Raw genomic sequence first — 288,358 nt, 5'->3', positions numbered from 1 at the left:
TTAGTTTCTATTGTTTTCTTTGCAAACGGTAGTTTTTCTACAGAATGTGCGAGGCGCACTGAGGATCTCCCACATTTATCCCAGTTTTTATATTTCCTTGGAAATAACTTGTCAGAATCATCAAGGAGGAGCTCTACAGGACAGCATGTGAATGGTAACTTTGAAAATATATTTTCTTAATGGCATTGTGCGTCCACCTCAGACTTGGATTAGTAACTAATTTTTTGGGGGGATTTGCCAATGTTATTGGCCACATGGATGCTACCCACATTCCCATCGTACCCATCAAGGTACGTGTAGATTTACTACTGTTTCAACATGTTAAAGACTGCATCATAGATAAACTAACATCTGTACAGATAATATGTGATGCTGCATATTGCATTTCTGATTTGGAGGCAAAGTGGTCTGGGCCGGTTCCTGATGTATGTTGTATGGTGAGTCTTACCTGAGCAGCAGACTGTAATGTGGTCAGTAACCTAAACATTTGTACAATAATTCACTTGTCTACTTCTTTTAATCAACTCTAATGAATCCACCATTCATTACAGGAGAATTTGATGGTATTTTTCTATGCCAATCAGGGCTGCTGACCCTTTATCCTGAACAGAACTTCATCTTGGTTTCACTTCAGGACGTGAGTTGGGGTGGAGATGACCATAGGCCCGTGTCTAGTGCCTACGACACCTCAGGATGATTCCTGCTATCCAGGACGGCAGAGCAGTGACAGACACTATCTGCCAGAATCATTTCAGAGTTTAAGTTACAATCACCATCACCACAGCAGGCAATAATAGAAAACATACTGTACTATACAATACACATATCCTTTGGTCATCTTTATTTCTTACAAATACAAAGTTTTTGTATAGTTTCAATATTTGACATTCTAATAGTTAACATGATTCACCTGTGATCATCACCCACCTCTAACTTGTGATTCAGTATTTATATGTCCAGATCTGCCCTCCTTCATAAACCATTTATGTTTGCTGTATTTTCAAAAAAAAATTTTATTTATTTATTTGGGGGGGGGGGTAAATTCTATAAACTTCTTTAACAGATAGCTGGGAATACATGAGGAGGAAATTAAAACATAGTTGCATATGAATTGACCCCTGTAGACCCACCACCCGCAGGGCAGACCGATGGGGTCGGGTGCGCTGTCATATGGGTGGCAGTGACGATAGGGGGTCACGACGGACCAGACCCGGGCGGCAGAAGTTGGCTTTGGGGACGTGGAATGTCACCTCACTGGCGGGGAAGGAGCCGGAACTTGTGTTGGAGGTGGAGCGCTACCAGTTGGATCTGGTGGGGCTTACATCCACGCATAGCCTCGGTTCTGGATCCAAACTCCTGGATAGGGGTTGGACCTTGTTTTACTCCGGAGTTGCGTCAGGCGTGAGGCGCAGGGCGGGTGTGGGGATACTCACAAGCCCCCGGCTGAGCGCTGCTGTGTTGGAGTTTACCCCGGTAGATGAGAGGGTCGCTTCCCTACGCCTTAAGGCTGTGGGGGGGAAAACTCTGACTGTTGTTTGTGCATATGCACCAAATATCAGTTCAGAGTATTCGGCCTTCTTGGGGTCCCTAAATGGGGTCCTTGAAGGGATCCCTGCAGGGGACTCCATTGTTCTCCTGGGGGACTTCAACGCACACGTCGGCAATGATGGAAACACTTGGAGGGGCGTGATTGGGAGGAATGGCCTCCCTGATCTGAACCCGAGCGGTGTTATGTTGTTGGACTTCTGTGCTAGTCACGGATTGTTCATAACTAGCACCATGTTCGAACACAAGGATGCTCATAAGTGTACCTGGTACCAGAGCGCAACTCTGGGTCGGAGGTCAATGATTGATCTTGTGATCCTATCATCTGACCTCGACCGTGTGTTTTGGACACTCGGGTGAAGAGAGGGGCAGAGTGTCAACTGATCAACTCACCACCTGGTGGTGAGTTGGGTCCGTTGGCGGAGGAAACCTTTGGATAGACCTGGTAAGCCCAAACGAGTAGTGCGGGTGAACTGGGAACGTCTGGAGGAGGACTCTGTCCGTGAGGCCTTCAATTCACACCTCCGAAGGAGCTTCTCGTGCATCCCTGTGGAGGCTGGGGGTATGGAACCTGAATGGTCGATGTTCAAAACTTCCATTGCTGAAGCTGCAGCTGAAAGCTGTGGTCTCAAGGTCTTGGGTGCCTCAAGGGGCGGTAACCCTCGAACACCGTGGTGGACCCCGGTGGTCAGGGAAGCCGTCCGACTGAAGAAGGAGGCCTTCAGGGGCATGTTGTCCCTGGGGTCTCCTGAAGCAGTTGCAGGGTACCGACAGGCCAAAAGGACTGCAGCCTCGGCTGTGATGGAGGCAAAACAGAGGGTGTGGGAGGAGTTCGGAGAGGCCATGGAGAAGGACTATCGGACGGCACCAAAGTTCTGGAGGACTGTCCGACACCTCAGGAGGGGGAAACGGGGAACCATCCAAGCTGTATACAGCAAAGATGGGACACTGTTGACCTCGACTGAGGAGGTTGTCGGTCGGTGGAAGGAACACTTTGAGGAACTCCTGAATCCGATTACCCCAACTGACCCGTCCTCTGTTGTAGAGGAAGAGCTGGAGGATGATGGGGGATCAGAGTCAATCTCTCGGGGTGAAATCACCGAGGTAGTTGAACAACTGCACGTTGGCAAAGCCCCGGGTGTTGATGAGATTCTCCCGGAAATGCTGAAGGCTCTGGGTGTTGAGGGGCTGTCGTGGATGACACGCCTCTTTAACATTGCGTGGAAGTCTGGGACAGTGCCGAAAGAGTGGCAGACTGGGGTGGTGGTTCCTATTTTTAAAAAGGGGAATCAGAGGGTGTGTGCCAATTACAGGGGCATCACACTCCTCAGCCTCCCTGGTAAAGTTTACTCCAATGTGCTGGAAAGGAGGGTCCGGCCGATTGTCGAGCCTCGGATTGAGGAGGAACAATGTGGGTTCCGTCCTGGTCGTGGAACAACGGACCAGCTTTTTACTCTCACAGGGATCCTAGAGGGGGCTTGGGAGTATGCCCATCCAGTCTACATGTGTTTTGTGGACTTGGAGGAGGCATATGATCGTGTCCCCAGGGATATACTGTGGGAAGTACTGCGGGAGTATGGAGTGAGGGGGCCTCTCCTCAGGGCCATCCAATCCCTGTACGCCCAAAGTGAGAGCTGCGTTCGGGTTCTCGGCAGTAAGTCGAACTTGTTCCGAGTAGCTGTTGGCCTTCGCCAAGGCTGCGCTTTATCACCAATTCTGTTTGTGATTTTCATGGACAGGATATTGAGGCATAGTCGTGGTGAGGAGGCTTTACAGTTTGGTGGCCTGAGGATTGCATCGCTGCTTTTTGCAGATGATGTGGTCCTGTTTGCGTCATCGGCCTGTGACCTGCAGCGCTCCGGTTTGCAGCCGAGTGTGAAGCGGCGGGGATGAGGATTAGCACCTCCAAATCTGAGGCCATGGTCTTCAGCAGGAAACCGGTGGAATGCCTTCTCCAAGTGGGGAATGAGGTCCTTCCACAAGTGAAGGAATTTAAGTATCTCGGGGTCCTGTTCACGAGTGAGGGAACAATGGAGCGTGAGATTGGACGGAGAATTGGGGCAGCAGGAGCGGTATTGCAGTCGCTTTACCGCACTGTTGTCACGAAGAGGGAGCTAAGCCGAGAGGCAAAGCTCTCTATCTACCGTTCAATCTTCGGTCCTACCCTCACCTATGGTCATGAGCGATGGGTCATGACCGAAAGAACGAGATCGCGGATACAAGCGGCTGAAATGGGCTTTCTCAGGCGGATAGCTGGTGTCTCCCTTAGAGATAAGGTGAGAAACACTGCTGTTCGCGAGGGGCTCAGAGTAAAGCCGCTGCTCCTTCGTGTGGAAAGGAGTCAGTTGAGGTGGTTTGGGCATCTGGTGCAGATGCCTCCGGGACGCCTCCCTAGGGAGGTGTTTCTGGCACGTCCAGCTGGGAGGAGACCTCGGGGCAGACCCAGGACCAGGTGGAGGGATTATATCTCAACACTGGCCTGGGAACGCCTTGGGATCCCCCAGTCAGAGCTGGTGGATGTGGCCAGGGAAAGGGAAGTTTGGGGCTCCCTGTTGAAGGGGCTGCCCCCGCGACCCGATTCCGGATAAGCGGTGGAAGATGGATGGATGGATGCATATGAATTGCACAGAATGAACCGCTGGTGTTCACTGAGCAACTATTTCACTGTGAAGTCGGAAGCCTTCTGCTACTTCTGCTAATACTTCAGTGGAATTGCACCAGAATGTGAAGCAATGGGAAGAAAAACAATCAGTAATATAAAATATTGGACCGACTTTGTCTTCTTCAATTTTTTATTAATTTATAAAAAGAGAAAGAAATTAATAACTCCTGTGTGTATCATGTGACTAAAACAGACAAAAAATTAAAACATTTGAATGAAAGCAGTTATAAGTGCTTCAAATGCCACAGCTATTGCTATAAGAACTAAAGCAGTTTTGGCTATTACTGTATCAAGAAAACCATGCAAAGGATTTCAGTTAGTATATAAAATGGGTGTACGCAACGGAAGAAATATTCTTCTTCAACTGTTTTTGTAACGTGCATATGCCAATTTACTGTTTTATTTTACATAACATAAAAATATTTAAATAGATTTCCTTATTGAACAGAACTTGATAGAGTGTCTTATGTTTCGTGTTGAGTGAGAAGCTCTGTGTTCAGTTAGTGGTTTGTTTAATTTATGCATATTTTATTTAGTTAGCTGGTCGTGGAACAACCAGCTAACCCGGATTATAATTAATCCAGAGGGAATAATTTACTTGAGTATCCTGATTTGAGATACTGCATGTAATAATCGTCAAGTATTCTTGTTTTAATGTTCAACAGTTCCCTTTTCTGTTTTAATTTTTTTCAAAATGTACTTTTTTTATCAGAGCGTTCAGCAAACCAATTTTACAATTGATTCATTCATATTTGTTTATTTTCATTCTATTGTTTTTGAATGTGAATTTAACATGAATGTGATTATTTTTTATAATTTGTTTTTGTTAATAAACATGCTTTTGAGAATTAAATGACAAACTACTCAAAAGCTTTGTGTTTTTGAAAATATTTTCATCTGAAATGCCTACTGATGTTAGGAGATGTACTGGCAATGTCAAGAGACTAAAAGAAAAACAGTATACCAGCTGTCTGCTGATACATAAACAATGTCAGTGAATGACCTGGTTGTAATACATAAAATGTTCATTATTTCAAGTCCCTAGAGCTAATCAGGAAAAAAAGATGTTGGCAAGAAAACCTAGATGTTTGCGAGAACTGAACTAGACCTTGCAAACACACCTCTCCTGTAAGGGAGAGGGATTTGTAGTAGCTTCACTCTCATTGCAGCTATGTTACCAGAATGAACCTGTAAATAAAGGCATGCTAAAGGTTAGAGGGTACGTGTGTATATTATATTCACCGCAGCTGCACAAAGCAATTGTAATGAAAGGATTGCCAAAGGCAATTAAGTGATTAGTGAAATTTATTCACTGCATTAGTTCTTCGGATTAGGACAGTCATTGTCACTGTTCTGAAAAAGAACCGTATTACAGTGATCCCTTGATGTAACGCGGTTTACTTTTCACGGTTTCGCTACTTCACGGATTTGCATTGTGCATTGTGTTCTGCATTCTGATTAGCTAAAAAGTCACTCCACTTCTTCTCTACCTGTTCGTCAATTATTAAGTTTAACATGTACACGTACGTAAAAAAGCTTGCTAAATTTACTTGCAAATTGATGTGCAAATTCTCTTGCAATTTCTAGTTTTTCTTTTGTCGGTCCAGAGCATTTTGTTGACATTATGGGTTCATAATGTCAACAAAATGCTCTGGACCGACAAAAGCACCTATGGCAGGACCCAAAAGGCAGTGGAAGATGCTATCTATCGCAGATAAAGTTAAACTTCTTGACATGCTAAGGGAATGGTAAAAGCTATGCGGCTGTAATTCAGCATTACGGAATTAATGAATCTTCCGTTCGTTCCTTAAAGAAGGAAGAAAAAAACATAAGGACGACAGCAGCAATAAGTTTTAATAAGGATGCAAAAGGGGTTGCAACTGTCCGCAACAAGACCATGGTAAGGATGGAGTTAGGATGGATTAGCTCTCTGGATTAATGACTGCAGGAAAAAAATATTACGTTGGATACAAACGTTATCTGAACAAAAGCGAGAATACTGTATCAAAACTTTGCTGACAGTGACAGGGAAGAGGATGCCGGGCCATGAACAAGTGCTGTTCACGCAGTACCAAGCGCATTTAATGCCAGCAAGGGCTTGTTTGAAAACTTAAAGAAATGCTTTGGACTTAAAAATGTTTCTCTGCACGGAGAGATGGCCTCTGCGAATACCACTGAAGCAGAAGCGTTCGTGAACAATAAATTCAAAGCGATCATTTAGAATGGGGGATATAAGCCTGAAGAAGTTTTTAAAGTGGATGAGACTGGCTTATTTTGGAAATGAATGCCCTCCCGCACCTTCATCATGCAAGAAGAAGCTAAAGCCCCAGGATTTAAAGCTCAAAAAGATCGTTTGACTCTCGTTATGTGCGGAAATGCTGCAGGTTTCATGATAAACCAGGGCTTATTTTTAGGTCCAAAAATCCCAGAGCACTGAAAAATAAAAACAAGGATGATTTGCCCGTTTACTGGATTTACAATGCAAAGGCTTGGATAACATAAGCGCTCAATCTGGATTGGTTCAAAAACTGTTTCATCCCGGAGGTCAAGTGATATTTGAGAGGAAAGGGACTAGACTTTAAAGTGCTTCTGCTCGTTGACAACGCCGGAGGTCACGCTGATGATTTGGCATATGATTGTGTGCAAATCGAATTTCTGCCGCCAAACACTACATCCCTGATTCAGCCCATGGACCAAGGCATCATCCGTGCTTTCAAGGCTCTCCATACGCGCAACACCCTGCAACATCTTGTTGACGCTATGGACACGGATGAAGATTTCTCACTTTTAAGGACTACTGACGTGGATACACCATCGCATCATGTCTTCAAAACATTCAGAGGGCCATTCAGGAGATGAAAACTGAAACTTGCGATGCCTGCTGGAAAAAACTGTGGCCAGAGGCAGTGCAAAACCCAACCGGAGGCTCACTTGACGAGGTCCATCACTCTGCCATAGATACAGCTGTGAATCTTGCTAAACAGCTTGGAGAAGATGGCTTTAATGAAATCCGGATGACATAAATGCCGTGATTGATGCAGACCTGGCATAAATGACAAAGCGACGATGAAAGAGAAGAGGAAGAAGAGGACACGTGTGGCTAAAGATGAATTGGAAGGACTTACACTTGGTCGCTCAGCAACCATGGTGAGAATGGCAACTGAACTTCAGCGAGTAGCTCAAGAATGGGACCCTTTGATGAGACGTTCATTACAGTTCTCAAACATAATCGATGGTGGCATGTCGGTGTACAAGGATCTTTTTGCAAAGAAGAAAAAAGAGCGACAACTGCCTATCACTATGTTCTTCTCCCGAACAAAAGTTAGTATTTGCAGTGTTTTCTTCAAAAGAGGAAAACACTGCAGAGCGGAGTCAGGATGCAGCGACTCAGTCTGAAGAGCAGTGAAATGCACCTGAGTCACTATTTGTCCGACTGTACTTTGTATTTTTTTCATAATCATTTAAATTTTCTCCCGTTTAATCCAGTTACTCAGGTCGCGGTGCTAATCTCTGCAATTTGAAGCCTTTGTTCACATTGATGATTAAAATTATTATTTGACAGTACAAGGGCGCAGTGGCTAGTGCTGCCGCCTCACAACACGCGGACCTGAGTTCGAGTCCCGCTCTGTGCAGAGTTCGCATGCTCTCCCCGTGTCTGCGTGGGTTCTCTCCGGTTCTCTTCCTCCCACCTCCAAAAGCATGCGCTTCAGGTTGATTGGCCGTTCCAAATTGCCCATAGGAATGAATGTGTGTGTGCATGGTTGTGTGTCTGTGTGTGGCTCCGAGGTGCACTGGCGTCGTGCCCGGAGTGTCCCTCGCCTCACGCCCTGTACCGCCGAGATAGGCTCCGGCTCCCCGTGACCCACTGCAGCGGATATGGCGGTGGTAATCTGAAGATGACTGACTGATTTGACAGTACAGTACAGAGTTATTTGTTGAAAAAATGTTTCTAAAGTACTTTTATTTGTGAAACAAATGCTTAAGCCTTTAAAATGGTTTGTGCTTTCTTTTCAATGTACATGGAGTATTTAATTGTATAATAATTGTAAAAAAAAATAAAAGTTTCTACTTCACGGATTTTGCCTGTCACGGGTTCTTTTTGGAACATAACCCCACGATAAAGAGGGATTACTGTAGTTGGGTTTGTCCATTGTTTTGTGTGGGAAAAAAAGCGGTTAAGGCACAGACTAGCATCCAGTCTAAGTTTGGAGATGGTAACTTAATCACGTCTACCACATAAAATTTTCACTGTTTTTCTGATTACATTTACTTAATATTCTCATCATACATCCACCTCTAGATCCAAACAGATTGTCAAGATAACTTGATTTCTCTGTATATTTTAAAGGTTTTGTAGATATTATGTTAGTGCAAGCAAACAGATGTTTTTTCATGAGCTACAACAGTCACAAAGCATATATATTACTATCCTCTCACCTCCTTGCTCCTCTCCAGCTCATTGTGGAGTGTCTGTCTGGAAATTTCCACCTCAATGATCTTCTGTCTGAGCATCTCATTCTCATCCTCCACTCTGCTGCGTTTGTCCTCAACGCTCTCTAACTCGTTGTGCAGACGCACAGACACATCTTTAGCCACCTGAAGTCAGAAGGACACATAGGGACCAAAAAGACAAGACTCAGACGATAAAAAAATAACGTATGAAATGTTAATTTTTTTTAAGTGCCTCAACATAAACTGTACACTGCTTTTATATTTAAATATGAGCTGTATGACCTGGACAGGTTCAAAGGTATATGGACAGACATTCACTTTTGGTTCTCAGTGAATTTGAAGTAGTGCAGAGCAGATTGTTTGCTTTGATTTGAGGGTTAATTCGTCCGATTACTTTAGCTAAATTAAAAAGTGAAGTGTGTGCGTGAATAAAACTTTTGAATCCAACGACACAGATGACAAAACTACTTGAAAAATATAATTGGTTCTGATGTGAGTACACCATAAATAGCAGAATAAGAGCAAACTAGTGATACAATCACATAAAAATAAGATCAAATGTCTAAATTGAAAAAAAATAAATCACAGATTTAGAGTTGCTAAGAAGCATGTGTCAATACAGTCCGTTGCTTTTTGAGATCTGGATAGGTCTCTGTCTATATCAAACCGACAATACATTCTGTGGGAATGCTGATATGAAAACTGCAGCTGACCATCACGGCTGCTAAAACTTTAACACATATAAACAATCACACTCTATCAGACCTTCAGGTCCTTTTCCAGGCTACGAAACAGCTCTCCGTCCACGTGGCCCGTTTGTGCAACACGCAGGCTCTTCTGCTCCGCTTTCCGAAGGCGATACTGCAGGATGCGGCAGTTCTTGTTGGATCGGTCCAGTTCCCGCCGCAGCTCCTGCAGCTGGTACACCTCCTCCTCCAGGTAGCTGTCACGCATTTCCTCCATCTCCGCCCGCAGTTCATCCACTTCATGCTGAAAGATACACAAAGGAACACAGAGCTAGACTGAAAACCACTGTCACTTTTTAATTATTGCACATTGTTAACACTCAATATTTGTTCAAGGATTTTTAAAATATTAATTATGTCAGAATAGACTGTTGAATAATCCTGTTACACTGTTGATTCCGTTTTGTTTTTGTTTGTTTTTTTTAATTTTGAAAGAGCACTTTCACATGACAATGTCATGTTCTGTTACTATCAGCCTCAATCACATATACAATATATACAATGACGAAGATGAAGAAGTATGCTTTATTAATCCCTGCAGGGAAATTACATTGTCACTCAGATGAATACATGTTTTTGTGTTACTTAACAAGTCAGTGTATACACAGGCCCCCTGAAACACAAGCACACAAGGGGGCCTGTAAGCATGCAGTTAGTACACACATCAAACTACACATTCATTAAATAGTGGGTACAAGGGGTTTCAGCCAGTTGCTTGTGATAACTTTTTTGCTTTCCGACTAGAAGAATTTGAAACAACGTTTTATCATTGTTTTTCCATCTGTCAAGTTGAATTTCTCCCATATAAACTGCAACAAAGGTAAAAGGGACACTGACTCCAGATATATTGTTAATATGTTTGTGCACTTCCTGCCAGTAAGGAACAATGAATGGACAGTTCCAGACATGATGGTAATCAGCATCATCTCTCCCACATTGTCTTCAACAGCTGGTGGAGCCCCTTCCCCGCATGTCTCTTTTGTAAGAGTGTAATAAAAAATCTTGAAATATTTTTCCAACAGAATTCGACATATTCTGGTCCAAGCATCCTCTGTTATAATTAAATTACCTTCTCTTTCCAACTGCTCTTTTATATACCAGATATTTTTTTATTTGGGATGAAGTATTAATTTGTATAGTTTAGAGATAACGTGAGTACATGAAGATTCTCATACTGGCAAAAGAAATTTCAGGATTCCCGTTTCTGTTTTACCTTAATTTGGTCTCAGGTATTGGTTAAAATAGCTTCTAACTTAAAGGTATTGAAAGAAATCTTTTTGTTCAAAGTCGAATCTTTTCTTTAGGTATTCGAAGCTTTGGAATGTCCCCTCCTTAGTAAATGAAGGATCGGTTGTTAGACCTTTAGCAGCTTAATTTTTTAAATCTGCCATCCCCTATTTGGAATGAATGCGGTGTCATAGGCACACCATTGCAACAGTTTAATGGAGTCGTTTAAATCGCAAGTTTTCGCCAGACTCTTAATATTTATTCAGAGGTGCTTACGTTCATTTTTTTCTTTATAAGTTCATTATCCGCAATAATTGCTTGATATGGTTTGATATTGCTTGATAATTGCTTGATTTGGTATCCCTTCTAATAGATCTTTTTCATTGTCTTTCCAACGTGCTGAATAAGCTGGGGTGTATAAGCAAACCAGTGGCCTCAACTGTGCTGCTAAATAATAATCTTTTAAGGAGGGAAGACCCATACCTCCACTCTCTTTGCTTAGTTGTAAGGTCTTTAACTTGATCCTGGGTTTTTTCCCTTGCCATAAATACCTGGATATCATCACATCCCATTCCTTGAATTGTTTAGTTGGTATTGATACTGGAAGGTTTTGGCAAAGATAAAGCAATATTAGCATTTTAATGGATTCCACCCTGGAACTTAAACTCAAGAAAGGGATAATATTCCAACGCAGCAGTGCTGCTCGGCGGGGGTTGTGGTTGGATATAACGCAACCTCTTAAATTCCCAGATTTCAACTGGGAATTTAGGGGGTTATAATTCAAATCAAACAATTTTGTGAAATCCTTTGTTTAGGTTAACACCTAGGTATCTAATTGATTCTGCATCCCATTTCATTTTATATGTGCTTCTGATATGATTAGGAGTTAAAAGTGTTAAATAGTTAAAAGTGATTATCTGAGTTTTTGTATATTAAGTTTATATCCTGAGTACATCCCATTTTGTTCTAGCAGGTCCCATCAGCTTTGGGAGTGACTGTGTATATTGTGATAAATATATCAGCAAATCGTGCGCAAATAAGGCCATTTTCTCCTGGTGGCATATTTATTCCTCCAATATTTATGTTTTGTCTAATCCATTGGGCCAAGGTTTCAATAAATAGAGAGGAGAGGTGAGGCACAACAGCCTTGTCTCGTTCCTCTTTCAAAGATAAATGGATTCGATACGTGACTATTAATTTTTATTTTTGCAGAAGGTTTATCATATAGGGTTTTAAAATACTTCAATAATAGATTAATGAAAACCAAATAATTCTAAAACTTTATACAAAAAGGACCACCCCACCGAATCAAAAGCCTTTTCGGCATCTAGACTAATAATGGGTGCTTCCATTCCTCGTTCGGTAATCTGATCTATTATATGCAAAGTTCTAATGTCATCCTATGTTTGTCTTTGTTTTACGAAGCCAGTTCGGTCAAAATGAATTAGTTCTGGTAAGATGTTTTCAATTCTTTTGGACAGTATAGTTGTAAATAATTTATCTTCTATATTCAATACACTAATTGGTCGATAATTGCTACACTCCAACTTATCTTTTCCATCCTTTGGCAATACAGAAATAATGGCATTTCTCCAGGAGGCCAGAATTTCTTTCTTCTTCATCACCCAGTTGAAAGTTCTCGATAATACTGGAGTCAGTGTTTCTTTCATAGTTCTGTACCATTCCGAGGTAAATCCATCTGCGCCCAGCGACTTTCCTGGTTTCAATTTACTTATTGCTGCATTTAATTCTCCTATTTTTATTTCAGATAATAATTTGTCCTTTTGTTCGTTGGTAACGGTAGGTAATTAAGAGTGGTTAAAAATGAATCAATCTGAAGGTCATTATTCATTTTTGACAGAGTACAATGATTTATAATACATTTCAAAATTTTGCTGAATTCTCTCAGTATTTGTGTCAATGTTCCCCTTTGTATATTGAAATGTCTGCTTGTTGTTTACGTAATCTATAAGATAGGACTTTGAGAGATTTTCCAACGGCTTCATAATAACAGCCTTTTCTGTATTTCTAAAGTATTGATTATTATATATATTATTATATATTATTATTTCCTTTTTTATTTTATTCATTTTTATTCTAGTTTCCTTATTCAGAGTCTCTACATCGTCTCTTTGTAATTCCTTTAATTTCCCTTCTAAATTAACAAGCCTTTCTTTTCTGAGTTTCTTTTCATACGACGAGATAGCTATTATTTTCCGTCTTGAGTACTGCTTTGAGCACGTCCTAGAGCACTGATGGTGTCACCTCCCCATTATCATTCAGCTATAAATATGTTTTGATTTCCTTTATAATTTTTTCCTTAATTTGTGGGTTATTTAGAAGATTTGAATTCAGACGCCAAGGTAATGATATTGGTTCATTATCTAAATCTTCTTATCATGTCCACAATGTAGTCAGTTTCAAGGCTTGCTAGATGTGGTTCAGCCACAACTGAACACACCGCTGTCCATTCTCGTTAAACTCTGCCAAGTCCGATGCAGTGCACAGCTGTTCCAGCAGGGGACATGTCAGGAGGTGCTGCATAGTTTGTGGTTCAGTACCACAGTCACACACAGTGTTCCTGTCATGTAGGTATCCCCGTTTGGAGAGAGTGGCTTTTTGCACGTCCAGCACCAGATCTTATTCTGTTCAGGAATTTCCACACAGCATAGTTGGTGTCTGCTCCAGAGTGGACTGCCTCGCTTGCCTTGAGCCCCTTTGCTATTGTCGGTGGGAGCTTGTTCAGTCTTTCCACTGAGTGACTCTTTCACTGCCTATACTTTGTGTTCCGAGGGGCTGAACATTCTTCAGGAAGTTTTTCCTGGATTTAAGGCGGCTTTTGGCTGGCACATGGCCGAAGAGAGGGTGTCTTTGGTCAGTGGATTGTTGTTGAGGCTGTTTCTTGCTTGCTGCGTTTTGTCGTATATCTGGTGGTGCTATGCCTGCCAGGATGTATAGACGGTTCTGTTTGTGCGGATTTCAGACAGCCTGTGATGAGGCAACAGCTAGCATTGAGGGCAGGATCCAGCTTCTTACCGTGGGCAGCTTGCTCCCATACTGGGCAGGCATATTCTGTAGATGAGTAGCAGACGGCAAGTGCGGTCGACTTCAGAGTCTGTGGGTTGGCACCCCAGGTTGTGCCAGTGAGTTTGCGGATGATGCTGTTCCTTGCATTCACCTTGCACTTAATTTTCTCTATATGGGTCCTAAAAGAGAGGGTTACCAGGGTTATCCAGGGTTACCCCTAGGTAGACTGGGTGCTCACTGTGTTCAAGGGGGGTTCCTGACCAGCTGACCATCAGATGTTGCGTTGCTTCACGGTTTCTAAGGTGGAAGGCACACACCTGTGTCTTAGATGGGTGTTTCTCTTCATAGTAGGGTGTTAGCTCTGCCAGAGCGTTGGAGAGTCTGTCTTCAACAACTTTGAAGTCAGTGTCCTGTGCGGCTATGCCAAGGTCATCTGCATAGATGAAGTGACGAGTGTCTGGCCTTTTTGGCTGGTCGTTGGTGTAGATGTTGAAGAGAAGTGGTGCAAGCACATTTCCCTGTGGAAGGCCATTTTTGAGTCTTCGCCACCTGCTTTTCTTTCCTCCTAGCTCGACAAAGAAGTGCCTATTCTCAAGCACGCTTTCAATCAGCTCGTTTAGACAGATGTCTCTTGTAATCTCCAGGATCTTACTGAAGAGACGTCTGTGGTTGACTATGTCGTAGGCAGCTGAGAGGTCGACAAACACCACTCGGGTTACCATCCCTTCCTCATAACCCTCTCCGATGTACTGGTGAGGTTGAGTACTTGGCTAGTTGCTGACTAGCCAGGGCGGAAACCTGCTCGTTCAGGGTTGAGATGTTTGTCGATGTAGGAACCAATTCTGTTGAGGATCAGACGTTCAAAGAGCTTGTAGGTGTGGCTCAAAAGTGAGATTGGTCTGAAGTTCTTGGGAGTGGATGGGTCTTTGCTGGGTTTCAGCAGTTGCTATAACGTGGGCTTTCTTCCAGATGTTTGGGAGCTTGTGTGTTGTTAAGCACTCGTTTTATAGTTGTAGAAGCCACGTCTTTGCCTTGTGACCGAAGTGCTTGATCTGTTCAGTTGCGATTTTATCTAGTTCTATTGCTTTTCCTGGTTTGAGTGGAGTGATACCCTCTTCCAGCTCTTCCATAGTAAGCGGTCTTGTAAAAGTCGGGTCCTTTCGATATATTTCTTGTGATTTAGCTTGGTCTTTTTACCTCTCTTTCTAAACTTTCCATTTTCGAGTAATTGGTTAGCAGTGACTAACCAATTGCTCGAGTCTGTTAGCAGTGACTTTTGGGTGCTGAGGAGCTGCTTTGGGTTCACCTCGGAGCTTGTGGATAAGTGTCCATGCTTTCTTGCTGTTTTTGGACATGTCTGTGGACTCAATGAGAGCATTCCAGGTCTTGCTTCGCTCTTGTGCAATGCTTTCCATCATCTTTTCACCTTGGGCAGTTGGAAAGATTTTCAGTATCTAGTCGATCTAGTCGATCTAGTCAATACTCCCGGGGCCACGACGTGGACGCTCCTTCCATGGCCCCATTTATCTAAATTTATTGACATGTATATGGGACTATGGTCAGATAAGGTAATCGGACCAATATTACATTGTCCTATTCTGTGAAAGTCTTTGCCAAAGGTGAAAAAGTAGTCTATTCTGGAGTAAACTGCATGAGGTGAGGACAAGTGGGTAACATTTCGGCTGGAAGGGTTCATTTAACCTTACATCGACAATTCCCACTTCTTTCATCAAGGCATTTACTTTCTTACTGATAGCCTTTAAATGAGACTTTCCATTAGAGGAGTCTGTTGAAGTCCCCTTCACAGATTAAAGTGCCCTGGCTTTTTGTAGTCACCATTTCAAATGTGTTCTTATAAAATTACCAGTCACTTCCCGGGGGGATATAGATATTCAGGAGGGTTGTTAAAACACCATTAACTCTCCCAGTAACCAAAACAAATCTTCCTTCCTTATCCCTAATTTTTGACACATGTTAATATTTAACTTGACCAGATATCAATACAGCCACTCCCCTGCGGCGTCCGGATTTATGGGAAGATGAATAAATGTATTTGAAACCCATTTTATTTAGCTTATTATGCTCTGTGTCACTCAAGTGAGTTTCCTGTAGGAAAGCGATTTGAATTTCTTCTTTTTTTAATCTGGACAAAATTTTCCCTCTTTTGACTGGACTATGTATACTGTTGACATTAAAAGGGGGCTACTTTTAAAGTTTTACCTTTTGCATAAGTGTAAACAAAAATCAATCTCCGTATACTTCAGAGGAGTAGTGTCAGTTCCCTGAAGGAACTGATAGGGAGAAGACATAGAAAAGAAATATTAAACCATAAATAAAAAACAAATAATCAGTATAACAAAATTATGTATGAATTCCACTTCAGAGGTCTGTGTTGTGACCCTAGAATCTCTAGGGAAAGCCCCTCCCTGAATCCAGAAGAGGGGGCCCATTTAAAGATAGTTGCACTAAAAAAGTCCCCCGCTGCCCCATGTAGTCCTACGGTTTCTAATTTAACATCTTTGGCCAGGTTGACCAGATATTAATCACATTTCCCCGTTTATATTTAGTTTTTTGTATTTGTAAATACACCTTTTAAGGGGAAAAAAGCTCGAAGGAGAAAAAAAAGGGGAGGGTGGTCATTTATCAGAAAACGTGACCAGTCTTAATTTACGTTGTTAGAGGTGAGGCCTGCCTGAAAGATTGTAGTCTCTCCTTGATTAACTCTTGTCTGGAGTGGGGTGCGCGTCTTCCCCTTCGCTGGCTGCTCCTCTCCCATGTCAGCTGCCGCAGTTTATCCATCAGAGTCTCTGGACGTTTGATGATCTCTTCTGGGTATCCTCTACTTTATTTCACTTTAAGCCACGCTGGATACAGAGTTTGGAATGGGATCTGACGCTCCTTCGAGATCTGTGTATGCCCTTTTTTTGTGGAGGATATGTGGTGCGTAATCATTGTCCAGGTTTATCCGCCTCCCTTGCCAGGTAAAGCCCATTTTCTGCCAAGCTGAATGAAGAACACTTTCCTGTGTTCTGAAGCTGAGAAATCTCACCAGGATGGATCTCGGCGCTGTGTCCTCGGGTGACTGTGGACTATAGCACACGGTGCGCTCTTTCTAGCTGCAGTGGCGTATTGTTGGGTATGTCGAGGTTTTCGCGGAGTAACTAACTGTAGATTTCTGTACAGTGCAAAAATATTTGGAAATTATTTATTTATTTTATCCAACCTCTTTAAGATTCACTACATAAACAAACATATTGTGAGGGTCTGCTGGGAACGCCTGGCGGAATCCCCTGTCAGAAGGAGTTTCAACTCCCAACTCCGGCAGAACTTCACCCACGTCCCGGGGGAGGCGGGGGACATTGTGTCTGAGTGGACCATGTTCCGTGCCTTGTCGAGGCGGCCGACCGCAGCTGTGGCCGTAAGGTGGTCAGTGCCTGTAATGGCGGCAAACCCAGAACATCGGTGGTAAGGGATGCCGTCAAGCTGAAGAAGGAGTCCTATCGGGCCTTTTTGGCCTGTGGGACTCCTGAGGCAGCTGATGGGTACCGACTGGCCAAGCGGAATGCAGCTTTGGTGGTTGCTGAGGCAAAAACTCGAGCGTGGGAGGAGTTCGGTGGGGCCTTGGAGGACGACTTCCAGACGGCTTCGAGGAAATTCTGGTCCACCATCAGACGTCTCAGGAGGGGGAATCAGTGCAGCATCAACACTGTGTATAGTGGGGATGGGGCGCTACTGACCTCAACTCGGGACGTTGTGACTCGGTGGGGAGAATACTTCGAAGACCTCCTCGATTCCGGCGTCACCGAGGTCACCGAGATGGTTAAAAAGCTCCTCGGTGGCAGGGCCCCGGGGGTGGATGAGTTCCTAAAGGATCTGGATGCTGTGGTGCTGTCCTGGTTGACATGCCTCTGCAACATCGCGTGGACGTCGGGGACAGTGCCTCTGGATTTGGCAGACTGTGGTCCCCCTTTTTAATAAGGGGGACCGGAGGGTGTGTTCCAACAACAGGGGGATCACACTCCTCAGCCTCCCTGGCAAGGTCTATTCAGGGGTTCTGGAGAGGAGGGTCCGTCGGGAAGTCGAATCTCGGATTCAGAAGGAGCAGTATGGTTGTCGTCCTGGCCATGGAACAGTGGACCAGCTCTACACCCTCCGCAGGGTCCTTGAGGGGGCATGGGAGTTCGCTCAACCAGTTTACATGTGTTTTGTGGACTTGGAGAAGGCGTTTGACCGCGTTCCTCAGAGGGTTCTGTGGGAGTTGCTTCAGAAGCCCTTGATAAGAGCTGTTCGGTCCCTGTACGACCAATGTCATAGTTTGGTCCGCAGTGCCGGCAGTAAATCGGATTCGTTTCCAGTGAGGGTTGGACTCCACCAAGGCTGCCCTTTGTCATTGATTCTGTTCATAACTTTTATGGACAGAATTTCTAGACGAAGCCAAGGCATTGAGGGTGTCTGGTTTGGTGGCCTCAGTATTGCATCCCTGCTTTTTGCAGATGACGTGGTACTGTTGGCTTCACCCAACCGTGATCTCCAACTCTCACTGGAGCGGTTCGCAGCCGAGTGTGAAGCGGTTGGGATGAGAATCAGCACCTCCATATCTGAGACCATGGTCCTCAGTCGGAAAAGGGTGGAATGCCCTCTCCGGGTTGGGGATGAGCTCCTGCCCCAAGTGGAGGAGTTCAAGTATCTTTGGGTCTCGTTCACGAGTGAGGGTACGATGGAACGGGAGATCGACAGGCGGATCGGTGCAGCGTCTGCAGTTATGCCGACTCTGTATCGGTCCGTCGTGGTGAAGAAAGAACTGAACCGAAAGGCAAAGCTCTCGATTTACCGGTCGATCTACGTTCCTGCCCTCCCGGAGGAGCTGGACGAAGTGGCTAGGGAGAGGGAAGTCTGGGCTTCCCTGTTTAAGTTGCTGCCCGACCCGGAAAAGCGGAAGAAGATGGATGGATGGATACATGAACAAATGATAATAATGATAATAAGGTCCATTTCACAAAGCAGGTTTAGTGGAAACCCTGGCTATGTTAACCCTAAAATTAGGGAAATCCAGTGTTGCCAGTTTCACACCCAGGGTAAGAGGTAACCGAAGGTCTGCATTTGTTACCGCAGTAACAGGCTCTCTGGAACTAAACTGATTAGGAGAACATTTTACTCCAGAAAACCAGGTTTTCTTTTGACTCTTGGATTTTTTTCAACTTCTTGTTAATTTTTTTTTCTTGTTGATGAATTAGTAACTCCTGTGGGTATCGTGTGACTAAAGCACAGAAAAATGAAACTTGGAATGCCTTAAAGCAGTTACAAACAGTATAATGTCACAGCTATTGATGTAAGAACTAAAGCAGTTTTGGTTATTATCAAGGAAACCATGCAAAATGGTCAGTTCTTCATTTCAGTTCTTGTATAATATGGTATGCACACGGGTAGGAATATTCTTCTTGTGAGCTGTTTTTGTACCATGCATGTGCCAATTTATTCTTTTATTTGAATACATATGAAAATTTTAAAAAAGTTTCATTATTTAACACAATTTAATGTGGGTGAGAGCACAATTATGTACGTGAGCAGTATGTTGGCGATAAATCAGCATAAAGAGCATTATGTTGGCAATAAAACAACTGAACAGTTGAATGTCCACTTAATATTTACTGTACAATGTCTAACATCAAAATAAGGAGATATCCCCATTAGATGATGCCGAAGTCTTACCTTTTTTATACTTTATTCTCAGCTGCTGCATGTTGTCATAGTTGTAATTGGTGAAAACTTAAAACGACATTTTGGTAAAGGAAACAGGTGATGAGGAGGTGATAGGCAGGTTTGGTATCCAAGAGAGGAATGCAGAAGGACAGATGGTAGGTGACTTTGCAAAAAGGATGGAAATGGCTATAATGAATACTTTCTTCCAGAAGAGGCAGGAACATAGGGTGACCTATAACAGTGGAGGTGGGAGCACAGAGGTGGACTACATCTTGTGTAGACGGTGTAATCTGAAGGAGATCAGTGACTGCAAAGTAGTGTTAGGCGAGAGTGTAGCCAAACAGCATAGGATGGTGGTGTTCAGGATGATTCTGGTGGTGAGGAAGATGAAGAGGAAAAAGACAGTAGTGTGATGGGAAGATGGAAAGTACTTTGAAGAGTTGATGAACGTGGAAAAATAGAGAACAAAGACCAGAAGAGGTGACTGCTGTGGACCAGGAAGTAGCAAAGGTTAGTCAGGATGAAGTGAGGAGGGCATTGAAGAGGATGAAGAGTGGACAGGCTTGATGACAGTGTAGATTTTTTGGAAGTGTCTAGGAGAGGTGGCAGTAGAGTTCCTGACTGGGTTGTTCAACAGAATCTAAGTGACAAGATGCCTGAGGAATGTCGAAGTGTGCTGGTATCCATTTTTAAGAACAAGGGAGATGTGAAGAGTTGTGGCAACTACAGAGGAACAAAGCTGATGCGCCACACAATAAAGTTATGGGAAAGAGTAGTGGAAGCTAGACTAAGGGCAGAAGTGAGCATTTGTAAGCAGTAGTATGGTTTCATGCCAAAAAAAGAGTACTACAGATGCAGTATTGTGCTTTGAGGATGTTGATAGAGAAGTACAAAGAAGTTCAAACAGAGCTGCAATGTGTTTTTGTAGATCTGGAAAAAGCTCATGACAGGGTGCCCAGAGAGGAATTGTGGAATTATGAGGTAGTCTGGAGTGTCAGAAAAGTATGATAGATCGGTGCAGGACATCTATGAGGACTGTAAGACAGTGGTGAGGTGTGCTGTAGGTGTGACAGAGGAGTTCAAGGTGAAGGTGGGACTGCATGAGGGATCAGCTTTGAGCCCCTTCTTGTGGTGGTAGACAGGTTAGACAGGAATCTCCATGGATTATGATGTTTGCAGATGACATTGTAATATGTAGTGAGAACAGGGAACAGGTGGAGGAGAAGCTAGAGAGATGGAGGTTTTTCCTGGAAAGGAGACGAATGAGTAAGACAGAGTACAAGTGTGTGAATGAGAGGGACCCAAGTAGAAGAGGTTACAGGGAGAAGAGATAAAGAAGGTGGAGGATTTTGAGTACTCAGGGTCAACAGTCCAGAGCGATGGAGAGTGTGGAAAAGAGGTGAAGAAGAGTGTCCAGGCAGGATGGAACGGGTGGAGAAAATTATCAGGTGTGATGTGTAATAGAAGAGTTTCGGCTAAAATGAAAGGGAAGGTGTACAAAACTGTGAGGAGACCAGTGATGTTGTTCGGTCTAGAGACAGTGCCACTGAGGAAAAGACAGGAGACAGAGCTGGAGGTAGCAGAGATGAAGATGCTGAGGTTCTCTTTGGGAGTGACCAGGTTAGATAAGATCAGGAATGAGTACATCAGAGGGACAGCACATGTTAGAGGTTTTGGAGATAAAGTTAGAGGCCAGACCGAGATGGTTTTGACATATCCAGAGGAGAGATAGTGAATATATTGGTAGAAGGATGCTGAGTTTTGAACTGCCAGGCAGGGGGCCCAAAGGAAGACCTAAGAGGAGGTTTATGGATGTAGTGAAAGAGGACATGAAGGTAGTTGGTGTGAGAGAAGAGGATGCAGAAGACAGGATTAGATGGAGGCAACTGATTTGCTGTGGCGACCCCTGAAGGGCAAAGCCGAAAGGAAAAGAATAAGACACAGGTCAGACTTCTGCATCATCTCATTAGGGATCCTCCTCATCCTCATTATGTTTGATATTGCACAGTAAATATTAAGTTGACGTTTGACTGTTCAGTTGTTTTGTCGCCAACCTAACGCTCTTTTCACTCACAATAAGTGCGCTCTTATCTATATCAGGTTCTGCTCAACAAGGAAATATATTTAAACATTTTATTGTTGTGTAAATAAAACAGTAAATCAGCTTATGCACGTTACAAAAACAGTTGAGAAGGATATTCATACAATTGCATATACCTATATTATATAAGAACTTCAATCAAGAGCTGACATCCAGCTTGTTTGCAGGGTTTCCCTGATACAGTGAAAGCCAAAACTGCTTTATTTCTTACATCAGTGGCTGTGGCATTGTACTGCTTATAACTGCTTTAAGGTATTCCAAGTTTTATTTTCTGTCTGTTTTGGTCACATGATACACACAGGAGTTACCAATTGATAAAAAGAAAAATACAAAATTAACAAGAAATTGAAGAAAACAAGGGTGGTCAAATATTTATATTACTGATTGTTCTCTTCCCATTGCTTCAAATTCTGGTGGAATACAGAGTGTGACATTTATCTTCTACAGAAGTATTAATCATTGACTGCCAGACACATTCAGAGCGGACAGCTCCCCAGTGCCAGAGATTTTGAGCATTTTCACTGAATTTTGAAGGCCCACCAAATATTCATTTTTTAGGCTACATAAACATTCCACATATCACCCGAAACTTTAGACTGTCTTCTTTCATCAGAAAAAAAAAGTTTGTTTCTAGCATCTATGCGTGTTTAGTTATTGCCCGTAGAACACAGGGTGGTTTCAGCAAAAACGGCTGATTTTGACCAGAAAACGGAGATAATGACGTTTTACTGCAGAGAAGCAAATTCAAGCAAAACTCCAACATCAAACTTCTGAAAATACTTTTACTTATTGAAACAATGCAAACATCATTAGAAAAAACATTTTTGATGAACAAATGATTTTATAACAATTTTGAAAATTAGACAACATAACAAAGTACATTCATTTCACTGTCAACTGTCAGAACCATTTACAGGTGAGTGTGTGTGGGTGTGTGGGTGTAATCAATGATATTTTTTTTGCGTGTGATACGCAGTGAAGCATTCTCCTGCATGCAGGGGAATACGACAGGCCTTGCACCACATCCTGGTCTCACTCCTCCCACCCCTTCTAACACACACCCGACATTTCCTTGAGGGATGTGCCTTCTTTGTGGTGGCCCTCAAACGTTCCCAGCTTGTGCCTGGACATCAGGCCATCGAGTCTGCCTTCTGGGTCTCTGTTTCTGAGTGACCTGGTTTGCAGCACGTCTTCGACCTCCATCTCCTCGCCCTCCTCATGTGACACGTACCCCTTTTCAGTGTGGCAGAGCTTCAGGATGTGCCTGTATAAACTGCCGTGCATACAGGTTGGTCTGAGACGCAATGTGACCCAGCAGCTCGTCAGTCAGAAACAGCTCCATGAAGTCAACCGGCTGGTCTGAATCCAGGTCTGCAGCCGCATTCAGGGGACCAGGGGTTGCCACGAATGGGAACTTAGTGGGTTTCCAGCCATCATGACCCCAAACACCTGCATCCACCTCCAGTGATTGGCGTCTCCTCGCACCTCTCCCTCTAGCAGGTGCACGTCCTCTACTCGTGTTAGGGACTGTAAAATATAGAAATATACAATTTTACACTATATATATATATGCATGCTTGAAATAAGTAGGATATCATTTTACACACCATATATATATATTATATACACACATGCCTGAAATATGTACCATTCTACAAAACACACACACACACATATTATACATATATACACACACATGCCTGAAATATGTACTATTCTACAAAACATACACACACACACACACACACACACACACACACACACACACACATATTATACATATATACACACACATGCCTGAAATATGTACCATTCTACAAAACACACACACACACATATTATACATATATACACACACATGCCTGAAATATGTACTATTCTACAAAACATACACACACACACACACACACATTATACATATATACACACACATGCCTGAAATATGTACTATTCTACAAAACATACACACACACACACACACACACACACATATTATACATATATACACACACATGCCTGAAATAAGAACCATTTTACACAAAAGAGTAATACATTCATGGATGGGGAACAACTTATGGGAGACGGAGGGCCGACGCGTGTTTTTTACATCATGCAACAAAGTAGCAAAATAGTTACCTTTGGTCCTCAGATCCTCCGTGGGCTCCCAGGGGTCTGGGGAGGACTCCCTGCTGCTTTCTGACGGAATCCACTCAGATGACGAGTCCGGGTCCGGTTCAGAGTCAGAACTGTTGCCGGACAGACGCAGCGGAGAACTCTCCGCAGCGGCGCTCCCATGTGGGACGCCGCCGAACTGCGGGGGGGCCCCGCTTACAACCCGCCACGCTTTCCTCGCCTCCGATCCGGTCTTCAACCTCCTTGGGTGCATCTCCTGCACCCCGATCCTTACCGCTGTCGCTCATTTCCACAGCAGCTACACCGCCAGACAAGCTCTGTGCCAGTGTGAGCTGCTTGAACCTGCCTCCTCCACACGCTTTTCGCCTTGCGCTTCGCCATTTTTCTCTCCACTACTGCCCCAACACCGACGCTTCTTTGTCGTTTTATCTGGTGATCTAGGGTGTCAAACACTGCCCCCGACCGGAATAAATGGAATACAAGGCTGAAAATCACACAGAATGTGCGAAACGCTTTGATCTAACGTTCCCTATAAAAAACGCCTAAGACGAAATATGACGTCTTTGGCACTCAACGTTTGGATTCTATAAGACGAAATATTTCGTCTTTGGCACTCTGTGAGTTAACAAATCTCATCCTTTTTTAACAGAGCATGAATGGACAATAGCAGAGGGATCCCAATTCCACAGATTATCACAGTGAAATAGACGCTCAGTGACCACCAGCGGTTAATTCTGTGGAATTAATATGCAACTATGTTTTAACGTCCTCCTCATGTATTCCCATCTACCTGCCGGAGAAGTTCACAGAATTCACTTTCCAAAAAAATACAGAAAATAGAAATGGTTTACTAGAACCTCCAGATTAGGAGGGCAGAAATGGACATTAAAATACTGGAGCACAAGTTGGAGGTGGGTAATGGTCACAGGTGAATCATTTTAACTATTAGAATGTTACATATTGTAACGATACAAAAACTAACTTTGTATTTGTCAGAAATAAAGATGACCAAAGGAAATGCGTATTATATGTTTTTATTGCCCGCTGTGATGGTGGTGATGGTGACTCTGAAATGATTCTGGTAGATGGTGTGTGTCACTGCTATGCTGTCCTGGATAGCAGGAATCATCCTAAGGTGTTGCAGGCTCTCTCCTGTAATGTGTAGTGGATTCATTAGACTGGATTAAACAATGAAGACAAGTGAATTATTGTGCAAATCTTTAGGTTACTGACCACATTACAGTCTGCTGCTCAGCTAAGACTGATCATACATCCAAGAGTCAGGAACAGACCCAGACCTCCACATCAGAAATGTAGTCCGCAGCATCATACGTGATCTGGAAAGATGTTTCTTTGTCTATGATGCAGTCTTTAACATGTTGAAACAATGTTCAGTCTACAAGTACCTTGATGGGAATGTGGGTACCATCTGTGCAGCCAATTACAGTGGGAAATCCTAAAAGAAATTAAAGTTAATGTTGTGACTATCAAAAACCAAATTTAGTCACTGAGAGGAGAAAGACACACCGAGTCCAAGGAGAAAACACGAGGCACCATTGCAGTTGTGTACATTTAATTTGCATTTAGTGAAGAACAGTGAAACTGAAGATGACTGGACTAGACTTAGATGATAATAGTTTACTCTTTGCGGTCAACAGAAATATTGACACCGCACCTCGCACTCTCTCTGTACCAAGCAAACAGAATCACAGCCAAACATAGGTGATATTCATCAGGCAATCAGTCGCATGCATAAACACACCCACACATACATGCCACACCCACTACCCCAAATGAAAACATAGGAAGTAAATCCTTGCCTCTACATTCCGGCCCCTAATTATTATAACATAGTAATTACAGCACAGAAAATTTCAATGCAAAATACATCAAATCAACAAGTTGACCAGAAAGGTTCAAAATAGTTCATTTTCAATATCTTTGAACAAACGTGTGTTCCATGTGTCTACAAATGATTCTAGGCCAGAGGTTCTAAAACCTTCAAAGCCTAATCAGTGTGTGATCATTGTCTCAAATTATATTCAAAATTAAGTCAAATTATGTCAAACAAATTCAATCAGGTGTTCTTCCTGCAGCAGACACAAGTTGGTAACAGGTCTGTCCTGACAGCCCGTCCTGGTCTTGATCTTGGCTTGTCAAACAAGTCCTCTTTTATTCTGAAGCTGTGGTAGATATTCCTTTGTCCGCCTGTGGTGGAAAGTTTTTAATACAATAAAATAATACAATAAAATAATATAATAATATAATAAAATATCATTTCTTGACCCAAAAATCTAGAGTGTGTATGTCAAATCTTTCAGCACTTGGGAGAAATGGCCCCAGGAAGTCTCGAGGTCATGAAAGATTCTGCAAGAATCTAATCTGTTTTTAGAAGTGTTTGCGTAAATGTCAGTATCTTTTAATAATTTTGTCTGCACTAAATGTCCGTGTGACTGATTAGGTTATGTCATCAGCCATGTTAAACTGTCGACTAGATGTCTCTACTAACTTCTTGAGGTCATGATGTACCTACTGAAACTGGGGGAAAGATTAGTGGAGAGCAGAGGGAATGAAGTTAAACAACTGATTCGCACCTCCCATAGTTACGCCTTTAGAGTATCAAAAGAGATGTGATCCATTTTTTAGTTTGTACTTGAAGTTTTTTCCTGTACCCAGAGTACTCTGCAACAACACACCGGAGGACCTTTTCATCGTCTCCAGAGCTCTCATCATGCTTAGAAAAGTATTTGTTGAACTTGTCTGTTTATTGAACCTGTCTGTCTGTCAATATCATCGACGATGTTATTGGACTCATACTCAACCTATACATGATATTATTGTACTGCTACTCAACCTATACATGATTTGAATTGACTAATAAATATCTTGTATTTTACACTGTCTCCTGTCCTTAAGAAAAACGAAACCCCACCACAAAGTGGCGTCATGAACAGGGAGGGTTTCAAGACTCCATCCGCCGCCCATTTGCCCCTCCTTCAGGCAGACAGATGCACTGTGCGCACATATGAAGTAAGCTTTTTGGCTTAAAAATTGCATTACTGTCTGCCTGGAAGAGATGCTATGGATTCTGGTGAGATCTGTTTTCTAAACGTAATCTTAAAATAAATTTGTTTAGTCTTCCCAAAACTACCTGTTTGGGTCATCGTGGGTTGAGTATTTGTCTGAATTTATGTTGTTTGTCTGCTTAATATCTGTTTGCTTTGCATGAAAATATTTGTCTACTCTTTTCTCTTATTAAATGGGTGACTTTCAATAAACTTTAGAAAACAAAAATAAAAAGGTGAAGGTTGAGGTTTTAAAAGTCAGTCTATTCAACGAGAAAGTTTTGTGAAGATGTCAGATCCAATATTGAATGGGTAAATTATGGGTCTTTGGTTATTGGCTGACAGTCTATTTGTACACATAAATTATTTGTTTGACTGTTAATGTCTGACGTTTTCCGTTCTGGTGGGACACAGCGGTAAAAGCCCACGGGTGGCCTTTGTTTGAATTGTTTAAGAACAAACAGCTTCGAAAGCCACAATAAAACTAGAGACTTGTGGAGGACGGAAGTTCAGATCGGGTGCCATACGATTTTCTAACTTCAGGGTTGGTGGAATCGTGTGGAACTGCGCCTATGAGGTCGTAACGTCTTGTCAAACTGATGATTGATGAAGAGTTTTGACGCCGTTCAGGCAGGTTTCCATAGGTGACGGGTTCATCTCCGGTCGTTGTTTAGAGCCTTGAGCTGGATTCCCATGTGGAGTGTGAAAGTACGGCCGGTCTGAGATCTCTGTAAATATTTGTCCGGACTGGGGTGGGATCATTTTATGTTCCTGTTAGACTCTTTCCAGTGCCATACAAATTGCGTAAGTGCTTGTGGAGATTGATAAATTGGTGATTTGCCTATAAATACCTGTCTATTTGTTCTTTGTCTGCTCTATTCTCTATTCGTGTCTCTCTCTCTATTTCTCTGTTTGTCTGAAAGGAATTTGGCTGTGTGTGTGTGTGTGTGTGTCTGGGTATGTGTGTGTGTGGTTGACAAGCGCGGTCAGAAGTGAGATAATTGTGGATGGTTAGATCTGTGTGTGTGTGTGTGTGTGTGTGTGTGTGTGTGTGTGTGTGTGTTAGTGCTGTGTGATAAACCGTCATATTTTTATGTGTAATACTTTGGTGTAGTGGTATCGAGTGTGTAAAAGGTTAAATACATTTTTGAGTTGTTGGTAAATAAACTTTAGATTCTTTCATGATAACTGTGGTGTGAATGAGCAGCGCTGCTATTTTTTAATTTTCTTGTTAGAGAAAGCCAATTGTTTCCTTTCTCTCTTTTTGTTTGTGTTTTATTGCGTTAGACGCAGTTAAAGATTTATCCAAATCCCCCAATAATTGATATGAACTGTTATCTCTAATATTTTCATTTGTTGCAAAATTTATTTTTCAATTTTTTTACTGACTATTCAGAATAAGCGTGGAATTAAATTCTCTAATAGAGGGTAAGGCTTAGATGTTTGGGGTTGGAGGCTATCCAGTTTAAGAATACTGTTTTGGGTTCATGTTGGAGGGTATCCAGTTTACAAACACCATCTTGTGAAAAGCATTAATGTGGAGTTAAAAGTCATTTTTGTCAGAAAATTGGGTTAATTGATAAGTGTGTCACTTCATAGATGCTCACTGAAACAATTCTGAATGAGCATGACACAAATTAGCATAAACTAGCATATATTAGTATAGACTAGCATACATTGGCGTGTTAGCATATTAGCTTAGCATGTTAGCATATCATCTTATCATACTAGCTTAAAATGTTAGCATATTAGCTTAGCATGTTAGCTTAGCATAAAATAGCACATTTAAATGAATATACTTTAACCTAGTAGCTTTGGATAGCATAATAAGCTTAGCATCACTTTAGCTTATCATTGCTAATTGTGAAGTTCGTTGTTTCGGTGTCTGGAGGAGCTGTGCTGGCAGTGTGTGTGCAGGCTAATACAGAAACTTCCTAGATATGTGTAAATTGACAATTTGTTCTTTGTCTGTGATTGGCTTGGGATATTTGAATACACATTTTTTAAATTTTTGTAGTTATTATCGTGTGGCTTACATAGAGATTTGATACTATAGTGATCCTGGCAGTTTAATAGTGTCTGGTTGATTGTGACTAATACGGTTACCCTCATAAAAAAAAAATAAAAAAAAATAAAAAGGGAGAGATGTGGTAGATACAGTCACACAACACAGAAATATACACCAAAATACACTATAATGCTTATACATAAACATCATATAGACACATACATACATTATTCGACACATTGCTTTTGAAACTATTAAAACTTTGCTACAGCGGGCGCCGGCTTTGACTCTTCCAGACTATGAGAAACCGTTCCAGTTGTTTGTGTCGTGTCGTCAGGGACATGCAGTAGGGATGTTAGGCCAGAAAACAGGTACATGCTCAACATATTGCCTATTATTCTGTTGCACTAAGGCAACTTACTATGGGCTATTCGATAGAGATTTTATCACATCATAAGTTGATAAACTTAATTGAAAGAGGAAAATTTGTGTTAACCGCACAACGGTTGACTGACAATCACCGACTTCTTGAATGCCCGGATGTGACATTGCATGTCTCCATGAAGAACCCAGCAGACTCCATTCCACTCCCGTTTGAGGGAGAAACACATGACTGTGTGGCTGAGGCAGAGAGATATGCTAAACTAAGGTCTGACCTGAGTGCTATCCCTTCGGAGTCAGCCGACATGGCTCTGTTCGTGGACGGCTCCTGCTACAGAGATGGGGAAGCACTCAGAGCAGGTTGTGCAGTTATTGAGTTAAAACATGGCAAAGATTCGATATTGTTACAGGAAGAGGCTCCAGAAGCAGAATGCTATTTATGGCTTCAAAGAGGAGCTTCTAAGGATGCTGAAGGATTTTGGAGAAACCACGAGGGGCTATTTGTTGCTCCTAGTGGACTCCTGCCTTTACTGATCAATGAGGCTCATGGGGTAGGCCATGAGTCTAGAGGCGAAGTGATGAGAAAAATTCGAGAATGGAATTTTTGGGCTCCTAAACTAAAACAACATGTTGAGGAAGTGATTGGCCGATGTGAAACATGCTTAAAAAGTAACATTCGAAAAGGAGAAACATCTCCTGCTGGACATATTCCAGCACCTGAAGGACCTTTTCTACACCTGGTCACTGACTATGTTGATATGGTGAGACCTGTGAAAGGGAAGAGGTATATGTTGGTGGTGATTGATAGATTCAGTAGGTGGGTTGAAGGGACACCGTCCAAATGTCCAAAAATGCAGAAACTGTTGCAAAGTTTCTGTGCCGTGAAATCGTTCCGAGGTTCGGGATTCCACTAAGAATAAGTTCAGACAATGGAAAGAAGTTTGTGGATAAAACTGCGAAATGCATGTTGCAGAAGTTAGGAATCAAGCAGAGATTTGGATGTGTGTACAATCCTCAGAGTCAAGGTATTGTGGAAAGAGTGAATGGGATTTTGAAAAACAAACTTTTGAAAATTTGCATGTGCACGGGGTTAAATTGGGTAGATGCACTGCCACTTGCGCTCATGGCATATAGATCAAGTGCTCATACAGACCTGAAAATAACACCACATGAAGCATTAGCCGGCAGGTCAATACCTTCTCCAATTTACAAAACAGCTAAAGGACCTTTCTCTTGATATTTTGAAAAATGACATGAAGTCGTATGTCAGACAAATGACTAATTTCCACAGGAGCATCTCTGCTCGTGTTATCTCATTACAGGCAAAAGCTGACCGTGAGGAGACTCCACCTTCAGTGACACCAGGAGACTTGGTGTATATAAAGGTGTTCAGACGGAAGTGGAACATCCCCCGACGGGAGGGTCCGTACGAGGTGGTGAGAGCCACTTCCACTGCAGTGCAGGTCAAAGGATCCCCTACGTGGTGTCATTTAAAGCATTGCTTAAAAGCACCCATTGACATTCTCAGTGACAAAGATGGAGGCCACGGTAAGGATTCCCTGGAAGGGGGAAATGCTCCTTCTCCTCCTGGTTATGATGGGGATGATGATACAGCACAGTTTCCAGTTATTCAATTCCCCAAAGAGAAGTGATACCAATAATGATCTTAATAATCTACAGAGCAGACTTAGAAGGGAGATAAGGAGTGGTCCTGGACGTCACTGAACTCTTCCACAGGCTGGATTCACAATAACAGACCATTTCCAGCTCCTACAGCTCCATTGACAGCCAAAGGTGCTGAAGGCCCACGAGGCCTGAGATGACTAACTATGACTTTCTCCCATCTCACAGAAAAACAGGCGGATGTCTCCAGAGAAATGGATGTGTGTGAAAGTGAGTGTGGCTGAAAGTAACAAAACAAAAATGTTCTGAACCTAGGTGGACAGGTCCCTTCCAAGTGACTGAGCGAACGGGAACTGCAGTCCGTTTGCTGGGAAAGGGGGACACGTGTTGCCACACTTCATCTACCAGACCAGCCAGAGCTGACCAAGGATTTGCTCTCCCTCCACCGGCTGGTGAAGGTGCCACTTCAGACCCTGATCTGGAAACAAAGGTTGCAGCTCTTGCAACCCCAGAGAGTTCCTCGGCTGAGGAACCAACAAAGGCAACGGCCTCAACTGAGGACATAGTGTGTTGAGTCGTTGAGGACGTCGGTTGTTTTGGTGTGAGAGGAAAAGATCCAGACAACTCATCTCAGAGGAAAAGATCCAGACAACTCATCCCAGAGGAAAAGATGAGTGAGGCGTCCCTCTACAACATGCACAGCGGCGGTGGGGACTCCTGCCAGAAGTCACCCACCGGTGTGAGGGGAAGTCTGACTACAAAGGGGGGTGGATGTATAAATTCCACTCATCTCGATGTCAGTGAAGCAGGGAGATCTTTACACCATTAGGGGTTGAGCTCTGGGGGAATGTCCTTATTGCCATGCAGCCAAGTACGGGACGAGGACACTGTGAAGGACTGATAACTTTGTGTCACCAAGAAGTTTTCAGTGATAATTCATAAACTCACTACTACATATTGTTCAGTTTTTCAGTAATCTTTGTTTTTTAGTAATCAGAATGTCATAATTCACATTAGAAGTGTGTTTACTTGATTGATCAGTAGTTTAAAAACCTTTTAAAAATCTTTTTTTTAATAATGAAATCAAATGAATCATGAATTATTTTAAAATTTAGCAATGATACATCTATCGATGAAAGGGTCATGTTCAAATGTTTTGGTGGCTACGAAGTTTGGATTGTCTTCTCTGCAGGCTAAGACAGTGATCGCTCAGTGAGGGTCACGGAGGAATTTTTCCCCAAAAATGTAATCATCAGGGTTTTCGCCTCCGTCTGTAGTGAAGAATAGTGAGACAGTAGCAATGGATCTGAGCCATCTTTGTTAAAAATTGGATTGTTGCATTTTATTAAAATTCCAAGTTTTGGTCCATGGCTCAAAAGCCATGGAAGGGGGGTATGTGGTGGAAAGTTTTTAATACAATAAAATAATACAATAAAATAATATAATAAAATAATATCATTTCTTGACCCAAAAATCTAGAGTGTGTGTGTCAAATCTTTCAGCACTTGGGAGAAACGGCCCCAGGAAGTCTCGAGGTCATGAAAGATTCTGCAAGAATCTAATCTGTGTTTAGAAGTGTTTGCCTAAATGTCAGTATCTTTTAATAATTTTGTCTGCACTAAATGTCCGTGTGACTGATTAGGTTATGTCATCAGCCATGTGAAACTGTCGACTAGATGTCTCTGCTAACTTCTTGAGGTCATGATGTACCTACTGAAACTGGGGGAAAGATTAGTGGAGGGCAGAGGGAATGAAGTTAAACAACTGATTTGCACCTCCCATAGTTACGCCTTTAGAGTATAAAAAGAGATGTGATCCATTTTTTAGTTTGTCCTTGAAGATTTTTCCTGCACCCAGAGTACGCTGCAACAACACACCGGAGGACTTTTTCATCGTCTCCAGAGCTCTCATCATGCTTAGATAAGTATTTGTTGAACTTGTCTGTTTGTTGAACCTGTCTGTCTGTCAATATCATCGATGATGTTATTGGACTCATACTCAACCTATTGATGATATTATTGTACTGCTACTCAACCTATACATATTATTGTACTGCTACTCAACCTATACGTGATTTGAATTGACAAATAAATATCTTGTATTTTACACTGTCTCCTGTCCTTAAGAAAAACGAAACCCCACCACACGCTATTTCCAGAACAGATTGGACATGTACTATACTTGTTTCCATCCACACAGTCCATACAATTCGTCCTTTTCGAATACACTGATTTTGATCTGATTTGATTCCACTATTTCAAAGTTTTCCTTTGAGAAGATCCAATAGTTTCCAGCTCTCTTTCAAGTCCTCCACAGTGAGAAAAGCATGGGAAGTGTCTGACACCCTGCAGTTCCTTGCTCAAAATCTTTTTCTGTTCCTTATCCATCCAACCCATTATCAGGCTCCGCACATCCATCAGTTTAACAGAGCTTTTCATGTCTATGAATTGGCCATTCTTTGATGGACCCAGTTGCTCTTCAGGGCTGCATTCAGGGGAGTCCAGTTGTAACTGCTGCTTCCATGGCTGGTCCAATTTCACCACAGAGTTGCCGTTAGCTGTGATACCGGGATGTTCCAAGTCCACTTCAGATGTTGGCCCGTTAACAGTCCAGGCCAACATGGTCTGAAGAGCGTATGGCCCTCCGTTTTCACTTGAAATCGCATTTATTGGATCCAACGCTCTAGGTGCATTTACGCCTATCAACAGTTCAATGTCTGCATCAATTTCAGGTAGGTGTATCCCATGCAAATATGGCCATTTGACTAGATCCTGTTTCCATGATATGTTGCTCCTATCAACAGGCATTTTCTTCTGTGTAAAGACATCAAGCAAGTCAGAGTAAAGATTTTCCAGACCAGCCACCTCTAGGTCTGACACAACACAGCATTCCACAAGATTTTCCTGGCCCATTGTGCTTAAGATAATTTTAGTTCTTCTTCCTGAAACTTTCAGCTTGTTCATCAGACCTGTTGTACAGAAGAATGCAGAACTGCCTTGGTCTAGGAAGGCATAGGTCTCCACAATCTTATGACCCATTACAGACTTGACCTTCACTGGCATGATGGAGAGTTTACAGCCATAGTCACCGGCCCCAATAAGACCACTACTCTGCACTGCTAACACAGAGCTGCTCACTGCTGTATCTGTAGCGACTGCTCGTTCTCTCTCTTGCTCCTTGGTCTTTCGATGAATATTAAGCATGCTAGGGTGTTTAGCTCCACATATTTTACATGACAGTCGCTTCCTACAGTCCTTACTTATGTGCCCTATGCACAGACAGCCAAAGCATACTCCATGTTCTTTCAAAAATGTGATCTTGTCATTATGTGCACTCTTTTCTAGTAGAGAGCACACCTCCAATGCATGTTCACCCTCGCAGTACAAGCAGGTCCTTTTGTCCAGTGGGTCTCTTTTCATTTTCACATGGGCCTTTTCATTAATTGATGTTACTATAGTAGCACAACTACCTCGATTTTGCATTTGACTCTGATAGCTGTCTTTACTGCCAGTTTTGGTTTGTATTGTCTTTTCAGTATCCTGTATAATTCCAAATACAGGATCAGCTAGAATCCTAGCTTGTTGTTCAATAAAACTGACAATGTCAGGGAAAGTAGCTCTTCGATGGTGTGTTTCTTGGATGTCATGTTACTGTCCTCCATTTATCTCTCAGATTATACGGCAACTTCTTGATTACTATGAGCATGTTGGCAGGCATGTTAAGCTCAGACATATAGTGTATGTTAGCATCTTCTGCTCTAACTGAAGGCCATGAGAGCGCTTGTACATATAAGCAGAAACAATCTTATGTTCATTCAACATTGTGCTCAAACGATATTAATAAGCTATGATATTGAAGAGGATTACCATCAAATACTTGAATTTCTCTTTTTGGCAAATGAGAGCTGTTTTGTTGTCGTACCAGCAGAGCAGAAATCTCATTTTGCCTTGCCATTATGGATAGCAAATTGTTAAAGTCATCAATGACTGGAATCTGAACATGTGGACTGGCTGCAAGCTGAGGAGCTGGAACATTATTAACAACATTGTGAGCCATTTCAAGTCCAGGCGGCCTCTGTTGTACAGTTTGATAACCATAACCAACGGTAACTTTCCTTTCACCAAGATGTATTTTGATTGTCATACGATCCATAGACACTAGGTGCAATAGCAGCAGTCTCAGCCTTAAGAGCAGCATAGGCCTCACTTGACATATTAAAGTCCATGTCAGAATTTTTCTCTCTGGTGCCTTCCACACTGCTTCCTAAGACTTTAAAAACTTTTATCCGAGCCTGGGCAGCTGCTATTTCCACTTCAAGCTCAACTCTTTCCTTTTTCTTATTTCGGCCTCTTGCTGATCAAGATCTTGCTTTTTGTTGAGAAATTTATGACGAGCAAGAAGAGCAGCCATTTCAGCTTCAACCTGTACACGAGAACACGCAGTTGAGGTTGATGTTCTTGAAGTTCCAGTTTTTGTGTCCAACATTTGAGATGCTATCCTCTGGTTTAATGTCATCTTCACCATTTTCCTCCACATTGTCCTTTGCTCCACATCTTGAGACTGGTCTTTTAATTTCAGAGAGCCACAGTGTCACATCCTCAACAAATTCTTTGTTATGTTTATTAATACTTGCAAAACACAAATTTTGTTTATCCTTTTCAACCTCAGACAACATTTCCACTAATGAATCGTGGAAGGAAGCTGTCTCCTTATGTAGTTGCATCAATGTGTCCAGTTGGGTTTGAACCTGTGAAACATTTTCATCATTCTTCATGAGCTCTTTTAATGCAATGATGATACCTTTCATTTTATTCACTCTTAATTGGCGTTCTTTTTGAAGCTTCTCCATTTTGTAACCAACAACCTTTTCAGTGAGAGTAATTTTTCTTTTCAGTTTCATTGACATTTGAGCCAGCATTTGATCCACTCATCTTAACATCCAGCAATATGTGTATCACAAAAGTTCAGAGCATATGTCACAATCCACATTTGCTTCATTAATCCACATCAACTTTAGACCTTCATTTTGCACAAACAAATTATCAGTGTTCTCAGTTTATCTCATGAGCAATCACATCAAACGATAGCCACAGCATCCATTTGCGTCCAATACACAGCCAAAACGATCATCAGCTGTGTCCAAGCAGGTATAAACCTCACAGCATAAATGAAATTAGTTCTACTTATCTTTGCTATGCCTTTCACTCGGATTTACTCACGTTCACCATCGAACATGGTTGAACTGTCCAAAGTGCATAAATCCAGTAGAGAATCAAAAGGTCCCGTAGCTGTTCCAGTAGCCGTTTCTGTTGACTTTGTTGTGACTATCAAAACCAAATTTAGTCACTGAGAGGAGAAAGAGCGGGGCTCTGTCTGACACGCCGAGTCCAAGGAGAAAACACGAGGCACCATTGCAGTTGTGTACATTTAATTTGCATTTAGTGAAGAACAGTGAAATTGAACATGACTGGACTATACTTAGATGATAATAGTTTACTCTTTGCGGTCAACAGAAATATCGACACCGCACCTCACACTCTCTCTGTACCAAGCAAACAGAATCACAGCCAAACACAGGTGATTTTCATCAGGCAATCAATCAGTCAGTCTGATGCATAAACACACCCACACATACATGCCACACCCACTACCCCAAATGAAAACACAGGAAGTAAGTCCTTGCCTCTACAGTTAATAATCCAATTCTGAGGTTGTAGCACAATATCATTAAGAGAATATCATTTCAAATTCATTTATCACATTTCTACATCATTCACATGCAATCCTGTGCAACTCCTCCTTGATGAGTCTGACGGGTTTATCTCCAGGGAATTAGAAAAACGGGGGTTAAAGTTTCAAGGCGAGGTGCACTGAGCATCTCCCACATTGTATAGAACAACTACCATTTTCAAATAAAAAATACAAAACTGACTGGAGCACTACACACAGCTCTACTGCAGATGTGAAGATGGATCAGGTCATGGATGTGTTTGATGGATTGGGATGTGAACCGGTACCAATCATAAAGAGAACTGTCTGGATATGACGGGACATCTGAACGCGATACAAAAACATTTAAATCTCTGTGAATTAATGCTGAAACTCCATCAAGGGGCTCCACGTCAAACGGACATGCCATGTTTGCCTCTAAAATACCGTATTGGTCGTCTTATAATCAGGGTTGTCTTATATTCGGGCCAATACGTTACCTCTAAAATACAGAGTTATTTATAAAACCTTACTTCGGTAAAACTCTCCGTCCAACAGAACCAGGAAATGGAGCCTCGTGAGCAGCGGTGAAAGGGGGCGGAGTCAGAGGAATAAAACCTGCTACCAACCAGGTTAGCTTCAGAGAGTCTGTTACTGCGGTAACAAACCCAGAGGTTCAGTTTACCTCGCTTCATGAAACAGGTCAGGGTTACTGCTCTAACTCTGGGTTAAGTTACCTCCCTTTGCAAAATCGAAAACCCTGGTTTCCCTGGTTTCAGGGTTAACTTATCCTGGTTTTCCACTAAACCTGCTTTGTGAAACGGGCCCAAAGTCATCGGTTGTGTCTGAATTTCTTGCCAACATAGTAAAAATGAATAAATTTCGCACCCACAAGGCATCGTTTTCAGAAAAATCTTCGTCCACACGTAACCCCATAAGTCTTTATAAGCAGAACAACTCAGAATGACACAAACGAGTACTGGGAAATTGAATTCACGCCATCCCTCCTGGAAGACGACCTCCATCACACAGTTTTCCCGCCAGCAGGCAGTGCGTCCCATTCTGACTGACATCAGCGTCTTTGATGAGGAACGCACATGAACGAATCAATGAATCCGAAGCTTTTTCGGTCCGGATACCGGGTATGGTTTTTGAAAATGCATACCTGGCGTTTTCAAAAAGCTTCACTTTGGCCTACGTTTTCAATAACCTCTGTTTTTGTCATGGATATATGCGTTGTCGTGTAGACGATAGGCCTAACTGTTGGGAAATAAAGCATTTTCGAAAAGACACGGCTACGTGTGGAGAACTGGCCTTATAAAACCAGGCCTAAGTATTAGCCATAAAAATTGCAATTAGATATCTTCACAACATTGCCCAAGTCCTGTCCTCCATCTTTAAGTGAGTACTTAATCTATATAAATGTAGTTTGTATTTAGCATCCGTTTTATCATGTCTTATATGAGTTGTTGTATGCTTTCAGGTTACTGTTTTCTACTGTACAGTGAGAGAGATACGTGAGGTATGACATCCATTTTTATGTGAGTATTTCTTACATTTCTTACTCACGTTGGCTGAGCTGAATTAGAGGCCAGGGCTGTTTTACAGTCCCCGTTCATCCTTATGTACTATTATTTTTCTATCCTTACACAAATTGTGACTAATAACATGAAGCAGCTTGCAGCACTCTCATGAGGTCCTCTTAACTTGCCACGCTGTGACTGGATAGTACTCTTTTATCGTTATTTTGCAAGTGAGACCAATTCTTAATAGTTCAAATAGTAATACTGATTTTTGTTTGTTCAGCTGTTTTGTGGCTAGAAGCTTTATTTTTTATAATTTGAGGATTTTCACTTTTTTGTGCATTTACACAAATATGTGTAATATTAGTTGCAACATTAAAAGACTAACTTGTGCAGAGCAAGTAAAAATATACTTTTGAATCAATCACCTATCAGTAATGATAAATTAAGAATATTGAAGGTGACACTGACTTTGGGCGGCACGGTGGCGCAGTGGTTAGCGCTGCCGCCTCACAACACGGCAGACGTGGGTTCGAGTCCCACTCTGTGCGGAGTTCGCATTCTCCCCCCATGTCTACGTGGGTTCTCTCCGGGTTCTCCGGCTCCCACCTCCAAAAGCATGCACTTCAGGTTGATTGGCTGGTCCAAATTGCCCGTAGGAATGAGTGTGTGTGCATGGTTGTATGTCTTTGTGTGTGGCTCCGCGGTGCACTGGCGTCGTGCCCGGAGTGTCCCCCGCCTCACGCCCTATGCCGCCGAGATAGTCATTTTCAGCCGGAGCCTGACTGACTTGACACTGACTTAATGACAAACAATTTCCCTTTGTCTTGGTCCTTTTTGTTTCACAACCTATATCAGTAAGTGCTTATAATGCAGTAGGCAATCAGCCCTACTGCATTGTAAGGGGCCTGCGAGGCTTTTGGAATGAATCTTGCCACCAGCTAACACTGGTAAATTTTTGTGAGAGTGCTGGTGGACGAAATGAGGAAATATGAAGCCAACCCAACATGTTCCTAGTGTCTCACAGTTAGTTGAAAGATTGTGAAGCAGTACCCACAGAGTTCTGACGTTTTCAAGATGGCTCACTTATGGCAGGTGGTCATTCACTTCTAATTCAGGTGAAAACCTGTATTGAGAACCTTAACCGTGACAGCAGCTTTGAACGTCACCAAGCCTCAAAGTGTTTTGGATCCAGCTCTGTGCACAAGAGGGGGCCCACTGACACATACAGATGTACTAGGTTTCAGCCAGATCTCCTACCAGGTGAGACTGTTGATAATGTGGAGCAAAAACGCCAAAGATTGGAGATCTATAAACGGGAAGGTGCAGGTGGGATTGAAAGAGCAGAGGTCTTTAGTGTCGTGGAGACTACATTCTGTCTACTGTGTCGCAATATCAATGCAATTCCAGCTCCTGCTATTGACGATACAAGAAGCAGATGGCCTTACCTCTTCAATCAGAGGCTTATCTATGATCATTTTGAGCTTCTCACGGACCTTAATGTGCTACATCTCCTGGAGCTTGCCATGGAAGAATGTGGAAGAGCGATCATAGAAGACTTTTGGAGCAAATCAACCAATAAGGATGTCAAGGCTGTCCTCTACCAAGGTGAGAACAACAACGGGGCAATGTTGATTTAATTGTTGCCATCTTAAAAATCACATTATGAAACTAATATTCTCACTACAATTATATTGTCTGCTACAGAGTTCCGCCACAGTGGCTGATGTTGAAAAGACCCTCAACCTACCCGTGACTCTTTGTCTAATACTGCTTGGTATGTGTTTAAGGAATTGACATAGTCTACTGTATTTTTCATATCAGATGAGGTTCTAAAGTTATCTGGATTCTAATTAAGCATGAATATTACTCTCACCACAAATATGTATTCAAGACAAAATGCTTTCTGAAAGTCTAATTACACATTCAGGTGGAACAGAGCATGTGAGTGCTGGACGCTGGAAGATCAGCCTTGAGGGTTATGTCCTGTTTGAGGGCATCCAGCCAACATTTGTGGCGGGGATTTCTGCTGTTTTCAGCGTACTACATCTTTAACCTATTGTACCAAGGGGAGGTTGCCTGTACACTTGAATTCATTCAAAGGTAAATCTTGTGTTATCTGATTCTTATAACAGACATTTTTAACAGTAATCAATTTGACATGAAATTGCACAGGTGATACTGATGACATTAACTAAGGTTTTTATTTATTTATACAGGAAATGATTAAAAGTAACATAATAAACAATCAGTTACAATTAATCGGGCCTGGCTCAGTTAAAACTGGTTTACAGCAGGTTCCTGTTCTATAGCACGTGAAAGACAGAAACACATCACAAAACAGTCAACAAAACAGAAAGCAACACAAAACATTTAAAGAGGCAGGGACTTCAATGAATTATGCACATGTTATGGGTTAGGTTAGTGGTCGCAAGTGTATCCTTCCATCAGGTAGTGTTTATATGTCTGTTTAAAACGTGTAACAGAGGTTATTGTTCTAATATAATATGGTATCTCATTCCAGAGTTGGGTATATGTGTGAAAAAATGATCTCTGACCTTTCTTTTTGTAAGCTGGTACTGGGATAAGTGCTTGGGAGACTGATCTAGTGAGATGTTCCTGTCTTATGTTAGGTCTTGGAACCAGATCAGTGAGTGTTGAAGACATGTTAATGTTTTGAATCCAATGGTAAAATTTTATAGCCTGATTACTTGTATAGTTCTGGAAGGTCAAGGGTGGAAATTTACCCTGAATCTTATAAACTCTATTGTACACTCTTGCTATTGGCTCAGTAGTTTCCTTTGTGGTGATTATTTTTGCCAATTCTCGCACTGGCAAAAATAAAGGAACACTTCCTTAAGCTGCATGGAAAACAAAAGATACAGACTTTGCTGTGAAAATGACACAAAAGTAGCACTTGCCAACGTGAAGCCACGCATATCTGAACTGGTCTCTCAGTTTTTGGGAGCCCAGACTGTATTTTTACCTTTCGTATCCTGAAATTTCTTTTGTGACAAGAGGCAATTTTTTCCTGTTGAGGCGTTTCGTAACTTGAAAATTTCGTATGAAGAGATGTGTGTAAGTAGTGGTACCGCTGTAGTAAAATATAGGCAACTCTGCTGCCCGTATTTTACTGTTAATATACATGACAATTGCTTACAGAGTGAGAGATCTGACTGTTATCAAGTCCTGTGGAATAAAGCTATTACAGCCAGAGCCAGCAAAGCAGATTAACTCTCTTGTGTTTATGCCAAACCAGAGAGACAGAGATATACATGATCATGTTTGAAATAATACTGTGTGTCACATGCAAATAAACCATTTTCAAATCTGAAACAAAAACTACACAAATGTTTCCGTTATTCCCAGTTTGGCTGCATGGCTGCAATGAGAAGGAGGGAAATCCTGCATAATCCCTTCAAGTGGGATTCTCCTGCTATAGGTGAAAGAACTGCTTACTGAAGTTAATTTGTCCTCACATGGAGAATATATCCCTCTGTGTGCTAAATGCAACAGGAGTTGGACAAGATGTTCACTCTCTGCTAAAACAGTCTTTGATAGGTTGATAGCAAGGATTTAAAAATATCTAAAAGTCTTGAGAGGCACCAGGATTATACCACAATCAACACAAGTCCCAAGAATAAAAAGATAAATAGACATGATGGATAGAGAACAGACAAAGGTGCTTCTTGGGGGAAATCATCTGTTCACAAAGGACTGGACACCTTTAAAATACTGACGAACATTTGGACCTGGGAATGTCCTGTGAGGGAGACTTTGGAGACTTGAAATTCCTGACAGACGGACAGCTGAATCAAACTTTGTTGTCTTTTAATTGTAGATGATGAATTAGGTGTTTGCTGTGTAATGCTGCTGACAGACATCCAAGCCACGTCCCCCTCTTCTTCCATTTGCAAAAATAATAATAACAATAATAACAATAGTTTTTGAACTCACTAGGTTTTAAACTAACTAGGTTTTTGAACTAACTAGATTTTGAATTATTATTTAACATAAACAGTGTATTTGTTATTATTTAATTATTTGTTTGTTTGTTTACACTGTTTATATTTACACTGTATGTCCATAATATCAAACATAATGCTGCCACAATATGAAGGTTCTTGATATCTTTATTTATTGCACCATTGCACATACCTTTATATATTGTACATATCTGTTAACTGTGTATTTTAGTGTTAGTGTTGGCTCTCTGTGTATTAAGTCTGTTTTTTGATCTTTGCACTCTGCATTTCTTTTTGCCCTGCATTTCCTCTGCTTTCCTTTAATTTCCCCTTGGGAACAAAGTTTTTAGAACGGAATTGTATTGAATTGAAGCATCAGCATACCTTGAGGTAGTCGTTTTCAGACTTCAGATCGTCCACTTCCCGCAGAAGATCCTCCTCGGTTGTATCCTTGGTGGCAGACAATCTGAACAGTGTGCTTGATGCCGGTACCATGTGTTTGTGTTTCTCCCCGGGTGACCCACTGGAGGGCTGAGCCTGAGACATGCTTCCCTTGGCGGCGGAATCCTCGGTTGTGAGCAGCGGTTTGTGAGCATCCGATCCGGGTGCATCTGCTCGCAACGGATTCCGGGTCGATCCCGATCACCGGAGCCCGTTCCAGACTTGGCGTCGCTGCTGGTAGCTGGTGCAAGCCTCTGGCTCGTCTGACAGCGATGACAGCGACTCGGACGGGCAGTCCGACAGGTCGGAGCTACAGTCTGTCTGGCTGAAACGACCTAGATGCGCTCATGTCGGTACACGAATCAGGAATCCGTGGTGGAGGGGGCCCGGAGACCCTGAGGGTACTTTCCCCTTCTTGTTTATGGCAAGGATCGGACTGCTTGTGGGCTCCGCTTTGATGCTGACGCCGGTGGGCTCGGCTGCTCTATACTGGTGAATCTTTGCGGCCTTTCTCACCACGGAAGACTTGGAGTTACTTCTCACCGTTACTAGTTTCTCCTTCGACCCAGTTGCGTTACGTCTTGAGTTGCGTTCGCGTGGGTCAAACGGAGAGTTGCAGACGATTTACTGAGTTTGGGAGATTTTGGTACGATGGCAAATGGTCGGAAGCGGGAGTGCACATCCTCCAGGAAGGGTCTGGAAGGTGCTCGGTTCTGTCTTCTCTTTTATGACTGGTGGTTCTGTGTTTTGGAGTCGCCGCCAGAGCAATTGGAGCTCTCCATTATAAGCTGAACCCGGCAGCAGGCGGGCGATGAAGGAAACGATCAACCCAACGCACCGCGGAAAACCTCTGACATGCAACACTAGAACAACATTCGGATTCCTCTACCTTCTTCCTTGTCGAGTTGGGGATGAGCATCCTGCGTTACTGGATGTTTTACTCCCTCTCGTCTGCATTCACCGGTTTGTCATTGTAGTCCCCTCTGCCTAGTGCATTAGCCCCCTGTAGGAGGAAACGCTGCGGTAAAACCGGGGATTATTGGAACGGATGAGATGACAGACAAGCTGCATTTGCAAACAGCTCTCCTCAACTTGGATAGGGAAGAGTCAGTGTGATTCAGCCCTCTCCTCCACAGACCGGGTCTTCGTCATTCTCCTACACCTTGTTGTAAATGTAGGAACCGGTGGCTCCACTCCCTGACTCGAAGATCTGCATTCGCTGCTATGACGTTCAACGCCCGTGGTTTTCCGCGGGGCGCATGCGCCACTGATTCACAAGAGACCTTGCACAGGTGCGGGTCTGACACGCTTTACTCTCACGCATTAACGACCATGCGCGAGACGATACTTAACAATCTATTCCAAACATGGGTATGTGTGTGTACAGGCCCCTGAAACACACACACACACACACACACACACACACCTGTAAATAGTTCACACACATGTAAATAGATTTTATCTTGTATATTATGTTCTAAATCTGTGAATAAATTAAATTGTCATCAAAAGCTTTTTTCCTGTGTTGTTTTGTTTCATAGAAGTAAACAACTTTTCAGATGTTTGAGGTGACACGGAAGCTAAAATATTTGGACATCATTGTTTTGCTTGAATTTGCTTGTTTTTTGGTCAAAATTAGGTGTTTTTGCTGAAACCACCCTATGTTCTACGGTCGATTTCTAAACACTCAAAGAGGCTAGAAACAAACTTTCTTTTTCTGATAAAAGAACAGAGTCTAAAGTTTTGGTAGATATGTTCAATGTTTATGTAATCCGAAAAGTCAGTATTTGGTGGGTCTTCAAAGTTCAGCGAAAATGCTCCAAAAGTCTGGCAGTATGGAGCTCGCCACTCTGGCTGGCAGTCAAAGAGTTAATGAGGCCAATAAAATACAGTAAATCAAAATCGATTAAAATACCATTTTTGTGTTCCTTGAATTCACTCAATGGTCACTGGGATGACTCAGCTTTATTTGGAAAAATGCACATCACAAAGTGAAAAGTTCATATTATAGTAATATAGATATCTTTAATTGCATTTAATTAGTTAAACAATTTTATTTACCAAACACGCCAAAACATTTCAAAAACTTAACAAGTTTTAATTCAAAGTACAGTCTTCCATCTTTAAGAAAACCAAAAGTGTTTTTTAAATTTACATTAAAATACTGGGAAGGCATTGCTATTTAAACACAAAAAGAGGCAAATTAAATGTTTAACTCTAGAGAAAGCACGTTATTTTAAACACATGGGAAAATTGCAGATATTAGTGCACACGTCTGCCGGCCGACATTATTGATAGATTTGTCTAAGAGACTGTTAATACGGTGTGGAAATGTGCAATTGTTAGAATAGCTGAAGTGCCACTTAAAGTGCACAAAGGCATGACAGTAACATAAAATATCCATAAAATCATGCAACAAACCATGTCATTTCAAACCACGTCCTCCCCCAGGATTGGGTTGGGGTAAAAAAGCAGAAACCCCACAAAAACTTTGGAATTCAACAAAATATGGAAAAAAATTGTATCTAGTAACAGAAGAGGGCTTGCCACTCATAGCCAAGGGAAAACATGTAATCAAGTGACACTTCCATACTGGACTGTCAATACCCAATAAATCATAAATTTAAACCTGTCGCCATCCTCTAAAAAACCCCACAAAATTCCCCATAAGTATGGACTTTTGTGTTGACTTGTTATTAAAACTATAATTGCATATTTATTAACTATAATTCTGCAACCAAACCCAGATATGAGCAGATCAGTTCCCTGAGTTATTCAAATATTAACAAACCCTCCTGCACCTTTCCCCCAAGAGACTCCACTTAACTGTCCTTGAATTAACTAAAAAACATTAGAACAAAACACTTTGTAAAATTGGTAACAAAACCAATACAAGGCTTTATTTATCTATTTATTTCTCAGTCTGCATGTATTCCCATAGTTTAACCCAATAAAAGGAGGTCAACTTTTTATGAGATCAATGCTCGTTTTAGTCTTGCAGGAAAATCTTTTATATACTGTAATACATGTATGTGACCATCACCGGTCCTCTCTGGGAACTAAGTTGTCAATCTTAATTAGAATTTCCTATTGTTAGCTAGAGAGGGAAGTGCTGCACCTTTGTGTGTTAGTAAGGAAACCAAACCGAGAGAGAAAACACAAACAGGGTAGTGGATAAACAGGCAGTTCTGTTTAAGTGGAAGAGATTTGAGCTGTTTCATCATTTCTCACAACTGATACCTTAATACCAATGATATAGAACACCAAATTAGTGGAGGTCCTGACAGTATAGAGTAGGCCACCAGAGGAAAACAGTGCAGAAGGAAGATAGAGGGCCTGAGATAAGTGTGATGTCTGAAGAGAGTCATCACGTTCTGACGGGACCCAACAGTTCTCAACAATTGGACTCGACAGAAGCTGGTAGCCCTGAACCAATATGCATGTGTGATGGAAACCAATGCACAGAGAGGCTACCAGAATCCAGCAGGGCCATGCTAGCTGAGTACACCCTACCTCGGTAGCCAGGAGCATCCAGAAGCCATCACCTGAAGTGCCACTGGGGGAGCCGAGAACCACGTAGACCCAGAGACCAGAGGAGGCAGCGGCTGCCACAACCAGGGCGCCCAGGTGAAGCCCATGGGGCATGGGGTAAAGAGGCCCACCCGCCACCCACCCACCCCACCCCAATCCACCACACCCACATCCAGCCCAATCCCCTACCATAAGGAGACAGGGAGGTCCCCCGCAGCTTATGGAGCCAGCCGCAGGGACCGAGCAACATGCAACCCAGCCCACTCCACTGCCCAATACAAGACTTTAATGATGTGGCTGGGTGTACTCACTATGCAATGTCTTAATTTCCCTTGAAATTACAGTGAAGCCCATGAAGAACTCCCCTTTGAAAACACCAACCCCTCTAACACTACATCCTTGCTTCACCACGCTGCTTCAACACTGTGGGGGAGTGTTCAAAGCAGCCACTACTGCTGCAACATGCATCTTCACAATAGCGTTTAACTATAAGCTGGGTACTTTCTTGTTCTGTACGTCAACTTAACTAGGTAAGATGGATTGTAGTGCAGAACCTTAAAATTTATGAAAATATGAAATGGTTCATTCCACCCATTTTCCTAAGGCAACAAAATATAAGCTGTTATGATCACCATCACACAACCACCTCCTGACAGGAATCAGCTACAACAGTCTGCATCATGTCCAGTCATTACAGCAACACACTGCATTCACAACATGTGCTTTTGTTTACCTAAAATCAACCTGTCACTTGTTTAGGTTTTAATAACAATAATACAACTGTACCCAAATATAGACAACAGAGAATAGATGTGAGACGCTGTTATTCCCTGATACATAAATTCAAAACTATCGGGGCAAAATTACACTACAGTATGTAGAAGTAGCCACTACTTTTTTCACATGCTTTGAGCCCTGCGGCTTAAACAGTAATGCACAAATCTATAGACTTTTACAGCCTAATGGGCTCCTGTGAGCACTCTAACAGGAAGCGCAAGAGACAGACAGGTGGAAGAGAATGTGCCAGAGCAGATGCTACTGTAGTTTGATTGTGTTTTGAACAGACATTTTGCAAATAATGCATTAATGAATTTATGACAAGTCAAGGATGACAGCGTTGTTGTACTGGCGTGTTACAGCCACTGTTCAGAAAAAAAAAGATAATTGAAAATTATTAAAATCTTCCTATGTACCATCTTTCTGTCTAAATATTCCATTTTAAAATAATTCAATGACTGCTGCTTATAAACAGGTGCGGCTTATATATGTACAAAATGTTTTTTCTTTCTTTTAAAATTTAGCTGATGCAGCATAAATTCAGGTGTGCTCAATAGTCTGGAAATTACAATATGTTCAAGGATTTTTAAAAAAAAAACAACAACAAGAAGTTGTAAAGCCTTCAATGATCCTGCTTATTTTAAGTGTGCAATCGCGAACAGAGAGCTCTCCACTTTGAAGGCACCTGCGGGGCACAGCTATCTTAGCAATCCAAGGAATGAGGTAGTTTGGGATCAAGTGTTGACAGGATGGTGGCAAGAAGTGGATAATTCACCAGGCCAAATTAGTGTAATAGATATCAGTGTACATTTACAAATCAGATGCAGACATAAGGGAATTAATGCTAGTTGTTAAAAATTTAAAAAAAATGTCAACGCTCCCTCCATGCGTGCAAATTGTAGCTCGACTGCCCCCCCTTGACAAAACTGGTATACTGCATTTATAATCTCAACGTATATGTCTTGTGTGTGGCACCCAAACGGGAACCGCTCTGACTCTCAGCAGCAGCGCATGCGAGGAGGCGACAACTCAGGAGGAACTTCCGGTTCAGGCTGCAGAGATAGGACACTGTTGGAGAGCTCCTTGTTGGGAACGTCAAGAGGCATCTGTTGCATGATACCAAAGACACATGAGAGAACATGAGGATAATAAACAGAATGCTTTGGTAGTGTGCTTAAGACAAGTTCCAGTGTCCTTTTGAGCTCATCTGAATAACCCTGAATAACCAGAAAATTATCTTTTAAGAGCAAATAAGTTAAAGTGATCTTCTAACAAAGATTTGTAAATAATCAGCCAGAAATGTGCTCTTAACGGGGTCAACATGGAATTATTCCATGCCATTATTCCATTACTGTCCTAATCACAAAATTAAATTTCACTTAAGTTTCATTGAAATTAAAAAAAATAGGTAAATGCAAAATTTTCTGGTCCAGCTTAATTACAAAAGGAGATCTTAAAAAGATTGTGACCAAAGATACCACTGACCTTGCTCAGGATGTCATCCACTAACTTCAGGAAGATCTCATCGACATTGAAGTTGTCCTTAGCACTAGCTTCGCAGAAGCGCATTCCACTTATTCTAGCGGCAAACTGTAAAACAATAGGTTTCAGATGAGCACCACGTCAGAAAACAGTCGAATCACTCCAGAAGACTTGGTTGGGCAAAATAAAAACATGTTTCTCAACAAATGGAAACGTCAAATGCAATGTATGTGTTTAATAATGTGGATATGTGATGGTAAAAAATATGAGTGGAACATACTCGCTCCCCCTGCTGTCTGGAGATGACACGATCAGAATCACAGTCCAGTTTATTCCCGACAAGGAGGAGCTCTGCTTCCTCAGAGGCGTACTGACACCAAGAGAAAGCAGAGGGGAGACATGCCACGACTTCTTGAATATTCCATTTAAAAAAAAAGTAGAGCCAGATTCCTGCAAGGTGTGTTTAGCACAATGTCACCATGAAAAGTAGTTTGAAAAAAGGGCAAATTTATGAAATATCAGAAAAATTGACACACTGATATCATTCTTTAAATTTGACAATGAAGATGACTTTGACTTTGAAAATCTGAACATTTTGTCTTTATGAATAATTTTTGCAGTGTACTTTAAGTAATTTAATAGAATTTGTTTCATTATTTCTTTCCTTCTGTGCAATATCTAGTTGGGATTTCATTCATTCATTGATTTTCCTCCGCTGTATCAGACGCAGCAGGTCACGGTGAGCTGGAGCCTATCCCAACTGGCATAGTGCGTGAGGCAGGGGAAACTCCGGGCACGATGCCAGTGCGCCGCGGAGCCACACACAAAAACAGACAACCATGCACACACACTCCTACATGCATGTCTTTGGAGGTGGGAGGAAGCCAGAGAACCCGGAGAGAACCCACGCAGACATGAGGAGAACATTCAAACTCCGCAGAGAGTGGGACTTGAACCCGGAACCGCCTTGTTGTGCAACGAGAGCACTACCCACTGCACCACCGTGGGTGCAGGACATGTAACAACTCATTTCAAAATCAAAGTCAAGCCCCTTAAGACATCAACATCTATCGTCTACCTTCATAGGAAAATATTAAAAATGTAAAATACAAATAAAATACCTTCCTCAAAAATCCAGCTCTAATTTAAAATGTTTTAACAAAATGACATTTTAAAAGAACAAAATAACTATAGTTTATGTAACTACTGCCAAATACAAGGCAGAACTGAAGGGGTTTGTATCGTGGATGAGCAGGACTAATTCCAGATGTGTGGGAAAGTAAAAAAGAATGTACACAATCAGCACAGACAAGACATGTTTCATCTTCAGTCTGTTCACCTTGTCTATCATCTTCATCCATTTGGGGAGGTCCTCAAAGGTCTGCTGCTTTGTGATATCATAAACCAGAACTATTCCCTTGGCATTTCTGTAATAGGCTGATGTGATGCTGTTGAATCTCTCCTGACCAGCGGTGTCCCTGGATGAAAGCATGAAACAACATAGAGATTTGTGCAGCTAGTGTGGGGTCACTTTAACAAAATTACAGCTGAATGGTCAGCTGAATGGTCAGTTGGATTTTTCATTCATGAAACAAGACAATGACTGAAGGAAAAAGTCAAGCAACACAGGACAAATGTTATTTGAAGAGTTAGAATCAAATCATTAATAATGGGAACAATATAATCATCATCATTTATGTATTTGGCATCCCAAAAAAATTAATAAATAAAAGGAAAATATATGAATGTATGCATCATAGCTTTTTATGAATAGTTTACAGCATGCTCTAATGCATATGTATGTGTCTTAGAGTGTCCGACTGCACCCAGAGGTGGAAGCTGCTGTATAATGATACAATAAAAAGCATCCGTCCATCTTCAACCGTTTACCTGGGGCCGGGTCATGGGGCCACACTCTCAGGAGGGATATATAGTAATACTCAATTTTTCTAAGAATGGAAACGAATGAAAATAATGAAGCATGTAAAAATGCTAAAAAAAATTCATGAAAAGTATTGAGTTATAAACCATTGATTTTGATCAAAAATGTACATCTACTCCAACTATATCCAAGAAGAGTTCATATTAAACACTACCTGAAGTCAAAGTGACTTTAATAATCAGATTTAGTTTGCATGGTGAACACAATGACGTTACCTTCTACCTTCTGTCACAAGTCCCTCCCTGTTCCCCTGTGAGTCACAGTCAGACTTACAAGCAGAACAACACAGACACAGAGCAGCAGTCTTGGTCTGGGGACCGGAGGGTTGCCGGTTCAAGGCCCAGTGTGGGCTTAAACATTTTGAAAGTGAGCTGGCAGTGGGAGGTGTTGGTTCACCTCCTGAGCACTGCCAAGACGCCCTTGAGCAAGGCACCCCCCCTTCCTACAAGATGTTCATTTGGAAGCACCTAGAAGTCACTGCTTGCTGCTCTACCTCTCCATCACTTACATGCCTATGTGTGTGTTATGGGCCTGTACTCACACATACATACATACTGTACATACACACACACACACACACACACACACACACACACACACCTGGAGTGTGCCAGAGTGGAAAGACAATTTCCCCTAATAGAGTTCAATACAATACAGTTCATTAAATTAAAATAAAGCAACTAAAGACAAAGACATTTTTTGTTATTATTCTCATTAGTTTAATTGGTTTAAAGGTTCCATATTATGAAAAACATTTTTTCTGGTCCCTACATGATCCTTCCTGAGCCTATTAACTCCAGAAGGTATCGACAAAATAGGCAGTACACCATTTCATCCATTCTTACACATCTGAGACCAACAGGTGTTTCAAATCCCCGCCCATTGATCCGAACCACTAAACTTTTTCGCCTGGTGATTGAAGCACTAAACTGGTTCACCTGGTGATTGAAGCACTTTCTGTGTTTCGAATGTGAATGAAGCGTTTCAATGGTTCAAACACCATCAGTTACGTGGTTTTTCCTTCTTTTTTTTCAATTTTCTTTCAAGCTTTATTTTATTTATTTTACTAATAATGATAATACATTTTATTTAAATGGGGCCTTTCTTGGCATTCAAGGACACCGTACAGAATTATAAAACTTTATTAAAGAATCAACAATAAAAATCAATAAAAAGCGCAACAAGTTTCAGCTGGAATAGACAGTGTGAAACAGATGTGTTTTCAGTTGTGCTTTGAAATGGGGGAGTAAATTTATGTATCTCAGTTGGTGTGGTAGCGAGTTCCAGAGATGGGGAGCAGAGCGGCTGAATGCTATGCACCCCATGGCAGTGAGGCTGAAGGGACAGACATATGTAAGGCGGAGGAGGACCTGAGGGAGCGGGAGTGAGTAGTAACATGGAGGAGATCAGACAGACATAGAGGGGTGAGGTTGTTGATGGCCTTGAAAGTTAGGAAAATATTTTGAATTGGATTTTGGAGCTGGACCAGTGAAGCTGTTGGAGGACAGGAGTTATGTGGTGAATTGAAGGGATTTGAGTTATGATGCGGGCAGCTGAATTCTGGACCAGTTGTAGTTTCTTGAGGGATTTGTGAGGGAGCCCAAAGAGGATAAAATTGCAGTAGTCGAGATGAGAAGTGACGAGACTGGACGAGAATGGCGGCAGTGTGGTGCATGAGGGAGGGGTGGAGACGATTGACGTTATGTAGGTGGAAGTAGGCAGACCTGGTGATGTTGCTGATATATGACTGGAAGGATAATGTGTTGCCCAGGATGACACCTAGACCTGGGTAGAAGGCGAAACGGTGGAATCATCAATAATAAGAGAAAAGCTGTCCGTTTTGGAAATGGTAGATTTGGTGCCTCGGTTTTGTTGCTGTTTAATTTAAGGAATTTTAGGGTGAACCAGATTTTTATTTCAGAGATGCAATCAGTAAGGGAGGTGGGCAGAAGAGTGGATGAGGGTTTAGTGGTGAGGTGTCATCAACATAACAGTGGAAATGAATATTGAATTTACAAAAATTATTGCCCATGGGAAGGAGGTATATGATGAAAAGGAGAGACCCCAGGACAGAACCCTGGGGCACACCTGAAATGACGGAGATGTGGGATGATTTAACAAACTTGAGTTGGATGAACTGAGTGCGGCCAGAGAGATAATATGAAAACCAGGCTAATGAAGTGTGGGTGATGCCAATAGAAGATAGTCTGTTGAGGAGGGTGGAATGACAGATCAAAGCGGACTAGGATGGTGAGGAGTCCAGAATCAGCTGCCATAAGAAGATTTTACTGAGGGCAGTTTCAGGGCTACGGAGCGGGTGACAACCAGATTGAAACTGTTCATACAGACTATTGTGTTAGAGGTGAGAATGGAGTTGGGAGGCAATGGTTTTTTCAAGGAATTTAGAAATGAAGGGTAGATTGGAGATGGGGTGGAAGTTGATGAAGTTGGAGAGGTCGGCGTGAGTGTTTTTCAGGATTGGGACGATGGCAGCAGTTTTGAATGAAGTAGGGACAGTTCCAGTGGTGAGAGAGGAGTGAATGATGGCAAAGATGAGAGGGATCAACGAGGGGAGACAGACTTTAAAAAAACTGTGTGGGTAAGGGGTCCAGTTGACAAGTGGATGTCTTAGCATTTCTGATGAATTTCTGTACTTCTGCTAGCGAGCGGCACTAGCGAAAATAGCGCCGCTATTTCCGCATGCCGACGGAATTTAGCCGAAGTGACCTGAACGCTCCCGATCATAAATATGCACTCAGGTCATGACCTCCTTTCGTCCAATGAGAAACAAAATATTGTTTTTTTACAAGCTAAACCCGCGAATTGGTGTAAGACAAGGCGAGGACGATCAATCAAAAGAATGCAGTGTTTTATAGTAGAGTTTGTGTTAAAGTCCTCATTCATAAACAAATGGTGAATGCTGAGAGGGGGGAGGAGTGGTGACAGACCGATCAGAAGGTAAATGAAAGATATCAATACTTGTTTGTAGTCTTAGACTTTTGTTCCCTATGACCGGCAGGAATAACCAGCGATGCATGTAAAAATGTATTCACCTCGCTTGCTATTTTTCATGCCTATTTAAATTGAAATGAAAAATCATGTTATCGAATTAAAAAATAAATAAATAAATAAACTATGGCATACCAATGGTGTTAGTGGTTGTCAAAGTTGAAATGTCTTCTAGTCTAAGTAAAACTTTCAAGTAAACATTGACTAATATTTTGTATGACTGTTGTGGTGGAAAGTTTTTAATACAATAAAATACAATAATATAACAAAATAATATTTAATTGAACCAAAGATCTGGATTGTTGTGTGTGTTATATTATTCAGCACTTGTGAAGGTGGCCCCAGGATGTCTCAAGGTCATGAAGACGCTTCATGAAAATAATTCCTGTTAGACCATATTTGGAAATGCTTGCATGACTGTGGGTATCCTTGGAAGAAGTTAGACACTGACAGAAGCAGCTAGCCAGATCATTTCATATGCTATACCTGAAATTAGAATGTATGTTTCTGCACAGGGTCATCCAAAGAATTTCTGCAGCAGATCCTCACAGGGTTCGCATGTCTAATTATATTATGTCATCAAATAGTTTTGTGAAACTGTCGACTTGATATTTTTGGTAACGTCTGGAGGTCATGACGTACCAACTGAAAGCCCGTAAAGAACTGGTTGAAAGCAGATGGGCCGAGGTTAATACCTCCCCCTAGTCACACCTTTAGGGTATAAAAAGAGATGTGATCCATTTTCTAGTTTGTACTTGAATTTTTTTCCCCTGTACCCAGAGTACTCTGCAACAACACACCGGAGGACTTTTTCATACTCCAGAGCTCTCATCATGCTTAGATAAGTATTTGTTGAACTTGTCTGTTTATTGAACCTGTCTGTTTGTCAATATCATCGATAATATTATTGTACTACTACTCAACCTAAACATGACTTGAATGGACAAATAAATATCTTGTATTTTACACTGTCTCCTGTCCTTAAGAAAAAAAAAACCCCACCACACTGTATCTTCACATAGTGAATGGAAGTTTTCAATTGTTGAATGTCACATTCATTCGTGCATAAAGTAGGACAGAAATAAAGATAGTTAAGCTTGAACTGTTGACTTAAGTGTATTTTTGTATGTAAACTGAACAGAAGATTTTGTCCTCAGAATGCAGGAACCCCCCCCCTCGCGACGAGCATTGGTCATCCACCAGTGCGCCACTGTCTTGGACACAGAGGGTGGCTTTTTGTGGCTTGCTCAATTCTTTTACACGGAGCCACAGTGGCTTAGTCATACTAGCTCCTAGGAGAGGAGGATCATAGATAGTGAGAAGATGCCTGTGGAATGGAGGAGAAGTGTGCTGGTGCCCATTTTTAAGAACAAGGGAGATGTGCAGAGTTGTGGCAACTACAGAGGAATAAAGCTGATGAGCCATAGAATGAAGTTATGGGAAAGAGTAGTGGAAGCTAGACTAAGGGCAGAAGTGAACATTTGTGAGCAGCAGTATGGTTTCATGCCAAAAAAAAGAGTACTACAGATGCAGTATTTGCTTTGAAGATGTTGATAGAGAAGTACAGAGAAGGCCAGAGGGAGCTGCATTGTGTTTTTGTAGATATGGAGAAAGCTTATGACAGGGTGCCCAGGGAGGAACTGTGGTATTGTATGAAGAAGTCTGGAGTGGCAGAGAAGTATGTTAGAGCAGTGCAGGACATGTATGAGGACTGTAAGACAGTGGTGAGGTGTGCTGTAGGTGTGACAGAGGAGTTCAAGGTGGAGGTGGGACTGCATCAGGGATCAGCTCTGAGCCCCTTCTTGTTCGCTATGGTGATGGACAGGCTGACAGACGAGGTTAGACAGGAATCTCCATGGACTATGATGTTTGCAGATGACATTGTGACCTGCAGTGAGAGCAGGGAAGCGGTGGAGGAGAAGCTAGAGAGGTGGAGGTTTGTCCTGGAAAGGAGAGGAATGAAGGTTAGCCGCAGTAAGACAAGAGTACATGTGTTTGAATGTGAGGGACCCAAGTGGAAGAGTGAGGTTACAGGGAGAAGAGATCAAGAAGGTGGAGGATTTTAAGTACTTGGGCTCAACAGTCCAGAGCAATGGACAGTCTGGAAAAGAGGTGAAGAAGCGCGTACAGGCAGGATGGAACGGGTGGAGAAAAGTGTCAGGTGAGATGTGTGATAGAAAAGTTTCAGCTAAAATGAAAGGAAAGGTGTACAAAACTGTGGTGAGACCAGCGATGTTGTTTGGTCTAGAGACAGTGTCACTGAAGAAAAGACAGGAGACAGAGCTGGAGGTAGCAGAGATGAAGATGCTGAGGTTCTCTTTGGGAGTGAAGGATAGGATCAGGAATGAGTACATCAGAGGGACAGCACATGTTAGCGGTTTTGGAGATAAAGTCAGAGAGGCCAGACTGACATGGTTTGGACATGTCTAGAGCAGAGATAGTGAATATATTGGTAGCAGGATGCTGAGTTTTGAACTGGTAGGCAGCAGGCCTAGAGGAAGACCAAAGAGGAGGTTTATGGATGTAATGAGGGAGAACATGACGGTAGTTGGTGTAAGAGAAGAGGATGCAAAGGACAAGGCTAGATCGAGGCAATTGATTCGCTGTGGCGACCCCAGAAGGGAAAAGCTGAAAGGAAAAGAAGAATGCATGGACACTGATGTAGTATTTTCTTTCCTTACACAATGATGTTTTGATATGAGCTGAATATTAAGCCATGTAAGCCCCATTATACTAACTGCTGTCTAAAACGTAGAGCCACACCAAAACTTTACTATTAATTGGGGAGTTTATATAAGTATTAAGTGACGGGTGGGTTCCAGCTTGTTAGTTTTTGCAGGGACAATTTATGTTGTGTGCCATAACATGGTTTCTTTTGTTTATGATCTCTATTTACGATTACTTTTGCTCATCCCCACAGCAATATTTTATACACACAGAACAGACAGGATATATAATTCCTTGGCGATAAAATGACCACTGTGGCTGAAATAAAATTAGGCAGCTGGAACCTGAAGGGGCTTAATCAGTCAATCAACTTTTATTTATGTAGCTCTTAATCACATCGTCAGCATGTCATTGAAAAGATTTTACAATATCTGAAGACATTTAAAGTTTATATAGCCTTTGTCCAAGAGACATTTAAATACAAATTAACCTCTAAAACTCAAATACACATGGGTGGGACAGGTGTTCTCTAGCCCAAGAACAGCAGGGACAGGTGGTCTCTAGCCCAACCCCTCTGGTAATAGCAGAGGGGTTTTAATTCTAGTTAATAAAGTGGTTCAATTTACTGAGAAAAAAAAGGCCGAACGGAAAAGAAGAAGAGACTGTGGCAATGATGGTTGGAGTGGGTGGTTATCATACCCGAAGGGAATTAATAGCACACTCTAGTTATGCAATTTCCTCCGGGATTAATAAAGTATCTATCTATCTATCTATCTATCTATCTATCTATCTAGTAGACAGTCAGACGCTTGCATATATCAATATTAGTGTGTACAGGCCCCTGTAACACACACACACACACACACGCGGGGGGGGGGTGATTGCATGCAGTAAGAGGTACAGCGACGGACAGCTCTTTCTTGGTGCGCCCCTGAATGAGCAATTTGTAAAAGGGGATGGTGCCTTGGCCAAGGGCACCTTGGCAGTACTCTGGAGGTGAGCTGACAATTCTCACTGTCAGCTCACACTCCGAGGTGGCTAGGAGGGAGCAGGAATTGAACTGCCGATCTTGGGAACATTGGACGACCCGCTCTACCAACTGAGCCATTGCCGTCCCCTAAATGTACTTCGAAACAACGTTTTCGAGGCAGTGTTTCAGAAAAAAAAAGGCGTGGCTTGGAGTGCCGTGTCAAAGTGAACATCACTACATATGACGTCACATAGGTTTTCATCGCAGGCAACACATTTCAAAACCAAAAACCCTGGTTCCAGTCGTTCACACAAAAACGCATTCCTGGAGTTTTCAAAAATGGTCACTTTGGCTGGCATTTTCAAAAACCTTCGTTTTTGTCACGGATATATATATATTATCGTGTAGATGATAGGCCTAACCTTATGAAAAATTTTTCGTTTTGTGGACATGGCCTGAATCTGCTTTGAGGTCCAAATGTTTCTCAGTCGTAAACCTAACATAATTAAAATGATACTGATTCATTAAGGTCAAAACACATCATTAACAATATCTTAAAACTTAAGGAACTAGTGCTAGCGGAATAAAACAGTTTAGAACTACTTTATCATTTCTCACATTAATTAGCAGACATTTTGTTACATTTGTTAGTTTAACAGAGATAGCGGAGTTACGTTTTAAATTTATATCAGAAATAACTGTTGTGCCATGCTTTGGTATGGCACAACAGTTTGTCAAGAGTGATTTGGCCCTCTGGTTATACATGCATTCCCAGTAGCACCTTTAACCGATAGTGGCTTTTGTTAAAGGCTGATAGGACAGAGGAAATGCGCTGCATAGACGAATAAAAGAAATGGAAACCTCTCCTGCAACTCACCATATCTGCAGTCTGATCTTCTTCCCTCTCAGCTCCACCGTCTTGATTTTGAAGTCAACTCCTATGAGAGAATTCAGAACAAGCTTACCTTGGCTTTATGTGGGAATAATAAATTAATCTTTTGGCTTGATTAAAAAAAAGCTGCATGGAAAGACTGCCAGATGTCATAGCAACAGTTTATGCTGTTGTAAATTATCTTTATTTGCGTTTCGGGCGTGACGAATGCATAACAGTAAGTAAGGCGCTCTAACACCACTGGTTGACATTCAGAGGCTGCTGCGAACGATCATTGTGAGACATGATGATAAAGGCATTTTGAAATAAAATTCAACATTTTCAGTCAGACTGGAGTAGCAAACTGTGCCCTCAATGGCCGATGTAATCACAAGAACCAAACCTTAGCTGTTTGTCAAGAGTGACAGGGCACAACAAACTAGAGCTCTACAATAGCAGCTGCGATTTTTGGGACTGAACATTGTGCTCGCTGTATTGCTCACAGGACTGACTACTCAGTTGAACTTATTTTGACATATATTTTAAGATGACAACATTGAGGAACAGCCATTTGTAACAAAGTTATATTGATTCCAATTAAATATCTTCAACGATTTAAAGTGCTAGGTAATTGTGTTGGTATATAGAAATATACAATAGGATTAGGATATACTGTACTATTAAATTATTAGCACACTATAGATCACACTGTTACTTTAATGGCATAGATACATAGTGTATGCAGGCCCTGTAAAACACACACACACACACACACACACACACACACACACACACACACACACACACACACACACGGGGCCTGTAGGCATGTAGTGGGAGGTAGAGTGGTGGGCAGCTCCTCGTGGTGAACCCTCATGAGCAACTTGTAAAGGGGACGGTGCCTTGGTCAAGGGTGCCTCGGCTCGGGAGGTGAACTGACGCCTCTCACTGTCAGCTCACACTCCGGGTGGCTGGGCGGGAGCGGGAATCGAACCACCGATCCTGTGTGTGTGTGTGTGTGTGTGTGTGTGTGTGTGTGTGTGTGTGTGTGTGTGCGTGATGACCCGCTCTACCGCTGAGACATTGCCGACCCCCCATGTTTTAAGAGTAAATAGTCTGTTCACAAATTGGGATAGTACTAAATGAAACACGAATAAAAAAAAAAAAAAGTTTACAAATATTAATTGGTAGCCTTTGTAGATCAATGCTTTTCATGTACGATTTAATTTCTTACTATGATCTGTACAAAATTCCCTTTTAGCACTGAATCTCATAACGTAAAAATACTAAAACGATTGCAAATACTGCTCGAAAGTTCCAAAGTTTGCGTAATTATTCCATTGCTATTTCGTTTAAATGCTAAGAGACTTCTGATGGCAAAGTTGTCATTGGTGTCGTTAGCTTAAGATAGATGTTAGCTACAGCATGGAGTGAAACCCCATAAGTCAAGTAGGACACATGTTTACAGTATTTTATATGTTAAAAACATTCAGCTCTGCGTTTTCCAAGTGTATTCCAGTAATTAGACAGGGCCCCGTTAAATGCGGTCTGTATTGTATAGAAATAACTAGCTTAAACCTTACCTACAGTCGACTTGCAAGCTTCGGAAAAAGTGTCGTCGGTGAACCGCTCCATGAGACTGGTTTTACCAACACCGCGAGATCCAATAACGATGATTTGAAGCTTAAAATCTGCGGGCCTGGGAGGCATCTTCCTGCGGCGTGACTGAACCCCCTGAGCTACGGATGAGTTTGCGGAGCCACCGCCATCGGTGGCAGCTCTCCGCGGTATGTCGTATCTCGGATCCATTACTAATACAACATTTGTGATTGATAGAACATAAACAATCACCCGTAAAAAGTTGTATGAACAAAATAAACAGCTACGTAGAGCTTTCTTTCGCCCCTGTTGAGGTCGGGGGAAGTTTCCTAATCGGTGTCAGTTGTTGCCGAGGCAGTTTTTCCCCCCTTCTTGTTCTTCTTCTGTTCCTGTTTGCGTGATTCTCTTGGATTTCGTGTCAACGTGACTATCCTGTATTTCGACTTTAATGAATAAAGGTGATTTTAAAAATCTTTTTCTTCTTCGAATATGTCAAGCAAGAATCAAAATTGTTTTAAAATTTTTTTAGAGCTATTATGGTGTGCCGAAGGTGTCGTATGTTCCGTGTTGAGTGAAGAACTTGTGTTCAGTCAGTGGTTGGTCTAATTCGCGTATATTTTGCTTATGTTGCTACATTTCATATAATTTGTTTTTGAAATGTGAGTTTCTGTTTCCGTGAGTCTCTTTAGGATTTTGTTTCAACGAAACTATTTTGTATTTCGACTTTTATGAATAAACGTGATTTTAAAAATCAAAAACCTTCATCTCCTTGTCCTTCGACTTCTTTTTCTTCTTCTTCTATCAGTTTCCCGGTGAGTTACCCCCACCTATTGGACGAAAGTTTCGTCCGGCATAAATCCTTTAAGATTCGTGCTATTCCGGCATTTATATGAACAAATGACTAATGAGCAGCTGTAAATCAGTGGTGCAAAATAACACGTCATATACTGTATGTCCATAGACGGTCCACTCATTATATTCACACAGTGCTTTAAATGTATGTAATTTAAAAAACCCTAATTATGATTAGAACCAAAATAGATACAAACTAAAGTAATGCGTCTCAATGCGTTGCAGGATATCTGTGGTCCTTGACGGCACCCGTAGCCTGCGATACTCGATGACGTTTGCAGGAGGAGTCCTTGATAATCCTAACGTCGACGAAAAACATTGGCAGCATTTTAGCCCGAACACAGTTATCGTTCTCATCGTCAAAATCAGTGATATGGCAGCTCAAAAAATAAACGAGGCTCATGAACACATAGCCAAAGCTGAAAAATGGTAAGTATTAGTTTACGCTTCTGTCCGAAATGATGAAACACCAGTATGCTTTAGTAATGATCCTAGCTAGCGAAGAAGGCCACTGTTGTGTTTTCGAAATGGTTTAAACGAATAATATCTCAATATTTTCAGTCATCATAGGTGGATTTATCAGATAGAAAACATGCCACAATTTGTTGTTCTGCAATGTTTCTCCTCAGGCTTTGATTCATCCAGCCATTGTAATTCATGTTTTGTAGTTTAAAGACAAGTTTGACCAAGTGGAAACCAGATTTTGATAGTGCTGCGTCAGAATATGCGAAAGCAGGTAAATTAAGTTCTATTTCCACACATGAAGACAGCCTTTTATAAAAAAAAAACAACAACACTTTTTTATACTGCTAACTCTGTCTTGTCTTTAGCTGTTTGCTTCAAGAATGCCAAGCAGTATGACCAAGCAAAAGATGCATATCTAAAAGAAGCTGAATATCACACAGAAAACAAGGCGTATCCTGGCTGTGATAATTACAACCTTACATGTTTTGATGCTGCTGTCATTTGACCCATTTTGTAATTTCCTTGACTTGCCTTATAGGCTTTTTCATGCTGCAAAGTAAGTATCTTGTATCATAATTCCAGTGTGTAGTCAGCAACAAACAGAAAATCTTTTTGTTTTACATAATCTATTTCCTTTTTTCTTAGAGCTATTGAACAGGCAGGTATGATGATGAAAGTGAGTGGATTCGTATTTGATCATTGAACCTAGTAATGGGTAGATAAAATGTGTTCCCAATTCAAGTGTATATAATAGTGATTTTGCTGGCTTTGATTTTGAACAGGAACAAAAGAAGATGCCAGAAGCCATTCAGTTGATCGAGAAAGCTTGTATGATGTATATGGAGAATGGGACTCCTGACACTGCTGCCATGGCTCTCGACCGTGCTGGAAAGTAAACACATCACTTTATTATCTACACTTGGAGATATTTGCTGGTTGACCTGAATTTTCTTTGACTGTTTTCTGCTGCCTGTTGCAAAAATTGGTACAAAGAAGGGCAGAAGTTTAATTTATGTAAATTGTGTTTGTTTATGGTTGTGTGTGTGTGTGTGTGTGTGTGTGTGTGTTTTAACATATTGTTGCCCACATATTACTTATTGATATGTTTATTAATCAAATCTAATTAGCCTTATCATTGTCTGGCACTAAACCTTTAAGGTATAAAAAAAAAAGGAGTTCTGATCCTGACTTGTCTTTTATCTAAAACATTGTTGTTTTCTTTTTCTCAGACTAATAGAACCTATAAACCTAGACAAAGCTGTGGACCTGTATCAGAAGGCAGCTGGTGTGTTTGAGGTGAAAGTACACTTCCAGCTGAAACTGAATGAATCAAGTAACTGCTGCTAAATGTTATCTTCATATCTTTTCTCTTATATACATCCATGTGTTTTTGTATGTAGAATGAGGACCGTCTTCGTCAAGCAGTAGAGCTCCTGGGGAAAGCTTCCAGACTTCTTGTCAGGTTGAAAAGGTAAGTGGAATGGAGAAGACATTGACACTAATCACTAGGGTTGAGCCAGGTTCTCATTTCAATAGTCGTGCTCGTGCTGAAGGAAAATCCTCATGCGCCACGGACTGGTTTCATTTAAGACAATATTTTCACTATTTATTTGCTCGATAGTCGTTATTAGAGTACAGCCACAGGTTAACAATAAACCATCTGCAGTGGTTTTATGTAAAATGCAGACATCAACAGAAAATAAACAACCTTGTTTTCTTAAATTGATAATAAACATCTCTGTAAACAATATAATTGTAAGAAATATTAATATTAAAAACTTGATTCAAGTGACTGCACTGATGAGGTTTATTTTGAAATACAGCGACATACAATCTCCATTCAACGTAGGAGAAATACTATTCATTTCTAATAATAATAACAAGTGAAAAAAATAATAATTACAATAATGAGAATTAGTGGTTGGGGACTGCTGATCTAAGGGTAACAGAAGACAATGACACCTGAAGTGTGTTCCGGACATCTGGTGTACCCCGCAGTTTGGTTTTCTTTACAGTCACTGCAGAAAATCCCGTTTCACAAAGGCAGGAGATGGGAAATGGAAGCAGGGTTTTCGATACTTTCTGGGCGATCCAAGATAATCTGCTTTGACTTTAATCCAGAACACTGGATTATATACTGTATAGATAGTTTAACTGTTACATAGCACGCACACACACACACACACACACACACACACACACACACACACACACACACACACACACACACCTGCTCCGTCTCTCTATCTCTTTTTCTCTCACTCTAGAAATTTAAAAAAAAAGAAAAAAATGTGAAAGTTGTGTTGAGTATGACAATTCTTGCTCATACATACTGTACATATTCAGTATATTATGATTTATAAGTTATTAGTTTATAATTTCCTATTGTATGCGTTGTATTCATTGATGCACTTCATGTTCTGAGTTCATATAAAACTTGTTCCGTAAATAGTTCCTTTGCTATTGTGATCAAAAAGATTGAATTTCAGTCCTGAGGCTGTTTTGTAAATATTCATTCATGCACTTAAGATTTTTCATGTTCTGAGTTCATAAAAAACTGTCAATAGTTCTTACTTTGGTGATTAAAAACATTGATTTGAATCTCAATTTTGAGGCAGATAGTGGTGTACTTGCTCATCCCTTCTAATCACATGTTGTGACAGAATTATATGTGACTGTAATCAGAGAGTTTACTGCAGTTATGCACATATCTTTTGTGCTGTATCATGAATCCTGTAGTAGACAAATATAGAGTAAGCACAAATAGAGCTTTAGTATTTCTGTTCAGGAAACTCAGGCTTCTACCAGTACATCGAAAAAAATTTGAAATGTTTAGTATTAATACACTCCAATATTTGGATTCAGAAGTCAGTGTCCGCGGTGCACTGGCTTCGTGCCCGGAGTGTCCCCCACCTCACACCCTGTGCCAGCTGTGATAGGCTCCAGCTCCCCGTGACCCGCTGCGGTAGATACAGTGGCAGAAAATGGATGGATGACAGTGTGACTAATAGACACAATAATTCAAAAGCGTGTATTTGTTTTTATAGATAATGTTAATCTTGAGAGAATTCCACCATCTGACTTGGTCTTTGTGACTAGGTTGGATGAAGCAGCAATCGCTTTGCAGAATGAGAAGAACATGTACAAAGAGATTGAGAATTTCCCGATGTGTTTCAAGGTATGTCACTTGGTTGTTGTATCATGAGGCTGTCATTGTTCTCTAAGCAACTTAATTTATCACCACAGGCAATTAGAATTGAATTCTGTAAGTTCCACATGAGGTGGCATTTCTGCAGGGTTAATGCTTTAAATTGAATGCAACTTAATTGTTTCCTCAGAAGAGTAAGACGCGACTGTTGAGTCCATTTAAACATAAAATAGCACATCTTTTCCTTGATTTATTGGTATGGGATAGCAACAACTTTCAAAATGAAGGAGTGTCTACACACACAAATTTATTTTATTTAGTGTATTCCGTCATTTCACACTGATATCTTTGATAACGTTGCATTACAAAACTTTATAGTTAAAAGAATAATTAATAGTTTGGGTAGTGATGGAGTTCTGTGGCTCTTTTGTCAGGATGGTGAGTGTACAGTATTATTGTTTTGTTGTCTTCAAAAGTGTTATTAATTATAGTAGAAAAAGAAAACAAGAATAGTAAGCTGGACTATTGAACATATAGATGGATCATCAGCCAAAGGACTTGGGTCTAAACTTTTTTTTTTTAAATGTTATTGACTAAGACTGAGTGACGTTACCAGATTTAAAGTGTCTTTGTGTTGTTAAAGCTCGGCTTCTCACTTTCTCATCAGCATAAAATAAAACATACAGTGGTACCTCAACTTACGAAATTAATTGGTTCTGGAAGAAATTTCGTACGCATAAAATTTCGTAAGTAGAGACGTGTTTTCCACGCAAATGCCCTAATCCGTTCCAGGCCCCCCAAAATTCAGACATAAATATTTTATAAAGCATAAAAATGCATCAAAACATGTAACAAATACATGTTACAATTAGGTTATTACACAATAAATGAGAGTTGTGCATAATGTAAAAAACAAAGAATAGAGTAAAGAATAAAAATGATGGTCATTTACCTTTTAAAGCTGTCCTCATTGTTTTTTGCCCTCTTTGGTTCATGCGCTCTTGCCTCACCATGAACAACAGAGTGAATTCCATTCCTCCTTTTGAACTTCTCCAACCACCCACGCAATGCCTTAAACTCCCTTTTGTTTTAATAATGTGGTGATTGTAGATGCATTACAGCCATATTCTTTGGCGAGATCAACCAAACGCGTCCCTTTTTCATACTTCTATTATCGCTTGCTTTGTATGAACAAAAAAACTATTTTCTTTGTCTTTTCTTTTCCTCTTCATGACTTTCTTGGGGTCTATAGTGAATACTCTAAAAGTTAATATATTTACGTAAAACTATCAGAACACGTCATGGGTCGAGAGCCAAATGACGAAGACGCTGCATAGACACCTATCTAGCACATAGATGGACCTACACACAGAGATCCCTCTTAGCCAGTGGGATGCCAGGATACTAGGTAATAGCCAATGGCAGAGCAGCCATTTGAATGTTGCGTTCAGGATCCTGTGGGAGCTGCGAGTAGCAGTCCATACTGTATTTTTACCTTTTGTAACTCAAAATTTATTTCATAACTAGAGGCAATATTTTCCTGTTGAGGCGTTTTGTAAGTAGAAAATTTCATATGTAGAGACATTCGTAAGTAGAGGTAACACTGTATTAGCAAAGCATTGAAATCATACTGTTCTACATTTTTCTTCTTTAGAAAACAACTGCTCAAGTGCTGATTCATCTTCACAGAGGGGACTATGTAGCAGCTGATAAATGCGTCAGAGAAAGTTATAGGTATCTTTTATTATGGTGTGCAATTTCTGCAGGGACTGAACATTAACATTGTTTTGATTGTTTAAGCAGTGCCACTTAAACCACACATCATTACGTTATTTACAATTCTTCTTCTCTTCATCAGTCTACCCGGCTACAGTGGCAGTGAGGATTGTGTGGCCATGGAGACACTTCTGCAGGGCTATGATGAGCAGGACGAGGACCAGGTCTACCGTGTATGCAATTCTCCTCTGCTGAAGTACATGGACAATGATGTGAGTACGCAGAAGAGTCTATCAGTTAGGTCCCAGCATGTCAGGTTGCTGTCACTGCTGACTTGTGTGGTCAAATTAAAACAGACCCTGGTGTATGTGCTCTGTTAGCCTGGTTAATTTATTCTGTTTATCACACCAAAAACTGATCTGGTGATTCTACGAAAGGTCTTACCTCCGTAAGCAGGAATGTAATGAGATCAGATGTAATATTTGAGTGTGAGGTCAAAAACCAAACTACCAGTACTAATAAATTAATCTGCTGATCAGTATCTTTTCAAGATACAATCATACAATTAAACTATCATATATATCAGCAGATGATTTCTAACTATTAACATTTTGTATATCTGCAGATGAGTTTTCACTTTTTGCACTTTTGAAAAATTGTGCTTACAGTATATTCCTATTTAATATCTAGTAAAATTTGCTTGAGAGCTTACCCAGTAATAATTTTGTAAAAACATTGATCCCCAATCTTTTTTGCACCACGAACTGGTTTAACGTCAGACAATATTTTCATGGACTGGCCTTTAGGATGTGGCAGGTAAAACACAACAAACTAAAATGATATGACCAGCATTACAAACTGGTATTTTTCAGCTTTCTTGTTCTTTGACGTCATAAGTTCTTCTTGGCTGTTTTACCCTGCGCAAAGAACTTTACAAAAATGTTTGTTTGTTTAAAGTTTCCAATTTTACAGTAATGTATTCTGTGTTACCGACCAGAGCGACCCCTTAAACATAGCAGCCATGTGATCGAGGCAAGCATTTTGATGTGATTGATAGATGTGGAGGAGAGAATCCGATAATATTCCAAAAATATATTGTTCATAATCAGATAATAAATCAAACGGAAATGTATTCATTCTGTGCGGCCAAGTACCAAATGACCCATGGACTGGTACCGTGGCTCTGTGGTTGGGGACCACTGCTGTAAAAAATATCTTGTTTCTTTTTATCTCTGTTAAAGCAAGCACGTTTATTTGCACATTACATACACACAACAATTCAAGTGATTTACATTAGAAGGAAAAAAGTGCTAAAAAATAAAAATAGAAGCAGGATTTAAAAATTATACAGTTAGAAAATTAAAAAGAGTCTCAAAAAAAGGCAGTGCAGATTTGGACTCTTGAATGAAAACTATTAAAATTCAGCTGAGAGAAGGTGGGTCTTTAACCTGGATTTTTATTTTAAAAACCGAGTGTTTCAGCTGATCTGAGACTTTCTGGGAGTTTGTTCCAGAAATGTGGAACAAAGAAGCTGAACTCAGCTCCTCCATGCCTGGTTCTGACTGGCAACTAATAAAAGACCAGACCCAAATGACGTGAGTCTGATGGGCTCATACCCGGGTGTGGAGGTTACTGGTGTAATTTGGTCCTGAACCATTCAGAGCTTTATAGACCAACAGAACTTTAAAGTCTGTCCTCTGACAGACAGGCAGCCAGTCTAATCAGAACTGGACTGATGTGGTCCACTTTTGTGGTCTTAGTGAGAACTTGAGCAAGAGATCTGCAGAAGTCTAACTGATTTTTAGGTAGACCGGTAAAGATACTGTTAAAATAATCAAGCCAAATAAAGGTGAATGCATGGACTAGGTTTCTTTTTTTTTTTCATTTGACTGAAATGTTTCACTGAAACACTGAACTGGCACCTCCCACTGCCAGTTCACACTTCAAACACTTTGATCGACACAGGTCATGAACCAGCCACCCTCCGGTCCTCAGCGGAAGACCTGCACTGAGCTACTGCCACCCTAAGGCACACCTGTACTGTAGAACCATAATGAAAAATCCCTTTAGAGTGAAGAAGGAGGGATGAGTTTTTATCTGTGAGAGGCAGAGTTGTCATTGGAGAGATTGTCACATTTCTTACCACTACCGCTATCAACATTCGCCTTACACTTTTTGTTAATAATGCTAGTACTAGCATATATAAGCAGATGCTGTATGTTGATATGAATAACAAACAACTGAGCAAATTGTGCGTCTAATGTCCAAGCATCAACATTGCGACACACTCCTACCTTATCGCTGGACACAAAGATATTCACATTAGGGAACACGCCCCTTCCCGGGGAGACGGGGTGTTCTCACGCAGACGGGCTGTTATAAGAGTTTTAAAAAACAAGCACATCTATCCAGATGCTTTTCACCTTCCAGGGGGAGGTAGGAGATATTCAGCATTCTAAATGTATACACACATGGACAAAATTGTTTATACTCCACTGTCAATGATAGAAAAATCCACAATGGTTATTGAAAACACTTGAAACTTACAAAAGTAACAATACAACAACAAACTACTGACATGCCTGAACAAAAATGATGGTAGCTCTGTAAAAAAAAATTGACCAGAGGAACATGAATAACAAAGGTGTGTTCTGTAGTTGGCATCACAGGTTTGTTGAATCTCACAGGTAGTCAGTTTGACTATAATAGTCACTGTGCTCTTTGGTGACTAGTACCGCACTGAACATGGATAGCAGAAAGCAAAGCAGAGAGATGTCTCAGGAGCTTAAAAAGAAAATGATAGACCAGCATGTTAAAGGTAAAGGCTATAAGACAATCACTAAGCAGCTTGATGTCCCTTTGACAACAGGGACATCAACAGGCACATATTATTCAAAAGTTTAAGGTCCACGGGACTGTAGCCAACCATCCTGGATGTGGCTGCAAGAGGAAAATTGACAAGACTGATAGTTCAAAAGGTATCCAAAGAGCCCAGAATTTAATTGCAGTGATTGCCTCAAAAGGTTGTGCAACAGAATATTAAGTTATGGGTAGTCAGTTATTTTTATCCAGGCCTGTTTCATTAGTTTGTTTTTTTAAATAATTCTGTTGAACGACAATTCCAAAGTAATGTCTGATTTTGCTTGTTTAATTTTTAATATATTTTTATTTACTGTTACTTTGATAAGTTTCATGTGATTTTGCTGACCATTGTGAGTTTTTTTGTTTCATTAACAGAGGGGTACCAACAATTTTGTTCATGTGTGTACATCATTACAGTTATGAGCTGTGTTTTGTGGTCTGTAATAGATATAGAATACATACTGTATCACCTCTGTAGTTGTCATTCCTACCATTTGATGAGCTTTTGCAGGGCCCTGCTTTCCTGATTTTTGCATTGTCACATTTGAGCCCAAATGTAATTCTTTTTTTTATAGCTCCATCTGTCAGATTAACAAAAAATATTTGTCAATCTTAATTTGCTACGAGTCCACAATTTTGCACTGATTGCATAAATAACTGTTATCTCACTCCAAATATTCACACGCATATACAGTATATATGTATACAGTATCTTCTTCTTTTCCTTTCGGCTTTTCCCTTCAGGGGTCGCCACAGTGAATCAATTTCCTCCATCTAGCCCTGTCCTTTGAATCCTCTTCTCTCACACCAACTACCTTCATGTCTTCCCTCATTACATCCATAAACCTCCTCTTTGGTCTTCCTCTAGGCCTCCTGCCTGGCAGTTCAAAACTCAGCATCCTTCTACCAATATATTCCCTATCTCTCCTCTGGACATGTCCATACCATCTCAGTCTGGCCTCTCTGACTTTATCTCCAAATCCTCTAACGTGTGCTGATGTACTCATTCCTGATCCTATCCTTTCTGGTCACTCCCAGAGAGAACCTCAGCATCTTCATCTCTGCTACCTCCAGCTCTGTCCCATGTCTTTTCTTCAGTGACACTGTCTCTAGACCAAACAACATTGCTGGTCTCACCACAGTTTTGTACACCTTTCCTTTCATTTTAGCTGAAACTCTTCTATCACACATCACACCTGACACTTTCCTCCACCCGTTCCATCCTGCCTGTACACGCTTCTTCACCTCTTTTCCAGACTGTCCATTGCTCTGGACTGTTGAGCCTAAGTACTTAAAATCCTCCACCTTCTTGATCTCTTCTAACTGTAACCTCACTCTTCCACTTGGGTCCCTCTCATTCACACACATGTACTCTGTCTTACTGCAGCTAACCTTCATTCCTCTCCTTTCCAGGACAAACCTCCACCTCTCTAGCTTCTCCTCCACCTGTTCCCTGCTCTCACTACAGATCACAATGTCATCTGCAAACATCATAGTCCATGGAGATTCCTGTCTAACCTCGTCTGTCAGCCTGTCCATCACCATAGCGAACAAGAAGGGGCTCAGAGCTGATCCCTGATGCAGTCCCACCTCCACCTTGAACTCCTCTGTCACACCTACAGCACACCTCACCACTGTCTTACAGTCCTCATGCATGTCCTGCACTGCTCTAACATACTTCTCTACCACTCCAGACTTCCTCATACAATACCACAGTTCCTCTCTGGGCACCCTGTCATAAGTTTTCTCCATATAGATAGATAGATAGATAGATACTTTATTAATCCCGGAGGAAATTGCATCTACAAAAACACAATGCAGCTCCCTCTGGCCTTCTCTGTACTTCTCTATCAACATCCTCAAAGCAAATACTGCATCTGTAGTACTCTTTTTTTGGCATGAAACCATACTGCTGCTCACAAATGTTCACTTCTGCCCTTAGTCTAGCTTCCAGTACTCTCTCCCATAACTTCATTGTATGGCTCATCAGCTTTATTCCTCTGTAGTTGCCACAACTCTGCACATCTCCCTTGTTCTTAAAAATGGGCACCAGCACACTTCTCCTCCATTCCTCAGGCACCTTCTCACTATCTAAGATCCTGTTGAACAACCCAGTCAAAAACTCTACTGCCACCTCTCCTAGACACTTCCATACCTCTACAGGTATATCATCAGGGCCGACTGCCCTTCCCCTCTTCATCCTCTTCAAAGCCCTCCTCACTTCATCCTGACTAATCTTTGCTACATCCTGGTCCACAACAGTCACCTATTCTAGTCTTTGTTCTCTCTCATTTTCCACGTTCATCAACTCTTCAAAGTACTCTTTCCATCTTCCCATCACACTACTGGAACCTGTCAATAGACTTCCATCCCTATCCTTAATCACCCTAACCTGCTGCACGTCCTTCCCATCTCTATCTCTCTGTCTTGCCAACCGGTATAGATCAGTCTCACCCTCCTTACTGTCCAACCTAGCATACAAGTCATCATAAGCTTCTTGTTTGGCCTTTGCTACCTCAACCTTCACCTTACGCTGCATCTCCCTGTACTCCTGTCTACTCTCCTTAGTCCTCTCAGTGTCCCACTTCTTCTTAGCTAACTTCTTTCTCTGTATACACTCCTGTACCTCCTCATTCAACCACCAAGTCTCCTTGTCTACTTTTCTTCCAGATGACACACGAGGTACTCTCTTACCTGTCTCCCTGATCACATTAGCTGTAGTTGTCCAGTCATCTGGAAGCACCTCCTGACCACCCAGATTCTGTCTTAACTCTTTCCTAAAAGTCATGCAACACTCTTCCTTTTTCAGCTTCCACCATTTCGTCTTCTGCTCTGCCTTTGCCCTCTTGATCTTCCTCACCACCAGAGTCATCCTACACAGCACCATCCTATGCTGTTTGGCTACACTCTCACCTACCACTACTTTGCAGTCACTGATCTCTTTCAGGTTACACCGTCTACACAAGATGTAGTCTACCTGTGTGCTCCTACCGCCACTCTTATAGGTCACTCTATGTTCCTGCCTCTTCTGGAAGAAAGTATTCACTACAGCCATTTCCATCCTTTTTGCAAAGTCAACTACCATCTGTCCCCGCGACCTGCGTTGGCGGATTAAGCGGGTTGGACGATGAATGAATGAATGAACTACCATCTGTCCTTCTGTGTTCCTCTCCTGGATACCAAACCTGCCCATCACCTCCTCATCACCTCTGTTTCATGCACCAACATGTCCATTGAAGTCTGCTCCAATGACAAGTCTCTCACTTCTAGGCATGCTCTGCATCACTTCATCAAAGTCCCACCAGAATTTCTCCTTCTCCTCCAGCTCACATCCTACCTGTGGAGCATACCCGCTAACAACATTGAACATCACACCTTCTATTTGTAGCTTCAGACTCATCACTCTATCCGACACTCTTTTTACCTCCAGGACATTCCTAACAAACTCCTCCTTCAAGATAACTCCTACTCCATTTCTCTTCCCATCTATACCATGATAGAACAACTTGAACCCTGCTCCTAAACTTCTAGCCTTGCTACCTTTTCACCTGGTTTCCTGTACACACAGTATGTCTACCTTCCTCCTCTGCATCATGTCAACCAACTCTCTACCTTTTCCTGTCATAGTTCCAACATTCAACGTCCCTACTCTTAGTCCTATACTCTTGGTGTTCCTCTTCTCTTTCTTCGAGCGAACGCACTTTCCTCCGCTCCTTCTTCGACCAACAGTAATCCAATTTCCACTGGCGCCCTGTAGGTCAACAGCGCCGATGGCGGTCGTTGTTAACCTGGGCCTCGACCGATCCGGTATGGAAGTCATAGGTTTGATTCGCATCTTTGATTTGGCAAAAGTTTTACGCCGGATGCCCTTCCTGACGCAACCCTCTGTATTTATCCGGGCTTGGGACCGGCACAATAAGACACTGGCTTGTGTCCTCTTGCGGCTACATTATATATGTATACAGTATATTATATATAAATATCGTACAGACCCGTACACACACAAACACAAGGGCTTGTAGGCATGCAAATAATGGGAGGTAGAGTGGCAGGTAGCTGTCACTTGGGGCGCACCATGAGCACTTTGTAAGGGGACTGTGCTTTGCTCAAGGGCACTTCAGCAGTGCCCAGGAGTTGAACTGGCACCTCCCACTACCAGTTCACAATCCAAATATTTTGGCCCACCCGGGTTGAACCGGAAACTTCCGGTCCCCAGTCCAAGACTTAATGGACTGAACTACTGCCGCTCCAGAAGTATAGAAAAAATGGAAGAAGATATATCCATATGAAAACATATGTGAGATGAATTACAAAATGAAAAGTTGTGATTACATTATATTTACTCACCAGAGTATGGAATCACAGAGCATTACACAGAAACGGGGACAGGAATTTCACAAGCCAATGGTTTCTACCCGTCAAACCTTTTTTTTTCTTTGCAGATGTTGTTGTTACAAATCTGAAGAAAGTGAAGTCTGCTGTAATAACATGTCAGGAAAGAAAAAAAAAAAAACTAAACAGAAATGGATTCAGTGAAAAATAATGCTTCACTTATATTTTACGGGTTTAACATTCAGCTTCATCACGACTGCAGGTATGATAACATGAACATTTATTTCATCCACCTTGCAGTATGCCAAGCTGGCCATCTCCCTGCGGGTACCTGGAGGAGGCAAGAAGAAGTCAGCTTCTGCTGTTCAGGGTGGGATTAGCGGGGCCCCCGCTGCCGTGGAGGAGGATGATTATGAGGGAGGGCTGTGTTAGACTTCAGCCTTCAGTGTGTCGACTCAATCCATTCAGCTCTGAAGCCCACATATGTCTGATTGGTCATTATAATGCAAAAGAAAAGAAAAACAAAACCTAGCAAGAGATGCATTTGGTGTAACAGAAGAAATAAAGCCTTTTGATCAGCCTTTTAATTTTGTTTTCTTTAAGGTTGTTCCCCAGTTTAATGACAAATCAGTGTTCAGTAATGTATGAGAGCCTATTGTGTGTAAATGTGCGATTATTTATGTAAAGCTGTAAATTCTGCAATTACTGTTTTTGAGTAGAGCCACTATAATGCAGGTTTATCAATGTAGACGTGTTTATTTGTACAGGTTATTTATTCAGTATTTCTGGCTGCAGCCTGTTGACAATGTTACTGGACCAATTTATGAAATCAGTCTATAATTGCATGTTAAAAAATGATGGTTCCAAGTAAGCTAGAAATTTGTTAATATATACTTTGATAATCCCACAAGAAAATGCGTAATACGAAAAAATGATTGACTATAAAGATTAAAAAAAAGGTTCAGTTCCTGATAGTGAAGCTTGTTGCTAACTGTGGACTGTTTCATTTGTCTACCTCGAGGTGTGTTTGTTATCATCCAGTCATAGTCTTCCAATATCTAGAGTTCAAAACCAAGTACAAGCAACTAGATCATGAGACCATACTTTGATGCTCTCTACATTTCCCTCTGTCATTTCCTTCCTCATCCTGAATATATATGTATTTGTGATTTCATATTGCAAATTGATCGGATCACTAAATGGATGAGATTATTGTAATGCCAAATAAAATTATTCTGGTAACACATACCTGGACGTGGTACAGGATAATTTCTATTTGTTTCTACAGTCCTTGTATATTACTCAAAAGCATATCTCCAAATGTTGCACATAAATCAATAAATGTTATGTGTTAGTTTATGGTCTTTGTTTTCTTAAATTGTCAGACACATTTTTCAAGAATGACTGTCAGGGGCCGTGAGTACTGTAAAGTCGAGTGCTGTGAGCTGATGTGCAGCTTTTTGCCTCTTCATAAAGGGCTTTAACAGTTCAATGATAAAATTAAGGAGAGGTAGTCTTTCTCAGGACAGGAAGTGAACTGTCACCTTTCTCACCATCATTAATTATCACAATGTGGTTGTAGCTATACTGCTCTAGAAATGTGACTAATATGTAATACAGATTTTGTCAAAACAATTTTTATCCTACTTAGTTCATTAATAAACATCTCTACTTCAAGGCTGCAGCATTAGATTCTCTGTTCGCATTATCTTGCAATACAAAAAATACATAACAAAATTTGACAACAAATTTGTTAAATAATGTTGAAAGTAGTTCCTGGCTGCTAGAACTCAAATTCAAACCAGAGGGTTTTAGTTAGGTCCAGCTATTTTCCATCAAACGTAAAACCCCTGTATGCACAATAAATAGCAGCTGCATGAAAAACGTGACACCTTTCCAGATATTTTATTTGCAGAGCTCTATCATATCACATTGCCTTAACATATCAATACAATTTTACATTTCCTTTCACCCTGACCCACCCCCTTGTACTTACATGTACATGTAATGAAAATTAGTCATGACAATAATGAAGTTTTTTCTATCATGCTACAGTGTTTTCTAATGCGCAGTTTGGAACAAAGAGCATCGTTTTTCAGCCCTTCAAGTGACAATTTTTTTTAAATATCTACTCATCTCTTCTTCGGTGACTGGATGATGTGGGCACCACAGTGTTTCTGAAAATTAAAACAGGATTACAAGTGATGTGCAAAAGTCTGCCAGCCAATGCATATTGTCTGATTCACAAACAGCCCTCAGTTGGTCTTGACCCAACTCATTATTCATGAGGAAAAAAAATTACAACAATGCATCTACTTATATCACACAGCCTCATTCTGAGCACCAATCCTACTCTGTATCATTCCAACTGAACAACATCCACATTTTATTTCATGCCATTTAAATATTTTTCATCTTTTCTGATATCTTTTATATCCATCAAAGCCTACATAATACTGTACACCACATAACTCCTACAGTGAATGAATATCATTGAAAAGATCTCTTCCTGAGAAAGATATTTGATGAAAGTTTCTTCTCATACAAATAAAATAAGGCTGATTATGTTTTCTGCATTGTATCTCCAGAGAGGCTTCAGTGTTGCTTCCAGAGTTTAAAAAAGTGTGTCTCTTTCCTCAGCCCAAATTGGCCTTAAAGATTAAAACCACATTGAGTTTCTCGTCACCTACTATAGCACTGTGGAACTGTTGGAGGCAGGTATAAGGAGCAATGGGGGTTCTGGACGTGTCGAAAAACCTATTCTCCAGCTTCTACTGAACATCAGTTTGCTTATTCTATCCACTGGATGCCAAATGGAGATAGGTTCAAAGAGATAAGTACAGCACCAGCAAATCTGTCCTTAATTGTTAATCACGTGACTGCAATGGAAATTTCTCATCCATGAATGGTAAAAAAACAAGAAAAAAAACCTCAGTTCACAACGTAAGTATTTTAGTGTGGACCTAACACTCTATAAGCACTCAACTAAATGGTCCTCAAATGCAGGTGAAAGTTTCTCACACCAACAGAGCGACTCCCCATTTCTCCAAGGGTGCGGCTCTTGTCCGAAAAGCTTTGGATCACACTCATTGGTTCACATCACATCAGCTGAGTTTCATTGAGTTTTCTCTCTGGTCCACTTGATCATAGTCTCTGGAGAGCGGTAGAGGAAGATGAGTTTAGCGTACATGTCCTCCTCCAGGTCCAGCTCCCCAGTCTCTCGGACCAGAAAGATGTCGGTGCACAGCTTAAGGATGCGGTCCACATTAGGCAGCTCCTCAAACATGATGGTGTGGGAAATGCCACTGAAAAATTCCCGCACAAACTTACCAATGACCAGAACCACAGAGGCATACAGACCCATGATCCTATACAAGAAACAGAGGAAGGAAGTGAGACTCTAATTCTTAGCTCTCTGGTGGAAGAAGATATTGAACATACAGAGAACATTTCTAAAATTGCAGACCCCTGAAGGGAAAAGCTGAAAGGAAAAGAAGAAGAAGTTAAAGGAAATCCCCACCATCAGACAATTACTATTTTGGGAAAAAACTTTCAGTGGTGCTATTTAGATGTCTTTCTCTATTTTTAATTCCAGTGAATCTGAATTCCGTCCAGTCATGTCATACCTTGATTGCAGTTGATAGCGAATAGTTCTGTATGATTGCCTGTAAACAGGAGTAAGAAATACTACTGCTATCTATGTAAATAAGTAACACATGGAAGAAAAGAAATCCACTGTTATGTGAGCTTACCTCTGATATACAATAGTCATTCATTCATTCATTTTCTAATGGCTTTATCCACTGTCGTGGGTTGTGGGGAGCTAAAGCTTATCGTACCTGGCTTGGGAGTGAGGCAGGGGACACTATGGGCGCAACGCCAGTGCACCGCATAAACAGCAGACAGCTAACCATAAATGTTTAAGATTTAGCCTAAAGGTTATTTACCTGCCTATAAAAAGTTGCACAAAGGCAGGTTATTTAATAAAGCAGGTCTTGTTTATATGTTTACGTGAAGAATTAGGTAAATAATAATTATGTAAAGTCAAGTAATGAGATTGCATCGTGTCCCGGGTGTATCCTACTTCTCGCCCATAGGCTCTAGCAGACCGTGACCCACAAAGCAGAAGTAGCTGTGGATCAGACAATTACTCTTGTCTCATCTATAAGAAAATGGATGAATGATAAAAAAAAAAGAAAAAAAGTATTTTCCATAGAAGTACCCACATTTAAGTTGACCACATCAACTTTTGCAACTCCTTAAAATTCACCTGTTTGCCCGCAACTAAGATTAAGAGATTAAGATGTACTTTTTTGATCACCGTAGGGAAATTATTTAGCACACTCTAGATCACACTTTCTTAGCTCAAACCCATGCATACTAGTGTGTCCAGATCCATGACACACAAACACAGGGGACCTGTGGGCATGCGGTGGGGGGAGTCGCTGGCAGCTCCTTGGTGGTGCGCCCCTCATGAGCAGTTTATAAAGGGAATGGCACTTGCTTAACGGCACCTTGGCAGTGCTCGGGAGGTGAGCTGATGCCTCCCACTGTCGGCTCATGCTCCAGGTGGCTGGGTGAGGGCGGGAATCAAACTGCTGATCTTGGATCATTGGATGACCCACTCTACCACTGAGCCATTACCGCCCCTACTATCTGGGGCAATAGTTCAATCTTTAGTTGAACCATTTGTTCAACTAAAGATTCAAGATGATTTATTAATCACCTGCTATGGTTTTATGATACAAAATAAACCAGTATGTTGATATTCTCATCTTCCTTTGTTTAAGTTCACGTCTCTCCCTGCTTTTGTGTGTTTGTATTTCTGCAGCATCTGAATGGATCATTATTTGGCTTGACATTACTTGGTTTTGTACCAGCTAAAGTCCTGCCCCTCGTATTGGCCCGCTTGCACAACTGGAACATCATTCTAGTAAGATGAATATGCAGCAGGACATGTAAAAATTTTAGTTTTGGATAATGACTAAAATATAAAACACTTCAACATTTCACTGCAATGTCAGGGCAGGACCCATCACCACATACCCATATCCGGCGAGAAAGCCCAAACTTGGTGGGCTGACTTGGTCGCTAAATACATAGAACTCCAGTCCTGCTTCGAGCTGAGACTTTCTCCCTATGGGGCCAGACTCTGTCTGGTTCACGATCCACCACTCCTGGATCTGACTTGAGATGTTCTCAGTTCGCTTTAAGGTCAAAATGATGTCAAACATCTTTTCATCTACAAAGAGAAAGATATTACAAAATAAAAAATGTCAGAATTTTAAGAGCAGGTATGACAATAAACAGAAAACATGAGTTTAAAGATGTGTTCAAAGTGACTATATTTATTTACACATTTATAACAAATTCACTCTACTCATATATGGCGAATTCACAATTTAAACTAGTAAACACAATGGCTTCAAATAAAAAAAAAAGATAAATAAATCTTTCTACAGTAATCCCTCACGCTTTCGGGCATCAACACGTGTGGCTTCACATCATTGAGGATTTTTGTAGGGTAGTTACACGATACCATACGCGCATTTTATTGGCTGACGGCATCCGGAAGTGCGCTGCATTCCGCGAGTCTCTGAACGCAACGCACTTCTGTGAGAAACAAAATTGCTTTAAACAGTCTATAAGAGCGTGAGAAAAAGTGATCCAGATAGAAGGTGGTCTACTATCAGTATTGGGAGGGTTCATAAACATTTCAATTACCATAAATAATCAAATAAATAGTTTGTCGCTATATCATGGAATTTCGTTGTTGCGGGTGGTTCCTGAAACGCATTAACCATGAGTAACAAGAGATCACTGTATTTCTATATGTCAATGTAATCTATAGGATGAAGACACGTTCACCTTCATAAAGCTGTTCAACGGGCTTAGCATCAGAGTCACTAGGGGCTCGAATATAACGAGGGAAGATGTCCTTCAGAATCCTGAAAAGAAGAGAAGCTGTTATTGTCTGTGTGACAAATGAGAAAAACGATCATTTTACATAATACAAAATCTGGCCTTTAATTCAATTATAATGTAATTCTCATTTATTGTCTTGTTTCCCAGTGAAGAAAGTCCACTTGAATTACGGTCAAAATGCAGACAAGAGAATGTTTCTGTGATAAAAACTAGTTTCTCCTGTGAATGTGAGAACAATGACAACCCTGTGGAGCTGGAGCCAGGAGGGGATTTTTTTAGATTAGTTCCACATAACAACTAAGGTATTATAGATAACAAAACATACTACTTAATCTGCTGTTAATAAATCAAGGGGTTCAGACGAGGTCTTTTCCATGCAACCCATGAAACAAAAATATTGCCTGTACAGACAACTCTAAGCCATAACCTCATGACAAAGTCAAGCAGGTCAAATTTAAATAATTTAAACTAATTTAAAGACAAACATAAAAACTTTATCTAACATCTATCGATGTATCTATCGATACACAATCTTCAGTGTCCCCAAATGATTTCTATTTAATTACATTATTCCCAAAGAAGTTGAAAATAAAAACCCAAAAGTTGAAAGAGAAAAATCTGACAATTACTTCATAGAAAGTGTATTCAGGAAAGTTAGACGGAACTGCAGTGATACATAATACATCATACACCATAGCTGCCTCTAAAATCACACACACCTGTTTTCTTTCTTATTTAAGACAGAATACAACAGCATTAGTCACTGAAATTTAGCGCTGAGCAAAGCTAACTCTTAAATGTTGTCAGACTGACAAAGACATAATGGATTTCTACATTCACATCTGACTCTAAGGAAAAAAACAAATGACACATTTATTCTCAAATATCCCCAACTGCAGAAATTTTGAATATTAACAGTGCTATTTTCTACTATTTATAATCAACTATAATCAAGTCTGGGTGGCACGGTGGTGCAGTGGTTAGCACTGTCGCTGCACAGCAAACGGTTCCCGCTCTCTGCAGAGTTTGTGTGTTTTCCCCGCGTCTGCATGGGTTCTCCCTGGGTTCTACGGTTTCCTAACCCCTCCAAAAATATGTAGTTTAGGTGAAGTGATCATTCCAAATTTCCCGTGGTGTGAGTGTGTGCGTGAGTGTTTGTCTATGTCTTCGTGTGGCTCTGCGGTGAACTGGCGTCGCCTGCCTCATGTCCCCAGTCAACTGGAATATGTTTGACACCCCGCAACCCGCGACACCGAACGAAACGGGTAGTGACAATGAATGAATGAATGATCAACTTCATTATCCTGTTTTATCCTGTAAGCCCAACATGAAAATAAAGTATGAAGTACAGATAGTCCTTTAACCTACAAATACACTTGGTTCCGAGAGGCGTTTGTAAGCTGAATTGTTCGTAAATTGTTATTTATTAAATTGAAATCACATCAATAATCTAAATAGAAAATTACAATTCCCCAAGACTGACCAGAAACAAAGGACATAAAAACACAACAAACTGAATAAAATGCAGCTGTACAGCAATGTAAATTTTACATCTCCACCACTGCTGAATGAATTTTATGGTGGCGTATAGAGGCTAAGTCAAGCTGTAAGCCACAGAGATATTCTAACCACACTTACATGAATGGCACGCTTAACACTAACTCAACACTTTCTTACTTCAATTTAAATTAATAATTTATATATTGTATAGATACTTTCAATGTTACATAACGAGCACACACACAAACACACTCACACATACTTTAACACTCGGCCTCCCAGAATTCTACAACTACTAAAACTCCCATAGGCAAGGCACTAAAGGCACTAAAGGCCCAGAAAACCAGCCTGGTTGGTCAGTTAAATAAGAGCAGACAAGAGCTTCCTCCATCTGTAGACGAGCAAACCATCTTGGCATTGTAACATTACTGTCTCCAGCTGGCTGGCAGCCATCACAGAATTTTGGATTGTTCATAATAGTTAATAATTTTCATTGTTAAGGTCTAATGACGACACCAACCTATTTTGAAGCATGATATATTTGTTTTAACTTCAGAGTTATGTTTGTATTTATTTCTTCTTCTTTTCCTTTCAGCTTTTCCCTTCAGGGGTCGCCACAGCAAATCAGTTGCCTCCATCTAACCCTGTCGTCTGTGTCCTATTCTCTCACACCAACTACCTTCATGTCATCTTTCACTTTTAAAAGTTCAAATTTGGATGTTTAATAGCAGAGAAGCTATGTTGTGTCATTTATGTAAATAAAACATTCAATCATTATAGTTTTAATTTAATGTCCTGATGTGTTTTTACCTATTCCACCAATTTATTCTTAGATATTTTAATGATAAACGAAATTATTTACAAATAATGTCTGAGCAGTTAAAATGACTGCCTATAGTAGTTTTAGGTAGTAATACTCAGATTTCTTTTGTGCTTTGAAATTTAAATGGTCAAGCAATGTCAGAATAAAACATACACACATTTATGAAAAGTCAGGCTCCTATTGGTACATGTTTTTTTAAAACCAAGTTATGATATTGCAAATTTTGAAAGCAGTCAAAATGACTACCTTGGGACAATGTTTGACTTTGTTTGAAAAAAATGGCAAGAACATTAGATGGTAAAAATAATAAATATTAAAAAAACCCCACTTTGATCATAAAAAGAAAAAAATTTAAAAAGAAAAAAAAAATTGAAACTTGTGTTGAGTATGATAATTCCTGTTCATGCATACTTTGTAGTTCATAATTTCCTATTGCATGCGTTGTATTCATTAATGCACTTCATGTTCTGAGTTCATAAAAAACTTGTTCTGTAAATAGTTCCTTTATTATTGTGATCAAACGCATTGAATCTCAATTCTGAGGCTGTTCTGTAAATATCCATTCATACACTTAAGAATATTCATGTTCTGAGTTCATAAAAACCTTGTTCTGAAAATAGTTCTCCTACTTTTGTGATTAAAAACATTGATTTTAATTTCAATTTTGAGGCTGTTCTGTAAAGAGTTTTAAAATAAACAAAAAATATAGCAACTTCTGATCAATCTGTATCAATTTCAGACTTAAAATAATGTGGCGATTTAAGCCCCACCCGTTTCTGGTCAAACCACACCTACTTTCCATTTAAACGCCACCCACTTAGAGTACAGCTACATTCATTCATTTTCGTGTACCGCCGCTGTATCCGCCGTAGCGGGTCACAGGGAGCTGGAGCCTATCCCAGCTGACATAGGGCGTGAGGCGGGGGACACTCTAGGCACGATGCCAGTGCACTGTGGAGCCACGTACAAAGACATACAAACATGCACACACACATTCACTCCTATGGGCAATTTGGGACCGGCCAATCAACCTGAAGCGCATGCTTTTGGAGCTGGGAGGAAGCTGGAGAACCCGGAGAGAACCCACGTAGCCTCGGGCAGAGCATGCAAATTCCGCACAGAGCGGGACTCAAACCCGAAACCGCCATGCTGTGAGGCGACAACACTAACCACTGCGCCACCGTGCCGCCCGAGTACAGCTACAGATACAGATAATTTAGATGGTTGAACAGATATGGATACAGATGCCGATAGTGGTGTACTTGCTCATCCCTGGTAGGTAGCGTAAAGGTTTGCACAATAATTAACTTGTCTCCATTGTTTAATCCACTGTAGTGAATCCACTATACATTACAGAGGAGTTTGAGACGGGGTTACCATGGCAACCGAGGCTGCTGACCCTTTACACTGATCCAGGCCCTAAACAGAACTTCAACTGGGCTCACTGCAGGACAGCAGTCTGGTTGGAGATGACCACAGGCCTGCTGAAAGCCCTAGGATGATTCCTGAAAGGGCCTGTCACATAACTATATTTTTCACAGTATTGCCATTATCAGGGGAGACCACCCTACCCTAGAAACTGAAGACCCCCATGATGACCCCATCCACCCGCCTGATATTCAGGACAGCAGAGCAGTGACAGACACCATCTTCCAGAATCATTTCAGAGTCTAAGTCACCATCACCACCACAACGGACAATAAAAACACACAATACACATTTCATTTGGTCATCTTTATTTCTTACAAATACAAAGTTAGTTTTTGTATCAATCAAATAGCTTTGTTCCAGTAGTTAAGATGATTCACCTGTGACCTACCTCTAACTTGTGCTTGTGTATTTCTATTTACAGATCTGCCCTCATAAACTGGTGGTTCAAATAAACAATTATTTTATCTATTGTCTGTATTTTTTAAAAGTCATTTCTATGAACTTCTTTAACAGATAACTAGGCATACATGAAGAGGACATTAAAACATTCAGTTGCATATGAATTCCACAGAATGAATCGCTGGTGTTTACTGCTCATCTATCTCACTGTGATAATCTGTGTAGTCGATGTTCAGGGACCCTTCAGCTACTGTCCCGCCATGCTCTGTTAAAAAGGATAAGAAAGTATTAATACTTCAGTGGAGATTAGATGTCACTCTGTTAAGTGTATTAAAGAAACTTTTCTTTATTTCCAAATTGTTTTAAACAGTCTATTAGAGTGTGAGAAAAAGTACTACAGATACAAGGTGGTTTAATATTAGTACAGCAGTGACACAGTCCAGCAGCGAGCAGCTGAGCCTCACCTCTGACGGGACTACCAACCAATCAAAAGAAGATTTAATTAATAAAAGAAGATGAATGTCGGAGCTTAGATATCTGCTTCGAACTTCAAAACAGGAAATAACCCGCCCTAGTCAAACTGAGTGGTACACTCGTAATGAATTTAACCAGTTTTTAATGTCAGGCTGCTAATTTAATGGTAAATACGCCACTCTGTTTGACTCGTAGAACTGACTTTAACGTTGTTGCCTCACCACCGTGAACCTCACTGCACGTCACTGGTTCATAAACATTTAAATTACCATAAATAACAAAATAAATATGTGGTTGTATTATCGCGGGATTTCGGTTTTTGCGGGTGGTTCTGGAACGCATTAACCGCGAGTAACGAGGGAATACTGTATTGCTTTTAAATCGACGTGGGTAAAGTCTACAGCCATGCTAGACACCGCGTTGGGATACCTGCTCAGCTGTTTGCTAATGCTGCTATGTAACAGTCTGAGGGCCTCGTCAGCATTATCACTTGGCGGAAAGTAAATAGCAGTGAGCAGCACCACATTAAACCCCCTGGGAAGGTAAAAGGGTCTACATTTCACAGCCATCTATTCCAGGTCTGGTGAGCAAAAACTGTCCACTGTTACAGTGTTTGTGCACCAGTTGGTATCCCGCCTCTGCCTTCTGGCCGGTGGGATGGAAATCCACTGGGTACCAGGGCTCCTCCTGATGTCTGTTTGAATGTTGTACTGTAATGCTCTGTTCGTTGTAGTTTCTGATTCTTAAAAGTTTGTGTGGCTGTAGGTGCTGAACGAATGACAGAATGCGAACGAGGTGACGATAAATCCCCCCCCCCATAAAACCAGAAAAGCACCGAAAACTGTAATGCTTAAAGAAATGTTCATAAAAGGACTTTATATAAATGCGCCATCATTTTGTGCATTATGTTGGTAATAAAACAACTGAACAGTTGAACGTCCACCTAATATTTACTGTACAATGTCAAACATAATGAAAATGAGGAGGATCCCTAATGAGGTGATGCCGAAGTCTTACCTGTGCAAACAATGGTTTATACTTCTCCCCTGCTGGATTGCACCTAAATAAAATAAATTCATATTGTTAAAATTTTCAATATTATTAAAACCGCTTCTCATTACCGTGATTGCAACAGACTACATTTAAACTTACATATTGACTTCAGCAGCAATTTCCTCTCATGCCATCTCCCTCTTCTCTGCAGCTGCGACGCTGTTGCTTTCTTCGGAAAATGTAGTCGTCGAATCGGGGCCCCATTGATGATGGCTATGTATGTATCACACCTGCTAAACTGCTGGTGAACCTACCCTAGGTTGATGAAACTAACCCTGAGCAGCCTTTGTAAAACTGCAAACCCTGGGTTTGCATGTTCACGGTAAGTCATCCTAGAGCCCCGGGTTTTACTCAGTTTGTTAACTGAAAAGGACCCATTAATGCTTAAGGTTAATCTCTGAATTTTTTGATATTTGATGTTAATTATTGGTTGATTTAACTGAACTGAAACTTAACGGAAATAAAACAGAGTACTCAAGTATAAAGTTGCTACCTCTTGGAGCCAATTGCATTCGTAGGTTGAGAACTACCTGCTGCTGGTAAATCACGTGACACTACATACTATATATTACATACTTACACGCCTGCACTTCTTCCAGTACCGCTCAGGAGTGTTACGAGTTCGGTTTTTGTGGGGTTGTCAAGATGAGTCACTCGTTTACCAGACGCTGTTTCAGCCTTTGCACCACGACTGAGGTTTCTGGGATAACAAAAGGAAAACAGATGTTAAATAAAATAATTTTCCATCCTTATTAAAACTGCACCTGGATATTTATTTTTGCATTATTTGCAGAGACTTGAGCAAATAAAAACAAGGATCTCAGTGTTGCTTAAATTAAAGGAGACAAAGACAGGCATTCCTGTTTTAATCAATAGAGCTGGGTGCAGCAGGTGGATCGTTTTTAATTCCTGCAAATTATGATCACATAGAAACATCCACAATTTCAAGCCTGTTGTAGAAAGCTCAAAAATGACTAAGGCTCTCAGAGAAACTTTAATGCAGTATGTAGTTCCTATCACCAGGGGTCCTTGAAAAGAAACTAAGGGTGTTGCTGATCTCAAGAGTTGTCCTGTTAACAACCTTCATTCCTCCCAAAACCCGACATGATCCACACAGAAAAATATGTCTTCGGTAATAAAGTATTTATTCATTTAACTGATTAGACACATACAGGGTGCGATTTGTCACCCGAAAAGTAGAAAATATTTTGTACCCCCGCCACGCAAGCTCTTTGATGTGTCTGTGTGTGCACACATGCCTGATGAAAAAAAAATTACACTATAACATCACTTTTCAAAATAAAACATCTTTAGACTTTAGCAATAAAAAAAGAAAGAAAGCGACGCGTTCTGTGCCGCCCGGTACCTAATGTCCCACACCCAGTACCGGGTCGCAACCTGGTGGTTGGACCCCTGGATCGCTGACATTAGACGGATGTAACAGAATCTCTGCTCTTAGTTTGACACTTTCTCACTTCAGTTCAAATTAATAATATCTATACTGTATAGATATTTTAACTCTTACATAGCACGCGCACACACACACACACACACACACACACACACACACACACACACACACACACACACACACACACACACATGTTCTCTGTCTCTCTATCTCTCTCTCTTTCTCTCTCTCGCTCTAAAAATAAATAAATATCCTATTGCATACGTTGTATTCATTAATGCACTTCATGTTCTGAGTTAATAAAAATCTTGTTCTGTAAATAGTTCCTTTACTATTGTGATCAAACGCATTGAATCTCAATTCTGAGGCTGTTCTGTAAATATTCATTCATACACTTAAAGATATTCGTGTTCTGAGTTCATAAAAATCTTGTTCTGTAAATAGTTCTCTTACTTTTGTGATCAAAAACATTGATTTGAATGTCAAATTTGAGGCTGTTCTGTAGATAGTTTTAAAATAAAAAATAAATATAGAAACTTCTGAGCAATCCATATCAATTTCAGACTGAAAATAATATAAAGATTTAAGCCCCACATTTTTCCAGTCAAACCACACCCACAGATGATTTCAAGTTATCTTAACCAAGTACGGATACAGATAATTTAGATGGTTGAACAGATACAGATACAGATAGTGGTGTACTCGCTCATCCCTTCTCCAGAAAAATTAAGTTATTTCATGAAAAATAAGAGTGAAAAACATGAAAATAAGATGTCTGTGTAGGTTCTCAGTCATCCAGGTCATGGTTATCCAAAAGCAGTTTATGTCAATCCACTGGACATTAAGAAAGTTCTTGAAGACGTTTCGTCTCTCATCCAAGAGACTTCTTCAGAACTGAAGACGTCTGAAGCCAAGGAGACTTCTTCAGAACTGAAGAAGTCTCTTGGATGACAGACAAAACATCTTCAAGAACTTTCTTAACATCAAGTGGATTGACTTAAACAGCTTTTGGATGAAAATAAGAAGGAAATACGCATGTGAACCACATCTGGGGGATGTGGCAGGTGTTGACAGAGGGAGCTCATACTTGCCAGCCCCTTCAGAACGAAGCATCCCGATCAAAGTAGATTAGAAGCATCTTCAATCAAAGATATTGAGGACCATGGATCAGTTTGCGACAAGACATTTCAAATACAGTGTAGTTGGACACTAGCAGCTGAATGACATCAATTTAAAAAAGGCCTAATGTGGGACCTTTAAACCATGGCTCAGGCCCCATCCACATGGTACCCGATCTTTTAAAAAATGCAACGTTTTGTTGCGGTTACGCCTTCCATCCACACAACAACGCAGATAACTTTTTGAACGATGGCCAAAGTGAAGTTTTTTAAAAATGCCAGGTCTGCGTTGTCGTGTGGACGCTGTAACCGCAACATTTTCTATGCAGGTGGCGTCTCCCTGCAATGAAAGCTGCTGTGATGTCAGCGTGTGACCCATGCACAGTTAAAACCGACTATTTTCTGACGTATAACAGCTCCACGTCAAAAACGTGTTTATAAAGATGCTTGACAGTTGAATATTTGTTTGTCTGTTTCTTTCTCTATGAGTCATAAAGTTTATATTTATTTATTCATTCATTCATTCACCTTCCTCACCTAAGATGCCGACGCCAGTTCTTGGTCAGACTGGGATGCGCTGTCTGCTGGTGGGAGAACTTTGTGATTGTGATTTTTCAAAAACGCTGTCCTGTGGACGCAATTTTTTCTTTATGCAGGGTGAAAAAAGTTGCATTTTCGTAACGATCCGGTAACGTGTGGACATGACCTTAGCCTCTACACTCCACAAAGATAAAGTTCACTCAGCAGAGGTAGAGATGGGGGGAAAAAAAGGGGGGGGGTTAGATCTCTAACCCCCAACAAAGGGGGGCAGTGGCTCAGTGGTAAAGCGGGCGGTAGAGCGGGTCGTCCTATGATTTAAGATCGGCGGTTTGATTCCCGCTCCCGCCCCCCCAAAAATACCCGGAGGTGAGCTGACAGTGGGAGGTGTCAGCTCATCTCCGGAGCACTGCCGAGGTACACTTGAGCAAGGTGCCGTCCCCTTTAAAATTGCTCATTTGAGGCGCACCAAGAAGGAGCTGCCTGCCACTCTACCTCCCCTGCATGCCTACAGGCCCCTTTGTGTGTGTGTGTGTGATACATGGGCCTGTACTCACAAATATATATGTATGCATGTGTTTGTAATCAGTAGCTAGAGTGCGCATTCTTAATTTCCCTTCGAGGATCAAACCAGTATATAAAATTAAAATAAATAAAATTTTTAAAAAAAGAGCAAAGAGCATCCTGGACACATACTATTAATTCCTTACTGTCTGAAAGAACTAAATGAGTAATCATTTGGTACAAGCTTTCAAAAATCAATGGCACCCTTCAACCGACATTTGTGATATTAGCAGTTTTAGGTATCTATTCAAAAGCTAAAAGTCAAGTGACCCCCCGGAAGCAATTGGTTCTCCTGCTGTCCTGTGGTTGGATTGGGTTGGTCACAAGTACCGCAGAATAATCTGTGAAAGTATTTGATTTTGGCTGTGGCATGAATACTATGATGTCATCACAAACCTTTGCACGGACCAGGATACAGTGATGAGGAACTCGTCATCAGACTGCAGCATAGTTATCAGGTTGTCTCTACTGGGTGGACTGATGGTCCACAGAGAGTTGGAGCTGCCTTTCAGCTGTGCTATACACAGATCCTCATGTGTGTAGCCTTCAAGCCACTGCAAGGCTTTCTAACCGAGACAAGAGAAAAACAACATAACAGGAGACCTTTTAAAACAATTAGTATTATTTAAAAATGCTAAACATGGTGTTTGAAAAAGTCAATGTTAAAGCCAAAGGCAGAGACAACATCTAGAGGTAACCTTTCTGACAATCGTTTAGTAAAGTCTCAATTAAAGATACAGAACATGAATGTGTTTCAACTCGCTATACAAAGACAGTCTGCTTTTCTCAGTTCTGTGTGATAATACAGGTTACTATTGAGTGAGTTAGGTGATCGTATTTTCACATTTTCATTCTACGATTTAATTGTCTGAAATTTTGAAATAATCAGCGTATGATCCATCCTCTTTGTTCCCCTTTATTTTCAGAAAATATATGACAGTGCAAGATATTTACATGTGGTCATTTTAAAATATTTGAAACTTAAACATTTTATGTACATTAAATTCCAACCTATTAATTCTGTAAATTTTATTTTTACTCTCTTTACAAAATAAACTACATTCAAAACATGCTTGTGTAGGGTCTCAATTATCCAGGTCATGATTATCCAAAGCTGTTTGAATCAATTCAATGGACTTTAAGAAAGTTTCTTGAAGACGTTTTGCCTCTCCTCTAAAGAAACTTCTTCAGTTCTGGTGGTGGATGGTCTTGTCGCAGCTTAGGTGTGGAAATTGTTTGAAAAGCAGGAGGATTTTCGACACCAGATTTCCGTGCATTTTAAGATGACCAACACCCTTAGACAAAGACTGGTCAGTCCAAATGACCTCACCAAACAACCACTACACAAGCTCACGGCTCAACACAGACAAACTCATCAGGACAGGACTCAGCAGTCTTCCTTCACCTCAAGGAAGAGGGATAACTCATTTCAGGACATTTTGGATAGGGAATACAGATGGTTTGAGAGAAGAGTGAAAGAAGCCATCCATGCCAAAATGGAAAAGGCATCTCTGAACGGGGGCGGGGGTGGGGTGGGGGGGCTGAAGAGGGGGGTTGGTCTGCGACATCACCTTTTTTCTTCTTACAATCAGGTCCTTTCAGAGCTCCCTAAAAGAGCGATTAATCAGATTAACCCAGGTGATGTGTCTCAATGACACCAATTACTAAACAAAAGCTCAGTGAAACTTGCATTTCAATGATCTCCCTTTGACACTGCCAACACCCTTATCAACCATTGCTGAGGAACTAGATGGGTTTTGATCATGGTCATTGGAATATGAATATCACTGACCATACCTCACAGAGTTAATAAACTGGGACAAGACCAGCTACCACCAGAACTGAAGAAGCCTTTTGTATGAGAGTAGAAACGTCTTCAAGAAACTTTCTTGAAGTCCAGTGGATTGATTTATCACCTTTGGATACATTCAAAACACTTCAAGATTCAAAATAAAATAACTGACTTTCTTCAACTCTCATAGAAATCTAACAGACATTCACCAAAATCTGGAATAATCTCACTTTCATTTTCCTATTTAACAAATGTGCTCCCCTAAAATAAAAATCAACCCCAAACTTGTGTTCATGTAAACTTGCACCAAGAGAATATCTTTTAGAGTTTTAAAGATCAGACCTCCTCCTTCCTTTTATCAAAATGGGCCAGGTTCCTCCTGACCCTGACAGCAAACCCATAGTGGCTGAGAATGTACTTCAACAGGTTCATATTCATTCCTATCATTCACTCGAAACAGACACAACTTTTCCATTCATGCTTCTCTACAACCTCTCCTCCCTAGCATCTGTTTATCAGTTCTTTTATTTATGTGAAATATTTTAGATTTCCTTTACATCCATTTCATTCACCACTCTCTCCCACCCGTCCTCTGCCTAGTATCCCTTGTGCTGCTCCTACTATTTCTTCCCAGTTCTTTCTAACCTCATCTACAATCACCTTAAATGAACCCTGGTATGAATCGATGAACTACATCCTTCACCTACCTGATCCCTGCTCTCCATACCACTATATAAAGTTTTCCTCTTGTGATCAATTTCATGGTTCACTATTAAAGGCTGCTACTTCAGAAAAATACATTCTGTATAATTAATTTTGTTTCTACCCTCTTTTTTCAGCTGATGATTTTTTTCTTCTCCTATTATGTAACTTGCATCATGAAGAAAATTGTCTACTCAGTATTCTATGATATACTCTATATTTTCAAGGTGCATACTGTAACAACTGACTGCACTGGAAAATGGATTATTTTGGCCAACATTTTGTGAGGGACAGAGGTTTACTTATGTTCCTGTCTAGTAAACAACTATGTCATACAAATTTTTCATTCATCATCACTAATATCCACTACTCTTCATATCTTCAATACAGTTACTGTATTGAACTACAACTACATTAAGCACATTAACTGCATCTTTGTTTTTGTACTTACATCATCTTGGTTGTACTTTATTTGAAATGTCTCAAATTCTGTTTCTGTCACATTCTGCAGCTGATTTTGCTGGGCACTCATGGTGAAGATTGGCTGCAAGACGACAGATTTTTCACACATCACCATTAATCACTGATCACAAAATACTACTTCAAGACATTATAATGAAGGTCAGACTTGAAATCTGAATGAACTCTAATCTGTTTATAATGTTAAGCACTTCATCACCTTGTTTCAGTAGAAAAAAATTTGATGAAACAAACTGTGGCCACACCTGAAAACCAGCTAGGGTAATTTCAAATGAAACGTCCAGGGGTGGGTTGCCGACTCCCGCTACAGACTTGACAAGGGACATGAAAAGCAGTGGGAACCAGACGATACATATAAGCAGCACCACAATCATGCCTCCCATCCCGTACTTCACCACCTTCTTCTTCTTCTGTCCTCGTGGCTGGGGATACCTCTGCAGAGAGGTGATATAAAAGACAGCGAATCAATTCCAATCAGTAAGATAATATTCAGTCAACTTCAACCTGTGGTTGTTACAACACAACACCTTTTCAGATTCTCTCCAGCATTTAAGGATGAAAATGTGGGCGTAGATGTCCTCCACGCAGATCCAACTGGACAAGGACAGTGAGGTATCTGTCCAGACCCAGTCCATCACAGCTCGCAGCTCCGTCAGGAATGGCACCAGACGGAAACTAAAAATATGCCAACAGGTTTTAGTTATTCTGGCAAGACTTCAGACAGCTACCTTCATTGTCTTCAGTGCCATGCTCAGAGATCTAAAGCTGATTATTGCTGTCCATGTTTTGATGTGCACTTCAATATACATTAACATCGCTTAACAGTGAGGAAAAGTCCAACTATAAAAGGATTTTAAAAAAAAGAAGGAAACACACTTGTCTAAATAATGCAGAGAATTTTATCTTTACAACCAAACTAACAATCTATTAAATGCATGCATAATTTTAAATTAAGGTTGCAACACAGGATTGTTTTGATAATCTAATCAGTCACTTAGTCTGTAGCATTATTCACCCTTGAAATAGGAAGAGGTTGACATAATTGTAGCTCTTGGTGAGGAAGTTTCCCAAGACGCGGGTGGGGTAACCACAACGAATCTGATAGGCTGACAGTCCAAAGTAGATGCACTTGACAAAATACCACATCTGAGCCACTATGTTCTCATTGAAACGCCTGCACGGAGAAAGAAAGCAAGACAGCTTGTCAAACTGAAGGGTAATGAAATGTGCCTCCTTTGCTTTTCATTCTCTTCACTTAAAAGCAAATAATAAAAACCATTGCAAACAAAACAGGTCAATGAAATCCATTCAGCAACAAGACACTAGTTTGTAAACCTGCGTAAGTTCAATGTAAAGGGTCACATTTAATACAGTTTTGGAGAATAATTAGTTAGTGCGTTGAAATTAAATTCCATTACTTTTATGTGTAATACTTTTATATTAAACACTTCAACAATTGTACTATGTAATGATTTAGTTCTTGACAACTTTATTTTCATTCATTCATTTTCTTCCGCTGTATCCGCCGCAGCGGGACATGGGGAGCTGGAGCCAATACCAGCTGGCATAGGGCGTGAGGCAGGGGAAACTCTGGGTACGACACCAGTGAGCCACACACAAAGACAGACAACCACGCACACACATACTCACTCCTACGGGCAATTTGGGACTGGCCAATTAACCTGAAGCGCATGCTTTTGGAAGTGGGAGTTAGCCGGAGAACCCAGAGAGAACCCACGCAGACATGTGGAGAGCATGCACACTCTGCACAGAGCGGGACTCAAACCCGGAACTGCCTTATTGTGGGGCGGCGGCGCTACCCACTGCGCCACCGTGCCATCCACAACTTTATATGTAATATCATAATTAAGTTATTCGCACTGAATTAACATATATTTTGCATTATGTTCCCCTTTAAAGTGAACTTCTACGATAAAATTTCTATATACCGATACTTAAAAAAATTATATTTTGGAATATAGTACTTTTTTTATGCTGTTAATTTCTGTATAATCTTGCCATATCTATTTATGCATGTTTGGAATTTTATAATTTTTGTCATCATCATACCCCATCTATTATATATTTTTAAAATATGTCATTAAGCAAACAGCACTGAACCAAAAAAGAAAAAAATCACAATAGTCTAAGCTATAAAAATCAGATTTCATGTGTTTTGCTTTAACATCAAATACCACTTGTTCTTACTTTTCAGTGACTCCGGGCAGGATAAAGAACATCCAGAAGTGGATGCCAAAGAGCAGGATGACCTGGAAGATGACCTTGCCCATGACAGACTTTCTGAGGTAAAGGGCCCGGTCCACCACCATGGTCCCAAACTGGATCAACACCATCACCAGAAATGGTCCTGGAACCTGATCCTCTGACAGAGATGATGTGATGTCTGCTGCAGAGTGTTTCTAGAAGGGACATGGAAAAAGCTGCAATAAAATGATTTTAAAGTAATATGGCAAATTCTTCATTCGTGCCAGTTATTCTATTCTTCTGATTTTAAAACCTACCCCAAATGCCCAGAATCCAAACACAATGATGATGAAGTCCACAGTGTCTGCGAGGAACATCAGAACATAGACGTCCGTGACCGCACTGTACTCTGGATGGATCAAGTTATGGAAGAACTGCTTCATAGGAATGTAGATCTCCATGACCCTACAAGGAAATAAACCAGGAAGTCATCTTCTTTATCAAATAATTGCGATCAAATGAAATGACATAATGTTGATGTCTGATGACACAATGTTGATGATCTCTCAATGAGTAAACCAAGTCCAAATATCAGGGGTTTATTTAACTATTATTTTATAATAAAATCAGAGTTAGAGTAACGTTTAGGGGGCTCAGACCTTAGACTTGATCCTCAGCAGGCAAGAAAGTTGAATAAACAATAATGAAAATCTAACAGAAGGACTTCTAGGGACTTTTGCTCAGAACGATGCTTTGGCGACAGATTTTGTTTTTGAAGTTTACTGTGAGAAAAATGACTGCTGTCTGAAAAACTGTCTTTTTTAGTTCCCTCACCATTCTCAGTTCACTTTTTGGTGGCAAGTCAATGTCTTAGGTTCAACGAACAGTGGGAAAATACTGCTCCACGTTTTCCTTTGTCGGTATTGAAATGGTACACTGGCAGATGAGGTAAACGTACTTCAAAAATGTTAGGGAAAAAAGTCCTCTTCTTATTTTGTATAAAAGTGTTACCTTTTTGTTTTCTTACCTGGTCCATCTCCCCCACTCACTCTTATAACTTCTCTTAGGCCAAAGACAAACCCCCCCCCCAAAAAACAAAGGCTAAAAATTGTAGACAACTCGCGAGCTGACTTCTTGATGGTTTCACGTCATGTTGGCTCGAGCAAGGTAAGTTAAATTCCAGAAAAAGTCATATATCACCTGTCCTGTATAAATCAGTTCAGGGGATGGCTGATAAGCTGACATCTATTTTAATGTCATGCAATCTACAAATTGCTAGTGAGCTTGTTTGTGATGCCGCTGTTTGCGGATGGGTGGTGACCTAAATTCAAGTCAGATGTCATCTCACTGGCTGCCCCAAATGTCCATGAAGTGACATGATGGATGATAACCCAATGTTTCTTTCTTTTAATGTCATGCAGTCTATCCAAACGATGATTGATCAATGTATTGAGCACCCTTTAGTAAAGGTTCCCAAACTAAAAACCCAGATGACACGATGTATGACTCATAGTACCGCTTTATGATGAAAACTTTTCCTTTGAAGAGCTGCTCCCTAAGTTTCTCCATGATCATCTGTTTGTGGGTCTTGTGATGGACGCTCGCCTCGCTGCCATCCTTGCGACTGCTGTTTTTGGAAACAATACTGCCTGTGGAAACAATTACAGTTTAGGTTGTAAATGAACTCTGAAAGAGTCCCAATGCAGACTGATAAAAAACAGATCAAGTCCTGTTTGAACGAAAAAATCAGGAAGTAAATTTCTTTGTAATACAAATAAAGAAGATTATTCTGGCTACTGTGATTATTAAATATAATTATGAATGTATAGCATGTATTTTACATTTCTTTTTGCAGCACATGAAGTACTTGAGCTCAACACATATCCACTGAAGGTTTCCCAATCAGACCAATCAGACAATCAGGTGTGATCGACATCCTTCAAATAAAGTGTAAACTAATTGTTTATTCTTCCTCTTCTTTTCCTTTCGGCTGTTCCCTCCACGGGTTGCCACAGCGAATCAATTGTCTCCATCTAACCCTGTCTTCTGCATCCTCTTCTCTCACACCAACTACCTTCATGTCCTCTTTCACTACATCCATAAACCTCCTCTTTGGTCTTCCTCTAGGTCTCCTGCCTGCCAGTTCAAAACTCAGTGTCCTTCCACCAATATATTCACTATCTCTCCTCTGGACATGTCCAAACCATCTCAGTATGGCCTCTCTGACTTTATCTCCAAAACCTCTAACACGTGCTGTCCCTCTAATGTACTTATTCCTGATCCTATCCATCCTGGTCACTCCCAAAGAGTTTTTGTTTTAGCTGAAACTCTTCTATCACACATGACACTTTTCTCCACTCGTGCCACCCTGCCTGTGCTTATTATTATTTTTATTATTTTTTGTATTTTGTGTACTTGATTAATCCCCAAAGGGAAATTAGTGGCACATTCTAGTTAATCAAATCACATGGATATATATTTGTCTGTACAGGCCCTGAACACACACACACACACACACACACACACACACACACACACACACACATGCAAGGGCCTGAACGCATGCAAGTGGAGGTAGAGTGGTGGGCAGCACCTTCGTGGTGTGCCCAAATGTGAACTTGTAAAGGGGGACGGTGCCTTACTCGAGGACGCCTCACTCAAGGGCACCTCAGCAGTGCTCGGGAGGTGAGCTGACAATTTCCACTGTCAGTTCACACTCTTGATGTTTTTGGACGGGAGCGGGGATTGAACCGCCAATCTTGCATCATTGGACAACCCGCTCTACCGCAGAGCCACTTTTGCTGCCCTAAAGCAGTTTGACCACGAAGTGATGGGGTCAGTTACTTGAATAAATTACTCACTCATTCATTCATTCAGGGCACAACTCAGGGCACAACGCCAGTGCACCACGGAGCCACATACAAACAGAGGCGCATACACGCACACACTCACACCTATGGGGAATTTGAAACCGGCCAGTTTGCCTGAAGTGCATGCTTTTGGAGGTGGGACAAAGCCAGAGAACATGGAGAGAACCCACACAGACATGGGGAGAACATGCAAACTCAGCGCACAGTGGGACTCGAACCCGGAACCGCCTTCCTTTGCGGCAACAGCGTTACCCACTGCCCACCGTGTTAATTAGGATAATTAACAATGTTAAGAATTAATGTAACCACAAGAGAGCAAAAGCCAGTGTCTTATTGTGCTGGTCCCAAGCCTGGATGAATACAGAGGGTTGTGTCAGGAAGGGTATCTGACGTAAAACTTTTGCCAAATCAAATATTTGATTCAAACCTATGACTTCCATCCCGGATCGGTTGAGACCCGGGTTAACAACGACCGGCATCAGTGTTGTTCACCTACAGGGTGCTGGTGGAAATTGGACTACTGTTCGTCTAAGAAGTAGAGGAGGAAAGTGTGTTCATAGGATGAGAGAGAAGAGGAACACCAAGAGTATAGGACTGAGAGTAGGGACGTTGAATGTTGGAACTATGACAGGAAAAAGGTAGAGTTGGTTGACATGATGCAGAGGAGGAAAGTAGACATATTGTGTGTCCAAGAGACCAGGTGGAAAGGTAGCAAACTTAGAAGTTTAGGAGCAGGTTTCAAGTTGTTATATCATGGTGTAGATAGGAAGAGAAATGGAGTAGGAGTTATCTTGAAGGAGGAATTTTTTAGGAATGTCCTGGAGGTAAAAAGAGTGTCAGATAGAGTGATGAGTCTGAAACCAGAAATCAAAGGTGTGATGTTCAGTGTTGTTAGTGGGTGTGTTCCACAGGTAGGATGTGAGCTGGAGAAGAAGAAATTCTTGTTGGACTTTGATGAGGTGTTGCAGAGCATACCTAGAAGTGTATAGTTGTCATTGGTGTGGACTTCAATGGACAGGTTGGTGTGGAAAACAGAGGTGATGATGAGGTGATGGGCAGTTTTGGTATCCAAGAGAGGAATGCAGAAGGACAGATGGTGGTTGACTTTGCAAAAAGGATGGAAATATAGTGTTATGGTGAATACTTCCTTCCAGAAGAGTCAGGAACATAGGGTGACCTATGAGAGTGGCGGTAGGAGCACACAGGTAGACTACATTTTGTGTAGACGGTGTAATCTGAAGGAGATCAGTGACTGCAAAGTAGTGATAGGTGAGAGTGTAGCCAAACAGCATAGGATGGTGGTGTGTAGGATGACTCTGGTGGTGAGGAAGATGAAGAGTGCAAAGGCAGAGCAGAGGACGAAATGGTGGAAGCTGAAAAAGGAAGGGTGTTGCATGACTTTTAGGAAGGAGTTAAGACAGGCTCTCGGTGGTCAGGAGGTGCTAAAGATAAAGATGCAGAGGTTCTCTTCGGGAGTAACCAGGATGGATAGGATAAGGGAGGGAGGGATGAAAGGATAGATAGATAGATAGATAGATAGATAGATAGATAGATAGATAGATAGATAGATAGATAGATAGATAGATAGATAGATAGATAGATAGATAGATAGATAGATAGATAGATAGAGAGAGAGAGAGAGAGAGAGAGAGAGAGAGAGAGATAGATACTTTATTAATCCCAGAGGAAATTGCACATATCCAGTGCTCAGGCATACATAATGAATAAATACTGATAAATACCAGGAGAAAAAGAAACACTGACACCACAGGACATACCACAGGACATTAGTGTATGTCTTGTGGTATGTCCTGTGGTGTCAGTGTTTCTTTTTCTGTTAGTGTAGACACATGCAGCACTAACAGGACATACACTAAACTAAAATATAACCAGTATCAAATACTGAAAGTGAAAGTGAAGATAGCAGGAGGCCCACATGGTGGGTAAGGTACACCCTTTTTACATTGTAAGGCATGTAACTATCTAATATCACAACATCACAACAACTTGGCCCCACTACACTGCAGCACAGGCTGACATCCCATCTCCTCCCCTCCATTCAACCGCGTGTGACGTGAATACATCAGAGGGACAGCACATGTTAGATGTTTCGGAGATAAAGTCAGATAGGCCAGACTGAGATGGTTTGGACATGTCCAGAGGAGAGATAGTGAACATATTGGTAGAATGATGCTGAGTTTTGAACTGCCATGCAGGAGGCCTAGAGGAAGACCAAAGAGGAGGTTTATGGATGTAGTGAAAGAGGACATGAAGGTAGTTGGTGTGAGAGAAGACGATGCAAAAGACAGGGTTAGATGGAGGCAATTGATTCGCTGTGGCGACCCCTGAAGGGGAAACCCGAAAGGAAAAGAAGAAGAAGAACAATGTTAAGAATTAATAATGTTGTTTTTTTTGCAAATTGTGATTTAACTTCTAACAGTAAATAAAATCGGTCTTTTCCTTACAATAGTCACATTGTACTATCTTAAGGGCAGTATGATTTACTATCTATCGTTTCTTATGTTTTGGATCACTTGTTCAGCTAGTTCACAACAGTCTTCACCTCTTTTGGACCGTGGAGAAGAGCGGAGAGATCTGTGGGAAATGTGTGAGCCTCCACTGGAGTTCTTGCGACGCTGGTAGGTCTCCTGTTGCACGTAGTGCATCTGGGCAGGAACCAAATCAATGGATGTCCCAAAGTTGATGGATTTCAAGGTTTGATCAGTGCACTTAATGTCAATGATTACTGAGGAGTCAGGCTCAGAATCTCGATCACTCTCCAGTCTGCCTTTTCCCTTGACCTCCACCTCACACTGATAAGAGGGCTCATTCTTTTCCTTGGAGTCATCCTCATCCCATAGACCGTGACACTGTGAGGGGGAAGAAAGGATAATGCATTGATTTGTAAGGAACATGTTTTAGTGTTAAAACAAATGTGAACTGACCAGTCCATGATACAGTTACGTGATGCTGTTGCAAAATATATCCAAATCAATGTAGTCACAATAATTGCGTTTTTCTGTCTGATATTGTGGTGGAAAGTTTTTAATACAATAAAATAATACAATAATATAACAAAATAATATCATTTAATTGAACCAAAAATCTGGAGTGTTGTCTTTGTCATATTATTCAGCGCTTGTGAAGGTGGCCCCAGGATGTCTCGAGGTCATGAAGACGCTGCATGAAAATAATTCCTGTCAGACCATATTTGGAAATGCTTGCATGACTGTGGGTATCCTTGGAAGAAGTTAGACACTGACAGAAGCAGCTAGCCAGATCATTTCATACACTGTACCTGAAATTAGAATGTATGTTTCTGCACAGGGTCATCCAAAGAATGTCTGCAGCAGATCCTCACAGGGTTCACGTGACTGATTATATTATGTCATTAAATAGTTTTGTGAAACTGTCGACTTGATATTTTTGGTAACGTCAGGAGGTCATGACGTACCAACTGAAAGCCCGTAAAGAACTGGTTGAAAGCAGATGGGCCAAGGTTAATACCTCCCCCTAGTCACACCTTTAGGGTATAAAAAGATATGCGATCCATTTTCTAGTTTGTACTTGAAGTTTTTTCTTGTACCCAGAATATTCTGCAACAACACATCGGAGGACTTTTCCATCATCTCCAGAGCTCTCATCATGCTTAGAGAAGTATTTGTTGAACTTGTCTGTCTGTCAATATCATCGATGATATTATTGGACTCATACTCAACCTGTGGATGATATTATTGTACTGCTACTCAACCTATACATGATTTGAATTGACAAATAAATATCTTGTATTTTATACTGTCTCCTGTCCTTAAGAGAAACGAAACCCCACCACAATATGAAAGTGGGAAAACTGGCTAAGCAGAGAATCTGCTTCTGAGTCCTGGGAACCCAGTGTCTAAATTCAGTCAATACTGGCCTTTTATTCAATAGGGGCAATAATATACCAAGCCAGACTGTGCTTCAAAAAAGTTAATAAGACAATTTCCTCAGTGACCACATATACACAACCATTTAGACATAGACAACCTTTCGTTTTATTTTTCATTTTATTCTGTTGTCTGTGAATTTGTTCATAATCAGGAAGAAATGTGTTGTAGAACTTAGATATGGTTACTTTTGAGGCCGTTTATGATTTTCAAGAATACACTGTATGTAAAGACACAAAACTGTTGTAATTGTGTAGCACACAGGAAGAAGAAGAAGTACACTTTAATGAACCCCGTAGGGAAGTAATTATGTTTTCACTCGTGGTTAGTAATCATGAATATGTATATATCTGTTTTTGTACAGGCCCCTGAAACAACCAAGCACACACAAAAGGGGCCGGTAGGTATGCAGTAAATACAGGGAGGCCGAGTGACGGGCAGACCCATCTTTGGAGCGCCCCAAATGAGCAGCTTGTGGAGGGGACAGTGCCTTACTCAAGGGCACCTCCGCAGTGCTCGGGAGATGAGTTGGCACCTCCCACTGCCAGCTTACACTCCAAGAGTGAATGGTCGGGAGCGGGAATCTAACTGCCAGTCTTGGATCATTGGATAACCTGCTCTACCGACTGAGCTATTGCCGCCCCAAGGTGGTCTAAATTGATCAGACTATCAGCGGTTTGATTATGATTTGAATATTATTATCAAGAGGATTTTGTCCTTCACGAACACAGATCTACTGTGGAAAATCTATACACACCGCTTATATCTGCAGGAGGAGCTACCTGCCTGACTGTTTTAGATTTTGTATGTTACAATTAAGATGGGCATGTAACACAGTGATAGAGTGCATGTTTCACATTTATTCTGCCTTGGGTTCAATCCCCAGCCGGTTCGAAGCCTGGTTAAATGAAGCAGGTTGCAACAAGGAAGGGCATCCTGCGTAAAAAAAAATTGCCAAACAAAATGAGTGTTCATATTGAAAAAGGATTGCACACTATAGAATATTTGGTGCCCTAGAGATCAAAAATAACAAATCTTTGTAGTAGGATTCTTTTTGGTTTCTTCATAGAACTTGCAAAAATGTAGAATTTCACCTTTTTTTATCCTCTAGCAAGATGAATATATTCAGATTATTATTACTTTGTGTTTGACAGTACCTTCAAAATGGACCTGTGGAAGAACAGAGCCAGCAACTGGACCAGGTCATAGTGGACATACCCATCCTTCTTCTCAACACCAATGATGTTGGGAGGGTGATATGGTTTGTTCTTGTCTATCTTGTTTTGGTTGAAGGGGAAAAAGCCAAATTGGAAGAAGTATTTTATGACAATAGTGACCTGTAAGGGAAACAAAACAGTTGTCAGTGAAGCTTTGAGGACCATGTCAAAGTTATACAAAGTTATCAAATTTCATTCTTACTCCTAGACAAAATTGCAACTTTCTCTTAAAATATCTGATAATTAATGTCTGTAATCAAAACATCAGTGTGACAAATTCATTTTCAGATTCCTGCACATAGATGTTGATTGTCAGAAAGTGCTTAAAAAATTACAACATATTTTTATATCTTCCTGTTAGCCTTGAATTTGTTACAGCAGATTTATTTTGGTTAACCCTCGGGAACCCCTCCAGTTCAAAGTGGATTATGTTTTTGTTTTTACTTATTCGTCTTGCAATGTATCAGTCATTAAAAAAGGGTGAATATATAAATTTTTTCCAGCATTTCCAAAATTTAATTTTTTGTCAAAATTACTTAATGTCTGTCACTGAAAGTGTATAGAACAGGAGATTTGCATTTTGCTACCACTTGGTGTCTCATGGCCAAAGTGGTCTCATTGACTCCCATTGTAAACACATATTTTTTATGTACAGTGTGCCCTTGTTCTTTGTGGTTAATGTGTTCCAGGAACCACACACAATTAATGAATTCCACGATAGAGAGGCAAACTATTTATCTTATTATTTACTGTAATTTAAACGTTTATGACCCTCGCCATACTGACATTAAACCACCTTCTATCTGTATGACTTTTTCCGACACTCTTATCGACTATTTAAAGCACTTTATAGTTGTCACGTAAGTCAGAGACTCACGCAATCGAACACACTTCCGGAATCTGTCAGCCAATAGAATGCGCATACAGTATCACGTGACTGCCTACCAAAAATCTGCACTGAGGTGAAGTCACGAGCTTTGATGCGCGAATGTGCGAAGGCGCACTGTAATTTTAAATTTTTTTTCACATATTTGATGAAAGATGCTCCTCGCTCTCCATAGAAAATTGCAAGACTGTTTCAACACACACACACACACACACACACACACACACACACACACACACACACACACACACACACACACACACACACACACACACACACACACACACACACACATACACACACACACACACACATACACACACATACACACACTGTGTTTACACTTTTGCAAAACCGTGTATTTTCACATTTCCAATAGGTGAGTGGAGACTTCCTTTTGAGGAAGAAAAACTTTTGAGTTTTCTACGGATAAACACACACACACAAAATTAATTTTCATAACTGCTTTCTCTGCTTTTACGGATCAAGCGGCTGCGCCTGCAAGTGCCTCATGCTGCTGTGGACATTCTCTGGCCAACTGCGATCACACTCCTTGCACCTTGCGGTGCATCCTGCAACTACGAAAAGAATCGGGCCACGCTGATAGTATGTCATGCTCGGATATGTCCTTCGGACACCATTTGATCATGCTACATTTGGAACTACACAAAAGATGGCATCCATAAAAACAGGGTTGTAATTGGAAATATTTTTGCGTTTTATTTGTGTGTTTTTTTCATTTTAAAAAACTAGGGTTCTATGATGACATAAAGTTCATATAAACATAGAAAAAAATTATAATAAACTTTTTATCTATGGATAGGCCTGATACATTGAAAGTAAAACAAATTATGTATTTAATTTTATTACACTTTTATATAACTATTACGCTTGTGGCCATTGTGGCTACGGGGAAGGGAATGTATGTCCATTCTGAAGGGTTCACGAGGGTTAAATACAAGTTGACCAACATATTACTGTAACTCTCTAACTTTTTAACTGTAGTGAGGTTATGTTTTAGTCAGACTTGTTTTTTGTCAATAAGATTACTCAACTGATTTTTATTCAACCGTGTGGGAAGTTTTGGAAAGTCAAAGGGAGGAACCCTTGAACTTTGGAGCAAATATATTTGTGATATGTGATAATGGGGAATCTGAGCCACCTTGGTGAAAATGTCCATTCTGTTGTATGTAAATGCTTTGACAAAATGCTGTTATCGAAACATCATTTTTGTCTATGACTGTACCTCAGTATAAATAATGGCAGTCATCCAGTAGCGCTTGCTGGGCCGGGGCACTGACAGCATGGCCCAAAGGAAGATAGTGATGGGAAGAACAAGGGTGGCGCAGGAGGCAGACACCATGTGGTTGATGATTATGACAAGGTAACATACCATCTCTGAATGGGCTACCAACATGTTATAAAGGGCATAGCACAACTGGAGGATCAACGGCTGCCTTTGGTAGAACTGATCTGACTGTTCCAACTCATCGTCATAAAACATCCTGAAAGAAAGATTGATTTAACGTTTTAGTTTTAGTGTTTCATTGTTTTTTTCGTCTTAAACATTAACTAATCTGAAGGTAATTTTTCGTAAAAATCGTTTCCATTGCTTTGCATTAAAATTCTAAACGGTGCCTAGGGGCTCAGTGGGTCAAGGGGCCCCTGGCTTCACCTCCAAAGTACCACAAAGGGACACAAATTGGCCATGAAGAGCCAAAAAAGACACAAGAGAAAAAAAATTGCAACACACAAACAACCACAGAGAAAAAGGATGCAAAATGGCCATAGACCCAAAAGAGACAAACCAAACTAGAGACTCACAAAACAGTGACAGGCACAATATGAATGAATACATATATGAATATATTTTAAAGAAAGCATAGAATGGCAACTTTGTCAGTTTTCAATAAGACACAGAGGAAATTTGGTAGATACTCAACAGTGATGAGGTCAATAATCTGAACTGAACATCACATGAATTGTGATCCCGTGAAGCATCATACTGAAAAGGCCTCAGAGGGTTTTGAACTTACTTGTTGAGCAGCAGTTCGCTGGCAGTCAGCTCGGTGGTCATAGAGGGCAGTATGATGTCTGACCTGCTGTCTGAGCAGCTGTCAGACATCATACATCTCTTCCTATCCATGTCACTCTCATCATCACTGACTTCCAAGCGATCAAAACTGACCGCCTTGCTGTAGCTCGGTGGCACATCAGCATCAGATGTTTTAGAAGCATCTGTGTCAGGGGTGTAGAGGATCCTTACTCTTCCCTCCACCTGAAGGAAGTCCTGCTGTCCTCCCTCATCCTCAATGATGAAGTCCTTCTGCTGGGTACAAAGGGGTGACTCTTGCTCCTCCAGCCTGAGGGAGGGGCCCTCATCTGGTCCAAATGACTCCCAGGCAGCCTCTATTATCTTCTGGCTTTCCTGGTCCCTTGGTTCATCTGTTTCTTCCTCATCTTCCAGTCCCTCCTGACCCTCATCCTCCTGTTCCTCATGGTCCTTGGGTTCCCCGTCACTCCACAGACAGCCCTCAGCTGTGTCACTATCACCTAACTGTTGGGATTGCCAAGGCCCCTCCAGCTTGTCCTCCCCTTGATCCTGTTCATCTTCCACTTCTTCTATGGTGTCTGTGGTGCCCTGTCTGGAGTACAGTGTGATGCACTGGGTAGCTTCACTGAAGGAGGCAAAAATCAGCAGAGGTTTTGTCAATCAGTATGCCCTGTAAGCTGTGCACTGTCCACATTCGTAGCGCACAACAGAATTTATGCAGCGCACAAAATAAAATTTGATTCAAACGTATTAAGTAATGTATAATATTAGACCTAATCTAATTAATTAGACCAATAATATTGTTTTCTTTACCATTTTGCATTCTAACTCGGTGAATGACAATTGAACCTAATGATACAATAAGGTTCACTTGCGCTAAGCAGCCAATCATAGAATTGACGGTGTTGCATGTGCGCTTTGCTATACGCGCCGTCAGCTAGTTAACGACTGAAGATGAATGGGCAACGACACATCCACTCACAAAGCCTAAGTAAAAAAGATATGTGGTTCTTTTAAGATGGAATGGCTGTCAGAGTACATGCAAATAGAAGAACAAGCGGTGAAACTGGGTGAGATTTTTTTTTATTTTTGAGAAAGTTCTAAGCAAGAAGCAGACAAAGCCATTAACTTAGACAAAGTGTACAACCACGTAAAAAACCGTAAAATTTAATTCGGATTCGTCCATATTCTTGTGACATTTATTAAGATGTTTTATTTATGGATATTAATCATTAAATTCTGTTACTACTACATAATTTTGGGTACTAGAAATACTAATAAAAAAGGAGTACAGTGCGCCCTCGTTCCTTGCGGTTAATGTGTTCCAGGAACCACACCCGATTAACGAATTACGAGATAGAGCGACAAATTATTTATCTTATTATTTACGGTAATAAACATTTATGACCTTCAACATACTGATATTAAACCACCTTCTATCTGTATTACCTTTTCCCACACTCTTATTGACTGTTTAAAGCACTTTTGTGTCTCACGTTAGTCCGAGACGTATGGCATGGCTGATTTTGAAGGGAAACATCCCGCTGATCTCAAGGAGCGTTTTGTAAAATTTGTGGATGTAACCAGTGGCAGGCGAGCAGAGGAAATTGCCGATCTTATTTTTCATTTCCTTGAGGAATACCAAGTTGTTGCGCAGTGTTATGATGGCGCAGCGGTGATGGCATCTGGACTAAACGGAGTGCAGAGTAAAGTGAAGGAGAAGGCACCCATGGCCCTATTCATTCACTGTTATGCACATCGCCTAAATTTAGTATTAACTCAAGGGGCCTCAAAACTTAAAGAGTGCAAGCTTTTTTTTGCCAATCTGAATGGGCTTGCTGCGTTCGTCTCTAGATCTCCGAAGCGCACGCAACTCTTGGATGAAATTTGCAAGCGGTGTCTCCCTCACGTTGCGCCAACACGATGGCAATTTACGTCTAGATTGTTGAATACAGTCTTTGAGAAGCAAACTGCGCTAAAGGAGTTATTTGATGATATATTAGAACATCACGAGAATTATGATGAGGACATTGTACTTTCTGCAGATGGATTTAAAGCACGTCTGGAGGATTTTGAGTTTTGTTTTTTGCTCAACACATTCAATAGGATTTTTGAACATGCTGATGTGCTTTTTGCAATATTACAGACTTTAGATTCTGCTTGACAAGGGTGAACGAGTTTTGTCACTCAGTTGAGCAGGCCAAGCCAAAATTCAATGACACATATGAAGAAACAGTGCGTGTCTCAGGTGTTCCATCTGTGCGCAGAGGCCGGGGCGCAGCGCAAGAAGATCTGTGCGCACACTACCAAAAACTCCACGACAGCATTCTAGACAACATTCGTTCCCAGACACAGAATCGATTTCAGGACCATAACATGTTGATGTTTCTCTCCCTCCTCGACCCCCAGCACTTTCACACTTACAGGGAAAAATTTCTGCAAGCAGCCTTTTCAAGCTTAATGCAGAGCCATAGAACACTGTTTGATTTTCCCCGACTTAAAACAAAACTGTCTGTAATGTATGGCATGGCTGATTTTGAAGGGAAAAAGTCCCGCTGATCTTTATTTTCTTCGGATCAAAAATCTGAGTGAGAGTATGGGGCAAATTAACGCATTGGCCTCTTTGGATGTAACCATCCCTGTGTCTACTGCCTCTGTTGAACATTCATTCTCGGCACTGAAACTTCTAAAAACGTATGCCAGAAATACGACGGGACAGACGCGGCTTTCAAGCTTTAGCCTCCATGTCCAGAGAGAAAGACTTGCTGATGGATCTGAAGAGCAGCAACAAATTATTCGACAGAGCCATGGAAGTTTTTTTAAAGAAAGAAGGATGGATTTCATTTTTAAATGAAGAGGCACTATGTGGATCCACGTTGGTTGGTGTGTTTTTATTTTTAAAAGGTTTTTGTCACGTTTATTAGTTAAGTCATTGGTCACAAGTTAAATGTCAAAAATACTAAAAAATTATTTATTTTAAATGCTCCGGAAATTAAGTGTTGCTTGATTAGCCCATATTAAGGGTGATGTAATGTATATGTGAGGATTCTCAAACCCTGGTGTCACACTGATGTTATGCTGATATTATGAGGCATGTTTTAGGTAGGAATAAATATGACGTCACTGAACGCCTACTGTTGAAATGCACAGCCCGCCACTGATAAAAGTCATGCAATGAATTTAGAAAAATTAATCCAGTGACATGTATTGTTAAATAAAGAAGCATGAGTGAGGAGATCATTTTTTACAGATGACTCAAGTGTTTATGTGGGTGATGCAGAGGCTAGTACCTGGAGACAACGCTGCTACCACTCTCCGCTGATGAATTAGATATGTCCAAGCCGCACATCTTACGTAGTTTGGGCCTAGCACGTTCGCTGGTTTTGGGAATATTCCCCATTATGTCATCAAGGTCTTCCAGGGTGGATTGGCGAGAGAATAGTGTGGTTGCCTCGGTGAAGGCACTGAGATGTGGTGAGATAAAAAGATGAATCATGAGAAGGATGAAGAATGACATGTTTATGTTAAGTTATGCAGGCCGAGTTTTTTTTTCTTCCCGAGAATAATCCCTTAGTACAAAACAGCAGCATGGGGAATGGTGATCGGTGGAAAGGAAAACTAACCTTAATAATAGATGCCTTGAGAGGAAATGAAAACCTATTGCTGTCCTGTCCAGTCATAAAAACATTTTTAAAACTCTCTTTCAACTGATATAAAGACTAATCTCTGCTTCCTTTCACTATTGGAGAGGAAGAGGGGAGGCAGAAGGTGTCAGGAAGCTAAAATCTAAAATTTTGATGTCTTCCTCAACTTTGGTAAACCTTAACAGGCTCATTTGGTCTCCCATGGCACAGCTGTACCTGGACATGCTGTCCCTGGAGGCTGTGGAGTCCTGGCTCTCCATGCGATAGGCTCCTCGCCGTCTCCGGACCTTGGAATCCAAGACAGACTCATCCTCACTTAGCTGATCAATACTGGTCTGCCTGGACATGTTGAGCCTCATGGCTTTCTGGTAGTAGTTATGGATGCTCTCTCTGGATGGCACGTTTCCCTGGAAGGAGAGGAAGTTTAATCTCATAATTACACTGAAGTCCATCAAGGTATGTCATACATTTTAAAGGGAAAGATAAACTAACTTACATACTCTTTAAAATATCAATCTACCTCATCTTTACGCGAGTGTGATGTGTTTGTACCTTTTTGACCTCTCTGGTGAGCATGCAGCGCTCTATACGCAGCACAGTGGAGATGTCGATGTACTCCCTGCACATGTCATTCATCCACCTGGTGAAGCTGTCCACTGTTGTCTGGAAGAGCTCCCAAGTGAACTTTATGATGTTGAACACACGCTTGAAGATGTTGTCTGAACACATTACAAAAACATTGGAAATAGTCACATGTATTTGGAAAGAAGTGGAAAGAACGTTCATGAAATTTCAGCAGAACATTTGTCATTATGAAGTGCCCTTATTTGACTATTTTAAAGGCTTTAATAATTGAAGAAAAACAGTAAAAGTTATATTTATGCTATTAAGTTATAAGTTATTAAAAAGATTATTTCATCACAACTTAACTAACTTTTATGCTGTTGAAGAAATGTTATTACTGTTCTTGGACCCATAATGATTTAAAAATAAAAAGGAAAACACAATATCAGGTCTCACAAAGCACTTTCCCAAAGGATAAACCAACCTGGACCACCCGACTTCTCATCTCCTACTCCATCTGAGAGCTCACTAACATCTATGGTTACATGACCTGTTGAAGTGCAGGAAAAACACCTCACTGTTATAACAATACAAAACATTTCAAACAGCTGTTTGTTTTCCTGATTTGGGTTTCTGTCTATGCAGAACTGATTTACCATCTTTCTTGTTTTTTCTGTGACGGACCCCTTTGGTGTATTTTTTCCAAAATTTGCGTTTCTCTTTGCCTCGAGTCCTCAGAGCAGCTTTGGGGTCTGTAATCCAAGCATGATACAGAAACTAGAGAATAGAGAGATGAAGTTATCCATATTTGTGGTATACCCAAGGAAGTAATTGACAGTGTTGTTAGAAATGAAAAGATTTTCGGTTCCACTGGCAGATATACAATTAAAGAAGAACAATGGCCACTGTAACATAAAATTCAAAAAATGTCTTACATAAGAGACTAAGTCTAGCTGCACAGAAACTACACAGAAAGGTCCAAACATTCAAAGAAACAACATCATGATGATGTAACCTCATGATGATTTTACATCACATCATGATGTGACATCATCAGGTGTTTCAAGAATGTAACACCTTATGATGTTACATTCTTGCAACATCATCAGGTTAGCATGCAAAAGTTCAAAGAAATTTATTTCAGTGTATGATTGATGAAAAATCTGTGTTTGTGACATGTGTGGTACTGTTTATTATCGGCTTTTTTCAGTTAAACTAGAACACAGGTCTTGAGAGGAGAGGGGAAAACTGCTGTGGCATCAGCTGTTGATTAAACTGACTTTGAAGGTGATAAAGTTCATGAACTAAACAATGCTCAGGAAAGAAACACATGTAAGCTCTGGTCGTGAGTACCTTTCCTGCCTTGACTACATACTGCAGTATAGTTTTAGGCAGCTTAATGATAGACTTGGGCAAAGCCAGAACAGCAGAGACAAACTTCCCAATAGCTCGCTAAAGAGAGAAAACACAGTGAGAGAGATTTGAAAGATTAGTTCATGGTAAAAGAAAAAACAGGAGCTAACTGTGTTAGACAGCAGACAGTGAGCAGGTCAGTCTCAATAAGCGATAACTTAAGGTAAGTGACAACATTTTACTACAATCAATATATTGAGTAGGTAAGTATAAAAAGCAAAGTTAAAAGAAATCTTTGTACTATATTTAACATTGCAAGCATTGCATATTCTCTTCCATACAGAAGCTCAATCAAAATTAGTCACTACAACCACAACACATATTCAGAGGTCCTACTATACGGTCAGTGGCACATCTCAGATGAAATTCTTTGAACCTTTACTGCTATCTATCAGACATCTATCTGGTACTGTGTGTATTGGAACTGTGTTATTAAACACGTCATGAGTTTGTACTCTGCATCTGGGTCCTTGCCATTCTTACACTTAACATGACATGAACCTTGTACTTTTCAGTTCAAATTAAAATTACATGTCCCTCAACTTGACTAACTACAATTTGTTTTCACATTGATGCATCAGGATTAATAATTTATTATTAATCATATATATATATATATATATATATATATATATATATACACTGTATATATGAGCATTTAAGACCTACAGTAAATGTGACATTGTATGACAAATTCAGTACATCTGAAAAACTCTTGTTTCAATAAACCCTCAAATTAAATACATTCACTTGAGAGGGAGGATTTTTGAAAACTTTGGTTATTTTTCTGCCTTTATTGTTGGATAGGACTGTTGAACATGTGACAGAAAACAGGAGAAAAGGAAGGTGAAGACATGCTTCGAAGAGGCAGGATCAAGCTTCCACTGGTAGAACTTCTCAGGTTTTGTTCATGGGGAGTGCCATATCGAACCAAACAAGGGAGAACTGTACATTGCTGTACTAAATTCCATGAATAAAGTGATGAGTACATTATTCCCTCTAAAGTGTCATACAAAATGGAATGTTTCCATCCTCTGTGTCTTCAGTGTTAGTACCTCAAAATGTACATTACCTGAGACGGAATATTTATTAATCATCTCAGCTGAATGGAAAAACATCAGCAATAATAGATACATATAATGTGGGTATTAATTAAATTACTTTCCAAATTAAATAATGAAGAAATGCACCAGTCACCTGAAACGCTGACTTCTTTGGTGATTTATCGTCTTTTTTTTCCTCCTCCTCTTCTTCCTCCTCACTGTCAGTTTCAAATAAATAATAGTCTCCACTTCTAACCACTGGGGGGGGTAGAGTGTAAAATGTCATCACAGTTAATCAAACAGTGCCTGAAGTATAGATATAAAAATAACTATGGGCAGAAGTCATTTTTACAATGAGGTTTACAGAAGGTTCCCTCACTGAAAGGAAGATGCAAGACAATCAAATCACTTACCTTTAAATTAACATAAAATCAAACATTTACTGGCTTTATCACAATATATGGTATGTTGTGGACACACTTTCAAGAGCACCAGAAACAAGAATGGATGAAACAGAAAATGAAGAAAAACACACAATTCATTTAAAAGGCATAACTGATGTAACTACACCATAATGGTAGATGTCAGACTCCTTTTCCTTTAATAATTGCCACTTTCAAGCTGTTTGGCAGGGGAAGAGACTCCTGCTAGGTATTATAAGCAATGGGATAGACAGGGCTGGCTTAAGTCCTTGAGCAGAACCACAAAGGGTGGGAGGTGAGGGAAGATGCTGGAATGTACAGATGAAACACCAAATGACAAAGAGATAAAATGGGTAAATAATTTGAAAATGTCATGTGGGGGTGGAGTAAGGTATAAGACATGAATTCAAACCAAACAGGCAACCATGCTTCTGTTTTACCAGAATTTGCCAGAGATCTGTAAATTTTATATGTTTGATTGCTGATCCAAACGTTGACTTCTTTCTTCCTGGTTAAAACTGTTTGGTTGCCATGTCTACAAGCAAAGAATGAAAAAAACCTTCATCCTTTATTCCACTCCTGAGGAAAAAAAAGATGAGGTAACCTTCATACCTTTGCATGAGATGCCTTACAATAGAGTGATTCTCTACTGTGGTCCCTTTAGGTAAAAGTGCTGATAATGTTTAATGCTTTAACAATGTCATGTTCAAACCTCCAGCCATTAGTCATTTTCACTTTCTGAAATGTCTCATTGTGTCTATTTAAGGCAACTTTTCTCCACACCAATACTGACATGGTTTTATGGATTATCTTGAAGTGCCTCTCCACAAAGAGGTTACAGTTTCTTGACAGCTACAGATTATAAAGATCCTTAAATAGAGACAGAAAAAAACTAATGTCTGGAAGGAGCAAGGCTACTTTGTAATAGTGCCTTCAGAGCCCAGAGGCAGTATGGGAATCCTCAGTATTCTGGTCAAGGACATAAGGGCCAATCAGAATGGAGGAAGAGAAAAGAGGAGGTTGGGTCATCAACCTACTGGAAGCATGGTCAACCCACGGCCTCCACCACTGCTTTTTTTTGGCCTTGGCTTTCGTTCGATGTGCTCCTAAAATTTGACAAATACAGCAAGGCAACATTTCAAGTGAAGATATATTTTTTTCTGCAAACTTCAAGGCATATTTTCATTATATTTTGCTGTTATTTCAGATCAAATACTAATGAAAGAAAATCATTACACAACATAACGTTAAAAAGTTTGTTGATTTGGTATTAACACACTCTCCCTGTTTCTGTGAGTACCACTAACAATCACATGAACTCAACACCAACTTGTCTTATATTGACTGTATAGAAAGAAGTCTATGACAGCCTTAGTCATACCATCATCCTCCTCCTCGGGCTGGATGTGAGTGTGGCCTTCAGACTCCTGTGCTATACTCAGCATCTTCTCCTTGCCCCTCTTAAACTTTTGCTGTCTCACCTTAATGCGTTCCATCCTGATTAGATCAGAGAGAAAAGTATTGACACAGAGGAGCATTGTGTCATAACATCTCAGTTGAAATGCATTTTGTTGAAATAGATCAGTAAATGGCAACAACATAAATTCAAAGGTAACCCTCACAAATCAGTGTTTTCCATGGGAAGGTTCTTGAAAAACGTTAAAGATTATATTAAAAGCCTTACCAAACGAAGGCTTTATGATAAAATATGACCAACTATATATATTATTCACCATCAAAACAAGCAATTGTACTTACAAGCTAGTCTCAGGTAAAAGGTTGCTTCAAATGTAGATGTCCCTTCCCTAAATACACGCCTTGGTTGCTATTTGAGGAAATACAGACTAATGGCCTGTTAAGACCTGTGTCTTCAGTAAGTATCAGTGGGCCATGAATAGTAAAATAAACTAAAACAATACTAAAACTTAACTAAACTAAAACATTTTTACACTGTCCCTGTATTGTAGATTGTAAACAAAAACCCAAAGAACACAATATCTCACACCATTCGACAACATGGAGAAAGTTAAATATTTGTCTTACTGTCTCTTCAGCTGCTCTACAGATTTACGCTCCTCCTCCAGTCGAGCTCTCACTGCCTTCACTATAGTGGCCTGGAAGAGCTCAGCCCCTCTGGAACACACACAAACACACATGAAACGTAACAGATCGGGGTTGCGAGGTTGTGTCAGTGAGTTATTTTTTAATATAAACTTAATTTACTTGGGCCCATTTCACGAAGCAGGTTTAGTTGAAAACTTGGGTAAGTTAACGTTGAAAATAAGAAAAACCAGGGTTTTCAGTTTCACAAAGGGAGGTAACTTACCCAGAGTCAGAGAAGTAACCCTGACCGGTTTCATGAAGCGAGTTAACTGAACCTCTAGGTTTGATACCGCGGGAACAGATTCTCTGGAGCTAACCTGGTCGAGAGCAGGTTTTATTCCAGAAGCTTGGGGTTTCCTCAGACTCTGCCCCTTTCAAAGCTGCTAACCCCACTTCATTTCATTTCCAGGTTCTGTCTGACTTTTACTGCAGTTTGGTATTATAAAAAACTCAATATTTAGAGGTATTTTAGATGAAAACATGGCATGTCCGTTTGACGAGGATCCTATTGGGTAAGGTTCAGCATTAATCCACAGAGAATTAAATATTATCATATCATGTTTAGATTTCTTGTCATATCCAGACAGTTCTCTTTATGATCGGTACGGGTTCATGTTCCGATCCATCACAAACATCCACGACCTGATCCATCCTCACATTTATAACACATCACAATCATGCTTTCACATCCCAGCAGGTACTGTGTGTAGTGCTGCATTCAGTTTTTTTTTCTTTGCAAAAGGTAGCTTTTTTTTTTCTATTTGTATACAATGTGGGAGATGCTTAGTGTGCCTCACTTTAAAACATAAGTTACGTATGTAACTGTGGTTCTATGATTTCTGGATGAGTGCCAGAGGCAGTGCATTAACTGTGGGCATGGAACACAGTACTCAGCACACATAAGTGTCCGCCGTCATTATTGACTTCCCTGTGGAATCTTCTTGCGAGATTCCGAGTGACAGGGGGACTCTGGCAGTCATCCAGAATTGATAGGACCAGTTACATACGTAACTTACGTTCCATTTCATTCTTCCTGACTGCCAGAGGCAGTGCCTTAACACTTGATGACTAGTATCAATGTGGTCACGAGGAATCCCACCTTGCTGGGATGGCCTAGGAAACCTCCAGTACAGCAGTTGTAACTGCATTGACTGCAGCTACATTAACCCTGTAGAACTGGGCAAAAGTACATGGTGGAGCCCATGTGGCTGCAGCACAAATTTCTCTGAGAGGGACGCCTCACAGTGCCGCCCAGGAAGTGGAAAAACTCCTGGCCTCTGATACTGTGAAGGAGAGGCAGGCCTTTTGACCTGTGTGCCTCCTCAATAACCATGAAGACCCATTTAGAGATTCTTTGGGGCGGCAGGGGCTCAATGGTAGAGCAGGCATCCTATGATCAGATATCAGTGGTTCGATTCCCGCTCCCGCCCAACCATCTTAGGAGTGTGAGTAGACAGTGGGGGGTGTCAGCTCACCTCTTGTTCTTGAGCAAGACGCTGTCCCCTTTACAAGCTGCTCAATTGGGGCACAACCCGAAGTCGCTGCCCGTCACCCTGCCTCCCTGCCTGTACTGTTTGTTGTTGTACACATTGCATGCCTACAAGTCCCTAGTGTGTTTGTTTCAGGGACCTGGACACACCATTGTATGCATTGGCTAACACATACTGTATATGCATGTACTGTATAGCTGAATGTAAAGAAAATTTCCCTGTTGGGGATAACGTTTACTGTGGACTTTCTTTTTTCTTCTTTGCTTGAAGAGGGCACGACCCTTCATATACCCACCATAGTAGACAAATAGGTTATCAGAGCAGCACGACCCAGCAGTCGCCAGTAAATAGTGCTTCAGGGCCCTTATGGGGCAGAGTAGTGTGGTTGAATAAAATAATATCATACAGTAATAATCATGAAAACCTAAGACCTAGGTTGTTGGATTGCTGTCGGCAGTTCTGGGGGAGTGCATGTGGTGTGATCCATTTTACATAACGTGTGTTGCAAAGATGACCTATTAGGGTCAGTTTGACATACGGTCAGTTTGAGATATGGTCAGTTCCCAGGAAGTCCAGTAACCACCCACTCTGGTCCACATACACACACATACACACACAGCAGAGCTTGGCTATAAATATTATTGAGTTGAGTTGAAGAAGAGGTTCTAGTTCCAGCTGCAGTGATGTGACAGGAGACATTGTTTTATTAGATAAGTATCTGTTGAAATTGTCTGTCTGTTGTTATCATCGACAATATTGTTGGACTTCTCCTCAACCTATGTATGATTTGAATTAACAAATACATTTCTTGTAGTTATATAGTTTGTCCTGTCTGAAGGAAAACCTCACTCCAGCTCATGTGGCATCAAAAAACTAAGACTTCCGCCGTGCACGGTCTCTCATCAGGACAGACAGAATGCACTACACGCACATATACGGTATGCTATTTAGCTTAAATAATGCACTGCTGTCTGTCTAGAGGAGATGCTATTGATTCTGGTGAGATCTTTTTGCTAAACATAATTTTAAATACATTTGTTGTTAGTCCTCCTAAAACTACCTGCGTATAGGAGTTGTCCAAATATATGTTTTTTGTCTGCTTATTAATATCTGTTTGCTTTGAATAAAGATATACAGGTATGTTTAACTTTTTCTCTTATTAAATGGGTGACTTTTAATAAACTTAAAAAAATAAATAAAAAGGTGAGTGAGGAGTTAAAAGACAGCCTATTTGATGTGAAAAATGTGTGAGATATTAGATCCAGGCAGTATTGAATCGTTAAATTATAGTTTGGTACTGGCTGATAATTGATTTGACTTAGAAATCATTTATTTGACTGTTAAAGATCTGACAATTTTCATTCTGGTGGAACACAGTGGGGGGTGGCACGGTGGCGCATTGGGTAGCGCTGTCGCCTAACAACACGGCGTGTCCGGGTTCGAGTCCTGCACTGTGCGGAGTTTGCATGCTCTCCCCATGTCTGCGTGGGTTCTCTCCGGGTTCTCCGGCTTCCTCCCACCTCCAAAAGCATGCGCTTCAGGTTGATTGGCCGGTCCCAAATTTCCTGTAGGAGTGAGTGTGTGTGTCCATGATTGTCTGTTTTTGTGTGTGGCTCCACAATGCACTGGCGTCATGCCCGGAGTGTCCTCCGTCTCACGCCCTTTGCCAGCTGGGATAGGCTCCAGCTCCCCATGACCCGCTGCGGCGGATACAGCAGCAGAAAATGGATGGATGAATGGATGGAAAACAGTGGGTAGAAGCCCACAGTGTGGTTTTTTGCTGGAAATATTAAAGTGCCAACAAAGATTCCAAAGTCACGATAAGATCAGACACTTATTTGCTGTGAATTAACAGAATTTTTGTTCAGGTGCCATACAGTTTTCTTAATCTAGGGTGTGTGGCCTGCTTGAGTTTTTTCAAGCTGATGATCGTAGAAGAGTTTTGGTGCCTTTAGGTGAATTTCCATATGTGTCAGGGAGGTTAACATACAGTATGGAGCTGTGCCACTGATTAATCATGTGCCGTAAGGTAGGTGTTCCCGTGTGTACTTTATTGCAGCCGGTCCACCTGACATTTCTGTGGCTAGTTAGGAATGATAGAAGTGAGGTAACTGGGTGATTCAATCCCTTTGTGTTGTTGGAAAAGTGATTGAAAACCACAATATTTTTATGTGTAATATTTTGTTGTACTGGTATCTAATGTTTAAAAAGCTAAAAGGATTGTTGAGCTGCTGGGAACTGAACTTTAGATTCTTGCACAACAACTGAGGTGTGAGTGAGCAATACTTTCATTTTTTGTTAAATATGAGCCAATTTTTGCCTTTTCTCTCTCTCTGTTTGGGTGTTTGGTTGCATGTGGCGCATTTAGGGATTTATTCCAAAAGCCCCCATCTCTCATATTTTTGTTTCTTGCAACACTTTATTTTTCATTATTTTTCGGTACACGTGGAATTAAATTCTTTCTCTAATAGTGGGTAAGGCTTAGTGACGTGTTCGGGGTTAGAGGCTATCCAACTTAAGAATGCCATTTTGGGTTCAGGTTGGAGGTTATCCAATTTAGGAATGCCATTTTTTGAAGAATGATAAAAGTGGAGTTGAAAGTCATTTTGGCAGAAAGCTGGGTCATTTGATAGGTGTGTCATTTTATGGATGCTTATTAAGGCAACTCTGACTTAGCCTAGCAAAAATTAACATATATTAGCATGTTAGCTTAGCATGTTAGCTTAACATAAATTTAACATAGCTAAGTGAAATTAGCTTTATATAGTAGCTTTGGTAAGCACAATGAGCTTAGCATAGCTTAATTTAGCAATGCTAAAAGTGAATGAATGGTTGATTCAGTGTCTGGTAGGGGTGGGCGGATTGATGCAAATATCGATATTATCGATACTAAGCAAGTACTTGGATCAGATCGATACTATTGTCCTGGGATCGATACTTCACTCATCCACCAATTTCCTCAAAGCACCGCTTCTCTGTGCAAATAGCACACCCCTCTCTCCCTCTCGCCCAGCGCCCCCTGCTACTCTCTGAGTCTCTGCCTGAGTGAGTGACTCAGGCACACTTTTAGCCCCTCCCCCTACCTGGCCACTGGCCTGCTGCATCCTCCGGACAGAGACAATGTACTCTGGCTGAGGCTTTTCAGCCCAAAAATCAACAATACCCAGGTAGTCAGTTTTTCACGATGTAATTTGGTATCAATTTTAGGAGATTGGTTCAATGGTTATATGTTCACCCAGTTGAAAAAAATCTTATTTTACTAAGGGCTACAGCTATCCATTACCCAAGTAATCGATTAGTAACAGAATTAATCAATAGATTAAAGTAATCAGATAGAAATACAAGGTTCACAAAATGTTATTGATATTGTTATTTATGTGACTGATTTCCTATTTGGTCTGAATTGTAATGATATAAATAAAAGTTATATAGTGAATGAGAAGAAACACCTTTTTCATTAGTGTAATATTTATTACCCCAAAAATGAGTCTCTCATAATCTCTAACTTCTTGTGAACCATGTACATTAAAGTGTTCAACAAACGTTAATGCCTGAAATAGCATTACGTTACATTGCTGCTTTTTTTGGTTTGACTCTTAACTTTTGTTCTGAAACAGTTATTGTAGTAGAATTATTTTAATTTTTTATACTGTTAAAGTATGCATTGTAGTTATTTAATAAAAAATGAAAAAATTTTATTGCCTAAAATATTTGCGATGTGTTTATCACAATTATAATAAACTAACGTAATGGGGGGAGGGGGCAATTATTCAATGATTATGACATTTCTAAGCAAAAAGTATTGGTATCGTATCGGTATCGGCCGATACTACCCTGTATTTACTTGGTATCGGATCGATACCAAATTTCCCAGTATCGCCCACCCCTAGTGTCTGGAAGAACTGTGCTGGCAGTGTGTCTGCTAAGTTCATATAAAAACATCCTAGATACGTGTAATTTGAGGATTTGTTCTCTGTCTGCGGTTGGCTCTGTGAGTCATGGGGTCTGAATTGCAGAGTTGGTCAGCAGTGGGGATTCTAAGTAAACTGAATCCACTGTTGTCTGATGAAATAAATAAAGTTTCTTAGAAATGGAACAAGGGAATGCAAAGCAATCAGCTGGCGGATCGAATATTTGACATAAGCCAGTGTACAGAAATGGAGACTTTGATAAAAAACTATAAGCCAAAGGATAAAAAGGCTGAACGTGTTCAAAACCGTGAGAGAGAATTTGCTATTTTGCAGATGTTTCAAATCAAGGAAAGAAATTAAGAGAAGCTTCTAAGAAAGATATAGGAAAGTTAGTTGATACAGGAAAGAAAGTGTCTCCTCCTCCGTACTCCTCTCAGATGCCAGTCCGAAAAGTATCGCTGATCGGAGATTATGTGATGAAGCTTGAGAAGGATGCACTTTATCCATTATTAGACTTAGCAAAACAAACAAAACAGAACAAGAGGATGAAATACCTCTGCCTTGGCAGAAAGTACAGAAGAAAAAGCAGACGCACAAGTGGATTCAGTAGTAAAGTTAAATGGAGTCTTCAGAAGGCTGCGGCAAGGGGTTGAGAGTATGATGAAGAAGAACAAAAATAAAGATGTAAAGGAAAAGAGAGCAATGAAGGGGCAGATAGATAGATAGATAGATAGATATATAGATAGATAGATAGATAGATAGATAGATAGATAGATAGATAGATAGATAGATAGATAGATAGATAGATAGATAGATAGATAGATAGATAGATAGATAGATAGATAGATAGATGGATAGATAGATAGAGTAGATACTTCAAGGATCCCAAGGGAAATTCAGGGTTTTTTTGATAGATATATAGATAGATAAATAGATATAGATGAAGAAGAGACACCAGAATATGTGAAATCGCAGAATATATGAAATCGCAGTATTCTGAACTCCCTCCTCCCACACCCAGGCAAGCAGGAGCAGGTCAAGGGGCAAGACAAAGAATTCACAGTGCCTCGCATGGGCAAAGCTATGCTCCACGATGAAACGGGAGGTTTTGAGCCTCCAACTGTTTTAGAACACATGTCAATGCCAAGACCAAGAACTTGCTTACCAATTAGTGGTAATGAAATTGTAGAGGAACGAGGACAGTTGAATGGTGAAATCACATTTGTGATGCGTGAACCATCTGTTACAACAGCAGTGCAAGAATAATAAGAGTATCCCCTGAGTATTACCTGGGCTACGATGGACTTGGAAGGGTTAATACAAAGACTTCCCTGCATCCACGAGGGAGCAGGAAAATGGTTTGCTGCTTTTGAAGAGGAAACCATTGCTACAATTTTGGCAATTTTGGGAGATCTTAAAGCCATTTCGGGTAAAACGGTGGGAAAAAATTGATATGGAAGAAATATTAAGAGATGCAGGACTCCAGCAGTATGTGAGGACTCAAGTACATGGAGACATTTTCAACAGATATCCCTATGTGTTGTGGACAACGTTGAGACAGCGATATTCTGCCAATGTCCGACCTGACAGCTTCATTATTTCTCCGATCAAAGACACCGAGGCCTATGTGCATAACACCTGAAAGGAGTGGATCAGACAAACTGGTGCATGTCCAGATCACTGATTTTGTCTCATCAAAAAATCTTAACATACTGCATATGATGTTAATCCCCATTGGGTGAATGTCTGTAAATGTCAGATTTGATTAGATACAGTCGTCATGCAGAGCTCAAATACTGAGACAAGAAAATAGCAGTTTTGCATCCAACCAGAAGTTTAAACAGTAACGTACAAATGACACAAACAGTTGGTAGGGTTGTATCCAAAACAACAACAAGAAATATTACTTTTCAGCTATGCATCCCTAATTTAAAACAAAACAAAACGGACAATCTCTTGCCTGTGTTTCTGTGATTTAACAAGGGGAAAAGAAACAGGGCTTCTCACTCCTATCTACTAAGTGCTCTGAATTTTTAACACAAATGTAACACATTTCACAATTCAGTTAAACTACAACAAAAGATAACAAAAAGATATTTCAAATGTTAACAGTATTTACAGTACTGTAAATTAACGTTAAATTGTAAAGAATAATCACCACAAGGACTATCATTATACACGATATATCACACAGAAGATCACTCCTTGTGCTGAAAAGCCTTCATGTTAATGTCCAGTGGGGAACTGATGATACTTCAGGCAGTTTGCACCACCGTATGCAGTGCTTTTCGGTTTGACAGAGCAGTTGCCATATCATACGGAAAAACGTTTGTTAATATTGCAGTCAATTGTGCAGCAGAAGTTCATCAGAATCTGAGGACAAAGATGGATCCTTCTAAATGTCCTCAAGAAGAAGAGTCGTTGTTGAGGGTTCTTGAGCATGATGGGAGCACTGAGAGGCCAAGAGAGATCTCTATTTGAATGACTTCAAACAATGACTTCTGTTTGGGTTTTTTGCACGCAGTTTCCATCTGATCCAATGTAGAATCTATAACTTTAGACAAACATAACATAAATGTGTTTCTGGCTGAAGTCATAATTTCGTCCATTCAAAATCACAATTGGTTGTCTTTTCCAAATAAGATTCTGGCCAATTTTGTTGACACATCTCTTCTCTTGTGGGCACTGTGATCCTTCAATTCCCTGAAGTACTGTAATAAGGAAGAGGGTGAACCATGGTTTGCTTCCACATAATGTTTTCGTAATAGCACAATCAAGGTTAACTGTTTGGATTGCAGCTTTGTCTTCTCATATTTGTTGTTCCTGGGTTTGTTCGATTTGGCTAATATTTGAAAAATTGCCAGAACAAAGTAACATGTAATTCACACAAACTGAATGATGCTGTGGGACTGTATACTATGCCAGTAAATCATTTCACAGATCATGTGGCAGATGCTGTGACAAAGGCAAGAGCTAAGATCCTTCACCAAAAGCACTGATGAAGAAGGTATGAGAAAACTTATGCAGCAGCAGCTCACAGGAGGAAAAAGAAGATACAAGCTGTCCTGGCACCAGCTGCTCCACCACTAAGTGCTCCAATACCTGTAGCTTCCCCGGTGATATACAGTTTGTGCAAACTCCAGGCTGGGGAGCTCCTGCAAAGGGACGAGACAAAGGAACGAGCAGAGGAGGAATGGACAATCCCAAGAGGGGACCACCTAGATGCTATGGTTGTGGAAAACCAGGACATTTCCACAGCAATTGCAGAGCACGTTGTTATGCTGGACCTTGGCAAAACATGCAAGGATGGACCAATAACCACGATTTCAGGGATCTGTGAATCCCTGGCAGCCAGTGACTGGAAGAACTTTATCAAAGCTAACTTACGTGATGTGAAGCCACCAAATATGCCCAAAACATGCATTTCAATTTTTTAAAGATGGATCTAAAGCCAAACCATACAATTGTGTTAATGATCAATCTGAAAGGGTTGAGATTTTGTCCGGTTACATTATATTAGGAAAAAAAGGAGCTGCAATAGAGGTACATGAAAGTTCATATTTAGGCAGAGAGTTTAAAATTATAAATAGCCTTCCAGGGTCGAGCCGGGTACTCGTTTCAGGCAAGTATCAGGTACAGATAAATCGTTTTTGAGGAGAAAACCGAAGTGATGTTTTTTGGTGGCACCGCTGGTACACCCCTTCCAGATCTGGGATCTTTGGCCCAGCATATCAAGCCAAGCATCATTAATCTTGGGGTAAACATGGATTCAGGTCTCAAGCTTGACAGCCAGATCAGGGCAGTAGTGAAGTCAAGCTTTTATCATTTAAGGCAGCTGGCCAAAATAAAACCAATTCTTTCGAGGCAACACTTTGAAACAGTCATCCACGCCTTTGTCACCACTAGGCTGGACTATTGCAATTCCCTTTATGTGGGGGTCAGTGCTTCTTCCAAAACGCTGCTGCACGTCTGTTGACCAGCAACCGTAAGCATGAGCACATTACCCCCATTTTAGCCTCACTCCACTGGCTGCCCATATATTTTAGAATCCATTTTAAAATTCTTTTATTTACTTTTAAATCCCTAAATGCTCTTGCCCCGCCTTGCCTCTCTGAGCTTCTACACCCCTATGTACCTGCTCGCTCTCTCAGGTCAGCTGATCAGCTGCTCCTGAACGTGCCTAAAACCAAACGGAAGGTCAGAGGGGACCGTGCCTTTGCTGTTGTGGCACCTAAATTGTGGAATAAACTGCCTCAGCAAATCGGACAGGCTTCTTCTCTGTCGGTTTTTAAATCTCTTGTGAAGACCTACCTCTTCTCCTTGGCTTTTAATATCTAGATAGACACTGGATTTTATTTTATCTTATCTTATTTTATCTTATTTTTCATTGCTCTGATTATATGCTTTTGTTTTTATCCATATTTTATGTTTTTAATTGATTAATTTTACTTATAATATTTGAACCATTTTGTTTTTTATCTATAATGTTTGTTCTTTTTTATTTATTCGCCTGTACAGCACTTTGGTCGACTGCGGTTGTGGTAAAGTGCTCAACAAATAAAGATTGGATTGGATTGGAGTACGAGCATGATATGAGTAAAACTCGTCAATACTCGTGCCCCGGATGAAGGAAAATCCTCATAAGTGTCTTCACGCTCTGTGATTGGCCAGTCATACATAGCGCCTGCCCCTCCCTACAGAGAAACCACCGCAGCCAGAGCTGTCACTACCCCACTCTCGCACACCCACACAGATATTGACTGATCTCTCTGTGCGTGGCTTCACTGTTGCTCATGTTGCTATCCTTAGGTTTTCTTCGGCTTGCCTCTATTTTGGTCTGTGTAAGGTTACTTGGTGAACTTGTTTGTTGTATTGTTTTGTTGCACGTACGCGGTGCATTTGACCAGGCAGAACTTAAAACTTGTGCTTGTGTCGAATTGGTCACTGCCTCCACTCCAGTAGTTTTTTTTTACCATCTTGCTCTTAGTTTGACACTTTCTCACTTCAGTTCAAATTAATTAATTTGTAAACTAAAAAGATATTTTAACTGTTGCATAACACGTGCGCGTGCACACACACACACACACACACACACACACACACACACACACACACACACACACACACACGCACACACACATGCTCTCTCTATCTCTCTTTATCTCTCTCGCTATAATTTTTTTTTTTTTTAATTAAAAAGAAAACAAAGAAAAAAAATTAGAAAGTTGTGTTGGGTATAACAATTGTTCTTCATGCATACTTTCTTAGTTCATTATTTCCTATTCCATGCGTTGCATTCATTAAGGCACTTCATGTTCTGAGTTCATAAAAACATGTTCTGTAAATTCTTACATTGAAGTGTTCAATGTAAGAGTGAAGTGTGAAGTGTTCCTTCACTTTTGTGATCAAAAGCATTGAATCTCAATTCTGAGGCTGTTCTGAAAAGATTCATTTACACACTAAATACTTTTAAAATAAACAATAAATATAGCATCTTCTGATCAGTCCTTTTCAATGTCAGACTTAAAATAATGTACCAATTTAAGCCCCACCCACTTCCAGTCAAACCACACCCACTTCCGGTTTAAGTCCCGTCCATTCCGAGTACAGACACGAATACAGATAATTTAGATAGTTTAACAGATACAGATAGTTGTGTACTCGCTCATCCCTATAGCCTTCCACATGTAACAATACTGGTAAATACAAGCTATGAGCCGACACATTTATGAACTATGGTTCTTGAATCAAAAAGTGTGAGCTAAATAGGAACAGATAACAAAAATATATTGGGCGGCAGTGGCTCAGTGGTAGAGCATGCGGTAGAGCGGGTCAACCAATGTTTCGATTCTTGCTCCCGCCCAAAAAGAACACCCGTAGGTGAGCTGACAGTGGGAGGTGTCAGCTCCCCTCCAGAGCTCTGCCGAGGCGCCCTTAAGCGAGGCGCCCTTGAGCAAGGCACCGTCCCCCTTACAAGTTACTCATTTGGGGAGCACTACAAAGGAGCTGCCCGCCACTCTACCTCCTCTGCATGCGTACAGGCCCCATGTGTGTGTTTGTGTGTTCAGGGTCTGTACACATATATATATGCATGATTTGAACTAAATAAAGTGTGTCACTAATTTTCCTGCGGGGATTATAATCAGTATATAAATTTTTAAAAAAAAATGGATTAGCAAAGATCAATCCTTTGTTAAAATATTAATTTCTGCGTCGGGCTGGGCTCAGCTACAGGTAATCAGGCTTCCATGTCAACCAGAATGCTGTGTTCAGCATTCAGATCTGACAAAGGAAATGATGGCTCCAGTGCCAGCGGACTTGTGGTCAAAACATGACACTGATAGGTTCAGTAGACCACCTTGGACACCTCAATATCCGCTAAAGCCAGAAGTTGAAGGGAGAATTGAGGTAAATATTGAAGGTCTGTTGAAATTTGGAGTGCTGCTGGTTGAGCTGAACCTATGCAGCAAACACACTAATTTTTCCAGTGTTAAAGCAAATAAAAATAAATATAATTTAGTGCATGATTTACTTGCATTGAATGAAGTGATAGAGGATTTTCGTGTTCTGCATTTTTAGTGTGCTGCTAAGTCCAGTTAGCAGGCATCGTTTTGCATTTACATACAGGAATCAATCCTATATGTATACGTGTCCTCTCCAAGAAACCATCACTTTATTGTTGTGGAGAGGTTTAGTGGGAGGAGTTTAGAAAGGCCATGGAGAAGGACTTTCGGACGGCACAAAAGTTGTTTTGGAGGAATGTCCAACACCTCAGGAGGGGGAAACGGAGGACCATCCGAGATGTATATGGCAAGGATGGGACACTGTTGACATCGACTGAAGGGGTTGTCGGTTGGTGGAAGGAACACTTTGGGGAACTCCTGAATCCAACTACCCCAACTGACCCGTCCTCTGTTGCAGAGGCAGAGCTGGAGGATGATGGAGGATTCGAGTCAACCTCTGAACGAGGTCACCAAGGTAGTTAAACAACTTCACGGTGGCAAAGCCCCGGGTGTTGATGAGACTCACCCGGAAATGCTGAAGGCTCTATTGTGTGGAAGTCTGGGACAGTGTCCAAAAAGTGCCAGACTGGGGTGTTTGTTTCTCTTTTTAAAAATGTCGCCTTATGACCCTGTAGTTGTGTGCCAACTACAGGGGCTTCACACTCCTCAGCCGCCCTGGGAAAGCTTACTCCAAAGTGCTGGAAAGGAGGGTCTGGCCAATTGTAAAACCTTAGATTGAGGAGGAACAATGTGGGTTCCATCCTGGTGGAACAACGGACCAGCTTTTCACTCTTGCAGGGATCCCAGAAGGGGCTTGGGAGTATGCCAATCCAGTCTACATGTGTTTTGTGGACTTGGAGAAGGCGTACGATTGGGTCCCCAGGGATATACTGTGGGAGGTACCGCGGGAGTATGGGGTGAGGGGGCCTCTCCTCAGGGCCATCCAATCCCTGTATGCCCAAAGTGAGAGCTGCGTTCGGATTCTTCGCAGTAAGTCAGTCTTGTTCTGAGTGGCTGTTGGCCTTCGCCAGGGCTGCGCTTTGTCACCAATTCTGTGATTTTCATCAACAGGATATCGAAGCATAGTCATGGTGAGGAGGGTTTACAGTTTGGTGGGCTGAGGATTGTATCGCTGCTTTTTGCAGATGATGTGGTCCTGTTTGTGTCCTGTGACCTGCAGCACTCACTGGTCCAATTTGCAGCCAAGTGTGAAGCGGCAGGGATCAGGATTAGCACCTCCAAATCTGAGGCCATGGTACTTAGCAGGAAACTGGTGGACTGCCTTCTCCGAGTGGGGAATCAGGTGAAGGACTTTAAGTATCTTTGGGTCCTGTTCACGAGTGAGGGAACAATGGAGAATGAGATTGGACAGAGAATTGGGGCAGCAGGAGCGGTATTGCAATCGCTTTGCCACATTGTTGTCACAAAGAGGGATAAAACCAAAAGCATCACCCATCATAAAGTGCGCTGCACACCAGAAGAATGATTCATGGATTGGCAAAGGGAATTAGAGGATCAGAGAATCAGAGTCTTCACTTGTCATGCTGACACACATTTTCACATATGACAGTACGAAATATGTCTCTGAAGGTCCCAGTAAGCCCGGTCGATAAATAAGATAAATAAGTTAAGAAAAAAAGGGTTAGAAATGTAAGATAAATAAGAGAACAGAGACAAGTTAAGAATGCTAGATATACTGTATAAGTGTAAAGTGTAAATTGAAAAGTGTCTGAACAGCAAAATGTATCTACAATGTAGCAGCTTAAGTGTGTAGGTGCTCCATCTATTGCACCTGATGAAGCACCATATTGCAGCAAATCCCCATGTGTCTGTGGTGACATACGGGGCGTCGTGAAGGTGACTACAGAGCACCACAGGAGTTCAGCTGTCTAACAGCCTCTGGAAAGAAGCTGTTTCTCAGCCTGGTGGTCCTGCCCCGGATGCTCTGTAGTCTCCTTCCTGAGGGGAGGGGTTGGAACAGACTGTGTGCTGGGTGGGTAGGGTCTTTAATGATGTGGGTGGCCCTCCTTCTACACCTACTTAGATTTCTGTGGTGATAGATAGATAGATAGATAGATAGATAGATAGATAGATAGATAGATAGATAGATAGATAGATAGATAGATAGATATACTTTATTTATCCCAAACTGGGAAATTTAGGGTAGGTAGGCCACCCCCCTACAGTCCTCTGTGCAGCCTTCACAACCCTCTGCAGAGCTTTCCTGTCTGCTGCAGAGCATCTGCCGTGCCACACAGTGATGCTGGTGGTGAGGATGCTCACCCCTATAGAAGGCTTTCAGGACGGCACTCCCCAGTCCAGAACACCTCAGCTTCCTGAGGAAGTAGAGCCGCTGGTGGGCCTTCCTGAGCAGGTAGGAGGTGTTAGAGCTCCAGGTGAGGTCCTCAATGAGTTGAACCCCCAAGTACCTGTAGCTGACGACCTCTTCCACAGCTGCTCCTCCGATATGCAGGGGGTGAGGGGAGTGTCCTTTCCTCCTGAAGTCCACCACCATCTCCTTGGTCTTCCCCACGTTGATACAGAGGTTGTTCTGTCTGCACCAGTGCACCAGGTGCTCCACCTCCTCTCTGTATTTGGACTCATCGTTGTTGTGGATGCGTCTCACCGCTACTGTGTCTTCTGAAAACTCTACTATATGACAGCTCGAGTGTTTTGCTGAACAGTCATATGTCAGTAAGGTAAATAGGAGGGGGCTGAGCACATGCAACCCTGTGGGGAGCCGGTGCTGAGGGTGATGGGGGAGGAGACCGTGTTGTTGATCTTGACAGTCTGATCTTTCTGCCAGGAAGTCCAGGACCCAGTTCCCTGTAGTTGCAGACAGTCCCAGCTCTGACAGTTTCTGCACCAGGTTCCCAGGGATGATGGTGTTGAATGCGGAGGTGAAATCCAGGAAGAGCAGGCGGATGTAAGAGTCCTTGCTCTCCAAATGGGTGAGGGATATGTGGACCACAGAGGAGATGGCGTCGTCGGTGGAGCGGTTCCTCCTGTAGGCATATTGGTGGGGGTCCACCGTTATGTCTATGGAGTCCTTTATGTGTGCCATGACCAGCTTCTCAAAGCACTTCATGACTATCAGGGTGAGGGCCACCGGCCGATAGTCATTCAGGTCCTTCACCGAGTGGCCTTTGGGGACCGGGACAAGGGTGGCGGACTTCAGGCAGCTGGGAACCGTTGCTAGCTGCAGTGAGGTGTTGAAGATGTCTGTTAACACCTCTGCTAGCTGGTGGGAACAGTCCTTCAGTACTCTCCCTGGGACGCCATCGGGGCCTGCAGCCTTGAGAGGATTGATCTTTTGCAAGGTCCTCCTCACATCCTCTGTGGTCACACTGAGGGGCGTGTCGTCGGGGGGGTGGGGGGTGGGGTGTTAGTTTGGTGCTTGGGGGGGTGTTGGGGTCCTCAAAGCGGGCCCTGTGCATTCCTGGTGTTAAAGTTAGTGATGCACTTGATGCCCTTCCACATGCTCCGTGGGTCCCCTGACTTCAGGTGACCCTGGATCTTTTGAGTATGAGTGGATTTGGCCTCCTTTATTCCCTTATCCAGAGCCCTCCTCGCTGCCCTTAGTGCCCCTGCCTCCCCCGCCCTGAACGCAGCATCCCTGGCCTTCAGCAGAGCTCTCACCTCTGCATTCAGCCAGGGCTTCTGGTTCGGGTAGACGGTGATTGTTCTGGTGTTCTGGAATGTAGAAGCAGATGAAGCAGCTAAAAGTGCAGCTTCAGTGAACAATAAAGCCATAATGGTGACTCATGCTGTGGATTTTGAGGAGCAAAGAAACTACTAAACATTTGATGTTGCTTCAAAAAGAACCTCCAAAAGCAGAATGTCAGTTATGGCTTCAGAGAGGAGCATTTAAAAGTGAAAAAGTATAATGGAGAAATCATGTGGGGCTATTTGTTGCTCCTTTACTGATCAATGAGGCTCATGGGGTAAGCCAGAGTCTAGAGGCTAAGTGATGAGAAAAATCAGAGAATGGAATTTTTAGGCTCCTAAACTACAACAACATGTTGATGAAATTATTGGTCGATGTGAAACATGCTTGAAAAGCAATGTTCGGAGAGCAGAAATACCTCCTGCTGAACACATTCCAACACCTATAAGACCTTTTCTACACTTGGTCATGAACTATGTTGATAAAGTGTGACCAATGCTTGGGAAAAAGTATGTGCTAATGGTGATAGACAGATTCAGCAGGTGGGTTGAAGCTACGCCATCCAAGCACAAAAATGCAGAAACTGTGGCCAAGTTTCTGTGCCGTGAAATTGTTCCTAGGTTTGGGATTCCATTAAGAATAAGTTCAGACAATGGACAATAATTTGTGGATAATACAGTAAAATGCATGTTGCAGAAGTTAAGAATCAAGAAGATGTGTGCATGTGTGTACAATCCGCAAAGTCATGGTGTTGTGGAAAGAGTGAATGGGATTTTGAAAAACAAACTCTTGAAAATTTGCATGTGCAGTTTTGTACACCTTTCCTTTCATTTTAGCTGAAGCTCTTCTATCACAAATCACACCTGACACTTTTCTCCACCCATTCCGTCCTGCCTGTACACCCTCCTCACCTCTTTTCCACACTCTCCATTGCTCTAGACTGTTGACCCTAAGTTCTTAAAATCCTCCACCTTCTTGATCTCTTCTCCCTATAACCTCACTCTTCCACTTAGGTCCCTCTAATTCACACACATATACTCTGTCTTACTGTGGCTAACCTCCATTCCTCTCCTTTCCAGGACAAACCTCCACCTCTCTAGCTTCTTCTCCCTGCTCTCACTACAGATCACAATGTCATCTGCAAATATCATAGTCCGTGGAGATCCCTGCCTAACTTTGTCTGTCAGCCTGTCCATCACCATAGCAAACAAGAAGGGGCTCAGAGTTGATCCCTGATGCAGTGCCACCTCCACCGTGAACTCCCCTGTCACACCTACAGCACACCTCACCACTGTCTTACAGTCCTCATACATGTCCTGCACCACTCTAACATACTGTACTTCTCTGCTACCCCAGACTTCCTCATACGATACCACAGTTCCTCTCTGGGCACCTGTCATAAGCTTTCTCCAGATCTACAAATACACAATGCACCTCCCTCTGGCCTTCTCTATCAACATCCTGAAAGCAAATACAGTGGTAACTCTACTTAAAAAATTAATTGGTTCTGGAAGAAATTTCGTAAGTAGAAAATTTTCTAAGTAGAGACGCGTTTTCCATGCAAATGCCCTAATCCATTCCAAGCCCCCCAAAATTCAGACATAAATGTTTTAAAAAGCATAAAAATGCATCAAAATATGTAACAAATAAATGTTACAATTAGATGATTACACAATAAATGAGAGTGGTGCATAATATAAAAGACAAAGATTAGAGTAAAGGTTAAAATGCTGGTCATTTACCATTTAACTACTGTCCTCATTGTTTTTTGCCCGCTTTGGTTCATGCGCGCTTGCCACACCATGCAGAACAACAGAGTGAATTCTGGTCCTCCTTTTGAACTTCTCCAACCACCCACGCATTGTTATTAAAACTTCCTTTTGTTTTAATAACGTGGCGATTGTAGATGCATTATAGCCATATTCTTTGGCGAGATCTACCAAACACATTCCTTTTTAATGCTTTTCTATTATCTCTTGCTTCGTTTGTATTGACAAAAATAATCTTTTCTTCTACTTTTATTTTCCTCTTTTCTCCGTCACTTTCTTGGGGTCCAAGGTGAATATTCATAAAGTTAATATATTTGCATAAAACTATCAGAACACTTCATGGGTCGAGGGCCGTATGACGAGGACGGTGCACAGACACCTATCTAGCTACACACAGAGGTTTCTCTTAGCCAATGGGATGCCAGGATGCTAGGTAATAGCCAATGGCAGAGCAGCTATAAGAACGTTGCGTTCAGGAACCTTTTGGAGCTGCGAGTAGCAGCCCATACTGTATTTTTACCTTTCGTAACTCAAAATTTCTTTTGTAACTAGAGGCAATATTTTCCTGTTGAGGCGTTTTGTAAGTAGAAAATTTTGGATGTAGACATTCGTAAGTAGAGGTACCACTGTACTGTCTCTCTAGTACTCCTTTTTGGCATGAAACCATAATGCTCCTCACAAATGCTCATTTCTTCCCTTTGTCCAGCTTCAACTACTCTTTCCCATTGCCTCACTGTATGGCTCATGAGCTTTATTCCTCTGTAGTTGCCACAACTCTGCACATCTCCCTTGTTCTTAAAATGGGCACCAGCATTCTCCTCCATTCCTCAGGCATCTTCTCACTATGTAAGATCCAGTCGAACAACCCAGTCAGAAATTCTACTGCCACCTCTACTAGACACTTCCATACCTCCACAGGTATATCATCAGGACCAAGTGCCTTTCCACTCTTCATCCTCTTCAATGCCCTCCTCACTTCATTATCTTTGCTACTTCCTGGTCCACAACAGCCACCTCTTCTAGTCTGTTCTCTCTCAGGCTGGATAATAAACTAGGAGGAAGGAATGCCTGGATCTGAAGGGAATGTAACTTTATGACCTCCCATAAAAGTAACTTTAACAACCCCCTGTATAATACCCCCCATACTGAAACTTACCATAATACCAACAATACCAACACTAACAACAACTGAATTAACAACAACCATCACTACTACTAGAGCACCTACAGTATAACTACCACTGGATTACCATCAGAGCTATAACTGCTTTAACGACAATCCCTACAACCAGACTAAATCCAGCTCCAACTGTAACCACTACGACAATTTCTCGCTGGTTTCAGAGGACATTGTTAGGATTAGAAGACACAGCTGAACATTTTGGAACTAAGATGAAAGAGGTCACTTGGTTTGATGAAGAAGAGTCAGAGATTGTGGTTGGACCAGAAAGGAATGGCTGGTATGAGTGGGTTCAGCTTACAGCTTAATCGTAAGACTGATTGCTATATCTGCACTAAAGTCAGGTTTATTATTAATATTATCATTATTGTTAGATCGTCTGTGACTTTTACAGCTGGCAGAAATGTGTTAGTGAAGTTGACAGACACATAAGGACTATTCGACCATGGTGTAAGGCAGAGTGTTTGTTGTTCCTGGGATCAGATGAGTATTATTGCCTATCTATCTATTATGCAAATTACTGGTGATAAGACTAATGAACAGCATTGTAGGGAGCCAGGTGAAAGGATTGGTAGATGTTATGCAGAGCTTGGGATGACAAGAGGAGTTCCTTTAGTATCAGTAGGAGGGTTTAAATGCATTGAAAAATTAGGGAGTGTGTATTTAGGAATAATAAATACAGCTAGAAGCAGCTAGATGCAGCTAGATGTGCAATGTAAATGTTAACTGTTAACTAAACCAACGCTGACACCTGCTAATCAACAAAAGGGTTCATCAATAGGACTTCTTCATGTGCCAGCATGTCCTTATTATTATCAAAGTGCAATAATGGCGGATCATTATTGGTGCTGTGTAGGACATTGACTCTTGCCGTAAATTGGGTAGGTGCAGTAGATGTGCTAGGGTGCAAATAGTGCAGGAGATGGTTGCAATTCCTCCTGAGAATTAACCTGGTAAAGACCATAATGTTGTTAACAGAGCTAAGAGACAATAAATTCGAGACTCTAATGTTTATTTTTATTCATAGGCAAGTCCAGAGAGATTCTTGAAAAGTATAAGGCCAGAAATGAGGTTAAATCAGGGTTTGAATCTATTTTACCGTGGATAAATACTAATAGGAACACTGAGTGGATTAATTATATCTATTATAATCAGCAGTGCTGTATTAATTACACTTATGACACTGTGATTTCTCTTGGTTAGCAGGTGGATGCTACCAGTGTAGAATAGACAAGTTTTGGACTGGTTATTGGCTGGACAAGGTGGTGTTTGTGTTCTGATTGATGAGTGTTGTTGTACATATTTTCTTGAGAATACAGTTCCAGAGGGTTCCTTTACTAAGACTATGAAGAGGATTAAGAATCTCAGGATTGAAGTGAAGGAGAATGCAGGATGAGATGTTGAATCAGATCTTGTAGGTTGGTTTGATAATATAATTGGAAGATGGAAACTGGAAGGACTATTTAAGATAGATAGTTGGTTGTAGTTTGTAACGTGATACTTGGGTTTGTGTTCTGTTGTTGCATCCCAGTGATGAAGTCAGTATTGACACGTAGAGAAGCAGATGTTAGTGTTAGCTAGGGAACCTCCACAGATTCCAGACCTGTATCCAGTGCCCGAGTGGGAAAACATGGGAGAAGCGAAAGGAGAGCCTTTCAGTGATGAAGATGACGAGGATGAGTGAGGCTTCCCTATCCGACATGCAAAACCACAGACTGGGTCTTTATAAAGGTGTTCCAGCCCCCCTAGACCTGCACAAGTCTTACGGCTGTGTAGGTCCAGGAATGTTCTTCCTGGATCCACCTATTACACTGTAAGAAGCAGAGACTCCTGCCAGACTCACCCACCCATTGGTGTTGAGGAAAAGCCTCACTACAAAGGGGAGTGGATGTATATATTCCACTTATCTCAACCTCAGTCAAGCAGCGAGATCCTCACAACTTTTAGGAGTAGATATTAGGGTTGAGCCGGGTACTCATGTCAGACAAGTATCCGGTATGGTTAATGCAATTTTGACGAGTACAAGCATGCTACGAGTCCCACTCTCACACGCACACAGACGTTGACTGATCTCTATGTGCGTGGCTTCACTATAGCTCATGTTGGTTTTCTTAGGTTTTATTCAGCTTGCCTCTGTTTCGGTCTATTTAAGGTTACTTGGTGAACTTGTTTCTTGTTTTGTTTTGTGACACGTACGCAGTGCGTTTAAATAGACAGAGCTGAAAACTACTCGTGTGGCATTGGTCACCGCCTCCACTCCAGTGTTTTTTTTGTTTTATTTTTTTTACCTGTTTGCTCTTGGTTTGACACTTTCTCACTTCAGTTCAAATGAGTAATTTGAACTGGATATTTTAACTGTTACATAGTGTGCGCACACACAAGCTCGTGTGGTGGAATGTTTAAAATAAAATAATAAAGTACACACACTACAGCAAAAGCAAATGTGTTACAGAAGTTGACAGAGTCATAAGGAGTATCTGACCTTGATGTTTGGCAGAGTTTTTTTCTTTTCCTGGACTCAGATGAGTATTGGCAGTAGACTTATCACCATACAGGAATACCTCTGTACTCGACCGCCTCTATACTCGACCAAATCGGTGCTCGACCAAAAAATTTGAGTAGAAAATGTATCGGACCCCAGACAGATTTTCGGTACTCGACTAGCCGACTCGACCCGAACGTGCTCCTCGGCCGCGCTCCTCGGCCAGCGGGTAAGCGTCAGTTCGACTCAGACCGCCAGCGGAATAACACGTACGCAAATTACGTACATAAAGACGTACGGAAATTATAGCAAAATATGAAAGTGGTGTAAGAGTGTCCGACCTCGTGTCGCAGTACAAAATGGCAAAGTCAACCATTTCCACTATCTTGAAGCAGAAGCAACTGACAATAGACAGGTTCCTTCTTAAAGAAAAGAGGAAGGCTACTGCCCAGCCAGATTCACCTCCACGGAAGAGAGAGAGAAGGGAGAAAACCCCTCAAGGCGCGTTACCTAGCGTCATCATGGAAGGGGATTCCCCTTCCATGATGACGCTAGTGCCGTCAACCACTCTCCAAAACGTAAGTAAATTATAAATACAATACAATACAAATACAATACAAATAAAATACAAAATGGTTTATAATGCTTTATCTTTATCATGTACTGCTTGTGCACATTTACGTCTTCATTGTTGTTTAGATACACGTTCTTATACTATTTTAGGTATTTTTCTAAATGGTAAGAACGGATTAAAATACTTTCCATTATTTCTTATGGGAAAATTGGTTTCGGTGTTCGAACAAATCGGTGCTCAAGCAACACCTCAGAACGGATTATGGTCGAGTACAGAGGTATTACTGTACTTGAAAATGTATTTTGCAAAGATGACGTATTGAAGTCATATCGATATGGGGTTGGTTAGACATGTGGTCAGTTGCCGATGAATCCAGTAACAGCCGACCACATACACACACACACACACACACACACACACACACACACACACACACACACACACACACACACACACACACACACACACACACACACACACACACACAGGAAAGCTTTGCTATAAAATTCGACAAAGACTTCAGTTGAGATGAGTGCCACCTCGACTCCCGGGATGTCTTTACCAGAGATCTCGTTAGATAAGTATCTGTTGACACTGTTTGTCTGCATCATCGATGACACTGTTGAACGTCTCCTCAACCTATGTATGATTTGAATTGACAAATAAATATTTTATACTTACGTACTTTGTCCTGTTTTAAGAAAACCTCTCTCCATCACATGTGTAAACACACACACACACATACACACACACACACACACACACACACACACACACACACACACACACACACACACACACACACACACACACACACACACACACACACACACACACACACACACACACACGTGCTGTCTATCTCTCTTTCTCCCTCTCAGTCACTCAGTCACACACGTGCTCAAACAGACACAAACACAAACAGCTTAATTAACTTTGTTTAACTTGTGTGAAAAAAATGGCAGGTGATAAAAATCAATAATTGAAAAAAGTTTGATCATAAAGATTAAGAAATAAGAAAAAGGAAAAAAAATAGAAAGATGTTTTCAGTATGACAATTCTTGTTCATGCAAACTTTGTAGTTCATAATTTCCTATTGCATGCATAGTATTCATTAATGCACTTCATGTTCTGATTTCATAAAAAACTTGTTCTGTAAAAAGTTCCTTTACTATTGTGATCAAAGGCATTGAACCTCAATTCTGAGGCTGTTCTGTAAATATTCATTCATACACTTGAGAAAATAGATATTCTGAGTTCATAGTTCTCTTGCTTTTGTGATCAAAAGCGTTGATTTGAATCTCAATTTTGGGCTGATTTTTAAAAAGCTTTAAAATAAACAATAAATATAGCAACTTCTGATCAATCCATATCAATTTCAGACTGACAAGAGGCTTCGTCAGTTCTGACAAAGAGAGAGAGAACTGACAAAGCCCCTAGAATGAGAGGCAAAACGTTTTCAAGAAACTTTCTGAAAGTCCAGTGGATTGATTTAAACAACTTTGAATAACCATGGCCTTGATAACTGAGAACCTACACAGATGACGTAAGCCCCTCCCATTTCCGGTCAAACCGCACACACTTCTGGTTTGAGTCCCGCCCATTCTAAGTACAGATACGGATACAGAAAATTTAGATGGTAGAACAGATACAGATGCAGATAGTGGTGTACTTGCTCATCCCTATTAGATATCTGGGGGTAATGTCCTTATTGCCATACACAGCCAACTACAGGACAAGAACACCGTTAGTGAGACAATATGAGAAGACAGAAAGATGGCATGAGACTCCTGAACTATGAAAGACCAAACAATGTGGCTTGTATCACCAGCAAGTCTTTCAGTTTTTATAAAATCATTGCTACATATTATTCAGTTTTTCAGTAATCTTTCAATAACTACATAATAGCAGTATTGGAAACTACATTGTTTCCAATACTGCAAGTGCTTGACTAAAGAAGATGCTGAACGCTTACAGTCAGTCAAATTTCATATTCATATCAGAAGTGCATATAATTGGTTCACAGGATCTTAAATAGTGAGAAGATGCCTGAGGAATGGAGGAGAAGTGTGCTGGTGCCCATTTTTAAGAACAAGGGAGATGTGCAGAGTTGTGGCAACTACAGAGGAATAAAGCTGATGAGCCATACAATGAAGTTATGGGAGAGAGTAGTGGAAGCTAGACTAAGGGCAGAAGTGAGCATTTGTGAGCAGCAGTATGGTTTCATGCCAAAAAAGAGTACCACAGATGCAGTATTTGCTCTGAGGATGTTGATAGAGAAGTACAGAGAAGGCCAGAGGGAGCTGCATTGTGTTTTTGTAGATCTAGAGAAAGCTTATGACAGGGTGCCCAGAGAGGAACTGTGGTATTGTATGAGGAAGTCTGGAGTGGCAGAGAAGTATGTTAGAGCAGTGCAGGACATGTATGAGGACTGTAAGACAGTGGTGAGGTGTGCTGTAGGTGTGACAGAGGAGTTCAAGGTGGAGGTGGGACTACATCAGGGATCAGCTCTGAGCCCCTTCTTGTTCGCTATGGTGATGGACAGGCTGACAGACGAGGTTAGACAGGAATCACCATGGACTATGATGTTTGCAGATGACATTGTGATCTGCGGTGAGAGCAGGGAACAGGTGGAGGAGAAGCTAGAGAGGTGGAGGTTTGTCCTGGAAAGGAGAGGAATGAAGGTTAGCCGCAGTAAGACAGAGTACATGTGTGTGAATGAGAGGGACCCAAGTGGAAGAGTGAGGTTAGAGGGAGAAGAGATCAAGAAGGTGGAGGATTTTAAGTACTTAGGCTCAACAGTCCAGAGCAATGGAGAGTGTGGAAAAGAGGTGAAGAAGCGTGTACAGGCAGGATGGTACGGGTGGAGGAAAGTGTCAGGTGTGATGTGTGATAGAAGAGTATCAGCTAAAATGAAAGGAAAGGTGTACAAAACTGTGGTGAGACCAGCGATGTTGTTTGGTCTAGAGACAGTGTCACTGAGGAAAAGACAGGAGAAAGAGCTGGAGGTAGCAGAGATGAAGATGCTGAGGTTCTCTCTGGGAGTGACCAGGAAGGATAGGATCAGAAATGAGTACATCAGAGGGACAGCACATGTTAGAGGTTTTGGAGATAAAGTCAGAGAGGCCAGACTGAGATGGTTTGGACATGTCCAGAGGAGAGATAGTGAATATATTGGTAGAAGGATGCTGAGTTTTGAACCGCCAGGCAGGAGACCTAGAGGAAGACCAAAGAGGAGGTTTATGGATGGAGGGAAGACATGAAGATAGTTGGTGTGAGTGAAGAGGATTCAAAGGACAGGGCTAGATGGAGGAAATTGATTCGCTGTGGCGACCCCTGAAGGGAAAAGCCGAAAGGAAAAGAAGAAAAGAAGAAGATATAATTGGTTCATTATTGGATCATTATTTTGAAATATATCTTCATACTCACACAGCTCAGTGATGAATAATCCGCTTGGAGGCTACTAACTTTTGTTGTGAATTATCTTCCCGACAGGCTAAGAAAGTGATTGCTCAGTGGGGTTCATGGAGGGATTATTACCCCATAATGCCATCATCAGGGTTTTTGCCTGCATCTGCAGTGAAGACTAGTGACACAGTAGCCATAGATCAGCGTCACCTTTGTTAAAAATTGTACAGTTGTATTTTTATTAAATTTCCCAGTTTTGGTCCATGGCTTAAAAGCCATGGAATGGGGGAATGTGGTGGGATAAAATGATATAATAAAATAATAGTCATGTTCATAGGAACTAAGACCTGGGTTGTTGGATTCCTGTGGGCAGTTTTGGGGGGGCGTACAGGTGGTGTGATCTGTTTTACATAAGGTGTGTTGCAAAGATGACCAATTAGGGTCAGTTCGACCCATAGGGTCAGGTGCAGTGTGGATTTGGTGACAGTCGTCAGCATGGGGCTTGGGGACCCACTCCTCAGAAAAAGACTAACTCTAAGGACATGGAATATCACCTCACTGGGGGAAAGGAGCAAGGGGTTGAAAGGTATTGACTAGATATAGTCAAGCTCACCTCCACCCACACCTTGGGCTCTGGAACCCAAACCCTTGACAGGGGCTGGTCTCTCCACTTTTCTGGTGTTGCCCAAGGTGAGAGGCGATGGGCTGGTGTGGGCTTGCTTATAGCCCCACAGCTCAGCCGTTCGTCCCGGTCTACACTCTCCATTGAGTGCTTGAGGGTTCATGGGAGTTTGCCCAACCAGTCCACATGTGTTTTGCGGATCTGGAGAAGGCATTGGATTGTGTCCCTCGTGGTATCTTGTGGGGAGTGCTTTGGGAGTATGAGGATCAAGGCCCTTTGCTGAGGGCTGTACAGTCCCTGTATGACCGAAGCCAGAGCTTGGTTCGCATTACCGGCAGTAAGTCCAACCTGTTCCAGGTGCATGTTGGACTTCGGCAGCGCTGCCCTCCATCAGCAGTTCTGTTCATAATCTTTATGGACAGAATTTCTAGGCGCAGTCAGGATCTGGAGGGAGTCTGGTTTGGGGACCAAAGACTTTCATCTCTGCTTTTTGCGGACAATGTTGTCCTGTTGGCCTCACCAAACCGGGACCTTAAGTATGCATTGGGACGGTTTGTAGCTGAGTCTGACACCAGTCGGATGAGGATCAGCAACTCCAAAGGCCATGTTTTGCAACCGGAAAAAGGTGGTCTGCCCTCTCTCGGTCAGTGGAGGGTCTTTGCCCCAAGTGGAGTTTAAGTATCTTGGGGTCTTGTTCACGAGTGAGGAAAGAATGGAATGTGAGACTGACAGACAGATCGGTACAGCTTTCACAGTGATGCAGTCGTTGTATAGAACTGTTGTAGTGAAGAAGGAGCTGAGTAGCAAGACGAAGCTCTCGATTTACCAGTCAATCTACGTTCCTACTCTCACCCATGGTCATGACCGAAATGAAAAGATCCCAGGTACAAGCGGGTGAAATGAGTTTCTTCCGCAGAGTGGCTGGGTGCACCTTTAGCGATAGGGTGAGGTGCTCAGTCACCAGGGAGGAGCTCTGAGTAGAGCCGCTGCTCTTCCACCTTGAGTGGAACCAGCTGCAGTGGCTTTAGCATCTGTTCCAGATGCTTCCTGGACGCCTCCCTAGGGAAGTGTTCTAGGCATGTCCTACCAGGAGATCTTGGGGAAGACCTAGGATGCACTGGAGGGACTATGTCTCTTGGCTGGCCTGGGAACGCCTCGGGATCCCCCCAGAGGAGCTGCAGGAGGTATCTGGGAAAAGGGAAGTATGGACATCCCTCTTGAGACTGCTACCCCCGCAACCTGGCCTGACCTGATTGGCCTGACCTGATTGGTGAACACTAAATGAGTCCTTGAAGTACTTGAAGATAGACCATGGGTGGTTTCCATTCCAATGTATAGTTCTGGTTTTCTGTTACTGCTATCTTTTGGATTCATTGCACGTGCCCTTGTTTTCCCTGATTGCCTCGTTAAGCGTTCAACCAATCAGTGTTTTAACCAAGCAGTGTTCCCTCTAAGCTGCAAGCTTGCGCAATTGCACATTAATCGCAGTCTCAGCGCACATGAAATTCGAGGCTGCGCATAAAATAAAATTCGATATAAACGTATTTGTGATATCCCGTGTGTTGTTACTGTTGTGTGTTGCAGCTCTGAGTTGCTCTTCGTGAGTGAGTTGTGAATACATGTGCAGTAGTAGTAAAATTATGAATAAAAAAGGGGTGATTAGATATTTTACAGACAAAGAGTTACAGGCATTTACACTGTATCAAAAGCAACAGCACACGTCATTGCGCAAAATCTGAATGTCTTAATGTGAACAAAATGTTATGTCTGAAAGGTGCGTATGTGTCATTTCTTCCAGTACAGGACCCTAAGCCAGGCCACAACTGGATCTCACCAAGACCAAAGCAGCACTCTTTCATTCATTCATTCATTCATTCATTCATTCATTCATTCATTCATTCATTCATTCATTCATTCATTCATCCATTCATTCATTCATTTTCTTAACCACTTCATCCACTTGCATGGGTCACGGGGAGCTGGAGCTTATCCCAGCTTGTTTTAGGGCCTGAGGTGGGTAAACTCCAGGCATGACGCCAGTGCACCACAGAGCTACACATAGATACACAAACACGCACACACTCACTCACTCCTACGGGCAATTTCAGATCGGCCAATTAACCTGAAGCACATGTTTTTGGAGGTGGGAGGAAGCCGGAGAAGCCAGAGAGAACCATGCAGACATGGGGCGAACATGCAAACTCCGCACGGGACACGAACCCGCTCTGTTGTGCAGCGACAGCACTACCCACTGCACCACCGTGCCACCCCAACAGCACTTTTCCCATGGCCAAAGCAGGACACTCACGTATAACATACCACACAGCTCATGAAGAACAAGATTTTTGTCTTATTTATTTCAAGTGGGCCAAATCACTTATATTAAAAGTCAACTAATGAAAATTGCTGCTGCAATTTGATTCTTTTAACAAGCATTGTATCTTGCTATGATCCAAGGCTAAGAGCAAGTGTGATACTGGTGTGTGGCCACAGAGTGCACATCTGATATTGCTCATAGTGGTCCTCAGTGCACTCAGGAATCTTAAGTGTTTGCCCAGACACATGAAAAATTAGAGGGAAGATTGCTGTCCAGCCATGCTATGATAGAAAAAGATACTTAATACTTAGTACTTCAGTGGAGACAAAACACTGTATTTCACTAGAATTTTCAGCAATGTGAAGAGAACTATCAGTAACATCAAATATTAGACTACCTTTGTTTTCTTCCATTTCTTGTTAATTTCTTTTTTTGTTATTCACTTACTAACTCCTGAATGTATCATGTTACTAAAACAGAAAGAAAATAAAACTTGCAATGCCTAAAAGCAGTTACAAGCAGTACAATACCACAGCTATTGATATAAGGACTAAAGCAGTTTTAGCTATTATCAAGGAAACCATCCAGAAGAGCTATGTCAGCTCTTGATTTCAGTCCTTATATAATATAGGTATACGCAATGGTATATAATGGTGCATATGCAGGTTTACTGTTTTTTTGATATAACTGTTTAAATAGGTTCCCTTGTTTAACAGAAGTTGATATACAGTAGATGAGAGCATATTTATGTGCGCGATAAGAGCATTATGATGGCGATAAAACAACTGAACAGTCGAACGCCCACTTAATATTTATTGTACTACAGTGGTACCTCTACTTACGAAATTAATTGGTTAAGGAAAATTACGTAAGTAGAGACGTGTTTTCCATGCAAATGCCCTAATCCGTTCCAAGCCCCCCAAAATTCCGACATAAATGTTTCATACAGCATAAAAATGCATCAAAATATGTAACAAATACATGTTATGATTAGATTATTACACAATAAATGACAGTTGTGCATAACGTAAAAAACAAAGAATAGAGTAAAGAATAAAAATGATGGTCATTTACCTTTTAACAGCTGTCCCCATTGTTTTTTTGCCCTCTTTGGTTCATGCGCTCCTATCTCATGATGCCGAACAACAGAGTGAAGTCCAGTCCTACTTTTGAACTTCTCCAACCACCCACGCAATACCTTAAACTCCTTAAACTTCCTTTTGTTTTAATAACGTGGCGATTGTAGATGTATTACAGCCATATTCTTTGACGCGACCAACCAAACGCATCCCTTTCTCATGCTCTTCTATTGTCTCTTGCTTTGTTTGTACGGACAAAAAAACTCTTTTCTTTGTCTTTTCCTCTTTTCTCCGTCACTTTCTTCGTGTCCATAGTGAATAAGTACTCGAAAAGTTATATTTGCGCAAAACTATCAGAACACCTCACGGGTCGAGTGCCGAATGCCGAACACACTACATAAACACCGATCTAGCTCCACAGAGGTGGAGTGGCATCCATCTTAGCCAATAGGCTCCCAGGAAGATACATAATAGGTAATAGCCAATGGCAGAGTAGCTATGAGAATGTTGCGTCCAGGATCCTGTGGGAGATTCGATTATCAGCCAATACTGTGTTTTTACATTACGTAAGTCAAAATTTCTTTCATAAGTAGACGCAATATTTTCCTGCTGAGTAATTTTGTAGGTATAAAATTTTGTAAGAAGAGACATTCGTAGGTAGAGGTATCACTGTATCTCAAACATAATGAAAATGAGGAGGATCCCTAATGAGATGATGCAAAAGTCTGACCTGTGTGAACGATGGTTTTATACTTCATTCTCAGCTACTGCCATGAGTATTTCTCCCCTGCTTGATTGCACTTAAATAAAATAAATTGATAGACTATTATTCAAGCCGCTTCCCTCCGTAATTTTACTGTTATTAGTAAAATGACTCACATGCCATCTCCCTCATCTTTGCAGCTGCGACGCTGTTGCTCTTTCTTCAAAAAATGTCCCCAAATTTGACCTTGATCTAGTTTTCTCAAGGTCAAGGTCATCATTTCATTTTCATCCGCTTTGCTGCCCAAGTCATGTGCTTTTTATTTCATCTTACTATCTGCAAAGGTTGCAAAGATATTTGTTGGACTAACGGACGGATGGACTAAGGAACAAACACACAAAAGCTGACAATTACCACTTTGAAGCGGGATGTAATAAATCAGACTTGATTGACAGAAAGCTTCAACTTGTCATGGCAGTAAAAAAAACCCCTTTTGGCTTCTGTTACAACTGACAGAGCAAGTCTCCATCACCCCTATGTCACCCTTGACCGTGTACCTGGATGCCAGGATCTGCGATGCTCTGATATCGGCCACCACATGGAGGAAGTAGTAGCTCATGAAGACTCGTCTCTGCAGCAGGAGGAAGGCAAAACAGATACTGTCCCAGATGATCCCGGCCTCATTGCTGGGAAGTTCGCAGATGTGCTCAGCTGGAAGGGACATACAACAGTCAAACAAACTACAAACTATTTTAAAGGTATGTAACTAAGATTTTTAATACACCTGCTAAATGTGAAATAAAAATTACAGTATTTTCTGCACTATAAGGTACACTGGATTATAAGACGCACCTTTGATGAATTGTTTATTTTATAATTTATTTCATATATAAGGCACACTGGATTATAAGGCGTATATAATAAAAAATATTAAAATAGGTTTAAAAAACTTGTGGCTGTAGTTGCGCTATCCATTCACTAGCTAGAGCATTCATGACTGTGAGTACCCTTAATCAGTTGTGAACGGCTATTGTAATGTCAATGAGGCCATTCTGAGCCTCATCAAGGAAACCTGATCACTTGATCACTTTGCCATCTTAGAAAGAAGTCAACACGCATATTAAAAAACCTGACATTAAAACTGGTTAAATTCATTACGAGTGCACTCAGGGCGGATTATTTCCTGATCTGAAGTTCGAAGCAGATATTTAAGCTCCGACGTTCGTCTTCGTTTATAAATTAAATATTGTTTCAATCGATCGGTAGTCCAGTCGGAGGTGAGGTGCAGCTATTTGCTGCCTAAACAATTTTTTAACCAGTTTTTAATGCCAGGCTGCTAATTTACTGGCAAATGCGAATCTGTTTTTTCTCCTAGAACTGACTTTAACGTGGGTGTCTCACCGCCATGAATCTCACAGCATGTCAGACAGACAGAATACACAAGCCGAAATGCCCCCCCCCCCCGTAACGTGTTGTTTCAGGTATCAAGTACATTTGCAAATCAGTTGCATCATACCAGGCACCTTTATCTAGCAGTGACTCTGCTCTTGAAATTTCAGAAAAGGCTGGAAGTTCAGCTTTGAGGGTCTTTCATTCACATTTATGCCAGTTTCTCAGCATGTTTCCTCAAACTAATAGAATGGACCATCACTATTGCTAGATTCCAGGTTACAGGACAATGGCATTTTTTCGACCAACTAAGTTTAAAGTGGGTTATTTCTGGTACCACAGTAGTTGGGAAATACTGAGATCAGTCAGTCAGGCGAACTTTATCAATAGTGTTGTTGAAAATTCCCTATGTTTTGCTACGTTATCGTAGCCGGTCACCAGTGTTCTCAGCAGGCTGCTCTGCTGTCAAACAGCAGGTCAGTGAGAGTAGGCACATCGGCGACGCCCCTTGACTACCGTTGTTAGGGGGCGCAGTATGACCTGAATACTGTCTGAGGGTCCCCCTGGTGGCGTAGTGCAGCATGACTGCCGGCCAGACTGCCGGCCTTTTTTCAGCGATCTTGTTTTTAACCAATACTATTAGTACTATTAATATTAATATTAATATTAATCCATATACAAGGAGCTTTGGATTATAAAGCGCACTACGGGATTATGAGAAAATTATAGGCTTTTATGTGCGCTTTATAGTGCAGAAAATACTGTACAGAACTTTAAAAAATTAAATTGTTTGAATGCAAACAACTGTGTAGATGTTGTAAGAATATATATTGTCTGATTGCGAGACGTGTCAGCCCATGGGTTGGTGTAATGATCTTATGCAAACTATTATGGATATTTTCTCACGAGAAATTAGAAATGAATGTTACACTAAAGTCTTAGTTGTTGTTTTTTTCCACTAAATGTTAGTTGCTCAGTGGCGTAAAGTTAGATCCTGTTGAATGGCATTTGCCTGTAAACTACACATCTTGGAAAGTTCTAGGATATCCAGTCAAGTAGCAGGCTGCTGCAAAAGAATCATTGAAGCCAAAATGTAATTGTTTTATACTCCGCATAACATTAAACAAGAAAACTCAATTTGTTGTAACAGGCAAGAAATTGCTCAAAGACGTGCAGAGTTGAATCCACTTACACTTGTCTTGCTTGATGTTGTCCTTGTAGTCCTTGATGGTGCAAGCCAGACTGAGCAGTTGGATTAACCAGCAGTGTTTCAAGATCAGAGAGTTGATGTAGCCACAAGCCAGGATCTAGGAACAATAATCCTTCACCATGTAATTAAATACAATTAATTCTACATATCATAACTTTTAAATGTCTTGATTACCTCGTTGGTAGTGCACACATCAGTACCACCTCGCTATATACTGAAAAGCATGCACCTCTTTTAAAATGTACATTTTAAATAAAACAATAATGTACAGTATGTCGCATGTCTAACAAGCAAATGATTAATTGGACTAGTTATGCAAAACGAGATGGACTCACTGACAAAATGTTCTTCATGGTGATTACAAAAATGTTGTAGGCGATCAGGAAGTCCCAGTAGAACAAGATCCTTTTTATTGGTTTGAGCAGCAGTTCACCACCGAAGAGAAGGAAGTAGAAGCAAGCCACCAGGTAGCCCATACAGAAGATGCTGATGCGTGTTGTTCCCGTGATAAAGATGATTGTGAGGACGAACCAAAACAGGTAGCTAAACATGATGACTTTCAGCATATCCAGGTAGGACCTGGAGGGCAGTGTGGTGAAACCAGTATGTCAGCACTAGTTTAACAATATTCAACAATTTCTTTCAGATATCTTTGGAGACTTAAAAAAAAAATTGAGCCTGAAAACCCATGTGCAGCTGTTTTGTTACCTTTGCCGAGCTGGATTTCAACAAACCCATAAAGATAGTGCATGACTCAGACAAGAGGCCGTTACATTTTAGGGAATATCTAAATAGAAGAATGGATACAGGATTTTTTTCTAGGATTACCTTAATATTGTGAGAATAATTTTCAACATTTTCTGGAATTCTGCCAAAAATGATGAACTGATTTCAGTTTAGGTGTGTATGACACGAGCCAGGAAAGCTAAATGGATATGTAGAATTGTTTGACATTCACAGACATATGCTATGCCAAGTGCCATTCTAGTACTGTGGGATATAATTATTTCCCATTTGCCAACTGCCAACAGTGACCAAAAGAAATATTGATCTACCGAGCTAAGCCTCTATATAGAATGTATTTTCTCCCATACTAAAAGTCAGCAAAACATTTCCGTTCATTTAGTTGCTATGTGCACAATTTGCCAATCAGTCACAGTTGGTGTTTCATTTAGAGAAGAACACCAGTTAAACTCAGTGAATATGAACCAGCTGAAACCTGAGTCCTGTCACTCAGCACAGGCGCAATACTTCATGTTGTGTGTCAAATATGCCAAAAACATGTATACGGATCCCATGTTATTATGTAAGAAACCATTAATACGATGAGTGTAGTGAAGACTTAGGAAGCACTGAGCATTAACTTGATGGAAAACAACAGCTGCACAGTTTAGGAAGCAGCCCTGATGAAGTGGGTTTGGATGGGCTGGAAGATGTGAGTGGGTGTCCTTGTTCTTCAGGAAAAGAAAATACCTTTTCCATACTTAAAAGCTATTTATTGAGTTAGAGTACAGGGCAAAAGCATCTGAGTCGCAGAGTAACGGACAGAGTGTTTTTGTGGATTATAGATTTTTCCCCCACGCCTTATCCGTAATTTGATCCTTGAGGGAAACGATGGAATAAGTGCAGAGCTGCCATGGTGTGGATAGAAGGGCTATGCAGCTCTCTTTCTCTCTACTAGGGGCTTATTGATGGACAAAGAGTGCGTTAATAAAAGACTTGTCCACTTTATGCATCAAAACAGGGGTATGTGAAGAGCACATAATCAATGACTGTGGACAGGTCAGGATACTCTTGCCGTCTTTTCTAATCCACTGTCTATTTCCCCGCTTCTCAAAACCATCCCTTCACTAATTTTATTGTGTAATGAAAGAAACTCAGTCTTGATTGAAAAATCGGGCAGCAGCCAAAAATCTGCATTATGCATACAGTGGGTATTTGATAACAGCAAACTAAGCAAGTCATATCAGGGAATATCATGTGTCCTTATTCAGCAACAGCACACTTATGATTACTTCATTTTTAGTTTTCTGCTACCTTGTTTCAGAGCAGCTTTACTAGTAAGGTACACAGTAATTAACAGTAATGCGTTATTGAGTGCTGCATGATCTATCTCAAATGCATCAGTGAATTTAAAGCTCAATTTCACACTATTCAACACCCCACCCCATGCTTTGTTTAAAACATGTATAGACTTGGACTTTGACTTCCTTTTATAGTCATTGCACAGAGGCTCAGAACAGTGAATCTGGTGATGAAATGTCGTTGTTTGGCAACCGGAGAACACAGCATTTGTTCACATCACTATTTCTATTGTGTTAGGAAATATATAAACAGTGTGAGGATAGACATAGACATGTTTTAAGTGTTATTAACAGTATGAGTCTTATAAATAAAATTTAATAAATAAATACATAATATTGCACGGAGCCTAAGGCCTGGCATGTAAACTTGAAATGTTAAGTTATGTATAGGTTATATATTATAGATAGATCATATTATATAATTTATAATTATAATATATACAGTGTATATATATATATATATACTGTATGATATATATAATATATATATATATATATATATATATATATATACTGTATATATACTGTATGTATATATATATATAATGTATGTGATCATAGTGACCAAGGATTTAGTGGAGACAGTGAAAAACTAAGTTCTACCTACAGCAATGACAACATTATGGTATCTTTCAATTGTAGTTATTATCCTGGACATGTGGCAAACATAATGTGGTGTAGTAAAGTAGTGTAGTGTGGTGTTTATCCAGTATTTATTCATTATGTAATGCCTGAGCAGTGGATATGTGCAATTTCCTCCGGGATTAATAACGTATCTATCTAATAAAGAAAAATCCATTACTTATTTATATATTATTCAGCGGCAGACTGCTGTCACACAAAGCCTCCACAGAGAGGCTGAGGTCCTCCCGTGCCATCAGGGGGTACAATGACTCTCTCAGGAGGAGCGGGGGGGAGGTGGCGAGGTCAGCACGTGGTTGAATGGATTTAATTTAATTTTATACTGTTTATATTTTAATTTTGTACTGTTTATATTTAATTATAGTTTGGTATATAAGTCCTGTTAGTGCTGCATGTGTCTGTTAGTGTAGTGTATGTCTTGCGGTATGTCCTGTGATGTCAGTGTTTCTTTTTCTCCTGGTGTATAATCTAGTATTTATTTGTGATGTAATGCCTGAGCAGTGGATATGTACAATTTCCTCCCGGATTAATATCTATCTATCTACTATCTATTTTAAACTGCCTGTTGAGCAATCCCTGGAACATCATACAATCACTGATAAACTGAAAAAAAAAAAAAAAAAAGAGAGGGACAAACGTAAAAATGTAACCACTGTAAAATCACCGGTCTCCATAGTACTGCCTGTTTTGGTTTACTATGTGTACAACTCTACAGATAAAGAAAGTGAAGTTACACCCTCATTGTCAAGTAAAGATGTGCCCTAATAAAAAATGTTTTATAGACTGTTTTAAGATTTAAATAAATATGGTTGTAGCCTGATGATGTATAAGATACCTTCTACTATTTCTGAATTTGTAAAATTTTGCAGGGCATGACAAAAAAAAAAAAACATGACAAAATCTTAAAGGTCCCATATCGTACTCTTTGTAGTCAATTTCACACAGCTGTCAGACGTCAGCTACACTGCATTCAAAATGTATTGCGCCAAACTGATCCATAGCATGGACTAGTGTTTATGGTGGATGTATTGGTATGGCTTGCCAAGATCCCGTCATAGTCATACAACCATACAAATTTAACCAGAAGGACAGAATCCTGAAAAGACACAGACTCTGCGGCTGCAGCGAGAAGTTTCAGAATGGTTAGTATGTCTAAATATTACTTAGTCTGTTCCAATGTGTTGTGTTGACCGATCCCATGACACACTTCTACCTTATTGCTGAACACATCAAATTTCTCTTCAGGGAAGAATGCCCCCTGATCAGAAAGAGATGAGTGTTCTTGCGCAGACGGGGCCAGCTCACGCAATTCCTCCCGTTGGTCGACACAACAGGAGCTGAATGTGTGGGCTGCAGAGTCGATACAGGACATGTTTGTTTTTCCTGATTCTAGGAGTTGATAGGCTGATGAAGGACCATGTAGGGACCAGAAAAAATATTTTTCATAATAAGGGAACTTTTAAACTAGTAATGAGAAAGAAGTGTCTTTGTTTTTATCCATCCATCCATCCATCTTCCACCACTTATCCGTAGTCGGGTCACGGGGGCAGCAGCTTCAACAGGGAGCCCCAAACTTCCCTTTCCCTTTGTCTTTGTTTTTAATTGTTTTAATTAATGAATTGCCTCCCGTAGGGTAAATTATCTTTCTACTCTAGCACAATCCATGTTTATGTGTGTGTTTGTGTGTATGTGTGTGTCTGTGTGTGTGTGTGTGCGCAAGTACAGTTCTTCTAGGTATCCAAGTGATGGAGAGGCAGAGCGGCCGGTAGCAACTTCTACGTGCTGGCAAATGAACAGCTTGTGTGTGAGTTGGGGGGGGGGGTTGCTTTGGTAGTGGTCAGGAGGTCAACTGACACCTCTCACTGCCAGATCACACTCCAAAGTGTGTTGTGGACTGAGATACTATAACCTCTTATCCTTCATCCTGACATAGAGACTAATTCTATAAAAGACACAACAAGTTTTATTCATTCATTCACTTTCAATACCTACTTTATCCGCTGTCACGGGCCATGGGGCAAATGGAGCCTATCCCAACCGAATGGGGGAGTGAGGTAAGGTACACTGTGGGTGCGATGCCAGTGCACCACGGAGCTACATGTAGACAGACAAACGCACACACACACACACACACACACACACACACACACACACACACACACACACACACACACACACACACGCGCACACACACACACACGCACACACACACCTACCGGCAATTTGAGATCAGCCAATTTACCCGAAGTGCATGTCTTTGGAGGTGGGAGGAAGCTGGAGAACCCATAGAGATTATACGCAGACAAAGGGAGAACATGCAAACTTTGCAGTGATTTTAGATCATATGGATCTAAATTCACTAGGAATCAAATATCTTGGTGTCTTTACTTTTTTCATTTAAGTGTCTTGTTCGATTGACAAAGTTGTAAACTTGGGTACCTGTGGTCAGAAGCTAGTGTATGTGTTCACATCCAAGCTAAAGTAGTTCATTAACACTGTCAGCTCACCTCTGCTGGAAGTACAGTACTTCAGGAGGATGTGGTCCACACAACTTCTTGTTAATTGGCCAGTCTCAAATTGCCCACAGGTGTGAGTGTATGCGTGCGTGTTTATCTGTGTACATATGTAGATTTGCGGTGCACTGGCACTGTGCCCGGACTCTTCCCTGCCTCACACCCCCAGTCAGCTTGGATAGGCTACTGCACCCCGCGACCCGCGACGGCGGTTGAGGCGATTTGACGATGAATGAATGAATGTCTTGTTTGGCATAATAATCCCACTTCAGAAGAACTCCAGTCGCGCCAAAGTAATTTTACTGGATCTAAAATTACTTTGGTAATGTAAACACTTCCTTAACTGTTGAAAAAGTTTTTTTTTTAACCATAAACAGTATCCATACATCCAGGATTATGAATTTGCAGGAAGCTGTTGTACCTGCAGTGGATAAAGTCAGGGACAGGGTTGTGGACACTGAAAGAGGCTGCATCCAGGTCTCTGCAGATCTCCACGTTATCTCCCGCCATAATGCGGACAGCAGCCTTGTTCTCATCATCAAAGACCTGCCTCTGCAAAGAGGCACAGAGCAGCAACATGAAGTCATCTAGACGGGAGAAAAGGAAACATAGGTAAAACTAAAATCACTACATCTCATATCCTACACATAATAGAATCACACAACAAGCACAGATACACACAGATGAGGAATGAAGAGTTGGGTCTGGTTTTGAAATCTGGAACAAAGAGCCACTTGACCACATTGGAATCTGTAGTAGAGTTGGGAAACCTCCAAGGATAGTCTGAAAGGAAAACACCATTAGCATTGTACTATATGTAAAAACAGGAAAATAGTTATTTGTAAAAGAGCAAGGCGAGCAGCATGAGTCTTTATAGTAATAAATGACCCCCTACTCCCCCACCTGAGCCATCCTATTATTCTTCCTGTAGGAAGCATGGTGGAGGGTTGCTTTGTTTCTCATCCCTTCCCTCACTCGCTACACCACTATGATACCCATATTATATTTCATATTAAATATATTGTTATATTGTATTATATTATCGGGACCCATGTAAATTACATGGGAAAATTTATTTCCCCAATGGGATTATGAAAGTACATTTCTTCTTCTTCTGCACCATAATTTAATCATGGTTACATTTTGAGAGTTTGTAGGAGGAGGAAGTGCCGAGAGTATGGCATCCTTACGTGTTTATTAATTCTGTTTTTTTGCTTTTTTGTATGTGTATTCACATCCATCCATTCATCTTCTTCCGCTTATCCGGAGTCGGGTCGCGGGGGGATCAAGTTCAACAAGGAGTTCCAAACTTCCATTTCCCCAGCCACTTCCACCAGCTCTGACCGAGGGATCCCAAAGCATTCCCAGGCCAGTGTCGAGATATAATCCCTTCACCTGGTCCTGGGTCCGCCTCGACGTCTCCTCTCAGCTGGACGTGCCAGGAACACCTCCCTAGGGAGGCGCCCCGGAGGCATCCGCACCAGGTGCCCAAACCACCTCAGCTGACTCCTTTCCACGCGAAGGAGCAGTGACTTTGTTTTTAGTTTGATAAATGTGAAAAAGTTAGATGTTTTATTTGTCCGAGAAACACAAAGTACTATTGAAAATGATATTGACTAGAAGTGAGAATGGAACGGTGAAATGTATTTCAGCCACAAAAGCAGCACCAGAGGCTGAGTGGGGGTTTTATTTTCAAGTGCTTTAAAACCCCGCTCTGTTTTGGTGGAAGAGATTATGCCGGGCCACATTTGAAAAATAAGAGCATAGGTTGAAAGATAGACATTGACTTTTATCTGTATGTATGCTCCAAATGTGGGCACAGACAGAGTGCCTTGTTTAACAACTTTAAATTATGAAGTTCAGAAATGCAGCAAAGATGAGCACCTGTTTTTAGGAGGGGATTTCAACTGTACAGAAAACACTATTTTAGACAGAAATCACCAGGAGCCTTATGCTGAATCAAACAAGGAACTGAGGCATTTTATAAAAACAAATGATCTGAAAGATGTGTGGAGGAATTTTAACAGCTCAAGAAGACAGTGCACATGGGTAGGCTGTGGGGAGACAAACCTATCCATGTCACGACTGAACAGATTGTATTGTTTTACCCACCATTTTGATGTTTTTAAGAACTGCTCCAACTTACCAGTTGGATTCACAGATCACACTCTAGTGCAGTGTTTCATTTTCATTAATAACATAAAACGTTCTGGAATTTTAACTCTACTCTTTTTCCAGATAGATGTTTTAAAACAGCCTTTTATTGCTTTTTGGGATAGCTTTAAAATACAAAAAAGTCACTTTGGCTCTCTGTAGCAATGGTGGGATGCAGGCAAAAGTCAAATCAAGAATCTATGTCTACAGTATAATCGAAATGCCTCCGGTGACTTGCTCAGGTCTATCAGATATCTGGAGAGACAACTGGCCGAACACACATTAGACACATTATTGTGAGATTTTGAGTGAAAACCTCCTTCCATCAGCATCCTCCTCCTTGAAGATGAAATGTGGCTGGGTCTTTCAGCATGACAATGATCCCAAACACACTGCCTGGGCAACAAAGGATTGGCTTCGTAACAAGCCTATAGAAAATCTTTGGAGGGAGTTGAAAGTCCGTGTTACCCAACGACATCCCCAAAACATTACTGCTCTAGAGATTTGCATGGAGGAATGGGCCAAATACCAGTTTGTGAAAACCCTGTGAAGACTTACAGAAAACGTTTGACCTCTATTATTGCCAAAAAAAGGGCATATAATTAAGTATTGAGATAAACTTTTTTTATTGACCAAATACTTATTTTCCACCATAATTTGCAAATATATTCTTTAAAAATCAGACAATGTGATTTTCTGGATTTTTTTTCTCATTCTGTCTCTCATAGTTGAGGTATACCTATGATGACAATTACAGGCCTCTCTCATCTTTTTAAGTGGGATAACTTGCACAATTGGTGGCTGACTAAATACTTTTTCCCCACTGTATGCTTGCAAGTTTCTATGAAGAATTGTTTCACTCTGAATACAGTGGTACCTCTACTTACAAATGTCTCTACATACGAAATTGTCTACTTATGAAACGTCTCAACAGGAAAATATCGCCTCTAGTTACAAAAGAAATTTCAAGTTACGAAAGGTAAAAAGGTACAGTGTGGGCTGCTACTCGCAGCTCCCAAAGGTTCCTGAACGCAACGTTCTTATAGCTGCTCTGCCATTGGCTATTACCTAGTATCTTCCTGGCATCCCATTGGCTAAGAGGGACCTCTGTGTGTAGCAAGATAGGTGTCTATGCAGTGTCCTCGTCATATGGCCCTCGACCCAAGAGGTGTTCGCTATGGACCCCAAGAAAGTGACGGACAAAAGAGGAAAAGACGAAGAAAAGAGTTTTTTGTCCATACAAACAAAGCAAGAGATAATACAAAAGCATGAAAAAGGGATGCGTTTGGTTGATCTCGCCAAAGAATATGGCCGTAATACATCTACAATCGCCACATTATTAAAACAAAAGGAAGTTTAAGGAGTTTAAGGCATCGCGTGGGTGGTTGGAGAAATTCAAAAGGAGGACTGGAATTCACTCTGTTGTTCGGCATGGTGAGGCGAGAGCGCATGAACCAAAGAGGGCAAAAAACAATGAGGACAGCAGCATCATTTTTATTCTTTACTCTATTCTTTGTTTTTTGCACAACTCTCATTTATTGTGTAATCATTTAATTGTAACATGTATTTGTTACATGTTTTGATGTATTTTTATGCTTTATATAACATTTATGTCGGAATTTCGGGGAGCTTGGAACGGATTAGGGCATTTGCATGGAAAACGTGTCTCTACTTACGAAATTTTCTACTTACGAAATTTCTTCCAGAACCAATTAATTTCGTAAGTAGAGGTACCACTGTACTCTGAAAAACTTAAATATTGTCATCTTTTCTGGCCATTCTGCCGAAACAAAACGGAAGAAAACCACCACCTAGATGCTGACATCGCCCTGCAGGGGATTAAACCTGGTAAGTCTCTAGGTCTAGATGGTCTGCCCATTGAATTCTGGCAAGTGATTGGTGGGGACTTGCTGTCTGTGCTTGGGAAAAGTATGACGACAAGTCGGCTGCCCCTGAGCTGTAGGAGGGCAGTCCTCGCGCTCCTACCAAAAAAGGAGACCTCTGAGACATCGGGAACCGGTGGCCGGTGTCCCTCCTCTGCACAGATTACAAGCTCCTCTCCAAGGTCTTGGCCAATATGCTAAAAAAAGGAGAAGGTTGTTCATGTGGACCACACTAACTGTGTACCAAGCAGGCTAATCACGGATAACATACATTTAATTTGTAATGCTTTTGAACCCTCAAGTTCATTGGGCACAGGACTTTTGATAGAGTTGAACACTCGTACTTGTGGCACACGCCAAAAGGTTTCAGTTCCAGTTCTAACTTTATTGCCAAAATTCAGACCCTGTATGGAGACATTGAGAGTGTGATTAAGGTTAGTGGTGGCTTAAGTGCTCCATTTAAGGTCCAAAGGGGCGTGTGACACGGCTGCCCCCCCCTGCCCCTGCACTACTCTCCGGAACTGGAACCTTTATTAAACCAGCTGAGAGCAGGCTTCTCTGGTTCTAATATTCCTGGTTCTTTTCATGGTTTTAAGATGTCTGCATATGCTGATGATATTGTTGCTGGAATCAAAAACCGGCATGATGTAGACTTTTTATAACGTACTGTACATCTTTTAAGTGAGATCTCCTCCACCAAAGTCAAATGGGCGAAGAACAAGACTCTTATGGTGGGATGTGGGCTGGATGAGATCAGACTCCCGGATAGACTCCAATGGAAAAGAAACGGGTTAAAATACCTTGGAGCTGGGAGACCAGACTATTATGGAAAAGAATGATTTTAAGTAATTTAGAGCTATGAATGATTTAATCACTTTGGCAAACTTGTCAAAGGTGTCTTACATTCCGTGTTGAGTGAGGAGCTAGTGTTCAGTCAGTGTTTGGTTTAATTCACGTATATTTTGCTATTTACCTGCTATTATTTGTTTTTCAAATGTGAATTCCTTTCTGCATGAATCTCTTTTGGATTTTGTGTCGACATGATTATCTTATAATTTAGATTTTGTGAATAAATGTGATTTTAAAAATCAAAACTTCTTTTTAAATCAAAATGATGCAGATTCATTCCCTGTCGAGCATTCCTTTGTTTTAACACGCCTTCTATGTTCATCTGTCACAAACGATATTGATGTTGTGGGTCAAGTTGACCCAGTGCATGTTTATTTATCCAAACGTTGTCCAAAACCAAAAATATTCCTACAGATAATGTTTATATACCATTACTTACTCCATTACTAACTATTCTATCCATCTATAATGCAATATTGTTGCTTACCTCTCACAGTTAATGGTTCAATTACGATAATTCACTCGTTTTCCATAAAAACACAACTTTTGTTATTGTTTCACTATATAATTACCTTTAAAAGACCAACATATAAAACACTAGGATTATTTTTTGCATATATGCACTGTTTATGACCCAGTAATGAAAAAACAACAATAAACTATAGCAGATACGATGCATTACCATCAGTTTTCAGTAACCCCTCGCTTGTTCGCACTTCAAGATGCCCGGCTTCAATACATCACAGATTTTTTGTAGATAGTCACGTGATACCATACACGCATGGATTTTCATAATATGACCCCTGTTATGAAAATCACTTTTTTTCAAGTCTCTACATACAGTACCGTGTACCTAGTGGTCCTCCCTAGCTTGATCAACTCCTACAATCTGGTAAACATAAACAAACGCTTACTGCATCAGTAAATATACAGAGTTTTACTAATTTATGGCCCAGTGATTGACAATATGATTGGTTGACATGCCTCAAGGACATGGGCATCCCCGAAGGGGAGTTCATTCAGGCTACAATGGCATTGTGTGATAATGTCTTAGGTCAGAGCTACACACTGAAAGTTCTTCACAAACTGTTGAAGTCAGCTAACATTTGACTAACTAGTTAGCTCCACTTAAATCACATATGTGTGTGTCCACTAAAGGCGTATCCTCATTGTCATAGCAAACACAGCTGTGTGTGTCCATAACGCTCAGATATTCAGATATTCACTGTCACCAGTCAAGGGTTACGTTCAACTGACATAAACCCATTTCATTTCCAGCCTTGTGACAAAGGCTGAATACGTTCACACACACACACACACACACACACACACACACACACACACACACACACACACACTGAAACGCTTTGCCTTACATGTCCCATGTTTCATTTAGACTACAAAAGTAGTCTAAATGAAACGATCTCTCATTGTCTGTGACAATTGTTAATAAACAGCGTATGTGCTGTCTGTAAACATCTGTTGTCGTCACCACTGATTTTTGTCCCATTTGTAAACAATGTGTGTTTTAAATTCTTCGCGATATTTATGGGTCAATAGGATCAGCCCATGTAGTGTTTACATAATGAACAATGGAGTCACGTTCGGCTGAAAGCAGCTTCACGCTCAGCGCAGAGAAACCAACTGTTATTAAAAGACTGTCATGGTGCAGTGTTGGTGCTCTGCTGTGCTGGGGTGTGGCAGGAGGAGAGGCTGAACTTGTGGGCAGAGCCTCGTCTCCACATCTGTTGCTCGTCTCCACACCTGGACCCGATGGGGTTGATTAGCCTGAAACATTATAAGTTGGCTTCTTCTTTTGTTCCTTGTCAGAAAACTGTTCATTCTGTTCTTACAGTGTAACTTTTTCACTGCCTCCTAGACTGCCAGAGTGTGTGCATGCGTGTTTGTCTACGTCTTGTGTGGCTCCGTGGTGCACTGGCGTCGCGCCTGGAGTTTCCCCCGCCCCTCGCCCTAAGCCAGCTGGGATAGGCTTCAGGTCCCCACAAACTGCGAAAGTGGATGAAGTGGTTCTGACGATGAATGAATGCTATGGTTTTGTTTTGTGTGACTCTGCAGTGCACCGCCATCGTGATCGGAGTGCCCCCCACCTCTCGTCCGTAAGTCAGCTGGGATAGGCTCCAGTGACACCCCTGACCCACAAAAAGCGGAAGAAGCAAAACAGAAGATGAATGAATGAATGAATGAATGAATGAATGAATGAATGAATGAATGAATGAATGAATGAATGAATGAATGAAATGTTATGGTTTCACCTAAATAGATTATGTGGCTTTGGGATTATTGGTTAGACAAAAGCAATTATATTTTTTGAAAAGAATTTCTTTTAAAAAATCACCTTGGTTTTGGGGAGTAATGAGCTTTTCTTTGACATTTTATATAATCAATCATCTTGGAATGATAATAGATATAAGTCAATCCCGGTTAAGTTTATACTACACAAACCTTTACATGCTGCAGGAGGGATCCCAATGCAAACAAAGTACTGAAAAGTCAGCATGCAAGCCAGGAAGCAGCAGTACTTGGGCCAGATCTCAGCGATGGCTTTCCTCCTACGTTTATACATGACTGCTATCAAAGCAAAGGCATGGAGCATGGCATAGAAGTCCATTCGCTGACCGATTACATTGACCCCCAACAGCAGGCAGGTCTGTAGGAAAAACAAGGAATGCATACTTGAAGCAATGATGCAATCAGTCCCCAAACGCAGCTCAGTGATTTTCATTCATCTCTACCTCAAGTCCAAACTTGTAGAAGAAGTAGTTGACAAAGTATTTGATGAAGCTGATGATCCCAATGTCGAGATGTTGTCGTGTGATATCATGGAAGATAATTCTGGCAGCAGGAGATGAGAGTTTGTTCCTCAATCTGTAATATTTCTGATGGCGGTAGATTGTTACCTCGAAAGCCAACAGAGCGAGCATCAAGAGGTTGTACTGCACAAAGAGAAGGGTTTGAAATATGAATACATTCTGTTTAAAAAAAGCTATTTAAATGGGGATTATGTATTTGCCAAAATATTTGCATTTATGGCAGCATTTACATTTAATTAGAAAAAATCTAAATTGAATTGTGTTAAATTTTGAATGTTAGCTGGTCTGATAACTGTAAGTGGTAACTGTTTTAACACATTAGATATTCTTGATAATTCTATTGCAAGTTATACTCAAATGCTTAGTTTATGCACACTGTAACAGACTTAGTGAAAAAGCAAGCCCAGATGTTTGTCCCTATTTGTAGTCTTACTAGTCTTACTTTGTAGTGCTGATTAAGCTAAATTGTCATATTTAAGCACTAGGTGCATGTATTTCCTACCATTTCAAAATATTTGTTCCATTTACACCCCTTTTCACTCTTTGTAGTCCTTACCCTGAGGTAATCCAGAAGGTTATTAGACTTTCTTAGGCCCACCCAGTGTGCAGGTTCTACAGGTTCCTTATACAGCAGGGAATCCTTCATCTCAGTCATCTGGTCCTTTGAATAACTTTCAGGCTGTGGACAGAAAATATGAATAGACCATTCAAACCGCAGCTGTGAAACAAAAACACCAAAACTATGTCTTCAAGTGTTTGATTTATTTAGTACGCTATTCATTTTATTTAATGCATGCTATAATATTGTTTTAAGCAGGACTTCATTCATTAATTACAGTAAGGTTTGGAGTATGTAGTGTACACAGCCAGGGTCAAACATATGTTCCAAGTATATTCACCATAGAGCAGTTCATGGAGTATGATGGAGGATTTATAAACTTCAGCTGGTACAACATTTTGCATACAATGATGACACAAGTCCATACGGTGCAAACACTAGAGGCCAGGGGTCGATACTGACTATAGGGCAGTGCAAAGGCCCAAGACGCCAGGAACACATAGTTGAACAAAGACACCTGCAAAAAAAAGTGCAGGTGAAAAGGACAAAAATAGCACACTTCAGGGACATCCTACTATAACAACCAATATCAGTGTTTGCGCATTATTGTACTTTCTTACAGAGAGAACATAACAAAAACTTTCAAATCAATCAAAATCTATTTTGAGACAAATTGTAGATGAAGGTAGTCCTCAACCTACAAATACAATTGGTTCTGGGATGCTGTGTGGTGGAATGTTTAAAATAAAATAATATAATAAAATACACACTACAGCAAATTTGTTAGAGAAGCTGACGGAGTTGTAGGGGCTATGTGACCTTGATGTTAGGCGCACTCAGATGAGTATTGGCAGTAGACTTATCACCATACTTGCATAATGTGTTTTGCAAAGATGACGTATTGATGTTAGTTCGACATGGGGTTGGTTTTGACATGTTGTCAGTTGCCAGTGGATCCAGTGACTGCCCACCACATACACACACACACAGGAGAACTTGGCTATAAGAATTTGGCAAAGACTTCAATTCAGTTGAGTTGAGTGCCAGCTCGACTCCCAGTATGTCCTTGCCAGAGATCTCGTTAGATAAGTACAGTCTGTTGACATTGTTTGCCTGCATCATCAATGACACTGTTGGACTTCTCTCAACCTATGTACAGTTTGAATTGACAAATATTTTATACTTATGTACTTCGTCCCATCTTAAGAAAACCTCTCTCCACCACAAATGGCATCATAACTAGGATGGAAAAAACACAAATGGCATCACGAAAAAAGGAGTTAAAGACATCGTCTGCTGTCCATGGTCTATCTTCAGGACAGACGAGGGGTGTATTGAGGGCTCAAAGTAGGCAAATTTTTGCTTTAAAAAAGCACCAACTGTCTGCCTTAAGGAGATGCTATGGTATCTGGTGACTTTTTTGCTAAACATAATTTTAAATACATTTGTTTAGTTAGTCTTCCTAAAACTACCAGTGTGGCTTATCTTAGGTTGAGGATTTGTCCAAATATATGTTGTCTACTTGTTAATGTCTGTTTGCTTTGACTAAACACATATCTTTAACTTTTCTCTTATTAAATGGGTGGTACACAGCAGTTAAAAGCCCACAAGGGTGGTTCTTTGTGGAACGTTAAAGAGCCAATAAAGCTTTGAAAGCCACAATGAAATTAGAGACTTATTTGCTGTGATAGAAAATGTAAATTTCTGTTCGGGTGCCATACAGTTTTATAACTCTAGGGTTGTTAAATTGTGTGGAACTGCACCTATGAGGCCTTGACCTTTTTCATGCTGATGAATGTTAAAAAGTTTTAACGCCTTTAGGCAGGTGTTCCGTAGGTGTCAGGGAGGTTAACACATGGAGCTGCGCCACTGATCGATTCATATCCAGTCATGCGCAGAGCCGTGAGGCAGGTGTTCCCGTGTGTATTGCAGCCAGTCCACCTGAGATCTCTGTGAATAGTAGTGTGGACTGGGATGGGATTCTTTCTATTCTTGTTTAACTCTTTCTTGTACCATGTAATTGCTTAAGTGTCTGTGGAGATTGATAAAGCAGTGATCTACCTCAATATCTTTCCATTTCTCTATTCATCTCTTTCCCCCTTCCCCACCTGATCTCTCACTCTGTACTTATGTGTTTATCCAACTAGAAATTTAACTGGGTGTGTGTATGTGTGTCTGGATGTGTGTGTAACTGATGGGGAATGACAGAAGTGAGATAAATGTGGATAAAAAAAGGGGGGGGGGAGTACAGACATGTTGATTTTAGACTTTAGTTGTGTTGCCAGGCTTGTTGTTTGAAATCAACACGTAAGGTGGAGTGTGTTCTTACATTCAGATGTTATTGACTGTTCATGTTCATGTAATTTAAGTTTGTTCATGTAAGTTCATGTTTGGCAAGTAATTCCTGGGTTGTGATGAGAAAAAAAGTAGCTACAATTGGGAAAAAATAAACAAAAATGGAAAAATAAAAACAAAACCAAAAAAAAAAAGATAATAAAAGAAAATGAAAAAGACAAAACAAGAAAATAAAAGAATGAGTGCATATATCCCACTGAAATGAATGTACACACTATGTAATTGATAGCTTTGTGGTGATTCAGTGGCTTGTATCTTCTTCTTTTCCTTTCGGCTTTTCCCTTCAGGGGTCGCCACAGCGAATCAATTTCCTCCATCTAGCCCTGTCCTTTGAATCCTCTTCTCTCACACCAACTACCTTCATGTCTTCCCTCATTACATCCATAAACCTCCTCTTTGGTCTTCCTCTAGGCCTCCTGCCTGGCAGTTCAAAACTCTGCATCCTTCTACCAATATATTCACTATCTCTCCTCTGGACATGTCCAAACCATCTCAGTCTGGCCTCTCTGACTTTATCTCCAAAACCTCTAACATGTGCTGTCCCTCTGATCTACTCATTCCTGATCTTATCCTTCCTGGTCACTCCCAGAGAGAACCTCAGCATCTTCATCTCTGCTACCTCCAGCTCTGTCTCCTGTCTTTTCTTCAGTGACACTGTCTCTAGACCAAACAACATCACTGGTCTCACCACAGTTTTGTGCACCTTTCCTTTCATTTTAGTGAAACTCTTCTTTCACACATCACACCTGACACTTTCCTCCACCCATTCCATCCTGTCTGTACACGCTTCTTCACCTCTTTTCCACAGTCTCCATTGCTCTGGACTGTTGACCCTAAGTACTTAAAATCCTCCACCTTCTTGATCTCTTCTCCCTGTAACCTCACTCTTCCATTTGGGTCCCTCTCATTCACACACATGTCCTCTGTCTTACTGTGGCTAACCTTCATTCCTCTCCTTTCCAGGACAAACCTCCACCTCTCTGGCTTCTCCTCCACCTGTTCCCTGCTCTCACTACAGATCACAATGTCATCTGCAAACATCATAGTCCATGGAGATTCCTGTCTAACCTCGTCTGTCAGCCTGTCCATCACCATAGCGAACAAGAAGGGGCTCAGAGCTGATCCCTGATGCAGTCCCACCTCCACCTTGAACTCCTCTGTCAAACCTACAGCACACCTCACCACTGTCTTACAGTCTTCATACATGTCCTGCACTGCTCTAACATACTTCTCTGCCACTCCAGACCTCCTCATACAATACCACAGCTCCTCTCTGGGCACCCTGTCGTAAGCTTTCTCCATATCTACAAAAACACAATGCAGCTCCCTCTGGCCTTCTCTGTACTTCTCTATCAACATCCTCAACGCAAATACTGCATCTGTAGTACTCTTTTTTGGCATGAAACCATACTGCTGCTCACAAATGTTCACTTCTGCCCTTAGACTAGCTTCAAATACTCTTTCCCATAACTTCATTGTATGGCTCATCAGCTTTATTCCTCTGTAATTGCCACAACTCTGCACATCTCCCTTGTTCTTAAAAATGGGCACCAGCACAGTTCTCCATTCTTCAGGCATCTTCTCACTATCTAATATCCTGTTGAACAACCCAGTCAGAAACTCTACTGCCACCTCTCCGAAACACTTCCATACCTCCAGAGGTATATCATCAGGACCGACTGCCTTTCCACTCTTCATCCTCTTCAATGCCCTCCTCACTTCATCCTGACTAATCTTTGCTACTTCCTGGTCCACAATAGCCACCTCGTCTAGTCTTTGTTCTCTCTCATTTTCCTTGTTCATCAACTTTTCAAAGTACTCTTTCCATCTTCCCATCACACTACTGGCACATGTCAATAGACTTCCATCCCTACCCTTAATCACCATAACGTGCTGCGCGTCCTTCCCTTCTGTCTCCCTGTCTTGCCAACCTGTGTAGATCAGTTTCTCCCTCCTTACTGTCCAACCTAGCATACATGTCATAATAAACCCCTTTGTCTGGCCTTTGCTACCTCTACTTTCACTTTACGCTGCATCTCCCTGTACTCCTGTCTACTCTCCTCAGCCCTCTCCGTGTCCCACATCTTTTTGGCTAACCTCTTTCTCTGTATACACTCCTGTACCTCCTCATTCCACCACCAAGTCTCCTTATCTACTTTCCTTCCAGATGACACACCAAGTACTCTCTTACCTGTCTCCCTGATCACATTTGCCGTAGTTGTCCAGTCATCTGGAAGCACCTCCTGACCACCCAGAGCCTGTCTTTACTCCCTCCTGAAAGTCATGCAACACTCTTCCTTTTTCAGCTTCCACAATTTCGTCTTCTGCTCTGCCTTTGCCCTCTTGATCTTCCTCACCACCAGAGTCATCCTACACACCACCATCCTATACTGTTTGGCTACACTCTCACCTACCACTACTTTGCAGTCACTGATCTCTTTCAGGTTACACCGTCTACACAAGATGTAGTCTACCTGTGTGCTCCTACCGCCACTCTTATAGGTCACTCTATGTTCCTGCCTCTTCTGGAAGAAAGTATTTACTACAGCCATTTCCATCCTTTTTGCAAAGTCAACTACCATCTGTCCTTCTGCGTTCCTCTCCTGGATACCAAACCTGCCCATCACATCCTCATCACCTCTGTTTCCTGCACCAACATGTCCATTGAAGTCTGCTCCAATGACAACTCTCTCACTTCTAGGCATGCTCTGCATCACTTCATCAAAGTCCGACCAGAATTTCTCCTCCTCCAGCTCACATCCTACCTTTGGAGCATACCCGCTAACAACATTGAACATTACACCTTCTATTTCTAGCTTCAGACTCATCACTCTATCCGACACTCTTTTTAGCTCCAGGACATTCCTAACAAACTCCTCCTTCAAGATAACTCCTACTCCATTTCTCTTCCCATCTATACCATGGTAGAACAACTTGAACCCTGCTCCTAAACTTCTAGCCTTGCTACCTTTCCACCTGGTCTCCTGTACACACAGTATGTCTACCTTCCTTCTCTGCATCATGTCAACCAACTCTCTACCTTTTCCTGTCCTAGTTCCAACATTCAACGTCCCTACTCTTAGTCCTATACTCTTGGTGTTCCTCTTCTCTTTCTTCGAGCAAACGCACTTTCCTCCTCTTATTCTTCGACCAACAGTAATCCAATTTCCACCGGCGCCCTGTAGATCAACAGCGCCGATGGCGGTCGTTGTTAACCCGGGCCTCGACCGATCCGGTATGGAAGTCATAGGTTTGATTCGCATCTTTGATTTGGCTAAAGTTTTACGCCGGATGCCCTTCCTGACCCAACCCTCTGTATTTATCCAGGCTTGGGACCGGCACAATAAGATACTGGCTTGTGTCCTCTTGCGGCTACATTCACATTTCAGTGTCTTGTATACACCCTGTGTATACTATAGGGCAGTATTCAATAAAAAGTCGCGGAGGTCCAGTTATTAAAATTTTCTCTTAGTAAAAGGTCAGAACCCAAGTCCAGTTTGTGTCTTATAGCCGGTCCTTATGTCCCCATTTTCATTTATTATCAATTTTCCATCAGGATTTCTTTAACTGATTGGACAGCTAGCTCTTTTACCTCACCATGAATAAAAGTAGACCCAGGCAAATAAATGTCAAGCTATTCTGTTAGATTGAAGAACACACAAGCCTCAGTGCAAAAAGAGCTGAATAAACCTTTTTCCTCGTAAATTAAAGACATCCCAGCCTAAAGAACTGAAGGCCTAAACTTCAAGTAAAAATAACATTAGCATCTTCAGAAAGCATAAATAAAAACTGGCTCGTTCAGGGGAAAAATGCAAACAGAACTTTTTTCATAGGCAGACAGGGGCATGTGGCATGCCAGTAATTTACTTGTATACAAGTAACCTTGTACACAAGGTGTGCCTGTGCACAAGGTGTGCAAAGCCTTCCTCTCTTTTCCCACCATGACAAGGTGGTGGGAAAAGAGAGGGAGATGGTCTCTGTCATCTGTGGTGAAAGAGACCACTGGACTTTGTTAGCATCTCTTTTACTGCTGCATGTATGTCCTCTCCTCTTGTGTGTGTTTCATAGTGGTGTTACACTCAAAAAGCTCCTTATCTTTGTGAAAGAACCTGACGCACACAAAAGCTACAACTCTTCAATGGCCACAGATATGAATGGTGCTCTCTGAATAGTTGCATCACGCTGTGAATATTTGTAATTTCCCTGTTGTTGTTGAAGCTGACATTGGGAGTATTTCCACACATCTCATCTTTCTGTTTTCCCTCAAACAATGTGTCAGCAACAGCTTTTAAGCACTTATTCACAACTGTGCCATCACTAAAAGATGTTTTATGTTGCCCCAAAATCCACCATGCCTTTAGTGAACATTCGTTTGCATTTTTCTCGGTCATTTTGCCCTCAGCTCAGACTTCAGGAGATAATTCTGTGCAAATGTCTGTGTTTTGTTTCATAATGGCGCTTCACGTAATTAATTAATTATTTAGTGCGATGTGTTCAGACTATTTGAGGCAGTGACGTGCGGTGAGGTTCATGGTTAGTGAAGCACTGATCTCATCATAATTAGATTTACAAACATATGAACCTACAGTGTAGCTTATTCACCATTTAATTATCAAAGAGTGGGTTATTTTTAAAGTCTCAGAGCAGAATTATTTACACGTACAAACTGTAACACACTAATAAGCACATTTGATTAAAAAATATGTTATGTTGTTACCTACATGTTTGTTCATATATTACGTTTACTTATAAATGAAGTCCATGAGCCGCTCCTTCAGACCAAAAGCAGCTAAAAAAATCATATGGTAAGGCAAGGCGATCGGAAAACAAATGAACGCTGTAGTTTACTATCACTTCTTCTACAGCCGAGGAAGAAGACTCCTCAGCCAAATCCCTTGGATCACCAGCGCCCCCTACAAATGAGGCATGACAGCATCATGCCTCACGTAGTGCCTTGTCCCAGCGGTTTCAGGACCGCTCAACTCAAGAAAGACGTTACTCTCATGCAGTTTTTGACAAAAAAATCACTGTTCATCATATAGATTAGCTAAATTATGTAAATTTAGTTCATAGAGCAAACGTGTTTGAATATTTTAAAGGAGTCCTGTTATGTAAATCAGACTTTTTCAGGTCTCTACATTTTCATAGCGGTGCTCCCTAATCCGACCAACTCCTAGAATCTGGTAAACACTTCTTGTATCAATAGAAATTTCGAGTTTTAGGAATTCATGGCCCGGACCGAATCAAAACGAGGCCGTGCCTCACCTGCCATAATGTAGTGGAGAGAGGTTTTTTTTAAGACAGGACAAAGTACATAATTACAAAATATGTATTAGTCAATTAAAATTGTACATAAGTTGAGGAGAAGTCCAACAGTATCATCGATGCAGACAGACAATTTCAATTTTCTAAGCCAGCTGGGATAGGCTCCAGTTCCCTGCAATCCGCTACAGTGAATGAAGCGGTAGAAAATGAGTGAATGAATAAAATAAGTCTCACCAGGAACACAGTGTCTCCTCAAGACAGACAGTAAGCACATTAAGCCAAAGCGCTTTACCTTATTTGTGCATTATGTCTGTCCTGAAGAGAGACCACGGACATCAGACAACGTCTTAACCCCTCTCTGTTTGTGATGCCATTTTGTGGTGGAGAGAGGTTTTCTTAGGATAGGACATTTGAACCATTGAGCTGATTTTTTTATTTGACCAATAACTCAGTTTTCTCTACTTGGATAGCTTCCTCACAAACTTTAATTGATTTGTTCATAGTTTGTTGCAAAAAATCAATCATGTCAGTCTGTCATTTGACCAGTAATAGTAACCAAAAAAACTTCAACTGTATCTCTAGTTGATAGCAATAGCGACATTATTTATTAGTGGAATAACTCCTCAAAACAGGAACGACAGAAAATTAATGTGTTTTACAGAAGACCCAATCATTGGTTTTGACACCCATGTCTGGTTTCTGGTGTGCCAGCAGAGCATGGAGTACAGCAATGATAGGAGCTTGAATTCTTCTCTGGATCAGGTTTTCTAATCCAAAACTCTTCTACACAACTTCTTCAGTTTATAACCTGAAATCTTAATGTCAACATACAGTTTTCTGACTGTTAAATATTACTCTCTATATCCAGTAGATGCCAAATTAAAAACAACATACAAATGAAACAACTACTTTCAATTTTAGAAAATAAAAGCGTGAGTGTGAAGCTGTACAGTTAGACCACACTATCACATGACTACCTGTTGGAGGTATTGAGATGAGTTACAACTCAGGCCTTCGTACCTCTTTGACAGAAACCAGGACAATGTAGCAGGACACAATCTTGATGATGTGGATCTCCAGCAGCCACCAGATGAATAACTGCAGTTTGTGGAAATATTCCAGGAACTTGAGGAAGAGCACAGTCAGGCGGTCGACCACTAAATGCCACTTATTCTTGAGGTCTGAAGAAGACATATTTTAAAACATACTCTTAAACATTAAATGGAAAAACAACAAGACTGAAGAAGAGCAATTGGAAAATATTCCTTCATAAAAACATTATGGTCTCTGTTTGGGTGTATGTTGGACTTCGGCAGAGCTGTCCTCTATCACCAGTTCTGTTTAGAATCTTTATGGACAGAATTTCTAGGCGCAGCCTGGATTTGATTTAATTTTAATTTAATTTAATACAGTGTTATTGGAGATTGGAGTCTGATTTGAATACCAAAGGATTTCATCTCTGCTTTTTGCAGATGATATTGTCCTGTTGGCTTCATCAAACCTGGACCTTCACCATGCACTGGGAGAGTTTGCGGCTGAGTGTGACGCAAGTTGGATGAAAATCAGCAACTCCAAAGGCCATGTTTCGCAGCCGGAAAAATGTGGTCTGCCTTCTCTCGGTCCGAGGAGGGTCTTTGCCCCAAGTGGAGGAGTTTAAGTATATTGGGGTCTTGTTCATGAGCGAGAGAAGGATGGACCATGAGATTGACAGACAAATCGGTGCATCTTCGGCAGTGATGCAGTCGTTGTATAGGTCTGTAGAGCTGAGTCATAAGATGAACCTCTCGATTTACCGGTCAATCTACGTTCCTACTCTCTTGAGCTTTGGGTCATGACCGAAAGGACAAGATCCCGGGTACAAGCGACTGAAATGAGTTTCCTCCGTAGGGTAGCTGGACGCACCCTTAAAATAAGGTGAGGAGCTCTGTCACCAGGGAGGAGCTTGGAGTACAGCCGCTGCTCCTCAACCTTGAGCGGAGCCAGCTTTGGTGGCTCAGGCATTTGTTCCCGATGCCTCCTGGATGCCTCCCTGGGGAGGTGTTTCGGGCATGTCCTACCGAGAGGAGACCTCGGAGAAGACTTACGACATGCTGGAGAGACTATGGCTCTTGGTTGACCTGAGAACGTCTCAGGATCCCTCCAGAGGAGCTGGAAGAGGTGTCTGGGGAGAGGGAAGTATTGCCATCCCTCCTGAGACTGTTGCCCCCTCGACCCAGCCCCTGATAAGTGGTTGAAGATGGATAGATGGATGGATGGATAATAATACAGCAACAACTATCTCATGAATCAAACTTTTAAGAAACTGTTGATCCCTCCTGACTAAGGGAGTAATATGCAACAGAAATTAGACACGCTGCAGTTTGTAAACCTCGAAGGCTTCCAGATTTAAGCGTACATCACATTTTATCAACTAAAATTACCTGATATTTGAGGTACTTAGTGTTAGCAAGACAGCTACCATGCTAACAAGTAGGCTTTGTGGATTTAGCTCATTCAGTAGATTGAATGAATAGTTCACCAAAATGATTATAGTAATCCCTCGTTACTTGCAGCTAATGTGGTTCAGGACCACCAGCAAAAAACAAAATTCCGTGATATAGTGACAAACTATTTATCGTACTATTTACGATAATTTAAACGTTTCTGAACCCTCCCCATACTGATATTAAACCACCCTATATCTGTATTACCTTTTCCCACACTAAAATTGACTATTCAAAGCACTGTTGTGTCTTACGGAAGTGCGCTCCGTTTTGTGAGTCTCTGAACGCAGCGCAGTTCCAGATGCTGTCAGCCAATACAATGCATGCACGGTATCATGTGACTTCCTAATAAAAATCAGAGATGTAGTGAAGCTGTGCCTCTTGAAACACGGATAAGCAAGCATTTCGAAGTAGAAGCTTTGTTGTACAATACTGAATACTGTCACATCTACCCAGGTATAACGTTCATTTTCAAGAAGCCACTATTGATATAATAGAAAGTTAGAAACCAAAGCATTTTGTGAATTATATTAAATTCTGCTGAATCTGAACTTAATATTCAAGGTCAAATTAAGAGTTTTCTGGTTTGAGGCTGGCAAACACCTGTTACTGCTTGAGATGCTGCTTTTCTGTGACATTTAACAGCAGTGAATGTTATACAAATAATCCATAAATGATTGCCATGAGGTTGTTGTTGTTGCAGTAACTAGACACTGCAAAATTTGTGACTCAATAAATCAATTAGTCTGAGAAGGCTTTTTTGAAACATACCATACAAAGTAAAATGATGTTTATAACGCTAAATTATTCCAGCTTTTCACATGACATTATTTTATTTATGTTAGGTGGACAATGTTTGGGGCGGCACGGTGGTGCAGTGGGTAGCGCTGTCACTGCACAACACGGCAGGTCCGGGTACGAGTCCCGCTCTGTGCGGAGTTTGCATGTTCTCCCCGGGTCTGCGTGGATTCTCTCCGAGTTCTCCTACTTCCTCCCACCTCTAAAAACATGCGCTTCAGGCTAATCAGCCAGTCCCAAATTACCCATAGGAGTGAGTGTGCGTGGTTGTCTGTCTTTGTGTGTGGCTCGGCGGTGCACTGGCGTCGTGCCCGGAGTGTTCCCCACCTCACGCCCTATGCCAGCTGGGATAGGCTCCAGCTCCCTGTGACCCGCTGTGGCGGATAAAGCGGGGATGGGTGGATGGATGGATAATGTTTGGTTTGTTATGGTTTTGGTTTTCCTATGCATGCTATTCAGCTGTTTTTGTGTTTTCCCCTCTTGTTTTTCCTATCCTTCCAGGACCTGCAGGGTTGGTTTGTGGAGGAGACATGACAATGAAGCACACCAGGTTGCAATCAACACTCATCAACCTCACCATAAAGCTGGTCCTGACTCCCACTAGAGTGCCAGATAATTCTGTCTTGCTCGGTATTGCTATTCAGACACTTTGCATCCTTGTGGGTCCCCAGCAAGCAGCTGAACTAATTTTTTTTTTTTGTCAATTGTAGTTTGGTGCCTCATTGTCTTCTCTTCTTGGAGCCCCAGCCTCCTGCCACCACCAGGCTACCCGCAGCTGTTTTTGTGTTCTTGCACTCTTTTTTTTAATAAACTCTGTACATTTATTTGCCTGTCTCCTGCAATTTCGAGGCAGTCTTAACAAGGTTTGTAGGTAAAACCTTGCATTTGAAGACTAATTATTTTGAACATTTTGAGCAATTAATCACTTAAATAAACATGAAATATTTTCTTGTTAATTTGCTGGTGGGCCAACTGTGTGTTAAGGGATTCAAATTGATAAGATATGTATGTCAAAGATCATTTCAATTGCTGGACAATGCTGGACTGACAGACAGCCCAGAGGCACTGATCATGGCAGCACAACAACAGATCCTAAGTACCTAAGTACAAGGGTAGTAGAGGCCAGGATCTACCACAGTATATCTCACCCAAGCTGCAGGCTGTGTAAAGAAGCCTGGGAGTCAGTCCTGCATATAGTAGAGAGGTGCGAGATGCTAGTATACATGGCAAAGGCACAACCAAATAGCTGTGACAGTGTACAGGAACATCTGTACCTAGAATGGGATAGAAGTACACAATTCCGATAGGACATAACGTATATACTCCAAAAGAGAACCTCAACATCTTAAGCCAGGTAGGCTTACTGTCCTTTCGGTGGTAATGTCTCTAATCCCTACATATTAGCTGGCCTCACCACTGTCTTATAAACTTTGCCCTTCATTCTAGCAGAGACTCTTCTTCCCAAAAACACACTTGACACTTTCCTCCACCCATTCCAGCCTTCTTGAATCCATTTCTTCACGTCCTTACCATAATCACCATCTCCACCCCACTCATTTATCCACAAATATTATGTTTTGGTTTGATCTTCATTCCTCTCTGTAACGCATGCCACCACCTTTCTAAATGTTCCTCCGCCTGTTCCTTGCTTTCACTGCAGATCCCAATCATCTGCCAACATCGTGGTCGATGGGGATTTCAGTTCAACATCATCTGTCACCCTACCCATTACCACTGCAAACAGGAAGGGGCTCAAGCTACCATTAACTCATGTCACACCTGCAGCACACCTTACTGCTGTACTGCTGCTCTTGTACATGTCCTGTACTATTCTAATGTAATTGTCTGCCACTCCAGATTTTCCCATGCAGTACCACACTTCCTCTCTAGGTACTATGTCATCAGCTTTCTCTACGTCTACAAAAACACACACAATGTAGCTCCTTCTGACCTTCTCTGTACTTGAAAGTGTGTTTCATTTTCATTTACTTTTCCATCAACATCCTCAAAGTGATACATTGGTAGCACTCTTCCTAGGCATGAAATGTTGCTTGCAAATATTCAAATACTCTACTACTCATTCTATATTCATTGTGTGACTCAAACGTTATCCCTCCATAGTTCTCACAACGCTGCGCATCACCATTGTTCTCACAACGCTGCGCATCACCATTGCCCTTAAAAATTGTCGCAAACACACTATTCTTCCATTCATCGGGCATCTTATCACCCACAAGAATTCTACAGAACATACTGGTCAACAGTATGAGTATGTTCTTTTGAACACCTTTCCTAGATGCTTCCATACCTCCACAGGAATGTCATTTGGATCAACTGTCTTCCCATTCTCTTTAATTCTATTCTAACTTCACCCTTGCTAATCACTGCTACTTCCTGTCCACCACACATGTTCTACTCCACCTTTTCACTCATTTTTCTCATTTATCAACTCTTCAGAGTATTCCTTCCATCTACCCAGTATACTGCTAGCACCAGTTAACACATTTCTATCTTTATCCTTAATCCCCTTTTACCTGCTGCACGTCTTCCCGTCTCGTCCCTCTGCCTGGCCAACTTGTAAAAATCATTCTCTCCCTCTGAAACCCAACATGGGCATTTTATACATGTCATTCATCATATGCTTCTTCTTCTGGCTTTTGCCATCTCCCCTTTGGCTCTATTTTGCATCTCAATGTATTCTTTTCTCCTCTCCTCGGTCCTCTCAGTGTCCCACCTCTTTTTTGTTAGCCTTTTTCCTTGCATGATTTCCTGCGCTTTAGGGTTCCACAACCAAGTCTCCTCCCCTTTCCTAGCAGAAGACACCCCGAGCACTCTCCTGCCTGTTTCTCTGATCATCTTGGCTGTAATGATCCAATAGCCTGTCTCACCTCTTGTCTAAAGTTGCATGGCACTCTTTCTTTCTCAACTTCCACAACATGGTTTTCTGCTGTGCCTTTCGTATTCTTAATCTTCTTCCCCACCACCAGTTTCATTTTGCACTTAAAACTAGAATTTGGTTTCTGTAAAATGACAAAAGACCTGAATAACTTTAGGAACATCTGTTGTTACAAAAATGTCCTGTGCACTTTAGTTGATGACCACCTCACTTTTGCAAACTTCCTCTTATAATGCAAGTTTTATATTGTATTTCCTTTTGTGTATTGGTGTTTAGTGTTTTTGAGTGTTTAGTGTTTTGAAGTTTCATCTAATGAAAAATTGTAAAATGTTCTAAATGTTCTGAATGTGAGTTTTTTTGCAAAAAATCTTCTTCTTCTTCTGAAGCACTTTAGTGCTTTCATCTAATGTAAAATTGTAAAATGTCTGAATGTGATTGAAGTGTTTTTGCAAAAATCAAATCATTTTACACTCCACCATCCTATGCTGTCCAGCTACACTCTCCTCCGCAACTACCACACAGTCAGCAACCTCCTTCAGATGATGTTGTCTGCACAAATGTAATCCACCTACATGCTTCTACCTACCTCTTGTAGGTCACCATATATGTGCTGCATATATGTGCTTTAGTTACCTGAATGGAGAAATATTTTTTGGTTTCCTGTGATTTTATCACGGGAAAAAAAAACCTCCATTAGTGGCTGTAGGGTTTTACAAAAGTCACATTGTCTCAGATTTTAATAAAGGCCTCATAATTTGAAAGAGAAATTCTGTAAAAACACTACTTAGACAACAATAAATTATTAACTCTTGTAGAGTTGTGTTTTATCACTTGCTTTATTCTATTTGTAAAACATTATTTTCATTTAAGCCCAGTATGAGTGTCCAAGTTACTATGCAAACTATTCACTGTTAGCCAATCATTGCAGGACAGTTCAGAGTGAAGTGAGCCAAATCAAGCTGCTGAGCCAGAATGGAAAACTGCAATTACTCAATCAAAAAAAAATTACAATACAACAGGTTTTTGCTGCATTGCTTGGGATAATTAATGAGAGGCTGTTTGGAGTGCAGAGTTTTTTGAAGAGAGCTTTGGACTTTAAACATTGTATGCAACGTTCTTCCTGAGCAGAATGACGAACAGCAGGGTAAGAGGATTGTGAGAGGTACAGGTCTCTAAAAATGTTCTGAAGTCACTACATGAGAGTCATTTGAGTAGAGACTCACATGTTAAAACAGAGAGATCCACCATCCATCTTCAACCGCTTATCCAGGGCCGGGTCGCGAGGGCAACAGTCTCAGAAGGTATGCCCAATGCTTCCCTGTCCCTGAACACCTCTTCCAGCTCCTCCGGGGGGATCCTGAGGCGAGCCAAGAGACATAGTCCCTCTAGCTTGTCCTAGGTCTTCCCCGAGGTCACCTACCGGTAGGATATGCCCAGAAAACCTCCCCAGGGAGGCGTCTATGAGGCATTCGGAACTCGAAGTGGAGGAGCAGTGGCTCTACACCGAGCTCCTCCCTGGCGACAGAGCTCCTCACCCTATCTCTAAGGGTGCGCCAAGCACCCTTGATCTACAGAGGAAACTCATTTCAGAGTTTCCTCCGTAGAGTTTCCTCAGCTAATATCTGAGTAACAAATGTAATTATGTCAGAGCCAATCGGTGCGTCACTAGTGTGTGACCAGTGTGTGTGTGTGTGTGTGTGTGTGTGTGTGTGTGTGTGTGTGTGTGTGTGTGTGAATGTGTGTGTGTGTGTGTGTGTGTGTGTGTGTGTGTGTGTGTGTCACAGATATACAGTATATCTAAATGTGTGTGTCACTAGTGTCTGTGTATCAGGGATCTTGTCCTTTCAGTCATGACCCAAAGCTCATGGTCATACATGAGGGTGGGAATGTAGACTGACCAGTGTATTGAGAGGTTTGACTTACAATCTTTTTTTTACCATGAAAGACCTATACATCGACTGCATCACTGCAGAAACTGCACCGATTTGTCTGTCAGTCTCACACACCTTCATACCTCACCTGTGTAGAAGACCCCAAGATACTTAAACTCCTCCACTTGGGGCAAAGACCTTCCACCGACTCAAAGAGGTAACACCACCCTTATCCGATTGAGAACTATGGCCTCGGATTTGGTGGTGCTGATCTTCATCTCACTACATTGCACTGAGCTGCAGACTGCTCCAGTGTATGCTGAAGGCCCAAGTTTGGTGAGGCCAAAAGGACATACAACATCGTCTGTAAACACAGAGATGAAATCCTTTGGTCCCCAAACCGGACTCCCTCCAGATCCTGGCTGTGCTTAGAAATTCTGTCCATAAAGATTATGAACAGAGCCAGTGATAGAGGGCAGCCTTACTGAAGTCCAACATGCACCTGGAACAGGTCTGACTACTCCCAGTAAGGCACACCAAGCTCCGGCTTCGGTCATACAGGGACCGGACAGTCCTCTACAAAGGGCCCTGAAGCCGATACTCCTGAAGCACTCCTGAGAGATGCTTTGTGCTATTTTGTAATATATTAAAGGAAAGCCCAAGCCTGATTGTGCCACAAACCCATCCTAAGATGCCAAAGTTCCCAAACATGCATCACTATGGATATTCAGCTACAACTTTGTTGTGACTTTTTTCTTTCTGTAACACTTTGGATGCAATTTTAAAAAGGGTGTAATGGTGCATTCTGGTATTATATATTTCGTAGTTTAACACTGTGACACCTTGGATAAGCATGCAACAACCTGAAAATTGTATTTTATTTAAGCAATACATGGTGCAATACATACATATCTATATTATAATTGCAATTGTCCCTCCATTAGTTTTTAGTTAGTTAGTTAGTTAGTTGGTTAGACAGTAATGAAGATTGTAAATCAAAGCACAAAGAGAGTAAATGTAACAAAGAATTCAAAGCACAAGGTGAGATCAAAGGAGAGTTTCAAATGTTGGTCTAGTCTGCGTGGGTTCTGTCTGGGTTATCCAGCTTCCTCCAACCTCTAGAAACATACTGTATGCTTCAAGGTAATTGGCCATTCCAAACTGCCCTAGGAGTGTGTGTGTGTGTGTGTGCATGTTTGCTCCACGGTGCACTGGCGTTGCGCCCCGTGTTTCCCCCGCCTCATGCCCCAAGACAGCTGGGATAGGCTCCAGCTCCCTGCGACCAACGCAAGCGCATGAAGCGGTTAGAGAAAATGAATGACTGTTTGTTACGCAAGACCGTAACAAAAGACCACAGATCAAAGCACAAACTGCATGATGTAACAAAAAAGAAGATACAGGCAGTCGGACTTTGGTCTTATCTATGTCATTTAGTTGACATTAACAGTTAAAGGCCAGCCTTAAATCACTTACTATGTATTCTATCATTTCTATTTTGAAATGTGAGGGCAAGTCAATACCTGAGCTCTCCTCGGTACTTGGATCTGTCTCCATCTCTGCGCTGCAGCCACGGCTATCATTTGTGCTTGACTGTCGCTTGTTGGAGTAGTTGCCAGTATTTTCACCAGTCATGTTAGTGTCAGTAGTGTCAGGCATCACCACAACCAAGATCTGGTTCATCACATCCTTCTCTGTGCTCCAGTCCTCCTGCTCCTCCTGCGTCTCCTGTGCCTCCTGCTCTTCTCTGGGCAGCACTGCCTCCACTGAACTGGTGCTGAGCATGGTGAGGTCTGCCAGGCTGCCATCCTGGTGCACCAGTCTGCAGACATTTTAGAAGTTACAACACAGATGTATGCAAAATCACACACACTCTACAATCAATCGCATGTGCATGCACACACACCCACGCCCACAGACCACACACAATTACACACCAACGCCCACACACACACACACACACACACACACACACACCGACCACACATACACACCCGCACACACACACAGTTGTATGTCTATACTCATGAGGAACTTTAATGACTTTCCTTTAGGATTCTTTACGATTGTTCTTAACTTTAAGCCTGTCCATCCATGTTTCCTACCAGTAGTGGTTAATACAAGAAATGTAACAAAAATACAAGGAACACATTTCAGCCAATTATGTTTTTAAATGAAGATAGTCAACTTATTTTTCACAATACAGTGAACTCTGTTGCCACACTCTAATTACCTGATTGGTTCAGTAAAATCCAATCAAATAAATACATTAGAATGCTAGTACATTTTGTTGTGAATCTTCTCTGATTTCACATATTTCTTTATGCTAATGCTGTTTCACTTTTACCAACATAACCTCCTCTTATGAGCTAAGCTTTTAAACTGTTGACTTTAATAAGAAAAACAGTATACCCTCATTACTTGTGGTTAATGTGTTCCAGGACGACCTGCAAAAAATGAAATTTCGCAATATAGCGATGAACTATTTTATTATTTGAGGTAATTTAAACATTTATGAACCCTCCCCATACTGATTTTAAACCCCCTTACTGGATATCTGTATTATCTTTTCCCACACTCTTATAGACTGTTTGAAGCACTTTTAAGTGTTTCTTTAATACACAGATGTGCGCTGTGTTGCGTGAGTCTCGGAATACAGCACATTTCCGGATGCTGTCAGCCAATAGCGTGCATGTACAGTATCATATGACTACCTACTAAAAATCTGCAATGTAGTGAAGCTGTGCATCTTGAAGCACAAATCAGTGAAGGATTACTGTATTTAATGGGTTTTACATCACTGTCATTGGGAAAAATGTTCAATTCCCTGTCTAAAATATAAAGGTAAAAAATGAGGAGATGCAGAAGGAGAAAAATTAAAATTTCGATTTTTTCATCCCATTGGAATAGTACCTGCTCAATGACCACCATGCATCAATCACATGGGCCAATCGCATCCATCCATCCATCCATCCATGCATCCATCCATCATCTTTCTGGCTGTCATTTCTTACCTTTACAATTTTCATGTAACTAAAGAAATCTGAATTTGATTTTCTCAGGTTAACCTGAAAACAGGTACAGCTAGTCCTCAATTTACGAACGTTCGGAGATACCAGCATATCCGAATATTGTTTCTTCGGATATGGCAGGACGCATTCATTTGTTTCCCTTTCTGCTACAACCCCCAAGCAGCATCGCTGCGTACGCACATCTCCAACGCTCAACTCCCTCTATTGTTCTCGTTTGTTCTTGTCTGTGCGAGCATCTGAGCACATCCGGCTTCAAACCTTGAATATTGGGATACTGTATATCATGGAAGATGAAGCAAAGGCAAGTGAAAATAGCGGTTGTGGCAACTCTTTCTCTGAGGAAAACTCTGCTTCTGATGCCAACAATTCCTCTGGGTAGGTCCTTCTTACTCTAAAAGGTAAGCTACATGCTACAGTAATATCAACAGGTGACTGGCTGTTGTTGGATGTGCTTAAAAATTGGTCAAGAGTTCTTTGAAGTGTCTTATTCTTGTTCTCCTCAAGGATCAAATAATAATAAGCAAAATCTTACCGTAAACTGATCTGAAGTCAAAGCAAAGGGATGCTCAGCAGTAGATGTTTGAACTGTACTTGTACTTCACGTGTTTTTATTCTTATTTAGTGCTGCCATGTGGTATTCCATGCTTTTGATGGTGTTTTAGTGCTTTTGAGTGCAATATTTGTGGCAGACAGATGTTAAGTCAAGTAAAACAACGTAAACTCAATTATTATTTTTCGGTGTATTTTTTAACTGACATATAATCAAGGAAGACTTAACTCGAAATGACGAGTAAGTGTATTTTATTTTAAATGTGTTGTTCTCAATAAGTTGTCAGGTTGTCCCCCTGTAGGAGTTGAATGATGTAGGAATAAATGTTTTCGGGTTAGGTTTCTGCCCAGAAGCATTAGCTGACGCTAACACTGAACACTGAACTCTGATAGCTTTGCTATTTGATGTTAATATTGGCTGAGTTAGTCTGGAAATTTAATGGAACTAAAAAAGAGTAATCAAGCATGAAGTGGCATGCCAGACATTTGACTACATGAAAGGGCATCAGTACGTTATTCACCTAAATGCAGAGGAATGTCCAACTTACTAACAACCTCCCGGAACCAATTATGTTCGTATGTTGAGGACCAACTTCATAGTATTTATAGAAATCAGAGCAGGGGAAATTTCACTCCCTCAAGAAGATTTTTCCAGTTTTTTCAAATCTTTTCTGTAAGGTGTTCTGCCTCATAAGTATATTTAGTCATACATATGGTCCATATGACTCTCAAAAGGCATTGATGCAAATGTTTGGATGGGAGTCATCAGCCCTGCTCTGCTAACTGATCAGCAGGACAGCATTTCACCAGGTATTGTAATGGATAAGCAGTGCACATTCAATCCGTGTTGTTTGGGGGGATTTTTTTTCTTCTTGCAGTTGATTACTTTTAGCAGCTGGTAGGATGCATTAACTCTTTAAGTTCTTCTCAGGCAACAGGGTGAGATCAAAAGTCAGGTTTGGTTTGCATGAACCGGCCACATATCAAGGCAAGAATTTTGTCAACCAGACTTACTTGCTTTGTTGAGTGGGAATTTTTTGCTTGATGCTGCTCCAAACAATCAGGTTACACAGAAATAACAGTGAGGACAGAAAATGGCAAAAGTTGATTGAAACTGACAATTGTAACTTCATGATGTCCTTCTACTTTATTGAATTGCAAGGGAACTGTGTCTGATGGTTTGGGATAGGCAAGCTTTTTCAGGAAAGAAAAATTTTCTGAGGTTCAGGACAGAAAACAGGGTGGATCATGAAGATAAGACATTTAAGATATCAAAGGGGGGTGGGGGGGAGCAGTTGTTTCAGATTCTATCATGCTTGTTTGGCAGTTTGTGAAGCTATTGAAGAAAAATAGAAAGTTAGTTTTAATGGGAAAAGAAGGGGGGGAATCTGGATTTGCAAGGGGGGTTAAAAACCCAGAAAGACGAGTATGAACACTAAAAAATGCCACAGGCAAAAAAAAGAAAAAGATAAGAACAAAATAAGGGAACCGGAAAAAACATTCAAGTTGATAAAATGCTAAAATCCAGGTGTACAAGAATTTAGAAGATCACTTGTACAACAAATCAATGTCAAAAGAGTAAGAAGAACAAGTCAGTGAGAGGGGAAAGGGTGTATTGCAAAAGGAAAAGGGGAAGTTGAAGACTTATGATATGGGATGGTGGTGGATGACACAAAAAGCGAGCAGATACCCACCTATTCATGATCAGATAAACACGCCCACTGACTTTAACATGGCTGTTTGGGAAGGGCGGCAGAGGAGATAGTCACAGAGAGAAGCAGAGACGAGCTTAGAAAGCGAAAGAGAAACACACTACAGTAAAGTTCAACAAACCACAGTGAAGATGGGACACGCAGATGTGAGACTGTGACTTCATTTTATTTGGACTTTTACTCAAGAATTTTGAGATACAAAAAATTTTCTTCCACAGAGTCCTGGTCAGAATGGCAGCAAATTAACTGTTCTAATTAATGAAGTGTGTTTATATGATTACCCAAAACACATCAGGTTCTAAAATGTACTGCATTGGGTTTAGTTTTTGCATTCTGGGAGTTCTTGGGTAGTTGAGAATTAATGTGTATTCCTCATTCATTATGATCAGCTTACAGTGGTGGCAGTTTCTGTCTGTGTTGCATTATTACAGGTGATTTTCTGATAGATGTATACGCTACATGCCTTACGATAAGATTAAGATAAGAATATTTTATTTTATTGCCAGATTTACCTGAAATTTCTCTTGCATTCCATGACATCCAAAGTTCCACATAAATGATAATACTAACTAAAACAAACCAAATCCAACAGTATAATCATTCAGAAAATACAAAACAAGCATTACACAGTGACTGTTTTATTCAAAATGGCTGTAGGTCAAAAATCAGTGGTCCATCTATGCAGAAGCCCTGTGGCCTATTTAGAGCCTAATGGTTAATGGTTTGACAAACTGAAGGACAAAAGACTGGCTCAGTCTGCTCAATCAGACCCGTGGTACTCTGAATCATCTGTTTAATGGCAGAAGCTTATATTCTTCAAATAAAACATGAGAGGGATCAAATTAAACTTTACCAGAGACATTCTTTTAGCGTATGTCACTTTTGAGCAGATATTTACATTTTTGGCCAGTTTCTGGTTCTAAGTTGAATGAAGAGACAACTGTGGTTCCGTATCATATAACATAAACATTTAATTAATATAAACATTGAATCCATTTTGGCACAATTCTGTTTTAAACCATTCATTCTGTCCCAATAGATGTGTTTGTTTGCACACATCTTCATCAGTTACTGTAGTGACTTAAAATTTTGTTAATGACCTTTAATAATCCATGTATTGACTACCATTCTAAATGTAATCTGCCGTCTCAGATGTGTCCCTGAGCAGGGTCACAATCACATTTCCCCCAGGCATAGAAAGTGTTGTTTACATTATAGATAATGAAGACATTAGATGACCCAGTCAGTGTTCTTACAGTCTCTCCAATAATAATAATAATAATAATAATAATAATAATAATAATAATAATAATAATAACAATAACAATAATTATTATTATTAACAATAATGTTATAATAATAATAATAACAATGTTTTTTTATTTTAAAAATTATCACTATTATTATTAATCCAATAACATTATTTTTATTATTATTATTATTATTAACAACAATAATAAAAATAATAGTCGCCCGATATGGCATAACCGGGACCCCACCCCAGAGCCAGGCCCAGGGTTGGGGTTCATATGCGAGCACCTGGTGGCCAGGCCTCTGCCCACGAGGCCCAACCAGGCTCAGCCCGAAAGGACAACATTGGCCCAGCCTCCAGTGGACTAACCACCTTCCAAGTAAACCGTAGGGGACGGGTGCAGTGTGGATTGGTTGGCAGTCGTCAGCATGGGGCTTGACAACCCAATTCTCAGACAAAGAGCCTAGCTCATGTAACCTCACTGGGGGAAAAGAAGCCAGAGCTTGTGAGAGAGGTTGAGGGGTACTGACTAGATATAGTCGGGCTCACCTCCATTCACAGCTGGAGCTCTGGGACCCAAACCCTTGAAAAAGGCTGGACTTTCCACTTTTCTGGTGTTGCTTAAGGTGAGAGGCGGCGGGCTGGTGTGGGCTTGCTTGTAGCCTCACAGCTTAGCTGTCATTTGTTGGACTTCAATCCAGTGAACTTCGGGTTGGGGACAGGTGTTTCACTGTCATTTCGGCCTATGGGCCAATACAGAACACCCGGCCTTCTTAGAGTCCCTGGGAGGGTTACTGAATAGTGCTCCTTGGGGCTTCAACGCTCATGTGGGCAATGACAGTGAGACCTGGAAAAGGGTGACTGGGATGAAAGGCCTCCCCGATCTGAACACGAGTGGTGTTCTGTTTTTAGACTTCTGTGCTGTCCATAACGAACACCTCGTTCAACCACAGAGATGTCCATAAGTGCACATGGCACCACAACACCCTAGGCCGGAAGTCGATGATCGACTTTGTTGTCGCATCATCAGACCTCCGACCGCGTGTGTTGGACACTCGGGTGAAGAAAGGGGTAGAGCTGTCAATTGATCACCACCTGGTGGTGAGCTGGATCCACTGGCAGAACAGGGGCCGGACAGACTCGCCCAAAACACGTTCCAAAACACGTTTTGGGAACGTCTGGCAGAACCCTCTGTCAGTGAGGTCTTCAATTCCCACCTCCGGGAGAGCTTCTCCCAGATCCCACAGGAGGCTTGGGACATTGAGTCAGAGTGGATGACTGTTTACAGTAGAGGCGGAGAACTGCTAACCTCGACTGTGGATATTGTAGGACGGTGGAAAGAATACTTAAAGGATCTCCTAAATCCCGCTACCATGTCTTACACAGAGGAAGCAGAGGCTGAGGTCTCAGGGGTGGACTCATCCATCACCCAAACTGAAGTCACCAAGGTGGCTGCCAAACTCCTTGATGGCAAAGCACCTGGGGGGGGATGAGATTCTGTGGATGAGATTCGGGTCCTGTCTGGTCCCTGTATGACCAAAGCCAGGGCTTTGTTCGCATTGCCGGCAGTAAATCTGACCTGTTCCAAGTGCATGTTGTACTCTGGCAGGGCTGTCCTCTATCACCGGTTCTGTTCATAATCTTTATGGACAGAATTTCCAGACGCAGCCAGGATCCGGAAGGAGTTCGGTTTGGGGACCACAGGATTTCATCTCTGCTTTTTGCAGTTTTCCTGTTGGCCTCATCAAACCTAGACCTTCAGTGTGCACTAGAACGGTTTGCAGGTGAGTGTGACGTGAGTGGGTTGAGGGTCAGCACGTCTAAATCCGAGGCCATGGTTCTCAACTGGAAAAGGGTGGTATTCCCTCTTTAGGTCGGTGGAGAGTCTTTGCCCCAAGTAGAGGAGTTTAAGTATTTCGCGGTCTTGTTCACGAGTGAGGGACAGACAGATGGATCATTGCAGCTTCCACAGTGATGCAGTCGCTGTATAGATCTGTCGTAGTGAAGAAGGAGCTGAGTCACAAGACTAAGCCCTCGATTTACCGGTCAATCTACGTTCCTACTCTCACCTATGGTCATAAGCTTTGGGTCATGACCGAAAGGACAAGATTCAAGTGGCTGAAATGAGTTTCCTCCGTAGAGTGGCTGGGCAAACCCTTAGAGATAGGGTGAGGAGCTCAGTCACCAGGGAGGAGCTCGGAGTAGAGCCGCTGCTCCTCCGCCTCGAGCCAAACCAGCTGAGGTGGCTCGGGCATCTGTTCGGGATGCCTCCTGGATGCCTCCATAGGGAGGTATTCCGGGCGTGTCCTACCTGGAGAAGACCCGGAGGAAGACCTAGGACACGCTGGAGGGACTAAGTTTCTCGGCAGGCCTGGGAACTCCTTGGGATCCCCACGATGGAGCTGGCAGAGGTGTCTGGGGACAGGGAAGTATGGATATCCCTGCTGAGACTGTTGCCCCCGCGACCCGGCCCCGGATAAGCGGTTGAAGATGGATGAATGGATGGATAATAATAATAATAACAACAACAACAACAACAATAATAATTACAATGATAATTATTATTATTCATAATTTGTTCATCAAGAACCATAATTGCAGCTTGGACAATCCCTCATTAACTGTCTCGGCTAATTTATGTAATCATCTCCTTTACATATAGAGTAGTTGTGTTCAGCAAAAAGTATCATGTTTAGGATATTTGAAACATTATATAAGTCAGTTATATAAAGTATAAAAAATTAAATGGGGAAACTGAAAAACTGAGTTTGGTGTGATGTATAGCAGCAATTCATTATCATTTAAGACAGTGTTGGGGTGTGACATTTCATTACAAACAAATGGTTTAATTTTAAAAGCCTCTCCAAGAAACCATCACCTTTTTGTGGTGGAGGGGTTTGTGTGCCCTAACAATCATGAGAGCTATGTTGTTGGGAGCCTTGTGTTCCTGGTAGGGTCACCCGAGGCAAAAAGGTCTTACGTGAAGGGCCAGACAAAGAATGGGTCAGAAGATCCCATGAAAAAACGAGGAGGCAGAAAAGTGACCCTGCCCGCAAGAAACCTGCGGTCCATGTCTGGAGTCAGGCCTGGAGAGAGGGCCCATCAGCAAGCGCCTGGTGGCCTGGTGTGCCAAGGGGCCCAGCTGGGCTCAGCCCAAAAAGGCAATGTGGATTTTGCCCACCCCTGTGGACCCACCACTCGCAGGGCAGGCCGATGAGGTCTGGTGCACTGCAATGTGGGTGGCAGTGAAGACGTGGGGTCATGACGGACCAGGTCCAGGCGGCAGAAGCTAGTTTTGGAGACATGGAATGTCACCTCACAGACAGTGAAGGAGCTGGAGCTTAGGTTGGAGATGCGGCGTTACCAGTTGTATCTGGTGGGGCTTACCTCCATGCATAGTGTCAGTTCTGGATCGAAACTCATGGACAGGGGTTGGACCTTATCCTTTTCCAGCATTGCGATGGGCGTAAGGCGCAGGGCGGGTGTGGGGATACTCACAAGCCCCCTGCTGAGCACCGCTGTGTTGGAGTTTACTGCAGTGGATGAGAGGATTGCCTCCCTACGTCTGAAGGCTGAAGGGGGGAACTCTGTTGTTTGTGCATATGCATCAAATAACAGCTCGGAGTATTCGGCCTTCTTGGTGTGAACAGGGAATGTCTGAAGGAGGACACTGTGGATGAGGCCTTCAACTCCCAAGTCCAAAGGAGCTTCTCTTGCACCCATGCAACAGAACATGGAACCTAAATACTTGATGTTCAAATTTTTGTTTGCTAAAGCTGCAGCTAAGAGCTGTGGTCTCAAGGTCTTGGGTACCTCAAGGGGGAAAACCCTCGAACACTGTGGTGGACCCCGGCGGTTAGGAAAGACTTCCAACTGAAGAAAGAGGCTTTCAGGGGCATGTTGTCTCTGGGGACTTCTAAAGCGGTTACACGGTATTGACGGGCCAGAAGGGCTGCAGCCCTGGCTGTGTTGGAGGCAAAAACAGAGGGTGTGACCTTGGCTAAGGAAACTCAGTTGGTCGGTGGAAGGAACACTTGAAGAGCTCCTCAATCCAACTCGCCAAAATTACAGAGGCTGATCAGAGGCAGAGCTTGAGAGGGGGGATTCAAATCAATCTCTCTGGGCGAAGTTACCAAGGTGGTTAAGTAACTTCATGGTGACAAAGCCCCTGGGTGTTGATGAGATTTGCCTGGAAATACTGAAGGAACTGGGTTTTGAGGGCCTGTGGGAAACATTACTTTAACCTTATTGACACTGTCTCTATCTGGCCTATCTGCCATTCTCTCTGTCTCTCTCTTTCCCTGTTCTTATCTTCCTTTGATTTCTTTTCCACCCAACCGGTCAAGGCTGATGGCCGTCCAAAAGAGTCTGGGTCCTGCCCAGAGTTTCTTCCTCATCGAGGGAGTTTTTCCCCGCCACTGTCGCTTATGCTTGCTCTGGAGGGTTCAGTTGGGTTTCTGTCTGTTAAAGCGATTTGAAATGTCTGTTGCCATGATTAAGCGCTATATAAATAAAACTTGATTGATTGATTGATTGTCATGGATGACACGCCTCTTTAACAATTGTGTGGCAATCTAAGGCAGTAATGAAAGAGTGGCAGGCTGGAGTGGTGGTTCCTCTTTTTAAAAAGAAGGACAAAAGGGTGTGTGCCAACTACAGGGGCATCACACTCCTCGGCTTCCCTGGGAAAGTCTCCTTGTACACCCAAAGTGAGAGTTGTGTTCGAGTTCTTGGCAGTGAGTTGGGCTTGTTCCTAGTGGCTATTGGCCGTCACAAGGGTTGTGCTTTGTCACCAATTCTGTTCATGATTTTCATGGACAGGATATCGAGGCATACTCGTGGTGAGGAGGGTTTACAGTTTGGTGGGCTGAGGCACCTGCATCACTCACTGGTCTGGTTTGCAGCCGAGTGTGAACCGGAGGGCATGAGAATCAGTATCTCAAAATCTGAGTCCCTAAGTCTTTAACAGTAAAACGGTGAACTGCCTTGTCCGAGTGGGGAATGAGGTCCTTCCACAAGTGAAGGAGTTTAAGTATCATGACACGAGTGAGGGAACAATGGAACATGAGACTGGACAGAGAATTGGGGGAGCCATACTGCACTGTTGCAACAAAGAGGGAGCTAAGCCAAGAGGCAAAGCTCTCCATCTACTGTTCAATCTTTGTTCCTACCCTCACCTATGGTCATGAGTGATGGGTTATGACGGAAAGATGTTCATGGCACATCCAACTGCGAGGAGACCTCGGAGCAGACCCAGGACCAGGTGGAGGGATTATATCTCAACACTGGCCTGGGAACGCCTTGGGATCCCCAAGTCAGAACTGGTTGACGTGGCTGTGGAAAGGGTAGTTTGGGGTTCCCTGTTGAAGCCGCCCCCGCAACCCGACTACAGATGAGCAGATGAAGATGGATGGATGGATGAATTGATGGATAGATGGATAGATGGATGGATAGATGGATGGATGGATGGATAGACAAAAAGGATGGGAAAAACTTTTGTGAGCTTATCAAAATTTTACATACTCTCATCTGTGCCACACATCATCGGCACTGACGGTTTGCCACTATTTAAGGGGTCACTGCTGCAGTTTGTTTGTAATGTAATGTTTGTTTGAAAAATAAATGCAAAACGACAAATAGTCACCTCCTGAGTGACAGTTAAGACAACTGAAAAGAACAGAATGTGTCTCACCTGTAAATAGTACTTTCCTCTTTGGCCACTACAGCCTGGAGGTCGGTGAGTTTGAGGAAGCTGTCGTGGAAATAGTGCAGATGGAGAATACACACCAGCAGGAAAGAAGTTGGAATGAAAATCCTGCTGAAGAGCATGGAGAGTGTAAACTTCTCCAAGCCCAGCGCATTCAACCTACAAAGACAGAAAAGTGAAGGAAAAGAGAAAATTGTGACTACAGTAGTAGAAGAACAAGAATTATACTAATGAGCGAGTACACCACTATCTGTATCTGTATCTATTCAACCATTTAAATTATCTGTATCCGAAATGGGCAGGAAGTGGGTGTGGTTTCTCGGAAATGGGTGGGGCTTAAATCAGTAAATTATTTTAAGTCTGAAATTGATATGGATTGATCAGAAGTTGCAATAATCGTTTATTTGAAAACTATTTAAATAACAACCTCAAAATTTAATCAAATTAATGTTTTGGATCACAAAAGTAAGAAAACTATTTACAGAATAAATTTTGTATGAAGTTAGAACATGAATATTCTTAAGTATATAAATGAATATTTACAGAACAGCCTCGTAATTGAGATTCAATGCTTTTGATCACAATAGCAAAGGAACTATTTACAGAACAAATTTTTAATGAACTCAGAACATGAAGTGCATTCATGAATAAAATGCATGCTAGGAAGTTATGAACTACTGAAGGGTGAATGAAGAAAAATTGTCACACTCAACACAACTTTCATTTTTTTTCTTTTTCTTTTTAATTCTTTTTTGATTATTATGATCAACCTGCTTTTTTTTCATTATTATTTTTACCACCTAATGTTCTTGTCATTTTTTTTCACACAAGGTTAAACAAAACACGCAGAGACACCTTTATTAAGGTGTCTGTGCATGAGTGTGACTGAGTGACTGTGTGGGAGGAATAAAGAGAGACAGAGCACGCAAGTGTGTTAGTGGGTATGTGCGTGTGTGTGTGTGTGTGTGTGCGTGTGTGTGTGTGTGCGTGTGTGTGTGTGTGTGTGTGTGTGTGTGTATGCGCGCTATGTAACATAGCACACGCACACACTCCTATCGGCTTTTCCCTTCAGGGGTCGCAACAACGAATCAGTTGTCTTCATCCAACCCTGTCTTCTGCATCGTCTTCTCTCACACCAACTCCCTTCATGTCTTCTTTCACTACTGCTAAAATATTTATGCTGTACAGAAATTATTAATTTGAACAGAAGTAAGAAAGTGTCAAACAAAGAGCAAGCAGGTAAAAAAAAAACCGACTGGAGTGGAGGCAGTAACCGATACGTTGAGCAGTTTTCAGCTGTCTGGTCAAATGCACCGAGTATGTGCAACAAAACAGAACAAAACTCAAGTTCACCAGGTAACCTTAAATAGACCAAAATAGAGGCAAGCTGCTAGCTGGGATAGGCTCCAGCTCCCAGTGACCCGTGCAAGCGGATGAAGCAGTCAGGAAAATGAAAGAACAAGCACGAATATTTACGGGTTTTATTCATAGCATGCTCGTACTCATCAAAAATGGGTTAGCCGTACCAGATACTCGTCTGAAACGAGTACCCAGCTCAACTCTAATACTAATGCCCATAGGGCAGGGGTGTCAAAATCATTTTCACTGGGGACCACATCAGCATAATGGCTGTCCTCAAAGGGCTAAATGTAACTAAATGTAACTCAATGTAATGTACAGTCAACCCTCGGTTTTCAAACATAATCCGTTCCAGAAGGCTGTTTGAAAAGTGATTTGTTCGAAATCCGAAATGAGTTTTCCCACTATAATTAATGTAAATGATTTTAATCCATTCCAAGTCTAAAAAACAACTTTTTCAAAGTTTTTTTTAGTATTTTATACCATAAACTGCACTGTATAATAGGACTGACACTTTAACGCGTTAATTAGACTAATTACAGTACAATGAAAATTAACGCGCTATAAAAATTAACGCAATTAATCGTGAATGGCAAATTTGGCCCATTTAGGGACCCGCAGGCTGCAGTGACGTCACTTCGTACCTCCGCCACTAGTCAAAGCAGGGTGACTGACAGCAAAGATGGACGCGACACAAGAGAGCGAGGCAAGCCCACTCGGACCTTTGGGCGGAAAGTTTATTTATGAAAAGAACAAAGACGGGACTGTTGAAAAAAACGCAGTGATTCTGCGCTGCCAATCTGCGCTGTAGACGCCTCCGTCAGTCTGCCCCAGGGCAGCTGTGGCTACACACGTAGCTTAGCATCACAGAGTAATGAATGAGGAGTGAATGAATAATGGATCTAGAGTCACTTGTTTTTCCCTTTTTTTTAGAACTTTACAGAAGTGGCTAATAACAACATCATTAAATCCATAAATGGCTCTACTATTTGCGGCTTTATCTGGATGGTAAAGTTCCACAAAGTTCTGGATATCATTCCATTTAGCAAAAATATCTTTGATATCAGCAGTAGAGGCATCCTTCCTTTCCTCATCCTCATCAGAAGACATCTCCTTTGTCAACATCTTCTTCTGCTCTTCCTGAAGGTGCTGGAGTTGTTCTGTTGTCAGCTTGACACAATGTTCATTGATTAGCTCCTCGACATCACTGTTGTCCATTTCTAACCCTAGATTTTGGCCCATCCAGACAATTTCGTCAATAAGTTGAGTGTCCTCTAGGGATTCCTCATCAACATCAACAGCTGTGCTGGGACCAGCAACACTCCCCTCAAACTCTCGTTCTGTCACACACTAGGGCCACAATTTCCTCCATGCTGAATTCATCGTCCTGTGTGACACTTAGTTCCAGGCTTTGTCGATGAGGGTGATGCAATGGTAGATGCTGAAATGATTTTTCCAAAAATCTCGAAGGGTTAGCTGTGTATCACTAGTCACTTCGAAGCATCGTTGAAAAAGGAATTTGGTGTAGAGCTTCTTGAAATTTGCAACGACTTGCTGGTCCATGGGTTGAAGCAGAGGTGTTGTATTAGCAGGAAGAAACTTGATTTTGACAAAATCAAATTCCTCTGTCAAGTCTTCTTCCAAACCTGGAGGGTGGGCAGGAGCATTATACATCACAAGACAACAGCGTAGTGGCAACTTATTTTCCTCCAAATATTTCTTGACGGCCAGGGCAAACACCTCATGCACCCACTAAGTACAAATTTGTCTCGTCAGCCAGGACCTTTGTGTTTGACCTCCACATAACAGGCAATCTACCCTTGATTACATTATTAGCCTTAAATGCCCTTGGATTTTCAGAATGATAAATGAGAAGAGGCTTTACTTTGAAATCACCGCTAGTATTGCCACACAACAAGACAGTTAGCCTATCCTTCATTGGTTTGTGGCCTGGCATCGACTTCTCCTCACGTGTGATGTAGGTTCTTCGTGGCATTTTCTTCCAGAAAAGTCCAGTTTCGTCCATATTGAACACTTGTTGGGGAAGATATTGCTCGGCCTTGATGTAATTTGCAAATTCCACTTTAAACTTTTCAGCAGCTTCTTTGTCCGAACTTGCTGCCTCCCCATGACGAACAACGGAGTGTATCCCACTTCTTTTCTTGAACTTTTCAAACCATCCTCTGCTTGCTTTAAAATCAAACCCTTCCGGAATAATGCTAGGAACTTTTTTTATCAAATCTTCATACAATTGTCTTGCTTTGGCACAAATTGTATCTTCAGTAAGAGTATCACCTGCTAATTGTTTCTCGTTTACGAAAATCAGCAAAAGTTTCTCCACTTCCTCCAATCCTGTGGCCTTTGTTTGCTAAAAACACTAAATCCTTTAGCCACATCGCTTGCTTTAAGCTGGTCTTTATTTTTTAGGATGGTGCTTATCGTCGATTTCGCCATCCCGAACTCCTTCACCAACACAGACACAGGCACGCCCAATTCATACCAATTCATTCATTTTCTTTTTTAAATTCAATAGTTTTGCGCACTACTTTCCTCTTTCCTTCACCAGCTTTACCACTTGCTTTCTTAGGACCCATGATTAGGGGCTAATATGCGATGCAAAACTAAAAAAAAAAAGTTAATAACAGCGTAAATAACAACGAACAGGTCTGCTCTGAACAAACTTTGAAGATGAATGCGCTACGGAGGAAGCATCCTGGGTATTTGAGTTCACTCGGCGAGTGAGTTGAGTTCAGGTACGCTCGGATTCTTTCAGTTTGGTCGAGAGTTGAATTTTTGGTCGAGTTCAGAGACGTAAAATTCCTGAATTTTCTGGTCGAAAACCGATTTGGTCGAGAACAGAAGCGTTTGAAAACCGAGGGTTGACTCTAAAATAAATGGAACTACTCCTTGATGTTAAATAACTGAATGTATTACTTATTCAAGTTACAAACATTACAGTTTCACAGAAAAACTATGTTTGTTTCTGTTATAACATAAATCTTTTTAATGTTTCAGGTTATGAAACCCACATTTGTTATTAAACTTTTTTGTAAGAGTTAAAATAGGGTTAATTATTGCTTTGTGGGAAATGTAGTTTTGGTCAGAGCACACTTGTGACCTTTTACGCTCTCACAGGCCACATAAAATCATTTGGCCCACGGGCCTTGAGTTTGACACATGCCGTAGGAAAATTATTTTTCAACTCTTTTTGTTATATATTTCACACACATGGATCTACAGTCCATAAAACACACATACTGGCCACCCTCCAGTCCACCAGACCAGAGGATTGCCATAACTGAGCTCCTACATCATACAACACATAAGTCAAACAAATTTTCCCCATTTATAATAACTACAAATCATTTAAATCCGTTTCAGCCATGTGAAAAAAAAGCCCCAAACCCCCTAACGTTAGGTAGTTGGGTAGGTGTGTAGGTAGGGAGTAAAACCATCAACAATCAAATAAAGCTCCAGGTCCAAACACCATTGCCATGTTAAAGCCGACACTGTGGAAATAAGAAAACAGTAAGTCTGCCTCTTGTTTGTCGGACATGCTTGGCAGAGCTTACCTCTCTACGTCCATGCCTGTTATGTTGGACCAGAAGGGCATGGAGCGTTCAAACTGGCAGGTGTAGACAAGAGTGAGGACCAGCATGGTATAGATCACCACCGACATCCAGAAGTACTTCAGGATCCTTCTCCACCACTCAAAGTGCACCTAGATGAGAATAACTATGCTCATTGTGTGCGAGGGTTCATGAATTCACTGACAGTGCCAGCTGTAATGCATTACATTAACATGGTGCACAGAGGACATCTGGCTTTCAATGACTCCTGTTTTACTGTGAAGGGACATAAAACAATTGTGAATACACTGTGGCTTATAAACCTGCTGTGTGCAAACTTTCTGACATCCTAACATTGTCAGTACCTTCTGGAAACTTACTATGGACTCTCTACAGTGTTTTATCCAAAGCAGCTCTGACTAAACAGCTATTTAAAGGGACAGTAAAGTTAATTTTAAGTGACATATATGTTATTCATCATTATGAAAAATAGAAAAATTTTTTTTTTTAAATGTGTTTAGCATCATCCGTTTGGTCAAAAAAGCTTAAAATCTGAGCCGCAACAGCTTCCACATTCAGTGGTCAACTGGGCGTCATACGTCACTGGGGCCAAACATAGCTTAGCAGCCATAAGAAACAATGCAATTCTAGACGCGATTAACACCGAAAGTATCATGGTTACCTGCACGGTGAACGGTTGTGTCAACAGAACCGCAAAAAGACGCGAAGACAAGGACCTGTTGTTCTTTAGAATACCTTCTGGGAAGGTATCGCGCTAAAAATGCTAACGTGCTAGCACATCAATAGGATTGTCCATATTGTGTTAACATTGAGCTAACCGCCATTTATTACTATCGGACTGTGTGGAATTAATAACAACTTTTCTTCTTTTCCTTTCGGCTTTTCCCTTCAGGGGTCGCAACAGCGTATCAATTGCCTCCATCTAACCCTGTCCTTTGAATCCTCTTTCACACCAACTACCTTCATGTCCTCCTTCACTACATCCACAAACCTCCTCTTTGGTCTTCCTCTAGGCCTCCTGCCTGGCGGTTCAAAACTCAGCATCCTTCTACCAATATATTCACTATCTCTCCTCTGGACATGTCCAAACCATCTCAGTCTGGCCTACCTGACTTTATCTCCAAAACCTCTAACATGTGCTGTCCCTCTGATGTACTCATTCCTGATCCTATTCTTCCTGGTCACTCCCAAAGAGAACCTCAGCATCTTTATCTCTGCTACCTCCAGCTCTGCCTCCTGTCTTTTCCTCAGTGACACTGTCTCTAGACCAAACAGCATCGCTGGTCTCACCACAGTTTTGTACACCTTTCATTTTAGCTGAAACTCTTCTATCACACATCACACCTGACACTTTCCTCCACCCGTTCCATCCTGCCTGTACATGCTTCTTCACCTCTTTTCCAGACTCTCCATTGCTCTGGACTGTTGACCCTAAGTACTTAAAATCCTCCACCTTCTTGATCTCTTCTCCCTGTAACCTCACTCTTCCACTTGGGTCCCTCTCATTCACACACATGTATTCTGTCTTACTGCGGCTAATGTTAATAACAACTCTAGTTGTTATAATTTCCAAAGTGAATTTATTTGAAAGTCGCGTCTTTTTACTGTTCTGTTGACACAACCGTTCACTGCACAGGTAACCATGATACTTTTGGTGTTAATCACGTCCAGAACTGCATTGCTTCTTATAGCTGCTCAGCTATGTTTGGCCCCAGTGACGTTTGAGGCCCACGTGACCACTGAATACGGAAGCTGCTGCGGCGCAGATTTTAACCTTTTTTGACCAAACAGACGATGCTACACACATAAAGTTTATTTTTCTTCTATTTTTCATAATGATTAATAACATATGGTACATGTCACTTAAAAATAACTTAACTGTCCCTTTAACTACAGGCAGTACAGTAAATGCATCTAACATGCTTTCAAGTGTCACGTAAGCAAAACAAACATTTACATTATTTCATCAAAATAATTTTTGAATGTTGAAGAGGGGAAACTGCAGGGTAAAAAATAGGACTACACAGTCCTACATTCTTCACAAGTATTTTTTTACCTGATAGAGTGCCACGCATGAGAGGAACATCATCATGTAGATGATCTTGTACATGACAATGGTTCCCTCGAAGCTAACAAAGAAGAACATGCCACCACAGATGTAGATCCAGTATTTAACCAGCAAAGCCATCACCATTTTGCCCAAGACTTGCATGATGTCCTGCTCCTCTCCCTCCTCAGACTCCTGTTCCTCTATAAAACACAAGAAAACAGATAACTCAAACCTGGTTGAGAGATTGGAAAATATTTTTAAAATATTTTTAAAAAATTTAAAAAATCCTGTGGAGGATGTTGAAAACTTTTACTTACAGACCTTTGTAAAATGTCAAAGTCATGTTGTGCAGTAATAATTTAAAAGTGATAATTGCATATTTGGCATCCAATGTAGTTTACAAATGTTCCATTGAATTTTTCTCCTATGAAGACCTTTTCATATTTAAAGATTGACCTCCTCCACTAGGTGCCCAGAAGAGGCATTATCAAATGAGTTAATGATTGCATATGGTTCACATTAAATTATGTTATGCACGAAGTCCTCAATATACAAACATTTGACCTATAAATATTTGTGGAAACGAACAACCACGAGCCACCATATCCAACTACTTAAGTTCCCCTTTCTACTGCAACCCACGTTGAGCAGCATAACATTACATGAGTGTGATATGTCTTAACAGTGTTATTACAGTGGCTCAGCAGGGGCGGCAGTGGCTCAGCGAGGGGGCGGCAGTGGCTTAGCGGTAGAGCGGGTGGTAGAGCGGGTCGTCCAATGTTTCAAGATCAGCGGTTCAATTCCGCCCAGCCGCTTCAGAGTGTGAGCTGACAAGGGGAGGTGTCACCTCACCCCTGATTACTGCTGAGGGTCCCTTGAGCAAGGCTCCGTCCCCTTTACAAGTTGCTCACTGGAGGCTCACCATGAAGGAGCTGCCTACTGCTCTACCTCCCCCTCACCTGCATGCCTAGAGGCCCCTTGTGTGTGTGTTAGTGGTCTGTACACACTATACAGGTATATGTATGTACCCACTAATCTGTGTGTAAAGTGGATTTTTAATTTCCCTTCAGGGATTAAAACAGTTAATGAAATAAAAAATGAAGTAACACCCCATAGATTCAGATTTCACGTTTTATCAAAGTAACTCAGAGAATATAAGACTAAATGAACAGTTTGCTCTGACGTTAGACTTCATGTGGTCTTTTCGGCTTTCTTGTTGGTGCATCATGTGTAGTTCAGTGATCCCTCGTTACTCGCGGTAAATGCATTCCCGGAACCACCCGCAAAAACGAAATTCAGCGATATAGCGATGAACTAGTTTTTTTATTTATGGTAGTTTAAACATTTATGAACACTCCCTAAATTGAGATTAAACCACCTTCTATCTGTATTACCTTATCCCATACTGTTGTAGACTCTTTAAAGGACTTTTGTGTCTCACAGAAGTGCGCTGCACTCCGAGATTCATGGAACACAGCGTACGTTGCCGTCAGCCAATAAAATGTGCTTACAGTATCACGTGACTACCTACTAAAAATCTGTGATGAGGTGAAGCCGCGCGTGTTGATGTGCGAGAGATGGCTGTATTTCGTCCTTCTTTTATCCACATCTTTATGAACTTCTGAGCATGGAATTGATGTACATATGTGTTTATCTGCATGTTGATACAATGAAGATGAAATATACATATATGTGTTTGTGTGTGTGTGCATTTATGCATACACACACACACACACACACACACACACACACACACACACACACACACACGTGTGTGTGATTAACAACTAAGAATAGAGTGGACAAATAATTTCTCCGTATGGGCCATTAACTGTTTACTCTAAGACAGCAAATCATTTGCCCAGAGTCCAGGTCAGATCAAATCCAAACTCGTCGAATTCTGCATAGGTGTCAGAGGTCACAATGCCGCGTCCATTTAAAAAATACAAAGAAATTATGCTGTTCACCCACTTCACTCAACCTGGCTCCTGGTTGAAGGAACTGTGTGCCAGAATTCTGAATAAAATTACAACAATAAATCCTAATTTTCTCAGTCTTTATTCTTGCTTCAGTAGTAGAAAAGGCCTCCCTGTTCAGTAGAAAGAAATTTTCCATGACAATGGTGAACTTAGCATCTTTTTCATTAATACTATTGATACAGTTGACACTGTCAGTTGAACGAAATCAAATCAAAAACAACTTACTATAACCTATATAAAGCATTCATACAAAGGTCAAAATAAAATAAGAGCTTACCCTTCTCTTTCTGGTCATCTACATGGACTTCCACAAGACCAGCACTGTTTTCTTTTTGTTTTTCCCATCTCTCTGTTAGTGTTTGTCTCAGCAGCAGCCAGAAGCTCAGCAGACACAGGACCTATGTAGAAAATAAAATGTTAGACAACGCAGATGACCAGCATGACAGGAAAAAATTATTTACATTTACTATAACATGCTGGGAGCATTGTACGGGTGACCAAGATAAAAAAAATAAATATAAATGAGAACTGAGTCATTAGATTGTAGACAAACTTGAGACAAACTGGCTTATCTAAAATAAACTAAAATGAAAATACAGTCTGATACATAAAATACAATTGCATCTCTAGTCTACATAAGATTAACGCATTTAAAATATAATAAGACGGTGGTGTGAGTGATAAAGAAGATGTAAAACGGTAACTTTGGTCACCGCATAAAGTATAAAACACAGTTAGTTTAGACTTAGAACCTTCCAACAGGAACATCTATTAGTTGTTCCAAAAAACTACAGTGGCTATAAGAAGTCTACAAACCCCTGTTCAAATGTCAGGTTTTCGTCATGTAAAAAAATTACATCAAGATAAAAATTTCCTCAACTTTTTGTATCTTTTATGCGACTTATAACCTGTACAACAAAAGTGAAAAAACAACAACAACAGATATCTTTTAGGGAGGTCAAGTTATAATAAACAACTGAGATAATGTGGTTGCATAAGTTTGCACATTCTTTTAAACTGGGGATATGGCTGTGTTCTGATTTAACCAATTCCATTCAATCTCATGTAAAATTGGAGTCGACACATACCTCTCACCAAATAAAGTGCCTCTGATCAACCCGAATAAAGTTCAACTGTTCTAGGAGGTAATTCCTGTCATTTCATAGCCATATCTTCCAATACAAGGCATGATCCACAGCGAACCTCCAAAGCATCAGAGGGATCTCATTATTCAAAGATATCAGTCACTTGAAAGCTACAAAAGAATTTCCAAGGAATTGAATATACTATGGAAAACAGTGAAAACCCTCATCAAGTGGACAAAATATGGCACAACAAGAAAACTGGACATCCTTCCAAAATTGATGATAAGATGAGAAGAACGGTCAGAGAGGCTGCCAACAGGCTACCAGCAACGCGAGTACATGTAGTACATGTGACAAGAATCTCCCATCTTCTTCATATATCTGGCCTATTGGGTAGGACGGCAAGATGGAAGCCTTATCTTACAAAAAAAACATCCAAGCACAGGTTAATTTTGCAAACAGTCATTTGAAATCTCCCAAACGCTTGTGAGAAAATGTATTATGATCTGATGAAACCAAGCTTGAACTTTTTGGATGTAATTCCAAAAGGCATATTTGGCACAAAAACAACATTGCTCATCACCAAAAGAACACCATACCTGCAGTGATGCATGGTGGTGGCACCATCATGCTTTGGGGCTGTTTTTCTTAAGCTGGAACTGGGTGAAGGGAATAATGAACAGCTCCAAAAATCAGTCAGTATTGGCACAAAACCTTTGGCCTTCTGTTAGAAAGCTGAACATAAAGAAGAACTTCATCTTTAAGAACGACAATGACCCAAAGTACATATCTAAATTTGGAAGAATGAAGAATGACTTAACTAGAATAAGACTGAGGCTTTGAATGGCACAGTCCAGACCGGAATCCCATCAAACATCTGATGGGTGATCAGAAGAGGGCTGTGCAAAGGAGATGCATGAAGTGGTTTTGCAAAGAAGAGGGGGCAAATATTGCCAGATTAAGATGTGCCACGCGGATGGGCTCTGACCCAAAAAGACCAAGTGCTGTAATAAAAGCAAAAGATGCTGCAACAAGGTGTTAGTTTCAGGGTGTGCATATTTATGCAACCAGGAGTTTTTTATTTTATATTTTATCCCCATTTAAAGGTTTCAGTATGTTTTTAATACTGAAACCACCGGTTTTGGCAGTCCACCAGTTTCAGCAGGAAACCGGTGGACCGGTGGTCCTGTTCATGAGTGAGGGAACAATGGAACATGAGATTGGACGGAGAATTGGGGCAGCAGGAGCGGTATTGAAGTCGCTTTACCACACTGTTGTCACAAAGAGGGAGCTAAGCCGAGAGGCAAAGCTCTCTATCTACCGGTCAATCTTCGTTCCTACCCTCACATATGGTCATGAGCGATGGGTCATGACCGAAAGAACGAGATCGCGGATACAAGCGGCTGAAATGGGGTTTCTCAGGCAGATAGCTGGTGTCTCTCTTGGAGATAAGGTGAGAAACACTGCTGTTCGCGAGGTGCTCAGAGTAGAGCCGCTGCTCCTTCGCGTGGAAAGGATTTGAGGTGGTTTGGGCATCTGGTGCAGATGCCTCCGGGACACCTCCCTAGCGAGGTGTTTCTGACACGTCCAGCTGGGAGGAGACCTCGAGGCAGACCCAGGACCAGGTGGAGGGATTATATCTCAACACTGGCCTGGGAACACTGTGGGATCCCCCAGTCAGAGCTGGTGGATGTGGCCGGGGAAAGGGAAATTTGGCGCTCCTTGTTGAAGCTGCTGCCCCCGTGACCCTACTACGGATAAGCGGTGGAAGATGGACGGATGGAGTATGTTTTCCAATTGCATCATACAGATTATAGGTAACATTAATGATGGAAAAAATTGTGAAATTATTTGTTTTGCTGTCATTTTTTTACATCAGGAAAACTTGGCATTTGAACAGAAGTGTGTAGACTTTTTATATCCCCTGTATACCAGTTCCAAACACTAAAAACCTGACCTCCAGGAATACACTTCATTACTGCCCTCTCAAGTAAATGTCTAGACTTCTATCTTAAGAAATATGTGATATGATAATATGGATTAATAACAATATAATAATAAGAGAGAAATTGCATTGCAATACTAAAATCAAGAAAACTTTTCTACAATTCATACTCTCTCCCAAACCTTTGATGAAATTGAGTGGAAAGGGTTGTTCTTCTTCACGAACAGCCCTGAGATGGGCTCCATGGTCTCAAAACTCCAAATATACTGCAGGACTATCATCAGGTTGCCATAGGCCACCATGAAGGGAGAAGACATCATGGCGTAACGTCTGCGGTCCCTCACCATCCAAAGCATACAAGACCAGATGAGGAAGACAAATGTCAGCCAGCTGACATATGTGATACTCCATGCCTGATAATGACAAATCACAGAAAATTATTCATGAATGCAATGGGGATTTCTGATTTTTATATGTATGTAACGTAAACGTGTGTAATATGTAATCATTTCTTGGATTTATTCAGTCCTACTATTTTTAATCTAGTCTTAAATAGATCATATATTTATTCATTTATTCATTTAGCATACTAGCATCATTTGCTGTCGCCGGTCGCGGGGTGCAGGAGCCTACCAGCCTACTGGGGGCGTGGGGCAGGGGACACTCCGGGCGTGACGACAATGCACCGCAAAGCCACATACAGACAAACAAGCATGCATGCGTACAGTCACACCTACAAGCAATTTGAAGCCAATTTGAAGCCAATAAACCAGAAGTGCATGTTTTTGGAGGTGGGAGGAAGCTGGACAACTTGGAGAGAACCCACGCAGACACAGGGAAAACATGCAAACTCTGCACCGAGCGGGACTCGAACTCGGAATCGCCTTGCTTTGCAATGACAACATTACCCATTGTGCCACCGTGCCGCCAAAGATTATCTCTGCCTTTCAAAATTCTAAACTTCACAACATACTACATGTTTAGCTGCAGGAGCTGTCCATTACAGCTGTACTGGAACAGATGGGATTCTGGAGTGTTTTATTTTCAGTTGTTGTGAATTCACTAACCATACTGTTTCCAATCAACCTAAGACTTCTTTGTTTCAGTGATTGCAGCCTATCAAATTAAAAAGTAAATATTAACTGCAAGAAAACAACAGTTACAGCTTAATAATTTTTAAGGTGGAATTTAAAGCCAACTCTTGAAGGGAGTCATTTTGTCAATAGTTGTCAATAGTCAGTTTTAAATTTCAAATGTCATTTTTTCTAACATTCAATCATATGCAGCTGAGGTTGGTGTCCATAGGTCTGTGGGGTGTATTACTCACCATCATTGCTATGAGAGCACAGATGTAGCTCTGTTTCATGATGAAGTGGAAGATTTTCACCATAGCACTGACTCCTCTTTTCTTCATTTCATTCTCTCCATCCTCAGACTTTATCTCTCCTCCCTCTGAATCTTCAGAAGTTAAACACACCTCATACACAGGATCGTTCTTCTTCACTGGTCAAACACAGAAACCCGGCTAACTGTTACTAATAGTTATGTCAGCCTGTGACATTATTGTGTTAAGTAAGGCACTCCAGGGATAAATGACAAGATTCATAATGGCTACACCTTTCATAATGTGTTTCATTTGTGTTAATTACTAATAAGCAATAAACGCAAGAGACAGGCATTAATCGATGCACCAAATCAAATGGCAGATCAGGTAAGAGTCAATTTCTATTATAGAAAAAACCTACAATGGTACATAAAGAGCACAAACCGTTATTTCGTAGTCCATATCCCATCGTCCCCCCACATTACATGAACATCTGTGCAGTGATATTTGCCAAATACTACGAAAAAACAACTCAATCAACCAACAAATTTAGGTACACCCAAATCAATATATCAGTTTTATGAATCCAAAATGTATAAAAAAAACAACTTTAAATTTTTAAAAAAATTTGACAAAGAGTGGGCCTCTTGTACTCCCATGATTTGGTAACATTGTCGTGTAAAATCAGTAATGTACCTATTTAAGACTATTCTGTGATTTCAGCAGCAAAAATATGATGTGTACACATAAAACAGGATTTTTTATAATACCTTTGTCAAGAAATTACAATTCTGAATAAATGACAAAATGAAAAAAAAGTTACTGAGAATTTCTAAACATTCAGAGGATCCCATTTGTTCTTTATGTTGTATCTTTTATTCTGTAAAGCTGCATCATCGCATTGTATTTCCACATCTTTTTTCTATTCAGGGAACCTTTGGGAGAAAACCTTGTAAGTTAAATGTCTCACCTGTACCATCCCTGGCCTGGTCCATTTTATACTGGGGTGTAGAGTACAAGTCAAGACAGACTGGTCCATTCTCACTCGTGACAAAATCAAAGGACATCCCATTTAAGGTGGGCACAGCCTGTAGAACACAAATTATTTCTAACTGAGGAACAGATATGTTATGGTATCACATGTCTTAACAGCTTTCTGCCCCACAAAAACAGGCTTGGTTGTTGAATTTGCAAAATTGAACGATTTACTATTATTTCTAATCACCAGAAGAAGCTAATTACAGATCTGATTTGACATATAGTTCACACACTTTGGTTTTGTAGGGCAGTATGGGGAGTTTTGTTTTTAAACCTTTCACACTGCAATTAGTTGTAAAATATGTCCACCAAAAAATGTTTGATAACCCTCCCCAAAAAAACCATTTCATAATACAGAAGCTATTTTGATATTGCATCGACCTATCTGTACTTTTAGAAACATGGGAATGCAAGCTACATAAGTGAAATGTCAGGAACGAAGAAGCTGCTTCAGATAAATCTTGAATCATATTAAACATATAAGAAGCATTTTTGCATAAGTTTGATTGTGCTACAAAACATTGTCATTTGATGACCATGGAGCACAAATGTTTTTCTTAATTAAAAAAAATCTAATATTTTTCAGGGGTGGCACAGTGGTGCAATGGGCAGCGCTGTCGCCTCACATCAAGACGTTTATGGTTTCGAGTTCTGCTCTGTGCAGAGTTTGTTGTCATTGTTTGTTCTCCCTGTGTCTATGGGTTCTATTCGGGTTCTCCGCGTCCTGCCTTCTCCAAAAACATGCACTTCAGGTAACTTGGCTGGTTCCAAACTGCTCATAAGTGTGATGGCGTGTGAATGATTGTTTGTCGGAAAAGGAGTAACATTTGAATTGTAATGGTGCAGTGTGAAAAGCACTTCATAGTAATTCCTGTTCTTGCAGGATAACAGAAAATGTAAAAAGGCGATAAAATGCACAAATTTGATTCAGATCAGCCCCCACCTCAGTAGTGCTGATGCCATCCTGGGTAGAGAGAAGCTAGGTGAAGAAAGAGCAAACAAAGCAAGGTGTGTTATCGTGGATGTCAGATGCCTGTTTTTTTTTTTTCTTTTTATGGTCGCTGATGAGCAGGAATAAAGTCAAACAGCACTGCTTTGTAAATCCAGCCCATAAGTCATCTGTGCGTGTATTTGCTCTATAAAAACCTTTAAATGTCAAGAGCCGGCCACTGGAGACAGACTACAGACATTGATATGGAACCAAGGTTAGAAGCTGCAACAGTGTGTGTGTGTGTGTGGGGGGGGATTTCCAGATGAAATCTTTCCAGCGATGGGTTTATGGTGAAAATGAAAGCTCAAAGAATGTAAAAATGATATGTTTTCCAGTACAAACTTTAGAAGTACAGTGCGCCCTCGTTCTTTGCGGTTAAAATTATACTTTAGGCTATATGGTCAGAAAATTAATGTCTTAAAGGTTCAGTTGTTTTTTTCATGATGATACAGTATAAAGCAACAATTAGTATTTTGTAACCATTTTGCATATTAATGAGGACATACGTTCTTCTCGTCTGTGCACTGCCGTGATTCCCACCACATCTGCCTCTTCCTGGTGGCTGAGTTATTTGTTTGGATTCCTGCCAGATCTTCCTCCTCACACATATCGCCATTTTTCTCATCCTGAAATAACACAGATAGGTTATTTGGTCTGGAAACATCTTCACATCTGGGTTTTGATATGAGAAGGGCCCTCTGAATATAATTTGTAATCAGTTTGTAAGGAAGTCAATTTTACAATGGGGGAGTATTACAACTCAAGAGCTGGATAACCTTTTTTTTTTTTTAAAAAAAAAAGGAAATGTAACATCTTACTTATATTTTCCTGAATTTCTTCTCATAGAGTCACATCATTGTAGTATCCAGGCAACATGAATACCAAACATACTGAAAATCAAACTACAATAAAGGACTTCTTTGCTGTTCTATGATTAAGTTATTTGTATGCACATATTTTTAGTAAAATTATAAATATGTATTAGTACAATTTACTTCAACAATATGCTGATCTTATAGCTATTTTTTATCAGCAGAGAATTTAGAGATGAAGGATTAACTTAACTTATAAATGTTAACAGTGTGTCTGAAATATAATGAGGTCTATCATGATCCAGTCTATAACAAAAGAGCTGTCAGCAAATGATTAAAACACACACACACACACACACACACACATGCACGCACGCACGCACAAAGTTACTCGAGAGTGGGGGATCAATAATAGTCCTGCAGGGAAGTATTGATCCCTCTATAAAAACACTAATCTATAGCTCTATTACAAGACAGAAGGGCTGAGTGTTCAGCTCTGAGGAGACAGGTTGAGTTTCAAGTTCAACATAACAATGAAATCCACTTTTACACACATTTTATGCCATTTAATTGTGAAGTTCCACAATGACATACAACATTGATTACTTCATCTTTAAGAAACAATGTGTTTCCCATATATTTTGTCAGGGGGATGGTTTTGGTTTTCATTCACATCCTCTTCTGTAGAAGAAAAAGGCTTTTCACTGTGGGGAAATGCCAGGGGTCTGCATCCTCTTCTCTCACACCAACTACCTTCATGTCCTCTTTTACTACATCCATGAACCTCCTCTTTGGTCTTCCCTAGGCCTCCTGCCTGGCAGTTCAAAACTCAGCATCCTTCTACCAATATATTCACTATCCTCTGGACATGTCCAAACCATCTCAGTCTGGCCTCTCTGACTTTATCTCCAAAACCTCTAACATGTGCTGTCCCTCTGATGTACTCATTCCTGATCCTATCCATTCTGGTCACTCCCAAAGTGAACCTCAGCATCTTCATCTCTGCTACCTCCAGCTCTGTCTCCTGTCTTTTCCTTAGTGACACTGTCTCTAGACCAAAAAACATCGATGGTCTCACCACAGTTTTGTGCACCTTTCCTTTCATTTTAGCTGAAACTCTTCTGTCACACATCACACCTGATACTTCCATCCTGCCTGTACACGCTTGTTCACCCCTTTTCCACACTCTCATTGCTCTAGACTGTTAACCCTAAGTACTTAAAATCCTCCACCTTCTTGATCTCTTCTCCCTGTAACCTCACTCTTCCACTTGGATCCCTCTCATTTACACACATGTACTCTGTCTTACTGCCTGTCTACTGTCTTACAAACATCATAGTCCATGGAGATTCCTGTCCTCGTCTGTCAGCCTGTCCATCACCATAGTAAACAAGAAAGGGCTCAGAGCGGATCCCTGATGCAGTCCAACCTCCACCTTGAACTCCTCTGTCACACCTACAGCACACCTTACAAAGTTACCTACGTCTTACAGTCCTCATATATGTCCTGCACTGCTCTAACATACTTCTCTGCCACTCCAGACTTCCTCATACAATACCACAGTTCCTCTCTGGGCACCCTGTCATAAGCTTTCTCCAGATCTATAAAAATACAATGCAGCTCCATCTGGCCTTCTCTGTACTTCTCTATCAACATCCTCGAAGCAAATACTGCATCTGTAGTACTCTTTTTTTGGGCATGAAACCATACTACTGCTCACAAATGCTCACTTCTGCCCTTAGTCTAGCTTCCACTACTCTTTCCCATAACTTAATTGTATGGCTCATCAGCTTTATTCCTCTGTAGTCGCCACAACTCTGCACATCTCCCTTTTTCTTAAAAATGGGCACCAGCACGCTTCTCCATTCTTCGGGCATTTTCTCAGTATCTAACATCCTGTTGAACAACCCAGTCAGAAACTCTACTGCCACCTCTCCTAGACACTTCCATACCTCCACAGGTATATCATCACAACCGAGTGCCTTTCCACTCTTCATCCTCTTCAATGCCCTCCTCACTTCATCCTGACTAATCTTGCTACTTCCTCGTCCACAACAGTCACCTCTTCTAGTCTTTGTTCTCTCTCATTTTCCTCGTTCATCAACTCTTCAAAGTACTCTTTCCATCTTCCCATCACACGACTGGCACCTGTCAATACACCTCCATCCCTATCCTTAATCACCATAACCTGCTGCACATCCTTCCCATCTCTGTCTCTCTATCTTGCCAACCTCTTTTCATTCACATAAATTTTTATATTTTGCTTTCTGTTTTACAGCCACAACATAAAATAGGATGAACAGGTTTTGTAATCGGTTCACACAGCATAAAAATATTTTCATTGACAATGAAACAATTCTCATATTTCTAATAATTTCCTTATTTGATTAAAAAATTTAAATCGAAAGTATTTTTTATCTTTTAAAATGTTGAGCAGCAGTAGTTTAGTCCAGATGGCCCCTAAAACTGCTCCCTGGGCAATGACATTTTTAATTTAAAAATTTAATATATTTTAGTAATCCCCGAAGGGAAATTAAGAGCACACTCTAGTTAGTCAGACAAATCCAATCATGTGCAAACACACACACACGGCCTGTACGCATGCAGAGGACGTAAAGTAGCAGGCAGCTCTTTTGTGGTGTGCCCCAAATGAGTGACTTGTAAGGGGGATGGCGCCTTGCTCAAGGGCGCCTCGACAGTGCTCTGGAGGTGAGCTGACATCCCCCACTGTCAGCTCACCTCCGGGTGTTTTTTTTTTTGGCGGGAGCTGGAATCGAACCGCCGATCTGAGAACACTGGACAACCCCCTCTACCGTGCGCTCTATCAATGAGCCACTGCCGCCCCAGTGGGGTGACATGTGGCTGCCCAGCACTCCACCGATGGAGTGATGGGCATCACTCCACCAATGGACAGCCACATGTCTATAGGTGCTTGTGTGTGTGTAATTCAAGCTTACATTTGTGTGAGCGCAGAAATAATTTCTACATTGTGGGATAAATAAAAGATTGTTCTTTGTTGTTGGGGTTTGTCATTTGGGTGAACTGTACCTTTAAATTCAATGGAAATTAAGTGACACCACAGTTGTGGATTAAGTATTTACTTTCATAAGACATAAAATTTTAATTTTAAAATGTTATTTATTCTAATAGCAAGAAAATGACAACCCTACACGCTTTTGATTCTTTGCACTAAATTAATAGATGGGTTTAAATGTTTTAAATTAAGACTAACCGTCTCCTGCCTACAGGCTTCAGATCTAAAGAAACAAGATCCTGTAATTTAATTGATTTTCTCATTAGAAAAAAAACTAAAGAAATTAGGAAGTGATTAATGGTGTATGACATTCATTTCTTCATATCATACAGTCTGATGCATCTGAAAATAGTATTTATAAAATGTAAATAATATAAAATGTAAAACTACAGTCCTCACCTTTATCAAAAATAATCTCACATTTGAGGTACAAAGATCATCATTTCATTCACACAATGACATCCTTATCATCACTTCATTAATTATCAGATTTTCACATGTAACAAAAGAGTATATATTGTTTTATCTTCAAATAGCATCACAATGCTGCAGTGTTACAGCTGTGCTTTGTCAAAATTAGACCATCAATGTGTCATATAACACCAGAACTATAGCAGATAGCTGCAGCCTCTGGTCAGGAGGCCACCTGGGTGCACATTTAATTTAATTTGTTTTCTATTTCAGTACACTGTCTGGAATTCACTGAGGAGGAACACTGGGTGTTTTGTGCCAAATTCAACTCAACCAATTTACCATCCACCTAATTTCAGCTTTCATTGAGCTTACTGAAATTTATTAACATAAATATTAAATTACAGTAAATGCAACACAGAGATTAAAAAAAAAAGTTATTTCACAAGGAGACAATGATCGGCATTGCACTAGCCTTGCTTTCTGGTTTTTCGTTTTTTATCTCAAAGAATCATTGTGCATAATTTCCAGACATTAGGAGTCAATTCAGCTCATTTAGCTAGTGTTGACAAGTAAGTAAAAATCTTAATGATTAAATACCCCAAATGCAATGCATCTACTACTCCATACTTTGAGACTTTTTTTTAATTTAAAGCTGAAAGATATGATTTGTCAGACTCCGGAATATTTATTACTGTTTTAAACACCATTCACCTTCATAAAACTCTGATTACATCTGCAGTTCATTTTTCAATGCACAGAAATAAATCGGTGATTTCTTCACAATCAAACCTACTTAAATTAAAGAAGCTCTGAGACCAACAAACATCATATAGCACAAACTAGTGAATAAGAAAGGTCATGTGTTTTAACGACATTTCTGTCCTCACCATCAGCTGGTCGATGGGTTCCTGCAGCCACAAGCGGATGAGGGTAGCAAGGGTGTAGTAGAGAATTAGCAGTGTGATGGGATTAACAAAGTGGTACCATTTACGCTCTGGATGCACCATGAGCTTCCATGTGTAGGAGCAGTTGCTCTGAACAATGGGGGACATGCCAAATACTCTGCAAACAAAGATCAGACATGACATGAGTTGTAACAAGAGACATGTTTTTTAAAGGAAAATGATGTAAAATATTAACTCAGTGATTTTTGACAAACTGAAAAATATTCAATGGTTCCATGTTCTCAAAATTTCAAATCTATTTATTTTGGGGATTTATTTTTGTTATCAAAAACACTTTATAACTTTACATTGGGCTTTAGGAAATAATGGCCATAGAAATTGATTGGTGATAATAAATAATATTAATAACCTCTACTTACAAATGTCTCTACTTACAAAATTTTCTACTTACAAAATTTGTCAGCAGGAAAATATTGCCTCTACTTACAAAAGAAATTTCGACTTACGTAATGTAAAAACACAGTATCAGCTGATATTCGAATCTCCCACAGGTTCCTGAACGCAACATTATCATAGCTGCTCTGCCATTGGCTATTACCTATTACGTATCTTCCTGACATCCCATTGATTAAGAGGGATGCCACTCCACCTGTGTGGAGCTAGATTGGTGCTTATACAGTGTCTTCGGCATTCAGCACTCGACCACTGAGGTGTTCTGATAGTTTTGAGCAAATACAATAACTTTTAAGAATATGGCCGAAATGCATCTACAGTCGCCACGTTATTAAAACAAAAGGAAGTTTAAGGAGTTTAGGGCATTGCGTGGGTGGTTGGAGAAGTTCAAAAGGAGGACTGGAATTCACTCTGTTGTTTGGCATCATGAGATAGGAGCGCATGAACCAAAGAGGGCAAAAAAACAATGGGGACAGCTGTTAAAAGGTAAATGACCGTCATTTTTATTCTTTACTCTATTTGTTTTTTACGTTATGCACAACTCTCATTTATTGTGTAATAATTTAATCTTAACATGTATTTGTTACATGTTTTGATGCATTTTTATGCTTTATAAAACATTTATGTCGGAATTTTTGTGGTGTTGGAACGGATTAGGGCATTTGCATGGAAATGCGTCTCTACTTACCGTATGTAATTTTCTACGTACGTAATTTCTTCTGGAACCAATTAATTTCGTAAGTAGAGGTACCACTGTATAATATATATATATTTTTTAATAAAAAACTTTGTATTTTAGAGTTATTTTACAGGCAAACATGGCAGAGCCGTTTGACGAGGATCCCACTGGTGAAGGTTCAGCATTAATTCAGAGAGAATTGAATATTTTTGTATCGCTTTTTAATCGGTACTGGTTCGTGTCCATCACACACACACACACACACACACACACACACACACACACACACACACACACACACACACACACACACACACACACACACACAACCTAAACCATCATCACATCTGCAGCAGCGCTGCGTGTATTGCTATGTTCAGTTTTTATTCTTTATTTGCGAAAAAGTTTTCTATACAATATGGGAGACGCTCAGTGCACCTCGCTTTGAAAGTATTACCCCAGGTTTTCTATTTCCCTGGAGGAAAACCCGTCAGAATCATCAAGGAGGAGCTCCACAGGATTGCAGGTAAATTATATAGAAATTTGATGAATGAATTTGAAATTATATTCTCTTAGTGACACTGTGCTGCAACATCCGAATTGGATTAGTAACTTTAATTTCTTTAGGATTTAGAACGTCTGTTCTGCTTGAATTCATTCTACACAATTCATGGAAGGAAAGTAAAGGCATGAACTCAAGCTTACAAATGGTCAAATACCATTTCACCAGTGGCTTCTATTGATCTCATTATTAGAAGTGTAATATTCAATTCATTACAGCGAGGAAGGCCTTGGGGTCTCTATCTCTGAAATGAATTATTGATTGCAGACACAAAGCCAGGATGGGTGATATGAAGTAAGTGTTCACCAATGAATATAGAAACTGCAGAGTCGTGCCATCTCATCTTTGGCCTGTGTCCCATAGATCACTACATTACTGGGCGGGGGACAAAGCCATTCAGTTCTAAATTCAATTTCATGTTGTTTTAAAGTGTATCATTAAAGTGTACTTCTTCTTCTTGTGGTAAAAGTGAATGAAGTGAGTGGAAACTGCTGAGTGTGTTCCAGCAATTTTTTCCATCTTTACATTTTGTCTTTATGTTTGTATTTTGTATATTATTAATTAGGTTTGTCCTTAGTGTTTAGTGTTGTCTACTGTCAGTTTTTTGTGTGGTTTTTGCCAGTCAGGCGTGGGCTGGTTGGCAGCCACTCAGATGTCATCGTGACTTCTGGTGACTTCACATCGCTGACAAGGAGTCACGGAATCAGGGTGGTTTTTCCTTGCAGTGTGGAAGAGGTGGCACTTGCAGTGGAGGATGTTATCGGGTGCAATGTGGGGAAATCTGCTGGCCGGATGAACAGGGCAGTTGTTATTTTCGTGGAGAAGGTAGAACAGGTGAAGTAACTGATTCAAAGTGGGATAACTGTACACGGACTGTTTGAACAGGTCATGCCGTTGTCACAGCCGGCATCTAAAATCACACTGTCAAACGTTCCCCTTTTCATCAGTGACGAATTCCTGATTAAAGAGCTCTCTTGACACAGAAAAGTTGTTTCGCTCATTACGAAAGTCCCGTCGGGGTGCAAGTCCCCGCAGCTGAGACACGTCGTGTGTTACCGCCGACAGGTATCTATGATCCTTAACAATAAAGCAGAAGAATTTAATTACTGCTTCGTTGTTACGGTAGATGAATATGACTACACGCTGTACGCCAGCTCCTCTCAGCTTAAATGTTTTGGCTGTGTGGAGGAGGGTCACATTGTGCCTGTCCGAAGCGCATCAGCGCTGCTCCACGAGACCCACCCGGTGAGACAGTGGAATGCGGAAGGACAGATGGTGGTTGACTTCGCAAAAAGGATGGAAATGGCTACAGTGAATACTTTCCTTCAGAAGAGGCAGGAACATAGGGTGACCTTTAAGAGTGGTGGTAGGAGCACACAGGTAGACTACATCTTGTGTAGACGGTGTAATCTGAAGGAGATCAGTGACTGCAAAGTAGTGGTAGGCGAGAGTGTAGCCAAACAGCATAGGATGGTGGTGTGTAGGATGACTCTGGTGGTGAGGAAGATGAAGAGTCAAAGACAGAGCAGAAGACGAAATGGTGGAAGCTGAAATAGGAAGAGTGTTGCATGACTTTTAGGAAGGAGTTAAGACGGTGGTCAGGAGGTGCTTCCAGATGACTGGACAACTACAGCTAATGTGATCAGAGAGACAGGTAGGAGAGTACTTTGTGTGTCATCTGGAAGGAAAGTAGATCAGGAGACTTGGTGGTGGAATGAGGAGGTACAGAAGTGTATATAGAGAAAGAGGTTAGTTAAGAAGAAGTGGGACACCGAGAGACTGAGGAGAGTAAACAGGAGTACAGGGAGATGCAGCGTAAGGTGAAGGTAGAGGTAGCAAAGGCCAAACAAGGGGCTTATGATGACTTGTATGCTAGGCAGGAGGCCGAGAGGAAGACCAAAGAGGAGGTTTATGGATGTAGTGAAAGAGGTCATGAAGGTAGTTGGTGTGAGAGAAGAGGATGCAGAAGACAGGGTTAGATGGAGGCAATTGATTCGCTGTGGCGACCCCTGAAGGGAAAAGCCGAAATGAAAAGAAGAAGAAGATTTTAATTCAGTTTTAGCTTTAGACAGAGGCTTTAGAGAGGTTTTAAGTTATTTTTGGAGCGCTTTTAAACTTAGGAAAGCTGATTTTACTTATCTTAGGCAGTAGTGGACTATGGCAGGATGGAGATAAAACTCCTGTGCCAGCAGTATACTCTGAACTTCACACAGGAAACCTGCCAGTCTATGAAAGAACTGGAGGCTGAGATCGTGGAGTTAGAGACAGCGCTTCCACAGGAAATCAGAGGTATATTGAAATCCTCATGTCCAAAAGAATGGCTTTAGCCAACCTGTTGGACACTAAAGTACAGGGTGCACTGGTCAGATCCAGGGTGCAAAACATCGCAGAGAAGAATGCTCTCTCTAGCTTCTTCTTCTGCCTGGAGTGGAAGCATGGATAGACCAACGTGATCCACTCCATGCTATCTGACACAGGGCAGGAGCTGACAGAGCCCTGACAGATCAGAAGGTGAGCTGTGAGTTTTTATCATCTTTGTACAACGGTGAATACCAGGAAAACCAGCCACTGTTGGAGGAGTTCTATGCAGAGCTACCTCAAGTCTCTACAGAGATAAACTCAAGGCTCGACCGGCCACTGGAGTTGGAGGAGCTCCACACTGCCCTGCAGAGCATGCAGGGACAACGGGCTCCAGGCATTGATGGTCTGACGGTAGAATTTTACAAAGCATTCTGGGACATTCTACCACGTGATATGCTGGAAGTGTTCAATGAAAGTCTGGCTTCGGGCTCTTTGCCACTGTCCTCCCAGAGGGGTGTCGTTGCCCTCCTGCCTAAAAAAGGCAATCTGCAGGACATCAAGAACTGGCGCCCTGTGTCACTACTCTGCACGGATTAAAAGGTTCTGTTCAAGGCTTTGGCTAACAGGCTGAGGGGAGCTATGGAGCAGGTCATCCACCGGGATCAGACCTACTGTGTGTCCGGCAGGTCTCATTTCATTGGATCAGGAAAAGGCATTTGATCGTGTTGAGCACAGCTTAATCTGGAAAACTATGGAGAAGTTTGGGTTCAGCACCTGTTTTATTGCCAAGTGTTGTACAGTGACATTGAGAGTATCCTGAAGTTTAACGGCAGTTTGTGTGCTCCTTTCAGAGTGCACCGGGGCATCCGGCAGGGCTGTGCTTTGTCTGGGATGATCTATGCACTCTCCCTAAAATCCTTCCTCTGTAAAATCCGCAAAAGCATCCACGGTTCGATTTTACCTGGTTTTAAAGAGAGCATTATTTTATTTGCCTATGGTGATGATGTTGTTGTTCTTATTAAAAACTAGAGGGATGTTGATGTTTTAGTGGTTTGAACGAGTTTATTCAATGTTCTAACTGCGGCAAAAGTAAACTGGAGCAAAAGCGAAGCCCTTGCTGTTGGTAAATGGCATTACAACCTCCCAGGTCTTCCTCAAAACTTGTATTGGAAGACAGATGGTCTCAAATATCTCGGTGTGTACCTGGGAAATGAGACAAGAACCAGGAAGAACTGGGAGGGAGTCACTGAAAAAATAGAAGGAAAACTAAAATAATGGAAATGGTTGCTCCCCAGAATGTCGTACAGAGGTCGAGATTTAGTCATAAACAACCTGGTGGCCTCACAGTTGAGGCACCGCTTGGCCTGTATGGACCCTCTATCAGGTTTTCTAGCGCAGATCCAGACTAAACTTGCTGACTTTTTCTGGGATGGGCTACATTGGATGCCTCAGGGAGAGTTTTTTTATTGAGAGAGGAGGGGGAACAGGGCCTCATCTACCTGGCTAGTAGAACAGCCACGTTCAAATTACAGTTTATCCAGCATTTTCTGACCGGACCAGCGGATCTGACGTGGAGCGAGGTGGCTAGCTGCATATTCCAACGTGTGAGTAACTTGGGGCTGGATGCCGCACTGTTTTTAATTGATTCTAAATTTCTAAAGTTGAATGGTTTGCCTCCTTTTTATCATGGTGTTTTTAAGTCATGGGCCCTTTTTAAAAGCAGTTCAGGAACAAGTTCTGACTCTTTGTTCTGGTTACTGAAGGAACCACTAGTGTATGGAGCCAGGCTGGATGTCTGCAGTGGGGCCACATCTGGGCCCACTACAAACAGTGGTTTACAGAACCAGGACCCTGACCCTCCAGCAGCTGGTGGACAACGCCGGGCCGGCGTTGGCGGATGGCCAGGCTTTGAGTTCCCTGCTGAACATCCAGTCCACCAGGGTGGCTCAGAGGGTGCTAGAACTGTGGAGGCAAAGAATCTCTGGGAGGGAGAGAGGCCTCCTCCTGGATTATATTGGAAGAACTGTGTTGGTCAGCAAAGATCCTTTCCAGGAGGTCCCCATCAGTCCCCTGTTTGGAGAGCTGGAAGGTCCTCTCCTCAGAGATGATCGAGAAGTCAGCCTGCACACGGCCAACAAAAAAATACTGTACAAAAACTGTGTGAAAGTAATTCACAAGAAAGGCCTGTGTGACGAGCGCCTGGACCAACAGAATGACGGGAAATTGACCTGACTCACAGGAGACTTTTATACAAACCTTCCCTCAAGAAAAAAACAGCCAACCTCCAGTGGAAGATTTTACATGGTGCCATCGGTTCCAATGCTTTTATCTGTTTTTAATCCTGCTGTGTCAAGCCAGTATCTCTTAAGTCCCTTTTGTGAGACAGTTTTTCATGGTTTTAGTGAGTGTAAGAGACCTGCAGTGTTCTTCACTCTTTTGATAAATGTTTTTAATTTGTTCAGTGAAAATTTTAACATCAGAAAATTTATTTATGGTGCTGGGTTCAAGAAAATGAATCAAAAAAAGTGGCTGCTTTTGAATTTCATCTCTGGAGAAGCAAAACTCACAATTTATGTGACCAGAAAGAGGAAGATCGAAACCAATACTGTTCATGAAGCAGCTACTGTTTTTTGTTGCAACATCAGATATCGCTTATCAGTGGAATTTGTTTTTTATAAAATGACAAAAGACCTGAACAGCTTTAGGAATATCTGGTGCCACAAAAATGTCCTATGCCCTTTAGTTGATGATCAACTTACTTTTGCAAATTTCCTTATGTAATGCACTGATTTTTCAATTGTATTTATTTTCATTGATGGTTTTTAGTTTTTTTGAAGCACTTTAGCACTTTTCATATAATGTAAAATTGTAAAATGTTTGAGTGTAATGAAAGTGTTTTTGTAAAAATCGAAAAATCCTCTTCTTCTTCTTCGAGGGTTAAGGTTATGTTGCACTGTTTAATACTTTCTACCCTTAGGCCTATAAAAAGCTTCCAAACAATTCTGCTTTAGTAAACTGCTTATCTCTCAAGAGCTGTGGTGAGATGTCAAGTCGCCATTACTTTCTTTGCAAGGGTCAGAAGCAAGAAAACTTCAGTGCTTAATACAATCGAACCAAGGTCGAATGGTTTTGCTCTTTTAGATGATGAGTTTAAGAAGGAATCTTGCTCATCATAAGTCAGGACACAGTAAAGTGTGACACTGATATGCTGTGTGGTGTGGATTTGCAGTGAAATAGGCCTTTATATGAAATATTTTAGTGAGTTGAGTTTACACTCCTTATATAAATAAACAGTGTAATTTTAAGTGTAAATGAACTTCCTTTGAGATGAAGTTCCTTCCTTTTTCTGCCTTAGAGGCAGAAAAAGAACTTTGGAGGCATGTTTCTCTTAAAAAGAAAATAAGAAGAAGAATGTTTTTTGACCAAGTACGACCAGGATAACTCAGTGTGGACTTGGATATCATTTTCTAAATTATTGTGGAAATGTCCCAGGAGAAGCATTGTGAGGGTATTAGATGCCTGAACAACCTTACTTAACCTGAAACTAGAGGGATGTAAATAAGGTGTATTACATATCAATAGAGATAGAAGAGTTTCACCTAAAATGAAAGGAAAGGTGTACAAAACTGTGGTGAGACCAGCGATGTTGTTTGGTCTAGAGACAGCCTCACTGAGGAAAAGACAGGAGACAGAGCTGGAAGAAGCAGAGATGAAGATGCTGAGGTTCTCTTTGCGATTGACCAGGATGGATAGGATCAGGAATAAGTACATCAGAGGGACAGCACATGTTAGAGCAGTGGTTCTTTACCTGAGTTCGATCGAACTCTAGGGCTTAGATGAGTCGGTCTCAGGGGTTCAGCTGAGACAGAGGTCTCCACTGAACCCAACACATCGTCAACACATTGTGCCGGGTGTTTTTTCTGGACCTCCGCCGAAATCACTGTGCACGTTTGACACATCATGTCAATTTGTGATGACACACCCCCCTTAGCCATCACTGGCAGCAGGTGATCACGCTACATCGATTAGCCTACCTGTGCTACGTGGGATTTTTCTCGCTCAGTAGTTGATTTATGCCTGTCGTGATGGTGCGTCGTCTGATTTCTGTCTTAATATTTTAATCCATAGTAACTATGTTGAGCAAAAAAGAAAGTGGTCGGATAAGATTCAGATTCTAAGATGGCGTTGCACTAGTGGCGACTGATTACGGCAGCTCTCCCACACCGGTCTTGTTTCCTCTTTCTAACTGTTTTTTTTTCTTACCTCTTTTTTTTCAATTTTTTTTAAAGTAACTAAGTAGTGTGCCATGGAGACCAAGTTTGTTGTACATGCGTTGGTCTTCATGCTGTTTTTTACACTGGTCACGACCGTGTCTGTGGACCCCATACGCAGCCAGGGCCCTATTGTTTACAGTAGGGATCAGCTGTTGGCGCTCCGTAGCAACGCGGTGCTGCCCCAGGAGAAACCCGACATCCCCCGGGAGCTGAGGAGGAGGAAGCGGGGGAAACGTGCCGGAGTTGCACGCCGGGCCAGGAGGAGGAAATTCAGACCTGTCCTCCCGTCCATCATCATGGGGAACGTACGATCTCTCCCCAACAAGATGGATGAGCTGGCGGCGGTGACCCGGCATCAGAGGGACTTCCGTGAGTGCAGCGTCATGGTGTTTACGGAGACATGGCTGAGCGCGGCGATTCCAGACACGGCCGTTCATCTGGACGGGTTCAATCTGGTGCGGGCGGACAGGACGAGGGAGAGCGGAAAGAGGAAAGGAGGAGGGCTGGCAGTGTTCGTGAATGATCAGTGGTGTAACCCTGGACACATCACTGTGAAGGAGCGGCACTGCTGCCGGGACATTGAACTGTTGGCGGTCGGCGTGCGGCCGTATTATCTGCCGCGGGAGTTCTCACACGCCATTGTGATAGCTGCGTATGTCCCCCCCTCTGCCGACGCGGACGCAGCCTGCGACGTCCTCCTCTCCCTAACGAGCAGGCTGCAGACGCAGCACCCAAAGGCCCTCATCCTCATCTCTGGAGACTTTAATCACGCCCCCCCGTCCTCCACTCTGCCCACCTTCACCCAGTATGTTACTTGTTTCACCAGAGACAGTAAAATACTGGACCTATGCTATGCCAACACAAAGGAGGCATACATATCATCACCCCCCCCCCCTGGGAAGAGCAGACCACAACCTGGTTCATCTCCTGCCCGTCTACAAGCCTCTTGTGGAAAGGCAACCAGCTGTGTCCCGCACTGTGAGGAGATGGTCCGACGAGGCAGAAGATGCTTTGAAGGACTGTTTCCACAGAACAGAGTGGGATTTATTCTGTGACTCTCATGGGGAGGACATTGACGGTCTCACAAACACCGTCACAGATTACATTAACTTCTGTGTGGATAACACCGTACCCACCAGGTCTGTACGGTGTTATCCCAACAACAAACCCTGGATCACCCCGGACATTAAGGCCCTTCTTAAGGAGAAGAAAAGGGCCTTTAAGTCTGGAAACAAGGACGAGCTGAAGGCTGTCCAGAGGGAGCTGAGGAGGAAAATCAGAGAGGGGAAGAATATGTACAGGAGGAAGATGGAGGACCAGCTGCAGCAGAACAACGTCAGCGAGGTGTGGAGGGGCCTGAAGACCATCTCAGGCCATAAAGGACCCGACCGCCAGGTCACTGGGGATCAGAAGTGGGCAGATAACCTAAACAAATTTTTCAATAGATTTGATTAGGCATCCACGCCCCCCCCCAGCCCAGCCCTCCACGCTGTAGCCCCCTCCTCCTCCTCCCACCCTACCCCTGCCCCTCTCCAACACCACCACAGCTCCTCCCCCTCCCCCTCTACAACAATCAGCTCACGGCCACCCCCGACTGCTCAGGTCATGTTACAACCACCCCCTACAGTTCACCTCTTCAACCCACCCTCCTCACCCACACCCCCCAGCACACAGTCCCCCTGCTCCACCCTGTCCCTCACTGAGTCCCAGGTGAGAAACCAGCTCCGGAGGATCAAGACGAGGAAGGCTGCGGGTCCAGACGGCATCAGCTCCAGGCTCCTGAAATCCTGCGCAGACCAGCTGTGTGGGATTGTTGGACACATGTTTAACATGAGCCTGAAGCTGGGAAGGGTTCCACAGCTGTGGAAAACGTCCTGCTTGGTTCCCGTGCCCAAGATCCCGCATCCCAAGGACCTAAACAGCTACAGGCCGGTGGCACTAACGTCTCACCTGATGAAGACCCTGGAGCATTTGGTCCTCTGTCATCTCCGCCCCCTGGTGAGTCCATCACTGGACCCACTCCAGTTCGCTTACCAGCCTGCCATCGGGGTGGATGATGCCGTCATTTTCCTCCTAGACCGAGCACTGTCCCACTTGGAGAGAGGCCTGGGAGCACTGTGAGAATCATGTTTTTTGATTTCTCCAGTGCTTTCAATACGATACAACCAGCACTGTTGAGGGACAAACTGGAGATCACTGGGCTGGACCACCACCTTACGGACTGGATATTGGACTATTTGACCAATCGTCTGCAGTTCGTGAGGACCCGGGACTGTGTGTCGAACACAGTTGTCTGCAGCACAGGGGCACCTCAGGGAACGGTTCTGGCTCCGTTCCTGTTCACCCTGTATACTGCAGACTTCTCCTACAACTCCCCCACATGTCACCTGCAGAAGTTCTCTGACGACTCTGCAATCGTCGGCCTCATCACCGATGGGGACGATAGAGAGTACAGAGAACTGACCCAGGACTTTGTGGACTGGTGCCAGCGGAACCGCCTCCAGATCAACGCGGGTAAAACCGAGGAGCTGGTGGTGGATTTCCGCAGGCGATCACGCTGCCCGGTTACACCGGTGAATATCCAGGGTACGGACATCGAGGTGGTGTCCTCGTACAAGTACCTGGGTGTTCACCTCAACAATAAACTGGACTGGAGCACCAACACCCACTGTCTGTATAAAAAGGGTCAGAGCAGACTCTATCTGCTCCGGAGGCTGAGGTCCTTTGGAGTGCGGGGTTCGCTCCTAAAGACCTTTTATGACACGGTTGTAGCCTCAGCTATTTTTCATGGGGTGGTCTGCTGGGGCAGCAGCATCACTGCGGCCGACAGGAAGAGACTGGACAGGCTGATTAAGAAGGCGGGTTCTGTCCTAGGATGCTCCCTGGACTCAGTGGGGGTGGTGGTGGAGAGGAGGATGACAAACAAGCTGTCATCAATGATGAAGAACCACTCCCACCCTCTACAGGGCACACTGACATCACTGGAGAGCTCCGTCAGCGATAGGTTGCTTCACCCGAGATGCGTGAGGGAACGCTATCGCAGGTCCTTCCTGCCCACGGCTGTCAGACTGTACAACCAGCAGTCCTCCCAGCAGACCACTCAAACAACTCAGGGAACTCAGGGAACTCCAAGAACTCACCAAACTCAAAGAACACAACGTTCTAATTCCGGATGAGCAGTGTAAAAACCAGCCTGTAGTGTATATTCTTTTTTTGGTGTGTAAATATAATGTACATTCAGATAATATGATATATGTTAATATGTTTCCAATATGTGAATATGTAAATTTCATATGTTGCAGATGTTAATATGTATGTATATTATTTAACTATTTATGTTTGACCCCCCCCCCCCCCCCCGCTGCCACGATCGCACAAATTTCCCCACTGTGGGACAATAAAGGTCTTTTATTATTATTATTAAATATGTGCAACATGGATTTACATGTATATCGGAACATGATGGGAGTCAGCGTCCTATCTGCATGATTTGCAATGCCAAGTTAAGGAATTCTAATAATGCACAATCAAATGTAAAGGAACACTTCCTTAATCTGCATGGAAATGAAAATAAATTCTAATCACACATAATCAAAAATAAAGGAACACTTCCTTAAGCTGCATGGAAAAGAAAAGAAACAGACTTTGCTGTGAAAATGACATAACAGTAGCACTTGCCAAGGTGAAACCATGCGTATCTGAATTGGTTTCTCAACAGCAACAGCAGAAGTCACACTGATTTGCAGGTAGGTAATTTCGTGTAGGTTCATGCACTGTCTTGGTTTTGTTCTTTGAAAACGGTTACTTTAATGCCAGGAAGGACGCCTAGGGGAAGACCAAAGAGGAGGTTTATGGATGTAGTGAAAGAGGACATGAAGGTAGTTGGTGTGAGAAATGAGGATGCAGAAGACAGGGTTAGATGGAGGCAATTGATTCGCTGTGGCGACCCCTGAAGGGAAAAGCCGAAAGGAAAAGAAGAAGAACCATTCAATAGAGAAAATGAGAATGTATTCTGGTTGACCTGACCACAGATACAGAGCTGTAGAAGTGCTTCAACTTCCTGCTGACATTCCTACAAACAAAATTTCCTTGCTATGCCCAATCCTTTGAATCTGCAACACGATGAGAGTGAAGGTCCACAGGATGCCCTGTGATTAACTCCTTTTTCTCGGAGCAGAAAGGTCATGTGCTCCAAAGGAACTGCATGTTTTCCTGTGAAAACCAAGCAGATGCCTCCTGAATCATTTATTTCTCTCTATGGAGGTGTGTATGCCCGCCTTTGACCCCACCACACTTCCAGAATAGTTGCTTGTTACAGATGGGAAAAACCCCTGGTATCATGACAGGGGATTTCCAGACCTTTCATCAGTCTCACTCATCACCCTGCTGACAGCAAGGCCAAGTCATTGTCAACAAGCAAAATTAAGCCAGAAACTAAGGCAGTATATTGCTCATTGGGGTTGAAAGAGTTTCCCTATGACCATCTGAGGGTGTGCAGAGAGGAACCAGGCTAGATTAGAGCAGACTAGGTTACTTTTAAAACCCTTTATGCTTCATCACCTTTAATTATGAAACAATGTCCACTTGTGACCCCTTATACCAGGTTATTGCCTCAACAGGTTTTAAGCCGCAGCTCCAAAGTATTAGGAGACGTGAAAGAGCACTGTCCAGGTATTTTCCTGCTCAGTATTGTAGTAGCATAACAACAAAAAAATATCTATTTTACCAATTTCAAATATTTTCAGAAGCCTGACGGTGTCTGGAATTTTACTAGGTAAATACACATATTTCACAAACAACATGAAGGATAACATAATATGAGATGAGGTGCGATGAGACTAAATGGAGTTCATAAATGGAGCATTCAGATAAAAATAAGATTAGAAGTAACACACATAGCAATAAATTTGCAATTTTACAATTTACAACTTACAAATTTACACTAGTTGATGTGTGTGTGTGTGTGTGTGTGTGTGTGTGTGTGTGTGTGTGTGTGTGTGTGTGTGTGTGTGTGTGTGTGTGTGTGTGTGTGTGTGTGTGTGTGTGTGTGTGTGTGTGTGTTTGCATGCATGCATGCATGCTGCTGCTTTGTTTCATTTAATTTAATGATTCACTCATACTGGACTGGTTTTTGGAAGGTCTAGAGGACCTTGACCACCAACATTGATTTTTGTGCTACTTTTACTGCATAGTTAAACAAGCATTCACAGTTAATGGCCTATAACTGACTGTGCAGATGGTTTGGGAGGGGGCCATTAATTGTAATGGCTGTTTTCTCAAAAGAAACCGGTCAGTGCAGCACTATTGTCACACCTTATCTGCTATCTGAACCTGGAGAGGGATGGGTTTGTCCAAGGCAGTTTGAGTTATACATAGCTGTAAATAGCCTCGGCCCCGAATAGATTTCAAATGAGAATCCTTTAGATCAATAAATCTCTGAAAGGCAAAGGGCATTAAGAAAGGACATTAATCTACAGCCATTTTTCAGGTTTAAAGGACATCATTATTTGTTTAGAAAAACAAAGTGATGTTTATGTTTATATATAATGAGAGCTTTTTTATTTTTATTATGTCTATGTAGTTCAGCTGTTTGCATCTGAAGGTATCTTTTGTGTCTTTGTTGAGTTTGCTTAGAATATTCCAGGTGATTTCAGCATTGCGTAAGAAAAATTTTCTAAGCTTCATTTGGTCAACTGGTGTTACAAGTAGCTTGGAAAGAGCCAGAGAGGAAGGAAGGAAAGTGAACATTTTTCCATGAAACATGCATGGCAGTCTAAAAAATAATGATATGACTGTCTGAGTTATGTCAGAAGAAAGCAATTCTGATGCCATGCTTCTTCAGAGTGTTATGAAATTATGTATTTGTTGTTACCGGTTTAAACAGTACAATAGAAGACGAAAAAACAGTACCCTTATGTAAACTCAATTTTTGATGTGCCAAAACTCACTTTAATGTGCTTTCATATGCTTTTGTGACTTCCTGATTTTCTTTATATTTTAGACATTTGGGAGTTGATAACATTACTGTAATTGAACCTACCAATATATAAAATTAAAATTTTACTAATTGGAAATGTGTCATAGAATATACAGTATAATTATTTGTATGTGGATTCAAAACTTTTTAAAATATATAGTCATGGAATTGGGGTTGTTGACTGTTTAGAAGCCATGTTACTTCATACTGTATATGACTTTATGATCATCTTCTTGTCAAAATTAAAATGAATTTGAAAACATAAAAAGAATGATAAATATATGTACATTTGAGATAAACATGAAAATGCAACTGATGACATACTGTACACATCTTCCACTTCATTAATTTATCATGTATGTTATGAGGACTTGCAGCCAAATATAGATTTAATGCTTGCCTGCTATGAGGACTGTTATTCACCTTTTTTTATCTCATTTTGGCACCACATTATCTCCATTGCAGTTTTGTGGTAAAAATCTAAATGAAATGAAAATAGTCTCTGGAAAAATTAGGAATTCATTACTGTTATTAATATTGTTATTGTGGTTGTTATTTTTGCTGTTGTTGGTTGTTGCAGGCGATGTTGTCCTGTTGGCCTCATCAAACCTGGACCTTCAGCGTGCACTGGGATGGTTTGCAGCTGAGTGTGACACGAGTGGGATGAGGATCAGCACCTCTAAGTCTGAAGCCATGGTTCTCGAGCGGAAAAGGGTGGAGTCCTCAAATTGAGGACTTTAAGTAATCTTGGAGTCTTGTTCACGAGTGACGGAAGGATGGAACGTGAGACAGATCGGTGCAGCTTCTGTAGTGATGCAGTCACTTTGTAGGTCTGTCATGGTGAAGAAAGAGCTGAGTCGTAAGATGAAGCTCTCGATTTACCGGTCAATATACGCTCCTACTCTCACCTATGGTTATGACCAGAAGGACAAGATCCCAGATACAAATGGCTGAAATGAGTTTCCTTCATAGAGTGACTGGGCGCACCCTTAGAGATAGGGTGAGGAGCTCAGTCACCAGGGAGGAGCTCGGAGTAGAGCCACTGCTGCTCCACCTCGAGTGGAGCAAACTGTAGTGGCTCCACTCATTAGTACTCACCCCTTTTCTGCTGCATCAGAAAGCCATGTTTTTGTCCAGTGTTTAAGATGGTCACCACAATGTGTAAGGTTTTTAGGTAAATAACCTTCCTGTACAGTACCTCAGGTACAGTGAGCTGGGTGATCTGAGGTACGCTGACACAGAGTCTTTAGACACATTATCTGTGGCTAAAATATTGGCAAGACGTGGAACATTGTGGCTTTACTCCAACTGCTTTTTACCACTGTTGTCGCCACAGACAGCTGATTGTCTCTGCTCTCATGCATAATAAAACAACACTGGCTGAAGAGTGAAGAGCCTAAAAGGTTTCCTTACAATATTAATTTGGTATATCCAAATGTGTTTGGCATATACTTTGCCTTCTTGTTTTTAACAATTGTAAATATTTATTAACATTTAACAAAGCTGCCTTAGGCGTACTACATATTGTTGAGTAAATGGAACTTCATCATTCATATCGGAATGTGAAAAACCTAGAGAAAGATCTGACCTGATGTAGTTGTCATCTGGTGAGATTGACTGCTGGAAGAACTGGAACTGGTAGAGGTAGAGTATTATGATGTGTCCAGCACTAAAGATGGCCATCAAGACACACATGCAGCTGAAAATGAGTGTGTCAAAGGTCCGCCGAAGGGACCACCAGGTGCACAGGAACAGAAAGATGAAGAAGTAAACAGCAGAGGTCAAAGAAGGAAGCATCATGCCTGAAAACAAAAGCATAGTAAACACAGTGATAACAAGGTCAGGCAAGTGGTTTCCTTATCTAATGAAGATAAATAAGATACATAATAATTATGCTTATAATGTGTGAAACACTGACTAAATTATGTTCCATAAAATTGTGACATTAGATTTGTTGAATTTGGGAAATGACTCATCAGAGTGGCCGGAAACACCCCTGGAGCATTGCCAGCTAATGGTGGGGCCACGTGAAAGGTAAATAACCATTCACAGATACATTCACACCTATGGACAATTTACAGTGCTCAATTCACCTAAGTTATATATTTTTGAAGGTGGGAGAAAGCCAGAGAACAAAAGAGAACCCACACATTTGTGGAAATAACATAGAAACCACACAGAGATGAACCAAATAGGGACCCTTCTTGCTGTGAGGTGTCAGCACTGCTTACACCTTGCCACCCTGTGTCTGAACCAGACTTTCAGATAAAATTGCTTTGTTAATATATTATTATTTAGAAAGTAACCAGTGAATACATAATATTCTTTATGGATTATTCATGTTTTCTGGTGTCTGAGAACAGGTTAAAAAAAATCTATTCAGGAGTAATACTATTGGTAAGAAATTGTTTAATAGATTATTGTTATATTATAATCTGCTAAAGAGTCAAACAATGAACTGATTTTCAGACCATAGCTTCATCACCTTACCTGTCAAACCCAATAGGATGGTAACAACCACTTTCCCAGCAGTGGTAATTAAGTTCCCAATAATTTCCTTCACTTTGGACGCAACATCCGCCACAAGCCGCAGGATTTTCCTCTTAGTGTTTTCTTTCTCCTCCTCCTCCTCCTCCTCCTCCTCTTCATCTTCCTTCTCATTTAGCTCCTCATCCTCCTCTGCCTCATACCCTGCCTCAAATTCATCCTCCGAAACGTTGTCGTCCAGGCTGAGCTTCTCGTCTTCTTCCTTTGAGGCAGATCATAGTGACACAATTCAGTGAGGACTAACGAATAGAGATCAGAGTTCTCCATACTGCTGCCTCCAACAGGTGGCAGTTACATAACAGTCCATGTGCAGATGCAGCAGCGAGTGTGCTGAACCTGTTTGAAAGTGAAATGAAATCAACTTTATTAATCCCCTACATACATAATGGGTACAGGCCCCTAACACACACACACACACACACACACACACACACACACACACACACACACACACACACACACACACACACACCTGTAGGCATGCACGTGATGTTGAGGTAGAGCAGCAGGTAGCTCCTTCATGGCGTGCATAAATAAGCACACATTAGCTTTCAATAAGATCCAGGCATTTTCTTTCCTGTTTCTAAGATACCATTCATCTCTTTTCCTTTAACCTCAACAAAACAGGGGCGAATAAGCTACTCATTGAAGTTTATATAAAATACATATGGCAGGAAACAAAGAAAGAAGCAGGTGGCTTTGGTGGCTTGCTAGATGAAATGACAGTTGTGTAAACAGAACAGCAAAACGACGGGAAGAAAAGGACCTGTCGTTCTTTAGAATACCTTCAGGGAAGGTATCGCGCTAAAAACGCTAACGCGCTAGCCCGTCAATGGGATTGTCCATATTATGTTAGCATTGAGCTAACCGCCATTTATTACTATTGGACTGTGTGGAATTAATAACAGTTCTAGTTGTTATTAACAACAACTCTAGTAGTTATTAATTCCACAGTGAATTTATTTGAAAGTCGCGTCTTCTTGCTGTACTGTTGACATAACCGTTCACCGCGCAGGTAACCATGATACTTTTGGTGTAAATCGCGTCTAGAATTGCATTGTTTCTTATGGCTGCTAAGCTATGTTTTGCCCCAGTGACGTATGACGACCACGTGACTACTGAATGCGGAAGCTGCTGCGACGCAGATTTTAAGCTTTTTTGACCAAACGGATGATGCTACACATATAAAATTTATTTTTCTTTATTTTTCATAATGATGAATAACATATGTGTCACTTAAAATTAACTTTACTGTCCCTTTAAGTTTGTCTTTATTGAATACAATTTATTGTGCATTTAAATTGAAGTTTGACTAATGTTAATTTAATCATGCATTTAACTCATTTAATGCTTGTAATTTAATTATGCATTTTACTCATTTAATGTTTGAACTTATTGATTATTGGGCATAGTATAGTACTGTAATTGTTTGCCTGCTTCACAGCACCACTATCATACGTCACTGGCACTCATCCAGAGTGTCACCAATACAGGACTTGAACGCAACCTTTTCTTCCTGTGTGGTCAGTGTGGCTGCCAGCTAGAACCTTAATTCCCAACAAATTAATACTGAGTGTGGGAGCCATGAATGAATTTACAGGTATTTTGTATTATGACATGATATGATGATGGTTTGAATATTATATTTGTTGTTGTTTGTGATGTTGTTTTTTGTGATCTCATTAAAGGAATAAGTGGGTCAAATGGATGTGGGCGTGAACGTCAATATAGGTTAAATAGGGTATCTTCTCACCTGTGTGGATGAGAGAGAGACAGTGAGCAGGGTTGCCGTATTTTTTGTTGACCGCCGCAACACACAAAACACGCAACACATCACGCAAGTTTTTTATTGATACGACTTTGTGAGTCACTTATATGAGTTTGTGAACAGTTTTTATGAGTTGATTATTCTTTTTTCTTTAATAAAGGATTAAACGCATTTTTATGTATCGTGGTGATTTTTGCCTGGAAGCGCGTCTGATAAAGGAAGGCCCCGTCGTTTGGAAGTCGCTACACTGAGCTTCAGCTCGTCTAAGTCAACGTGAACATTAAATCAATATTAACAGGTTGCCTAGGGGTGCTGTGTTTTTTGAATTAGATTAAATGATAAAAAAAAAGATTTTTCTGGCAATAACTATTTCTGACTATAGTTGACTGAAAAAATAATTATTTTTTTTACAGTAATCTCTCGTTACTCGTGGTTAATGAGGACCACCAGCAAAAATCAAAATTCCACAATATAGCGACAAACTATTATTCAGAGTAATTTTTAAACGTTTATGAACCCTCCCCATACTAATATTAAACCACCTTTGCATTACCTTTTCCCACACTCTTATAGACTGTTTAAAACAGTTTTTAACTAAGGACCTGTTTAATACCTGGAAGTGTGCAGCGTTTCTTGAATGCAGCACACACGGAGGCTGACAGCCAATAGCATGTGTGTACAGTATCACGTGACTACCTACTAAAAATCTGTGATGTGGCGAAGACATGCATCTTGAAGCGCAACTGAGGGATTACTGTATTTTTAGAAAGGCACATTTATTCACAGAAAACAAATTCATAAATTAATCACTCTCATACAAAAACTAAATAGTCATTTACACAAAAAGGAATTCACATATAAAAATAGATAAGAGAAAATATATGTATATAAAATGTATATAAAATATACATAAATTAAATCAACCAATGACTGAACATAAGTGTCAGATCATCTGACAAGTTCTGTTCATTTCTTGTTTTTCCATCATTTGACTTACTTTGTCATTTTTCATGTCCTGCACTGACCCACTGGCAATCAGTTCATTCTCTTCACCTGCCTTCTCCCCACTCACCTGCAGGCTCCACTCTTCATATACCCAGCTCAGCACTCAATTCTCTGCCAGACTGTTTAGTGTTCACCTTGATTTTTCAGCCTTGTTATCTGCTGTAATTTAGACCCCTGTTTTTGATTCTGTCTGATCTCCAGACCCTGTCTTTGCCAGCCCTTCGTCTGCTCTGTCTGCCTGGTTTGACTAAATCCTGTGCTTGACACTAGAGGTAAGATCTTAAACCAGAGTCCAAGCCCGACCCCACCCTAAATTCAGGCCGGGTCAGGCTCAAAAAGTCAGTCATTTCGTTCAGGTTGGGTTAGGCTTTAATACCCTCAGGCTCAGGTTGGTTCGGGCTGGATTTTTTTGGGACTCAGGCTTAAGATCTAAAGATCCAAGCCCGACCCGGCCCAAACTTTTTAAATAAATATATATTTATGTATTATGTATCTCAAATGATCTATGGATATTAAACTAAGGAATACCCTTATAAAATAATTTAGGTAAAACAAGGCGCTGTATGAGAAACATTAGATACATACTCAGTTCCCTCCGTGCGTCAGCTGTATCTTCTCCTGTCACTTTACCTTTCCAATCATACGCACTGAAAGTAGAGGTAAGATCTTAACCCTGAATCCAAACCCGACCCGCCCAAAATTCGGGGCTCAAAATGTCAACAATTACATTCGGGTTGGGTCGGGTTTTAATACCCTCGGGTTGGGTCGGGCTGGATTTTTTAGGCCTGATCTTACCTCTACCTGACACTGCCTTATTCCTGGACCTTGCCTGTTTACCTGCCTCTCGTCTGATTTGTGTGCCTGTTGAACTGATTCATCTAGTACCTGAACCCTGCTTGCCTAGTTAAACTTTCTGAGATGCTTACCAGCCTACTTGTCCGTCGCACTTTTGGGTTCTCTCTGCCAGTCTTGTTTGATTTGTGACAAGCTTCACACTCAACACAGAACTAAGACATCTTTTATACTAAAATATATTCAATATTTCTTTTCCTGCTTAATTAAATCGCTTATGCTTGACCCAGAAGGAAATCTAAAATCTGTCATTCCTTTTTCCCATGTTTAAAACTTTATGGAAACCTGCTTGTTACAAGCAAAAACAAATAAGAGAAAGAATCTGAAAACGGGAACAGTTTTGAGCTTCAGACGGTACAGGAAACAGTGAAACTGTTTCTCAGCGAGAACAGTTTTCCAACAACTTTGGATTTAAACTCAAAATAAAACTGCCACAGCACCATAGCTGGAGATCTCCAACCATGGTTGGTTAATGGTAGCTTGTAGAAAGACAACCATGAAGGGCTCAAACCTGGTGCCAGACTGACGTGATTCCTCCATGGTGTGTCAGCCCAATCTTTAAGCATCTGTTTAAAATTTTAATCATCAGTGTATACATTTTTTGCCATCATTGTCACTGAGGCCTATCAGGTCTGACAGTCGTTAAAACAATGAGACAAGGTCTCTATGAGACCTTGCCACAACAGCCACCTTTTCTAGACTTTTTTCTCTCTCATTTTCCTCGTTCATCAACTCTTCAAAGTACTCTTTCCATATTCCCATCACACTACTGGCATCTGTCAATAGACTTCCATCCCTATCATTAATCACCCTAACCTGCTGCACGTCCTTTCGATCTGTCTCTTTGTCTTGCCAACCTGTATAGATCAGTCTCTCCCTCCTTACTGTCCAACCTAACATACAAATCATCATAAGGCCCTTGTTTGGCCTTTGCTACCTCTACCTTCACCTTACGCTGAATCTCCCTGTACTCCTGTCTATTCTCCTCAGTCCTCTCAGTGTCCCATGTCTTCTTAGCTAACATCTTTCTCTATGTACACTCTTGTACCTCCTCATTCCACCACCAAGTCTCCTTATCTACTTTCCTTCCAGATGACTCACCAAGTACTCTCCTACCTGTCTCCCGATCAAGTCTAAGACCCAAGCATTGGGCCAGTACTGCCTGCATTATGGGCCCCCAAACCAGGTCCTTAGGGCAAGTCAGGTATCGCTGGATGAATTGCAGCTGGAACGCAGCACCCCTGCTGGCCAGATGGATGAGCACCTGCCCTCTTTCCTCTCTGGGCAGATCGAGGACGCTGTGGGACCCAGTGATGGGTCCTGGATTTTTGCCAGCAACGTTGATGGGGGTCAACAAAGGACAGCTGGTGCCACAACGTTGATGCAACCAAGTTGTTAATAACTAAAACTCTACGTCTAAATCCATTCCCAGTTTTTTTTGTCTCCCTTTCACTTTTTCTATAACATTTTCCCAGTTTTTTCCACAATATTTGGTTTCCCAGAGAAACTCCAAGGTATTTAAACCCACTGGAGTTATTCCATTGGAGTTATCTGGGAGACTGATCTCCTCCACCCTGTGTCCCATCATAAGAGCCTCAGTCTTCGCCCAGTTGACTTTGGTGAAGATCTCACTATAAAGTTGTACACTACCTTCTAAAAATTCATAAACCACAGCTGGTTCAAAGGCTCCAGTGCCTGAGAGTCGAGCATCCCTGAGACTTGAAAAGGAGGGCTTAATCTATTAACCTGTCAATGTTTCCATGTAGGGTCTGACTCTTGGCAATGAAGTTAGTTCCTGATGTCCTTCAAGTGTCCTTATTCTGGGGCAGAGCTTGGCTATAAGAACTCAACAAAGACTTCAGTTGACTTGAGTGCTAGTTCGACTCCCGGGATGTCGTTACCAGAGATCTCATTAGTTAAGTATCTGTTGACATTGTTCGTCTGCATCATCGATGACACTGCTGGAACTTCTCCTCAACCTATATATGATTTGAATTGACAAATATTTTATACTTATGTACTTTGTCCTGTCTTAAGAAAACCTCTCCACCAGTTTAGCAATTTTTCTCACTTACTGTACTTTTATTTTATTTTTAAAAGCTAATTTTAACAATTGTTCTTCCACTATGTTTTCGTCTTCCTCCTGTAGCAGTGTTGATCCTTTATGTTGTGGCTCCGCTTTGGTAGTCGGCAAATAAGCAAGGAACACTGCGTCTTCAAGGTTGTGGAACCGGCACTGCAGCACTGGAAGCTGCTGCAGCCGCGTAAGAAGCCCTGCGGCTCTTCTTTGGTTGTGTAGCAGTCACCAGCTCCTCAGCAGCTGTAGCTGCTGGCTACTCAACAGCAGACAGCTGGCTGTCCCCCTCCTGGACAGGGGCAGATGAGATGTCCCTCCTTTCCACAACTGAAACACTTCATGCCCTTTGTGGTGACATGAACTCTAAAATTAAAGTTATAGACCTTGAACAGGAGCACATCAGAACTTGTGTCCTGAAGGAGACTATGTTTCAGTTGCAGACTTTTACAGCCAAACAGGATCATTTTTATTGGAGACAGGAGTTGGCCATGTCGGCAAAACTCCATCACCAGGACCCCGTCGGTGGTGTATGGTGGTGCATTCGAGATCACCTTTTTTTTTAAATCACCCTCTTAGCCGAGTTTGCCAGGGTGAGAATGGGAGGGGTGGAGGTGTTCTGTATCACCTCAACGCTCTCAACTGCCTGGTTTACCTTCTCAGTACTATCCAGGAAAATCACAACCGTACTGTTCATTCGGCTGATTTTACGCTGCCTTACTCAACCTTTTCTCCCACCTCTAAACTGACCTCCTCCACCAAGCAGCTGACAGCTTGTGCCAGAACGATGGCATGCCCGCATGTCAGCCGCTTGAACCCGGAGTTCAACGACGTCTAACCGTTGGGCAGTCAGATTGCACACTAATTCCAGCCTCACCTAATTAGAGGGTAACATATGTTTGTCAGTCATTTGAAACAAATGTATGCAAGATCTCTCGTCCTGTTCCCACTTTTGGCACTACCAAAACCAAGCAGGGATTTTATCAGGAAACTAACATCATTTCTGACTCATCTCTCCACACTCTCACCAAACACTAATACCTCTTTCTTACTTTTGGATCTTAGCGCAGCGTTTGACACTATAGATCACTATATACTCCTTGACCGACTGGAGAGGCAGTTTGGCGTCTGTGAGTTAGCTCTTACATGGTTAAAATCTTATAGGACACAATGTGTCTCCTATAATAATAAAACTTCGCCAACGTCAAATATGGCGTACCTCAGGGGTCTGTACTTGGTCCTTCGTTATTCTCCCTGTATGTTGCACCTCTTGGTCAAATTATATGCAGCTTTGGAATAAGTTTCCACTGTTATGCCGATGACACACAACTTTACATGCCCATAAAAGCAGAAAATCGATCTGAATTAATTAAACTAGAGGCTTGTCTTTCTGCTGTGAATAGTTGGATGTCCAGTAATTTCTTGCTCCTAAACCCAGACAAAACAGATGTTAATCATTGGCCCTGCCCGACATAGAAACCAATTTGAACAACTAACAATGTCTGTAGATAACTGTTTGATAACCCAAAGTTCAACAGTCAAGAATCCCGGAGTAACGTTAGATACAACTCTCTCCTTTGACCAGTATATTAAAGAGTTGACAAAGATCACCTTCTTTCAGTTACGTAATATCTCCAAAATTAGGTCCTCTCTATCTGTCTGATGCAGAGATTCTGATTCATGCCTTTGTGCCCTCTAGACTTGACTGTTGCAATGTTTTGTTATTGGGTTTGCCTCGGGTCTAGTATCAGAGGCCTTCAGATGGTTCAGAATACAGCAGCAAGAATATTAACTAAAACTAGAAAATTTGACCATATCACCTCAGTATTAGCTGCATTACATTGGCTCCCAATCCATGTTAGATCCGACTTTAAGGTACTTCTAATGACATATAAAAGCACGAATGGGCTTGCTCCCGCCTACATGTCTGATCTGGTTAAACCGTACACTCAGATGAGGGCTCTCCACTCTCAGAATACAGGTCTGTTGTGCGTTCCCAGTGTTAAAAAGAAGTCAGCTGGCCAGAGGGCCTTCTGTTATCATGCCCCTTTCCTGTTGAATAATCTCCCTATAGATATTAGAAAGTCTGATTGCGTAGATATCTTTAAATCTAGACTCAAAACGTATCTGTTCTCCCTAACATATAACTAATATTGGGGGGGGGCAGTCTCAATGTTTAGGTTTAGCCTAGTCCTGCCGATAAGCCGAAGGATTTCTTACTTAGGCCCCTGCCTCCCATTAATCCTCTGCCATTTTGGTCCCTCTACCACCACTCGCCCCTGCTCTCTCTATCTCTCTCCCTCTCCTGTTCCTTTCTGTGGTGGATCATCAGCAATCGGTGACCTCTGCTTCCTTGGCTGGCGATATCAAAAGCTACACAATGGACCTGCATCACCATCTACTAAGGGAGTCTGGTTCCATCTCATTTGGTTCAGCTATGGTTCTTGAGTTTTGGCAGGGGTGATCATCCACTAACTTTTTTAAGAACAATGACTTGGGAATTACTGTATTTGGTCTGTCCTCAGAGTGGTGGATCCTCGGCAGTTGGTGACCTCTGCTTCATCGGCTGGTGGCGACTCACTCTACTGGATGGATCAGTGTGGTTTTGTCATACATTATTGTTGTTGTTACTGTTACTGTTATTATTGTGTTGTTAATCTGTACATGCGATATCTATTGCTTCGTCTGTCCGCTCCTGGAAGAGGGGTCCCTCTGTAGTCTTCCTGAGGTTTCTCCTATCCATTTTTTTCCTTGTTGAGAGTTTTGGGGGGTGTTGTTCCTTATCTGATGTGAGGGTCGTACTCTCGCAGTGCACAAAGGTCAGAGGGATATTGTCCATGTCCAGATTGTAAAGCCATTTGAGACATTTTCTGTGAATCTGGGCTATATAAGAATAAATAAACTTGAAACTTAAAACCTCACCTCCTGTCTGGACAGTTTTGGATTTCAGCAATTTGTAAAATTTCCCACTCACAGTAATGGACACATTCTGGACCTTATCTTCGGCTCTGGACCCCAGCCTTGAAACTGTAATGTTGATATTCTGCCATTCATGGACCATACGCTACACTCCTTCTACACAAACATTTCTCTACACATATCCAACTCTCCATACTTCATAGCATTCCGCAAAATCAAGAATATCAGCCTTGATCATTTATCTACTCGTGTCACAAACATTTCATACTCAGACAATGTTTTTACCACTGATGAACTCATTTCCCACCACAATTTCTACCTACACAAAATTTTAAATCTGGCCCCCCTCACATACCTCACATAGCACCATGGTACACTCCCACTCAGTTTAAAGCAAAAAGGTGTCAACTTGAAAGACTATTCAGGAAATCCAGACTCTCTATACACAAGGACTTATGTTATCTTCATCCTCCACTACAAAGAAGTCATACCCAAAGCTATATCTACTTTTTACTCCAGTTTAAGAAAGAACGCCAAAGCTAATTCCAAGAATTGCTTCTCCCTCCTCAATAACATAACCGTCTCATTCCTATTCCTATGACTTTTGCAACACCTTAGCACCCTATTTATCATCTACATTTGAACTCATCCACCAGCAATTAACACCCACCACCTCAAGTACTTCATTCAGCACAACTGCATCTTCCCCTGTCCATGTTTTTATCCTCCTCTCAGTCTCCCAGATTTCAAAACTAATTTTAAAAAATCCAACTCTTCATTCTGCCAACTTTATCCTCTCTTAGAAAAAGAAATAGCAACTCAACTTCCCACTCACCTCCAATAATTTCTATGAAGAAAGATTATTGGAACTCTATGAAGAGTTGCAGTCTGGCTTCCATTCCAGTTTGGGATTGATCGATCAATAGATCGATCTATTTATCGACACCTAGCTCTCAGTATCTGGCAAATCCAATTCCACACTCCCACCCTCTTCTTTTGTAAATGGTAATCTTTAACCTCAAAATTCCTTCAATAGGCAATAAAGCATGGGCACTAAACCCACGATAAATAATAATATCCAATAATATCCATAACTTCTCCGTTCTCATTGATGACCCCTCTTCCTCCCTTTCATCTCAGGTCAAGAGTCTGGCTGTCATCCTTGACAGTACCCTCTCATTCACCTCCTACATCAACCATCAATCTGCCTACTTCCACCTCCACAACATCCATCACCTCAGTCCCTCCCTCACTAAGCACACCTCCACCAACCTTACGCACAGCCTTGTCACCTCCTGTCTGGACTATTGTAACTCCATTATGTTTGGTCTCTCTCAAAAAGCTCTACACAAACTCCAGCTGATTCAAAACGGTGCCCTCATAATCACTCACACTCCCTCCAGTCACGTTTCACCAGTCAGGGAACAGCTCCACTGGCTCAGGGTCACTTACTGCAACTTCGTTTCCTTTCGGCTTTTCCATTCAGGGGTTGCCACAGCTCCTGCAACAATTACAAAATTCTTCTCACCTTCAAGGCCTTCCACCTACTTGTTCCTCCCTACCTGTCTGACCTGCTCCATGTTATGGTACCGACCCACTTCCTTCACTCACCCTCCTCCCTCCAGCTCACTGTCCCCCCTTGCCCACCTGGTCACCCTGGGGAGCAGGGCCTTCAGTTGCTCAGCTCCTAGCTCTGGAACACCCTTCTCCCCTGACCCCGCAACATTGACTCACTCCCGCATTTCGAAACAAAACTCAAAACACACCTGCTTAGACTGGCTTATTCCCTACGTCTACACACATACTCATGCTGTTTTAATCTCTGTCGCACTATGTTGCACTCACTTTTATGCTTTTAATATTATAATATATTATAATTAATTTCATGTTTGCATTTACTGTTGTTTTTTGTTAAAACTGTTACCAACAAGCAGAAAAAATCTCTCTAAAAACAGGAACAGATTTTCAAGCCTCCAGGAAACAGTGAAAAATAGCTTCTTTGTGAGAGCTGATCAGACAAGTTTCTGATACATTCAATTTAAAAATCAAAATAAAACTGTTGACGGCCACAGCACTATGCAAAATCCTGGACTGCAGATTTTCAACCTTTTTGATAACAGTGCCTTGTACAATGACTTCCAGGAAGGGTTCATACCTGGTGCCAGCAAAGGATCAGCCTGATATTTAAGTTTATCTTTGTTTAAAATGTTTATGATTAGTTTGTACATGTTTTTATTATTACTATTCCTGAGGCTGATGGGGTTAGACACACACTCAATAAAACAAGAAGACTAGCTATCTACCAGGATGTGGTCAGTAGGTTATAGATTTAAAAGACCTGTACAATAAAAGTCCATCTTTTAGTTTGTTGCCGTGCGGTGAGTTGGCTCTTCCACTGTCTGAGCAGGCTGCTGATAAGCCCAACTAAAGACACGCCCACAGCGGAGGACAGAGCAGCAGCATCTTTTAAAGATGGTCCACAATCTTCCACCATATGCCCAAGCGTGGAGATTATTGCTGTGATAAATTTGAACTCAACAAACGCTCCTGCAACATTCCTCGTATTAAAAAGTCCTACTTTGATGACAGGTTCTTTTAATGTCCAATAAACTGACTTAAAATCTAGTGGTCTGTTCTTTGACTTAAAAAAAACGTAGACTTCAAACACACAAATGAAGTGAAATCAGCTTTATTAATAACTTGTAGGGGAGATAATTTATCAACCCTGGTATTAGGTTGTTAATCACATGCAATATCTATACATAGGTGTACGACACACGCACATGAGGGGCCTGTAAGCATGCAAATGAGTTCTGCACATCTCTGTCGTGGTGCCACCCCAATGAGCAATTTATAAAGGGGGCTGTGCCTAGCTCAAGGGCACCTGAGAAATGCTGAGGAGGTGAGCTGACACCTCTCCACTGCCAGTTCACACTGAAATCTTTGGCCCACGTGGACCTTGAACCGGCTACGCTCCAGTCCCCAGCCTAAGATTTAGTGGACTGAGGAACTGGCGCACTCCCCCTTTGATAAATAACATGTGAGATTTTCAGTTTGTTGTCCATCAGGTCGATTAACCCTTGTTTGGTGTTCATATTGTTGTTATTCAGCCAGTGTTTATGGGTCTGGTGGACACGCTGCATTTCTGGGTTTTTATTGCAACACAATCTAACAATTTTATGCTAAAATACTCAACAGATATTCACTTCATCCCAATTACAAGTAATATAAAAAGCATATATGGTTAATATTTTACCTTCACCTTTGTTAGATCACATTTATGAATTAAAGTGCTACTTGTTTTTTGTTTTTTTTAAAAGAAAGCATGGTCAAGATCCAGTTGCCAGCACTGGGTCATGACTGCTTGTATCATGGGCTGACTTGCCAAGTCCTCAGGTCCAGTCACGATGTAAGATAAGCTAAAATTTAAATAAAGTATATGTGTGTTTCTAAAGTGTCATAATCTACCTTAGAAGTGCTGCACCCGAATGTACTAACAAACACATCCTGTTCCAGTTAATCACCTACTGCAGACAGCTACAACCTTGATGACGATTAGAATGTTCCAACATAGATAACCACAAGTTAAATCCCGACATGTAGAAAAACATCTTATTGTTCTTGACCTTGTGTGTGATCTAAACTGTTACGACGCCTGCGCGCGTCTTTATCTAACCCTGCTCTATCCATTTTTTAATAAAAGAAAGCAGCCGGGTGGGACAGAGTCAGAGTCTACTTTGAATTGCGCTAAGTCAAGTGCATCTCTTCTGTGTCTCTCTCTGCTGCAGCTGGTAAAACTTTAATACCTCTCTGGGTGCCTTTGTCTGATGACCCTGGTCTAGCTTAGAGCAGTTTTTGAGTGAGTGTTCGAGATTTAGAGCCAACACACGAACACTGGATAAACTGCAGCAAGAACGCAATGCCCCAGTGGCCACATGTCTCTTTCCTCCCCTCTTTCCCCTTATGTCTTGCGTCTCATAAACTTCAGAATTCAAAGATATTCTGAATTCCATGCATATTATCTGTGATTAGCCCGCCTAGTACACAGTCTGGTCCACATGAAAAACCTGTTCCAACACTTCTCTGAGCCTGTTGGCCAAGACCTTAGAGAGGAGTTTGTGCAGAGGAGATATACTGGCTGCCAATTTTTGCTTTTTTTTTTGCAGTAGCGTGAAAAATGCCCTCTTACAGTTCAGGGAGGGCCGGTTTCTTGTCAGGAGTTCCCTGAGCACAGAAAGCAGGTCCTCATCAATCACTGAACAGAATTTTTAAAGAATTCAACGGATAGACATTTGGCCAGGAGTCCTACAAGGCTTCATCCTCTGTAAGGCCTCAAACAGTTCCTGCAGGGCGATATCTTCTGCTGACACCTTTGGCAGACCAGAGAAATGATGTCAACATCTCAGGCTTCTTCTTGTATTCAGCGTGAAACAGTTCTTCATAGAACCCTGCTGCCTATTCAGGGATATCGACACTGCTCTGCAGCATCATACCATCCATATGTAGACAGATCAACGTCCCTTGCCCATTTTTTTTCTCCAGCCCAAACAAAAATTAAGAGGGAGCATCCATCACAGTAATATTATTAAACCTACTACTTCCATAGCACTCTCCATGGGCACGCCAACCACCTAAAGCATGCTTTGTGTCCTTGAGGGTTATAATGGGTCTTATGACTCCTGCGGATTCTGCTGGAATCTGCAGTTCTTCCACATGTCTCCCCAGATTTCTGTTAGATCAGACCACGTCACCAGAGATGTTGTGAGTGTACTGTAAGCACAACATTCCAAAAAGCAATAACAGCAGTTTTAAAACATTATTCAGATAAAAGTGATGTTACAATTCCGGAAAGCACTTCCTGCTTTTATGTTATGAATGAACTAAAGTAGGTTCTGTAAAACCTGCCTTCAAAATGAAGTAGTTCTTAAAAACACTACAGTATAACGGAGGGAAAAGCAATAAAACCTTTCCACCCATGCCAAGAACAGCGCGTTTTCCCTATGTTCACATCTATTGCCAATGTGTCCTCTTGAAATTTTTCTACACATGAGTCAACTCATTGGTTTCCATAAAATCTTTTATTTTTTTACGTCTGATGCAGCATGAGGTCGTTGGTGGTCCCTTTCTAAAATTGGGTTTCCATGCAAATAAAATCCAGTTCTGAAAAAAAAGGTGCTCACTTCTGTTGTATTTCGGAATTTCCTCGTTCAAAAGTTTTAAAAAAGCCACTGTATTTGTGCCTACGGTTGGAGCATACACACAGACAAAAACCATTGCCTTCCTTTCAAGCTATGTCAGTATTTATAAAATGTGGCCATACATAATGTCTTCCACTAAAACAGAGCATGATTTAAAAGTACAAGCAAACCTCGGTTTTCGAACGCTTTAGACATCGAACAAATCGGAATTCGATCAAAAAATTTGGAAATTTTTTGTCTTAGAAGTCGAACAAAATTTGGAAGTCGAACGCGAAACAAACGCAGTAACATCCATCTTCCTCCTCCTCTCCCTCTCCAACATTCACGTATGCCAACTGCTTAACACCACAAAGGTAAATATTCTTATCTTTATTGTTCTTGTGCTTTAACTGTAATGTACTTGTAGGGCTTTAGCAGTGCTCATCCTGTTCCTCCTTGCACAAATGAGCAGATACCGATCCTACTGATGGTTTAAGGACCTTCTATGGCCCTGTCCAGCTCTCTTGGAGTAACTACCTGTCTCCTGGAATCTCCCCCATGCTCGAGACTGTGTTGGGAGACATACCAAACCTTTTTGCAACGACACGTATTGATGTGCCATCCTGGAGGGGTTGGGCTACTTGTGCAACTTCTGTGGCGTCCAGCTACCGCACCACGCTATCAACAGAGATGTGATCCAAGCCAAATGAAAAACTTACCACTTACCACTTTTTGTTTTTGTGGGGGGTTTTTTAGAAGCTATTTTTAAGTCTTCTATCATTATATCCTCTTCTTCATCCTCCTCCAGTAGAGACTCCACCATCCTGGCAGCAGTCTCTCTGGCCCCCTCAGCCTGCACCACTTCACCCTGTGAACTATTACTGACATTATCCATTGGTTTGTCATCTGTGTCCTGGGTCATGTTTTGTGGCTCCGGGTTGGTGGTCTGTGATTTTTCAGCAGGGGATGGAATTGGAACTCACCCACCTGAAGATTGTGAAACCGAGACTGCAGGACTGGAAGTCACTACAGACAAGTAAGGCCTCTCTTTCAGTTCTTTCCAGCCCTGCAACAGGAGCAGATGAAGTGTCCCTCCATTCTGCACCTGAAGCACTTCAAGCCTTCTGTGGTGATGTGAACTGTATAATCGAAGTTATCCACTTTGAAAACCGGTGTAATATTTAGCTTTTGGGGGGGATTATGAGAACTTGTCTACTGAAGGACACAAGATGATTCAAGTGTGGACTTTTTTTGGTTGAGTTAGCCAGGGTGAGAACAGGGGTAAAGGTGTTCCTAATCAGAGGTTAGTATCAAACTAACCTCTTGGTTAGTACCAAACTAACCTCTTTCACTGAGCAGATGACAGCCGGTGTTAGCATGATGGTGAGCCGGTGTGTTAACCACACATACCCAAAGCTCACGGACATACTGGCCCTTTGAGCGGCCAGATTACCAAAAGCTACCAAATGTGATTAAGATTAGCCTATATTAAACAGAAATGAGAACATGTAAAAAAAAAAGACAAATAAACTGAATGAAAATGGCACAGACGCTACACTTTTCACTCATTTCCTAACACTCTCTCCGAGCATGCAATGGAAAAGAAAGACAGTAGAAATACAAATATATATCCACAAAGACCTACTTGTTCTTCTGTTTCAAAATCGGCATTGTATTGGGCCAAGTCCTCAGACGACCTCTTCTGGACCAAACTGCGACACAGCAGCCAGATGGCCGAGCTGGTCACAAACATGCCAATGTCAGGAATGAACACTCGAATACCATTCCCTGCATCTGCACCAACCACACTGGGAACGAACAGAAAGCAGAGGACACACACTGAAAGAGAGCAGATTTTTATTTTCTGAGAGTGATGGTGGATCTCAGCATCTCCTAAGTCTGTCCAAAAATTTTGATTTTTGAGCATTTATTTCAAGTTTGGGATTAATAAAGTAATCCTAATCTAAATCTTAATATAATAAAGCAGGCTGGAATAACAACCATGTGATAGAAAATGGGACAAAGTAAAACGAACTTCACCAGGAAAAGATGATCACTACTAATACGCACCAAACTTTCTCAGAAAACCGTGGTTGCTTGTCATGAGTTACAAATATGGCAGAGATAGTTGCCACATTTCTTCATCTCATATCTCTCCTACATATACGATATACTTACTTGTTCACGTGAGCTGAGCTTTATGCCCCAACAATCTTTGTTCACACAGACTGAAACAGCACTCACTTGGAAAGCCTCTACCTGTACACATCAATGCATGGGAATCTGGATTTTTTTCCATGATTTAACTGTTATTCTAACGTTTTGTGTTGAAAGCACATTATTGGTATAGTCAATATTGGTATAATCAGATGGCAGGCGCTGTATTTCTGCCAATATAGTCGCCATCGTACAAGCGGGGATGTATTTATTCACGTAATTTGAACATGTCTCGTGATGCATTTGATATGTGATGCAAACATGTCTCGCGACTCGTGCATTTCATGTGGCAATGTGTCTTATTTTGAAAAACTCCTTTGAAGAGTGGCATAAGTGACACAAACTGTATACAGTTATGTTAGAAGCCTATGGTAAACTTTTTGGAGTTCAAAATCAATTCGATGAGCATGTTTTTGGTTTTTATGTGAAATAAAATTCAATTTTTCCATTTTCGAATTTGACTGTGTGTCTATTTTGCCCCAATATGTCAATAAAGTAAGTTTTAGGGAAATAGTAACTATCTCTTCATATAGCAGAAGTTGTGCTAAAGATAAACATATCAAGCATGTGTATGTTAAATCATTTTTAATGTGGTATATAGAGACAAATATCAAAGGTACCAAAAAACGGCCAAAATAGGTCAGGGGTCCAGGAGTTTTACATGTATTGGTGGTAAAAAGTTAGAGCATTTCCATTAAAATAAAAGACAATGGGAGTGTTTGGGTTTTTTCTACTGTGAGAAACATGCTTTCTCCAATAAAAATTGCAATAACTTTAGAAGATACCCATGGCATTTGCACACCATGTGCTTTTTATTGTCGATTAAAAAAAAAACCTCTGAATTGAAGTGTTTCTGTACCTGTTAGCAAACATCTGTTTTCAACATTGTTACTTGATTAGTTTATTCACCCTAACTAAATAAATTGGATTGTTCAAGAGCAGCCTTAACAGTGGTAGCCAGATGTTGAAATAACATGTTGCCATGACAGCCACAAAACATGGAAAACATACTTCAAACAATCCAGTGAGATGTACAGTTTGTGCAGCCTGGGAACAGATTTTATGAGGTGTCATGATTACATGCACTTGAACAGGATTCAAAACTTTTAAAATGTAATTTTCTCACCCAAACCTATTTCTATTTTTACCATAGTCACATTACTGCTTCCTGTATTTGTACATCAAGTGTTTCATGCAGCAGCCCAATGCGTAGTTAAACTGTTTACAAGAAATTAAATGCTGGTCATTCTGCAGAGCAGGTTGTAAAAAATATGTTATGAAGGAACTGGTCATTTAATTTTAGCCTTGAATTGATACAAAGCTTATAAAATTTAACAAGCTCAGAAGTCCTAACTAATACAATGGAAAATTCATTAAATCTAGAATGGCGTTTTCCATGCACTGAATTGTTGTGAAGACTTGTACATTGTCACATGGATGAAAGAGATGGAAACTTTCAGAGCCAGAGAGGACTCAGGCACCTTCTTCATGACTCCTATTTTCCCCTGTTTACCATGTGAGAATTACAATAGCATGAACATTAATGCCTGTCTTCACTGCCTGGGGCTGTAGGTAACTAATTAATCATGAAGTTTTGCAGAAAACCACAAAAACAAGAGTCCCCAAAATCTCTTCGAAACCTCGTTAACATTTATTATTTAAAGGAAATGTGTAAAGGTCAACTTAACTAATATAAAAAATCTTTCTGGATAAAAAGACAACAGCTGCAAAACTGTAAAGAGAACAACTGTGAATTCTCTTTGTAGTGTCATATATCGAAATGTAGCACTGCTTTTTGCTCCATACAGAAAGTCAAAGTCAGATAACATCCATCTGCACTCCAATTTCAGCTGAACAAGTTATATATACTGTATATTATCTTCAACACAAGGTAAACAGGTAAATGAAAGTTGGTTGAAAAGTTTATGGCTCTATTCCTGCCACTTACAATATGCCATCCATTGAGGGGTGTTGAACACTACATAAAGGATGTTGCTGAGTTTGAACATTCCTGTACTTAGACAACCAGGGTTAACGCAATCATTTAGATGTGAGGGGTCATGCACAATAGCAGGTGAGAGTCAGTTATAACTGGGTTTAACTTTTGTCGGGAGTCCACAGACAGAGACAGTTTAGAAGTGTTTCATTTGTCCATGTTCACAAACCTCCTCCTTTGATTTCACTCTCTCCCAGAAAATACACTTACAGCTGACGGAGGGAAACAGAACAGATTTATCACGGTTTGAGCACTAGTGGAAAATGTATACAACTACAGGTAGTCCGAAAGATATGAACATCCAATGTATGAACACTCATAGATACAAACCATGCGTTGCCATATCGGACTACTGTAGTTACACTTTCTGCCACAACCCATGCTAAGCAGCGTAATATTAACACCCCATAGATGAAGACTTTACACGTCACATCGAAATAACATTGAAAGCAAATATAAGATTAAGTGAACAGTTTGCTCTGATGCTCTGCACTGATTAATGTGGCTTTCATGTGCCCTGAATCATTAACCGCTGAACACTGAACTCTGAATGTTTTGCTATGTGATACTGACTATTGGTCAACTGCAAAATTTAACGGAGATAAAACAGAGTAATCAAGCATAAAGCGGCATGTTGGTCTTTTGATTAACAGGAAGCGCATCAGCATTCATGTCAGTTCAGTATAATACCTCACTGGATTAAAGCTGGGCATAACCTCTACACCCCCCTGGATAGAATGGTTAAAATTCATTCAGCAGAGGTAGAGATGTAAAAATTACATTAATCTTCTACAGCATTTTATTTCGTTTATAGGTTGGTAAGTTTATAGGTTGGTAAGTCTCAGGGAGTAATACTTTTTTATTTAGATTAGTAATGACATTTAAATGACCTCAAATAATAATTATAGATTGAAATTTAATTAATAATGATAAACAATGGCAAACAATTCATTTGACAAACAGCCATTTAGGAACTAATGCTGTTCATAGGTTAAGAACTACCTGTTGTGACGACTAGCGTCGTGTGTTGGGATTGTCCTTTCGCTCCTTGTTTTTCTGTCTGCTCCTTATGTATGCAGATTAGCCTGTGCCATTGCTTGATGGTGATTGGAGGATCGCACCTGTTCTCCTCTCGATTGGCTATGCCAAGGCCTTGCCAGATACATAATGGTCCAAGATGGCAGTCGTTCGAGGGCAGCAGGGCAGCAGCCAGCAGATCCCCATCCTATCCCTCACATATGGTTTTGTATAAACTGCTTAGTCTCAGTTGAAAAGTAGAGTTGGATTGCCGGTTTATTTAGTAATCCTTTTCTCCTGTTTAATTTCGTTAGGAAGGTCAGATCTCGTCATTTGTTTTTTCTGTTAGGTTAATCATTATGCTTTTGCAGATAGGATTGTTTTGTTTGTTATTTTGGCATTAGTCCAACTTGAAATGAGCTCAACATGTTTGATATGTAGTTCTTGTAAACAACAACTCTGATTTTCCTTATATACTTCAATCATTCGTGTGGTGGCTCCGTGGGACATGGGAAGATGGGGCCTATTTGTGTTATGGCTCAGTTACTCCTTGACTTGGCGTAACTATACTAAATATATATATTTTTAAAAATATATAACATAAATATCTGCGATCCGCGATCTGGAGCTAACAGCTGTTAGCATCAGACCCTACTACCTGGCGCGTGAATTCTCACACGTCATTGTCCTCGCCGTCTACGTCCCTCCACGGGCGGACCCTGAGACTGCACGAGAGACCATCTGTGGGACCACCTCTGCTCTTCGGACCCGGCACCCGGAGGCGCTCGTCATTATTACCGGTGACTTTAACCACGTCACCCTGGACTCATCTCTCCCCACAATGGTCCAGTGTGTAGACTGTCCCACACGGACGAACAGAACCATCGATCTGTTCTACGCTAATGCTAAGGAGGCATACACCGCCACCCCCCTCCCTCCACTAGGTAAATCAGACCATAACCTAGTGTACCTACAGCCCACCTACATCCCACTGGTGAAACGGCTGCCAGCAACAACACGACAGGTAGGAGGTGGTCCCTGGAAGCAGAGGAGATGCTGAGGAACTGCTTCCAGACCACCGACTGGGATGTTATTGTGGGCTCACATGGGGAAGACATTGAGGGGGCAGCTCAGTGTTTTACCGACTACATGAACTTCTGTGTGGACACCGTGGCCCCTGTCAGGACAATCAGGTGTTACCCCAACAACAAACCATGGGTAACCAAGGAAGTCAAGGCTGTCCTGAACAGGAAGAAGCGGGCGTTCAGGAGCAAGAACGAGGAGGAGATGAGGAAGGCCCAGAAGGAAGTGAGACTCTGCCTGAGGGAGGCCAAGGAGGCGTACAGGAGGAAGCTGGAGAAGCAGCTGGGGCGCATCCAAGTGCGGGAGGTCTGGAATGGGATGAGAACCATCACCGGACACGGGAAAGGGCGCAGCACTGTGGAGGGGAATATTGAACGAGCGAATGAACTTAACAGCTTTTTCAATCGGTTCAGATCCCCTACCACTCCCGGCTCCTCGTCCCAGGCCTCTCCTGGCCTACAGACCTCTCCTGGCCTACAGGCCTCTCCTGGCCCTACAGACCGCTCCACTGATGCTCCCTCCTCCTGTGCTTCCTCTCCTTCCACCCCTGCCACTTCTCCCGAGCCCACTCCAAGAACTGCGAAGCTCAACGGCCCCACCTTAACCACTGGACTTCCAACCTCGCCACAACCTCCTGCTCCCACCACGAACGAGACCATCATCACTGCAGACCTGGTGACGACAACGCTGAGGAGGCTCCGTCCCTACAAGGCGGCTGGACCAGATAAGGTCTCCCCAAGACTCCTCCGAGCCTGTGCTTCGGAACTAGGGGACCCCCTGCAACAATTGTTCAACCTCAGTCTGCGGCTGGGGAGGGTCCCATCACTGTGGAAGACCTCCTGCATTGTCCCTGTACCCAAGAAAGGACGCCCTACTGAGCTCAATGACCACCGACCGGTCGCTCTTATCGCCCACGTAATGAAGACCCTAGAGCGACTGGTCCTGGAGCTCATGCGTCCACAGGTGCAGGGTGCTATGGACCCTCTCCAGTTTGCCTATCAGGCCAAGGTTGGGGTTGACGATGCTGTCTTGTACCTCCTCCACCGCATACTCTCCTACCTGGACGCCGGGGGCTGTGCCGTCAGAGTGCTCTTCTTCGACTTTTCGAGTGCCTTCAACACCATCCAGCCCCAGCTCCTGCAGGATAAACTGACCTCCATGGCTGTGGACCCCTACCTCGTGAGCTGGATTACGGACTACCTAACGGACAGACCCCAGTACGTCCGTATGGGGGACTGTTTGTCTTCTATGGTGACCAGCAGCACGGGGGCGCCACAGGGGACCGTTCTGTCCCCCATTCTCTTCACCCTCTACACATCAGACTTCAAGCACAACTCGGATACATGCCACATACAGAAGTACTCCGATGACACCGCGATAGTGGCATGTATCCGGGAGGGTGATGAGGGGGGGTACAGGGCATTGGTGGCTGACTTCGTGGAGTGGTGCCAACAGAACCAGCTCCAGCTCAACGTCTCCAAGACAAAGGAGATGGTTCTGGATTTCCGGCGGGCACCTCCCTCTCCACAGCCAGTGATCATCAAAGGCAGTGAGGTGGAGGTGGTAGAAAACTATAAGTACCTGGGACTGCAGCTAGACAGAAGACTGGACTAGTCACTCAACTCGGACTGTGTGTACAAGAAGGGGCAGAGCAGGATGTACTTCCTAAGGAGGCTGGCCTCCTTCAACATCTGTCCTAAGCTCCTTTTCATGTTCTATCAGTCCGTAGTCTCCAGTGTGCTGTCATATGCCATTGTGTGTTGGGGTGGGGGGGCCAGGAAAAGAGATATGGACCGTCTGAACAGACTCATCCGCAGAGCGGGCTCAGTGGTCGGGCTGAGCCTGGACTCTGTGGATATGCTTCTGGAGAGCAGGACCATGTCTAAAATTAAGGCTATCATGAACAACACCAGGCACCCCCTACACACCACCTTCTCCCAGCAGAGAAGCACCTTCAGCGGCAGACTGCTGTCACACAGCGCCTCCACAGAGAGGCTGAGGTCCTCCTTCGTGCCCCGTGCCATCAGGGGGTAAAATGACTCTCTCAGGAGGAGCGGGGGGGAGGTGGCGAGGTCAGCACGGGGTTGAAAATGGATTTAATTTAATTTTAATTTAATTTTAATTTAATTTTATACTGTTATACATATATATATATATATTTATTTTTTTTATTTTTTTTATACTGTTTTATATTTTAATTCAATTTTGTACTGTTTAGATTTTATTTTATACTGTTTATATTTTAATACTGTAATATTTTTAAATTTTATACTGTTTATATTTTAGTTATAGTTTAGTATATAAGTCCTGTTAGTGCTGCATGTGCCTGTCTGTTAGTGTAGTGTATGTCTTGTGGTATGTCCTGTGATGTCAGTGTTTCCTTTTCTCCTGGTGTTTATCCAGTATTATTTGTTATGTAATGCCTGAGCAGTGGATATATGCAATTTCCTCCGGGATTAATGAAGTATCTATCTATCTATCTAAAAATTAGATTAATTAATTACGCAGCAAATTAACACGCTATAAAATTTAACGCAACACAGGAGAGTGAGGCAAGCCCACTCAGACCTTTGGACGAAAAGTTTATTTCTAAAAAGAACAAAAACGCAGTGATTTGTACCTTTTGTAAAAGAGAATTTTCATATCACCGAAGCAGCTCCAGCCTAACATGTCATTTAAATGCAAAACATGTCAAGGGCACAGAGTTGTCTGTTGTCAGTTCCTGTAACGTTAGCTTACCCTTTTAAAGGAAATGCCTGCCCTGTTGGCATCTTGCTATTGATGTTGGCTTATTTAGAGGCACGTTATACTATTCATTTTGAATTGCTGTATTGAGTCAGCTTTAGTATTCATTTGATTGAGAGTCTGCTTATGTGCCAATTTGAGACTCAGCCTTATTTTATTTCTGAATTTTATTTATTTTATTTAACTGTATTTAATTGTATTGCATTTTTGAGAAATGCACCTGGTTTGCTGATGTGCTTGGCCTTTTTTCTTTTGAATTTCATTTATAAAGCACACTTAACCAATAAAAATGTGGATTTCAAATCTTCTCTTCTTGGTGCATTCTATTGATTAGTCATGCACTACAATGTTGTAACGTCCTAGAATTCAAATTCTTTACTTGGGGGCCTTTAGCAGGTATGAGATTAAAATATGATTAATTAGATTTATTAATTACAAATCCTGTAATTAATTAGATTAATTTTTTAATCGCCTGACAGCACTAATGAAAATATTTTTTTTATTTTTTATTTTTTTATTTTATATACTGGTTTGATCCCCAAAGGGAAATTAAGAAAGCACACTCTAGCTACTGATTACAAACACATGCATACATATTTGTGAGTACAGGCCCCTGTATCACACACACACACAAAGGGGCCTGTAGGCATGCAGGGGAGGTAGAGTGGCAGGCAGCTCCTTCTTGGTGCGCCTCAAATGAGCAATTTGTAAAGGGGACGGCACCTTGATCAAGGGTGCCTCGGCAGTGCTCCGGAGATGAGCTGACACCTCCCACTGTTAGCTCACCTCCGGGTATTTTTGTGGGGGCGGGAGCGGGAATCGAACCGCCGATCTTAAATCATAGGACGACCCGCTCTACCGCCCGCTTTACCACTGAGCCACTGCCGCCCCATATAACATATGACATACACCTATTATTTTCTGCCATGTTAATGCAGACATGCTGCACATTACACATTAAAGAAAAAACATGATACTCTGATCCATTGTAAAACATTTGCCGTAATTTGACCATTTGCAGGCAATGGGGCACCTAACTGGTACCAAACTAGGAGAAACATTGTTTTTCTGACAGGGGTCAGAAAAGCAAACGTCAGAGGAGATTTTATTGTGTATTTCAAAACTCTTGTCAATTGAATCCTAAAATGAAATAAATATACTGTCAAAACAAGTGTCATTTTTGGGTGAGAGGTTACTAAAATGAATTTATTTGTTGAGAAGGAGTTGATTTTATTGTTATCTTACCTCTCAAAGCCAATTTGTCTTACGGATTTCTCCCATGTTGAACCTGAACAAAAACATGAGGCCAGTTAGTGAATATTAACATTACTAGTTTAGTTACTTCAACATCACAGTCAGTAAAAGCAGATTAATTTTCCATTACTATATACACAACATAAGTAACAATAAAAAACAATAATTGCTGTTTATTTGTCACTATTACTACATGAAGATAAAAGAGCCTGCAGAAGACCCTGAGAGATTCCTTTAAAAATCTTTACATCACTTTTTAGTTTAGGCAGTATTCCCTTTTCAGGTCAAATTCATCTCACTGTGCTCACCGTTGAGAAAACCTACATAAAACCAAGGCATGAGCTTTGTTTCCACAACTTGGACAGGCTGAAGTGTTGCTGAATGTCACTGATTTTCAGGCATTCAACTGGTAAAGAGAAGCTGCCAAAGATTGACTGGCTTTTGTTATACTTCCAGAGAAAATTTCAGCTCATGACTTGAAGATGTCCCCTCAACGACACTGAAAAATCTGCCTGTTTTGACAGTGTAGTAAAATGTTGCTGATCTTAAAATACCTGTACAATTAAAAAAAGTAAGTTCTAAAGTAAAATATAAAACTTAGAAAGAAAATAAAATTGTTTCTGTGGGACGATGGTTTAATACCTCTAAAATAAACAATAGCAATCAAAAAAGTCCTAAAATAAGTACAATGTGTTTTTCTCCAAAACAAAATACATAAGGTCTTCAGTCCAGTAATAGAATGATTCACACTTTACCAAAACAAGGAAAGATGCTAGAATCCACCCATGGTTAAGAAATGGTAATGGACTAATGGTAATGGACTGCAGGAATAGCCTCACAATACGTGATAAGCTCCGGTGTTGGGGCAGAGTGTGGTGGTCTTGTGGTCAGTAGACATCATCTGTAATGGGAGGAGCCCATTTGAACGATCAGCCTGACATAACCTTTAACATTTAATGCCTCACCCATAGCCCTCATCCAATTGGTCTGTTAAAGTCCTCAAAGAAATCTATATCTGCATCCACATATCTGCCCCAAGCTTTGGATGTACTTTATATAACATTCATTAGAGGCATAAACCAATAGGAAAACCTAAGCAAAACACAGTGAGAGCAGCAGTAGGTCAGCCCACTAAATCTCAGGATGGGGACCGGAGGGTTGTGGTTCAAGACCCACCCATGGACCAAAAATTTGGAATGAGAACAGGTAGTTACAGAGATGACAGTTCACCTCCTGAATGCTCTTGTGGTGCCCTTGAGCAAGGGAACCATCTCCAAACAAGTTGCTCATCCGGACACACCAGAAAGCAGCTGCCAGCCACTCTGTCATCCTCTCCTCTCCTTTATCTGCATGCCTATAGGCACATTTCGTTAATAAATTGTTATAAATCACGTTTCGTCGTACCTCTCCAGTACCTTCCCTGTTTCCCCTCACACATAGTTATCTGGGATCGTATCCATGTGTTACCTAAGCACGTCAGACTCTGTTAGCTTAGCTCCCCAGTCTTGTTAGCCAGTGATCTCTCATTGTCCGTGACAATTGTCGAAAATCTTCTGTCTGTAATCATATGTTGTCTCCTCGCACATTTTTTGTAAATCCTATAAACTTCATTTCACTTCTCAATCATCAATGTGTTAATTTGCTACATGATATATTTAAATGGATTTTTTGATCCAAACAACCGGTGATTTATAAAGGAAAATCTGGAAAACTATCAGGGGTGCCCAAACTTTTTCATACCTCTGTGTGTGTGTGTGTGTGTGTGTGTGTGTGTGTGTGTGTGTGTGTGTGTGTGTGTGTGTGTACAGTAACACACACACACACACACAGCATTGTTTTATTTTTGTTTGTTTTTTTATTTTATATACTTGAATGATCCCATAGGGGAAATTAGTGGCACACTCCAGTGCTAGTAGTTCACAAATTGTGTACAGGCCCTGAACACACAAGCACACACAAGGGGCATTCAATGGGAGGTAGAGTGGCGGGCAGCTCCTTCTCAGTGCACCCCTAAATGAGCAACTTGTAAATTGATATATAAATCCATACCACAATCACACAATCGGTGACCAAAGGGAGAATTCAGAAACTGCCTCATGTTTGGGGAATTGCAGACAGGATATGTGTGGGTACGAACATAATGGTAAATATCTTTCAGGAACAGATGACAACCCAGCATTAACACAGCCTGTTTACTCTTAAGAGCAAGGAAATGCCCATTGTCATCAGATAGGCACAAAGTCAAACTTAAAATCTGTTTTTGTTTTAGATGGGTGGGAGCATCGAAAATAGTTGCAAATAACTAGATAATGACAGGAAACTGTTTTTAGGTCAGTCTACAGTAGTTGACAAGTAAGCTGAAATTAGGTGTGCTTCAGCTGGTGCTCCTTGATTAATAGACGCTCATGACCATTTGTAAATGCAGTTTTTAATCATTACAGATAAATTTCAGATGACTCCAAAGGCAGCTTCAGCTCATTGGGTAACCGTTCACTGACCTGCCATGACAGCTGGAGGCTCTCGCTCTTTTGGAAAGTTTCCCTCAACTACACTCAACTCAGTGTAATTTTCTAATGGTGTATTTGGCTACAGCTAGCAGAGGAAATGATGTGGAGTTATTTGGGAGGATGACCACCTTCACAATGGAGGACTCCTTGTTTATACTTGGCAGTCACAAGGAAAAGGGTGTCAGGGGGTTTAATGCCAGATATAGAAACCTGAGATAAAGTATTTGCTCACAAAATTGGCTTTGGATGAAGGAGCAAAGAGTAATGTCTGACATCCTGTTGCGTGTGTGGACCAAAAATAAAAATAGAAATGTAAAGATTCTACCGGTGGAGACGGTCACAACAAGCAAGAAGCAAGGAATGTAGACACAGGGAAAACAGAATCACATTAAGGTCAAGACACAGAAACATAAACAATGCATACAGATCCTCATTTTGTTTTGCTGTGTGTGTGTGTGTGTGTGTGTGTGTGTGTGTGTGTGTGTGTGTGTGTGTGTGTGTGTGTGTGTGTGTGTGTGTGAGAGAGAAAAACATGGCACAATGGCTTGTGTTTCAGCACCATGACATAGAAGGTTAATTGTAGAAGGTTATTAATTTAAAACACATCATTCATTTATTTTCCTCACTTTTGATTTCTGATTTTCTTTGAAAATGTGAATAAATGTGTAATCTCTGTCCAATCTGAGCTTCATTATTTTCCAATGACAGTAACAACCAAGTAAAAAGTAACAACTATAATGTATGCCTTATTGTTTGAAATTAAACTTTTAATATTTGAACTGACAGATTCTTGGCATGTGTACAACACCAGGGCAATGGTAAAGTTTATATAGTAATGCAGAAACTATGTTTTACACTGATCATAATTAGTTTGAGGCACATTATTTTAGCCACCAATATGTTTAAAACTGATAGTGCCAAGAGTGATGATCTACCAGTTAGCTGTCAGCCTGCTAGCCTGACAACTAGCAGGCTGACATTGCTGACATTTAACAATGTTTACTATACTCATTCCTTACTTTGTTTGCAGTGTTCTCATTAGCGTGCGTCCTTGTGTCTTTGATACGCATTTTTTGACAGGGTTGCACAGTCATCAGACAATGTGCGTCCATGAGAAGCAAGCTTCAAATACTTACAATTTTTAAGAAAATCGGTGCTAACTTTTTCCGCATTAAAATATTTGGGAAAATGCACTTCCATTCAGCAATAGTTACAATTTATCCATTTCTCCCCTTAAATTTCGAACCCGGAAATCGGCATTATGTTTGGATCTCGCACTAGTTTCTCGTAACGAGACCCACCTTCGTGATTCTGCCTCATTAGAATTGAAACAGCAACACACAACGTCTGCTCTTTGTACACGCTGCAGTGAGAGAGCGAAGAGTTAGTTAGACCGTTAGGTCCTGTGGGTTTGTATGTGTTAAAATGCTTTGAAATGTCTGATGATGTGATTAAGCACTATACAAATAAAGGTTGACTGACTGATTGATTGATATCACCATGGCTACGAAAAAATGCAAAAGTTGGAGAAATAGCAAGTGAAAATGAGTGCTTTCTTGAATAAAAACAAAAGTTAATGAAGAAAAAGATACTAATGACAGATATTACTGTAATTTGTGTGGAGGAGGCTCTTTCATCTTGGTGCGGTGTCCATAGGAGAATACTCTACATGAATTAAAGGCAAAGAAAAATATTGAGTGAAAAGCAAAAGCAAAAAAAAACAAACGTATTACATCTTTCTTTATTTCCAAAACTTTTTTTTTTGAATGACTACCAGGCTTTAACATTTTGATAAAACTAATATAGTGCGCCCTCGAGCATTCCCACATCAATGCTTCCAACTTAACCTCATTGCGGATTTTGGGTAGGTAGTCATGTGATACCGTACGTGCATGCTATTGGCTAATGGCATCTGGAAGTTCGCTCGGTTCCTTGAGTCTCGGACTTACGTGAGACAAAAAAGTGCTTTAAACAGTCGATAAGAGTGTGGGAAAAGGTAATACAAAGGTAATAACAAGGTGATAGAAGGTGGTTTAATATCAATATTGGATGGGTGATAAACATTTAAATTTCTGTAAATAATAAACAGTTTGTCAATCTATCAAGGAATTCATTAATCGCGTGTGGTTCCTGGATTGCATTGACTGCAAAAAACGAGGGCGCACTGTATATAATTTTCCTTTTTTTTTTTCCTTCACTTAAACAGTTATGACATCGTTATCAATAAAATCATTAAAATTAATAGTTTAGTTTTTATACTGTACTATTGGCAAAACACAATCCTTGCATACGGTTTCTACCGTATATTCTGTTATTACTTTTGGGATTGAAGGAAAATATATAATCATATATATTCTCAAGTTTTGTATTTACTTTGAATTTTATTTAGTAATGATATAACTTTTGAGTTTACAAAATATATTGTGTAATGGGCTTCCACCGTTTAGCGGCGGGCGCCGGCTGTGCAATTTGTTTGGCTCTCTGTTGTAGGTGGAGACTGATATTGGAGAACCGTATAAGGGACAACCAACCAATCAGAGAACAACACGATGTGTATGAACTAATGTATAGTGGCCGATCCTTAAGGTGGAGCCTAGTGACGTGCATAATAAATATCTGAGATTCTCTGAACGTGTGGTTCCTGCCCCCTGTCGCGGTTCATACAACACAAGATTTTGTGTTAAGGACAGAGAACCCAGATCTGTTTAGAAATATTGCATTAGGGCAAATACATTTGATCAACAAGATGATTCGTTTCTTGTTTCTCCTTCCGTTTTTGAACACGCACAACTGCTCTGGGTGGACTTTGCGATAAAAGTCCGTTTACCTAACAGGATACATAAACATTATGTTGGGATACACAAATTTTCTTTGAATCGCATCTAAGGGATGCAATACGTTCTTGAGGTAACATGAACTTTGTGTTTGCATGCTAAAATTGGCACAATTGCCTAAACAAAGTGCAAAAAAGCATATGTGAAATTAAATAATGAAGACATGCGGGTAGTGTGCATGATTTCAGAGGACAAGTATCATCTTATTTAAGGATATGTCTGTATACAATGCCACTCCAAAATATCTAGCAGAATTTGAGATATTGAACTTAATGGTTGCACAGCAGAATGGGATGGAACAGGAGGACTCATTCTATAAGGACCATGAATGTACCTCCAGAATCATAACCAATCTAATATATGTCTTCAGATATTGGAGAATGGACTAAAGAGGTACACCAACAGCCTGGAGTTTTGATTCCCAGGGCCGTACTGCCAGCATTGAATACCTCATAAAACTGAATACTATCCAGTAAATACTTAAATACTACATACTGTGTGCTGTTTTTTAAATTTAGACAATCTATTGCAGCTGTTTGGGAAAGTGATTTTATACAGCAACATGATAACGTGTGACTGACTCAAAATAAGCTACAGCTACTGTGTTTGTTGAAGAGAATGATGTGTAACAGTGTAATTCACTGAAGTTCAATCCACCAAGAAGGATATGTCAATGCAAGCACTGGTTTATTTGTCTTTTGGACTATGAACAGAATTACTAAAACTTAAAAAAATAATTTGATTAATGTTTTGGAGAGGCATGACATGGCCCAAAAAACAAGACAATGGATTTTGGAGTTGTTTTATAGTATTTGGATCAGAATGGACCTCCATGAAACAGAGTTTGGCTAAAAGCAATGCTAATTTGTTGAATTTTAAATTTTATTCTTTATAATAGAAAAAACTCTTTAAAGAGTTGATGAACAAGGAAAATGAGAGAGAACAAAGACTAGAAGAGGTGGTTGCTGTGGACCAAGAAGTAGCAGAGATTAGTCAGGATGAAGTGAGGAGGTCATTGAAAAGGATGAAGACTGGAAAGGCACCTGGTTCGGATGATATACCTGTGGAAGTTTGGAAGTGTCTAGGAGAGGTGGCAGTAGAGTTTGTAACTGGGTTGTTCAACAGAATCTTACATAGTGAGAAGGTGCCTGAGGAATGGAATGTGCTGGTGACGATTTTTAAGAACAAGGGAGATGTGCGCAATTGGGGCAACTACAGAGGAATAAAGCTGATGAGCCATACAATGAAGTCATGGGAAAGAGTAGTTGAAACTAGACTAAGGGCAGAAGTGAGCATTTTTGAGCAGCAGTATGGTTTCATGCCAAAAAAGAGTACTACAGATGCAGTATTTGCTGTGAGGATGTTGATAGAGGAGTACAGAAAGGGCCAGAGGGAGCTGCATTGTGTTTTTGTAGATCTGGAGAGAGCTTATGACAGGGTGTCCAGAGAGGAACTGTGGAATTGTATGAGGAAGTCTGGAGTGGCAGAGAAGTATGTTAGAGCGGTGCAGGACATGTACGAGGACTGTAAGACAGTGTTGAGGTGTGCTGTAGGTGTGACAGACAACTTCAAGGTGGAGGTGAGATGCATCAGGGATCAGCTCTGAGCCCCTTCTTGTTCGCTATGGTGATGGACAGACTGACAGACAAGGTTAGACAGGAATCTCCATGGACTGTGATGTTTGCAGATGACATTGTGATCTGTAGTGAGAGCAGGGAGGTGGAGGAGAAGCTAGAGAGGTGGAGGTTTGTCCTGGAAAGGAGAGGAACGAAAGTTAGCCGCAGTAAGTACAGAGTACATGTGTGTGAATGAGAGGGACCCAAGTGGAAGAGTGAGGTCACAGGGAGAAGAGATCCAGAAGGTGGGGGATTTTAGTACTTAGGGTCAATGGTCCAGAGCAATGGAGAGTGTGGAAAAGAGGTGAAGAAGCATGTACAGGCAGGATGGAACGGATGGACAAAAGTGCCAGGTGTAATGTGTGATAGAAGAGTTTCAGCTAAAATGAAAGGAAAGGTGTGCAAAACTGTGTTGAGACCATCGATGTTGTTTGGTCTAGAGACAGTGTCACTGAGGAAAAGACAGGAGACAGAGGTGGAGGTAGCAGAGATGAAGATGCTGAGGTTCTCTTTGGGAGTGACCAGGAGAGATAGGATCAGGAATGAGTACATCAGAGGGACAGTACATGTTAAAGGTTTTAGAGGTAAGTCAGAGAGGCCAGACTGAGATGGTTTGGACATGTCCAGAGGAGAGATTGCGAATATATAGGTAGAAGGATGGTGAGTTATGAACTGCCCGGCAGGAAGCCTAGAGGAAGACCAAAGTGGAGGTTTATTGATGTAGTGAAAGAGGTCATGAAGGTAGTTGGTGTGAGAGAAGAGGATGCAGAAGACAGGGTTAGATGGAGGCAATTGATTCGCTGTGGCGACCCCTGAAGGGAAAAGCCGAAAGGAAAAGAAGAAGATATGTGAAGGTCTGTGAACCATCCTTTGAAGAACCCCACATCAACAGACTGATTTACTTTTATTTTACAGGTATTTTAAATCCAGATGATACTTATCCCTTCCTCGTAGAGACCTTGTCTCATTGTCTCAAGTCTTCATAATGGAAAAAACATACACTATCACCAGACTTTTATTTTCAAAATATTCATTTTGTTTCATGTTGAAAAGCAGCTTTACTCCACTGAAATACATGTTAGTACAGGTTAGTACAAGGTCAGGGTCTGTCCATGAGACAAATGCTACAGCCTGATAAATGTGAAAAGTCCAGGGGCCAGTGATGTTCTGCTTAATCAAACTTGCATAAAAACATCCCATGATACTGCAAGTGACTCCCACCGCTGCCACCAATGTAGCCTTTGAGGACTGAGGCGTTCATAACTTCTGTTAGATGGAACACAAAAAGGTACTTTTGAAGAAGCATCAGCCCTGGTCCTTTTATTGTCACTCACACAGAAGAACCCAGTGGCCACACCTTTCACAGACGTCACACAGCTATGTCACAAAACAAAAAAGGTAGTGCCATTTACCACATTATTTACACATATTGCAGAAGAGCAGAACCTTTTTTTTTCATTTTTAGTATATTTATATATAATAGAATAGAATAGAATTCCTTTAAGTTCAATATATGTGAGTGTACAACAAAATTCTTCAACAACTCTCTATGCAAAAGGTTCAAGTACAAAGTAACTATAAATAGAAAACAAGAAAAACAAAATCAAAACAAAAATAAAACAGGTACAAAAACATGCAATTATGAGAATATATTTACTATGAACCCTCAAGATTGTACAATGTACTACGTGGCAGAGGGCCAGTAGCAGCAATTGCAACAAGGACATTACACAATGTTTTTAACTGAAACAGACTTCCAACACGTAAACTCTTACTTTCAGAGTACTGTGTTCTAATCACACTAGAGTAAAATGTGTTGGTTAGTCTAGAGGTCCGTGCCTTGATGGATCTGTACCTGTTCCCAGAGGGCAGCAGTGACAACAGGCCGTAGGCGGGGTGTGAACTGTCACTGGTGATGATTGTGGCCCTACACAGACATCTGGTGTTGTAGATGTCTGACAGAGAGGACAACTGAGAACCTAAAACCTTCTGCGTTGACCTTCGGACCCTTTCCAGAGCCTTCCTGTCAGCCTGAGAGCAGGTGTTAAACCACACCAGTATATTGTTGGTGAGGATGCTCTCCACAGGACACCTGTAGAAGGACAGCAGCAGGTCCTCGGACACATTTACTCTTCTTAGCGACCTTAGACAGTATAGGCGCTGTTGCGCCTTTTTCACCAGGGCATTGGTGTTAGTGCCTCATGTAAGGTCCTCTGAGATGTGCGTTCCCAAGAACTTGAAGTCGCTGACCCGTTCCACCAGGTCTCCCCAGATTAGAAGAGACGGGGGATCCTCCCTCTTCCTCTTGAAGTCCAGCACCATCTCCTTGGTTTTCGAGTTCAGTGCCAGGTTGTTGAGGGAGCAACAGGTGGTGAGGTTCAGGACCTCCTCCTTGTAGGGATCATTATTTGTGATCAGCCCCACCATGATAATATCAGCAAGTTTCACGAGGACGTTGCCTCTGTTAATCAGGGCGCAGTCATGGGTGTAGAGGGTGTACAGCATTGGACTGAGTACATAGCCCTGGGAGGCCCCAGTGCTCACAACCAGGGTTGAGGGGTAGTAACCCCCCATCCTGACTGACTGCAGTTCGTGAAAAAACTCCCGATCCATGAGCAGGTGTGCTCGTCGATACCCAGACCGTGCAATTTGAACAACAGTCTGCTTGGACCAAGTGTGTTAAAGGTAGAACTGAAGTCTACGAACAACATCCTCGCATAGTTGCCAAGGTCTTCCACAAGTTCACATACTGTGTGGAGGGCTGTGTTGATAGCATCACCAGTGGACCTGTTGGCCCTTAAGCGAACTGGTGTTGATCAAGACTGGGAGGCAGCAGAGATTGTATGTGCCTCAGGACCAGCCTCTCAGAGTACTTCATCACTGTGGAGGTTAGATCCACAGGTATGTAGTTTTTCAGGCTGCTGATCAGCAACCAACGTACCTGTCCCCAAGAAAAAGTTGATTTTAGGCAACTGGGGACTGTGCAGGTGGCCAGTGAGAGGTCAAAGATGGATGTAAAGATCTCTGCAATGGGTTCACACCATGGAGGACCTCTGTTCTCACAGTGAGGGTCAGGGTGTCAGTGGGTAGCAGCGTGGGGGCATCCTGCACCTCCCCAACTTCAAGCCTCGCAAAAAAGAGATATAGTTTCTTCTGCTAGGTCTGAGCTGGTGCTGGCGGTGGAGCGGTTCATATTCAAAAGCTCGCGGACGCCCTGCCAAGCACATTGGCGGTTCGCCTCCTTGACGTGTCCCTCAACCTTTCTGGCATAAGCTGCCTTGGTCTGATTTATGCCCCTCTTCAGATTTGATCTGGCCGAGCTGTAAACAGTGGATGTATAGGTGTTCAAGTCCTTTTGTGCAAATATGTCCCAGTCGGTCGTCCTGAAGGAGTCCTGTAGTTGTGGGATGGCATCTTTTGACCTGATCTGTACGGCTCCACCTCAGCAGGTGTTCTCTGTATGAGGGGTCTGTATGCTGGGATCAGAAGCAAGGACAGATGGTCCGATTGTCTGAGGCGGGGGAGAGGGGATGCCCTATATGCTTCCTTGATATTACTTTAAACTTTATCCAGCATGTTACAACCAAATGTTGCACATGTAACATGCTGATAAAATTTTGGAGGCACAGTTCTTCAATACAGGTGATTAAAGTGCCCGGCTACAATGAAGATGCCATCCGCGTGTGCTGATTGTTGTTTGCTAACTGCAGCTAGCAGGGTCTTCAGCACTACGTTAGCATTAGCAGCTGGCGGCTGCTAATGCTAACGATTACCATGATGACCGTGTGCTCTTGGGCCAGGTAGAAAGGATGACATCTTAAAGTAATAAACTCCACGTCAGGGGAACAGTGTTTCTGTCACTGTAACATTGGTGCACCACCTGTTGTTGGAGTAGATCACCAGTCCTCCTCCTCTGCTTTTCCCAGTCGCATATCCGGTCGGCTCAGTGGGCTGCGCGGCCTGCTAGCGTGATAGCTTTGTCTGCTATCCCCAAGCGAAGCCTGGTCTCCGTAACAACAACAACGCTGCTATCCCACAGGTTTTTCTGTGCGATTGGTTACATGGATGAGGCATGGCTAATCGTCAGCACCCGAGACAAAATTATGAGGATGCAGCTTACAAAAGATCTGTGAGCTTGTTGCAGTGTCCACAGGAGAATATATGAATTAAAGGCAAAGAAAACAGTTGAGTGAAAAAAACTGTATTGCATCTTTCTTTATTTCTAAAACTGTTTTCTTTTAGAATGACTACCAGGCTTTAATATTTTTTTCTTTTTACCTAAACAGTTATGACGTTGTTATTTACAAAATTATTAAAATTAAGTTTGTTTAGTTTTCACATTGTACTATAAGCAAAACTCAATCCTTGCATACAAATTCTATTGTATATTCTGTCATACTTTTGGGATGCATAAACGTCACATTGGGATGCACAAATTTTTTTTGAAGCACATCCTGGCGATGTATTACTTTCTTGAGGTAAAATTAAGTCCGTGTATGTAATTTATGTAACGTATGTTATATATATATATATATATTTTATATACACACACAACAATGCCTGGTTCCTCGCGGTTAATGTGTTCCAGGCCCACCTGCAAAAAATTAAATTCTGCAAAATAGCGACAAACGATTTAATTTATTTACTGTAAAATGTTAATGAACCCTCCCAATACTGATATTAAACCACCTCATATCTGTATTACCTTTTCCCACACTATAGACTTTTTCAGGCACTTTTGTATTTAAAAAAAACTGTTTCTTTACTACATGGAAGTGTACTGCATTCCAATAGTATGTGCGTATGTTACTACATGACTACCTGCTAAAAATCTGCAATTTAGTGAAGCCGTGCATCTTGAAGCACGAATAAGCAAGGGATTACTGTGTGTGTGTGTGTGTGTGTGTGTGTGTGTGTGTGTGTGTGTGCGTGTGCGTGTTTGCGTGTGTGTGTTTGCGTGTGTGTGTGTGTGTGTGTGTATATACTCTATATATATTTAAGAAAAATGCATTAAAAGATCATTCTTATCATAAATATTATCATGATTTCTGGTCATGCCAGCAAGTGTCTCCCTTGAGCTGTAGTCACATTAGACCGTACGCGCATGCTATTGGCTGACAGCATCCATTTGTACAGTACGTTCCCAAACTCACGGCTCCTTCTGCAAGTTTAAAAAAGTGTTTTAAACAGCCCATCAGAGTGTGGGAAAAGGTAATACAGATATAAATGGGTTTAGTATCAGCGTGGGGAGGCTTCATAAAGATTTAAATTACACATAAATAATAACATAAATATTATGGATTAATATCATGGATTTTCAGTTTCGCGGGTGGTCCTGGAACGCATTAACCGCGAGTAACGAGGAATTACTGTATCCTCAAATGGCAGTTAGACCAAGTTGTGTTTGGCCTTCAGTCATACAGAATATCTGTGTGGCTGTTGAATTAAATGGAGGAAACATCCCTTACTTTAGCTCTTTCTAAAGACTCTGCAGATGCGATTAAATTCTGATGGGATTCCTTTTGTGAATGTTTCTGATACAAAAACCTACTGTATGTATTATTTTACAGCTGCTTCCTTAACAAAATCTATCAATTAAAGTTGAGAGGAAGGAAAGTAATAACACAGTCACAATGCAAACTCAAACCAATGTGCCTGAAGTCAACCTCATCTGCGGATTTTTGACCTTTGAGACATTTTGATTTGAACATACAAGGCAAATACCACTGCCTTAATTGCCTATATATAATTGACTATAAAAGCTTTACTCACAGTTAAAGTCTGGGTCGATGGATTTTCCTGCCAGGAGGCTGTTGATGGTAATCTGATAGATGATATGAAGTAGCAGGAAAAACATACTAGTGAGGCAGAGAGACTGCAACAGACGCCCTGTGAGGCCTGGAGGGAGAAAAAAGCTACAGTTAGATCACAGCCAGCACTCAGGTTAAGGATTTCCACTTCTCCATTCAGACTCCATTCACGCACCAAAATGAAGGGAAAAAAAGTAAATTGCCGGTTATTTTCTAAAACACATGGATTTTTTTTCTGGCGCATCCTTTTTTTATGCTGCTTTTGACTTTTGATATGTATGCATTCAAAAACCAGTGATGTTTTTATAGAGAGGAAGGAGAACAAAGATTTTATTTATGGCCATGTGTCTTGATGTTCTAAAGCTCACTTTGAATTAGCATTTCACATTGCTTCATTATTCATTCTCAAATCAACATCAAGAGTACTTTGTCAAAGTGTTTTCTTTTACTTTTCAGCAGTTGAATCACAAAATATGTGTATTTCACCTTACTTAACCACAAGGCCTCACAAAATTATAATGTCAGACAAGGCCAATGAAATGGTTTAAACTTTTTGATACAATTATTTAATTGATTTTTAAGACTTCCCTGCCAATCAATACCAAAGGGGCAGCAGTTGGTCAGTCCACTAAGTCTTGGGCTGGGGACCAGAAGGTGGCCGGGTCAAGGCACACAAAGACTAAATAATTTCAGACTGTGAACTTGTGGTTGGAGACGTGCCAGTTCACCTTCTGAGCACTGCCGAGGTGCCCTTAAGCAAGGTGCCCTTAAGCGAGGTGCCATTAAGTAAGGCCAACCTGTTCTTTGGGAGCAACACAACGTAGCTGCCACCAGTGTGCATGTATGCAGGGGCCTGTACATACTGTATATACATGTGTGAAAATACAAAAAACAAAGGGTGGCAAAATAATTTTCCTATGGGGATGAAGGAAGTATTTTAAAAGAAGGAAAACTTTGCTTCTATTATTGTAAAGAGGTGTGAAAAAGAAGGGTTTCATCATGCTCTGTTAGAGGTCTAGTAGAATAAGTATAAACCTGATAAGTCATCCATAACATCAAATATTTATACAAATTCATGCAACAGTACGAAGACTCCCACCAAAGGGACATTCTCATGTCAGTACCCAGTGAACAACACATATAGTCCCCACTGCTAAATGGCTGATACCCATGCATGTTTAGTTTGTTCACCTCCACTGAAAATTAAATGCTTTCAAGGGGAAGTAAAACCAAACACTGCAATCACGACATAAGAGTAAATCCAAACAACAACAAGTTGCACAGACAGTGATATTCTCCGGTTAGGACTGAGTCCTTTAGACAGACTAGTTGCTGGGCATACATCTCTCCTTTGGCAGTTTACAACAAATTACTGTACACTGAATGAACTATATTCAATGTAGATTAGTTTAATCGATTTCAATGCTTTTTCATTTGTATTCTCAGTATGTTTGCTGAGCAGGTTTACAGTAGTCAGTAGTAGTCCTCTCCAGTTGGGGGGGACTGTTACCTATATTGCATATTACTGTTCACTGCTTAAGTTATAATTCATTTATTTATCACTTCAAAAAGCCATGTAAAGAGAAACTGAAAGCTGATCATCTACAGCACTATTAGAGCCCACTATCACAATCATTTCCAACACAAATTGTATATAATTACGTTGCACCTAAGGGAAACCCTTTTTTTAAATTGGTTTCCAATAATCCTTCAAAACTTAATCATGCTGTTAACTAAAACTATGAATACGCTGTTTTTGTCAGGCAGACAGATTGAAGGTGCTCATCTGGATTTATGTTGTTGTTTTTTCAGCTTGATTACTCAATAGTTTCCACAATAATGTCCGGTAAAAAGTTGTATAAGTATAGTATAGTATAGGTATAAACATAACTGTATTGCTGTAGTATCAATCAAAATGGCTGTCTTCAGTTGCTATTTCTTTTTTTTTATTTTGCAAGATGTTTTCTATATGTTGGGTTATGTCCATTTTACTTCAAGTATTCTGATCTTGTTATGACCCTACAGTCTCTGTTTTAGTCTGTTTCAGTGTTTTGATTCAATTCTCTCTATGGCGCTCTTGTACTGAATGTCAATGCTTATTGTTTTATATGTCTTGTGCATTCCCTGTTTAGTTTTCTTTCCTACATTATCCGTCTGCCCACCTTTCCTTAGCCCTTATGTACTCCTGTAGATCTGGGCCATAAAACTATGGCCATGCAGGCCATATGGTTACCAACTTACCATACAACCACTTCACAGAATTTTATAGAAATGTGCTGAACCATATTTGAAGTCAACAACCATCAGAGACATGACGCTTTACTAGAAGACTCTTTAACTATTGATGAAAATGTAAGTGGTCCACTTTCTGTCCTCCCTCTTCTTCCTCTGCATCCTTTACTTCCTGATTGTTATTTCAGCTGGAGATGAACAGAGACAGCTCTAGAATTGGATGTTGTTCCTCCACCAATATGGGTTTATGTATTATTAAATATTGAATACAGCCTCGTCCAGAAATTCATATTATGTTTAGTATTTTTGCAGTGAGCACACGGCATAAAGGCACAGTTGAAGTTGGGTGGCCACAATCACAGTCATCTCTTTTTATAAGCCTTCTCTGTGATTTATACTGTCTTTCTTTGACGATATGTGGCTGCAGTGTAGGCCCATGTCAGGTGGTTTTCATTTATCAAACTCTCCTCTGAAATAAAGAGCTTAAATACCTTTACCTTTACGTCAGCTGAATTATCTATTAACAACTGTTCAATCTACACAGGTTGTGTAATCACAAAATAAAACCTATTTAAAGAACCAGTGGAGTTTCAGGAATTTTTTTTATGTCCCTCCAATAATTGGGTAGGTTATGCTTTATCAAAAACAGGCCTGCTTCTATTTTCCATCCCTCTCTCTCTCTCTGAGGATAATTTCTTTGCCATCATTAAAGTTTTTTTCCTCAACTGTACAGCTTGATATACAAATGTACTGCTAACATTTTTAAAAATATTTATATATGCAGTACTTGCAATCAAACCAAATCCAAGCCTAAAACTCTGCTCAAAAACCTCAGAGCTGCCTCTGATGGATCACATCTCTGGACTTCAGATCTGGCTGGATTGTTCTTATCAATATAATTGCTCTTTTTTCTTTCATGAAAGTGTGTGTAATCCATTCTCATCACACAGAAACTGAAATTCTCTGGGGAAAAAAAGCTAATTTAGGAACAACAAATCGAAGCTATGGGAAGTGTGAAGTTTAAAGTCATGAAGTAAATCTTACCCTGCATTGTTGTGCTTGTGGGTTCTGCAAAAAGTGGAATAAGCAGGAGATAGATGAGGTAGACAAAGGACAGGGCATTGTACCTGAACAGGCAGGCTGCAAGGGAAAAAAAAAACAGATTAAAAAACAAATACATGTGACCATAATAAACAACAACAAAATAGTTGACACAGCACACACTCAAGGAAATTTGTCCTCATTCTGTGTATTAAATAATAGTTCAATGTTAATTGAAGAGCAGAATCTGGCAAGAAGTCTGAAAGCAGCTAACAACCTGCCTGGTCAGGAGCCACACAAAATTGTAAAGGTCATCAAATGTTACCTGAGCAGAAAATAAACTCTTTATCATGAAAGGGCAGAACATTCTTGCAACTAATTTTTAACTCACATTCATTATCTTCTCTCCTGGCCTACATCACAATAACAGTCTAGATTTAATTAGGCTGTTATCATCTATGTTAACACCGATATGTTAATAAATAACTGAGTGTGCAACCAGACACCACTACACACTCCCAGAGACAATTTCATTTTGAGATGTATTTCATGGATGGTAAGCAGGGCATCTTGTTCATCACATCACAATATGTGATGAACAAGATGCATTTAAATATATTTCTGAAGACTGAAATGGGATTTAGTATTTAGTTTTCATTTTTGTCTCAGGATAAAATTACATTTGATGGATTGAATTAATGTGGATTTTCAATTTTATTTTTTTAAATTTTGCTCTTTCTGTTTCCGTAAATAGAGGATTGTCTTTTTCATTAATGCAAAGACAGTAAAATAAGCTAATACTGACAGTGACTGATTGAGGACTATACAGAGTAATTCATTACATAATTAGATAACTGATAATCTGATTGGGTTAATTTTTATAAGCAGAACATTCTAGTTCCAGCCTCTGTCAGCATTCCCTAAAGCTTTATAGATCAAACAAATAATTTCCAATTAACAATGAAAATAATCTAAATTCAGTTCAATCTTTCTAGTTAGGAAGTGTCATGACACATGACAGACATTATGTAACTCACACACTCACCCTTTCCGGAACACTCTTCCTCCAAACACACACAAACGCACACGTGTGCACACACACACAAACACACGCACAGGCACACAAACACACACACAGGCACACACACACACACACACACACACACACACAGATATAAACACAACCTGTCAACTCACACGAATCTGTTTTTTGAGCTCATGATGAAAGTAAAATCATTTAAGTGCCAACATGACTTCTAAAAACCATTAATTGATGTATTGATCTACAACACACCTCATTTCCCAGAGGCAGACCAACTATCCTGTTCAGGGCTTTTACCAGTTAAATGGCTCACATCACCTGCTGACTAAACATCTATTAACCCATCCAAAATGACCCTGCAGCAAATATTTAACCTGACATTTTGCTGAAGGCTATGTGCATGAGGAACACAGCCTCTTTATAACCACTATTCTCTCTTCCATAAAGTGTAAAGCATCATTTTTCCTTCAGTGAATTTGAGCATTTTTGGGTAAGAAAGGAGTGCAGCAGGGAGGGACATATATATAGTAACTTTATACAAGATGTGGACATATAGTCTTACCGATTTATTTATGGTTATATCAACAAGCACAAAGTTTATAGCCATGATGTCTGAGATTTCTGAAAGCTACTGAAAAATTACACTTAACTGGTGCTTTTATTTATCTTTGGAAGCTCAAAAGCCCATTCATTGACATTTGACTTGGCTCTGACTTTTCCCCTGAACCTACAGTAAGTGAACCCCCTTGTTTGTTGACAGAGACCAATATAAACTAACAACAGCTCTGACATATTAAGGGTGCTGTTGCCTTTGCATAGTATTTCAAGCGTATTCAAATGTGTCATTAGGAAAGTCAAGCACCAACACAGTAACCTCAAAATGCATTTAACATTGTTGTTCAATATATTTTCCATTTGAATCATTCCATCCTGCGTCTGTTGGATGTGTCCAAACTATTGTCTATTCCACACTACCACAGATGATGCCTACTAATGTCTGTTTAATTTAACAAACAAAAAAGTCACATTGCCGTAATTCAATGAAGAAATAGATAATCTGTAGCCAGATGGCCTTGCAAGACTTCAGGCTCTTGACCACAGTCTTTCTGACCATTTGCTCTCAATTTATGACTCACCATCTGAGGATTTTTACACAGGGAATGAATATAAAGTGCCTTTGTTTTCAGACATTAAATTACTGTAAAAATCCCTATTCGTGTCTGAAACAAGCTTTTGTTTTTCCCAGTGAAAGCTTTTGTTACAACCACACAAATCTTATATACTGGAGCAGAAAACTATCCTTACATTTGAAATCGAGACTAAATGCTTTCAGTCCAAAAACATAAATGTCATGCAGAAAGAAGATAAGGTGGTGCAGTGCCTGGTCAGATTAGCACTGACAGATAATACCGGAATTTAGGCCCTCTGAGGAAAAGGGGTAACACAGAATATATAACATGTCTTTAGTTAGAGCATAAAAGTTGATATTAAATGGATCCAATCATACATTCAGATTCTAAGGAATGCAATTCAAACACTGAATTTACCATATAGAACATGCTTTTTAAAAAATGGTTGCTGTTCTTTTTTTTTCTAATTATAATGGCAGCAATAACAAATAAAACATTGACAATAACACTACTATCTTTTTTTTACTTTAATTTATTTGAAAGGCACACTATATAATTGAAAAATAAATGTTGCAACTTGATGCACTGTATCAGATTATAGCTTCAAGATAATTTGCATCTGTAGTCGCTTGGCAGGTCACATTAAAAATATAAGACAACAGACAAAATAACACAAGAATAATCAGAAAATAATAACCACAACACTGACACATACGTCTGTGCAACCCCCCATCCCTCCTACACCCACACCCACCCACACGTAGAAGGCCGTCCTAAGGACCAAGTTAGCGTTTAGAAAGCTGAGCAGATTTTAACTAAATTTTTAGGTGGAATTTGAAAATACAGAGAAAGCTGCAGTCCTTACAACATCAGGCCGGGTGTTTCACTACGATGTGGCTCTTACAGAAAAAGATGATTGCCCAGTTACAGTGCGGTGAAATGGTTTTGTACAATCTCGTACTGTATAAGATATTCCAGTGGATCTAATAGAATTAGACGAATGAGTGTGGACACAAGGTGGGGCCATTTAAAATTCTATAGATCAAGTATGTCAAAGTCACGGCCCGCGGGACAGATCTGGCCCATGATGTATTATTTATGGCTGGCGGGATGATTTACTATTAGAACCGGCCCGCAAGCCACCACACCGCTAGTGTTTTGCAAGCACCAACACTACACTCTCTACAATGCAAAGGCAGCAGAAGTAAATGCAGCGCAGAAAGCAGGCTTTGGTTTCATAGTCTATCAGCGCTCAAAGAGGAGGTTAAGTTTAGCTACTCCCCTCTTCTCAAAACTGCCTAAAAGGAAGGTGAACGCTGAGAGCAGGGGGTTTCAAGCCAAGTGGGAGTCTGAGTGTATATTCAGAGAGGTAAGAGGTAAAGCTGTGTGTCTTCTGGTGAGTTTGCACGCTTAATCCCCGACACATTGCCTCAGCTGCACATCCAAGCTGGTTGGATGCTCTCTATGTCTAGCCGCACATACAGTACATGTGTGAACTACTGTTCTGTCTGATGAAGCTGAACAAAAACATCACACAGGAGCCATCTGACTGATAAACACCTTCACTTCATCCTGAGGATTTCCTCAGCTCAGAGCACGACCCCGGACATTGATGAACTTGTACGAAAGATGGTGTCTCATCAAATATCAGGGTCAGCCTCAGATAAGTGGGCATCACAGAGCAGTAGCGTATTTTCAGTTTTAAATTCAGTTAAATTTTTACATTTGTTTCTAGAAGATGTGAAAAAAATATTGTTTTGTCTGTGTACCATAGATTTTTTATTTTATTTATTTATATTTATTTTTCAGTTGAGTAGACTCAGGGACAATTGCAGATAAGAGCCATGAGAAAGAACACAACTGATTTGCTTTGCTTTTTTTTTTAAATTTTACTATTTGAAATCAGTGATTGGTAGTATCATAGAGCAGGACAGTAATGCATTTTCAGTTTATACTGCATACAATTTCATTAATGTGTTTATTTTGATATCAATGTTTCTCCTTGAAGTTACTGACAGCCATAACAAAATATTGCTTTATTCATATATATATTATGGGTATTTGTTTAAAGATGTGGCATCCCTAGCCTGTCCCCCGCAGGTGATACAATATGACATGTGGGACAGAATCATGGCATGAATCCAGAGAGAGGCAGTTCCTAATTTATTTAAAGGTTGTTATGTTGTATTTTATAGTTATAACCATTTATTTGACACGCCAGCATTTCCAACATGGCCTATCTGTGTAGAGTTTGCATGCTGTCTCCGTGTTTGAATGGGTTTTCTCTGGGTACTCTGGTTTCCTTCCATCATCACGAAAAATGTGTCTAAGAACTTTTAGGTTGTCTTGGCCCGTAGAGGCAAGCGCAGAACAGGACCAACTCTCCATCTAACCTTGTAATTCCGTTGTGCAGTTGTATAATGACAAGAAAAGTTTCTTTCTCTTTTTTTATTCATTCAGTGGTTCCTGACTGGCCCTGAGGACCTGGTGTGGCAGCCCATGATGCAGGCAGTACTGGTCTAATGCTGGAGTCTGTGACTTGATTGCTTGTTGTTCTTAATGGACCTAAGAAACAACAGACTGAAAGATCTTCCATATTCTTATCATAGTGGGGACTTATGAGACGTATGGGGGACTGTTTGTCTTCTATGGTGACCAGCAGCACGGGGGCACCACAGGGGACCATGCTCTCCCCCATTCTCTTCACCCTCTACACATCGGACTTCAAGCACAACTCGGATACATGCCACATACAGAAATACTCCGATGACACTGCGATTGTGGCATTTATCCGGGGGGGTGATGAGGGGGTGTACAGGGCATTGGTGACTGACTTCGTGGAGTGGTGCCAACAGAACCAGCTCCAGCTCAACGTCTCCAAGATGAAGGAGATGGTGCGGGCACCTCCCTCTCCACAACCAGTGACCATCGAGGGCAGTGAGGTGGAGGTGGTAGGAAACTATAAGTACCTGGGACTGCAGCTAGACAGCAGACTGGACTGGTCACTCAACTCGGACTGTGTGTACAAGAAGGGGCAGAGCAGGATGTACTTCCTGAGGAGGCTGGCCTCCTTCAACATCTGTCCTAAGCTACATCTCATGGTCTATCAGTGCATAGTCTCCAGTGGGCTGTCATACACCATTGTGTGTTGGGGTGGTGGGGCCAGGAAAAGAGATATGGACCGTCTTAACAGACTCCTTCGTGCCCAGTGCCATCAGGGCGTACAATGACTCTCTTAGGAGGAGTGGGGGGGAGTTGGCGAGGTCAGCAATGGATTTAATTTAATTTTATACTGTTTATATTTTAATTTTTTTAGTATATGTACTGTTAATGCTACATGTGTCTCTTAGTGTAGTGTATGTCTTGTCGTACGTCCTGTTTTGTTTTTGTTTTTTCCTGGTGTTTGGCTGAGCAGTGGATATGTGCCATCTCCTCCGGGATTATTAAAGTATCTATCTATCTAGTGTTTTTCTGAAGAGGAGACCACAGATTTTTTAATCACTCTGTTGGATTTTAAAGGAACCTGTTATCAGAGGAGAACTTTTTAATGTAAGAACTATTGCAGGAGCATCAGTGGAGTCCAAATTAATCAAGGCTAAAATCTCCAATGTTCGATGTGTGACGGAGATTTGTGGACCCACTCTAGATGATGCTGCTCTGTCCTCAAGGAAAGCCTACTGAGGAGCTGAAAGAGACGACTCACCCAACAGCAACTGACTGATAGATTTTTATTGTGCATGCCTTTTAAACACAAATGATGATGATCCTTTCCCCGTACAGAGTTTGTATCTTTGCTCTAACGACCCCATATACAACCCAATCAGCCTCAGTGACAGTAATGGGAAAAACATTTATAAATTGATGATAAAGATTTTAAATGATTATAAACAAAGATTGGGTTGACACGCCATGGAGGGTTCACCTTGGTCTGGTGCCAGGTGTGAGCCCTTCCTGGGAGTCTTTCTACAAGCCACTGTTAACAGAAAAGGTTGGAGATCTCCAATGGAAGATGTTACAGGGCGCTGTGGCCGTCAACAGTTCTGTTTCGATTTTAAATCCAAATGTGTCGGAAAACGGTCCATTCTGTTCTCGCAGAGAAACTGTTTTTAATTACTTCCAGACAGTCAGAGACTCAACAATCTGTTCCTGTTTTTAGAGAGAATTTCTCTCATTTGGTCTTGTTTTTGACAAACAGGTATACATTATTTGTTTGAAACATAGGAAGAATCAAAAAAAGAATTAGCAGATTATAAAATTTCTTCAGAACCAAGCAAAGATGGCAATTTATTTAAGCAGGAGGGAAAAGGTTGAAGGTTCGTCTGACTACAGTGCAGAAGCCATTTTTTTCTAAAATGTGTCAAACAGGAATCAGAATCGATTTTAATTATTTCAGAGCCATGAACGATTTAGACATTTTTACAAACTTGTGTTGTTTCAAAGGTGTCTTATGTTCTGTGTTGAGTGAGAAGCTTGTGTTCAGTCAGTGGTTGGTTTAATTTATGTATACTTTTTTTAGATAGCTGGTGAAACGTCTTTTATTTCAAAGGCACATTCTAATTAATCCAAAGGAAATAATCAATCCTTGATCCTTATTAAGATAGTGCATGTAATAATCTTCAAGTATTCTAGTTTAATTTTCACACGGAAAAAACATGTGAAACAACAGTTCCCTTTTTCTGTTTTCCTTTTTGTCAAAATCTCATTTTTTTAATCAGAGCGTTGAGCAAATCAATTTCTGATTGTTTCATACGTCAAAAAAAAAGTAAACAAACCACATTGTATGATTACAATTATATTATATTACAATTTATATTTATTATTGAGCCACACAGAGATGCAGACAACCACGCACGCACTCACTCACACCTAAAGATAATATGAAGCTGGCCAATTTACCTGAAGGTTTGTGATCTCCAATGGAGGATTTTACACGGCGCTGGGGCCGTCAGTTTTATTTCGATTTATAATCCAAATGTATTAAAAAACTATCATTTCTGTCCTCATAGAGAAACTGTTTGACAGTCCAGGAAAATGTGAAAGAGACTCGACAATCTGCTCTGTTTTTTATGTGCACGCAACTATACCAAAAATTTGGTGAAATGTGTTAATGTGTTCATCGAGTTCATACTCCAAACACACCATGAATCAGACAAGCTGCAAAATGTTTGGTCAACAAAACTTTGTGTGTGTGGGGCGGGGGGGTGCTGTGTACACATGGGCTCTGTGCTTTTCAATAAAGGTGCTGTCAGATGGCCAACAGGAAACACAGACTATGTAACATCAGCAGACGAGTCTTTCACTTGAACAGAAGGGCGATGAGGCGAAACATATATTAAGCTAGACATATAGACTCAGGATTGTGCTGGTGTTTCTGATCAGACAGCATGTGTTCTTTCATAATATAATAACATATTCACAACAAACATCTGTGACATTAAGGTGAGAGAAATGATGAGAGAAAATAAGTTAAACTCAAAATAAAATGATCTTTCAGCTTCAAGTGTTCTAATAATGAAGACAAAAACAACAATCCTCTTTACTCTGATAAGCTGATGGGTTGATGGTTATTGATTTACACCAAACTCATTACATTTTAATTAAGATGAAGGGAAGTCAGCCTGTGATGACAGACAGACTTTCTCTTATCCCTCACCATCTGGTCCTGTAAACCTTCTTTCTACTTTACATTTCCTTCATCCTGTCAGTTACACTGTACAACTGCAGTGAATGACAAGTGCTCATTTGCACTTTGAAAAAACATAAAATATTAAAGGTATGTTTACGATAAAAGGGAAGGCAATTCTTCTAGCCCTCACAACCACATTATTAATTCATACTGTTAAAACGACTTTCCACGAATTAATGGAGACAATGCATGGCCTCAAAATTGCTCTTGGAAATAAACGGGGCGTTGGGCAGTCAAGTGATGCATTATGGTAGTACTGAGTGGGTCTTATCTATAGAAAGTATGCTGCTACCTTTTAAGTATCTCAGCCCTGTAAGTCTCACACAGACACCACAACGGAACCACAACTGCAGTTAGACACTAATCATTTTTCATTGTGGTCTACCACAGAATTAAAACACAAAGTGAAATGTATTTTAAAGACGCTCAAGCCAAGATATGACCCACCGACATTTAAGACTATAAAACTACCAGTATCTGAGCTCCAAACATGAGCATGTTCCAGTATTCAAAGCAACTAAAAACTGCTCCAAAATTAAGTTAATCTGCCAAGTTTAACTCTGCATTGTGAAAGAGTGAATCAAAACATAATTTATAAGGACAATAATGTCATCCGCGCTGAGCATTTTTCTTAACAAAGTTATAAAAAACAGAGCTTTCCTGCAGACAACATCTCAGAGTAAAACAACAGTTTTTTTTAATCAATTGCCAATAAGTAAAATTCAGAAACAGTTACAGAAACTAAACAAAGTTATTTTCTACTTAATATAACATAATTTATGCAATTTAAATGAAATCTGATTTGAGCAATTGAGGTATAAGGAATAGTTTCTTATTTTGTTCTGAATAAATTATGGAGCAATTAACTAGGCACTGTAAACTTGAGGAAAGAGGAAAAAATGCTCCTAATATTTTCATTTACTAGCACTGCTTTGTTAGTTTCTATATTACTGAAATGTAAGCAGAGTGGACAGTGTAAGGACTTCAAAAGTTTGCCTCTGATGAAAACTCAGTGGCTCAAGGTTCTGTTGAGATTCTTTAATGTGGGTTCTCAGTCATCCAGCTCATGGTTATCCAAAGCTGTTTAAATCAATCTACTGGGCAATGAAGTCCAGTGGATTGATAAACAGCTTTGGAGAATGTAATCCAAACAAATGTGTCAAACAATTGAAGAAGCTGAAGCAATGAATGATTGAGTTGTTGTTTTTTATTTAATGTGAGCCTATAGGTTTATAGATCTGAACTCAGCAGTGATGAGAAATCAAAAGGGACCTCCAGCACCATGAAGTCAACCACAAAAATGATAATAAAAATCAATCAAGAGTTCACAAAAGATTAAATCTAACTTCTACTCAAAAGAGCAGTAAGACGTTTCACGTACACGGTGAGTGTAAAAATTGGGGGCGAAACTCATTTAGACGGATTAAATAAAAGTAGTAACAATATTAATTGCGATACATACTTAAAGTTAGTGAAGGTTACATGTGCAACAAACATGAGATGAGATTTTCGTGATGAAAAAAACAGTCGATTTATTAGATTTTTGTGAACACTCACCGGCTGCCAGACACACTGGTAGCAGTAACCTGAACACCAGCCCGCACACCACCTCAGAGGCCATGGCTCCGGGCTCCCCGAGAAGAATCCAGGTAAAAGGAGCAAAGAATTTCCTCTCTAGGGGTTTTCTTGCATCCCAAACTCCTTAACGCCGTCAAATCCCAGCTGATATAAAACTGGTACTCCCCCCCAAACGGCCACATCAGCTCTCCCTGGTGAAACCTGGACTCCGCTGATTATTCCGTACTCCAGGACAGAACATTTGCCTTGGCTTATTATGATGGTTCAGATGCTCAGACGCAGTAAAGTCATGTTACACTAACTGAATAACGGACTCAGGTGCGCAAACGACGGCGCTGGCAAAGCGCGTAAAAATGCCGGACAAATGCTCAACTGCAGTTAATCTTCTTTTAACGACAAAGTTACATTTAAAAGAGTCCTTCAAAAATATCAGAAAATGTGTCCTTTACTTATTTACTGTGAGAACTGGGGTCTCAAAACGACTTCATAATTCATCCTTCCCGTTTTCACTTTCTGACTTCTATTGAAGGTTGTCTTCATTGATTGACACGTGGCTCAGCCAATCAAAAGTCTTCATTGGGGAACGGTCTATCCCACTCTGATATAGTGAGACACGAAAATTCCTAAAGTTAGCTAATAAGATGTTTCAAATTAACATTTGATTTCACAAGCATTGTTTCATTTATGTCCAGATATTTAGTTTTCAATTTTAAGTCAGACGTCTAAAATGTAGCATCACCACGTCCAGGAAGATTTTGTAAATGTCACAGGAGTTTCACAGATTTTCGCATTTCAGTTCTGCAGTCCCCTTGTTTAGTGGAGAGAAACAGCGACACCTAATGTTATAAAACCCAATATGAACAAACGGCACCTCACCCAATTCCACTCCTTGTTGCCACAAAACTGGCCTACAGCATTTCATTTGATTCGATGTCATTAAATTTTCTGTTTGATCTCCTCTAAGACAAATATATGTTTTTAATTGTCCGCATCCCTGTTAATAATATCAATGTACCTTTAATTATTTAGAAAAATACTGTCATGTAAAAAGAGAAACTGAAGAAAGTTGAAATTGATTTTCTTCTTATTTCCCTGAAACACTAATAAAAAATAATTTGATATTTATTTACAACCCGCATTAAAAGAAACTGCACTGATGAACAAATCAGGGAGCACCGACCTTATGTTTACTTGTTTTTATTACATATGGAAGAACATCCAAGTTTAGACTGGAACATTAGTATACTCTATGATTGAAATCAATCAATCATGCCTGCTTTTATACATTTAGTGACTGTATTGACAAGAGAATGATCCATATGTTATTCTTTTTTAAGTCCATTAAGCAGGGAGAGAGTGAAATTTAATGGGAGTCATCAGGACGAAGCCAAGTGACCCTCCTCAGCCTCCACATTTAAAACACAGAGCACTTACAGCAGCAAAGGTCTTACATGGGATGAGATGAATCATTGCTCTGACAAATCACCACAATGGATTCAGTTTGTGAAAATAAAAATACACAGCTAAATGCTGGTGAGGTCAATGCTGGCTTTGAGAGTTCATCAGCGTTCTGTCTACCTCTGCCCTGCAGGGTCCCTTTTCCATAAAAATCCAGACAAGCTGAATTCTGCCTCAGCAGTCATGTGGGAGCAGTCAGACAGTCACCTTTGCGGCCCTCCACTGCAGCCAGCCGTAATCAGTAACCAACCTCCAAATGTGTCAGCCTTTGATTTGTGTCTGCTGTTTGAAGTTGGGATCTGCTGATCTAATCCCTCAGATGAATCTCCCCACCTATACATTTGAATAAACTTCATGCAGTCATGCTTTTTATCTCCACCTACTACCTGTCAATAAAAACGCCTAACCAATCACGGCGCATCTGCCAGAAGGAATCACGTGAACAATACAGTATGGCGCAAAGCATGTTTTTTGAAAACGCCGAGCATGCGTTGTTGTGTATTTTCCAACTGATAACAGCTCCATGTCGAAGACGCATTGATAAGCATGCTTGACAGTTGGATATTTGTTTGTCTGTTTCTTCCCTTATGGGTCATAAAGTTTATATATTTATTCATTCATTCATTCATTCATCATTCATTCATACATGTTCATCGCCAATGCCACTTCTGGATTAGTCTGGGATGCGCTGCCTGCTGGTGGGAGAACTCTGATGGAGGTCATCCTTCAGGAGGAACGCTGTGAATTTCCACACGTCCCGGTCCCTTTCTCGGAGTTGTTATGCTTATAAACATGTTGATCAACGCACTTACTAAGTGTGGACATGGCCTGATTCAGGCAGTGGTTCAGGTTGTGCCGCGAGTTTTGACAGCAATATAAGGCGGGTGTTTTCTAAAGCAGGGGAAGTATTGTTAAAAAAAAAAATGACATAAGACCTGCCACAGTGGACAAAAATTTTGTTTTTAAATAAAAATCAATGATATGACCCAAGCATAATCACTGGCTATACCTAAACGTTACAAAAGCACAATCATTGTCTGGACCACAACCCCAACAACCTTGCCCTCACTGTACGTTCTTTATTTATTTATTTCTGTATTTTAATTTTCGTCATGTCCAAATGATCATTTTCCATACTGCCAGTGTGTGTGTGTGTGTGTGTGTGTGTGTGTGTGTGTGTGTGTGTGTGTGTGTGTGTGTGTGTGTGTGTGTGTGTGTGTGTGTGTATACTTGTGCAAGCATTTGGAGTTAAACAAAAGTAATTTCCCTATGGGAATTATTAATAGATTTATTCATGTGATTTTCTATACCCCCCCCCCACACACACACACACACATAGTGTACTACCATCAGTAAAATACACATGTTTTTCATACTTCCTTATTTTACTGACATTTTTATTCACAGGCTTTCTACAAAATGCCACACACTTCAAACTCATGCCGACTGATATTTTAGCATCCAGTAGATGTCGTACTAGAGCACATGAAGCCTCATAAAGCTTGGAACCCCAGTGAAACGATTGGGATGAAAAGCTTCAATGCTTCATGGGGCTTCATCTGCCCATCACTAACTATAAATGGACTTCCCAGTTAACATTATTTTAGAGTTTCATAACTGTTCCAACAATTTTCATGTTTTTGAGCAGAAAGTCCAAACAGCAGGAACTACACAGAAAACGGCAACGAATTCTGAGTGAAACTAGCTGGCTAGTACGAACAGCCTGTCCAACTATGGTTTCCGTTTGGAATGGGACAATCGATGTGGTATCCAAAATGCTCCTCAGGCATCTGACAAAAACGCTGTTAAACTACACACAGTTCTGTTCATGTAGTCAGCTAACAGAACTATCCTTTTTCTAAGATTTCTTTTCGATGTGCTCTTTTGACAGGTGCCTTTAACGTTAACTCTCACGATTGGTTACCTTTCTTTCTCCAGTTAGCCTGCTGGAGAAAGTGCTCGTCATGGTGGGGGTTCCCAAGTTCTAATATGATTTATTTTGGGGGTAGCAGCCTGAGATGGTTGAGAACCACTGGTTTTCAGGACTAATATCAATTATAGATACCAGTACCAGTGAAGATACCAGTACTGGGGACAAAGCCTCTGGCTCTGGAAATCCAAAACCGGTAATTTAACGCTTGAGATTGATTTTACATTAGTCATTGTTTGTGTATTAATGTAGATTATTCATGATTACACTGTAATAATTAACATCTTTGCCCTATAGAAAAAAGCCAAAGTTGCTGCGCAAAGACAGGCGGAGGAGCAGCTATTGTCAAACGATGCTCAGCTCAGCCCCGGTCCAGCAGAATCGTCAAACCAGGAAAACAACGACCTCAGAGACTTGCGGAGCCAGATCAAGGCCTTATAGAAGGAAAACACCAAACCACAAAACATGGTAGTGAAAGGCAAGTATGGAGTATGATATCAATCGTATTAACTGATTTAGATCAGGGTCACTGAGTCCTTTCACTTGATATTGTTCCGATGTGTTTATTTTAATGATAATGATCAAATGATTTGCAGCTTTCAATGGGTTAATTAATAAACTTCACTGGAGATGTGGTTTCCAGGCTCATATTTGCCTCCATGTTTGCTGTCTGTATAATCTTGTAGCACTTTTTTTCTCAGAAATTCCAACTTTGTTGGTGGACGTGAGAAAGCTTGTCAACACCATCACCAACAAAAATGTTGGTGAATGTTGATGTTGATGACCCTAATGCTGAGAGTGACGGCCCAGGTGAAACGTCACTGTGCACACATTGCAGACCTTCACAAGTAAGTATAAGTTGGTACATTTAGGACAAACATTTAAACTGACAGCATTATTGGCATTCTATTGCAATTTGCTTCATTTTTTCCCTTCTATTCGGCCTTCAATTGCTTGTGGTGTTTTTGCTTGTGTCTTTTTTCTTGTGCTCCAATTCATTTAATTTTATTTTATTATTTGAACGTGAAAATTGGGAATGATGGAATCGTCACTGTCTCGTCACATTTTTGGGAGACTGCAAAAGCTTGTACTACCGCCAATGGGATGGCACGGGTGCTACTGATGGGGCTGTTTGATGTGGACGTCCTCCTCAAGTCTAACCTGAAAGAAGGAGTCAGCAAGTTGGATCCCTCTACTGAGCGTCGGCAGGCTCTCCCAAGGAAACTTCAAGCTTTACAAGGTAAAAAGTTCTCAGAGATGGTGCTTTCCCATAATAATTGCATGTGGGGCAGGGGGGCACAGGAGGTGTGAAAGGGGAAGTAATCAATTTTCATCCTTTTTGTTCCACAGATGCTGTTCTAAACCAGTTTCCGGCAGTCAAAGAAGCTGATGTCAGAAAATCCATCAACAGTAGAATCTGCGAGCTAAGAAATCAGGTGAAATGCAAAAGCAAGTGAAGTTAAATAAGAAGTCCCCTTTATTCAAATTGTATTGTTCCGCAACATGTTTAAATCAGTGAAGAACCACCAAGATGGGCTGTTAACCTGGATTAATTGACTGTTCGTTTGGTAGCTTTTTCTTTGCTTTTCGACGGTTCCCAAAAGTCCTTCACAGTTTGCAAAAAAAAGAAAGGTCTTGGATGTTTGTTTTGAAAATAATTGTTCATTGAAAGTGCCAGTTAAGCTACAGAAACAGCATTTTGGAACAATATAAAGTTGTGGCGACTGTTTTAATTTATATTTGTATATTTTCTGTTCAATGGGACACTTTTAAAAATGTTTCAACAAATTGCACTGTTAAGAAATGTTGCACTGTTACAAAATGTCTACCTCCAATCCTCAGGGTTTAGTATGTGTGCCTGATAAAGAAAATAAACGTGGCCATTGATAGATTACCCATTAGTCTGTGTTGATATGTTGTAATGTTTTGCATTGCTCATACAGGTATTAGTTTAATGTTACCATATAATATATATTTAATATGGTACACATATCTGTACCTATATGTAATATATATTCATCCATATAATTTTACGTATATTTAAATATGTATTCATCCATTTTACTTTGTGGCAGTGAAAATCCTGGATTTGTTCCTTTGTTTGATCCACACCAAAATTTTATGGGCTCTATATATCCTGCCCCATGACCCACCAAATATATTAAAATTTTAGTGAATAGTTTTTGCATGTCACTACTGGACATAACTAGTGCACTTGAGGCAGAATCTACCCAGCTGCTGAACAATCGAATAAACGGAAGTCTTGATATGTTTTGTTAGATATTACTCACAAAGGGGAGTCTCTCTGTTGTGAAGAGCAGGCTGGGAGGAGGATCTGATGGGAGGATCGGGAAGTGGGAGGAGCTAGAGGAAGGACAATTTATAAATTGGATAGAGACCAGGTGTGTGTCCTTTTTCCATTTGTTTGCACCAGATCCCTACCACACCTGACAGACATTTTTGTCTGCGTTGTCATGTCCGTTCCTTATTTATCCATGTTTAAATGATTTGTTTAGCTGGGATCTTCATGTTGTTTGATAGACATATGCCTTGTGTTGTTGTTTGGTTGTATAGAGATTTGTTTTACACCTTTCATGTATACTTATCCTTAGTTTCTATTCTGTTTAGATAAAAACCAGCCTACATTGCAGTCAGCCCTTTGATTCATCTGCTGCCCTCACAATAATAAATTACAAAAAAAGGATTGATTGTTTCCATGTGCATGACCGCACAGCCATAGTGTTTTTCAAAGTCACTGTAATCAGTCCACCTGCAACATCTCCGTACCTGACAAGTATTTCATACTCTCTCAAGAATTGATAAGGAAACAGTTGACAAATAATCTGCTCTACCACCGCTATAACAACTATACCTTGATACGTAACGCCGTTAATACACGCAAGGGGTCCTTGTGTCAAATGAAAGCAAAATTCTTAAAGCTGTATTGAAAATAATAATATTAAACAAACACCACCTGCGTTACACGCACTCGGTGCTGTGTATTTTTGAACTTTGAAATAAAATGAATTCAAACAGAATTCCCTTTTCCCTGGCAAGGTTGTAGTCCACGAACTCAGTCCCTTAAATCCACTTTTACACAGCAACCGCTGTTGCACAACAACGTCCACACGTAGAGACGCGGACTAATCGTCGCGTCTTTGGATAGTTCACCAGTGGGAAAAAACAAATAACAAAAAAACATTTAATCCTCAAACATGGCATCAACAAAAAACCCACTGTCCCGGCTCGAAACACAAAAGTCACTATAAAAAAACAATGGTTCAGTCTCACCGGAGAGGGAGAGGTAATCTGGTATTGAGGCGCCCGATTCCTGGTAGCGTCCAATGATCCAACACGGCAGCAGCTCCGTCTTGACCATTTTGTTTGACCATGACATGTGATTTTTAAACACATGTCATGCAGTAAGGAAGGTTTTTTCCGTAACCCAGTTAATTTATTAGTGGCACATGTTTCTCCCCTGGTGCTACTCGATGTCCGGTTTCTTCCTCTCCCCCATCTCTCACCTGTGATTCTCTTCAAACAAAGTCTTTGGGTCCATCTCCTTGACAGGTGCGTCTGAACACCTGGCTGTTAGTCCATTCATCATTCCTAATTTCAATGGAAACACCACTGATTAAAATACATACCGAAAACACATACATATTATGCAAACTTTGCCTTCTTTTGGTGTGTATTCATTCAATCAATGATAATTCCTATGACATACGTTATTAATGTGATGGTGTCACAGGTCCCCCCTAGCTGGAGGCACAGGAGGCTGAACCCAAAAGTAGGGTTTCAGGTTCACCACATTAATAGTGTCCATTTTCTTCTTGTGATCCTTCCACTGTATTTGATAACTGATGGCCCCTGATTTCTTCATCACAGTAGCTGGTCCTGACCACTTGGGTGCAAGCTTTGGATTGGATTGGAACCTTTTATGAAAAACGTGCGGTTGCAGAAGAGAGCGGGTGAGCGAGGACCTACACCAGGTCTCCCGGAAGGAGTTGTGCTCCTCTCCTGTGGGTATTATTGTTAGAATAATGTATATAAATTATCTCATATTTACTCTTTTTATATTCCTTTATTCTTTGTAGCATGGCCATATTAATGTTCATATCTGTATGAAGTGTATTGCTATGTTTTAAGTTCTTTTCCAGGCAGACAAAATCAGCAGGGGGATCACCAGAGTGTTAGTGGGAGCCATTTGAGCAGGATGCGACCTCTGAATGACAATAAGAATGATAATGGTTGTTTTCTTCAAAGGAGAGGATGCCCTAAAACAGATTAGAATGACTGTCACTTTTTTATTGCATCATGCCAGATGTTGTTTTACTGTTGTATTTCTGCCCCCCATCCCTTAGAAAAAATAAATGTAAACAGGGACTGCCCTAAATAAAAAGAGGGTTCGGCAGAGAAATCTTTAGAGCGGATAGACATTTGTAGCGAGCACATCTCTGTCCGTTCTCCTCGCGAGTAAAAAATATAAACTGTTGTCTTTTCCTTTTTTGTTTGTGTTTTAAATGTTTTAGGTTGCATGAACCTGACAATTATAATACCTGGCTTGTCTGGATTGACACGCTTCAACTCTCTTCTTGACTTGATTAATCAGTTTGTTTTGCCTGTCTAGGAGGGAATACGAAGGTTGATGGGGTGAAGGTGGCATGATTACCTTTTCCAGCGGTCTTATCAGGGATCTTCTCAACAATATGTCAGGCCCGAGACAGAAGCGGAGACCAGGTGCGTCTGAACTAAAGTCTTTATTCCCGCAAAGGCACACAAGGGACGCACGGGAAAGACCGATGCACGAGTCCAGGGAAACAGAGCGGGACGAGCGGCGTGCAGACACAGGGGAAAACGGACAGGACTTACGGGAAACAGGCAGGCAGGCAGAGGTACAAGTCCGAGAGGCAGAGTTCATGGTCAGGGACAAAGCAGAGTTCTAATACGGGTCCAGGCAGGCAGGTCGGGGTCCAAAGACAAGGTAGGAGTCAGGATGAACTGGCAACAAACAAGGCATCAACACAGAGGATCTGACACTGGGTCCGTGTTCAAGCTGGGTCTTTATAGTCTGTGATTAGGGGTAAAACGGTGGCAGGTGCGTCTGATGATTGGACGCATGTGTAGGATCTGCGCCGCGGGAAACCCACCGTGAAGCTGGGGGTGGACCCCAAGCCGGTTCGTGACAGAACCCCCCCCCTAAGGGGGGGGCGGCACTGTGGTTACTTCCCCCCCACAGTGCCGGGCGGGTGGGGGGAAGTAACCAGAACAGTCTAATACTCCTCCAACCGGTCCGAATCCAGACCACCTTCGTCGACCTGCCGAGACTCCCCAGGACCCGCAGAAGCAGGAACGACAGGAACCGGAGAATTGCGGCCAGCCCCCCTCGGGCGGCCACGTCGAACAGCAGGCTGGTCAGGGTGCAGGCGGTGGAACTCAGTGATGAGAGTCCCGTCCAGGATCCATCTCGCAGGAACCCATGTCCTCAGGACCATAACCCTCCCAATCCACGAGGTACTGTAGGCCCCTTCCTCTCCTACGGACCTTCAATAGGCAACGGACGGAGTACACAGGCCCGTCCTCCAGCAGACAAGGGGGGGGGTAGCTGCAGGAACCAGCGGACTCTCGTGGACTGGCCTGACCTTGGAGACATGGAAGGTCGGGTGCACTCTCATGGTCGGAGGGAGCTGGAGCCGGACGGCAGTTGGTGAGATGACCCGCTGGATGGGGAATGGCCCGATGAACCGTGGAGCCAACTTGCGGGACTCCACCCGGAGCGGGAGGTCCCTGGTGGAGAGCCAGAACTTCTGGCCCTCTAGGTAGGCAGGTGCGGGGGCTCTCTGGCGGTGGGCTCCCGTAACGTAGCTGGCCGATGACCTCAGCAGGGCGGAGCGGGCGTGGACCCAGGTACGGCGACCTCGTCGGGCGTAGGCGAACGCTGACGGGCAGGTAACCTCTCCCTCCTGGCTGGAGAACAGCGGTGGTTGGTACCCATACACACACTGGAATGGGGAGAGTCCGGTGGCAGAGCTGGTGAGAGAGTTGTGGGCGTACTCCACCCACAGGAGCTGGTCGTGCCAGGAGCGTTGGTTCAGCGACGCCATACACCGGAGTGCTTTCTCAAGCTCCTGGTTAGCCCTCTCAGACTGGCCATTGGACTGGGGATGGAAACCGGAGGTGAGGCTAGCTGTGGCCCCCATCTGCTGACAAAACTGTTTCCAGAAAGAGACGAATTGCGGACCACGATCTGGCACTACATCTTTAGGGAGTCCATATAGTCGGAAGATGTGCAGGAGGACCAGTTGGGCAGTCTCTTTTGCCGATGGCAATTTGGGCAGGGGAATAAAATGTGCCATCTTACTGAACCGGTCAACCACCGTGAGGATGGTCGTCATGTCCTTAGAGGAAGTCCCGTAACAAAGTCCAGGGCAATATGGGACCATGTGCGACTGGGCACCGGCAGGGGTTGTAAAAGTCCAGCTGGGGGGCGACACATGTATTTATTCCGGGTGCAGATAGGGCAGGCTCGTACATAGTCCAGGATATCCTTTTTCAGGCTGGGCCACCAGAACCTTTGGCTGACAAGGAAGGCCGTATGGGTGGAACCGGGGTGGCAGGCCAGACAGGATTCATGACCCCACTGGATGACTGGAGTCCTCGGGTCCTCTGGCATGAACAAGCGGTCAGCGGGGCAAGCGCTGGGTCCGGGCTGGTCACGAATGGTCTCTCTCACCCTCTCCTCGACATCCCAGGTCAGGGCAGCAACCACGCAGGGGCCGGGAAGAATGGGTGCGCCGTCTTGGGACGAGGCATCATTCCCCGAAAACTGACGGGAAAGTGCGTCAGGCTTAACGTTGCGAGAACCAGGACGGTATGACAAGGAGAAATTGAACCTGGTGAAAAATAAGGCCCATCGGGCCTGTCTGGGATTGAGTCTCTTCGCTGAACGAATATATTCCAGATTCTTATGATCTGTCCATATCAGGAACGGTACAGAAGCGCCCTCCAGCCAGTGACGTCATTCCTCCAGAGCCAGTTTTACCGCCAGCAGTTCTCGATTCCCAATGTCGTAGTTGCGCTCAGCTGGCAACAATTGACGAGAGAAAAACGCACAGGGGTGAAGTTTCTTGTCCTCTGCTGACCTCTGGGACAACACCACTCCCACCCCCACATCAGAAGCGTCCACCTCCACGACGAACTGGCGTTCAGAGTCTGGCATGCGGAGGATGGGCGCAGAGGAGAAACGGGTCCGGAGAGTGTTAAACGCCCTATCAGCCACAGGGGTCCAGGAAAACGGCTGTCTGATACTGGTACGAGCGGTGAGAGGGGCTGAAATGGAACTATAATCCCGGATGAAACGTCTATAGAAGTTTGCAAACCCCAGGAACTGCTGGAGCTTCTTACGGTTATCCGGAACTGGCCAAGAGGTCACTGCAGAGACTTTGGCTGGGTCCATTTGTATATTTCCTTCTGCAATTACATAGCCCAGGAAGGAAGTGGATTTGACATGGAACTCACATTTCTCTGCCTTAAAAAATAATGAGTTTTCGAGCAAACGACTGAGCACCAGACGGACATGTCTCTCATGCTCTGACTGAGTTCGGGAAAAAATTAGAATGTCATCCAGGTAAACAAACACAAATTGATTCAACATGTCTCTCAGAATGTCATTGATCAGAGCCTGGAAGACCGCCGGTGCATTTGTAAGTCCAAACGGCATCACCAGGTATTCATAATGTCCAGTGGGGGTGTTAAACGCAGTCTTCCACTCGTCTCCCTCCCGGATCCGGACCAAGTGGTAGGCATTGCGTAAGTCCAATTTAGTGAAGAGTGCGGCCCCCTCGAGGAGTTCAAAAGCAGAAGAGAGCAGGGGAAGAGGGTACCGGTTCTTGATCGTGATCTCATTCAGTCCCCGGTAATCGATACAGGGACGGAGCGAACCATCCTTCTTCCCACGAAGAAGAACCCCGCACCAGCGGTAGAGGACGATGGCCGGATGATGCCTGTAGCCAAGGAGTCATTAATATAGTCCTCCATAGACTTCCTTTCCGGAACAGAGAGGGAGTACAGGCGACCCCTGGGTGGAGTAGAATCAGGAAGCAGGTCGATGGCACAGTCGTAGGGCCGGTGTGGAGGCAGAGAGGTAGCCTTGGCTTTGTTGAACACCTCTCTTAAATCATGATAAACCTCAGGAACCTTGGAGATATCGGGAGGTGATCCAACTGGAGGTTTGCAAGAGTCTGGTATTGCCGCCTTTAAACATGTCCGGTGGCAATCTTTACTCCACTCCAGAATGGAGCCCGTTAACCAGTCTATGCGGGGATTGTGTCGGCGGAGCCAGGGTTATCCGAGAATAATAGCCTGGCCGGGTGACCGGAGCAGATGAAACTGAACGGCCTCCTGGTGATTTCCGGGAATGGACATCTGGACTGGTGCGGTGACAACGGTGACAATACCCAGGGGGTGACCGTCCAGTGCCCGGGCAGGAACAGGAGTGGGTAGAGGCTGGCGTTGCAGGTTCCACTGGTGGGCCAGCTCAGAGTCCATAATGTTTGCCTCGGCCCCGGAGTCCACCAGGGCGGAGAGGCTGTGGAGCTTACCAGGGAGGTGAATGCGGACCTGGACGAGGGGCTTGTGGGGGTTAGACGTCTGGGAGGGGCGGGTAGTGACTGAGCTCATCCGGACCCCTCCTACTGCCGGTGAGCTCTGGCTTTTAACGGACATGTCGCTACTCTGTGTCCCCCCTCCCCGCAGTACAGACACAGGTTGGCGGAGAACCGGCGCTGACGCTCCGCAGCGCTGAGTGAGGACCGGCCCACCTCCATGGGTTCATCAGGTCTCTCGGCAGGTTCGGGTGTGGCAGTGCCGAGTGCACTGGATCGGCGAGTGCTGGGGAGCATAGGAGTCAGGCACCCTCTCTCCCGTCGACGACCCTGGACCCGCTGATCGATCCGCGTCGCCAAGGCGATGGCTCCGTCGAGAGTGGTCTGGGGTTCGTGGGAGAACAGCTCATCTTTATATATAATCCGCCAGACTGTGGTAAAAAGCGTCCACCAGCGCCTCATTATTCCACGAACTGCGTGCTGCTAAAGTCCGGAAGCTAATGGCATGATCCGCCACCGTGCTCCGCCCCTGCCGAACCGACATGAGTTCTCTGGATGCCTCCGCCGTTGAAGACCCGAGTTCAAACACCTTGATCATCTCCGTCGAGAGCAGATGGAAGGAGGAGCAGGCAGGAGACTGACGCTCATACTCAGCTGCCACCCAAAGCTGAGCACGGCCCGTGAGGTGGGTGATGACATAGGCCACCCGTGCTGGTTCAGAGGCAAAAGTCCGGGGTTGAAGGGCGATTAAAAGTCTACAGTTTGTCAGAAAGGGGCGGAGTCGAGCAGGATCTCCGTCAAACCTTTCTGGGTTACCCACACGCGCAGTCATCGCGGCGGAGACTTGGTCCAGGCGACCCTCGGCGCGCAGAAGACGGTCCTTTGCGGAGAGTTCAGACGCTGGTTCCATTCTGCTCAGATCCTACTGTCAGGCCCGAGACAGAAGCGGAGACCAGGTGCGTCTGAACTAAAGTCTTTATTCCCGCAAAGGCACACAAGGAACGCACGAGAAAGACCGATGCACGAGTCCAGGGAAACAGAGCGGGATGAGCGGCGTGCAGACACGGGGGAGTACGGACAGGACTTACAGGAAACAGGCAGGCAGGCAGAGGTACAAGTCCGAGAGGCAGAGTTCATGGTTGGGGACAAAGCAGAGTTCTAATACGGGTCCAGGCAGGCAGGTCGGGGTCCAAAGACAATCCGGGGTCAAGGTAGGAGTCAGGATGAACTGGCGACAAACAAGGCATCAACACAGAGGATCTGACACTGGGTCCATGTTCAAGCTGGGTCTTTATAGTCTGTGATTAGGGGTAAACGGTGGCAGGTGCGTCTGATGATTGGACGCAGGAATGGGATCTGCGCCGCGGGAAACCCACCGTTGAGGGTGGGGGCGGACCCCGAGCCGGTTCTTGACACAATAACACAGTAGGTGTTCGTGCAGTGGTCTGCTGGTAGGCCATGTTGATGGCAAAATAGAATTCTCTGATACAATGATCTCACTTCCTGTGGTTGTCCCCAACATAGGAGGCAATCATCGTTTTGATAGTCCGATTTGAGCATTCTGTGAGATTGGCTTGGGGGTGATAGCTGGTAGTGAAGTTTCGGGTCACTCCCCAATCCCTGCAGAGGTTTTCCATCTCCTTGCTTATAAACTGAGGCCTCCAATCTGAGACCACCTTACGCGGAACGACTGATCGAGTAAAGATCTCATCCTTCAAGATGGTGACAAGACAATGTTCTTGGCTGTCCCTCAAAGGAAAAATCTACACCTATTTTGTAAAATAATCCACAATGACAAATAATGCACCTCCTCTCTTGCTGCAGGGGAATGGCCCCATCAAATCCACTCCCGACTTCTCCCATGGAGTCTCAATGGGAGTAGCCTGCATGAAACCTGCTGGCCACTGATTGCCAGGTTTGTAGGCTTGGCAACATGCTTCCATACATCCTTACGAACGGACGTCCGCAAGGCCACTTCAAGGACTTTCAAAAGTGTTCTCAGTCGGTACAGATGTCCACTTAATGTATGGTCATGGAAGTATTTAAGAAAAGTGTTCACAAGCTCCTTGGGAACGACAAGTTGGTATTTGTTTCCTCCTTCTTTTACAGGTAACTACCAGTACAGTAACCCCTGCAAAACGGAGAATCCCACTCTGTCTGGCCTGGATGCAGAATTGTTAGGAATGGCCTCTTTGACCTATTCATTGACCTCTGCATCCTTTCCCTGCATATCTCCTATTTCAGATCATGAAATGGGCAGATTGGCAGAACAGTGAGACAGGTTCAGGGAAACATACGCTGTCGCCAAGGAGGTTGGAGGGACACTTCTGGAAAGAACATCAGGCACAATGTTTAGTAAACCATTATGATCGTAGACTTTAGAAGACAATTGATGAGGTTGCAGTATCCAGCGGGTCAAACGGGAAGAGGACTTAGGACAATTTAATGCCCCGGTCAAGGCTGCATGCTTGGTATATACAGTGAATTAGACCACCTCGAGGTAATGTCTCCACTTTCCTACTGCCCACATGACTGCCAGACACTCCTTTTCCGAGGTGGAATAAGTACATTCGGCTTTGTTTGATCCTCTGGAGGCAGAAGCAATGACCTTCTCCTCTTCATTTGTCCTTTGGATGAGCACAG

General features: G+C 41.5%; 3 protein-coding genes across 5 annotated transcripts; 1 reads left to right on the top strand and 2 right to left on the bottom strand.

The window, feature by feature from the left end:
- Positions 1 to 47,208: 47,208 nt before the first annotated feature.
- On the bottom strand, positions 47,209 to 59,951 carry rab12 (RAB12, member RAS oncogene family). 3 transcript variants are annotated; one of them, XM_068341201.1, is made up of 6 exons: positions 59,141 to 59,946; positions 57,564 to 57,624; positions 49,438 to 49,576; positions 48,379 to 48,468; positions 48,102 to 48,206; positions 47,209 to 47,722 (listed from the first exon to the last, which is right to left on the bottom strand). In XM_068341201.1, exons 1-6 carry the CDS (start codon positions 59,364 to 59,366, stop codon positions 47,615 to 47,617), a joined length of 729 nt encoding a protein of 242 aa, XP_068197302.1. In that variant the 5' UTR covers positions 59,367 to 59,946; the 3' UTR covers positions 47,209 to 47,614. The 3 variants fall into 3 exon arrangements, with proteins under 3 accessions (XP_068197302.1, XP_068197303.1, XP_068197304.1); XM_068341202.1 differs by lacking the exon at positions 48,379 to 48,468 and having other exon boundaries at positions 59,141 to 59,948; XM_068341203.1 differs by lacking the exon at positions 47,209 to 47,722 and having other exon boundaries at positions 48,148 to 48,206; positions 48,379 to 48,548; positions 59,141 to 59,951.
- A 321-nt stretch (positions 59,952 to 60,272) lies between these two features.
- napgb (N-ethylmaleimide-sensitive factor attachment protein, gamma b) lies at positions 60,273 to 73,890 on the top strand. Its single transcript, XM_068341200.1, has 12 exons — positions 60,273 to 60,437; positions 60,677 to 60,744; positions 60,839 to 60,923; positions 61,012 to 61,029; positions 61,119 to 61,149; positions 61,256 to 61,365; positions 61,703 to 61,769; positions 61,874 to 61,944; positions 63,573 to 63,651; positions 65,276 to 65,355; positions 65,480 to 65,609; positions 72,832 to 73,890. The coding sequence occupies exons 1-12, from the start codon at positions 60,277 to 60,279 to the stop codon at positions 72,961 to 72,963; spliced, it is 1,032 nt and encodes a 343-aa protein (XP_068197301.1). The 5' UTR covers positions 60,273 to 60,276; the 3' UTR covers positions 72,964 to 73,890.
- A 530-nt stretch (positions 73,891 to 74,420) lies between these two features.
- On the bottom strand, positions 74,421 to 274,212 carry LOC137612591 (piezo-type mechanosensitive ion channel component 2). The gene is made up of 53 exons (XM_068341199.1): positions 273,704 to 274,212; positions 264,292 to 264,387; positions 260,978 to 261,103; positions 248,240 to 248,282; positions 239,582 to 239,744; positions 224,085 to 224,343; positions 223,183 to 223,396; positions 207,331 to 207,505; positions 202,690 to 202,809; positions 202,136 to 202,171; positions 201,125 to 201,242; positions 200,158 to 200,333; positions 199,013 to 199,243; positions 196,078 to 196,198; positions 193,828 to 194,021; positions 191,754 to 191,902; positions 186,808 to 186,981; positions 176,094 to 176,392; positions 167,546 to 167,706; positions 159,246 to 159,422; positions 158,903 to 159,025; positions 158,269 to 158,469; positions 157,979 to 158,183; positions 151,311 to 151,412; positions 151,051 to 151,216; positions 145,726 to 145,969; positions 145,373 to 145,487; positions 143,349 to 143,502; positions 113,027 to 113,116; positions 112,365 to 112,480; positions 112,021 to 112,089; positions 110,716 to 110,819; positions 108,762 to 108,882; positions 108,590 to 108,655; positions 108,094 to 108,260; positions 107,758 to 107,948; positions 107,188 to 107,361; positions 103,881 to 104,522; positions 103,091 to 103,349; positions 100,899 to 101,078; positions 98,379 to 98,685; positions 94,462 to 94,594; positions 93,263 to 93,410; positions 92,949 to 93,160; positions 91,756 to 91,914; positions 91,268 to 91,415; positions 90,986 to 91,174; positions 90,712 to 90,804; positions 88,163 to 88,332; positions 84,717 to 84,836; positions 78,400 to 78,479; positions 77,578 to 77,773; positions 74,421 to 75,899 (listed from the first exon to the last, which is right to left on the bottom strand). Exons 1-53 carry the CDS (start codon positions 273,765 to 273,767, stop codon positions 75,647 to 75,649), a joined length of 8,793 nt encoding a protein of 2,930 aa, XP_068197300.1. The 5' UTR covers positions 273,768 to 274,212; the 3' UTR covers positions 74,421 to 75,646.
- Positions 274,213 to 288,358: the final 14,146 nt, after the last annotated feature.

This window comes from Antennarius striatus, chromosome 18 (genome assembly GCF_040054535.1).
Source record: "Antennarius striatus isolate MH-2024 chromosome 18, ASM4005453v1, whole genome shotgun sequence".
Taxonomy (NCBI): domain Eukaryota; kingdom Metazoa; phylum Chordata; class Actinopteri; order Lophiiformes; family Antennariidae; genus Antennarius; species Antennarius striatus.
Note: the sequence above shows the minus strand (reverse complement) of the source record. Positions and strands in the feature narration are given on the sequence as shown.

Excerpts from the sequence above, each read along its gene's own strand:
- rab12 (XM_068341201.1), bottom strand. The coding sequence starts at position 59,366 with ATGGATCCGAGATACGACATACCGCGGAGAGCTGCCACCGATGGCGGT. Across the intron at positions 57,625-59,140 it reads AGCTTGCAAGTCGACTGTAG|GAGTTGACTTCAAAATCAAG; the intron begins GTAAGGTTTAAG and ends ATTCTCTCATAG. Across the intron at positions 49,577-57,563 it reads AAGATCAGACTGCAGATATG|GGACACCGCTGGTCAGGAGA; the intron begins GTGAGTTGCAGG and ends GCTTTCATCCAG.
- napgb (XM_068341200.1), top strand. The coding sequence starts at position 60,277 with ATGACGTTTGCAGGAGGAGTCCTTGATAATCCTAACGTCGACGAAAAA. Across the intron at positions 63,652-65,275 it reads ATTTCCCGATGTGTTTCAAG|AAAACAACTGCTCAAGTGCT; the intron begins GTATGTCACTTG and ends TTTCTTCTTTAG. Across the intron at positions 65,610-72,831 it reads TGAAGTACATGGACAATGAT|TATGCCAAGCTGGCCATCTC; the intron begins GTGAGTACGCAG and ends TCCACCTTGCAG.
- LOC137612591 (XM_068341199.1), bottom strand. The coding sequence starts at position 273,767 with ATGGCCTCTGAGGTGGTGTGCGGGCTGGTGTTCAGGTTACTGCTACCA. Across the intron at positions 201,243-202,135 it reads ATGGCATCAGCACTACTGAG|GCTGTGCCCACCTTAAATGG; the intron begins GTGGGGGCTGAT and ends TGTGTTCTACAG. Across the intron at positions 103,350-103,880 it reads AGCGAACTGCTGCTCAACAA|GATGTTTTATGACGATGAGT; the intron begins GTAAGTTCAAAA and ends TCTTTCTTTCAG.